At 41.3% G+C, this 231,957-nt stretch overlaps 5 protein-coding genes across 7 annotated transcripts; 2 read left to right on the forward strand and 3 right to left on the reverse strand.

Moving 5' to 3' along the window:
• Positions 1 to 6,986: 6,986 nt before the first annotated feature.
• wdr7 (WD repeat domain 7) lies at positions 6,987 to 149,266 on the reverse strand. Of its 3 annotated transcripts, none has more exons than XM_033646545.2 (31): positions 149,096 to 149,266; positions 146,094 to 146,265; positions 145,867 to 145,973; positions 145,183 to 145,261; positions 143,054 to 143,228; positions 142,762 to 142,838; positions 142,541 to 142,660; positions 142,272 to 142,417; positions 139,369 to 139,471; positions 128,534 to 128,681; positions 125,998 to 126,113; positions 125,380 to 125,512; positions 124,674 to 124,894; positions 122,923 to 123,118; positions 119,920 to 120,134; positions 107,930 to 108,163; positions 107,495 to 107,788; positions 107,116 to 107,312; positions 97,345 to 97,442; positions 90,103 to 90,249; positions 84,228 to 84,346; positions 83,486 to 83,609; positions 73,108 to 73,221; positions 48,379 to 48,606; positions 32,994 to 33,180; positions 23,473 to 23,590; positions 23,100 to 23,249; positions 22,880 to 22,962; positions 19,946 to 20,045; positions 11,614 to 11,718; positions 6,987 to 7,895 (listed from the first exon to the last, which is right to left on the reverse strand). In XM_033646545.2, the coding sequence occupies exons 2-31, from the start codon at positions 146,250 to 146,252 to the stop codon at positions 7,692 to 7,694; spliced, it is 4,497 nt and encodes a 1,498-aa protein (XP_033502436.2). In that variant the 5' UTR covers positions 146,253 to 146,265; positions 149,096 to 149,266; the 3' UTR covers positions 6,987 to 7,691. The 3 variants fall into 3 exon arrangements, with proteins under 3 accessions (XP_033502436.2, XP_033502437.2, XP_078017984.1); XM_033646546.2 differs by having other exon boundaries at positions 142,777 to 142,838; positions 149,096 to 149,251; XM_078161858.1 differs by lacking the exon at positions 90,103 to 90,249.
• Positions 149,267 to 153,048: 3,782 nt separating this feature from the next.
• Positions 153,049 to 167,903, forward strand: taf1c (TATA-box binding protein associated factor, RNA polymerase I subunit C). Its single transcript, XM_033646081.2, has 15 exons — positions 153,049 to 153,500; positions 155,363 to 155,474; positions 155,821 to 155,870; positions 156,658 to 156,753; positions 156,883 to 156,950; positions 157,034 to 157,284; positions 158,531 to 158,662; positions 158,964 to 159,081; positions 159,180 to 159,251; positions 159,341 to 159,476; positions 160,064 to 160,192; positions 160,488 to 160,674; positions 160,795 to 160,932; positions 161,270 to 162,660; positions 164,997 to 167,903. Exons 1-15 carry the CDS (start codon positions 153,384 to 153,386, stop codon positions 165,267 to 165,269), a joined length of 3,270 nt encoding a protein of 1,089 aa, XP_033501972.2. The 5' UTR covers positions 153,049 to 153,383; the 3' UTR covers positions 165,270 to 167,903.
• A 1,068-nt stretch (positions 167,904 to 168,971) lies between these two features.
• On the reverse strand, positions 168,972 to 178,029 carry ccng2 (cyclin G2). Its single transcript, XM_033647137.2, has 8 exons — positions 177,883 to 178,029; positions 175,720 to 175,877; positions 175,330 to 175,467; positions 174,782 to 175,032; positions 173,818 to 173,896; positions 173,598 to 173,696; positions 172,381 to 172,580; positions 168,972 to 170,198 (listed from the first exon to the last, which is right to left on the reverse strand). Exons 2-8 carry the CDS (start codon positions 175,822 to 175,824, stop codon positions 170,066 to 170,068), a joined length of 1,005 nt encoding a protein of 334 aa, XP_033503028.1. The 5' UTR covers positions 175,825 to 175,877; positions 177,883 to 178,029; the 3' UTR covers positions 168,972 to 170,065.
• A 2,111-nt stretch (positions 178,030 to 180,140) lies between these two features.
• On the forward strand, positions 180,141 to 205,136 carry ccni (cyclin I). The gene is made up of 10 exons (XM_033647083.2): positions 180,141 to 180,397; positions 182,144 to 182,300; positions 194,208 to 194,342; positions 197,176 to 197,250; positions 197,438 to 197,578; positions 200,007 to 200,135; positions 200,315 to 200,416; positions 201,223 to 201,388; positions 201,514 to 201,752; positions 203,413 to 205,136. Exons 2-10 carry the CDS (start codon positions 182,187 to 182,189, stop codon positions 203,656 to 203,658), a joined length of 1,347 nt encoding a protein of 448 aa, XP_033502974.1. The 5' UTR covers positions 180,141 to 180,397; positions 182,144 to 182,186; the 3' UTR covers positions 203,659 to 205,136.
• A 10,526-nt stretch (positions 205,137 to 215,662) lies between these two features.
• Positions 215,663 to 224,997, reverse strand: sowahb (sosondowah ankyrin repeat domain family member B). The gene is made up of 5 exons (XM_033646299.2): positions 223,132 to 224,997; positions 221,290 to 221,517; positions 219,939 to 220,333; positions 218,409 to 218,596; positions 215,663 to 216,540 (listed from the first exon to the last, which is right to left on the reverse strand). The coding sequence occupies exons 1-5, from the start codon at positions 224,519 to 224,521 to the stop codon at positions 216,084 to 216,086; spliced, it is 2,658 nt and encodes an 885-aa protein (XP_033502190.1). The 5' UTR covers positions 224,522 to 224,997; the 3' UTR covers positions 215,663 to 216,083.
• Between the last annotated feature and the right edge of the window lie 6,960 nt (positions 224,998 to 231,957).

Here is a 231,957-nt window from a genome sequence, read left to right on the forward strand (position 1 = left end):
ATTTTGGACGACATGCTACACTATGACTTTTTTTTTCATGATTTTGGACGACATACTACGCTATGACTTTTTTTCATGATTTTGGACGACATGCTATACTATGACTTTTTTTTCATGATTTTGTACCACATATTATACTATGACTTTTTTTTCATGATTTTGGACGACATGCTATACTATGACTTTTTTTTTCATGATTTTGGACGACATGCTATACTATGACTTTTTTCATGATTTTGGACGACATACTATACTATGACTTTTTTTTCATGATTTTGGACGACATACTATACTGTGACTTTTTTTTCATGATTTTGGACGACATGCTACACTGTGACTTTTTTTCATGATTTTGGACGACATACTATACTGTGACTTTTTTTTCATCATTTTGGACGACATGCTATACTATGACTTTTTTTTCATCATTTTGGACGACATGCTATACTATGACTTTTTTTTCATCATTTTGGACGACATACTATACTATGACTTTTTTCATGATTTTGGACGACATACTATACTATGACTTTTTTTTCAGCATTTTGGACGACATGCTATACTATGACTTTTTTCATGATTTTGGACGACATACTATACTATGACTTTTTTCATGATTTTGGACGACATACTATACTATGACTTTTTTTTCAGCATTTTGGACGACATGCTATACTATGACTTTTTTCATGATTTTGGACGACATACTATACTATGACTTTTTTCATCATTTTGGACGACATGCTATACTATGACTTTTATTCATGATTTTGGACGACATACTATACTATGACTTTTTTTTCATCATTTTGGACGACATGCTATACTATGACTTTTTTCATGATTTTGGACGACATGCTATACTATGACTTTTATTCATGATTTTGGACGACATACTATACTATGACTTTTTTCATGATTTTGGACGACATGCTATACTATGACTTTTTTCATCATTTTGGACGACATGCTATACTATGACTTTTTTCATCATTTTGGACGACATATTATATTATAACTTTTTTTCATGATTTTGGACGACATACTATACTATGACTTTTTTTCATCGTTTTGGACGACATACTACACTATGACTTTTTTTCATGATTTTGGACGACATGCTATACTATGACTTTTATTCATGATTTTGGACGACATACTATACTATGACTTTTTTTTCATCATTTTGGACGACATGCTATACTATGACTTTTTTCATGATTTTGGACGACATGCTATACTATGACTTTTATTCATGATTTTGGACGACATACTACACTATGACTTTTTTCATCATTTTGGACGACATACTATACTATGACTTTTTTTTCATCATTTTGGACGACATGCTATACTATGACTTTTTTCATCATTTTGGACGACATACTATACTATGACTTTTTTCATCATTTTGGACGACATGCTATACTATGACTTTTATTCATGATTTTGGACGACATACTATACTATGACTTTTTTCATGATTTTGGACGACATGCTATACTATGACTTTTTTCATCATTTTGGACGACATGCTATACTATGACTTTTTTCATCATTTTGGACGACATATTATATTATAACTTTTTTTCATGATTTTGGACGACATACTATACTATGACTTTTTTTTCACGATTTTGGACGACATGATATACTATGACTTTTATTCATGATTTTTGACGACATGCTATACTATGACTTTTTTCTCATGATTTTGGACAACATACTATACTATGACTTTTTTTCATGATTTTGGACCACATACTACACTGTGACTTTTTTTTCATGATTTTGGACGACATACTATAGTATGACTTTTTTTTCATGATTTTGGACGACATACTATACTATGACTTTTATTCATGATTTTGGACAACATGCTATACTATGACTTCTTTTCATGATTGTGGACGACATACTATACTATGACTTTTTTTTCATGATTTTGGACGACATATTATACTGTAACTTTTTTTCATGATTTTGGACGACATGCTATAGTATGACTTTCATGACTTTTGACGACATACTACACTATGACTTTTTTTTTCATGACTTTTGACGACATGATATACTATGACTTTTTTCTCATGATTTTGGAAGACATACTATACTATGACTTTTTTCATGATTTTAGACGACATACTACACTATGACTTTTTTCCATCATTTTGGACCACATGCTACACTGTGACTTTTTTTTCATGATTTTGGACGACATGCTATACTATGACTTTTTTTCATGATTTTGGACGACATACTATACTATGACTTTTTTCATCATTTTGGACCACATGCTACACTATGACTTTTTTCCATCATTTTGGACGACATGCTACACTGTGACTTTTTTTTCATGATTTTGGACGACATGCTACATTGTGACTTTTTTCTCATGATTTTGGACGACATACTATACTATGACTTTTTTTCATGATTTTGGACCACATACTACACTATGACTTTTTTTTCATGATTTTGGACGACATACTATACTATGACTTTTTTTTCATGATTTTGGACGACATACTATACTATGACTTTTATTCATCATTTTTGACGACATGCTATACTATGACTTCTTTTCATGATTTTGGACGACATACTATACTATGACTTTTTTTCATGATTTTGGACGACATATTATACTGTAACTTTTTTTCATGATTTTGGACGACATGCTATAGTATGACTTTTTCATGACTTTTGACGACATACTACACTATGACTTTTTTTTTCATGACTTTTGACGACATGATATACTATGACTTTTTTTTCATGATTTTGGATGACATGATATACTATGACTTTTTTTTCATGATTTTGGACGACATGCTATACTATGACTTTTTTTCATCATTTTGGACCACATACTACACTATGACTTTTATTCATGATTTTGGACGACATACTACACTGTGACTTTTTTTTCATGATTTTGGACGACATACTATACTATGATTTTTTTCATGATTTTGGACGACATACTATACTGTGACTTTTTTTCATGATTTTGGACCACATACTACACTATGACTTTTATTCATGATTTTGGACGACATACTACACTGTGACTTTTTTTTCATGATTTTGGACGACATGCTATACTATGATTTTTTTCATGATTTTGGACGACATACTATACTATGACTTTTTTCATGATTTTGGACGACATGTTATACTATGATTTTTTTAATGATTTTGGACGACATACTATACTATGACTGTTTTCATGATTTTGGACGACATGCTATACTATGACTTTTATTCATGATTTTGGACGACATACTACACTATGACTTTTTTTCATCATTTTGGACGACATACTACACTATGACTTTTTTTCATCATTTTGGACGACATACTACACTATGACTTTTTTTCATCATTTTGGACGACATGCTATACTATGACTTTTTTTTCATCATTTTGGACGACATGCTATACTATGACTTTTTTTAATGATTTTGGACGACACACTATACTTTGACTTTTAGTCATAATTTTGGACGACATGCTATACTTTGACTTTTAGTCATAATTTTGGACGACATACTATATTATGACCTGACTTTGATTACGATGTCAATGTGGAGAATAAAACAGGAGTACAGACATTAAAAACGCACAGTTTCGTTTTCATCTTTATTGGACACAAATTCAACAACAACACATTTTAACACGTCCAAATGTAGATTCAACCTGCTCTGTGTTACATCAAGGGAAGCTCATATACATGCACTACATCACACACACTCTTCAATATCTAGATTGTGTTTACTGTATATAAATAATCAACTGAAAAGAAAATTTATAAGAAAAACAGCAGATTACATTTGGTGTGAAATTCAGAACTGAACTGTTTGATTTTGAAAGCTACGTTAACAGACATTTTACTTTTAAGAATATGAACAATCTGTTAATTGCACATCAAAGAATAAGAACATTGGAATAATAAAAGGGACCTAAAAATGTAAAAAGGTAATGTCATATATCTTTTTATATCCAATTCACCGAACAGCATCACTTCTTGTTGTTGTAACAATCAATTTAACATATGTATCTGCAGTTGTTTGATGTTTTCAATAACTGCACCACATGCGATTTTTTTCCATGTTGCTGCATTTTAAGAAAAACCACAAGGTTCTTTTAGACATTTCGGTTCACTACCTTCACCACAGAACCTCCTTTTTCTGGGTGGATGACCTGATATCCCTCACTTGTTACTCACTCTTCTGCTCTTCCTCTCTGCCTTCTTTATTTTTCTCACCTTTCCTCCCTTGAGAGGCTGCCAAAAACATATTTTCTCAAACTGTTAAGAGTGTCGGAGAAAACCAAAGATTAAGATCTCAGAGCTGTCTGGAGTCGCTGGACTTGACGTGTGTGTGTGTGTGTGTGTGTGTGTGTGTGTGTGTGTGTTTTCAGAAACCCGTCTGACGAGCTGCCGGATGTTTTTTTGGAGAGGAAGAACTTGTGAAAAGCTTTGACACGCTTGGGTTTACAGGTGTGTAACAGTGTTAGAAGCTTTCTGACAGCACTAATGAAACTGACAGGAGATGGAGAAGGAGAAGGGGGAGGACAGAGGAGAGTAGGACAGAAAGGAGGAGGGAGAAATAAAGAATTAAAGCTAGGGAGGTTTAATTTGTGTTTGCTACAATTACTCAAACCTCACTACCAAAATTCACAAAAATCTAAAATTCAATCTGATTCTGACAGAAAACTGTCACTCTATAAATATCATATCTGTATATTATGGACACCCATTTCCCCAAGTGAGGTTAAAAAAAAAAAAGATCCTGAACTTGATTATGATGAGAAACTTCATCAAAAAAATGAAGTAGCATCTCAAAATAATGTAAATCTTTCTCAGAATAACAAATTAGTTTATCAAAGTCAAGACAGAGCTTCTTAAATTAATGATGTAGTATCTAAGTCATTTTGAGGCTTGGTCATTATTTTTGCGATAGTAAGTCATTACTTTGAGAAACTAAGTTGTCATTTTTAGAAACGTTATTTTAGTAAACAAAGTCATTTTAAGAAATTATGTCATTATGAGATAGTAAGTCTTTAATCTGAAATATAATTATATATAACTATTACGGAACTACTCAATTTTCAGATACTAAATCATTATTTTGAGAAACTAAGTCATTACTTGGAGAGACTGAGTCATGAAATTTTGAGTCATTATTTTAATACTAAGTCATTATTTAAAAAAAGTTTCTCATCTTGACTGACAGGATCATTTTTCTTTAATTACACTGGCAGAAATGGCCTTCCATTGTTTATATATCTCTTTCTGCATAAAACTCTGAGAAACTAAAACAGTTATTACATTTTAAAAATATAAACACAGCAGTAAGGTGTGCTGTGCAAAACTGTGTCACGCTGGATAGCCTCCAAGCTGGAGTTAAAATAACTGACACCTGACAGAGACCTATTGTTTCTCTAAACTAACCATGTGAAGATGTAAATGAATACTGTGGCATTTTTATATTTTCTCCTAAATATAAAGTTTTAAAACAGAAAATTCACTCATGTGAAGAACTAGTCAGTGCCAGGCACACAATCATGTTAGCCACAATGAATACACCAAACAGGATCTACGCTCACTGTACAAGATTAACAGACTACATTACCCAGCAGCTCTGAGGAGCGAGATATATATTTATATATATACTGTACATGTACGCACTGGGAGCAGAATGGATGAAAGCTGCAAAGATGAAGAGAAGCCTGTACACCTATTAGTGAAGTATAAAGCGACAGAGAAGAAAAAGAAAAGGTTCACTTGGGACATGTCGACAGAGGGAACCATGGAAACTATGGAGGAACCACTCGACAGACAAAAGTGACTCTAAGAGGCCGAACAAAGCTGATGTTGTACTCACACTCAATGCAAAGAAAAAGCGTGGAGAGAAAGAACTTGACCTAAACTTGAACGATTAGCAAAATACCTTCTGCCCCTATTTAACAGGACCAGGTGCTACGGAGCCACGGAAACTAAACTCACAAACAAAACTGAAGCCCCTGTCACACACACACTGCGACCCTGAACTCATCTAGACGTAACTCAAAGGAGCTCTGTGTGAGAACACAAATGTCCCAATCAGTTGGACTGGATGAATAATGGACTTCACCCTGCTAACTCCCCAGCACAAAATCTGCGTAATGTCCAATTGAGGCCATGTGTGAATAGAGCACGTCATTTTCCAGAGAATTTAAAGTAAGCGAGTGACATGTTGATGACATTTCTATCGAGCAACTGGTGCGAAACCAGAAGTATACAAACATCCGAGGGTCATTTACACAACGAAGCAAATGAACATCTGGAGACACAGCGAGTTTCGGGAACTTCTGTCGGTAGGAGTCGAACCTGAAGTCGTCAGACAAATTCAAGGAACGGCACAAGACCCAGCGTAATCAATTAGGAACTAGCTTTGTAAACTACGATTTCTGCAGCGTAATTTTTGCCTCCTACACACTTTACCCTGGCGCCAACCCTCGCCTAAACCACGTAGTATTTCCAGTCAGTGAGATCGCGTCTGACAAGGACAGTCTCCTGTTGTGTGCTAGAGTTCATACGAGAAAACGGCTCGAGTCAGGCTCTGCACCACAGAACGCCTTCTGTTAAATCATACAGCGTTGACGTTAATCCTTTAATATGTGACCAAAATCATATTATGGGTTTTCTCCTTTTTAATATCCGCTGTGACTCGGTGTGTAAAGGTTTACAGTGATCGTGCTTTTAGGACGAGCAGCCTAAAGTGAAAATGTGTGTTAGTGAAAATACACTTGGGTGTAAACACACACACACACACACACACACACACACATTTCTGCATAAAGCTCAGAGAGGCTGAAAAAGCTATGAAGGTGTTATAAAAGTAAAAGCAAACACCAAAGAAGTCTCTCTCTCTCTCTCACACACACACACACACACACACAGATGCAGTGTGAAATGTGGAAAGTGTGTACTTGTGTTACAGAGGTCGGAGAGAACGTAAGCCTTTAAGAGCAGCGGAGAATCTCCATAAAATATTTTAAACCGTCTGTTAGAAATAATGAAATTAATTCTAGGTTGTTTAATTTTTTGAATCTGAAAACTGACAACGGGGCGAAGACTGACTCACGTTAGGTCCCTGTGTTCAATCCAATCAGTTACCTGCAAATTTAAAGATAAGACGATCGTATTTAGCACTGAAATAAACTAACAGCAACAGCTGGGATCCAAGATGGCGACAGAGAAGATCTGTGACATCAGCAAATAAATAGGAATGAGGAGAAGGTGTTAACAAAATACATCGATACAAATCATAATGTAAACGAGCCTTTAAAATAAATTACACAGCGAGCGTCTTCATAATGACCACTATAAGACATATAAACAAAAACTGATCCAGTCCGGTCTCAGACCTGGACCTGAGCTGGGTTTTTACTTCTCTGGCCGAACTGCAACTCATTACATTTAGATTTAAAGACAAGCCTTTGAATGTATCTCAGTGAAACCTCAACGGAGCCTTTACTGTCAGCCTCACTTATCTCTACACTCATTAATAGTTGGACTCGGCAGCTCAGGATATGAACTTGAAGCTAAAACTAAAGTGACCAGTGACAGAGTCCATGCTGCAGCACTTCAAACCCTAAAAAAAATACAACACGAAGGGCTTAGCTGAAGACACAGATCGGGTTTAGACCATGAAGCGGTGCTCCTTGCCGTCGTGGGCCATCAGGATGACGTTGCGGTTGGAGGTCCAGATGAGGCGAGCGAGCTTCAGGTGGTTCTGGGAGCCCGGGGACGCCGGCTGCACCGGAGGAACCTGGTAGGTCTTAATGCAGCGGAGCTGAGGGGCTGAGTTCAGCATCCCGATGCTGCCCAGCAGACTGGTGTTCATCTGTGGACGACAGGAAACACATGAAGCTGCAGATCACACTGAGAAGCATTAAACACCCAGGGTTCGACAAGTTTTATCAACTCCCTGATACTGCCAGCAATGTACAGTTCCACAAACGTCCCGATTCATTTGCACCTTAGTTCAACATTTTACGAAAACAGTGAACAGTTCTTGTTGCTAGGTAACCAGGGCTCGAGTCTAAGGGCTCATTTATGCTCAACATTGGAGACGGAGACAGACGGAGCCTTCTGTCCGTACTCTGCGTTTATTTCATCTGTATCTGTGGACATTACTTGAAAGCCTGCAGATATGGACGAAGCAGAGCAGTACCACCAGAGATCGTAGAGGCAGTGTAGCGTAATTAAAGCGAGATACAACCGTCGGAGATGATGAAGAAATTTAAATAAGGGTGGAACGGAACAAATCGGTCATATATAATAATATACAGTAGGGATGTCAAAAGAACACGTTTATCTGGATTAATTAATCACAGAAAAAGTAACACATTAAAAAACCCTTTGACCCGGCGCATCATTGAAGGCCACAGTGGCTTTGTCACACGATTGAGGCAGACGAGATGACGCTGCTTGGCCCCGTGGATGAAACATTTACGTCCAGGTGGAACTGTTGATAGGAGCACTGTTCTCTGCAGTTTCTGCAGTAAAGAACTTCCATCTTATCGGAGAACTTCAACCCTGAAATATCATCTCAACACAAAGCATTTAGCAGAAAACCCAGAGGTCCGAGCTAGCACAGCCTCTGATGCTAATGCTAGCAGCCAGCCTCGTCAAGACACACTCAACCCGGCGTTCAAAGTGACTAAATTCCCTCCCTTACACAATGGACTGCAGACCAGTTTGGGTGGTGGAGGACAGGGGGCAATTGTGTCCAAAACCCAGCAGCTTTACTAAGACACATGTGCCAACATTCATTTGAGCTGAATTTTTTAAAATACTTTCACAGCAACAGTTGAAGTATGCGATTAATTTAGATAAATTCATCACAGATCGCTTTTTTAATCGCTTGACGGCCCTAATATATAGTGATATTTGTAAAAAGGGATGTATAATGGCTGCACAAACCTCCTCCGTCTACATTGCCACCTCCATTTAAAGACACAAATTACTCCACTGTCACCTCATTTGTCATTTTGTGAAACCTTTGACTCCACCCTCTAGTGCCATCTATTGGTTGTATCTATGCCATCATACACGACGCAGGGAAGTATGAGGACAGTGACGTATCTATTGTCTTCCTTAAAGGGGGTATAAATGAGCCTTAACAACGTCCCGTCGTCCTGGTGATGATAGAAAATAAGGGATGAAAAGCAATCCTCGTCAGGATGCCTCTGGGACGAAAGAGGTTCTGCTGCATGTATAACTTAAAACTAGGGCCCGACCGATTTAATTGGCCGATTATAGCCATTAGAGAAAAATCGGCAATTGATTGACGCTGATGTTAACACTTATATTTTCATCACTAATAAAATGCAGGGAATATGGTGTTTTACTTAGAAATGATGTCCTTGTGTTACTTTTTGCACTATACCCTACCTCTGTTAAACTGGCAATAATAAGAACAACTCTGGTACTGTGAACATACATGTGAATGTCTTAATTCATGTAGACTTTGCATGATTATTTTATTTCCCAGAGGTTTACTGCCTTTTTGCACATCATATTTTTGATTTATTTTGTGTTCAAATTGTTCATATGCAGCTTGTTCCACACAATTTCTGATAATAAAAGTATTTGAAAATAGTAAAATGTTCTTCCTTCAATTTATATCTTTGTAGCGAGTGTTTGAACTATATTTAAGCCATCAAAAGCAGGTATTTTGGGGGTTTTAAACTGAAAAACGTAAAAATGTAATCGGCCGATATATCGGTTATTGGATTTTTTTATTCCATAATATCGCAATCGGCATCGGCCCCAAAAAAATCCATATCGGTCGGGCCCTACTTAAAACTACCGCTTAGCAAGTGACAAACTGAACTGAGCGCTGAGTACACTGCAGCGTGTCTTGATGCTGTTATTAGAGTTGCTATCACTGAGAGGAGGGGCCTTTCCAAAACTGGACACTACTCAGACTGCCACTCAGTTTGTAGTCACCTTCTCAGCTGAATGAAGCACCCTATATTAAAGGGTTAGTGCACCCAAAAATGAAAATTCAGCCATTATCTACTCACCCATATGCCGAGGGAGGCTCAGGTGAAGTTTTAGAGTCCTCACATCACTTGCAGAGATCCAAGGGGAGAGGAGGTAGCAACACAACTCCACCTAATGGAGGCTGACGGCGCCCCAGATTCAAACGTCCAAAAACACATAATTGAAACCACAAAATATCTCCATACTGCTCGTCCATAGTGATCCTGTAGCTACAGCTTTAGCTGTAGTGAGGCTAAAAACAGAGTTGAAATGACGTTTTTCCAAACAACTTTTTATGTCGGGGCTTCAGGACACTTGGATCACTACGGACGAGCAGTATGGAGATATTTTGTGGTTTCAATTATGTGTTTTTGGACGTTTGAATCTGGGGCGCCGTCAGCCTCCATTAGGTGGAGTTGTGTTGCTACCTCCTCTCCCCTTGGATCTCTGCAAGTGATGTGAGGACTCTAAAACTTCACCTGAGCCTCCCTCGGCATATGGGTGAGTAGATAATGGCTGAATTTTCATTTTTGGGTGCACTATCCCTTTAATGTGTAGGGTGTAAACACAGCGGTAAGCTTTGGGTCAAACTTCCCTCTCTGCAGCAGCAGAAGGAGCTGTCATTATGTTAGGTAAGTAAAATGACTCCCATTTTATGTTCTTTATATGTATCTTATATTATCCTTTTGCCATTAAAATAAATAAATGAATCGATAAATAAGTAATTAAACAAATAAACTAATAAATAAATAATACACAAAAGGGAATACAACTTTTCCCTGAGATTCAACGATGACATTGTTTGTCTTTTACTTTTGGAATCATGCTCTCATTGTTCATTCTGATGTTTACAAGCTGCTCATTTCTGTAACAGTTAACTGTGATGACCCGACTGTGTGTCAGTATCGTCATATATGCAGATTGTTGGATGAAATCTGGTCACAAACTGTTCTGTCAACACTGAAACAGAAGTTACTGAACATTTTGGTAAGAAGACCCTCGTCGCTGCTTCCTGTCAGTGATGCTGAACCCTCTGAGGAAACATCGAGTTAACCCGTGAAGATCCTGACAATGCGTCCTGCGAGTGTGTGTGTTTGTGTGTGTGTGTGTGTGTAGGAAAAACACAGAAACCAGAAACTCTATCGTTTCCTGAGATGACACCGCCCCTCCCACACTCACTCACACACACACACACCGACAGAGCGTCTGCCAGCTCATCACCACAGCAGCCGTCTTGCCGGCGCGCTCGCAGCGGTTTATGCTTACAGTAATGCCATTAGTGTGTGTGTGTGTCTGCAGACAGTCGTGTCAGAGGTCGTAAAGACCTTTCATTAAAAATAACAGTTCTGGGAAGAAGACGAGAAGTGTGTCTGTCTGAGTGTGTGTGTGTGTGAGAGAGGCTGCATATGATAAACAGAAGATTAAAAATAGATAAATAAATACATGATATAATTACTGACAGTGCCCGGCTTGTCTGTGTGTTGTTGTCATCACCTCACATTACTGCAAATGTTATTTTTCCCCACAGAAACAGCGTCACTGTCTAAAATGGTTCTGTAGGTGTCACGTACCTGCCAGAAGGAGATGTGGCTGTCAGCGTTGGAGTACGTTGCCAGGTAACGGCCATCAGGGGCGAAAGACACGGCTGTGATTGGACCCTTATGACCGTGGATGTTCTGGAGGGACAGGAAGTGAAAGAGACTCATTAAACCAGATCAGGAGCTGAAAACTTTTCCAAAATAAAAAATGTAGACTCACACAGAAGTAAATCGCTCTCAGTCAACCAGCCGTACACACAGCTGTAGCTGAGACAGCTGCAGGTGATATGATGAGGACGAGATTACACATAAGTTAAGAGACAGATAACACTCTTCTTAGGTTGTTTGACAGTTTCACAGATTGTGTTATTTTTGCAGGCTGCATGGTGTTCTGTGCAATGCCAAACAAAAGTGCACTGATAAAGTTAATTTGAAATCATTTATGAGTGATTAATGTCGTCATTTTAATTTACATTCATCTCCCTGTTAGTGGTGGTTTGTCATCCTGTGAAGAACTTTGTAAAGTCAGCTCAACATGAGCACGATGAATGAATCATTGATCATCCTTCTGACGTTGTTCTGACGGCCTGTGACGTTTCCAACAAGCTCTCGAAGCAACCTGGACTCTTCCTGCTTTATTCATTTTGCTGAATGCAAACCGATTTCCTCTGGTTACCTTATATAGAATATAACTCTCCTGTCTGAACGTGTCTCTGAATGTTTCCATTCCAGTCTCCAGACTTCTCATATCTTGCTCTGGTCTTAGTGGTTTGTTATTGACGGGCACTCTGCAATAAAAAGATGGTTTACGTGACGGTGTGTGTGCTGCTCGTCTGGCCTACAATTTCATCAGTTTAAGAAGTACCGCAGTGTTATTGAGGTTTCACAGAAGCTTTTCACAGATGAAAAACAGCCTGGAACAAAAAGCCACTTCATAGTTTAAAAGAAAAAACCTGAGAAGTATGTCACGCAGGATCGTTCCTCATCAGCCACGGCGGCTAAAACAGGTGCCAAACTGCAGCAGCAGCTCCAGGTTCAGACCCAGACTTCAATAAATTCTGTTTTGTGATAAAGACAAGATGAAGAACAAATTTTGGTCCTTGCTGAAATTTCATCGAGGCGTCTCAGAAAAACTCGTTTTGCCGCCGCGCCGCCCAGATTTTCCCTGACAGTAAGTGTTTGGTTTGGACGAGATAATTCCATCAGATGAGGGGCAGCTTCTGGTCCAACAGATGCTGCCGTTCGCCTCCAGAACTCAGGGGACGAAATAAAGCGGCGCCACGACGCGTGTAACGCAATAAACTGTCCCACCAGATGCAGGGTGTGTAACGCAATAAACGCCCCCCAAGAAATCCCCTCCCCGCCTCTGCCTGCGACTGGGATTACAAACTCTCACCTCCAGATGAGATTAAGATGCGTCGCCACGGGCTTCCAGACCATGAAATAATAACCCGTCTGTGGCGATTAGAGCAGAAAAAAATAATAACGCAATGAAATGAAAATCTCATCTTTTTAATTCGTTCTCTCCCTCCTGCTTTTAGGGGAAATCCTATTAGATTCCAGCAGTGGTGGCTGAGAAAAAAGCCACATTATTTTGATTTCTTTCCAGCCTTTATCTCTGTCTACCTCTTTCACCTCTTCGTGATCCCTTTTCTCAACCTTCTTTCCATCCTTCACCCCCGTCAGTCTTTCCCCTCCATTATTTTCTCTTTGGCGAGATCCCAAATCACATTTCCCATCACTGCGGCTGTTAAAGGCAAAAATGAGAAGAGCAGACGCGGTTTGTCTGCAAACGTTCACAGCATCAAATCAAAGGATCTTCAATCTGTTGAGAATTAAATATGACACCAACATCCAGGTTTTTAAGATCTACATAACTGAGCTTTAAATGCTTTTTAAAAATTACACTCATTTGGCTGATGCAAGGATGATCCGGCATGTGGAGCTGAAGATCAATTAACCTGCTTCCACCTGAGCTACAGCTGCCAGGATGATCTACAGGTGGCACTTGACACGTCAGTCATATTCTTCTGACTTTTCATCCATTCATCCATTTTCATCCGCCAGGTCGTGGGGGCAGCAGGCCAAGCAAAGCATCCCAAACATTCCTCTCCCCAGTGACGCTCTACAGCTCCTCCTGGGGGATTCCGAGGTGTTCCCAGGCCAGATGAGATATGTATGTACGTAATATATGTAATCCCTCTTTCTTCTTCTTTTTTGCGTTCCTCTTGTCTTCACATTCACACTCTTTCTTGTTTCTCTAGCTGCCTTCTTAAGCTTTTCAAGCATCTCGCAGATTTCACTGAAGCCGAGATGCAGTTTGCCCCAGAGTGGTCAGCTAGACGACGATGGTTGTCATGAAGACCCAAATACGCAGAGCACACCTTCAACACTTTTAGTTTGTGTGGTTGAAAGCTTGAGGCTGGCATCAAGTTTGGGTCTACCCTGGAGTCTCCCACCTCTTCTGACTTCTGACTTAATTTTATGTTTATTTCATTCTTCTTCTTCTAATTTTTATTAGAGGTATCTTGATCATACGTTATCAAGATGGCAGCATACACAGAAGCAGCGGCTTTGCTCTCCATCAAGGTAATGTGTCTGCTTGTCTGTGAATTTCTGTATGTAGCACTGGAGACACCAAATTTTATTGTGCAGCTGTGCAGTTATGATGCAATTTAGAGTCACCAATTAACCTGCATGTCTTTGGACTGTGGGAGGAAGCTGGAGCACCTGGAGGAAACCCACGCTGACACAGGGAGAACATGCAAACTCCACACAGAAGGGCTCTGCCACCTTGAGGTTCAAACTAGGAACCCTCTTTCTGTGAGGTGACAATGCTAACCACTGCACCACCGTGCCGCCTGCTACAGAACATTTCAGAGTAGAAATACTGCAGGCTGTACTACAGGGTCATTTGTGGCGGCCTGCCACAATTATAACATCTGACGCCACATATTGATTTTCTATTTTCAGAGCTGGAGAATGCTGTTGGAATATATATAACGTTTTATGCTCCACACTCTCACAGTGCAGAGAGTACTCTGGGCACAGACGGAGCAGCAGAACGCCAGGCGCAGTAGAAATGAAACTTAACCATTCATTGCGCTGGGTCTTAAAGTTTGCTCAGACTTAAAATCAGCTGCGCCTCTCATCCATCGATCTGATCTGATGATCGGACCAACTGATCAATTATTAACCCCACAACTCAAAACTCAAGAACTCATGAGGAGTTTGGTCTGTGCTGCGTTCATGGACCCTCAGAAACCTTCACATTTACTGACGGGACACGGACTGACAGGCTACACAAGGACACACAGGCTGCAACAAATAAAAACACTGTACTATGAATGCTGTAGCAGACAATACAACAAAATCTAATTCTAGTTGCACTTAAATATAATTCAGTAATCCTTTTAGAATGAGCTCTGACCACACATACTATCTGGCCAAGCAGAGCTGCTGTTGCTGCTACAAGAGTTGGACTTTATTATTCATGTATTCATTCATTCACACCCTTAAAATGTCTTCAAATTGTGATAGAGAAATTGTTACAGCAGCACACAAATGAGCTGTGAGGTGGAATATGATTTTTATAATTTAAAGACATAATCAGGAAATAAAACTATTGATTGGAAAATGTAATGAGTTCATGAACGCATCATCAAATGCAATTAAATGAACCTGTAGTAGCTGATGAATATATTCATTAATAAATCATAAAAATAAATAAATAAATAAAAAAAACTCCAAAAGTGTACAAGCATTGTGTCGTCATGCTCCAGGCTCCGTGCAGTGTCTCCACTTAGTGTGAAATATTGGACCAATTCTGCAGCTGACAGTAACATGAAAACTGTACAATCAGAGCGCAGGGCTGCCAGAGCAACACGCCAAGAGACGCTATAAACACTCTGTGATTAACTTTAATCTGGATTCACTGCATGTGACTGTATTTACACTGTTTAACAACATGATGTGAAGATAAAGTGGTGAAGAGAAAGACTAAAGGTGCAGAATAAAAACATGTATGTATAAAGAGAGAAACTGGTTGCAGAGTAGAACTGTTTAATGTGCATCAAATATTGATGCTTCCATATATATTTTGATCAGTGTGTGTGTGTGTCTGTGTGTGTGTGTGTGTGTGTGTGTGTGTGTGTGTCACGGTGGACTGCCGACCAAATCAATCAGCCTATCAGAGAGCAGTGAAGCACACTGAAACCATTTACAGCACTCTGTACTTCAATACACCTGACGCCTGGGGCACTCGACTGTGTGTGTGTGTGTGTGTGTGTGTGTGTGTGTGTGCGCGCGTCACACAGAAGGCTCATCCCATCTTATTTCCATCCCATGTGACTACGACTGGCTGCTCTTAAATCCCACCTCTTCCTTGAATAGCCAATGTAAGGATGTTTTCACAGAGAGATGCATCAACCACAGATTGTGTAATTAAGAAAGACACTTTGGTTCAAAACTCGTGAAACGTGCACTGCATACTCAAGTACTTTCTATCGATGTGTTTGGTACACTGAGCTGCGTCATGAGGGAACGCCACGTGGGCCAATGCCAGAGCAGATCCTGCAGGAGGGAGGCTGGGCCTGCTGAAGCTTACAAACGTAACCTTATACTTCTTGTAGGCGATGCCAGGACCCTGCTTATCAGTTGCAGCCATGGATTGTATGCAAAGATGGACGACATAAGTGGATCAAAAAAGTGAAGCCAAAACATCTCCATTGCCCCCTGGTGGCTGGCTGCAGTATAGGTCATAAACCACGCCCCCTCCTTGTTAGTGGATGGGACATGGGCCGAAAGATGGTTTCTGCCATTTTCAGTCGTTCTCATCACGCTGATGTTTGTTCAAGTGTATTTTTACGCCTCCTGTTGGAAACAGCCATGGCCAGAGGCATTATGTTTTCAGGTTGTCCGTCCGTTCATCCGTACATCCATCCGTCCCATCCTGAACACGATATCTCAAGAACACTTTGAGGAATGTCTTCAAATTTGGCACGAAGGCTGACTTGGACTCGAGGATGAACTGATTAGATTTTGGTGGTCAAGGGTCAAAGGTCAAGATCGCTTTGACCCTGCATCCATCTCATTCTCGTGAACACGATATCTCAAGAACACCATGAGCGGCACTTCTCATTCTGTTAAGTTTGGCTTTGACGAGTTATTCAATGCTTTAAAAAGACTGTTTGACGTCATGATTGAGAGCTGTGTGAGCCAATCAGTGTGCTCGCAAGCAATGGCTCTGCTCGCGATTGGTCGGAGAGGTGTTTGGGTGGGAGCTTGATACCACAGTGATTGCTACTGTGCAGATTCTGGCTCCAAATGACGTCAGCAGGGCAAGATGGCAGCTGCCGTATCGGAGATATTTTGGCTTCATTTTTGTACAGTGGGAGGAAGTGGAGACGTGTTGTCCATCTTTATACAGTCTATGGTTGCAGCTGACAAATACACACAGGAGGATTCAAACCAAACTAACAGTCATGATAAGTGCTGATGCAAACTGTTATGCTGGATACACACACTTACTTTTAACTGTGTGTTTGCCTGTTACATTTGTACATTGTTACATAGCAGATATGTATGTTTCAACAACACTGTGGTTACTGTGTGGTTAGATTAAGACACAAAACCACTTAGTTATGATTAGATAAAAGTTTAGATCATCAAAAGCTGCTGGAAAAACAGCATCGACACGCTAAATACACCCATGGCTTTTGTGTTAGTGATGTCAGAGTTAGGCTTGTGCCAATTTCCGGTTTAACCGGTTCGGTCCGGTTTAAAAGCTCCACCCGGTTTAATTCACGTCAACCAGATAAACCGGGTGGGGGTGGGGGTTGGGGGGGAGCTTTTCACATCAGCGGCGTGTCAAGGGACTATATTCAACTTATCTTGCATTGTAACATACATTATGACAACTTAATAAGGCTTATGTATGTTTTTAAATGACGTGGAGGAGCCTACAAGTGTTTTGTTTAGTTTGTCTCAGAGGCTCCGCGGACTCCGCAGCTCCGATCAGCTGTCTACTGCTGCTGCAAGAGAAGTGTTGCTGGTGGAACCTTTGACCTCGTCGTCACATTGGTCACCGACGTGGAGGACTCCAGCCATGAAACTTTGCAGCCCAAGGATGAGGTGCAGCCCACATGGAGTTCAAGACACCCAAGGAGGATCCTTTGGAGGTTTGATGGTGGTGGAAGGAGCATGCTAAAATGTTTTCACCATCCAGTCAAAGAGACGTCTCCTCCGCTGGATTTGTGATTCAAGAACGGAGAGCCCAGCTTAATGTGAGGGACTGGAGCCTGGGTGGGTCTGAGTGATGTAGCTAATCTACCTTGCAGCGTATACATTGCACAGACATCGGCCCCTTCAGTAGAGGAGTGTGGAAACACCTCACTGGTGACAAACTTTGCACAGATACAAGTCAGTGTAGTCAAGGTCAGACATTTGAGGAGGTATAAACATTATGAAAATACATTTTTGAGAAGGGTTAGGACTTAAAAATTTCTCTCAAAGGTATTCACAGATTGTGGTGCCCTCCAGGCGTGGACCATAGACCCTATATGCTGCCTCCTTATTGCTCTTTGTCCCCAACTAAGAAGCTAGTGTCAGAGGATCTGACTGATTTAAGGGAAGCATGCATTAAGAGCATGTTGTTAAGAGCAAGTGTTCAGTCCATAAACACCAATAAAAGGATCTTGAAGTCTATTCTAACACTGACAGGCAACTGATGGAGAGACTTTAGGGACAGGTGAGACGTGTGCTCTCCTCAGCTTATGGCTAGCTACACTGGTTAGCCTCCGACATGCTGTACAGTGGGAGGTGTCACCTCTGAGGCGGAGCTACACCTTCAGTTACAGAGCGCATTCTCTGGTGTCGGTGCTCACAGAGAGAAACAGATGCAGACAGAGAGAAAGATCAGTCAGATTGTTTCTTTGTGTTCAATTAGTAGACTCAGTAGAGTCTGTTAAAAAAGCAGAGCAAGCAGCTGGACACACACACGCACACACACACACACACACACACAAAGTAATACAGCTGACAAAGGGCTGTTCACGGAGGCTGATCAAAGCTGTAGCAGATGGTCATGCAGGGACTAGCTGGCTACGGTTGGACACATACACACACTAACACACATTTACACACAAATGAATTATGAACAAAAACTCTGCCTCTCCTCTGCTTCCTTCCCGTCTCCTTTCTATCCTCCCTTATCTCCTCATTTCCTTCTTTTATCTCATCAGCTCTCTTGAAGACCAGCTCTCACTTCGCTTCTTCTCTCGCTAATTCTCTCAGGTGGAAATTAAAGTGTTTCGATGAGTCAAAAATCCTTCAAATGACTGAGCGAGGCTCCTCGTACAGATTTGACATTAATTGTTTATATAAGGAGCAGATTATTTTCACCCTTTTTTTATTTGTTGGCGTATCAAAGTAGGGTGCACACTCAAAAAGGTGACAGGGATAACGTGGGGTATCTCCAAGGTAAATATCGCACTGTATTTGTCTGCGCCCTGAGATAAACTGAGTTCTAGTTTTGCTGAAAAAAACAAGGCCTTGTAAACATGATTCAGTGAGTGCCAAGAAGTACCTGAATCGATAAGACTCAGAACTAATCAAACCTAAAGACACCCAGTCGTGTTAATGAAGATGATTGCATTCTTACATTTAAAATAAAATGACTGATACAGTTCCAGTTCACACACACTCTTACATGCACATGCCCACACACTGTTTCCACCCTGCCACTATCTATTAAATGTTAATTACTACGAATACCACTCAAAGGAAAAGCGTCTGCTGTCTTTACCCCGTGCACACAAACATAAACACCTTCACACACACAAACACACAATCAAAGTAAATGTCGGGTGAACAGGGGCCACTGCTGTTATCAGATATAAATGACCCCCTCCACCAGACTAGACTGCTCAGGTTACTGCAAATCAATACGCAGCAAATTACCAACACACACACTCACACAGGAGTACACACAAACACATGGGCTATGCAATCTCACGCACACACGTGTGCAAAGACAAAAACGGGATTAAGTGAGTCATTGTTTCATCATTAATCAGTTACAGAGAGAAAAATCAGTGGAAGCAACACAGCTCCTCTCCTGATTCCCTCCTTCTGTTCTCCTCATTTCCCTTCACTGTTCCTCCTCTCCTCACCTCCTCCTCTACTCTCCTGTCGTTAGAAGCTTTTCATGGATAGACAGAGAACTCAAACACAGGTAAACAACAGCTGGACAGATTATGGATGAATGGAGAAATCTGGCAAGCTTGACTTTGGCGTCAATCAACACCTGATCAGCTCCTGTGTCGATCAAACAACAGAGCTGCTGATGAACAGAGACTTAACGTACCTGACATTTTCCAGTGCGGACATCGTAGAGAGCCACCGAACCCTGGCGAGCTCCAACAGCGATGCGGTGGCTACGGTCACAGTAACCAACCATGTAGAACCTGAACAAGTGGACGACAAACGCACGTTAACGTATCAACAGTCAGATGAGTGTCATTTAACAATTTAGCAAAGAGAGCAGGAAGATTTCACGAGACAAATGATTAACAATAATGCTGTGTTACGGTTTGTTCCTGTAAAACTAAACCACAAGAAACAACTGCACAGCATGTCTGTTCATTATTAGTAGTTGAAAATATGATTACATAAACAAACACCATCTTAAAATGTACATACACATACGACCCCCTCTAGTTAAAGGGCAACTTGTGTATTTTTAAACCAAGATCCTGTTATCCCATGTTTTGTGTCTTCGTAAGTAGTGGGAACTAGGGTTGTCATGAGAACCGATACTTTGGTACCAAGTTGATGCCAACATGCATGTCCGTATCTGTTTTTTTTTTTTTTTTCGGCACTGTAAGTACCAGATACAACTGTGCCCTCAGCGGGCTGTGTTGATTCCTGTCGGAACTGACGGGGGCAGTATACGCACGTCAGTCTGTGCCGAGCACGAGCGCCGAAGAAGAACACCTGTTCTCCGTCGTCTTTGGTAGAAACAATGGCTTTTACAAGTGCTGTTGGAGCCACAACACCTCTGCTTGTCGAAAAGTCAGGTAGTAGGAGTCGTGTGTGGAGATATTTTGCATTTGAGGCAGATGAAAGCAGAGTAATTATAAACTCAGTGTGCAAACGGTGCCTCCGAAGTTTCCAGACCAACGGAGGAAACACCTCAAACCTGGCTAAATACTTAAAAGACAGACACCCTGACTTGTTTAAAGAATTCAAGGTGGGTGAGTTTCAATTTACCATCACTTGTGTTATGTTGTACTTATCCTGAAATATACGTTACATTATTTGGGTTTGGGAGCCAGCTCTCTACATTTATAGGGGCGGCTACTAGTACTCGCTACCTTAAGGCCCTGACACACCAAGCCGACGGTCGGCCATTGACCAAAGTCGGGCCGTCAGTGAGCGTCTGTCGCCCTAGGCACCTTGCCGTCAGCGGTTTTTCAGCCGATTGAGCATGTTGAATCGGCGGCGGTGCTTGTCAGTGAGAGAGATCACTCTGATTGGCTGTTCAGGTTTTATTTCCTCGCCCCTGTAGCGAGTGAATCTGCCTGTAGTGAAACCGGGGCTAACCGGTGCTTCCTCCTCAGGCTCCACTTCACTCAGCTGCCCCACAGACCCGCTGCAGCTAGCGGAGCGTTAGCCGCAGCATGACCAGGGGGAGGGAAGCACAGCCAGTTAGCCTCCGCTAGCCTCTGAGCTAGCCCCTGAGCTAGCCCCGGCTCTCCATATGGATCCACCTGGAGCGAGCCCTGGTTTGTTATTCAGGTTAAAGTGGGAAGAAGCAGCAGATTTAATGGGCAGCTGAGTGAAGTGGAGCCTGCGGAGGAAACACCGGGACCGTCTGGATGTAATAGTCCGTGGCGGTGCTGTGGTGCTCGGCTGCACAGATAGGAAGCCCCTCAGCTGACAGGATGTACCACACAGGCACAGAAGGTACGTGCCACTTGGCCTTCGGATGTAGTCCGTGTAGTGTGTTCAAATGCAACTGACACAGGGCAACGTGAGGCGACGTAGATGACGCAACAGTTGGCTTTCGTCGCCGCTAGTTCTTTGATGTCAGTTTGGTGTGTCCGCACCTTTACGTTATAATTTACCCTGTGACAGATGGCTTAGGTTGTGTGACGTTAACGATACCGTCTTTAATGTTACTTAACGTTGCGTTTCAAGCAATTTTTTTTTTTTTTAAAGATTTTTTTTTGGCATTTTGCCTTTAATGGACAGGACAGGTAAGCGTGTAAGGGGGCAAGAGAGAAGGGGGGATGACATGCAGCAAAGGGCCACAGGCTGGATTCGAACCCGGGCCGCTGAGGCAACAGCCTTGTACATGGGGCGCCTGCTCTACCACTAAGCCACCGACGCCCCGTTTCAAGCAATTATTATCGGACTAATTAATCAACATATCTGTAATTTCAAAGTTTGAAACAGTTTTAATAAAGTAGTGAATTTAGAAATACACGAGTTCTGTTTCTGGATTTTTATCATGGTATTGAATGAGTATCGAGAATCGTGGACATTCACCGGTATTGGTATCGACTACTGAAATTCTGGTATCGTGACAAGCCTAGTGGGAACAACAGTTTTTGAAATTGGTCCAGTATGGAGTGAGAGCACTGCAGCCAGCGGTGGCAATGACAACCAAGTGAAGACAACTAGTAGGGGATGTTGCACAACAGTCTGTAGATGCTGCCTTCTTTTCAGCCCCCTGTAGCCCACACAGCTCTCTTCCACAGAGTGTTTGATGGAATTCCCACTGGTGGCGCCTTTAATGCACTGGTATTTCTGTAACCGTCTGACATTCCAATATTCACACCCACTGCACCCAGTGATTGGCCGAACTTGTGGTGGTGAGAAAGCCAGACAGGGTTTGAGTGTCTCTTTCAAGCTCTCCTTTTTCATTCTTTGCACAACAATTGTTGGCACTTTTCGTATCATTCATGGGGAAACTGTGGCTCAGAGGTAGAGTGGGTCATCCACTAGGCGGAAGATTGGAGTTTCAATCCCCATCTCCCTCGCTTGCATATGGAAGTATCTTTAGGCAAGACACTGAACTTTCCATGTTTTCACAATGTTGACTCATGTTTCTTGGTATAGAGCAAAACTACAAGCTTCCCTCCTGAGCCTCAGCTTATGAAGAAGACACTGTGTTTAAACGTGTATCATCATTTATCCAGAGCACTTTGAGGGTTAACCTTTTGCCAGCTTGTCTTTCTGACAGCTATGAGGGGAAACATGGAGGAGCTGTACACACCCATACACACACACTTACTTGCAAATAGCAGGGAAACACTCCTGCAGTCCTTTCTTCTTCACCAGAGACCCTTCGATACAGTACATGATGATATCCATCACCTGAAGAAGAGGAAGTGACATGTAAGAGAGAGGACGGAGGAGTAGTAGGAGGTGATGATACCTCCCATAATGTCTTTACCAGGACTGTGGAGAACACCATCTTTACAATCAGTAATATAACATGTGATAACGTTTACCTCGACCAGCAGATCCACGACGTCTCCAGGCATCTTCTCTATCAGGATGTCGATGACTCGCAGTATCTCAGTCTTGGCTCTGGCCAGAGTGGTGGTGTGAATGTTCTGCTGCGACTGAGAGTTCGCCTGAGCCGCGTTGTACCGATGAACCTGGAAAATAAAAACACATATGAATCTATCATTACTGGAGAAAGTAATATAAGAAAGAAAAACACGCTGCATCTGAGACCGTTTTGGATACAGAAACGATACATGTTTCAATACCTTACTCTAAGAAATATCAAGTGTTTTATTTAACAAAAAGATACGAACTATGCCCTTAATGTGCTTCTAATCTGATGTTTGTGAAGATGTTTGAACAGTTCAGTCTCACCTCTCTTGCAATGGTGGTGATGAAGGCTGGAGGCCGGGCAGTGGCGATGAGAGAGAGGGCATGGCGGGCTGAGCGAGCAGAATCTGCCGGCGGGTTGAGGGGTAAACCCATGGTGATACTGTGGAGACAGAGAGCAGCAGAGTGTCATTTATATGCCTCAAAAGTATATCTTTTAAATCCAAAATACAGACATTTTTTGTTGGCCCATTTTTGGAGCTGTGTGGCACACTTATTATGAAATACATTCACTGTTGGTTTTTGTCTTTTCATGTCATTGACAATAACAAAAATATAGAGTATCACGAGACTTATCCTTTAAAGAGAAATTCTATAATGATCTAAAGAGGGAGAGATCTAAATAGCCGATGTTATAGAGAGGAAGAAAACAAGATTAAAGTGAGGGAAGCGGCAGAGAGGGAGAGATGGAGCCTTACTAATATATGGAGTGAAGAGATTAGCGGGCAGCTTATAATGTCAAGGCCGAGTCAATGGGAGCCATTCAGCAGACGACGGCATAATGGACTCCCACAATGCAACAGGAATTAGACACACACACCCTAACAGCTGGCCACACACCCCTCTGAGTGTGAGAGAGACAGAGGGGGTGAGCAGGGCCACCTTGTTAAGAAATGACTCTGGGGAGGGAGGCGGAGTGATGGGTGGACGGACGGCCGGGCTGCACGATTCATCTCCTCTGATTACAGATCACAGCTACAGCACCTGTAATTAATACCGGTAATATATTGGCAATATATCAGTGGTATTGAAATGTTTAATTTCATTTAGAGGGGCGGCTGTAATTGGAAACAGTCAGGATGTTGATATAAGGCAGCAGGAGAGCAGGGAGCTAATTGTGCCGAGAAGCACTGAGGTTAATAACCAACGTTTAGAGCATGTAATGAAATAATCTGGATTATTATTGCAGTCATAGGAGCACACACGCACACAGTGTCATTAATGAAATCAAAATCTGAAGCCATTTTATTAGGTACACCAATGTTATCTATTGCAATTCATTCCAACAGCCCAGCTATAAATTATAACCTTGCAAAGTTTATAATGGTCAGCTTTTAAATGTTTTAGTGAAGTCTTAGTTACTGTCTAATGAACAGCATTGTTTTTGTACTACCTTCATGCAAACATGAGGGGTAAGGCCCTGATCACACAGGAAGTGTTTTAGCGGCTGAAGGCGGCTTTTTGTAACTGTTTTTGTGTTGCAATGCACCTCACGTTTCTGCACTCTAGGCTCCCGGCGTTCAACTCCTCGAGTTGAAAAAACTTCAACACAGAGCTGAAAAGTATCCTACGTCATCTCTGCTTTTTTCCCCATTGTCTAATCAGATGATTTGAGAGGCGGGCCTTCTGTGGTGGTCATGACAACAAGTTTACAGTTGGTAAACAATGGTGGTAGTGGTTGCTGGATACCCAGAGCTATACGGCCGGACGATAGACAGCAGGTTGTCAAACTGCCCCTGAGTCATCCTAAAATATGCCTGGAAACGCCCATGATGGAGGAGAAGCTCCTGGACCAACTGGTGGTACTCCCCATGATCCAGCCTCTTTTTAGGGTGTCATGTACCCACACAGATCTCTGTTTATCTGCTGACAGCCTCTCACCCTCAACCAGAGCTACAGACAGTAGATACTAATTAATGTGGAGTAAATAAAATTAATAACTTCACAGTAGATGGGTTACACAGGAAGGTCAGGATAAGGAGGTGATGGCATGGTTGCGTGGCTGTTAAAAATATTAAATATAAAGATGTCAACGTCGGCATGTTTCGCTGTCTTTTAACATTTTGTTGACAATAATTAATCAAGAAAATAATGTGCAGATTAATCAACAATAGACATAATCGTTAGTTGCAGCCCTACTATAAATTAAACTGTGTAAAACTAAGGATGGATCATGAGATCAGATTGTTGAAACTGTTCTACTACTGAATTTACAGCATGTTGAGCTGACAAGGAACACACACACACACACACACACACACACACATATACACACGCAGGGTTCAGTGTGTGTGAACCTGGCAACATGACTGCATTCACAGCCAGTATCACGCTGACATTATCCAGTCAATACTGAGTCACACACATACACACAGTGAGGATTGGAAGTATTGATTTTTGTGTGTGAGGGAGGAGTGAATAACCTCGATCACATGATGAGAGCCACTGCTGCAAGGAACCAACACTGTGGAGATGACTTACTGACTGTTTACTGACTGACCAGTTTGCTCAGTGAGTTGCAGACGGCGTACCTGGATGGTTTACTGACTGGTTTCAGAAACAGACGACATACACACACATGTTGTGGGTCAACTGGACCAATTCATTTCAAAATACTGTCAGCCTTCTAGCTGACACTCCATGTGCACACATTATGCATTCTCCATGTCTATCTCATCCTCCACTTCACCAAATTCGGCAGCATGCCTGTGCCCGTCCCTGATCATGATGCACGGTCTGAGTCCGACCCATTCAAACAGACACGGGTTTGGTCCACGTCACTGTGTCAGTCTACTTGGAATATCATCGACTAACTGGTGTGTGAATGTCTGACAGAGTATCCGAATGGTTTTTTTACTGACTGGTTCAATGGCTGACTCAACCTTAAAGGGACAGTTCACTCCAAATTCAGAAGTACACATTTTTCCAATACCTGTAGTGCTGTTTATCAATCTAAATTGCTTCAGTGTGAGTTGCAGAGTGGTGGAAATAGTGGGCCCATTAGTTGACTGACTAATTAAAGACTTGGATTACTGACTGACGGCTCACAGACTTTCTTTTCATTTTAAACATTGACTGATATTTATGAGTCTACAACTTTATTTTCCTTGTTTTTCTGAGAAGTGACCTGTAGTTTTCAGATCACTGTTTATCTGTGTGAAAACATCCTGTTGTGTTCATGAGTCGGCATCCATGGTGAGAACAACACGTACTTATCTCTGCACGACACACACACAAACACACAGATTACTCAAACATTGATCTACCTCTGCATGACACAGTTTTTCAAAAACACACATAAAGAATAAAGTGTGAATTTGACATGCAGGGATAAACACATCTCTGTACATTGTGTTTTTGTCCATCTCACACACAAACACATTAAAACATGCACTTATCTCTGCAGTGGCGACAACAAACACATCACACATCAGAGCCACATTCAGGTCACAAGAGGCCGTTAAATTCCAGTCCACTGCAGGACATCAGATACACACTGGATTTATACATTTACTGAAGAACTCTGGACGTACGGAAAGTTTCAGAGGCCTTTTTCAGTCCTGTTCTCTTATTTACGTACGGTACCTACTTCTTTCTTTAATCACAGAGAGATTTTTCCATATGAAAACAGATATTAAAGGGATAGTGCACCCAATAATGAAAATTCAGCCATTATCTACTCACCCATATGCCGAGGGAGGCTCTGGTGAAGTTTTAGAGTCCTCACATCCCTTGCGGACATCGGCGGGTGGAGTGGCCAGCACACCTAATGGCTGACGGCGCCCCAGACTAACGTCCAAGAACACAAAATTGAATCCACAAAATATCTCCATACTGCTCATCCGTAGTGATCCAAGTGTGCTGCAGCCCCGACATAAAAAGTTGTTTGGAAAAACGTCATATGAACTCTGTTTTTAGCCTCACTGTAGCCTGTAGCTCTGACTGCTTCTCTGTGCTCCGCGCTCACGTGTGCGCGCTCAGGGTGATCGGTGATGCACGGTCTCTGAAGAGCAGCAGTCTCGTCAGTACTGATGTCCAGATTCTCAAGTGCAGGCATCGCCAATTCCCAGTCTGAGCAGCAAAGACTTTCCTCATGCGTTGGCACTGCTTTGCATTTGAAACAATTACACCACCAGGTTTCCAGTGCTCGACTCCAGTATTCTGCGGCTGGCTGAGGCTCATGAGCTGCAGCAGCTGCTTCATCCAGTAGCCTGAGTTCTGTGTCCGTATACTCGGACTCAAACAAATACGGCTCAACAAAGAAATGCTGTTCCTCCTCAATTTCAAAGTCTTCAGACATGTTGGGCTGTCCTTTGCTAAAAGACTGTAGTGCAAATTATCTTTTAGCTCTGTGGTTACCGTTGCCTCCCCCTGCGGTGCATGTGTCTCGCGCAGGCGCGCACACATGAACGCGGAGCACAGAGAAACAGTCAGAGCTACAGGCTACAGTGAGGCTAAAAACAGAGTTCAGATGACATTTTCGAAACAACTTTTTGTGTCACGGCTTCAGCACACTTGGATCACTACGGATGAGCATGTTGGAGATATTTTGTGGTTTCAATTTTGTGTTCTTGGACGTTAGTCTGGGGCGCCGTCTGCCATTAGGTGTGCTAGCCGCTCCCCCCACCGATCTCCACAAGGGATGTGAGGACTCTAAAACTTCACCAGGGCCTCCGTCGGCATATGGGTGAGTAGATAATGGCTGAATTTTCATTTTTGGGTGCACTATCCCTTTAAGTATATTTTTACCTACACAACATGGTTGCAGTTACACAATGGAACTATATCTCGACAAAGAGCAGTTCATCAATCAGCTGAGTACTTCTCAGGCTTTGTCATGTAAATAACAGATTCCAGTACTTGACCAGGCCATAGCACAGCACAGCAGCATGTCAAGTGGGCCGAACCAGATCTATAATCTTGATTTGTTATCTGAATCCAGCCCGACCCGGTATCCACACTGTCATGAACGTTAACAAGTGTCGTACACGATAATTGATCATTTTATCTAATGTAATGTGTCATAGTGGATGACAACCGACGCTATGTCTGGGACGCTCCTCCCATCTGGTGGCACTTTTTACATTACTACAATAATGGTAAATGGACCTGAGCTTGCATAGCACCTTTCTAGTCATCTGACAACTCAAAGTGCTTTTTACACTATAGGGGCGATCACACAGATATGAGATGTTAGAGACGCGGATGCTTCAAAGAAGCTTGAAACGCTGGAAGCGCTTATTCAATGCGCACTAGCTACTGGCGTCTGACGCTCAAAAAGTTGAAAATATTTTAACTTTTCAGCATCTAAGCGTGTAAAAAGAGAAGCGTCTAAAAAGAAATGTCTACAAAAACGCGTCTAAAAAGACACCGCAAAAAATCCCATCTAAAAAGACGCTTGAACGCCGATCAGACGCGCCGTATCATAGGAAAACAATGGTTTTACTGGTGTTGCATTTCTAGTGTTTCATCTCGGTGTGATCACTCCCTATGTGTCACATTCACCCATTCACACACACACATTCACACACTGGTGACCGAGGCTACTATTCAAGGTGCCACCTGCACTCACACACAGATGTTACAGCCATCAGGAGCAATTTGGGCTTCAGTATCTTGCTCAAGGATGCTTCGACATGCAGACTGGAGGAGGCGGGGATCGGACTACTGATCTTCCAATTGGTGAATAAACTGCTCTGCCTCCGGAGACACGACTTGATGACACCACACACGTCTTGAAAGACGACGAGCGATGGTTGGTCATGGACCATCATGTAGTCTGTCATGTCTGTCTGTCAAAGCACGATTTTATGACTCAACAATCGCCTAATCTGACGTAGTGACGAGTAGACCAACATGTAACTGTCATCACATTCTCATAACAAGGTATGGATGTCTGAGAGGGTCATTAGATACACACACACACATTTTATTTTATTTCTCCAGCTTGTGTGTCTAAAAGAATAAAATGTGTGAGTCTTCAACATCAGGAGCTTTTTCAAATCTCTGTCCATTGAAAAGGGATTATCACACATACACACACACACACACACACATACACACACACGACTGGTTGTGTGTATCAGGGACAAAGAGCCTCACTGCAAGTCAGCTGCATGGAAATTCACCTGCTGTGAGTGTGAGTGTAAGTGTGTGTGTCATGCATTTAACTCTTCACACTGTCCCTCTTTCTACAGCAGAAACTCACCAGTGAACAAATACTAGAACAGACTCTGCGCTTGTGTGTGTATTTTATCTCTCCGTGTTGTAGGTTACTGTGCTGATGGATGTCCTTCGTCCACTTTATCAATCAATGATTTAATTCAACCATTACTCAGCATTATTCTTAAACAAACAGAGACTAACAGCATCCAAGGGACGACAGGAAATATGTTTGGGACGCAGGAAACTCACTATCGTCACATTAGGTGATGCGTCCTATTGTTTCCCTGATAACGCTACATCTTTTTACAACAAATCTGTGTTGACATCAGCAGGAGGAGAGCTAGTTAACGTTAGCTGGTAGCTGTTAGCAGCTGTTAATTATGGTTAAGGTTAATTATGATGTTACCACGATGTGTTCGATAGGACAGCCCCCTAACAGCCGAACAGAAAGGTCATTAATCGCAGGAAAATAAACAAACAAATGTGAAACTCTATTAGGAGCTGCACCTTGTCAAAATAAATCCAAACCTATATGACTGGACCATGTGGTGCAAAAGAAGGTCATATAAAAGCCGTGCATCCCTCGTATTTCAGGTGGAATTACAGAGGGTCTGTCAAGGGTGATGAATGGCCCAAGAATAAATAAATAAATAAGTAAAAACATAAACCACTTATCGTTTTTAACCGAACTTTATACTGACTGTGACTCACAACTTCCAGACTTTTCCTTATGTTAATTATTTTGTGAGAATCTTTACTGACTGTTCAAATTATCTTCACTTTCTATTCTACTAGAATTTGATTGTGTTGTTTTCTCTTTCACATACACACACACACACACACCCCCCCACACACACACACACAGTGGCAGCAGACATATCTATACTCATTTAACCAGACTGACCCAGCTCGAGTTTCAGCCTTAATAGGATCAACTCATGTTGGCCAGTTAGATTTCAGCAGGGAGGAAGAGACAACACACACACACACACACACACACACACACACACACACGATAAGATGCCACTGGACCACCTTAATTCTGTGACCTCTCACCTTCGCTCATACAAAACGCTGCATTAACTCAACCACAGCCTCACTGTGACTGTGTCAAGGCAGCCGTGACCTTTGACCTCCTCTCTGCTGGTTCTGATGTTCATAGTCTACGAGCCAAAATGGACTCTGCTGCTGTCAACATCAGTGGTTTGACACCAACTTCTGACTGGGTCATCTCAGAGTCACGGTAACAGCGACGGATGGAAGTCATGTGATCGGATAAATACACCTTCACTCAGACGTCTACGACCAGAACCAATCAGAAGATCCCAGGATAAATTTGAAGAGGGAAATCTTGTTATGTTTTCCTGACTTGTCATGTTAAACACTGGGTAACTTTAGCTCTTCAGGCCTCCAATGCAACAATCTGAGGAGGAAAGATCGCTGTGACGAAGGGTCACTCAAAGGCGTCACATCCACAAAGGTCGCCTCTGCACTGAGCTACGATTACAGTCGTGTCGACGCCGGTCTGTGCCGCCGAATGCCAGCTCCAGTAGTGCCCTGGACTCTCTGTCAGCATATAAACTTATATCCCAGTTGAGGTAAGGTAATAATCACAATCCGACCACTAGTTTTCTGGAGAAACACGGTGATACCACATGAACACAGACAAACGCACACAGACAGAGGACTCACATGTCAGAGCAACGCAGACATCGTTACATCATCATAATGTCCTGCAATCAGATTACAGCCTGGCTTCCATAACTCAGTGTGCCGGCTCTATAATGCCTGAGTGTTTCTCTGTGTGTGTGCTCTTATGTTTGTATCTATAAGCAGGCTGTTGTCTGTACTCTGGAATCTGAGAGGGAAGACTGAGCCTTCAAACAGACCAACACAAACAATGACTCAATCAGAACAGAAACTGAGGACGCAGGTCTGCTCTGAGCCACAGCGTCTTCATGTGCAGTGTCTATTTAAACCTTTCTGTATGTAACATTGTTTTTACTGTGTGTGCATGTATCAAGAGCCATTTTGAAGCTTACCAGGGAAACTCAGAGTCTTTTAGGTGATGACCATTAAAAGGACGATTTACCAAGTCTTATTAAAGCAATGTTATGCAAGAATTGTTATTTTGGCAATTTGGCGCCCCTACAGTTCAGAGTGGTACACCACTGTCTGTATTTCTAAATAATTACTGCCTAAATTAAAACTGACTTAATAAATTGGTTTAAAAAAAATGACCCCTCTCACACCTTCATGGCACAAAATTGTTTACTCCACTAGGATTTGTCTCTACAGCCCCGTTTTCACCGAGCAGTACAGTTCAGCTCAGTACACACAGATCTGGTACTAAAAGGTGGAGCTGTGAACACTGCAGTCTGATTGGTCAGTAGAGGACGGTCACTCTGCTCAGGGCTGAGTTGTGTCTGGTTTTGAGGCTCATGTAACCACTGTTCATATTGTGGAGAGTTTTATTAGTAAACTGTAACTATAAAATGAAAGGATGTTTTGCTGCCTCTCACAGCAGCTGGAGTCTGAGAAAAAATAACTTCATTCACTGGGTCAACTGCCGGCGACTTTTAAGGTGGAACGTTAACTTGTAATGTTACTCAATGCATGAGTTGATGACGTGAATCCATCAGCACACCTTAAATTTCACTGTGACAACTTTGACCATCATTTTAGTTTTTATATGACACATAGTTTTAGAAATGACTTTAAAAATATAGATTAATTTGGAGCGGATTATGTGAAGGTCATATATTCTAATCCTCACTTCCTGTGGGCTCCAGCAACACTAAACCCCTGAGCTTGCCTGAGAAGGACTAAATGCACAAAGCTGCTATTTTTTAAATATCCCATGAAGAGAGACTCTCACTGCAGCCTCTTCTATTTTGTTCTGAACATGCAGCCTCGTTCTGTGGACGATAAACCAGGTGAAGACTTTGCTCCGTGTCACTGTTGAAGAGGAAGAGGATGCAGATTTCGCCACGTTGTTGCCAGCTTCTTCTTCTGTTACACATTTAATGCTATTCAAACTTCCAGGTCAAAACTCGGGACGGAAACTGTGGAGCATTCGCAGAGCGTCTTGACCAGTTCGGGTCTGATTGAGACTTTTAGAAACTTGATTTAGCACAATTTCAGTCGGACTAACATGCTTACATGTATTTTAAAAGTCCAGTTTTATTATGACTGACATAATAATTTTTCTTCTACTGTCATGTAAACATGCTGAGTGTACAGTCTAAGTGATGTTGAAGCTGTAATTTCAACGTAAAGAAAGTGCATAATAATACCTTAAAGCAAGTTCAAGACATGCCCCAAATTATATGAGAAAAGTCTAAGACAAGCTTTAAGTCTTGTTGAAGCCAGTCCAAGTCATTTTCTCACCCCTGACCTTTCTACATCTACATTTGGTATAACTGCTGTTTCAGTGGCATTTGATGACTGTATTTCAACACAGAGCAGGTCCTCCAGGACGTGTGGCTTTTCTCAGATCTTGTCACAGTTTTCTTCACATGCTTAGGTGTTAATTTGTTAATTTTAGAATACGAAATAAAGTGTGTAAGTTATCAGTGACAGCAACATTTGAGTTTGTGTGTGCGTAGCTGTGGACTCACTTGGCCAGCTGCTTCTCAGCATCGGCGCAGAGCTCCAGCAGTCCCATGAGCACCGCTGACACGTCCATATACGGCTCCCACACGGTGAAGCCTCGGCCAATCAGATCGATGGCGGTGCGGCGGATGGTGCTGTGGGGAGGCAGCTTGGGGCTGGGGGGCTGCAGCAGTAGGAAGGTCAGCGCCTTACCTGCGAATGGTAGAAACAGTAGAATCAGAGTAAAGTAGAGCAGAATTATGGAGGAGGGGGAGTTCATCTGAAAATGACAGGAGCTCAATGTTACTGCGTGGAAGGTCGAACCTGTAACAATCCTACATTTTATGTGACTTAATCAGCTCTTATTTCACATTTCCGTTCTCTCCTTTTGTTGCAGCAGCGAATAATGTAAAGAGAAAATGAGAATCAAGATGTGAAAAAGGTGTTGGAGAAAAACTTTGATGAATTGAAGTCATGGGGGTCCACGTTTAAAAACAGCAAAAACTATACCAAAACATCTGTTTACAAACTCTAACACAACTCATGCAGTTTAAACCAAGTCTCATTTATCCAGTCGTATGCTCTGTACTTCCCAAACAGACAGCTGATGGGGAACGGAAATTGAAACTTGTCTATCCTCTCTTCAAAGCCAGACTCCATTAACAAAAATAGTAATTTTACCTCACTGAACACAGGAGCTGCTGGTCTACTGCTGCCTTGGTTAGTTTTTGTGTTATTGTGTGACTTTGCTGAATCCAAATGAACCCTTTAAAACACAGAAGCCGAACACAGCTGAATTGTGAAGGTGCATACCACAAAACCACCGTCCCGCTGTTTGACTACAGCCAGGGACCTTTGTTGCATGATCACCCTGTCTCTTCTTCTCTTTTTGTGTCTGTCTAATATAATCTTTAAAAAGATAATCAAGTTTAGTATCAGTAGGGTTTATAAAGGTGGTGCCATTTACTATAAAACTGAATCCATCAATGCACCCATTAATTAATAGATTTTAATATATGAAGACAAATTTTAAGGAGTTTTAAGAGCGTAGAAACCCCTTCAAATTGAGTAATAATCCAAGTCTCATTTATGTAGTTGAATGTTTAGGACTTCCCAAACAGACAGGGAAACTGACCTAAAATTATATCTTATCAATGCTCTCTTCAAAGCCAGACTCCATTGACAAAAACAGTAATTTTACCTCACAGAACACAGAAGCTGCTGGTCTACTGCTGCCTCGATCACTGAGTTTGTTTTTATAGTGTGAATTTGTTGAATCCGAACTAACCCTTTAAGTGACACAATAACACAAACTAACTAACTAACTGATCAAGGCAGCAGTAGACCAGCAGCTCCTGTGTTCAGTGAGGTAAAATTACCACTTTTGTTAGGCCCCGTTTATACGACAACGACTTCAACTGAAAACGGTAAACTTTAGTTGCGTTTTGGCCGATCGTTTACACGACAGCGGTGTTTTGGGTGCCTGAAAACGCAACATTTTGAAAACAGGTTCCAGAGTGAAATTTTTTGGAAACAGCACATGCGCGTTACGGTTCCAGTCACTAGGCATGTGCGAGAAAGTCGACCGTCACAACAACAATGCCGAGCTCTGTTTGTGCTGCTCAGCCTGTTGATTTGAAGTGAAGTGTAGATCTGTTACTGCAGCAACTCCACCTCATCGTCCATCCCAACAAAGTTATCTGTGCATGCTTTCGCCATTGTGTCTTCTTTGTTTTGGTTTGTAATCACCGCGTTGCAGAGGAAGGTGCTTCAGCGCAGGCGCATGGCGTCATGCCGTGGTGTTGCTTTGCAAATTTACACTGCCACCCATTGGCCTGGTGTGCATACTACAGCGTTTCCAGTAGATTTTGCGGCTCCGTGTGAACGGGGATCGTTTCAATAACGCCATCATATAAACGCAGAAGTTTTTTAAAATGCAAAGGACAGACTTTTCCGTTTTTTAGAGAAACCATTGTTGTCTAAACAGGACCTTAATAGCACAGATAAGTTCCACTTTCAGTTTAGCTTCCCCATCAAAAAGGGACGTCTGTTTGGGAAGTACTGAGCATACGACTGCATAAATGAGACTTGGATAATACTGCATGAGTTGTGTGAGAGTTTGTAAACATTTTTTTTCCCCCAACTCTTTTTATTGATAGTTTTGTCATATTTCAAACAAAAATTTCTCAATTTGTTTTGACAACATTTTCTTGAGACGCAGACGAGGCGAACAAGAAAGACATATATATATATACACAGTATATAAAAAAAGAAAAGAACATATATATCTCTTTCTCCAAAAAAAATCAGGAGTCGACTATATGAGTATATATACACATTATTTAGCCATATATGGAAAAGAAATATTCGATACCAGGAAAAATGTATATAAAAACAAACATAAATATCCCCACCCACCCCCCACAAGAAAAAAAAATAAGACAATTAAAGAAAAAACAAATAAATAAATGATAATAGTAATAATAATAGTAATAAAATGAAATAAATGAAAAATAAAAAAGGAGGGAAAAAATAAAATAATAATTAAAAAAACAAAAATAAAAAATAATAATCAACAGCATACACAGTCTTCATCACCGTCCTCCCTACAGGAGAAATGTTGTTGGGCTGCAAGAAGTACAGTTGGGTGCCACTAGAAAAAAGAAAAGAGTACAGTGGTACCAGATTCTCAGTCCACGCAGAGATGCAAACAGCTCACACCCAAAAGTTATGTCTTCTAATTAATTTCAGAGTTTGTAAACAGATGTTTTGATACAGCTTTACTGTTGTTAAATGTGGACAGGGCCAGTAACTGATACACAAATGGTCATTTGGGTGAAGTATTCCTTTAAATCTGCATGTTTAATTTTAGTGGACAGTGCACATTCAACACTAACATCAATGTAAATGTACCAACATGTACAGCACTTTGGAGCATTTAAACAGATGATAGTTAGAGACACATGATTGTATCTACTCAACTTCAGTGTCACTGCAGAGTCAAAGCTCCGCGCACTGCAGCAACATGTAATAACCATTAAGAAATTCTAACTTCTGAGAGACAAAAAATAAGAAATCCTAATGTTTCCAATGAGATTCGAGTAAAATAGATCCAACTTTGGTGCACACACACACACACACACACACACACACACACACACACACACGCACACACACACACAGAGGATAAAGACAGCTCGCAGGATGGAGGTCACTTCATAGCTGACCTGACATTTGAGCCAGTCTCAGTGGGGACAGACTGACCATTAAGGCTCCTGAAAATATCCCCCATCCCTCAATAACACCCCCCTCCAACACACACATACACACACCCTCCTCCCCCCCGAGTGTCTGTCTGTCTGTCTCTGCCTGTCTCACCCACTGGAGCCTGAGGTCCAGAGCTTTTAGCAGTTTCTTCCCAAAGTGCTTCAAAAACATAAAGTCGGGGGAAGATCCAGACAGAGACACAGGATGGAAACGGTAACAGAAAAATACAGTTTTCATATATTAACTGTCCATTTATATATTCATTTACAGTCAGTGACACATGTGTGGAATATTCTGGATGTGTCTGTCGAGCATTGTATGGTCGTGGTATTAAGTCTTTCTCTATATCAACATGAGGGAGGCTCGTCTTCTTCTACTGTCAGGGTCCACTCAGGGATCAATACACTTCATTGTATTTTCACTTGTAAATGTAAATGCTAAACAGCCATAATATGAAGAAACATATAATATAAAACAGATCATTTACTATCAGTATTTATAATCCTGTGGTGGCTCTAAAGGCCCTCCAGTCTCCAGACACACACAGCTAATCTCATCATCTGGATCTCCTGGCATTTAATCATCAGCCCGCCTTTAATGGCAAAACCCCTCTTCCTTATTGGTTTATACTTCCCTCAGTCTATGGACGGGGCTATGAGAGATGTAGCTAGAGGCTAACCCTGTTAGCACTGCACGGTACGACTGTTGCAATATATACCGGCAGCAGCAAGATAGAGCGCTAACTGTGTTAGCATCGTTGTGGTATGTTGTTATGGGTGACTGTAAGAGATGGACGTCAGTGCTAACAGTGTTAGCAGGTATGCTGTTGGTGAAGAGACGAAGAGTCAAACATGTAAAACAGGTGTGTTGTTGGCGTGTTGTGACTGAATCAGTGAACTTTGACGCTCAGCTTGTGAACAACATGAGCAAACACCAGAAAGAGCTCAAATCAATCATGTTTTTGTTAATCAATATGCATACAAACAGCAGACTATAAATATCCACAGTGATGCAGAGCTGAATGAACTTTGACCTCCAGTTTGTGATTATTATGAATCCTCAAAACAACAGACAGATTTTTTTTCCTGAGCTGCTTCGGCAAAAATCCACAAATAATAAATTGTTACTCTCAAAATCTTGTGTGCAGCTGTGAAAGCTGCTTCTCATTTTCTCACAGTCAACATTTCCTGTTGATTTCACAAAGAGTTCAAACACTTTGATGCCCTGATCAGAAATCTCGGTGTCATCTTTGATGCAGCTTTAAAACTGCACAAACAAATTTACACTGTTGTGTGAGGTTGCTTTTTACAACTTAGAAATACAGCCAAACTCATTTAATGACCTGCAGATAATCATGAATGCCCAAATTTCCTCTCGATTGAATTAATGTAATGCTCCATATGTGGGAATGAGCCAGTCTAAAATATGACTAAAACTAAAAAGCATTTTTGTCTCAAGACTAAGACTAGTTTGGTTCGGTTCAACTGAACTCAAGTTCGTTTGCCCCCTCAGTGCGGTTTGTTTGGGCAGGTGTGAACACAGCAATCACACTCAGGTGTGCACCAAAACAACCGGACCGAGACCTTCTTGAAGAGGTGGTCTCAGTCCGGTTCCAAAGGAACTCTGGTGCGGTTGGTTTGTGGTGAGAAGGTGTTCCGACCTGGATGTGAAGCAACTGCAGTCCCATTACACATTGTTTGGGTTAAACATGAGCATGTTACAGTCCTGGAGGATTATTAATGTGCACCTCATCCTGTACTGCCTTAATATGCACATTCAGCACATCCAATGCATCAAAACATTGTTTTCTAGTTGGAGCCGCGCCTCGTTTTCAAACTGTATGCTTTGACTAAAATGAACAATGACAGCAATATAGTCCACGATGAGCAGCGCTAAAATCAACCTGCGTAGTTGTCCCTCCATTGTGACATTAGAAAGTGTCACATTTATCTTGCAAGTGTACTCTTCTTCAACGTTTGCTTTACTTCCTGGATTTTTCCCACATGGAAATTCTGATCAATCAAGAGCAGCTTTCTCACACAAGGCATTTGATCTGGTCCTCTTGTAAATGCTGCCGTGAGAACACGAACCAGCTCTAGGCAATTATGCAACTTTGGAACAACATGAGTCCCTGATTCAGACCAAAGGAGACCACTCTAGGGCTGACAGCAGCCTTAGACACACACCTCTTAAAAAATAAAACAAATCCTGGATCATTTTTGAAACACAAAACCAAAAAATAATGAGGCCTAAATGAGTGTTAACACGCTACAAGCTGATACTGTTCTTACGGTCTGTGTTGTATAAAAAATGATTAACACTATTTGCAAACGTTGCGGTCCTCCTGATAGGAAATCAACATCAGATTAGTTTGAAATAAACTAATAATCAATAAATAAAGTGTGTGGGTGACTGTGTGGGAGGATGGGATGGGGGGCAGTATGAATGGGGGCGTCAGGGGGTTAAAGGTCACCAGTCAAATTCAAACCACTGACATTGTTGATACGTGTGTACGTGCTCCTCACATGCTGAACCCAACGTAGAGCGGGCCTCAGAGGTTATGAGGTCAGAGTTCAACAGTGAGCAGTGACAGTGGCTGTGGGTGGGCAGCTCCATGTGTGTGTGTGTGTGTGTGTGTAATGAACCTGATGGAGGTTTAATCTGACGGCCACATTTGCACTTAGAAACCTCTATTAATTTTTTGTCCTGGACTATTAAAGATGGCCGTTAACAATCAGCGCTGTAATTGGCTGGATCGAGATTCAAATTTACAACCCCTCCCCTCCAGCCAGGGAGCAGGAAGTGGAGAGGTCCGGACTCGGGTCCATTTCTCACGATGGACATCTTTGTTTAAAGGCAGGCCCGGACCCAAATGAACCGATAGCTATTGACAAAGCATCAGTCGGCCATAATGAGCTGTTAGTTAGAGCAGTAAACATGTCACATTAACACGGAGAGGGTGATTAGAGCAGGAGGAGGAGGAGGAGGGAGGAGGGAGGAGGAAGAGGGAGGAAGCAAGGAGGAAAAAAGGAAGGAGGGAAAGTAGAGAGTGTGAAATAGTGACAGATCGGTGATGTCTAAAGTTTACCAGGCCGAGTCGCCCACTAACAGGCTTTCTACTTCCTTTCCTCCATCTGCCCTCCCCCCCTCCTTCTCTCTCTCTCTTCCTCTGTTTGAGTTTAAATGAGAGGTGAAGGTAAATCAATGCTGGGGACTTGGTTAGTGGATGAGAGCCGGATCGGACTCGCTGCAGGGAGAGAATTAAAAAAACAATACAAAAAGAGAAACAATGAGAGCCAGGTTTCGGTGGGAAGCAGAGGAGATCTTAGAGGTACAAATATTATCAAAAAATAATTAGAGTAATGTTCAGACAAGAACTGCTGCGTACATCACAAAAAGAGGCTGTCCTCCAAAATACGACCACATAGGTTGTTTTTACGAGCAGCAATTACGACCCATATTTACATTTGGTGAAAAGCGACGACCTCTAGTGGCCGTATTAAGTCTGACAGGAGGAAAGGAGGAAGTCAAGGGACGTTGTATTAAGAGCGCAAAATCTGCCTTAGGCGGGAGGGAGGGGAGGTGGACAGGTAAAACAAACACACGACCTTTATCCAGGAGATCAGTGTATTTGTCACATGTAGAAACCAAAGTCAACATCGAGTTATTTTCAGGTTTACACTGATTTATCTGCTGAACATCAGTATCGGCCAATATTCGCCTTGCTGACCGCCATCAGCTTATCGGTAAATAAGATGACATTCACTGATGATGTTTTTCTGTTGTGTCACATCAACTTTGCGAAGGCTGTAGAGCGGGGCTTGAGACCAACGGCCATAAACTTGAATTAATGAGCAAGTACATAAGAATACAATGACTGTTTGGTGAGTGGGCTCTGTGATCTCATCGGCGAGTAGCAACCGGCGTTCGGTCCTCCCAGGGACAACAGCAAAAGCATAAAACGTGTTTGGAATGAACAGAGATTTTCCTCTGGATGCTTTCAGGATGAAAGGACGCAGTAAACTGACACACCCTATTGTTTCCCTGATAATGCTACACTGTGAACAATGGATGCATGTTAAATGACATTTGCCATGTGACGAATGTGACGTGAGGTTACACTACGTTAGTAACACACATGCTTCTTTCAAACCAAACCATGTTCTTTTGTTCTCTAAGCCTCACGAAGTAAAGTTGTTTACCAACATCCTATGTTTATTCTGAAAAGAGACTGCGTGCATTTAGCAAGCAGAAACTGTACATTTCTTGTAAAAACTGAAGTTTATTTTTGAAAACACACAATGCATGTGTAAACTGACACATTGTACGTGAGTGTCCAAAACTGACGACGGGTACTTGGAGTGTCATAGTCTGACATCAGTATTTAACGAGTTGGGAGTGAGAATGTGTTGGCTGATCACCACTACGGACAAAAACTTGCTTTGATATTTAAAGCAGCTGTGCAGAACTTTTTACCATGTATAAAACTGTCCCTAGTTCGTATCACCTCCCCTTGAAGATCCACATATTTATTTGAACCCAACAGCGACAAAAAAGCCTTTCTCTATATGGCTATTTAGCGTAGCCTCGGTCGGGTCGGACACAGCGGAAGTCAGCAAACCAGAATACGGCACCCGGAGGCGGAAGTAAGCCTGTACGCCCACAGCGGCCCGCAGCCATTAAACCACAGAAGAAGGAGCCGTGTTTACAAATAGGTTTAAGAAACGGGCTAAATGACAAGTAGTAGGGAGTAGTGAATGATTTTGTTCACATTGCACACTCTTGTACAGTGGGTGGTGGTATGCACCTGGAATTTGTTTGCAATCCGCCAATAAATTGAGAGAAGAAGAAGAGCCGTGTTTACACAGAGTGTTCTTCGAGTAAGCGGTATGCAACGGGCATTGCTGAACACATAACAGTTTTACCAGATGTGTCTATAAGGACTTGTTTGTACTTTCGATGTCAAGGCGGATAAAGAAGGAGCACCATCTAAAAGAAAAAGAACAGTAGAAGGCTAAACGGGACAGTGATAGGGCTCGTGTAAACCTCGGTCGGGCATTCACCAAGTAGAGAGAGCTGAGAGATTTGAAAGGTTTTAAAACTGATCCCGAGTTGGCCCTTTTCCTAATCGACAGGTACGTAATTTTTGTTTTTATTTAGAGAATATACTGCAACGTGTTAGACGTTGTTTCACTTCAATATATGACGACATGGAAGTTAAATGTAACATTAGCTGATGTGAACCGCTTTTGTCTAGTAACGTTACAACAAATGCCACAAAATTATCTGTGACTGTGACCATGGACGCAAATATACAGCAGGCAGTTGTCCTCAGTTTATAAGAAATTCAGAGCTACACCAGAACATTTATGATTTTCCTCTCGCTCTCCAAAACAAATGCATGCAGTTATTGCCAGTTGCAGTCAAGATTTTACGACACCAGGCTGTGGGTGTCATACCGCTTCGACCAAAGGGGGCGCTATAATAAATGAAAACGTAAAGTTCCGCACAGCTGCTTTAAAGTACAAATATATTTCCTGCCCAGCATCACCAAATTGATAAATTTCTTGTAAATACTATGTAGAAATATGTGAGGAAGGTTATAGTCAGTTTTTTTTTTTTTTTTGCAATATTCTTCTGTGTTTCCACGAGGGGCAGCAAGATTATGGCCAAAATCATAATCACAATTATTTTAATCAATATTAGGATAAGGATTATTTAGCTCATTAGATTATTTAGATATTAGTCTTTAGAGATAATATTTTTATTGCAGTTTTACATGTAAATAAACACAGCACTTTTTTAGCTACGGATACATATCTACTGCTGTTTTTTTTTTTTTTTTTTTTTTCTTTTTAACATCGATCACAGAAACTTTCTTGTGACGTGCTGCGGTGCTGTGTAGAAGCGAAAATCAGGGCCTGGAAGTGGGCCAGATGGCTCCCGAGCTCGTCTTCTACTTCTCCTGCAGATCGTCCTCTGATGTTGATTTAGTACCTTAGGTTCAGTTGGCAAACACTTAGAGAAACACTGGAGTCGAGTAGAATAAGGTGCAATCGAGTTTAATGTGTTCACAAGCAACAACACATACAACTCATTGAGTCAGGCTCCGGAACACGACTGAAGACTGGCTCTCAGTGCGCTCTCTTTTATGCTGGTGGAGGTTCGACAGAATCTCCACCTCTTTTCGTTAATCCTTCCCACTTAGACCCAAATCTATTGGTGGCGAGCTTTGTTCTTTTTGTCCAATCCTGAACAGGCCTGTTTCTAATGGTGTAATCACTTTCACTTTAGGCCCGGAATTTCCCAAATTTTCCACCCTTAGGTTTGGGCCTGCTTTCACTTTATTTTTTAAAAACATATAAACTTTAGGGACTTTCTTTATACAGTCCCTTGTGCTTTCATGCAATGTGTGTCATGCACTACAAACATTAAAGAGTGTGTGTGTGTTATCATTAAACAATACATGGTGTGGTGCATGTGTGCTCTTCAATGTGAATGCATAACCTTGTGCTGTGAATACATGAATTTGTGTAACATTGTTTTTATCACACATGGATACATAACAAACAGCTTTATAGGAACTCGTAACATGAAACATGGTTATATGAACTTCACTCTTAATCAACTTATGCAGTTTAATACTTTTATCTGACTTAAGAATACTTTTATCTGATTTAAGATTAAATCTTACACTACAGCTGCTGCCATGGATGTCTTGACTTGAAGCTAGACAAAGGACGGGGATTAATGGTAAAGGTATGGTAACACTGGCAACGCTATTAATCTCTGTCTTTGTGCATTCATCATACTTCAACTACTACTACTTTCAAGTGGTTGAACAAGTTGCTTTGTGGTACAAACACGTCTTTGCATGTTTTTTGTTCTCTCCTAAAACCAAAATACTTCAGGTGATGACGGATGATTTTGGCTTCGTCCGTCTGCAGGTGCTACATTCAGAAGAGCTTTTCACTGGCTGCTGCTGTAAGGTGCACATGTAGCGGCATAACAGCTCTCCAAAAGTGTAGGCTGGTTGTTAGTTTAGAAGGTGCTTGATTTTAATATGCAGCAGAGTCTTCTGTGAGCTGAGCACATATTTTTAACCTCAATATTGCAGTCAATGATGTTCATTTAATTGTAGGAAGCCTAAATCGTTATTGTAATTAATATTGGATTAATTGTGCAGCTCTTGTTTCCACTTAAAAATTAACAATCTACACATAAAGAGATGAACAGAGGACACTTTTTAAACCCTTTAAAGTTCGTCTCACATACTGACAAAAGCATGGCTGGTAAAGTAGTCATGATTTTTACAGCTTAATTAAATGCATTTATATTGTCTTCATACTGTGAACTAAAAAAAAAGAATTGAGAGATTGGTTGGGTCTGATCCACAGCAGAGAGATTTGTAGTTTCCATCAGCTGCTTGTCCCTGTTCAATTTTCCATGATACGAAATAAACCTCAATTTCCAATCTGCACTCATGAATGTTTTAAAATGCCACAGTGAACGGGCCTCAGAGGGGACTGGAGGTATTTTGACATTTACCGTGAGCATTATTGTCCAGTGATGGTACACAGACGTGTAGTTTGTCTCCTTTATCCTGTCCAATCACATCCTCCCTTCCCTCTGTCATCATCTGTCCTTCCTTCCTTCCCTCCGTCCTTCCTTAGGCCCAATCTCCCCCTCCATCTTCCCTACATTTCCCCCCTCGCCATATGAAAACATCAATCTATACTCGGCTGTATAGACTACTGTACCCGCCCTCTCTCTGGGTGGACAGCTCTCATTCATCACACACACGGCGCTGTATGCCAACAACACCGATCCATCTTTCAATTTCATAACAGAGAGTGGAGAAGGGGGGAGACGGAGAGTGGAAGGAGGGAGAAAAACAACAGACTGAACGAGAGCTGGAAAAAGAACTGAGTGAAAGTAAGAGAAGGATAAAATGGAGGAAGGAGAGGCAGCATCAAACATGAGAAAGAATAAAAAAATGTTCTACACATGCTTTTTACAGTCACCTGTAATTGTCTGCTCGAGCTTTTTATTAAGTAATAACATGTTTTACAGGGTTCAGTCGCTCTGTAGGGTCAGGGTGAGGGTTTGAAGGAGCAGCTTCCTCAGCTCAGTTAGCAGACATTGTCCTCTAAGACAAATGACAGCATCATGGCCAAATATGACCTGTGTTTCAAGGTTTAGGTTAGAGTAATCTCTATAAAACACTATCTGCATATGAATGTAGACTCTGTAGGCGACAGACAAGATTCTGAAATCAGAAGCGTTCTGGTTTCCTTTGCAGTCCAAGTGGTATTGACTAGGGATAATGAGAACAGTTATCTGTATCTGCTCAACCAACTAAATTATCTGTATCAGTATCATACTCAGAATGGGTGGGCTTAAATCCAAAAGTGGGTGTGGTTTCAACCAGAAATTGGTGTGACCTCGACAGAAGTTGTCATTTTAAGCCCGAAATTGATGCAGGTGGGTCAGAAGTTGCTATATTGAATATTTATTAGAAAAATATTTACAGAGCAATGACAAACAAGCCACTAACTCCCGCTAACAACCGTCTGTTGTATGTAGTCTGAGTGGGAGGAAGTTCGCTACATAGATCAGCCTCTCATTGGGCGGAACGAGCCACCCGCTGAAGTCATGGTTCACGTCCTGTAGGCGATATTTTTGTGGGCGTGTTACACCAAAACCTGTTTCCCCCCGGCAATATTTTTACAAGTGCACCGTTGCTGTGGCACCGCCCAGAATGATTGTGATTGGTTGAAAGAAACACAAGCAGCTGGGCGTTTTTTTCTCCAATCTGAAAGTGAGAGTCGGCCCAGCCAGACCTCTCTTTTCTTGAGAAAGGTCTGGTGAGCGAGACTAGTTGTATGTAATGGGAAAGGTTACAACTGGCATTTACACCCAGGTTAAGTGACTCTGAAGTAGTCGTAGGTACTTATCTGCTTCGGCTCTGTTTGGCGTTGATGGAAATACAACACCTGGGTGAACGTGCTAATTTTAGCCCCTTTATCGGCAAGATGCAAAGACACGCCACCACAAAATACCATCTGTTTCCGTCCAAGTAGTGCTCAAATGCCATTGTTAAATTTTCATTGGCCTCCATGCTGCTTTCTATGGCTTACTAACCAGTTTTCGGGCCTGTCTGTAAAAACAGAAGGGCGTGGTCATCTGCTGCAGAGTCATATACACCGCTCTAGTCTACTGGCGATGGGAAATCAGTCTATCGCCTATTTTTATCAGGTTGTCCTGTGTTTAAACAAAACCCCGCACACACGTAAATTTTGGTGGAAAAGAAGTATGAATGAAGATAAATACAGGAAGTAGCCACCTGGTGAGGCCAAAGGGCTAGACGGTCGTTGGTTTTCTTCGGTTTACTCGTCTTGGCTGTGTACGCTGTTGTTGGCAGCGCAGCGTGTGCACAAGCAGTGACTGACGCTGCCGTAGAGATTCCTCCTGGCTCTGATTCGTTCATTTTGTTTAGATGCAATTAATTCTTGCAAATGCCTTGAGGAGCACTAAGAGGAGCCAGAGGAACCAGACTTTTTCACAGATGATCTGTCCCATGTACTACAGTCAGGATATTGTGACAAGGTGTCTAAAGGTATCAGACGGGTAAATTTAATGCTTTTTAAAACCCTTTCATGTCACCCTTTAATCAAATTTGGGACAGATTTTTGGACAAATCATGTTGTACTTATTCAAACATTGCAGGTAAGCATTGCAGGCAAGTAGTATACTGTAGATGTGGCCTTGTGCAGAGGTAAGTGTTATATAGGTATATGGTTATTAGAGTGAGTTAAGTTCATCTACGTTTTGCCAACAGTTAAGTGAAAGTATAAAGTAAAACGACAGTATTATAATTTTTGAAATATGGACTTTTACATAGAAAGGCTTCGCTCATTTTCACAAAAAGAAATTCAAGTATGGGTAAATGAAATAAGATTAAATGTCTATAGCAGTTAAGACCTCACAAATTCAAATTTAAGACTATTTAATGACTCTTTAAGGACCTGCAGACACCCTGCAGCAAATTTGACAGAAAGTGTATATAAGAGGTACCTACTGAACCTTTAATGTTGAGATAACATTAAAAACTGATGATTTTGAGAAGTTTGGTTTATTCTGAGTAGCAATTAGATGGGATCATAATTTGCAAATGAGACGCAGCCAGAGGGGTCAGTGAAAGGTTTTAAAAGGGTTAAGCTCTGCTCAAGGGGATCAATTAAACCTTGAGTTGTTTTCATCTGGCGACATGAGCTTGGGGTTTTTTCTGTGTGTGTGTGTATGTATGTGTGTCCGGTGAGTCCACACAGGTGAGCTGACCGCTGTGTCCAGGGCCGACATCACGCTCCACAGTCTATCAGTGGGAGCACAGGCTCTGTCGCTGGGCGGATGGCCCCAGAGGCAGCCAATCAGAGCTCATGAGCAGCAGGATGGAAGAGCAGCTCTGCTTAGTGCAGGTTTGATGCCCACCAAGGTCCAACGCTGCAGGCACAGCGTGGCACAGGCTAGACCCCACTGTGTGTGTGTGTGTGAGTGTGTGTGGAAGTCAGCGCCAAGCTCCTTAAGGTGTCAAGCTTCGTGGGTGAAAATCAATCCCATCTCTCCGCTCACCTCTAATCCAACACTGAAGTTTCTACTTTGTCAGTTGTGTCGTCCTGAGTTTGGAAACGCCAGGATTCTGGACCAAAACAGGAACCACTGAACACCTCAGTATCTGTGAATATCTCGCCACGGTAGTCGGCATTATTGGTGTTACATGGTGTTCGAGCGTATACCGATCACATGCCCATACTTGCCTGATGCCCCGACCATCATTTTGCTTTTTTAGAAATAGAAATTAAACCCATTTAGTTTATTTTTACGTATTAGCGTCCACGTTCATCTAATAACAAAATACTAATTTGTAAAATACGAAGTGTGGTGTCAACACTTAGTCGGATGAGGGACGCTACTATAATAATCTTAAAGTTACTGTTCTGACAGCCGCAGCAGTTTTCTCCTTAAGTATGACACTTCTTAGCTGAGGGACTTACACAGTTGCACAGAATCCCTTAAAAGTTTTCCTTAGTTAAAGAAAAGTGTTAACTCATTTACTGCTTTGAAAGAGATCTTACAGCAGTAGAGGTTTCCATGGAGATTGTTTGTTTGTTGGACTCAGGCTCGTGGCGCCTGTTCTCGTCTCTCAAAGTTGGACTATAGTTAGATAGTGAAAAATGGCAGAACAGAAGACAAGAAAACCATACTGGTCAGAGGAGGAAAAGATTATACTTCTGTAGAAAGCACAAACTACAAAGTAAATTTGATCCCCCAATACCAGAAAACAACTAATTGTCGGAAGAAATTGCAATGAAAATTAATTCAGTCAAGTCAAAAGCGTATCCATCAGGTTCTCCTGGTCACAGAACACTCTTCTCAAGGTGTGTTAGTTTTTTTTATTCATTTATCGTCATAAACTTGATCGTGTTGCAGTTAAGATAGAGACAGAGGTACCTTAAGTTTTTGTTACCTTGCTTTAGTTGCTAAGGTCTTTTGTGAAACGGTCTCGGGATTCCTTAAGTATAAGACCAAGACAAGGAGAAACCTTAAATACTTAAGTGAACATTTTAAAGAAACTTTAAGAAGAAGTCTCACCGCCGATCACTGAACAATTCATGTCGGTTAGTTTTGTGTTCCGACTTCATCCAGACTTGCTCTAACGTCTTACAAAAGTGGACAGCGATAATCTTGTAAGATCGGGGTGGTTGCAGTTTTTAGGGCCAGGCGCTGCGGTTGCTCTCCATCGACTGCAAGACTCGGAGCATGATGGGAAATGTTTCCTGTACGGACTGAAGGCTGCTGGAAACCGTAGGGAATCTGTCCGGCTTCATCACAGCTTTTTGTCACAGCTTCCTGCTGCAGCCGCCTGCTCTCGTCTACTTTCCTGGACCTGAGCTACAGTGGTGACTACAACCTGAATGTTGGAAGGATGACAGAGGAAGAGGCAGACATCCTCAGGCAGAGAGGATAATATGTTGTCGTGGTGCATGCTGGGAGGTTCCCTACATGCCTACCTCAGGATGCAAAATACCTCTGTTGATACTCAGATTGTAAATACAGCATAGAGTGTATCATCACTGTACTTACATGTGTGTCTGGCCAGTGAATAGTTGGATGACCCTCCGCTTGTCAGTCCGAAGCCCTCAGGCGCCTGTCCGCCAGCTCGAGCCCGTGCTAAACCCTTTGGAGGTTCAATCTCAGCGCCGAACTCAGCCCCGATGACCCCCAGCAGCACGATGGCGGTGGCTTGTTTACGGCGCTCCTCATATGAGTTGGAGATCTTCTTGGCGTTGGGTGGGAGGTTGGACAGACACCCTGTGGAGGGACAGAGAGAAATCAACCTAAGGGTCTGACAATGGTTCACTGATTTAGCGCCCTGTTCACCCTGGTGTTAGTGCCATACTTATTTTGTCTTTTTTTTTTTAAATCCAGAGCCCCACATTTATTCAGTTTACTGTCATAAAGGAGAAAAGTAACCTGAAAACATTCACATTTAAGAAGCTGGAACCAGAGATTTTTTTGAATCAAGTACTTGACAACTCACCGATTAATTCTTGCAACTCTAATACAGTGTAGTACGCTGCAGTAAAAGACAGTTCATAAGAGGGATTCTATATATTGTGTGGCCTTTTTATCTCCAAAAAAAGTCCCCTTAACTCCAGCAGTTACACCCTTATCACACTTTCTTTATGAATTTGAGAAAACAATAAACTTTTGTGTCATTTTAATGTCTTAATATAATATTAAAGAATTAAAATACATTTGAAAAAACATTTGACTTCAATTAAAGACAACACATCAAACAAATGTAATTTTTAGAAATGCCCCACACTTTTGCAGAAGTGAAGTGACTCAAATAAAACACACTACAGTTCACTGTATAACATGGTTAAATAAGATCCAGCTTCATATTTCAACCGAAGAAATAACACCAAGCAATTCACACTGTGTCAAACAACAAATCTGCAAATCTGCCTCCTGCACAAATCAGACATGATGACTGTCAAAAATAAAAACCTGCCAACAGCTCCATCTAATGTCCGTCACATGACAAGGAAACTTCATTTAAATGCAAAGCTGCAGGAGCTGAAAGGAAACCTGCGAATGCTGCTTTCAATGCACTTTATTGGCTTTAGTGACTGAATAAATTTAGATAAGAATGTTGCTTTCTCGCTGGAGAACCTGACTCATGATCTGGATCATAAATCAGACAAATTTTGGAGACTTTGGAAACCCTTTCACACCTCGCTATGAAGACCCGCTTGTCTCTGGAGGGCAGAGTCTGATTGTTTTGTTTGGATGTGCTATTTATCTATTTATTTTCTGTCATACTACTGAACAATTCATGCATTTATTTTGCACACATTTATGTTTTGTTTTTATATTGCAGCATCTGTTTTTGGTTTGTGGAGATTTTTCTAAAGTCTATATATATTTATTTTTCTGTTGTTGATGTTAAAGAGTATGTCTGTGTTTAAAGATGCTGCAGGTTGGTTTGTTTCCTCCCTCTGACACTTTGAGCTGCTGTAGCTGAATAGAGAGTGTGTGAGGGACCCCCACTCTCATTTCTTTTTTTCCTCCTTTTCATGGTGAAAGGTGGTTAAAAAAAAACAGCAGGCCTGTGAGTCTCCAGTGAGCCGATAACAAGTGAACAGGCACACTTCTATTGTCCCGGTATTAACCATTACTCACACACACACACACACACACACACACACACACACACACACACACACACGCGCGCGCGCAGGCACACGTCCCGCTGAAAGCCTTTAGTCACAGTGCAAACACACACACACACACACTTACGTACAGGCGGTCATGTTCACAGACCTCTGGAAGGCTTTTGGACACGTGCAACTGGAAACCTTTTTGTTGTGTGAGTGTGAGTGTGTGTGTGTGTGGGTGTGGGCGTGTCCGTCCATTGTGTTCACCAAGACGACCCCAAAATAACCCTCTTTTGTGTATGTACGTGTGTGACAGGGTCTGCACAGTGGGGAGCTGCTGCAGCCCTGAGAGAGATACACGACTCTGTGTGTGTGTGTATGACCAATAAGTATGTGTGTATGAGTATCACAGTGGGAGATGAGAGCTCCTTACACCCGTTGGATCAAAGGCCCAATAAGCTTCACCCTTGGATTTCTCTTTCTTATTTTCTCTGGCTCTGGATGAGCGAGCACAGCATTGTTATGGATTTGAATTGCAGGGGAACAAGCACTTGCTCACCACACACACACGCACACACACACAGTGTGTGTGAGGAGTTGAGGGGTTAGTGAGCACACTGGGCGTGATGAAAAGATGAGCGTTGAACACTGCTGTGTCTACTTCCTGTTGATCTTCACGCGTGTTGGATTTGTTGACGTCACATGATCCTCAGTGAGCAGAGTGATCAGTGAAAGGATGACGACTCCAAATAAAAGGTGATACGTACAGATGTTTAAAGACGCAGCTGGTAAGTTGCTCCTGAAAACAGGTGATACAGGAAAATATTGCACTCTAATGAAAAAATATATAATTAAGTTGAGTTTGTTTTGTGGTTAAGTTCAAATGTAACTAACTTCGAAGAGGGTATTTGTCTAGGGAGGCACCGATCTGACAAGTGCAGATGGATGGAATATCGCCCCCGATATCATCAAAATAGATGGATTGGGTATTGTAAAATGCAACCTATACCTGAGGCGATCCTTTCCCGTTAAATCTATTGTGACGGGAGCTACGTCATACGTCATGGAGCGAAGGAGAGAATCTGCTGTGTGGAGGTATTTCACATTATTTCAACTGCTGCTGCACAATTGTTTATTTTTGTTAAACATAAATAGTTCATCGTTGCATTAATTTTGTTTCATTTTATCTTAGGAGAGAACTGTGTAGTCATCACTGCCTGGTGCCTCTAGTCTTTTCTGTTCTACATGTAAAGGTATATAGCTTTTTAGGTCAACCATGGTATCGGATCGGTATCAGGTATTGGCTGTTGCTCAAAGCCACAGCATGGGGATCGGTATCCAAACTGAAAAAGCTGGATCGGTGCATCTCTATATTTGTCAGCTTCAGCTCCGATCAGCTCCGATTGGCAGTGATACCAATACAACACCTAGGTGAACACACTAATTTTAGCCCGTTGACCAGCGTGATGTAATGACTTGCCACCTCAAAATACCGTCTGCTTGAACCTCGAACACGACATCTTTTGCACGTCTGTCCATCCTGGAGGAGGGATCCCTCCTCAGTTGCTCTCACTAAGGGCTCTACCATTTTTCTTTTCTTTCCAAAGACCTTCTTTCTGGGGAGTGTTTCCTTTTCCACTGTGAGGGTCCTAAGGACAGAGAGATGCCGTATGCTGTAAAGCCCTCTGAGGCAAACTATGATTTGTGATATTGGGCTTTATGAATAAAATTGAATCAAACTGTTCAAAATGTAGTCGGCACCAAGTTTAAAAGGGAGACTATGTAAGTAAGAGATATAAAAAAGAAAGTAACCACTGTAACATTTTCACTGGCAAAAACTTGGGTGACAGACTCTCATTGACGGCCTGACATTGACCAACAGCAGACTGTTGGCTTGGTGTGTCAGGGCCCTCCAAAAGAAGGTTTTTCAGAGGCACACTCCAAACTGAGCGTTACTAGAAATCAGCGTCAAGATGGCCGCACACGCAACAAAAGAAACCCCCCCAAAAATCTATTATCTTTGATAATCCAGATTTAAAAATTCCAATAAACATTGTTTTATCTTAGTTAAATATCCTTTTAACGTATTGTAGTCCTTTCTATGTAACAAACATTGCAAGAAATCACTAGTACAGCTAACTAGCTAGCTAACGTTACATTGTTACTGCTGATCTGCGCGTAACAGTCCTGCATTTTGACATATTTCCATGTCGCATTTCCTCCTCATTGATGCCATATGACACCTGACATTTAACTAAAGTCCAGCAGTGAAGTTGCTGCACTTGTTACCGCTCCTCTAATATCAGTGCGGACTGGCAGGGTAGGAACATGGGTTGCTATCGTTAGCCTACAGAGCACTGCTAGTTGCCTGGTAGTGAAGCTTGTATTTTATTTGATGACTTCTTTGATCGTTTCATAATGTGAAATTTAAGTTGTAAATCAACCATGAGTGTCTATATTTTCTATCTCCATCACATATATGGCAAATGTCATTGTGATGACAGCATTACCGCCATAGTTGCATCTGTTTACGTAAACCCCATCAACTACTACTGATGACGTGTCAGGGTCTTGACAGGTTGTCCCATTTAATAGGGGACGATTTCAACCACTACCCGTGGTGACATTGATCTGAGGGCAAAGTGACACTCAAAAAATCAGGGGTAGGGGTAAAAATAAGACTTGTGATGTGTCCTTGGTGTAACCAGTCATGTTTTTTGGAGCACACGTTTGCACAAGTGTGATTAAAAAGTAAATAGATTTCAGAAAAACAGCGACTCTGATATTTTGTCCACTGTTTGTTCCTCAGTCCATTTTTCAGACCTTGGGAGGCCCCTCCCCCCATATTTCCATATTATATCCTGGTGCTTTTTATAATGAGATTGCTAAGGGCCAGCTGTCATTTGGAAAAAGGCCCAGCGGCCGGCTCTGATAAATGGATTACAGATGGCATCCATCCCCGGGCCAGACTGGGCCAGTAGATAACAGAATTAGAGATAGACTCCCAACCAGAATCACTAAAAAGTTGAGATTTACAGAGAGAAAGTAAAGAGAGGGTGGGAGGGAGGCTTCAGACAGATGGACGGGTATCTGCAGGTTTCAGAGACACAACCAAGATATTTAGTCGTACATAAACCTTTGTACAAGACAGGATAGTAGATAGAATAGTCGAAGGGGAATAAATTACTGCGATTATTTACAGAGGAAAGTTGAGGACGAGTGTACAGTGTGTGGTGTGAATGAGCACTGTGGTGTGTTGATTATACCCAGAGTCAATGAACAGTAGCAGGACTGTTCTGTCACACCTTCTGACTCCTGACTGGATGGGCACTCTTGCTGTGCTGCTACTGGTGTTGACGCTGATGTTCAAAAGGAATAAACATGGCTGCTGCTCTGGAAACACTGTCAAATTTCTTAATCTGTGGGGCGTCGGTGACTTAGTGGTAGAGCAGACGCCCCATGTACAAGGCTGTTGCCGCAGCGGCCCGGGTTCAAGTCCAGCCTGTGGCCCTTTGCCGCATGTCATCCCCTCTCTCTCCCCCTTTCACACTTGTCTGTCCTGTCAATTAAAGGCTAAAATGCCCAAAAAAATATCTTAATAGGAAAAAAATTCTTAATCTGTGAAGTTATTGATACATTTCAGGAGATGAAGAGATGATGTCATCATGTTAATAATGGCTTCCTGCAGCAATCTGTCAAACTCAATTAATTCTTCCAGAGACCTGCACTGAGCTGATGAGTTTCAGGCTGCTTTCAGCCCTAGAGTCGTCTCCTTTGGTCTCAATCAGGGACTATTCACATAGTTGTATAATTGCCTAGAGCTGGTTCATGTTCTCACGGCAGCATTTACAAGAGGACCAGATCAAATGCCTTGTGCATATTTATCTATAGTTTGATTTAGTGTAACGATGTGTATGTATAATATGATTTATTTAGTTTAGTTTAGTTTATCTTTGTGTTCAAGAAACTCTGACTTCATTGTGTCCTCCACTAAGTCTCTAACCTCTCCAGCCATTCTGATTATTGGTCATACTAATGACTATAACCCTGACTAGGGCTGCAACGGTATACTGTGATATTAAAATTGACGATTATCGTACCATGTACATATTGCTTATCTGCGATATTGGGGAAAAAATGCAATTGGACAACAAATCTCAACTTTATTTTAGGTTTGGGTTTTTTTTTCCCCAAAGGGAGACTTTTTACACAAACTCCCATTGCAAATGGTTTCAAGTTTCAAATATTGTAATAAAACGATTGGTCAACCAAAAATAACCCGTCTGTTTTAATCCTTTTAAGGGTCATTCTGACAGATAATTTTGGATAACTTTAATTAAAAGCCCAGTCTCTTTTACTAGCCCGGTGTGGCTACACATTCTGACAAATAAAGGCCTGTCTCAATTAGAGGCCTGGTCTGGTCACCAAGTCGTTCATCTGTCTTATAGAAGTTCTTTGGATGTATAAAAGCAGGTTGTTGGCTACCTCAAATTACTGTATGTGTCCATTCTACGATTACCCTGTAAGTTATTCATTTTCCTTTAGTCCTCAGATCAAAAGAATCAAAAGGGTATTTCATAAATATTAATCCAAGTTGTGAGTATTGTTTTAACAGGATAAAATGATGTTATGTCGGTATGCCGGTAGTCTCGCCACCAGACAATCAGAGATCTCCGCCTTCTGATAGTCTGGGGACACTCCTTTCTAAAGTGTGTTTAACACACCGGAGAAAACGGCCGGCAACAAAGCAACGCCTCTTGCGTTTTTTAAAAGGACACACCCTCCCGGAAATGTGCGCTCCTCCTTTTCTCGTCCGCAAGGAAACAAACACACAGAGAGCTTGAAAATGGATGCCGAGAGATTTAACTCCGTTTTATCAAACGTGTGCTCAGTCCACAAGATTGTGGAAATGAAGGACTTACAGCGACTTTTAACGCAGTCGGACTATGTTTACGAGCACAAGAGTTCAGCGAGCCACCGAAGGACCGCCCTGCGGATTTACTATTGGTTCTGCAACGTAGGGAGTTTTTTTAAACTCTGAAATTGTATCCGCCCATCTAAACACAAAATCAGGGAGAAAGACATCAGTCTTTAGTCAAGCAAAGCGTCTAAAGACTGACTTGTGAGTCTAGTATGCTGGATGCCATTATACTCGAGTGCTGTAACACTCTCTGATGCCCTGTCTCTCAGAGCTAGATCAAATGAATGACTCCTAATTGATATATTATCTGAAGCCTAATTTTTAAACAAGTAATATTCATACTGGTTTAAATAAATAATTTGATTGTATTTCCTGAGCTTTGCTGAGCAACAGTTTTACATAAAAGGAATCAAAGGCCTGTCCCAAATATAGGCCTGTTGATTTCAGTGATTTAAGCAAATAATATCTCGGGCTATAAATTGAAGTTTAACGGTAATAATAATTATGTAATACCATGATAGCATGAAACCGCATTACTTTCTGAGAGGGTTATCATACAGTGAATATCTCATACCGCTGCAACCCTAACCCCGACAATGCAATCACAGCCTTTCAGGACATTTTTGTATCATCTACTAACTCAGTTAAAAAACTCAAAACTGTGAAACTGGACACAATGAAGATAATAAAAGCCAGATTTTAAAAAATCAGCCCTGAGTCACAGTTATAAAATAAAAACAAGCAGAGACACGTTTAGTTTGAGTCATTTCTAGTCTTCTCCTTCTTCTTCTTCTTTTTTTTTTTTTTAAAGATTATTTTGTGGTGGTTTTGCCTTCACTGATTGGACGGCCAGGCCCAGAATTGAACCCTGGCCGCTGCAAAGGACTCTACCAGGTGAGCCAGAGGTCATCCTGTGGTTTCTACGTTTAATGTGCTTAAATATTTCATTGCTGAAACATGTGTTTTGTGTTCAAATGTAATCTTGCACAATGTAGTTTTTAATGATAAGTTAAAAAGATGCAGCTGTTTAAAGGCGAAATTTGTTGATGTTCCCACAGCAAAATAGAACAGATATTAGAGAGGGAATTACAATTTCTCATATATGGTAAAAAGGCTTCTGAGGCAGTTTTTAAACATGTTTTTCATGTGCTCAAAGGTTATGTTAAGGTTGTTTCATAAATGTGTGTGATTGAATCTGTGCTCATTCAAAGGTTTTGACTTTTAAACAGCTATTATTTGTTTCCCTGGCACAAAACAGGAATAAATAACTAAAACAAAATAAATATCACCTAAACATCTGTATACCTGGTTTCTACAGATTCAAACTTGTACCCAGAGATGGCAGATAAGACAGGAAAAATGTGAGAGGACTAAAATGACACAGAGGTAATGAGGACGTTTTATCTGACACTGTGGTGCAGCTGTAAAAAAAAAAAAACAAAAAAAACCCTGAGACCTTTAAAGACTTGCAGATGCCCTGAACTTTCATCATTAGCGTGATGTGATCTTTTCTGCGGACGGTCGTCAGGTAAGCATCACTTCCTGCCTGTGTATACCTGCTGCCTCTCGGCCCGTGCGGACGGGGCTGATTGATTTTTGAAGCCTATCGATCTGCTTCCTTCACGACCGGCAGATCTATTATAATGACATTGTATCTAAATCCTATTTGTTGGCCAACCTGCTCCCAAACATAACTCAATAAACTAAAGAGGGACGGACGAGCTCGCATCGGTTCGGCTAAATCTTCATAAAAACCGCGGACGGATCGGGATAAAAAGGCTTTCTGGCTGAAATGACATTATCCATAAGGGAAGACATCTATTAAAGAGGGGCAGGATGGTGTAATGCAGCAACCTGTGGAGTCCTTGTAATCACGCTAAAAATATGGACGTGTCAGACAAAAAAAAGAAGAAACTGAAACGCCACTGAGCAGAAGAACAGAAAGAACTCCTTCACCTTTAAGAAAAAGTTTCATATAGCACCATTTTTTACACTTGTATTCACATTTATATTGTTATATTTGAATATTTGCTTTAAGTTTTGAGATAGGCAATTGTTACGAGGGCGGAGTGAAAAAAGAAATGATGGTGTGAGGAAAAGGGAAGGAAATTAAAGGAACAATACAAAGACAAAAGGTGGAAAGGGAGGAACGGACAAAGGGTAGGATAGGACACAGAAAAGGATAGTTGGCAGTAAGAAAGGAAAAGGAACCAGGAAAATTAAAGAGGAAGAAAAGGTAGGAAAGGAAAGAGGGATGATGGAGAGACTGAGGAAGAAAGAAAGGAAGAGGAGGTTGGGATGAAGCAAAAGAGAGAGGGGGGGAACAAAGGAAAGAAAGAAGAGCGAAGCTGATTTCTTTGTTTGAAGAGCAGTAATCAATACAGCAGCGCTCACACACACACGCACACACATGCACACACACATAATGATTGGGGTCAGCTCTCCACCAATTAACTTCGAGTTTTAAACAACCTGCTGTCATCCAGATAATAAAAGCTCTTCATTTACCCACAGTATTTCATTTAGTGACAGTTTAAACAAATAAAAGTCTGTTTTATTTTTGGTACAAATACAGACGTCTTTTTTTTTAAAGATTTCTTGAGTTAATCTGCATTGTGGCTGAATTTAAACTGTATTGATTGATTGATTGGTAGTTAAGTCCACAGTCTGTTTAGAGTGTGAGGTGGTCTCAGTCCGGTTCCAAAGGAACTCTGGTGCGGTTGGTTTGTGGTGAGAAGGTGTTCCGACCTGGATGTGAAGCAACTGCAGTCACATGACACATTGTTTGGGTTAAACATGAGCATGTTACAGTCCTGGAGGATTATTAATGTGCACCTCCTCCTGTACTGCCTTAATATGCACATTCAGCACATCCAATGCATCAAAACATTGTTTTCTGGTTGGAGCCGCGCCTCGTTTTCAAACTGTATGCTTTGACTAAAATGAACAATGACAGCAATATAGTCCACGATGAGCAGCGCTAAAATCAACCTGCGTAGTTGTCCCTCCATTGTGACATTAGAAAGTGTCACATTTATCTTGCAAGTGTACTCTTCTTCAACGTTTGCTTTACTTCCTGGATTTTTCCCACATGGAAATTCTGACCAATCAAGAGCAGCTTTCTCACACAAGGCATTTGATCTGGTCCGCCTGTAAATGCTGCCGTGAGAACACGAACCAACTCTAGGCAATTATACAACTTTGGGACAACATGAGTCCCTGATTCAGACCAAAGACACAACTCTGGGGCTGACAGCAGCCTAAATCCACAATCCTTGTTCTGGGTACCGATTTGGTTTGGAGGATTTGTCTTGTCTAGTTCTATCTTGTTTCGTATTGTTCTTATTTTACTTACTACTAACTTTTTGTTGTGTCACTATTGGACTGACCAAATGTTTCAGTAGACCCTTCTACACTGCCAGATTTTCGGCGAATGTTGGGCTGTTTTGCCCGCAAGCTGCGGATTGGTGAGTTGGGCCCTACGCCTCGTAGGGTAGACATATTGGCGGAACCATTTTAGTTTAAACAGACTGCAGCAGCCTTCCGCCACGGGAGGGGCTGTTGAAGACTTGTGGGAGGAGCTGTCGGTGACGCCGCAAGTGCGAGCCACTGGCGGTGGATAAACAGGAAACAGCTGATAGCAGGAATTAGCGAGCAGCTAGTAGCAAGAGGGAAACACAAACCTGACAGACACTGTAAAGATGAGCAACTGGGGAGACAAGGAATTGCACGCCCTCCTTGTCCTCGCAAACGAAGAGGCCATTAACCGTCAGATGACGGGGACGGTGAAGAACGGGCTGACTTACCAGCCGCGGCTTCACTCCCACGTCACTGTTTACGTCACACGCTGAGCTACGCGTTTTGTTACTTGCTCACGCCCCCCACTGCCCCAAAAAAGGCACATTCTGTATAAACAAAATTAGGTAGGCGGCATTTTGCCGCGCTCCCTGATTTTGTTTTTATACTGCCAATGCTGAAAAAAGACTGATTGGGCTTTCCTGCAAATTTGCACAATTTATATCTAAAAAGGGTCAGTGTTTTATATCTGCTCTATTTGGAAAATTTCAATGAACAAATTGTGGAGAAAAAAACAAGAGAACACTAGTGGAATATTCATTTTCATTGGACATGTGAACGGCTTAGTTGGAGTATTGTCTCTTTCAGAATAAGGGCAAAATCAGGAATATTTTGTGCATGTAAAGGCAGTCACTGTCAGGTAAAGTGATGCAGATATCAGATAACCAACACTAAACACTCCATTCAGGTTCAGATCAACTCATTCCATCCCAACTTGTGCAGGATTTATCTCCCATCATAAACAAAACACGAAAACAGGAAACTCTACTTTTTCATGGCCCAAAATTCAGTATACATCTTTGTTAGAAACCCTGCTGAAGAAATCAAACCTACAACCTTCCCAACCCTCCCCTCGAACTGCAGCCCCACCATCTTCCCATGATGCACCTGGTCTCTGCCTCCATTGGTAATCAATGGGAGACTGGTAAAACCTGATCACCAGGGACTGAGGGAGGGGATCAATACCAGCAGGAAACTGATGTGAGAACTAAGAAAGGAGGAAGGAAAGTGAACGACAGGCAGCAAAAAGCTGTGAGAGAAAATATTTAGCCAAAAAACATGAATATAAAAACGACTCAAAAACAAGCAGACAAACAGAGATGTAACTGTGGAGGAAGCCTGAGGCTGGAGACGAGCCTGTAAATGTCTCCAGATGAAGACAAAGTTCCATGAAACAAAAGAGTGCTGGTGTTGTGGGAGGAGGGAGAGAGTCGGGGGGGTAAACACTGTCCTTACAGCAAATGTCAGGAGACAGAAAATCTGGGGAAATAATTGAAAAACACAATTAAGTTGATAGAGAAAAAAGATTTGAGTCCTGAAACGGTGGCTGCCCTTCCAACCGGGCCGAGTCCATCTGAAGGTTAAGTGTATTTTACTGTCTTAAGACACAGACAGGGGAGCTATCTGCGCTTGCTGGAAACACAGCGCTTTAATTAGACGGTACGGGAGCGGAGGGGGAGGGTCAGGGGGCGTCCGCAGGAGATACCACAAACAAACTCCACACAAGTTTGTCTGAGAAGGAGACCACACAAACCCAGACAGCTGGTTTTAGTAGTCCTTTAACTACCTTTTGATTTTACATCTCTGCTGATCATCTATGTGTCTTTAGATCGATTATACTCCTTCATAGCAGCTATTAGTCTCAGTCGCTGTGCAAAATACCCTCTGACAATCTGAGTCTCCCTTATTTCTAGAACAGACCGAGCCTACATCACAATCCAATCAATCCAAGTAGCTACAACACAACACCATATAAACATCAGATGCCATGAAACACTAGATCAAAAATGTGAGAACCTTTCCTCAAATAATGTGTCAAATACACAAGTGTAGATGTGTGCTTTTTCTTACTCATCTGTTCAAAATATTAAAGGACAGGTTTTATTTTTCCAACCCTATCGTCAGAATAAATGTTGGCATTATACATTTCTGAAAACCACAGGGAAGTTGCATTTGCAGGTTATTATTTAGCAGGTATGCGAAAGCTTTTAGTTTCTTCATGTTCCAACAACGCAGTGGTTCATGTGTGGGTAGTTTTGGCCACAAAAAAAGGACAAGATCATGTTTTTGCTTTTGGTGACATAGTTTTGGGTGGAAACAGCAATGTCTCAGTAAAAACCAGCTGCTTTTCTTGATCTCTTATAGGCTGAAAACGCAGTGACAGGTCACTAAAAGACACCCACATTTGGTGGCTAAAAGAGTTGCTGGAAACGCTGCCATGACTAATAAACAACCGGTTTTGGTTGCACAATCCTGGCTGGAAATGCAGTGATGTAGCGACTGCTTTTCATGGCATTATTCCAGCAGGAAATGCAGCAACGCCTCAGTAAAAAACAATCACTTCTCGTGCTACAAACCTGGTTGAAAATGCAGCGATGTCTCTAAAAAACAACAGCTTCTTGTGGCACTATTTTGCAGGAAACGCAGCAACGTGTCTTTAAAAAACAACCACTTTTTGTGCAACAATCCCACTTAGAAATGCAGCCATGTCTTGGTAAAAAATAAGGAAAAAATGTTTCCATGGGACAATCTCGGGTGGAAACATAGTGATATCTGACCACTTTTCATGCCACTATGCCCAGTGGAAACACAGCAATGGGTTGCTAAAATACAACTGCTTTTGGTGTTCATTTGTTCCAAACAGTGCTCTGTTAACCTGGAAATCCAGATGCCCTGCCCCCAGCAAATTCAAATTTGCTCTGCACAGAAATCCGTCCCGATGAATCGCCAATAGGACCAATCAGATCAGTCTATCAAGATGGCAGCTGCCGAAGGACCACGTCCATTCAGTTTAGCTTTGGAAGAAACGCTAAACGCTAAGCCAGCTACACTTATCTTTTTCCTTGAGAGAGGAACAGAAGACTGCCCTAGAAGCCTTCACTTCCAAGAAGGACATTTTTGCTGTTTTGCCGATGGGATACGGCAAAAGCCTAATATATCAGTTAGCCCCACTGTTCGGCAAACAAATGGGGCTTAGTGCAATGAATATGTCACCTTGTTTTTTGCTCTGATTGGCTATCGTGCTATCCAGTTGCGTGCGGCGGCATTTAATATGCCTCAGTTAGTGCCGCCCCTTGGGTAGAAGAGTGTATCGGTGAGGGCCAGACTCAAAATCTTTCTAGACTTGAGTCTGGATTTCCAGGCTAGTGCTATGTAGCTTGGCATGCATCTCGCCTAGGTGGCACGGCATCCACCCTCCCCTCCACCTCCCAGTGACAAAATTCAGCTCATATACTACGTCTCCAAGAAAATATGATACATATGAAATGTACAAATGTAACTGCCATAAACTGTTAGTAACGTTTGTTTTGCATATGCATTGATTTGTGTTTTTATTTAAGGCACATCAGCATTCATAATGACAAAATTCCTCCATAAAATGACTTACTTGCCAGTGGAATCAGCGATCCGTTGATTCGCTTAAAAAGACAAATTTAACATGCAAACATGTCGGTGAAGATTCTCAGTAGCCTACAATTTTGGTGAACTTTGACACATTTTCCCCCTACAGCAATTGTAAGCAGTTTGACAGTTTTCATCTTTAAGTAAACAGAGAAGTGGAGAGAAAATTAAGGAAGCTATCGTAGCTTATTAGCTGTTTTGGACCATCGACCATTACGTTGGAGGTCCTACTAATTATTCTTTCTTCTTATATATATGTATTGTACATTATAAATTTTGGTTATTATAATTTCATGCAAATAAACTAAATAATAAGTGTTTATAAAAAAAGAAATTAAAAAACAAGACTCATTAAAAAGTAGTAAAAAACTTAAAATAAAAAAGTGTGGTGGTGTATTTATCTGCAGAGACTCTATTATTTTCTTCCTATTATGCTATGTTTTCCTTGGCACAACGCACAGGTGAGGTCGTAGTGTTCCAGTGACAGACTGAAAGCAGCAGGCGTCAAATAGGAAACTACAAAAATTTGCAGACATGGTGTCAAAAAAATGCAAATACAGCAAGGTGAAACACCAAGCAGAAAGAGCTGGGGTTGGATTTCACTTTCACATCTCATAATTTTGACTCAGAATTATTTCGACTCGTGAGTCATTCTAACATTTCATTTATTTTTCCCTTTATGTTCCAACAGTGATGCAGCGACATCTTCCCCCGATCACATTAACTTTGCTCCACTTCATGATTCAGCTCTGCTGTATGAAGGCACAGACTGGCAATACTGAGAGCCTGAGGTCTTATTTTTCTCTCCTCTCTTATCAATTATGTGTTTGTTTTGCAGTTTAATTTTCAATCTGACAGGTTTTTAATACAAGCAATATTTTCGGCACTCTGCGGCTGTCAGATTCGTGCTGCTAATGGAGCGGTCTGAGAAATGGCTCTGGATGGTAATTTCCCTAATGCAGAGACAGTGGACGGCCTCCATCGCACCGCCTCTTCATAAAGAAGGAATTATTTTTATTAAAGCCACCGCAGCTTAGCCGCGCCCTCCTCTCGCTCACAGATGAATCAAAGCCATCTGACAGAATCAGATTTACACTCCGCCAAATGAAAAGCATTACAACTTAGAGTGAGAGGGAAAAGAAAATTATCTTCACATCACACAGGCGGAGGAGTAAGAGGCGAGGCAGGTGAGGACTACGGAAGACGATAAGGGACAATCTTACAGAGCAGTTTAAATGCTTTTATCAACCCAGCAGGGTCAAGTTATCACAGGATGATGGATCATTTCAGAAAGATTTCACAGCTGACTCTATTATATCAATACATCAGATCAGAGCTCTAACTGCAACACGCAGTGACAAGTTTAATCCTGCAAATCAAATCAAGTGCTTACGTCCTCCCACTCCTTTTCAGGTGTGTAAATCAAAGTAAATATTACTTTCTCTCTGTCTGTCTGCTTGCTAATATGTTCGTGTCTATTTTTACATGCTCAAAATAAATATAAAATATCAACTATCAATATCAATAACTTCTTCAGTGTCTGCACCAATGGCGTAAATATTGATGGTGCACCCTGTGCAGCATAGCGAGGTCCAGAAGCTGTCAGGGGCTCATGTAGGATGGCGATTTTTTGTTAAGAAGTCAGGCTGTGGCGGTTGGTGCCTCGGCTGCTGTCCGTGGTGCTGATCAAAGGTTTGCAGGATGACAGGGGTGGCTCTTTTGACGTGTGCCGCTCAGTGGCGGTGTATTTTGGCCATATGGTCAATGTCTAACATTTATTATTATTTCTATCATTGATAAAAAAAAACCACACCATCTGTCTGGCTGCAGATCTGAGGTGTTGTGTGTTGACGTCTTGCTGCCCTGCATCACTCAGAGAGCATCTTTCTATTTGTAAAGCCCTTGTCATGCTTCGCTGTGATTGGCTCAGCTCCTCTAGAGCACTGGGACCAGTGATGTGATTGGCTGAGAGTGTATTTATGAATCACCACCCCTCTCTGAGTCTTGTCTAGATGAACTGGCGGACTCTTGTGTGCTGTGTTGAGACTGAAAAACAATGACACAGTCAAACCATCACACTGTGACAGGTTGTGATAGAATTGTAACTGGGAGATGAGATAGTTTGGTTTAGACCAGTTAGTAAAACCATCAGTCCATCAGTGGTTTTATTCCTTCAGTCAGACGGCCAATCAGGCATTCGGACAGTGACTGAGAAATCCAGTCAGTAAACCAGTCTCCATCTACGTCTGTGTTCAGAACATGAGCAGGCTGCCCGTCTGTAACACACACACACACACACACACACATACACACTTACTACCCCAAGGCCAGCGCTTTATCTTTGTGACACATTCATAAACCCTGACACACACACACGCACGCAGACAATCACACACACACTCTTCCCATCCCCCGTCATGTGTACATTATCACACCATCCTGTGTGTTTGTGACACAGAGAATGTGAGTCGAGCTGTGATCAAATGTTTAGGTTAGAGGAGAGGAGGTACAAATATTAAATCATATCGACGGGACATTCTGATCCTCAGTACACTTAAAATCTATGTTTACATAACGATAATGCAACATGAGTTATTCATATTATAGTTTCTTTCAATCGCTAACAAGCATCTGTGAATATTGAAGCCACTTTTTCTACACTTTTCGTAGAGTCTATAAAAGCAACATGCATCCTGGCCAATCAGTTAATCTCACCTCCAAAACTCACTCACACCAAAACACATCATGTCTCAGCTAGTTGGATCACAACACTGGCAAGAATTCTCACTCAAGCCCTTTGTAAACAGGAGTTGTGCAAATTTGCAGGAAAGCCCAATCAGTGTTTTTTCAGCATTGGCAGTATAAAAACAAAATCGGGGAGTGCAGCAAAATGCCGCCTACCTACTTTTGTTTATACAGAATGTGCCTTTTTTGGGGCAATGGGGGGCGTGAGCAAGTAACAACACGTGTAGCTCAGCGTGTGACGTAAACAGTGACGTGGAGGGAAGTCGCTGTTGGTCAGTCCTTCGGCGATTCTCTCATAAGTCGCCCCGTCCTTCACCGTCCCCGTCATCTGACGGTTAATGGCCTCTTTGTTTGCGAGGACAAGGAGGGCGCGCAATTCCTTGTCTCCCCAGTTGCTCATCTTTACAGTGTCTGTCAGGTTTGTGTTTCCCTCTTGCTACTAGCTGCTCACTAATTCCTGCTATCAGCTGTTTCCTGTTTATCCACCGCCAGTGGCTCGCACGTGCGGCGTCATCGACAGCTCCTCCCACAAGTCATCAACAGCTCCTCCCGTTGTGGAAGGCCGCCTCGGTCTGTTTAAACTAAAAGGGTTCCACCAATATGTCTACCCTACGAGGCGGAAAATTGGGCACCTCGGATCAACTCGCCATTCCGCTCGCAGCTCGCCGGCAAAACAGCCCAACATTCAAGTTTCATGAAAATCGCACCTGCAGTTTATCTGTTAACCCGCTGACAAACAAACAGACTCACTAACGGCACTGAAAACATTACGTCCTTGGCAGAAGTAATTCAAATATTTACAAAAAAACAAACAATTCTGAAGCCGCCCCTTTTTGTCTGTTTGGTAATGAGACTAGTTTTTCCGTATATTTCAATAAGATTACTGAACAATGCAAGAAATTTGCCATCATTCTGTTTTAAAAACTGTGTCAGCATTTGAAAAAATATGCTGCAAATCACAGGGTGTTGCAGGTTGTGAAGTAGTACACCTGAAATGTTTCCTCACTCCTATTATTATTCTTTGACTCCTGTTTCAGGGGTAACTGTGCTCAAAGTTTTAGAGCGTCAAAGCACGGCACCACAGTACACTGCATTATACCATAATACACTGTCCTGTACTAATATCTAACATATTGCAGCTTCTGTACGGAGCCACCACAAATACATTCCTGTACATTAATAACATTTGGACAATAACTTCAGTCGTCTGTCTGTAATATAATAATATTCTCATACACCAGCTGGGTCCCTCGCCGCGTAAAACAGAAGAGACACAATCATCAGAACCAATCAGAGCGTTCACAGTCGCAGCTCGGACCATTTATCTCTCCATAAGTTCAATCTGTTCTGAGGAGAAATGCGATCTGACCCAAACGACCTCCAGGCTCTCATATTAGATTAGCAGGGGAGGCTAGCGTTTCAGCTAACCGAATCACAGCCGAGCTAATGACACTGTGAGGTGAGGGTCAGCCTGACCTTTGACCTCTGACCTCTATCTATGGACCCCTCACAAGGGTACAACTTTCTGTCCTTTCTCCCAAATAATAAGACGAGGAAATGATGTCAAACAGAAAATAATACTGCTGAATTATACTATCACAGGTATCTATCCATAGTTTAATCCTGCATGTTGTTGGCTGGGAGGAATCAGCTGATTGTGTCCGCAGGGCTCTGAATCCTGAAGGAGACAAAACGCCTGGCAGCACAGAGAACGTGAGGGGGGAGGGGGTGATGGAGCTGTGTCCGGCAGGGACCTTTGACCTCCCTGAGGTCACCCCCTCTATCAGAGGCAGAGATGAGATACGCTCTTCTTCCCTCTAGTGTAGAACCACATGACTGGGCCACATGGATATGATCAGCTTTTAAAGCTGAGGAAGGTGAGGTTTAATTGTGTCACTGGACAAAATCCCATAATAAACTCTGAGCATGTTGTAATTGAAGTGGACTGAGAGAAAACTAGACGTCTGCACCTCCTCTTGGCTCTGCTTTCAGGCTTTAGAGAGTCTAGGGGAGGTGGATGGGTCAAACAAACTCAAAACTTTCACCTAGGAGACCGCTGTTCATGTCGCCTGTGAAACCAAAAGACAGTCAAGTCAACAGCAACAACATAATGTGCTAATATGTGTAGCATACTATGCTAGTGACATGTGTCACATGATGCTACATTACGTCAGTAACAAGCATATTTATTTTAATCCAAACCATGATGTTTTTTTCAAAACCAAACCATGTGCTTTTGTTGCCTAAATGTTATTTTATGTTTGTATTTAACGAGTGGAAATGAGAGAATTTCCTGTGAAGACGGAACTTTATTTTGAAAAGAGACATGTAACGAGCATGAATCAGGGTGTCTACAGATATAACCAAGCTAAAGTTAAGACTTTTTAAGACCTTATATTAAGAAAACTTAATTTAAGATACTTCAAGACTTTTTAAGGTTTTATATTGAGATAACTTAATTTAAGACTTTTTAAGGCCTTATATTAAGAACATTTTATTTAAGAGACTTTATGACTTTTTAAGGCTTTACAGTTAGAAAACTTCATTTAAAACAAATACTTTTTAAGGCCTTATATTATGAAAATTCAATTTAAGACACTTTAAGACTTTTTAATGCCTTACATCAAGAAAATTTAATTTGTCTTATATTAAAAAAAGATCATTCAAGGCACTTTAAGACTTTTAAAGGCCTTATATCAAGACAATTAAATTTAAGACAATTTAAGACTTTTTAAGACCTTCAATTAAGAAAACTTAATTTAAGACACTTGAAGACTTTTTAAGACCTTCTATAAGAAAACTTAATTTAAGATTCACCTTCAAGACTTTTTAAGGTTTTATATTAAGAAAATTTAATTTAAGACATTTAAGACTTTTTTTTTTAAGATCATTTTTTCAGGCTTTTGACTTTAATGAACAGGACAGAGTGGAATGGGGTGAGAGAGAGAGGGGGGGTGACATGCAGCAAATGGTTGCAGGCCAGAGTTGAACCTGCGACTGCTGTAGCGAGGCATCACCTCTGTACATGGGGCGGCGGCACTATCCACTACGCTACCGACGCCCCGACATTCAAAACTTTTTAAGGCCTTACATCAAGAACACTTAATTTAAAACGATTAAGGACTTTTTAAGGCCTTATATCAAGAAAATTGAATTTAAGACACTTTAAGACTTTTTAAGGCCTTATACTAAGAAAACTTAAGACATTTTTAGACTTGTTAAGAACCTGTACACACCCTGGTTAATTGACACTCGTTCAGCTGACGCTGGAAGGGTGCCTAGAGCGTTACAGTTTGATGTGTAGGGCTACTGACCGAGCATAAGTACTTGACGAGTCGAGAGTGAGAATGTGTTGGACTGTAACAGTCAGCCTGCTGTCCCCTTTACTAAGAGCACAAACCTAAATCATCCAAGAATTATCCACTGCCCAGCATAAACAAGGACAAGCTGTAGTCATCCAGGAAATATCCACTGCCCCAGCAGTTGCTCTCACCATCAACAGTTTGACCTCCAGAGCCACAGAGAGCTACTTTACTGTGTGAAACTTGGGAATAATTTAGAATTAATTGATGCACCCAGTAATGTTTATTTGTCTTTAAATGACAAAAATATTTTTCTGTTAATTTTCTCTTACAGAAAATACACTAAACCCTGGAATTATTCTGCTGTTACACTCGTACTCATCATGAATCAACTATAACACACAGAACTGTCTGAGTGTCACTGTGAAACACTCCGAGCATCATCAGTGTATTCATGTAATCACTGTGTGCTTTACTGACTCTGCTTTATTAGATGTGTTGGCAAAATGTTTTGCCAAATGCCGACAGAGATTTAATGAACTAAATTGAAGTGTGTGTGTGTGTGTGTGTGTGTGTATGGTGTGTGAGAGAAAGTGAGAGGGATGGAGGGGGGTAAGGAGGAGGGTGCTGTGGATCCTAATGACATCCCCTGACACTGCTAGGGACATAATTACAACACACACACACACACACACACACACACACACACACACACACACACAGGTTTAGGTTTGCTTGTGTGTGTGTGTGTGTGTGTGTGTGTGTGTGTGTCAGCTCTGGTCTGGGATCTTTTGCAGCTGTGGCACCAAGCAACAACTGTTGTCACTTGCACATCCTAAATTGTGCGTGTGTGTGTGTGTGTGTGTGTGTGTGTGTGTGTGTGTGTGTGAGACAGGGGAGACAGTAGACTGAGGTGATGAGTCTATCGCCGTGGTAACAGCCTGCAGCCAAGTGATTCTGTGGCTGTCGACATCTCTGTCTTTTTTTCCTTTCTCTCCTCTTCATCTCCTCCTTTTTCGTTTCCTCTCCTCTCCCCCTTTCCTCTTCTCCTCTCCTTCCCTATGTTATCCTTCTTGTGCATTTTCTCCTATATTTTCCACGTATCTCTTGTCCTCTCTGCCTCCTCAGCACACACACTGAATGGTGTATGAGTGTTGCATCATGATGGATTTGAAAATAATCTGAAACCATCCTGTGACTGAGCTCCTCCTTCTGTCTCAAAAAGGTCTGGTATTTTAGTTGACTATCATTATTTCAAATATCTATACTGTATGAAAACATTGAAGATAGTCCATAACAAGTCCCCGGAGCCCAAAATGAAGTCTTCAAATGACTTGATATTCAGTTTTAAGTGATTTCAAGCAGACTAAAGCAGTTGGTTCTAAGGTTCGTCCTATTTACTGGAATAGTGAATAATGTTTCCATTGCATAAAAGCCTTAAGGCCTATTTTTGCTCAACGGAGCCTTCTGTCCGTGCTCCACGTTCATTTCGTCCGTATTTCTGCACGTTTCCATAAAGCTTACAGATATGGTCCAAACGGAGCAGTACCACCGGCAACCGTGGGGGCAGTGTTGCTGTCACTACCCGATACGTAGCTCTACTGAGACACGAAGAAGAAATAACAATTCAATTTCTTTCATCGGCAGTACTAGAGAAAATAATTCTCCGTCCTCCAGTCACGATGTATTTAATGGCCTCACCGACCACCGCCTCCTACAACGCTGCCTCTGTTTTTGTCTTTTATGCAAGAGGTACATTATCAATATCTGCTCCACAGTCGCCATGTTTGTTTTTGACTTTGTTCTTGTCATAAACTTTTGACACTGGGCTGCCCCCTGGTGGATATATTGGTTAACATCCATGCCAACGTAAAGGACGCATGGAAGAATGTGGGCAGTGACGGTAACATCATTTGAAATGGACATATACATTTTCGTACGTAAAGGGAGCATAAATGGGCCTTTACTGGGCGGTAATGATTGTTCCAGGTATCAGGTAAACCCTCAGGTGTTACCAAGGAAACAGAGTTATGGTTTGAGAAAAATTAGATTTTGATTGCAAAGAGCATTAAAATATGAAAGAATATTACTACAGTTTATTTCTTTGGTAAGTGACCATGGTATAAGTGCGATAATGCCCTTCAAGGTGTCCATTATCACTTTTTGATGACCTTTGCGAAGGTAAACATCCTCCTTGCACACCTCCATGTCAGCCATTAAAAACTGATGATGGACACCGCGAAGGGCATTATCCCTTAATTATTAGCCTCAGAAATGTGGGTTAGAAGGAGCCTGAAACACCTGCTAGTAAGTTCAGAAGGCCGTTACCAGCCCATTAAAAGGCTGTGATAGACAGCGACCTCTAGTGGTCGTAGTTATTATAAAGAAAGCAAAGGAGGAAGTCATGGGGCGTAGTACAGTAACAGAGACCACTGATAAACCAAGACGGCCCATGTAAGAGTCATTTTATGTATCTGTGTCACTTGGGTTTCGCCATTGGCACTATTAGCTGCGGTCTTTTCATTCCAAAAAAGGTAAGCGTGAACATTGGTACAGACCAAAACCAATTCTTTAGTGATAGTCACCAGAGTAAATACCAGATACAGTTTTCACAAGACACATATCTTCTGAATGTTTTTACACTGAAATGGCGTTTTTCAGAGACTAATCAAGAGAAAATAAACACTTTCCGTCTCAGCATCACCCTCGCAAGATCTAGCATCATAGAATCTCTTCTCTCCGTTGGTGCTGAACTGTCAATCATGAAACAGTGAATCAAACGTCAAAATAATTATTAATTAATTAATTAATTATTATTCAACTGATTTTAGAGGGAGAGAAGAGAACTCATAGGATCTTGTACTGGTTTGACATCAAACGTTAAGCTAGCAGATAAAAACAAGCATTAATATAAGGAGCAAACGTTAAATTTGTGCTGTATATTGTGTTGTACTGTTTTGAATCTGATTTCATCCATCAACACGACGTGGGGAGATAAGCTGTAGAGAAGACCACACCCATGGATACCAGTAGTATATGCTATTTCATACCATTGGCATAGCTTGTAATGTGTTATCTTTTGTTATAAAGTATCTCTGACAGTAAGAAACTTTGTAAAAAACACAGGACTTTCACCCAGGAGATCTCTGTTTGTGTCCCGTGTGAAACCCAAAGTCAGCACTGACTTAATTTAACTGACGGACGGAAGTCTGTCATGTTGCCTTACATTATTATATGTCATGTTACAAAACAAACATACTTATTTTAACCCCAACCATGATCTTTTTTCTAAGCCTAACCACATAGTTTTGGCGCCCAAACTTAACGGAAGTGAAACAAAACTGCTCCTGATGACAACTGACAGTGGTCATTTAATGGGCTAATAACAGCGTCCTGAACCTAGACGCTGTAGCTTGCCTTGATAACCCTTATCTATGAGGCTGATAACCACTTATAACACCCATTCACAGGACTTAGGCAGGCTATCTGAATCCAGCGTCGAATGGCGGACCCCACCACTACCAATAAAACTACTATATATAGAGGTATTACTGAATGTAGATAGAGCTTTATTTGTCATTATTTGATGACAGTGAAATTGCAGATCCCTACAAATACACGGCACATGTAGCAATATAACAAAAGAAGAGCTTGGACCTGCTGCCACAATGCACGCAGCCATCCTGTTGGTTTCTACATTGAAAGGCTATTGCAGAAATGATGCATAACCTTTAAGGGTAGACCTTTAATAATATTACAAATTACACATGTGCAGCTGTTTCTGTTACCCAGAACACAAATACATTTCCCAAAACAGTACATCCTCATTCCTGATTTTCACAGACTTTGCAGAGGAAGTAAGGATGGAGGAGAAAGACAACGAAACAAAGAGCGAGAGCAGAAAAGTTTTAAAACTCGATGAGTTTTTTCCTCCTCTGCAGAGAAGACTCAGACTCTGCTCTCTGTTTGAGGCGTCTGCTAACAGATTTAATACTGCAGAGACTGAATGAAAAAACACTGCTGTCAATAGGAGAAAAATGAGCTGTGAGAAATGATAAATTGTCAGACACATCTGCGATATTGACTGGTCTGAGAGAAGGATGGAGGGAGGAGGGAGGAGAGAGGGTGAAGGGATGGTGAGACAGTGTTGGAGCCGTTTTCTGCAGGGTTTTGTTCCAGAATATAAATTTCCCTTTGGACACAGGAGTTAATTCTGATTTATTTTTCTGTGGTTTTTGAATCTATTAGAGTAAAAGAGATGATGTTGATCAGGAAGATGTAGAGAGGCAACGTTTACGGGCATGATAAGGAAACAAAAGCCTTCTTCATACAGATCTTTATACATTAATGATGGCACTATCATATTGTGATCACTGATATATAGAAATTGCTGCTTAAATAACGTTTGTGTGAGTGTAGTCACCGGAGAGGATCTACCTGTCTGTGTCTGTCACGGTTAAACTTTCAGGGAAATGTGTCAAAAGATAAATGGACTGGAAAAGCGTGTGTGTGTGTGTGTGTGTGTGTGTTTTCTACCTGTGCTGCAGGTGTGAGTCGTTTCCTGGGGAGAAATGTTTCTCACCTTATCGTGTGTGAGTGTGTGAGAGAGGAAGCATGTGCGCACACTAAACACCAAACTGCTTTTAACACCATGCAGGTCACAGTACACTGGCATTACACATGGGCTGTGTGGCACTGATTAAAACACACACTCACATAGACACCATGATTAACCTACGCTCAGAGTCACCAGAGCAAAACTCCTAAATTCAGAGGCACATAAATGATAAATGACCTTTTAATGTTTCTCTATGAAACCAGATGAGGCTCCACAGGTCACTGGGGAAAACACACCCTTCATTTTATACCTCAAACACCCTCAAACACTTCACAGTGAGTCTGTCAGTAAGTTGTTTTTAGGGCGCTTACAGACCTAAAGTTGTCTTGGTTTGGTCTGAATCAGGGACTCATGTTGTTCCAAAGTTGCATTAGTGCCTAGAGTTAGTTTGTATTCTCACTGCAGCATTTATAAACTGACCAGATGGCTTTGACTCGTAACTAAACATGTGGCCCATTTTGTAGAGAATATCGAAATATTGCCATTCAGCCGCTTCAACATGTAACATGTCACACCTGCTACATCTTAACACAAAATACAGCACTTAAATGAGCCTTTTTTATACGTCACATTTCATGTCCCTACCTGCTGTGATGTCATCGTCCGTGACGTCCATTTCCTCCTCAGGAACCTTTGCTTCTATTGGCTGAGCCTCGGGAGGAGGCGGAGCTGGAGGGGAGGGCTCAGTGGTCGATCCAGCTGAGGAGAAAGAGAGACATTTTAGAACATTTTAATTTATATTAAATATCAGCCTGTACTGTCACATGAGACAGAGGGAAGACCAGAGCAATGTGGGCATGTGTATGTATGTGTGTACCTCTGAGACAGAGGTGTGATGTGGAATCAAACAGCTTTTTGAATAACTTAATAAATAAACAGTGGAAACAGACCACCAGCCTGATCTGAAATACTCCGTCACATGTGTTCATGGAAAAAAACAAAGAGCAGACGTTAACACTTTACTTGAAGGTATCTACATAAGGGTGACATGACAGTAGCCATGTTTCCATCAGCCCGTTTAGATGCGCATCTAGAAGTATCGCATCGGAAAATTATAATGGAAACGCCAAAATTCGAATTAAAATCCCCTGATTCGCACAAACTAAAATACGCTCGCTTTAGCCCGGTTTTGGTTGATTCGAAAAAAATGCTGATTCGCAAAACAGGGGATGGAAACAGTTATGTTCGAATTAAGTCTGACGTAGCGCACCTCTCTCCATGGTGATATCCACACTCCGGGTCGGGAAGGCGGTAATGCATTTACAAGCTGGTTGCCAACCGCCAGAAAACGTAGAAGAAGAAGAAAGCGAGATTTCTTTTGTTTCCGGTTCTGCAGAAAACTTGCGCGAATTCGCAGTTTTCACCAAAGTCCGTACATTTAATGGAAACACACAGGATTCGTATTTCTTTTAATGTGCATTTCCCAATGATTCGAATCACTTTTGGATGGAAACATAGCTACTGTCATAACTATGACATGACACTGTTATGAACTTGTCATAAACATTATGTGCATGTCATAAACGTTTATGACTGCTGTCATTAAGTGTCATTCGGTTTTTGTCATGACAAGTTGACATTAAATTTGTTTGGGATGTCCTTATGACAACTTGACATTAACCAGGATGACATTACCAGCGACTTGACATTAACAAAACAATGCACCAGCCAGTTTGTGTCGTATCCTGTCAGACATCTATCTGACCGAGTATTAGAATCTGTCTGTAACTTTGGACATCTAATTATAATAATTATTATGTCAACTTGTCATAAACGTGTCATAAAAGAGGTGCATTTTGATAATGTCAAGTTGTAATGACAAAGACATCTTCTGGTAATGTCATCCTGGTTAATGTCAAGTTGTCATTATAAGGACATCCCAAACAAATTTAATGTCAACTTATCATGACAAAGACAACTTCTGGTAATGTCACTTTGATTAATGTCAAGTTGTCATAATCAAGACAACCCAAACAATGTCAACTTGTCATTACAAAAACTGAATGCCTTAATGACAGCAGTCATAACGTTTATTACATGTGCATAATGTTCATGACAGTGTCATGTCACAGTTATGACAGTGTCATGTCACCCTTATGTAGATACCTTCCAGTAAAGTGTTACCGAGCAGACTAACATAAGTGTGTGCAGTGTGGTCGGTCCATTTCAAGCAGCACTATCGCACTATGTAGTATTTCAATGACTCCTCCCACCCACCATTGTGTACACATATGTGTATGTGTGTGTGTGTGTGTGTGTTGTTAGTAAGCTCTGTGTTGATCCTCATCATCAGGCTAACTGTCCTGGTTAAGTAGCTAATAAAGGTTTATTGGGCCTCCTCCTTATCTAGAGATTTAATGCACGCACACACACACACACACACACACACACACACACACACACACACACACTCTATATTTAGTGTTTTCATTTAGCCTTTATCTCTCCATTGCCAATTAAGAGTGGCTTTTCATTAGCTGCTGGGTTAATGAATGATGCTGCGCTAATGAATGAAGCGACTAAAGGTAACGGAGCCCAGGCCGGGCTAATCTCTGGGAAAACAGCCTAATTAATGAATTACACACATGCACACACACACACAGCCTCATTCCCTGTGCAAGAAAAAAAAAACATTTCAGAAACAACATCATTTGGGTTGGAAAAATACCCAACACACAGGAGTTGATGAGGACGCAGTGAGTGCAGCAGGAAAACACTGTCATTACACCGTGTGTAATTACATTGATTAATCCTGGTTAACACTGTGCATCATGTTCCAATTAACCTGCTCACACACGCTGCCGACAGCTCGACGTAATGACTCTGTACGGCTTTATATCACACACACACGCACACACACACACACACACTGACAGAAGGCCAATACACAGCCTGGTGGTTGATTATCCGTCTCCAACGTTAAAGTGATAAAAACTTAACTGAACTTAATTAAAACATAACTGATGCTTCGCTGTGATTGGACGAAAAGACGGACTGATGTTTCTGCATACAACTGAGCTCTCTCTGTTTCTCAGTTCAGTTTCAGTCACATGAGCTGAGTCAAACTGAATATTTCCAGCAGGCGAGAATGCTTCTGACAGAGACAATCAGTAACTGATATACAAACGGGCATTTGGGGGGTGAAGTGTTCCTTTAAGATGAGGGAAAGATCGCAGTTACATTATTAACTGCAGGTCTGTGACAGGACCAAAGTCAGGCTTCCATCTTTAGAGTCAGGCGAGCTACACACCCACCCACCCACCCACCACCCTGACCTCCACACCTCACAGTCCGCCTCACTACATAAAGGACACGCCACCTCCTGCAGTGACACCTGATGTAAATCATGAGGTGCAGCGCGCTCCGATATTCTGCACATGGCTGATGGATTACTTTGCACAGAGGAAATGATGTCACTGTAAGAACTTTCTACAGTTACGAAACTGTGTCTCGAATAAACTGCTGAGTAGATTTGGCTAATTCTGCTCTGCGTATGTTGTCTTATCTTTTACACACACACACACACACACACACACACACACACACACACACACCCACACACCCTATAACTCAGCTGTCCCGGCCAAGGGAATGAGAAAGGGAAAGATGCAGGAGTTGAGGGAGGTGGAGGAGGGGTGGATGACAAGGGGGGGAGGAGAAGGAGGCGTTCTGCCCTGCTCCAAGGTCAAGCTTGTCATGTCAGCCATGACACATAGCTCCCAGCATGCCTTGTTAACCTCCAGGATCCCGTCCTCCTCTCCTCTGTCTGTTGCTCTCTTTCCTCCTCTGTTAAAAACCTGCACTTCCTGTTCTTTAAATCACAGAGGCCTGTCCTCTTTCTCAGCTCCTATTTCGTTTTTATTCTGACCACTTATTTGTTTTTTGCAAGGTTCATTTTATAGACTATTAAAAAAAATCAGTGGAACATTTTGATTCAGGGTTGGAGGGAAAAAACGATACAGCACTATATCACAATATTTAGCCTGGAAATACTGTTTTAACACGTGGACACCAAGTATGATTTTTTTAAATCATATAAATTGTTAATACTGCAAAAACAAACTAAACTATTGAGAGCTTAATAGAATAATAAAAGCAGATACACTTTCAGTCCACTATTTTGCTCCAATTAAAATGGCTGAAATAAGATGCTTAGCCATGCTGGAGTATACGCATCATTTGCAACATTTTCTCTAGGTCTATTTTTATGTTCATATTAGTAAGACAAATTTGTTCGTCCTGATGTTACGTGTGACGTGACGTGTTAAGACAACAGAAAATGCTCTGTTAACAAGTACAGTCCTCATGTCTTAAGACATTTAACATTAGGTGCAACCATTTCACCAGTTTCGGAGAGGAAGCTGCTGAATTCAGTGTCATTTTCACACAAGTGTCCACTAGATAGTAGGGGTGGGAAAATGTTTTTTTGTTTCTTTTTGCAATATCGTATCGTCACACAGTGCCAAGTATCAATATTTCTATCATACAAATTACTAATATTACAAATACAAATCAAACTGTAGGTAGCCTACTACAATAATATAATCAATTTCTATTTTTACATTTCGCTGCAAGTAAAGTGATTGAAGTGAGATGAACAGACTGAAACCTTTATCTTATTAGATCAAACAGATGTTGACAAAAGTTTTACTTTGGAGACATTATTTTTAGCTTTACAAAAAGCTAATTAATTGCAATATATACTGTTGCAATACTCAGCATATCACAAAACGTATAAAATCAAGTGTTCCCGCACATTTTCATGGACGAATTTTCAAAACTTTTCCATGACTTTTCAAGGACCCATAACAATTTTTTTCTTGCCCAACTTCAAGCTCTATCAAAAAATAATTTCAGCTCACTGGCATCAGGAAGGGAGAGAGTGAACAGGCTGAGAAAATGAAGAAACGTACGTGATGGTGAAGAAAACTTCACACAATGGCGCGTCCCACAGTTACGTACCTCGACAGCTACAGAAAATACATTTGTCGTGATGTTACATTACGCGGAAGGCTAACTGTGAAAGACTGCTGTAACATTTTCATTACACACAACAAAATTCCATGATTTCCCCAAAGCGTTTAATGACTTGTAATAATTCCATGACTTTTCCAGGTTTTTCATGACCATGAGAACTAGGGCTGCCTCCTAATAGTCGAGTAAATGTCTGTCAGGTCAGTTTCCTTTTAAGCATTTGCATTAGTATTTAATCTTGAATTATCTTTGGAAACATTTCACCATTTACACACATAATTCACTTACGTATTATATCTATTCTTCATTTTTCTATGTGTTTAAAACAGCAGGACGACCTCCAGTCTGTTCAGTGTCAGCTATATTTATCATGTTTCTAATTATTTTCAATTTTCATTACTTATTTCTTATATGTCTTGTTTGTATTTTATTGTTTTATACATCTAAAAAAAACTACATGATGCAGAAGACTGTGCAGATACATATATTGGTGAATATAAGGCCGTTCAACTTCACCTCCATCCACCCAGCAAGAAGAAAGGAAGGATAAAAGAAAGACAGAAAGGAGGGGGGGTAAAGAAAAGATGAAAAGGGAAGAAACAAAAACTGGAAAGTAGTAATGAGGAGGAAGAGAAGAAGAAGGAGCAGGACAGGTGATAAGAGGAGGTGAGGAAAAGGAGAGAGAAGGAGAAGGAGAGAGGGGAGAGAAGTGGAAGAGAGGGAGGGGCAGAGAGGTGATGAAGAAACAGATGCAGAGAAAAAGGTGAAGAGGACGAGAGGAGGAGGCGGATCTTTCACAACAGCAGGTTCATGAGTTAAAAAGACACACACACACACACACACACACACACACACACACAACGGGGTGTTTGAGGCAGCTCGTAAACTAAAGACAGAGGAAATGGTGACTGCTGTTCAGTGATCAAAGACACAGCTTCACACACACAGTTTGACCCTGAAAACTGTGTGTGTTCATGCGTGTGTGAAGGCTGAACAATGCTGGGGACTTTGTTTAATCAAGTGTGTGTGAATATGAGAGTGTAAAGTGTGTGTAGAGAGTCTTTCTCCCGCCCCCACTGCTCCCACTGCTCCCCCCTGCAGCTCTGAAGTCTTCCACCCCAGAGATTAAAGCTCAACACTCGTGTTTTATCATTTGTTAGCATTTAGGTGCAGCGTGTCGAGCTAGCGCAGGCTGCCAGATGTGATCGCGGCTCCAGCTGTTGGCCATTGTATAATCCATGGTCCATCAATAAAGTCATAGACAGCTTTTTTGATTATTAAATAATTGTTTTAATCATTGTATTCGAAGCAAAAATTTAAATATTTGATGGTTCCAGTTTGTCAGATGTGAGGATTTTGTGCAACATATTTGAGTTTTGGACTTTTGGTCAGACACATTTAAAGACACCACCTTAAGTCCTGCATGGGTTCATGTTTGAAAACCTGCAACCATCCATACCCAAAATTGGCTGCCAAAAAACAGGTGGGTGTTAGTTTTTGAGTTTTAGAGGTGTTGGTAGGTGCATCTTAAAACTTTGGACAGAGCCAGGCGAGCTGTTTCCACGCACTTTCAGTCTCTATGCTGAGCTAGGCTAACCATCAGGCCTGTCACAATAACTTATTTATTTATTTAACCAGAAAAAAATGACTCACTTTTGGGTTTCATTTGCCCGACTGGACAACTGTGTGAGGCATTACACTTCCCCAAAAACAGAATTTACTTCATCCAGGCAAGTGTTAACGTCGAGACAAGTCTTTGAGTGCTGCTGGACATGATATTCACGATGATTCCAATACTGGAAATTCACCCCAAACAACTTCTTTGAGTGTTTGTTTTTACCACAATCTGTGGCCAGTTTTTCTCTGTCTCTGAGTGCAGGTTAACAACTGCAGCTCGCCCTGTTTCCTTTGTGTTAAAGCCTTTTAAACGCTTCCAGGAGAACTGAAAGGTCACAGCCACTGTGTGTGTGTGTGTGTGTGTGTGTGTGTGTGTGTGTGTGTGTGTGTTGTCTGGTCAGCCCCATGCTGTGACACTGAGAGTCTGTCAGTGACTTGGTGACATTTCCTCGCACTAAAAGCTAATGGATAAATACAGGTGTCTTCCTTCAAACACCGACCACTCTGCTGCTGGAGAGGATGAGCTAAGAGACAGACACACACACAAACACACATGGATGGATGCTTAAGAGGTCTACAGAGTGCCCATTTGATGGCAGTGTCAACAATGTGAAAAAGGTCCAATCACTCCACTCATGTTACATGATCATCTTACGTGTAGGCCAACAGACTCAGTGTGTGATGGATGTACAGTACAATGTCAGTATATGATGGTGATGATGTCTTTATTTAACACTTACAAGTGTCAGTTTTCTAATCTGAATCACGTTTTACCGTCATTTCATCTTTGCTAATATTTTCATTTGTCTCCATCTTCCTCCAGCCGTCTGATGCTGGTTTCTGCCCTACTGTTCTGTTCCTGAGATATGATGCTGAATGACCAGAAAAGTGTTTTATGCAGAACATTATGATGTCACAGTGAAGCTGACCTTTGGCCTTTTGGATATAAAATGTCACCACTTTATCATTTTATCCTGTTAGACATCTGTGCGAAGTTTTGTCTTATTAAGTGTATGAATTCTCAAGTTATGGCCAAAAATATGTTTTGTCCAAGTGGATGTTTGTGCCAAATTTGAAGAAATACCCTCAAGGTATTCTTGAGATATTGCATTGAGTCCGACAGATGCAAGCACATACAGCGACCCACTGTCCGACACACATAAAGACAGAGACAGAAGGCTCGGTGGGGACGGAGCACCCGCCACAGCAAGCAAACACATTAGCCCCTTTTACACTGCCAGATTTTCTGCGAATGTTGGGCTGTTTTGCCGGCAAGCTGTGAGCGTTTAGACACACAGAGCCGGATTAGTGAGTTGATCCAAGGTGCCCAATTTTCCGCCTCGCCTTGTCCTTGCAAACGAAGAGGCCATTAACCGTCAGATGACGGGGACGGTGAAGAACGGGCCGACTTATGAGAGAATCGCAGAAGGACTGACCAGCCGCGGCTTCCCTCCCACGTCACTGTTAACGTCACACGCTGAGCTACACGTTTTGTCACTTGCTCACGCCCTCCATTGCCCCAGAAAAAGGGGCATTCTGTATAAACAAAAGTAGGTAGGCGGCATTTTACCACACTCCCCGATTTTGTTTTTATACTGCACAATTCCTATCTAAAAAGAGCTGCTGTCTGAGGTCACTTTGACTTGACCAGCAGACTTTACCACAAGCTTACTGGCTGTTGAAACAGGTGACGTGCTTCATGTTCTGAAACCATCCGCTGGCAATTTGACCAGCGGAGTTGTGGGTGACACCATCAGCCGGCTTGAGTCATGCTCAGGCGGTCAGTTAACACCACTGTAAGGTTCTAAAACAGTTTCATCTTGTCGCAAATCTTTGGTCTGAACTGCGCTCAAGATTTGATTAAGGTCGTACTCTGACCATGTGTTTACATTCAGACTATGTCCGTGTTCATTTGAAAACACCCTTTTCTCTCAGCCTGCCATGAACCAAAGAAACACTAGAGATAGATCATTCTAAAAAGCGGCCGGGAACACAGATTTGCATTTGATCTGAGCATGCTTCACCTTCACATGGGAGATGTAAAAGACTGACGGTGGTTCATTACTTACAGCAACATCTTTGTATTTCACCAGTACAGTTCAGGTGCTGTAGCGATTTTAACCTACATATCGGAGCTGTATCTGAGCAGTGTCGAGCTACTGCTGAGGCAAACGGAACATTTACTGCTGCTGTTGCACATTAAAATTGAACCAGGTCCGACACACCCTGTTTAACAGGAGGGAAGAAGGTTGGACTCTGATTCACAACGTGTGGAAAAATTACACACTTGGTGTTTAACAACGGACAGACCCGAGACCAGCTTCAGATCCAAAGGCCTCCTCCAGAGGATTCAACACATTCCCCGACTTTCCCCGTGATATTCCAGGACCAGCAGGAGTCATCTTACTCCCTGTTCCAGTCCTGCTGTGCAGCACACAGATCAAATTCAATGACCCTTTAACCTCGCTCTATCTCTGCTCCCCTCCACCCCTCTATCCTCCCTCGTCCCCTGAGGTCACCGGCCCATCACTCCCCCTCCTCCGCCTCCCCCGCCTGCGGTACTGCTGTGGTAACACAACACTGACCGGTGCCCGTTTCCATGGCAACTGTTCCCCTGAGAAACCCCCAGCATCCTCAGCAACCACAGGGCGACTCCCCAACACACACACACACACACACACACACACACACACACAGCATTTTAGTAGGCTGTTTCTAGTAAAAGAAGGTGGAGATTCACCTTTCTTCCCATCAGCAGGTGTAACTATAGACACAGAGAGAGGCATGGGAATATACAGAGGACAGACGGAGAGAGAAAAAAGACAAATGGATACCGAGAGAGGGGGATAAAGAGGAAGATATCTATTTGTAAAAGTAGGTCTTGCGTTGCGCTCATTGACAGCTGTTTCTCACAGTTAAAGAAACAACTGACCAATCTCTATTTTTAATGCCTGAATCGATAAAATATTAAAATGCGGAGGTGTTGCCGGTTTTATTATGGTAATCTATGACTAACATGACGTCATATCTGTTTTAAAAAACAAAGCCAAAGCAAGAAAGTAGACAGTGGGGCACGACCCAAATATAGACCTTCAGCTGCTTGAATAGCAAGTCAAATTCAGACAGCCCAGCACAAACTCCCTGCCAGATCATCAAACTTTCTGTTGCTGCCATTACACAGCCTGGCCGAATTCGAGTTGGTGCTACTAAAGGTTCATCTCTGTTAGGGCCGGGAGATATAACGACTATGTACGATATATCGATATACTTTCAAGCAAGACAGAAATTTAGACAACACCGTTTATATTGATATAGGGTCAAGTTGCGTGACATGACACATACCAGTGTGCATCTCTCCTCTCTCACACTCTCTGCACAGCTCCACCCCACTCACTCACTCACAACAACACAGCCGTAGCCTGACCAGAAATGTAACTACACGTCACAGCAACGCAGACCTCCTGTCTGTTTCTGTAAGCTGAAACCATTTCCTTAGTGGAAACAAAGCTTTTATTTACTTTAATGTCACAGATAAGAAATAATAAATTGTGAAGACAATAAAGCCTCCACAAAAATAGCATTTAAGTCTTGTGCATGATTTATCCTGACTTCATATGAGCAGAGGAAATAGGTAGGTAGGTAGGTAGGTAATAGATAGGCGCTCGCCTTAGCCTTCCTGGCATGAGGGTGCACGAGGGAAAAATGATGTCAACACATATTTAGATTAGAGCAAAACAAAACAAAATCACCCCTGCTCCCAAAATCAGCTTACAAGAACATGATGTTAGACTAAATGACCAAAGTGAATCCAAATGAACATTCAGTCTGGTTATCAGATTTAGGCGTGTACTTAGGCTCAGCTGTGTTTTTAGCTGATTGCTAACACTAGCATGCTAAAATGGCCCTTGTCGACACCAGCAGTTAGCATGTTATCAACTATTGGATGCTACGTTAAAGAACATTAGAGAGTACTCATCCGAATTAGAATTGTCAGACTCACGATGGACAGTTATCCATTTTATACCACACTTTGTCATTGCCACAATCCAGCTCAGGTTCGCTCAGAGATTCGGGCGTGTTATGCTAATGTAAAATTGATCTTCCAGCTTGCAGCAAAGATGAAGAGCAGGCGAGCTACAGAGGTCTGGTAAGATCTCTTCTTTCTAACGCCACACCTTCAGATTATATTATTTTAAAACTTGTAGTCTTCAGCCCCAACTGATGCTAACTTTATTACTATGCTTATATTTAGCCTGGTTCAGACTACGTGAAAACAAACTGAGCTGTAAACAAAGGAAGTTGAACACCAAGAACCAACAGAAACAAACACAGATTTCTTTCTTTCATGAATGAAGCAGTGTGAGGCACTTACGGGAGCTGACAGTGTCCACATACTGAGGCAGATAGGGAGCCCACATGTCGATGGTGTCCTTACGTCCAGATTGGCCGATCCTTCTCAACTCAGCCAGTAGGAGAGCTTGTGCTGCCTCTCGCACCTTAAAACCACAAAGACGGTAATGTCATGACTATTTTTTTTTTATAATCAAGGTCTCACTTGCAAAAGAGGTTTCAATCTAAATGTGACTTCCTGGTCAAATAACTGCTATGATTTATTTTTTGCTCTTCTATAGAGTCTTCAGATGAGCAGTCATGTGGACGACATGTTTTTTTATCGTCCATCAGAAAACGAGCAGACACGGTTCATTCATTGGATGGTTGATACATACTTGCCAACCTTAAGACCTCAATTTTAAAACCAAATCAGGGGGTCTTTAAAATTTAAGTTTCCTGCATTCCGGCGACTTAAAGAAAATGAAAAAGAGAAATTAATGAGTACTGCAGCAGCTTTTTTTATGTTAAATACTTGAACTTCTAGTAGCTGTAGGTTTTCTACTTCTACCTTTTTCTGTTTTCTCTGGTTCTGTAGCACCAATTTCAAAAGTGTTTGCATCTTTCTACTGCAGAGACATCCTTGACTTATTATAAGGCCATCTTTACAGCAATGAAACACCCCTTTAAGTATATAAATTGAGAATATAAACATAATTTTCAGAGACAAGGTTGGCCTGTAAGGCTTTGCTTGGAGCTGTGCATGCAATGTGTGTGTGTGTTACCTCGAGACAGCGGTCCTGCCACCTCCTCGCCAACATCTCCAGCAGAGGAGGTCTGAACTTGTCCAGGCCAAGGAGGTCAGGGAGCATCACACAGTGCATGGCTGCCAGCTGGCTCCAACCTGCACACACACACAAACACAAACACACACACACACACACACACACACACACACATGTATACACACAGTCAGTGTGGGCCAGTGGACAATTCTTTATTCCAAAGTCTCTCATGTGCTCACACACACACACACGTCTCACTGCTGTCACATAAAAACACTTCAGGACAGAACAATCAACATGAGATGATTGTAGAGCCGTAACAATACTGGTTTCTGAGTTTGTGTACAAGCTGAAATTTGGTTCCTTTAGTGGCGCTAGAGGAAAAGTCAAGGTTCACCAAAATAATTAGGGTTTATCCCCTGGAGACAAAGAATATCCTCTGCCAGTTTCTTCCAAATTCTGGTCAGTAGTATAAAGATATGCTGCTAACGGACCGAACCTTACGTCCATGACTCGAGACTGACATCGACCTTCTAAAGTCAAATTTGGAAAGAAATCAAATAAGTTCCCAAAATGTTAAACTACTCGTCTAAAAGTGTTTAAATCACTACTTCTGTCAGTTTTTTTAAAAGTTGCCCCTTCAGGCTGAAAACCTGATTTCCATGTGACCACAGTGAGTTTCTCACATTCTCACACACACACTGACTTTGTACTTACACACTAATATCCTCGTATAAAACTCACACTAACAACAGTTAAACACAGGGTGGGAATATAACTGGCTTATATTTACAGTCTTGGTTAGAGCAACGTGATTATTTCTGCTAACCAGAGCCTGAGTATGTTTGATGGCATTCAACAGGTAAACAACAGATATACAGCACTGCCAGGTGGATCCACACAAGCCTCATAACGATACCTTGGCATGATGAACTTGAGTGTGTTTTATTTCATTCAGCAACACAATGTGTGGAGGAATTTTACTTCAAAACAGAGGACAACATTAGAGAACAGTGAAGGTTTATAGGTGTTGTGACAGTTTTTCCTTAGTTGCATTAACCTGAGTGACTGATGGAGAAAGCTAACATTCAAAATGTCTTGGTATCGCTTTAACGGGGCTCAAATCCGGCTGTATCAGTCTGAGCCAAAAGGATGGCAAATATTTAGAGTTTACACCAAACACCAGAGAAATGTACACCAGCTTTTACACATCTGTGACAAAAAATGGACTGAAATGTTTACTTGCTGATACTCAACATAAACCAAGCACCTTATTCACATATATTGGTTTAATATATGGTTTCCAGAGAAGATGCAAGTATGTGAAATACACTCGAATGGACAGTGGATGGACTTTAAGCAGGAAAGAAATTCTGTACAAATTTCTTTGCCGAGGGCACCATGTGAACTTACCTCCGCCATTGAAATACACAGGGAAAACTCATACCGTTAGGCGTGTTACAGACATATCGCATTCAGGAGTATTGTATGAAGAGGTTGACAGATTAACTGTGATGAATGTCACAAACACAAATTACAATGTTGTCAGTTATTTGATATCTGTATTGGACCATAATAACCAAATTGTTATCAACAATCAGGAAATAATAATCAGTCAACCTCTAGTTGCAGATTGGCACGACTGTCTTGCAGAAACCTCAAATGTTAATTTGAATTATTTTGTTAAATTAGTTTCTGAAGTCAGATTCAAAACTGTGTCCTTCCCCTACCAGTATTAATGTCAATTAAATCCTGATCCCTTCTTCCCTGTTCAGACTGTTTCCTAAATTCTGACCTGAAACAGTGAAGCCAACTCACACTGAAGAACAGAATTGCGTGAAAAGAGTGTTGAGATAAATTCGATGTTACACAGATAGTGTTCCTCACCTCCTAACTTGGGTGTGTTGCTTCACTGGATTGTAGATTCAAGTGTAAGATGTGTTACTGTATCCCACTTAAACGACTAATGTTGTTATTTTTTTAAATATGCTTTTAGGCATTGGTCCCCAGAACTGTGGTTGACAATGACTACTGTGGCAGACACCTTCAACTGCAGCTAAAATAACAACTATCACTGCTAACTACTTTTACTACTGTTGCTGCTAACAACATCTACTCCTGCTAGCGCTAACGCTGCTACTAGTACTACTACTGCTGCTACTGGTGCAGCTGCCAACAGCAACTCTTCCTGCAGGTGCTATTAACTACCATTAGCAGAAACAACACTAACTACTACTAGTGATATCACTAGCACTACTGCTACTACTACATCTACTGTAGCTGTTACAACAGCTATTCCTTATGGCGCTAACACTTCTGCCTGTGCTGCTAAAAATTGCTACTGCTCTAACTAATACTGATGTTACTGCTAACTGCGCCTACTACTACTGTTGTTGCTGCAAACCACTATCTCTGCTGGTGTATCCACTACTGTTGGTACAACTAACTACTACTACTACTGCTGCTGCTGCTGCACTTACTAACACTGTCAGCAGAAACAACAGTAACTACTTACTACTACTACTACTTCTAGCAACAACTATCCTGCAGGTGCATCAGCAACCAACGATGCTACTAATTAAGACTATTACTGCTTCTACTACTACTAGTAGTGGTAGTTCAAGTTCTGCTATTGCTGCTGCTGCTAACAACAGCTATCCCTGCTGGTGCTATCAGTACTGCTGGTTCTGCTAACAACAACTGCTGCTGCTGCTGCTGCTACTAAGTACAACTGCAATTACTGATACTGTCAGCAGAAATACTGCACCTATTACTACTACTACTACTATTACTACTACTACTGTTGCTGCTGTCAACAACTATAATTGCTGATGCCCCTAACTATTACTATTGCTGCTGTGTCATTTATTAATACTGTTAGCAGAAACGACAGTAGCTACTACTACTACTGTTACTGCCAACAATGGCAATTCCTGCTGGTGCAAACAACTGCTGCTGCTGTTTCTCACACTGATGTTGCTGCTAATAGCAACTACTACTATAGAGTGCTGAAGTCACGCCCCTTCCGGTAGAGCTCATGGGACCTTAGATCGGAAAAAATATGAATGGCAGTGAATGAGGAGAGAAATATTATCTTTTGTTCCCGTTTGAGTTGTGACATGAAATCTAAATATATTGTTAATGAATTTAAAACATAAATTTTAAGGTCAAGAAAGTCATACTTTGTGGTAAAACTGTTGAGATATAAGCTTTTTAATTAGAAAGACTCAAGAGTACACAGGAGGAGGTCGCGTATGTGACGTCATAGCTTTCGCTCGCTTCCTGCAGCTTGGCCTCCCCGCTGAAATTCCACTGTTTTATGATTAATCGATTTATGATTGAAGATGTCTGTGTGTTTTGTGCCAGGCTGCAGTCGCTCCAAGCTGCAGGAAGCGAGCAAAAGCTATGATGTCACATACGCGACCGCCTCCTGTGTAGTCTTTCTAATTACGTTTTTTTCAAAAGCTTATATCTCAACAGTTTTACCACAAAGTATGACTTTCTTGACCTTAAAATTTATGTTTTAAATTCATTAACAACATATTTGGATTTCATGTCACAACTCAAACAGGACCAAAAGATAATATTACTCTCCTCATTCACTGTCATTCATATTTTTTCCGATCTAAGGTCCCATGAACTTCACCGGAAGGGGCGTGACTTCAGCACTCTATTGCTGCTCCTGCCAACAACAACTAGCATACTACTACTGCTACAATTACTAATACTGTTAGCAGAATCAACAGTGACTACTACTGCTACTACAACTGCGACCATCACTACTATTACTACTACCACTGTTGCTGCTGCCAACAACACCTAACATTGGTGGTGCCCCTTACTATTACTATTGCTGCTGTGGCAATATTAGTGCAACTGTTGTTGCTGCTGCTGCTGCTGCTACCACTACTCCTATTGCAGTTAACATACTTTCCTTATAGTATATACTGCTGATAATAATAAATAAAAATATAAATAATAATAGTCATCATCATTGGAAGGTTTCTGCAAGGCAGTGTTTTGGGAATAAACATAATATGAAAACATGACATATCTGCTACAGTTGCAGTTTTACCCCTACAGAAAACTAGAGGTTGGCTCTAAATACTCCTACTGGGAAGAATGCGCCTCTGTGTGCATGCTTGCTGTTTTCCGGCCAATATAGTCCAGTCAATATATAACCCCGACCAGCTATGTTTTAGTCTCTGAAAACTGGAAACTGATGGTCATCAGCTTTTAAAGGCACTTAATTTACCTACAGAAACCACAAAGGTTGAGCAGTTTAGAAATCTGAGAGCACATTCATTGTTGTGTAAGAGGATGGGGCCACAGGCCTTCGTGGTAAAAGCCAACATCCTGTTAAAAAAATGTTTATGATAGGTGTTTAAAAAGAAACATTCGGCTTTGAGAAGGACACCAAAAAGACTCCAGCTATAAAGTTACAATGAACACTTTAGTTTATTTACAAAAAAAAAATTAAAAGTGAAAGAAAGTCTTTGGTTTCTTAATTTCAAAACGCAACTTTCACAGAGTGTGCCTATTCAAAATTTACTTGCACAGGGTCAGATGCATGTGCTGTAGGTGAAAACAGAGGGTACGCTAAATGTTAATCAAGGGAATTTTGAGTCTTTGCTAAACACAAATTACATTTTTCATTTGATCTGTTTAAATTTTTTCATTGGTTTTATAATTTGTCCCAGTGACACACTCCCCATTCCATCAGGTGGAAATAGCAAGCATGCAAACAGTGAGCACAGACAAACTGAAACGTCGGGACACATGGACATTGAGACAGACAGGTAGACTTAGAGACAGAAAACACAGGACAGCATTGCACAACTGAAAAGAAATACAACAGACCAGGGTGTAAGGACTGTGGTCAATACACTCTCAAATGCATCAGTTCCAGACGTTAGCAAAGTCCACTTGTTTGCTGATGACACAGCTTTGTCTCGCCAAATTTTGCTGCACTGGGAAACTTGTCCTATCTGTATTTGTTATGATTATTGTCAGAAGTTATTGAATTTGAAGCAGATTGGCTAAAACTATGCAATGTGCACCTTTTCTACAAGTTGCAAATTGCAAGACCAAGGAAAAAATTGTGAATAAGATGTTGTAGATGTTGAAGGCAGGATTGAAATTTGATGTTTTTACTGTTTTTGCACTGGAGTATGTTATTACCATACTGCTGCCATTCTTAAAATTTTTCCCTATATCTAAAATATGTCAGGGATTAAGTAAAAGTCCTAGCTCTGGAAAATACTGCTGAACATATTGGCTTAATTTCCCATGATCAAGTCAGATAGATTTGAAATTTACACACTTAAACACTTGACCACTTCCTGTGCCAAGTGCATTGCAGCATTCACATTTGGAGACCCAAAACTATCAATTTCTCTGACTGACTGGATTGAAAGTGGACTGAACTCAGCTATGACAGACAGACAGATAAACAAACGGCACTGTAGACCAAAACAAGGACAAAGACGCTGCAACAAACTGGAGCAGGACACCTAAGGTCAAAACACAGGTTGCAGGGAATAGCAAGACTGATGCAAGACAAGAGATGACGAGACCCAAGGAGGTGAGAACCAGGGAAAAAAGTGGGGAAATGAATAACTAATGGAGTGAAGAGAGGGGAGGTGAAGAATTGTGATGGCATTGAGAGAGAAAGAGAAGTCAAGAGAACAAAGAAAAAACAGAAATAGGAATGGAGAGTGGAGACAGAATGAACAAAAGGAAAGACAGAAGGAAGGGATGTAGGAAAGAAGATCTAGGAAGCAAAGACAAAGCGCCTCCAAAGACAAACTAACTGAAAAAAAGGAGTATGACTGCGAGACTTTCCCTAAGCGGTACCCGTCAGTTCAGTCTGTACCTTCGTTGACTGAGGGGATGTTATGAGAAGCAGGGCCGGGGCTCGGGGAGCCAGGGGCCCCCTGAAGAAGGCCCCCAGGGGCCCCCGGAGCCCCAGCAGTGGTAGCAGCAGTAACAGTGCTGGTGTTGGCTGTGGCAGCTACAGCAGCTTGCAAAGGAAGAGAAGGAGAGAAATATTCAAGAAGAAAAGAACAGGTTAGGAAGATATAAATTTATACAGTAAATATGAAGAGAGAAGAAAAACAGTTAGGCAGCAGGGAGGAAGAAAATGTGTTAACAACACACAAGAACAGAAAACATATAGAAAAGAAAATAAAGGAAGGAGTCACAAGAAAGAGAGTAAGTTTAGAAAAAAATACCCAAATAGCATTTAAGTTGGATTTGCATCAACTTCAGCAAAACAAGACGTTGACCCAAAACAAGAACATTGTTATTGGACCACTCTGTAAAGGTTTTTAACACCAAAAATACATTCGAAACCTGCGCATGGCAACTAAAGGTGTGGTTAAGGTTAGGAAACCATTGTGGTTAACATTAGAGAAAGATGGTGGTTAAAGTTTAAAAGAAAAAATAAAAGCAGGTCTGTGACTGGACGTGATCTGCAGTCTCCTGTATGAAAGTCATACATGGTACAAAAACATCCACCATTAGCACTGAATGTTAGCACTGGACATATTTCAACGTTTCGTAATCATACAATGACCATTAGTCCTACAGTCATTGGCTGCAGGGAAACAACCCAACTGCGAAAATAACTGTCGGCACTGTACATTTCTGCAAACCACAGGTTCTCTGCATTTGTATGATATTATGTAGTGGACAGTCTACATTAAAACTAATGTTTAAACAACACGGTAGTTAACATGTGGTTAGGTTTCAACAAAAAAAAACCACCCATGTTTGGTCGCTAAAAAGCCGTTGGAAAAGCAGCAATGACACACTAATAAACAATTGGTCTCAAATTGTGGTCTGCAGCTTGGCAGGCATCTCGCCAAAGTGACAAGCTACACATCATCCCCTCCACCTCCAGATGACAAAGTCAACTCATACACTATGTCACTTTAGAAACCCTGTTATGATACATATCAAACATACAAATGTAACATGTCTGTAGTTTGCAGATGTGCACAATGCCAATATAGTCTTCCGGCGACTGGTCTGAGGAGAGATAAGTTGCAGAAAGTCCAAATCAAAGGATTACAGCTAATGGATTTATGCTAATCCATTTCTTCCACTTCTGCTATTAGCTAGGTCAGCTTTCCCTCCTAACCTATGCAACTATAGCTATGTTTCCATCCAAAAGTGATTTGAATCACTGGGAAATGCGCATTAAAAGAAATACGAATCCTGTGTGTTTCCATTAAATGTATGGACTTTGGTGAAAACTACGAACTCACGCGAGTTTTCCGCAGAACCGGAAACAAAACAAGTCTCGCATTCTTCTTCTTCTACGTTTTCTGGCGGTTGGTAACCAGCTTGTAAATGCATTACCGCCTTCCCGACCCAGAGTGTGGATATCATCATGGAGAGAGGTGTGCTACGTCTAAAGCGAGCGTATTTTAGTTTGTGCGAATCAGTGTATTTTAATTCGATATTTGGCGTTTCCATCATAATTTTCCGATGCAATACTTCTAGATGCGCATCTAAACAGGCTGATGGAAACATGTCTTATGATGCTAATTAGAAGTAAGTACTTATTAGCAGTTGATTATTACAGTAACCTAGAATTAATTGTGTCAAGTGAGGTTGATAATAAGCCCAATTTTGGCTTTAGCTGCCAATAGTTCTTGGCTAACACATGTTGCTAACAAAATAACAGTTAATAATAGTTGCCAACATTAGCAAGACTTTCCATGAAGGAAACAGCTTGGCACTGTACTAACATATACTACTGTAACACGATCATTTAAGATATATAATGTATTCTCATGTAGTTTAAGCAAACATTGTACAACTTGTGTTAGTGATACAAATTATTCAATTTAAACCAAGAACTCAGTTTCAGGTAATCTGACATGCTAATGTGGATCAACCCAGTTAGCAAACCTTTGATTTGGGCTATCTCCCGCTCTGTACCTACTGTCCGGACAATGTTTTTCCACCTTATTACATGTAAATCAAATATGGCTACTGTGTAATTTATGTTAAACTAATGAAACACCAACAAAGTTTTAACAAATTGATTCATACAATATTAGCAAGTAAAGCTTTAAGTTACAAAAAAAAAACATTCACCAAACAAAAGAGTATTCACAAAAGAAAGGGAGGAAGACTTCCTTTGCAGACACGAGAAGTTCATAAAAGGCACATACGCGTCAAAATATAACACCAGTGAATAAAGATTTCCCAGCAAGCACTTGGTCAAGAGATTAGAAATGTTTGTTGTTAGTTTGGAGATGAAGAGCAACTACACCAACAAAATTTTTGACCACAACATTAAGGTTTCAGACTGTGGCACTAGCATTTTATCAACTTATATTAACAATTTAAAAAAACAACAACAAAGAAACACAGAGAGTATTCTGCGCTGGTTCAAGTCTGATCAAGGATATAGATTTGATGTTTGTTTATGCTAGGGCCAGAAACTTGAAACCTTTAAACAGTGGGGAAAAAATTCAGATTCAGATTCCCATTGAGAATATTCACCGATGAAAGAAAGAAAACCCAGCTTTTCTCACAAAAGTCAATCCATGTCTTTAACATATCAAAGAGTCAGTGACATTTTAACGCAGTCATAGACACTTACAACAGCTATACATTTAAAACAGTTTAACTACCACATAAAAACATGTAGCAGAACAGGACACAACAAAGAAAACAGTCAAATCAGTTGGCGGTAAAGAAAGAAGGAAAGAAAAAAGAGAGAAATAGTGGAAGTGCACGAATACAAAAGAAAGACTGGCTGAAAGTACAGTGAAGAGAGAGCATGTTTGTGAGCACAGGCAGCAGGCTGAAGCCATGCAGTGTGAAGAGAGAAACAGAAAGGGGCAAGAAAGAAATCAGAAAGATAGACAGAGAAGATGGCGGAGGGCAGTCGACAGCAGTTTGCCAGCATTGGCGCGGAAAAAAACAACAAAAAATTCAAATGGAAATCTGCTGTATGAGGAGGTCAAGTATGATTTTATCACCTTGTATTATGTGTCACCTACTTTAGGTGATGGGCCAGTGGCTGAGCCTTGAAACACAGCGCCCTCTGGAGAACGCTTGGATGACTGTGGTGACTTTATATGACAATCATATACCCAAATAATACTTTATTACTAGTATCTATCTTTAGAATTCAGCACCTGAAAGTTGGAAACCCAAGCAGTGGAAAAATGAAGCCAATGTGGAAATGCCAAAATCTGCAGTTCCTTGAATGGCCACTTGAGGCTGACTCCAAAAATGAGGCAGTCCCCATCGACCCCCATGTTAAAACTTTACAACAGAAATATTACATGAAATAAACACATGCCTGGTTCAAAAACATTCTGGTTTCTACAGCTAATTTCCCCGTTCACGACAACTGTCCAGGGGATGAATTTTTGTACAACTCACCGGTTTAAATTTTATGAAGGTTTAAAGTTATGCATAATTCAGGGTGTGGTCGCTTTGAGTGGCAGGTGGGTGCCATCTGTTGACAAGTCGCTACCACAGTGACAACGTTGAACAGGTAGCATAACCATGGCTTCCCCCTGGATTCATATAGTCTTGGCATAGCTATCATGACTTCTGTGTGTTTTCAGTTCATGAAAGTGAACTGTAAAAAGTCTTGTTCAGCATTTGGTTGGACTGAAAGACCCTTTAAGGAGTCGGAGGTTTTTCAGCTAAGCACATTTTGTTTTAATGGTTTTAAGCCTGCTTTTGTTAGCAAAAGTTAGCATTAGCATTATTACAGGTAACCAAAGCTGTAAATGCACCGTGCTAACCAAGCAGGCAGCTAGTGTTAAAGTTATCTCCACACTCTCATCCAAATATGGTCACTTCTGGCTCCAAAAATCCAAGATGGCAACGGCCAAAAATTCCAAACTCAAGGCTTTAAAGCTACATCCATTGTTTTAGTCTATGAGTAAAACTAAGGACTCTTAAAGGAACAGTGTGTAAGATTTACAGAGATTATTTGGCCGAGGATAGCAGACTGTAACCAGCTGAAACTTCTCCTGGCTAGAATTCCTTCAGTGTTCATTGTTCAGGAGGTTATTACCAGGAGCTGAATTATCTCTTCCTCTCCAAAACAAACAGACCTGGTGATTTAAAATGGTAAATGACAGCGAAGAAGGCAGTTTTACATTAAATATCAGTGTTTCTCAGATGCTGTTGGGCTCATTGTTGACAGGCGGTTAGCCTAGCACTTGCTAATACGTGCTCACCTTTTGTCACATAACTTAAGACCCAGATGTTCAGGACATCCTCCAGGAAGCCACACAAATTTTAGCTTCCTCTGAACATGTTCTTGCAAGGGAATTTTCTCTGTTGCTGTCAGGGCGTCGTTATCTTTCACCTGCTTGTAAAACTAACCAGTATTCAAAATGTTTTATTCCCTCTGCTATTCGTCTTTTTTTTTTTAATTGTTTTTTTTTAATCTGTTTTATTGATGATCAGTCTATTAACTTTTTTAAATTATTATTATTATTATTATTATTATTATTTATTCCACTGAATTCCTTGGCATATTTTTATTTCTTTGATTTTAATTTATTACTCATCTATTCATGTATCTACAAGTTACTGTACTTTTTAGTACGTGCGCAAGGCAAGCTGTTCAAACAACTTGCTCCTGGTGGGATTAAAACAGTTGTTTGAATCTGAATCCCAAAATGAACCAGGTAATTTAAAGCAGTGAACACACCAAATAAAGCAGTTTCACATTAAAAAAAAATCTGTGTTTTTCTGATGCTGCTTGTCGGAGGGCGAGCTTCTGACTATGGTGGCTTACTCGAAAACGTGAAAACTGGAATGACCCAGTTTAAAGACCCTTCTGGGCTACTGTAGAAACATGGCGAACTCCGTAGATGAGGCCCTGCTCCCTATATAGATATAAACAGCTTATTATAAGGTAAAGAAAACACAACTATTCCTATTTTTAGGTGAATATATGCTAAAGAAAACATACAATATGTTGTATTCAATTTCTGCCAATATGTCCCTCTAAATCCTACACACTGGACCTTTAAATTTACTTACAGTATATAAAAAAAAATCTCTGTATTTCTATTTTAATTATTGCAATTAAATATTAAATCATGACAAACAGTGTACACCTACTAGTATAACCACATGTTTGTAGAGTACACTCGTGCTTTGTCGTGTTTTTCCTCCATAAAACACTTCCTGACTAAACTAATATAGATCCTGCCTGAGCCTGGGTCCAGACATGCTGTTGGTGAGTCCCGCATCAAAGCTTTAAACCCTAGAAAAGAAACATCAGTACACCAGAAAAAAAAAGATATGGCATGATCTTTTAAATCTCATCTAGTCTGACAAATGAACCCAGTGTGTAAAATGTTATTATCAACAGAACAGAAATGATGGACAAAACCGGGATCATCCTTTGTTCCCATCCACTTGAGAAAGTGTCTTAGTGTGTTTAAAGGGCCAAAACAGAGGACAATAAAGATGTTTACTGAAAACTTTTCTGAATTAGTGTGGACATGATCGTAAAATAGTAGCTGTGAGATGTTTTTTTAAATCATGTGCAGACACCCTGCTCTGTCTGTTAATCTCACTGTAAGTGCTGCAGTATATTAGAGGGGCCTCCTCATTTATTTCCATGTGAAAAGAGACGGTGAGCAGGGTTAACAGCGCTCTCCTGCACAAAGCCTCTGACACACATGCGCGCGCGCACACACATACACACACACACCGGGCTGGAGTAGCTGGCTGAGCAGAGGTCATGGCCGAGCGTTCCCCCTGAATGGCGGTGAATAGGCGTGTGGCGTGAATAAGTCCACACGCTTGTCACGCTTGGCCTCCATTAAGGCGTGACAATAGCAGTGAAACCCCGCCTACCCCCAACAACTGAGGGTGCCACCCATGGCATATGTGTGTGTGTGTGTGTGTGTGTGTGTGTGTGTGTGTGTGTGTGTGTGTGTCTGTATTCACGACTTGATTTTTGGTGTGTGTCTTTGCAGGTATTGAGCTTGATGTAGTGTGGTAGGTAGCTGTGTGTGTGTGTGTGTGTGTGTGTGTGGTAGGCAGATGGTGACGGCTGGTTAAAACGTCCCCGACAGTGAACAAGAGCAGGTTTCTCTCTGCAGACAAAGACTCAAAACTTTTTTCACCGTCACTAAGTGAAATTCTGCTTTCTCTGAATTCCCGTTGTCTTTCTTTCCATCTCTTTAAATGTTTCATCCACCTTTCTTTTGTTGCAACAGTTACAATCCAACATGGCTACTCCGTAACTGACATGTGCCTCTCTCAGGTCGGGGCCACCACAGATACCATATGGAGACCAAAACAGAATCAGTTGATTATAAAAATGTCTGATGATTAGAAAAAATCCAATCTCTTTTGTGATTCATACTGGAAATAAACGTACTTGGTTTGGGCCTTATCTATTTTTAATACCTTCATACATTCTTGATATTTAACCGGAATAAACTGTATTTAAATGGTTAACGATATTTGTGTAAAAAGAAAAAAAAAACAATGTCACTAAAATGACCCCAGGGACCGAGACCTCCTTGAAGAACTCTGGTGCGGTTGGACCTGGATCTAATACAATGCACAATGCCATGTTTCTTGTGAGAACAGTCTAATTATTTCCAGTATGAACCTTGTGGCAAAAATGAGGCTGTCAAAGTGAATCTGAATCAGCTTCTCCCCCAAAAACTCTCCTCAAAGTTCCACTGAGCGAGGCCTAACCATAACGCCTCTGTGAAAGCAGACAGAGGTTAAACTGTAGAGCTCCCAGTATGAACCAGAAACTTTCTATTTTTTCCTAAATGAATAAATTCAGAGCTCGGTCAGTCTTCATGGATAAATTAACATTAAGAGAGAGGAGACAGGTTGCAGAGCTGCAGTCAGAGGTTTGTACTCCGGCTGAAGTTGGAACAAAAACAGCAGAATAGCCCTTTAAAGACCTGCTGACCGAGGAAACAGCAGCGGCTTCCTCCTGTGATATTTAAGGTGTTTTTTTTTTTAATTCTCTGTGGGTTTTATTGCCGGTGGGCTGCATTATCAAACCCCCGCCTCTCCTCCCTCCCACCTTCCCCGCAGGGCCCTGGGGGTGTGTGAAGCGAGCGCCCCCTCCTTTTGTAGTTACCTTGTTTGATCTGGGCCTGTAGCGCTGGGTTGGAGGGCTGAGGGGGGGCAGCCAGCGTCCTGCGAGGACTCTCCGGGGTTCCTCCTGGTCTGGGAGGCCTGGAGGAGGATCACAAAGAGGAGGCATGAAATATTCAAGGAGCAGGGAGGAGAGAGGAGGGCTGACACACAGAAACACACACACACACACACACATACATAAAACCAGGAGTTCACACAAACAGCATTTTTTTATTTCTATTTCCTGAAACCAAATGCTTGAATATCGTGTGTGTGTGTGTGTGTGTGTGTGTGTGTGTGTGTGTGTGTGTGTGTTCTCAGGCTCCAGCCTATTGAATTTTGTGTGGAGGACACCGTCCTGAGTCTGAACAGACTGGAGGCGTCTAACTTTCAGAGACACACAAACACTTCCAATACAACAATCAATGGGGTGATCAATGACGGTTGCCAGGCAACAAGCACTGTCAGGGAGCTCTACGATTAGGAGTTACTACAGCCAAAAATCTACAAACGGGACTTTCTGAAGAGAAAAGAAAGCAACAAGAGAATGAACCAACTGCACCAACGGGTGACAACTTGAGTGTGGCAAAAATCCAAGGTGATCTGACATCATCATCATCATCATCATCATAAATTTTGTGACAGAAGTTCATGTGTTTCGATGAACGCACTGGAAAGTACTTGAAAGTATTGTTAAGTCTAATTCGTGGTCGGGCGCTCGACACTTTTGATGAGCGTCACTCGACAGAAACAGAAGAACTACACGATGTTTTCAATATATGCTGTGGTGAAAGGCTTCTGTCGTCTCCATGGTAACCAGACGCTATCCTTCAGCCAGCTTGTTGAGCTACATCCCAATTATATCCTTCTGACAGTGTTTGTTTTGTATCATTAGTTGTGCGGCTTTGTTTCCTTTTGCATTTTGATAGTGGAGATTTGATGAAATCAGTGAGTTAATTGGAGAGGAACACATATTTAAACACTCTTCAACTGAGAAGACAACAGGAGCGCAAGAAAAGGAGGTGGTCTAGTCGTCCATAGATATAGTCAGTAGTCATTGTTAGGGGGAGTGGTGAGGGCTGTGTTAGCGAGGGACAAAACAGTCCTTTCCCCCAGCCCATACATGCTGGGATAGCCCATATTTTGAACTCACGTAGGAGACACTTTTATATTTACTATAGATATGATTAATCAACTAAACCCATCATATTTGTTCTCTACAGCCATTAACGCTCTGATGTAATAGACCAGAATCATGCTTTAGTGAATTCCATGCATGTTTTCGGAACAGTGTAGCAGCACCAATGTTACTCCACGCCTTTAGCCTGTTTTGACAACGTGTTATAACAGTATCACACAGGGATTTGAAGCCCTACAGTTCCTTGGATGCTCACAACTTTTTTACTGGTGGCTGAACAATGTATCACTGTTTGGATAAAACGTTAGCAGAAACAGCCCTGATATCACCATTGACAATCCAACCAGATTCCATTTAAATAAAGATAAATTTTAGCATGTATAGAGGCAGCATGTTTTCACGTTTAACAGGCTGAATTATATTTCTAACTCAGCCAAACCAGAGCTGCTGATTGTTGAACAGTGGAGACATGAACCAGGATGGTCTGTGAGATTTATTTTGTTTGTGTTGACTTCGAATGGAGTGTGTTTTATAGGCCTGTCGCGATATGCGATAAGTCGGTTAATTGCACGGTAAATTTAAAAAGGGAGACGGTAACTTTTCCGGCCGCGACTAATTGCCATATTCATGCGTGTTTGTTTTCCCTCGTCTCTCTCCACCAAAGAGACGGGACAACAAGAGCGTTCACTGCCGTGCATCATCTGGCAGCCAGATGAGTTGGTTCATTAGCGTAATGAACCGAGGGAAAGCTCTTGTCATCAAGTGTCTTTGTCTCAGTGCGATCTTCGTGAGGGGGAGACGAGGCAGAGAAAAAACAGAGTTGTTCCTAAACCAAATGCCACGGCCCCCTATGTGGGAGTGTTGTGGATTTAAACCAAATGACAGAGGGGAGCCCAGTAATGTGGACGAGCTGGTGTGCTGGGTTTGTTCTAAAACCATCTCAACAAAAAGAGCAAATACACCAACTTACCTGCACACCTGACAGTGAGAGACTGACAGTCTATTATTTGTATTTATAAGGTCTTTATTTATTTATTTGGGATATTTATATTTTCTTTTTTGCATTCGTAAATATTCTTGTTAAATAAATGTTTATTTCTCTTCTAAAGGGTGTACTTGCATCATTATGCCTTTACTATCATTACAGAAGTTTAAAAAATGGTCTATAAACAGCAAAATTACAACAATAATAAAAATGGTCTTAAAAGCACAATATTACGCAATATTATTGCAATAATTTCTGACGCAATTAATCGGCCAGCAAAATTTGTTAGCGTGACAGGCCTAGTGTTTTATGATGATAAAATTACTGTTTATTCAAATGGAGTCTAGAGAGTTTTACAGTGGTGATTTTGGGGCTGATTTTGGTTTAATAAAAATGTCTATCTCTGTAGGGATCCTCTCCATAATGTTGTCAGATTTGACAAAATCAAAAACAAACACTTTTAGTGGATGTATATCGAAGCCTGGCCGCTGCCAATATTCCCCAAATACTGGACCACTTTTAAAAAATGTTCCCATCAGTCACTTAGACACAAGAATCTGAAGATATAGGGTCTGGGTTGAAAAATACTGGGTTTTTAAGTTGATTAGATGTGCAGAACAACACAGAAACTCTTCAGCGTAGTAACAAATGCTTTGTTTTCCCCCTCGGTGTAAATGTATGTGACACGATTTGCATTTCTGTTTAAAGTTATTTTTATTCTGTTGTGTTTTCTTTATAAAGAGAATAATTTCTATTATTTTATTCTACAGAGAACATCGAGTGAGAACCATTCAGAGCAACAGAGCACAAGAACATGTGCACCTGCGAGCCCCCCTCACCCCACTCGACTCACACACACACACACACAGCTGCTCTCGCTGCTTTTCACTATAACACGCACAAAAACCACACTGACCCCTCAGCCCCCTCCACCTTCACACACACCTTTGTGTAAATGCGGCACACGACACACAAAGAAACACAGTCTCGCTAACAAACACTAAAATGATGCCAAAAATATTGCAGTAAAAACAATTTAACATCAATTAATTTCATTCTAAAGTGCAGTTGAAGCTAATGTGTGAAAACTCCTCTGTGTTTCCTCACTGAGCAGCAGAGGATGAAGCGTACGGCACAAACTGCACTGCTGCCGTCCATAATAACACAATAAAAACAGAAATAATGGAGATTATTTTTACACTGAAGAACCCACAGCTGGTCACTAAACCTGCTTTAACTCCTGAGACACTGTGTGTGTGTGTGTTTATGTCACATATATATTTGATATCAGACTCTCTCAGGCGGGATAAATTCAGCGTGCGGCCTGTCAGCGCAGCTCATGATGTTATCTGAGCGCTGCTGTTTGTATCTGCATGTGTAATGTGTGTACGGGCTGGAGAACAGGGTGTAGGGCTGTTATCTAAATACAATCTAAATCCAACCAGTTTAGTTGATTCAATAACCAAAGAAAAAAATCTCACTTCATATATTCTGTGCTGAGCGTTTAAATGCGGCTCAGGTGTGACTGGATGCTCAGAACTGAAATGGTGAATTGAATTTTTTTTAAATGCATCAACATGGTATTGTGGGACAGAGACAGGTGGTATGTGTTTATTAGAAAGTGAAAATCAACCCATATGGACATGTGATGATTAGGATTAGTTTTGCTTTTGTTCCGTCATCAGTTTTTCTTCTATTAGGAACTGCTCTCAGCTGCTCTACAGGCACACAGTGCAGCTAATGTAAATGCTAACTAATCATATGGTGGAGGACGACGACACCTCTCCATCTTTAATGAATAAAACACTGAAGCAACAGGAAACCAAATCAATCTCCCCGAAACAGAGATAAAAATGGGTTTCTTCTACTCATCCAGCTCTATGTGGACATACTGTTACTGAGCAAACACCACAACCGGAATATTCATGTTCCTGATTGCACTATAATTCAAATGCCAGGAGCGTGACAAGGCGCTGCGCATCTATTCCAAGGTTTCCCACATTTGTGTCGGCCTGCCATGATTAAAATATCTGCCGCCACAAATAAACGTTCTATTTTTGGAGCTGGGCCATTCATTAGGAGCGCTGTAGGAATATATATATACGTTTGGTTATTTATAGAACCACACTGTCAGACCACAGAGTGCACTCAGGGCAGAGACGGAGCAGCAGAACGTCAGGTGCATTGAAAGATTCAAAAAACTTAATCTATCATATGTTGATAGAAACTTGTCTAAGGTTAGGGGCTCCAAAACATAAAACATACATCTGTAGAAGTCTCATAAAATTGAAACTGTGTTAAAAACCCAGCCAATTCCATAAATTAATAAAAAAACTAAGAGCACATGTGCAAAGCTATATTAAAAAATAGTGACAGTCTGCCTGATGGGAGGAGCTGAAAAGAGAGATGAAGGGCGTGTGAGGGGTCCGTAGTGATGTGGAGTCTACCGTTCATTCTGCTGGGTCTAAAAGTTTGCATTCACTTGCAGCAGCTGCTCCTCTCTGACCTGAGCAGCTCTGAACGAGTGGACAGGTCGATTATCCACCCCGTGAGTCACAAACTGCTGCTAAGGGGGAAAAGGAACTCATGGGGAGCTACGTCTGCGCTACGTTTACGTACCCAAAAAAACTTTTAGAGAGAGGACACAGAATGATGCAAAGGGACACATGGACAGTTAGCTGTCGTCCCCCGATTCCCCGTTAAGGTGTCGCCCATGGGACCTTATTTAGGTGAAAATATGTATGGCAGTCAATGGCAAGAGACAAATCATTTTTTGATCCTGCCATGAATTACACAAGTGATGTTTATCATTTAAAAAAATCATTTTGCAAATAAAGAAAGTCGCTCTAGCACCATTTAGTTTTGTGTGAAACCGCTCAGTGAACTACATCTCTCCTCACCAACACCAGCCAGCTAGCCAAGCGCTCGTACTCATCATCCTCCGCTTATCCAGGTCGGGGTCGCGGGGGCAGCAGCCTCAGCAAAGAAGCCCAGACAGTCCTCTCCCCAGCCACTTCCGTCAGCTCTTCCGAGGGAACGCCGAGGCGTTCCCAGGCCAGCCGGGCGATGTAATCCCTCCAGCGTGTCCCAGGGCGGCCCCGAGGTCTCCTCCCGGTTGGACATGCCCGAAACGTAACTTTATCTTAGCTGATGTGTTTTATCCAGCCGCTCCTGGTCTTTCTAGCTTCAGCGAGAGAGAGAAGTATGACATCACCAACACGACTTGTGTCGTCTTATACGTCTACAGATTTACGACGAACTGAGACTTTCTCGACTTGCAAAATTATCTTTTAAATTTAAAAAAAATGCATATGAGTAATTTATAGCCCAATTCAAATGAGATCAAAAAATTATTTGTCTCTCGCTGTTAAATACTGCACACATTTTTTCTGAAATAAGGTCCCATAGTGGTCCACAGTAGGTGGAGGGACTTTGCTTCACTATAAGTTCCTATTCTTACAGACTAAAGTTAGGAGAGGAAACGTAGAAGCTTTTTGTGTTTTTCATGTTTATTTCTGTCTTGGTGAGTTTCTCAACAACAGGACTTCCCGGACTTGTTCCACAGAGAAGCTCGATCCCTCAGCCAGACTCGTGGAGGCAGTGCTGTTGTGGTTGTTGTGATGAAATACTAAAACACTAAGAGTTCAGGAGCACTTCTTTTCAAACTCCAGCACACAGGGAGGAAGCTTTTCCACTGTCATAAATGTAAGATGGGGAACATGAAAAAGCCAAAAACCCAAACACGTTCAAATATTCAGGACCGCAGGTTTGGAGCGTGGAAGTGGAGACGGACAGAGACAAGACCCTAGTTTGAGTTTCATAAAGAAGTCTTCAGCTTCCGTCTGTAGTTGCACAATCACCTGCTCTGATCTGGACATGCCACAGAAGACAAGTTTCTTTGTTTCTGAGAAAGTAACAACTGGCTTTGAAAAGTTTTCCAGGCTGAGCGGTGCCGTCTGTCCTCCTGCTGTAGGGCTCTGACTGGGTTTGACAGGACTCAAGACCTGGACTTGTCCTGGTAGTGTGTGACGGCGTGGGTCAGGAGACAAGGACAGACTGACTGACCAGCCCCCAGTGTAGCATGGACAATGATGCGGAGCTGGTAGTTAGAGCTAATGAGCAGCTACTGTCACACTGTCTGTGTCTCTGCAGGAAAGACAGGGATACTGCTGGAGCTCTGACAGTCACTGGGAGCACATTTTTATTCCCCCTTGAGAGAGTTATGGTGTGGATACCAGTGCTGTAGCTGGACCAGCAGATCCACCACGAAAGGCTTTTCCTGTGTGTCTGTGGGCTCTTATAAGACACTAAGTGTTCTGTTAATCACTATTTTAAGACAAGATTCTACTGAAACAGAATTCCTTTCGAAATTTTTCTCATTTCAACTGAACCTTTTTAACATGTTAACCAATTTATTTAATGAAGATGATTAAACACAAAGAGGACTTAATTATAGACTGAAAATAAGTGATTTTTTTTTTACATTCTGTTAATACTGTCCCCACTGTGTGTGTGTTCATGTACAGTCCCCTTAAAAACATACTACTCTGCCCCAGTCCACGACCTGGAAGCAACATGGAGAAGAACTCAAACACCAAGCCAACTTGAGCAGCTTTTACTAAACAGAACTGCTGTGTCCGTCGTTTGGGCACATTTTGGCTTTCATGAAGACAACACCAAACAAAAAGAAATCAATTGTAAACACTGCAGAAAAACCACTGTAGCAACCAATGATAATGCCACCAGTCTGTTTCAGCCATATAGTTCATCTGTGCGTGTTTCCTTCAATTATCTTAAAATCACAAAGATATGCACTCTTTCATTAGAAAAAATATTCCTGCTTCAAAAGTTGAGCATATTTACAGTACAAACTTTGTCAGTGAACTATGAGTAAGGACGCACGCGATTAGACGTCTAAACAATTAAACGTCCGCCCCGTCACTAGTCGGCACCAGAAATATTAGTCAGTTAAACCAATTAGTGTTTTATTCATGAGCAGGGCGCTTAACTGTCATGCAGCCGCCCGCCACTAGTGGGTGGTACAGAGCCGTCAGACAGCAGTCCCCCTCCCCGCGGTAATGCTTGAGTAGACTGGAGTTTTAAAACAGCATGGTGGGAAATTGGAGAGATATCCTCTCACAAAACCAGCGCTGGCAGAACTTTGATCTAGAAAAGGAAAACAAGGTAGCACGGAGGCTGTGTCAGAAAAAAAAAAGGCATTTTAGTGAATAACGTTTGAGTTCTCGTCATGTTCACATTCATACCGCACAGCGCGAAGTGACTCGTACTTCAGCGGTATATAAAATCCAATATGGTTGTTGAAGATTGTGATTTAAGGATTCAAAGGGCTCTTAATGCACACAATATTTTTTGGGATGTTTCAAATACTTTACAATAACTTGTGCTAAATTTTGACTGTTTTCTGAGTGTTTTCCTTTTTTCAAACTAGTCGACTAGTACAAATTAAAATTTTCATTTAGTGGACAGGGAAATAAGTCGCCAGGAACATCCCTAACTATGAGGGCAAAAAAACAAAATTAAAGTTCAGTAATTGTAATCGAGGTTAAATGTTCAGTTAGTCGTTATGTTGATTTGAGGTCATATTGCCCAGCCTCACCTAGCCAAGTGTTGGAAAAGCCTTTCAGTATTTGAGTTTGTTGCTGCCTCCGCCGGCCGGTTAAGTGGAAGCAGGCCATTACGATAAAAATAAGTCAATAAAAAACATTTTGGAAAATTGTAAATCACTTCTACCAGGAGAGATCCTTAAATATACAGTCACAAATGTGGTGTGCACAAAACATATCAGGCTGATAGGTCCAGTAGTATGCAAGATTAGCTATGGACGGACAGACAGATACACACACTCTCATAAACACACACGCAACCAACCACATGATCCCCTCCAGGCTTAGATAATAAAAATCAGAAGAGGCTGATGAAAACAACCATTTCACCACCTTTCTCCCTGTAACAACTTCCTCTCTCGCTGTGTGTTTTCCTCTCTGACTCTTCCTCGCCTGCCCTCCCTGCAGGGTTATTCTGTTCAGGACTGATGAAATGATGAAATGTTGTGTTGGTGTTACAGCAGCAGGACCTCGACCTCCATGTTAAATCTTTCACGGCACAATGAGAGCTCAGACAGACTAAACAATCAGCCTCACACACACAAACTTGACAGTGGTTGAACTTCAGCTGCTGCTGGCGCTACTGTGTATGTGAACAGCATCTGTGTTTCGTGCTCAGAATGAAGTTCGTGTTCTGTTTGTTTGGGTTGTTATTGTTGTTCAGCTGGAATCACTGATGACAGATCAGGTTTTTCTGCCTGGTGAATCCAGATATGTCGAGCTTAGGTTCAGATTTTCTGTGGTATACATGGACATACAATATGTCCCATTTAGGAACATGTCTGTGTTTAAAAAAAATGTTTTTCGAGTAAGTACATTTGGTTTTAATGGTTTCAAGGAGGGACGTCAACTGTTACTCAATTAACCACCAAGGATATTTACACATTTTTGACCGGTTATGCATGTCGCTCTGTAGGTTCATTTTGCCAACTCTTCAATTAACTGCATTGTGCACCAGCTGGTATAGTGGGAGCTAGCATTAGCAAGTGTGCCACTCATTCTGCAATTACTGCTCGTAACGCCGTCCAGACCCAAAAGCTTTGCTGTGAAAACATTGTGCCCACTCTCCTGGTCCCTTCCAGGTCACCCCAGTGAGTAAGCAGATCAGTTTTGACCCCCAGTTAGCACTGACAACTACTGTTAGCTCTGTTAGCATCGTTAGCAAGGCTTGTGGTGCTAACATAGTTAATAATGCTAAAGGGGTTTTGATGCTCAAAATGAAGTGGCTTACTCACCGTCGTTACCTATGGGGAGATCAGAGAGTGGCCACGATGTATCTGTACCGCAACAATGCAGTGCAGTCACACGGACAGCGTTACTAGCTGTAATTGCCAAATAAGCAGTGTGGCTAGCAAACTCCCACCCAAGCCGGCTGGTGCGCAGGGCAGAGCGGCCAAGGCTAACGTTAGCTAACCAGAGGGCAAAGATTATGCAAGACATTTATATAATAAAATTAAAATTATAATAAAATTTCATCATCCCTGAATGGATGGCGCTTTGAAATGCGGTGCTAAGGCTTACTGTATCAATGGAGTGCCGAACTACAAAGAAAGGCCTCTTGTACTTCACATCATTTTGCACTCTTTGCCCTTAAAATTTAACTGGTTAGTCACTGGTTGATGAGTGTCAGGCTATCGAAAGCAAAATAAACTGAAACTGACATCCCTTATTTATAGCCTGTATTTTGCTAGCAAAATTTAGCATTATCACAGTTAACCATAGCTGTAAATGCACTGTGCTAACCAAGCTAGCATCTAGCGGTAGGTTTAGCTCCACTCTCTCGTCCAAATATGGTCACTTCTGGGTTGGAAAATCAAAATGCCGAACTCGAGGCTCCAGAATAGATGTCAACAGACCAATGGGTGACATCACGTTGGCTATGTCCATTATTTTATGCAGTCTATGTGTCCCCAACAGCTCCTGATAAAGTGTAAATTTCTTAAAGACCTCTCCTTCTCAGTAAAACTACCCAGTCAAATTTATAAAGTTAAAAAAGCATAATCAAATCACGTCAGTGTGTGTTACCTGACTGGTGCTTTCTTCATGTGCTCTCCGACGAAGGTGGCGTTGGTCATGCCCATCAGAGTGTTGGCGAGTGAGATCACAGACAGCAGGTGCTGTGTGGTGACAGCCCTCGACACACCGTATGTCCCCTTCCCCACGATGTCAGACAGAGTCAGATTCAGACCCGTCGCGAGGGACAACTGCCGCAGCAAAGACTCCTGGGAAACAGAGGCAGACAAATGAACCAGGGAAGAAAAGTAAGAAATCCTAAAATGTAATCAACATAGTCAACAATCAGAATGCTCACAGATTAATTTTCTCTCAATCAGTTAATCATGTTTTTTTCAATAAAAATTGACTTTAACACCCACACCACAGGTGACACCTGACAGACGAGTACCTTGAATGTGGGCAGCATGAGGGACATGTGACCTCCTCTGGAGATCAGGCCGAAGGAGATGGGGCAGTGCGGTCTGAGCATGCCCAGTCGCTCCAGACAGATGCCGTCCAGCTGCTCGTTGAGACCCCAGGCGTGCAGGCAGGACATGAAGAGTTTGGCCGTGTCCATCGTCAGGTTGTACTCCAGCAGACTCAGAGACTTGGACTTCTCCTCCCGCCTCCTCATCTCTTCCTCCTCCTCCTCGTCTTCGTCCAACAGGTGCTCCTTGATGGTCTCCTTCATCGTCTCCTTCACCTGGTTTGGACAGAACACAAGAATAAGATAAAAGAGAAAGACAATAAATGAAATCCTAAAATATTACGTCAGACATCATATAACACTTCTAAGCTTTATAACCTTTATTAGCCAGTGTAAAAGATGTCTGCATTTACTGACCTGTTTGAAAATCTTGTTGGCCAGGAAGGACCCCCCCTTGTCAGCCCCAGCTTGGCTCTTCTGCAGCGTCTCTGGAGACACCAGCGTGGGGTTTGGTCTCTGGGCTTCCTCCGTCAGAAGCTGAATGATCACCGCCTCCACGTCGAAGAACAGCACATGCATGTCGGGGTCTGTCAGGTTGGTCTTCATCGACTGGACCACCAGGGCATTATGGGAGTACTTCGGCAGGTTGCCCTGGAGGAGAACGAGAGAATTTTGTAAAAAAAAATAAGACTTAAAGGACACAGTCACAGTGAGTCACAGTCAAAACAAGACGGTGAGCTTTCGTTTTGGGATTGTTTCTTCTTCTTGTTAAGTTTTGTCATAATTAGCCATAAGAATACTTGAGTTAAGGCCAAACACGTTTGTGGGGTCACACTGACCTTGACTTTTGACCTTCCACCATAAAACTAATAATTTTTTTCTTCAGTCCAAGTGGACGTTTGCATCAGATTTGAAGAAATTCCCTCAGGGTGTTCTTTGAGATATCCCATTCACAAGAATGAAATGAATGCAAGGTCACAGTTACCTTGACCTTTGACAACCAAAATCTAATCACTTCATTGTTGAGTCCAACTGAACGTTTGCGCCAAATTTGAACAAATTCCCTCAAGCTGTTCTTGAGATATTGTGTTCACAAAAATGTGACGGATGAGGTCACAGTGACCTTAACCTTTCACCACTAAATTCTAATCAGTTTATCATGGATCAAAGTGGATGTTTTGGGGGTTTTAGTTTTCACCTTTATTTGATAGGACAGTTGAAGCGTAATGGGTGAGAGAGAGGAGATGATATGCAGAAAAGGGCTGTCAGATTTGGAATTGAACCTTCGGCCACTACAGCAAGGACGTTGCCTTTATATGTGGAATGCCCACTATTCCTACTGAGCTATTGGTCGCCCTCAAAGTGGATGTCTGTGCCAAATTTGTAGAAAAAAAAAAGAGATCTTCTTTAGATATCGTGTTACCGAGAATGAGACAGATGAGGTCACACTGACCTTGACCTTTGGCCCATGACCACTAAAATCTAATCAGTTCATCCTTGGGTCCATGTGGACATTTGTGCCAAATTTGAAGGAAATTTCCTTACAGCATTCTTGAGATCTCGCAGTTATTAGAATTGGATGGATGGGCAGATAAACGGACAGACAGACAGACACAACCCAACAACATAATGTCTCCAGCCACGGTCATCGCTGGCGTGGAGGCATGAAAACACTGAGCAACCACCATCTGGCTGATCAAGACCTAAAATGGAAGCAAAGCAGTGTAGTGCTTCCACTAGGTTGACCTCAGTGGCCTGGTGGATGGGGCGGCGGAGGGAGCTAACAACTTAGTTCGTAAGTTAGTTGGTTAGTAAGGTTTTACTGCGAGCAAAATTATACAAGGATTCATTTTCTTCTAGATCTGGGTACAAAAAGGACGAAATGCAGGTATGGTCTGACTGAAGAAGTCCTGGGTAATTTCAGCTGACACTTAAAAAGGTACCAAGAACTGATACGCAGCCCCAATTATCAACAAATAAAAAAACAACCACTTCAGAATATAATGATTTAAATCAGTCATCCCTTTAAACACAAACTGTCATTCAGAAACACACAAACACTCACACACACACACACAGAGCCCATTATCCATTAATTGCCACCAATACTCCCACACCGCTCGATTTTAATTGTATTAGCAGAGACACCTGTGTGGAGCCGTATGTAGAGCAGTGCTGTTTGTTTACATGTTAATAACCTGATGACTGCAATCAGACTACTGTTAGAGTCCGACTCTGAGGGAGAGGAGGAAGACGGCAGGGAGGGGTGATTAAGGGAAGAACGAAGTGAGGAAATAAAAAGAAAAAAAGCAGAACAGGATTTCAATCCGACTGTTTCATGAAGGATTTTCTATTTGCTGTTATGTTTCCTTCTGTATGAGGAATGAGCTGTACAGAAACCACCACATTCATACCGCACGGTGTGAAGTGTCTCGTACTTCAGCGGCATTTAAAATCCAACATGGTTGTTGAAGATTGTGATTAAAGGCTTCAAAGGGCTCTTAATGCACACAATGTTTTTTGGGACAATGTTACAAATACTTTACAATAAATTGGGCTAAATTTTGACAGTTTTCTGAATGTTTTCCCTTTTTTAGACGAGTCGACTAGTCTTAATTAAAATTTTAGTTTAGTCGACAGGGAAATTAGTCACCAGGAACATCCCTAGTATGAGTGCAAAAAAAACAAAACAAAATAATCGTTAAGTATCTGTAGTAAAAGGTAAAATGTTTAATTAATCGTGATGTTGATTTGAGGTCATATCGCCCAGCCCTACCTAGCCAAGGTACGTGATTTAGTTGCGGCCCTCACTAGCTGGTTAAGAGGAATTAGTAGTCAGCAGGCCGTTACGATATAATACTGTCAATAAAATAGGTTTTTGAAAAATTTTGAATCACCTCAACCAGGAGAGATCCTTAAATATACAGTCACAAATATGAACAAAAAACATTAGGCTGATGGGTCCAGTAGTATGCAAGATTAGCTACGGACAGACAGAAAAATACACTGAAGATTGTGCTTAAAGGCTCCAAAGGGCTCTTAATGCACACAATGTTTTTTGGGACAATGTTTCAAATAATAAATTTGCTGTTTGTTTTCCGAGTGTTTTCCCTTTTTTAGACGAGTCGAGTAGTCTTAATTAAAATTTTCATTTAGTCGACAAGGAAATGAGTCGCCAAGAACAATGTTTTTTGGGACAATGTTTCAAATACTGAACAATAAATTGTGCTAAATTTTGACAGTTTTCTGAGTTTTTTCCCTTTTTTAGATGAGTTGACTAGTCTTAATTAAAATCTTCATTTAGTCGACAAGGAAATGAGTCGCCAAGAACATCCCTACTCAGAAGCAAACAGTTGCATAGCTCGAGAAAATAACATGGAAAATGACTGAATGACTGTCTGCATGTCCCCCCTATTTTCACCACACTAGTATTATAACAGACCATGATATTGTGGATAAGACTATCCACAACTGCATGGTTTGCCATTTTTCCCTTGCATTTTTGTATTGTAGTACTTAATTTTATTAGTTACATTTTTATTTGCAATATTATCAGCCAATATATTTTGTCTGTTAATTTATTTTTGAAGCATTTATAATGTAAAATTGGTGTTTCTGTACTGTGTGCTTTGTATCTTTTGAAAAACTAAAGCAACAAATACTCACATTAAAGAAGCTGGTTCGATAAATAACTGCGGTCGATAGGCCAGTCAATTTACTAATTGTTTTACCACTGGTTATGTTCACACTGTAGAGCTGCTGCTTTAGCAATAAAGTACACCACTATAGTCGAAAGCAATAAAGACTATTTGAATTTAAAAGGCTCTTGATACCTTTCTGTTGTTGCTTGATTCTCTCTTTCTTGTGGTGCTTCAGATTTAGGTGTTTTCTCCGTTTTGTTACTATTATTGTTGATAATAAAATCATTAGTGTTTCTCTGTGACGCACTTCCTGGTCTAGGAAACACTGTTTTTAACGTGTCATGTCGATAAAGCTTGTGGGATTGAGCTGGATGTGACTGTGTGACAGAGACAGACAGAGAACAATAATTAGCTGTGGAGACTCCTGACTGACCGAGACACACAATACACCTGCAGCTGGGACACACACACACACACACACACACACACACAAAGCGACACAGAGGGGCAGCATCATGGCTTTGACAAGAAAGTCGTCCCTGAGGGTGTGTGTGTGTGTGTCATGTGTAAATGCAGGTTGATCCACACAATGCTGCTCCTGCCCTGTTGCTTTGCCTCCTTCACAGATTATTTATTAATTCATTCAAAGAGCTGTTTGATTCCAGCTCAAATCTTTTCCACACACACCACCAATAGAACAGTGTGTCTGCGCTGTGGTAAACACAGTCAGTGAATGTTTGCTGACACCTGTGAACACTGAACTGGCCTCAGCCACCACACTGAACACAGCTTGTTTTGGTAGAGGTCTAAGATTTTCACCTGCAAACGCGAGACATTTGTGCCTCATTCCCACGTTTCAGTGTGTGTGTGTGTGTGTGTGTGTGTTGTTTTGGTGGATGAACACTGCCATCTAAAGGCAACCAGCCACATTACACTCAGGTGATAACAGACACATACATGTTGATACAGAGGCCACAGTGATGTTTGGTTTTGGTGTCAGTCTGAATTTTCCAATCAAATAAATTCTTAAATTTTGAAAATAGCTGTAACAATTAGTCAGTTAACTGATTAGTTGATCAAAAGAAAATTAATCGCAAAGTATTTTGATGGTCGATCAGTCGTTTCAGTCGATTATTTAAGCAAACATTTGCTGATTTTAGTTTCTTGAATGTGAGAATTTGCAGCTTTTCTTTGTTATTTATGAGAGTAAATGAAAAAGCTTCAGGTTTTGAAATGCTGGTTGAGCAAAATAAGCAATTCGAAGAAGACATGATGAGCATTTTTCACTTTTTTTTAGGACATTTTATAGACCAATGCTTCCCAAGTGGTCAAGCCACAGGGTTCAGACTTCTCCTTAGTCGTTAGTTCAAGGTTCACACAGCTAAATATATTAAGCGTCATACTTGCATCTGGCCATGTCGTTGAGTTGTGTCTGTTCAGCTGTCCATTAGTCCCTCACTCTACAGCAGGAAACACTTGAAAATAAAAGTAAGTCAGTAAAATTCAAATGGATCATTGTCTGGTTTTGTTGAATCTTCCGAGGGTCTCTCTCGTAACAAGTGTCCAGCAAAAACTCCTGAACAAACTCCTATTATTAGCAAGAAAGTACATTTTATTTCTAAGGATTAAGTTGCTTTTGGTCCATTCAAAATGGGCCCGTGACCCACTTTTAGACCATGACCCATCAGTTGGGAACCACTGTACTGTACAGACTAAATGATTAATAATGATAATAATTAGGAGATCAATTAATGATGAGAGTAATCACTAGCTGCAGCCCCAGGTATACACACATGCACACAGGCTGTTTTGAAAAACTGACATTTCAATTCAGTGTCTTACCTAAGCGCACACACACACACACACACACACACACACACACACACACACACACACACACACACACACACACACTGTCCTATAGCTCCTGGGCAGTAGGTCTAAAGGTCATTGTCCTGCAGGGCCCTTCTGGCAAACACCACTGGAGTCCAACGAACAGTCACACACATGCCCACAAACCCCAGTGCAACACACACACACACACTAACACACACACACTGTATATAGAAAGCAGATGCATACACACTGAATACACACATGAAGAAAATTCTTTCTACATCTTTCTGTGGTGCGCTGATCTACACACTTCCACATCTTTAACTTGGAATGGAGGACATCTGAGAGACGAGCGCATACAGGAATGATATACTAAAAATGGTAGCAATAAATACTTTGCCATTTGATAGAGAGAGAGTCATTTTTATCTACAGAAAATCTTAAAGCTGTTAGTCATGCTTTTATTTCCTGTTGTTCAACTACAAATGTTGCTTCCTGTCTGGTTCATAGGTGGTCAGGTGAGCAGGTAGAGGGCTCTTAGAGGATGAATTCAGACCCTTTTTTGTGGATGTTCATGTTTTGTTGATGGTAGATGAAGTTGATTGAAGCAATAAATTCCTCAGTTCTTGCTGTCCAGAGAGACAAAGTCCCCTCCCTTTCAGTGTCCCCCATATAACTAGGGTTGCAGCGATATACTGGTTACACAAACTTGCGTTAACAAAATGGTTTCAAGTTTCAATTATAGCTCCTTACATGGGACCTTATTTCTGGAAAACTATGTGCAGTAGTCAGTGATGAGACAAATTAATTTTTTGATCCTGTTTGAATTGTGACATGAATTACACACGATATCTGTTGATGTAAAAGATCATTTTGCAAGTCAAGATTTCTACCAGAGAGCCCTTGTTGCAGAGATCTTGATTTGAAACCAAACCCTGATCTTTTTCCTAAGAAGGCAAACATCTCCCAACAGCTGACTCTTCATGTAATGCAAACTGAGCTGCATTTTGTGTGTGAAAGGTCATGTATAACAAAGTTTGTCGTCTGTTTTTGTTTTATAGAAGAACATATTTCCATTTTTGTGATGACACTGGCTTCTTCTGAAACTGAAACAGTATGAGGTTTTATTGCGGGCTGCACTAGAGCTTACATTCTCTGCCCGAGCACGAACTCGACCCGGACCGGGACCGGGACCTCGGGTTGGGGTCGTAATTTCTCGCCACTCTCCTCAGGCTGAGACGGGTCAGGCTCCTCATAATAGACCTAGGCTATGGAACCAGCTACATATCACACCTGGGGGGGGGCGGCCCCCTCTTGACGGCGCAACTGGCCACGCACGAGTTCCTCCCTTCGCACGCATCACACTTGACCTGCTGCGCATTGCCCTAACGAGCGAAATGGAGCCTTTGGATGTCAAGAAAGAAATAGCCTCAGGAGAGTTTCAATTGGCCCAATCTCAAGGGAAGTTTGAGGTTTGGGAAAGCTTTAAATTAGTTGTCGACGGTGACAACGTGTGTGTTGGCTTTGTCGAGTGTACCAAATGCAGCACGATGCTGGTAATGTTTTTTGGATCATTATACATAAACAACCCGTTCTGACATAATCCTTCCTCATTGTTGCACAATTCATTAAGATCATTCTGAACAGATTTCGGGCATTCAAACAACTCTAGTTCAAAATGTTAGTTGTAACGGCCCAATCTTTAAAAAATAAAAAAAAGTTGGGTTTAAACCGGACTCAGGCTCATAATAGAGTGTGCCAGGGCTGACGTCAAAACCCAGAAGTTTAGCATCGCGTTGGTTCCCCAGAAGAGAAAGTGAATGTGATTTTTTTTTTTTTAAAGATTATTTTTATTGGCTTTTTTTGCCTTTATTGACAGGACAGAAGGTGAAATGGGGAGACAGAGAGAGAGTGGGGACTGACATGCAGCAAAGGGCCGTGAGCCGGATTTGAACCCGCAGCCGCTGCAGCGAGGCAATGCCTCTGTACATGGGGCACCAGCACTATCCACTATGCTACCGACGCCCCATGAATGTGATTTTTGCATTGCGTTTTGGATTATGTCAGAAAATAAGCTCTGTGGCTAACACAAGTTTATGATACTTGCAGGTTTTGTTCAGCGAGATAATCTTCACATATGAACACCTTTCATACCGCATTTGAAGCTTAAATGCGATCGCCAGAAGTAAAAAGCTAACGTTAGGCTTTAACGGACTACGAGTACTCCACGTTCGCATGACTCTTGACGTCTCTCGACGTGATTTCAGCCGCTTTATTTTAAGAACATTGTATAATGGGGAAATCGGACTGTTTGAGCTAAATAAGAAGCTGTAATGGCGGACTGCCAGCACTCTCGCCTGTTCGGGGGTGATGACGTTTAATGTCCCCGACAGGGTTTGTAGTCGTATTGAGCAATTTGTTAGCAACTGCCTTTTTTACGACGCGTAAAAGCTTCAGAATTCACAAGAAGGGTATTTACTGACGTGTTTTATGTCGTAGAACAAAACCTGAAACTCGCTTAAGCTTTTGTTAACCACAGACCTTATTTGAGGCATTTGAGGCATTCAAAAAACGTATTGACTTTTAGACTAGAGAACCGGAAGTGCTAAAAGCGCTAACGGAGTTCCGGGTTTACTGGCACACTATTACACTTAAAAGGGCCGGCCTGGGTTCGGACAGAACATGCACGGGCTCAAGTGGGGTTGGGCTGGATTTTCTGGGCCCGATCTAAGCTCTACGCTGCACCTGATGACTTTCATTATTGATTAATCTGTCAAGATTTCAGAGTAAAAAAAATCCAGAATGGTTTCCCTGGCAGAAAGACCCGAAGGTTTTATGCATGTTAGTGGAGTCAACTTAAAGTAAACTTTACTGCACTTATTATTTATGTGGTGTTTTTATCTTTTATGGCCAAAAGCAAAAAAGGAACATTTAATATCACCTAATATTGATTGCAGACCCTTGAATCACATCAAATCAAAACTGTATCATGGCAGACTTTGTAATATCTGCAAATATAGCACCGTTGTCCAAAGAATCGATAATGACATCGTATGGTGATAAAACTGGTGATTTACACCCCTAGTGTGCAAAGGTCTTACAGTAAGTCATTATTTAATTTTTTTGAGAAAGTTTGTCATTAAAATAACTTACAGGATGTATTTTTATTCTAATCATACTGATGGAAATGGGCTTCCACATATTGAGACAGTGAAAACAGAAAACGTTTGATGTTTTTTGTTGATGAAATTGTGGCCGATTGATTTCCTGTCGATCAACTAATTATTTCCACTTGTGTATTATTTTATTTTCGCGTGTGTAACAAAGGTTCAGCAAACCTGCCAGAGGACAAACTCAAAGTCACACATCGACTTCCTCACACACACGCTGAAACGTGAACAACAACAACAAACATCAGCTGTAAACACACACATATTGGAAGGCCTGGAGCTGGCTGGGTGTGATGTTTGGGTTGATAGTCTGACATTTCATGGTCATTATCTGTCATTACACGCAGCAGGGGAGCACACACTCTCACACACTCCTGCGATAGTGGGTGGTTTTGACCCATAATTTGAGTAGATATGAGAGAGAAATGATACAGAGGTGGGAGGCAGAGAGGAGAACAGCAGTGATGTATTTCTGATTGAACGGGGAGAAAAGATTGCAGCTGTTGTGTTGTTGGCCTTTTCAGAAAGGAGCTGTGATTATGGGCAGTTACAGCAGGAAAAACCCGGGAGACACCTACAATAAACGCAACACACAGAGGGGAGAAAAGAAAAAGCACAAAGGTTATGTGGCGGAAGTGAAGAGAGGGAAAAGGACAGAGCCAACAGAAGAGCTAAATGGATTCAAGTCAAACTATAAAAGTCAAACTGTACCAGCAGCTGAAGCAAGCGCTGCTCAGACACTAAATAATTCAGAGCGTTTGTTTTCTGTGCTGGGAGGCCCAGGTGGGCGGGGTTTAGTCCGTCAGGGCAGATCAGATCATCTGAGACTGACAGGTAAAGCTCTGAGGGGTCGAAACACACAAGCTGCTCCACATAAACAAATGTTGGTGTGTTTGATTTGTTACGAGCGGCTGAAATCATTAATTATGGCTCACTGTCAGGATGACGGGAAGTCGGCCAGCGTGGATGTGTTTGACTGCTTTCAGATGCAGCGCACTTTATGGATGAAACGTAATATAAATAGGATGAACACATTATGTCCTGCTCATACATAAGAACAAGAATAGACCACTGACAGCTTTCCCGAAATTGTCAGCTGATATCCAACAATAAAACTGTAACCGCAGTCGCGTTATTTCTGACTCCCTCAGACGTGTCTTTATGTGTTTACTGAAATAACTGACGTGAGCCAATCACTCTACATTAGGCTGATGACGTGCCTTTAAAGGGATAGTTCATGCCAAAATACACAATAGGTATGTAGAGATGTGTCACACACAGAATAAAAATAAGATTTAGAGTCAAGTCTGGGTTTTAAAAATCTCTATTTTACATGTTGCAGGGCTGCACACACACACACACACACACATAGAAATGTGCAAATATGCAGCACAAGTGATTGTGGATCAGTTTCAGCTGCTTTGGTGCAAATCAAAGAGAGAACAGAAGCAATGGAGAGGCAAGGGTTAGACACAAGGTTTGCTGTGTCTCCCAGCACAGTGTCAAGAGCATGGAGGAGACACCAGGAGACCAACGGTTACACTGGGAGAGCTGGACAGGGTCGTAGAAGGGCATCAACCCAGCAGCAGGACCGGTATCTGCTCCTTTGTGTGAGGAGGAACAGGAGGAACACAGCCAGAGCCCTACAAAATGACCTCCAGCAGGCTACTGGTGTGCATGTTTCTGACCACACTGTCAGAAACAGACTCCATGAGGGAGGCATGAGGGGCCCACGTCCTCTAGTGAGACCTGAGCTCACAGCTCAGCACCATGCAGCTCCATCATTCACCAGAGAACACCAAGACTGGCAGGTCCGCCAGTGGCGCCCATTCTCTTCGCAGATGAGAGCAGGGTCACACTGAGCACATGTGATACTAGGTATGTTTTTGACACTTTGAGTGCCATCTAGTTTCATTATATTGGAGAGAAGGCAGACATCTTTACATACCTATGTAGTTCACATTAGACTACAGTATACAAATAAAAAAGAATGAACTTTATTTGAAGACATTTTTTTCTCTCTCCTAAAAAGAGGGAGAGTAATGGACCACAAGTCTGTTCTGCGACAGAGACTCAGATGTTTTTACATTTGGATGAATTTCTAAAGCTCCTCTCTGGAAAGTCTCAGAGAAAAGAAGCACTGCACTTCTTCTTTTTTTTTTTTTTTTTTTTTACCATTTTGACATTTCAGATAGTTCATCTTCCCTGGGAGACAGCAGTGGTGTCTCTTTCTCTATCTGTGTGTCACACACACACACACACACACACACACACACACACACACACACACACACACACACACAATGGCTGTAGTGTTGACCTTTGGTTCGTCGACAGCAGTTTTAATTGGTCTGTGACTTTAGCCAGAGATGACCAGCCACCACCGTGTGTGTGTGTGTGTGCGCTTGTGTTTCTGTGTGTGTATTAACAGTATTGTCTGCTTTTTGATGAATGAGAAAGACAGAGAAAAGACACAAGAGAAAGAGACATAGAAATCAATTCAAACATGGGCTAGGCTTCTATAAAATATGGTATAATTTAATATAATATAACTGCTTTTCTACTTTTAATAGTATGCATGCTTGATACGAATTACCTTTCAGTGTCGTGTGTGATTTATCCGTCAGGGATCTAAACTTTGGGATTTATCCGGGCTTCATATGAGCAGAGGAAATCTCTGCTCGTCGCTAGGCTAATTTAAACAATGTAAAATGCCATAGGCTTGTGCTAATAACGTTAGCATGTTGTATTTGTTTAGTATAAGACAGTTGTTTTGTCAGTGAACCTTATGAGTTGTAATGGAGCTGAATTTTGTACCGTTACCTCTGTTAAATGTTGCTGTTGTCCCTGGTTTTATATGAGAAGAGAAAAAGTCTGCTAGCTGCTAGGCTAATTTATACAATGTAAAATGCCATAGGCTTGTGCTAATAACGTTAGCATGTTGTATTTGTTTAGTATAAGACAGTTGTTTTATCAGTGAACCTTATGAGTTGTAATGGAGCTGAATTTTGTACCGTTACCTCTGTTAAATGTTGCTGTTGTCCCTGGTTTTATATGAGAAGAGAAAAAGTCTGCTAGCTGCTAGGCTAATTTATACAATGTAAAATGCCATAGGCTTGTGCTAATAACGTTAACATGTTGTATTTGTGGGGACAATGTGTCCAGATAAAGACAAGTGTTTGTCTGTGAATGCTGCGAGTTATAGTGCAGCTGATTTATGTACTCGTGTTTGAAATTGTCTCTATTAAGCCATGTTTAATGTGTGTTTAATGTGTGTTTTGAATCAACTAAACTTTACAGCACTTCACAGAAACCTGCCACCAACTAGTGTTTTGGAGGTGTAACTGCAGAGTGACACAGACACACCACCACACAAATATAAATACTCACAACAGCGTACGCTCTGCATAGAGCTGACGCTGAAGTATAAATCCACCTTCAGTCTTGTTTTATCTATAAAATGTCACATAATAGTGAAAAACATCCATCACAGTTTAGTGGCGCCATCTTCTATTTGCATGTTTTCTCCAAAAATTTACAATCATAAAAACACACAAGCAGCAAATCCTTCATTTTGAGAAGACGGAACTAGAGAATATTTGGAGTGTCTGCTCAGTAAATGACAACCAGTTAATGTTCTGTTGACTGACTGCTCGATTTATTGGCTAATCCTCCAGCTCTGGGGCACAGGACTGAAAGCTGATTCACCAAACACAGCTTCCCACCTGCTGCAGTGTGACTGTAAGGCTGTTAACTGTACCTTGTCAGCGTTGTCTGCAGCCAGCAGGTTGGTGGCGAGCGTCTGCAGTTTGTGCTGGGCCATGTTCTTCAGTGCCGCCAGGCTGCGGCGAGTCATCGCCTGCTTCAGGTTCACAGCTGAGTGGCTGAGAGCGTCCACGGTGGCTGGAGCCAGCTCGTCACAGGCGTTCAGGATCTCCACCGCCGTGATGCCCATCACGCATCGGTCCAAGGCTCCTGGAAACACAAACAAGTCAACAAACCTTTTACAAAGGAAGAAGGAAGCGTTACTTGGCTCTGATGGCTCGTCCAACAGGTACTCCTTGGTGAGGCAGATAATAGATCACAAAAAACAAGATCTTATTTCTTAAGTAAACACACCTGTCTCACACCCTTGATATAAACACGGGGGTAAATTACTTACAAGGAATCAACAATTAGGTTGTTAGATATCTGAACAAATACTGTCTAGATTAACATTAACCTCTATTTCCTTAGATAATACTGCTCCCAAGAGGATTAATTCCAGGGAACTCCTGATCTTCCTGTCTGGTGCCACCATCAGGAGATATTTCCTTTAAGACACAAACAGTATGACACAGGGCTGTGACTGAATGGATTTTTTCTTACAGCCGTGAAAAATCAATGAATCACCCCCATTTGCCTCAAACAGCCATCCAACAACCTGAAAAATACACCACAAACTGCAGTACGATGATACATGAAGGCCAAGAAGGATAATGTCGCTAATGTTGCCTCTATGAATCTCCGTCCTTGTCCAACGTCAACTCAGACATCCACAACAGCAACACTGTACAGCAAATCATTGTATCCATCTCATTTTATGTGGCCAAAGATATGTGTCCGATAAACACTTGTATTTCTATTTTGCACTGATGCACTGAATTCATGTGAAGAAGATCCTTAATGGGTTTTTTTTTTCAAGTCTCCAGCCACAGTCCAACAAAAACTTCAACAAATGCAATTTAAAAAATAAATAATTAAATGAATAATCATTAATAATAATTAATTAAATGAATTAATTAACTAAATAACATAAAATATAAAATATTATAAATAATAATCAAATAATAATAATAAATACTTTTTTAAAACTTCTACAAATGCAATTTTAAAAAAATAATTAATTAAATTAATAATCATTAAAAATAATCAATCAAATTAATTAACTAAATTCATAAATAAAATAACAAAATATAAATTCTTATAAATAATAAAATGAATAAATAATAATAAAATAATACTAATAAATACTTTTTAAAAACAACTACAAACGCAATTTTAAAAACTAAATAATTATAATTAAACAGATGATCATTAATAATTAATTAAATGAATTAATGAATTAATTAATTTGATGAATAAATAAAATAAAATATAAATTATTATAAATAATAAAATAAATAATAATAAAGTAATAATAATAAATACCTTTTAAAAATGTCTACAAATGCAATTTTAAAAAATATTAAATATTAAAATTATTAAATGAATAAAATAAAATAAAATTATTAATGTTTATAATAAATACTTAAAAAAAATATTTTCATAGAACATTAATAACTAAATGAGTAAAAAATAATAAATAATCAACCCTTCCTTTTTAACATAATGGTTAAGCCAAGAACAAAACAAAAGAACCTGCAAAACAACATCTCATTGTGAAATGTTTTCAATGTATTGACCTGTATTGACAGAATGTGAATCAGTGGTGAGACCTTCACGTGTCCTGTAGTGTCTTTAATTACACTAGGAATTTGATCATAGGGCCCCAAACAGACTAAAATTTTTCAGATGACCCCTTTAAGTCAAACTTGACTTTCTCCAGATTTAAGAACATCATGAGGTCTTTGAGGAGTAAACACTGACTTCACTCCAACAATATTCACCTTGCTCATAATGATGCTGAGGCAACACTGTCCTTTTTTAACTTCCTAATTATTTAAAGACCTGGTACCACTCTGAGAATGTCCATTTCTGCACATGGTGTCAACACCACGTTTAAAGTGGAAGACTAGTTTGATGTCAGCCTGCTTCTGTCTGTGCTTTCTCTCTCTCTTCATTCCCATCACACCCTCGCTTTCTGTTTCTGTCAATCTTTCTTTTTTCGTCCTCTTCTTATATTTCTATCAATCCTCCAATCTCCCTCCCTCTCACATCATCTCCCCACCCTGTTTGTCTCAATGTCATCTATTGTCTCTTGAATATGATTCAGGTCACAGACGGTCTTCTCCGTCTCCGACTGCAACAGTTCTCCAGCCTCACAGAGACATCATTAGCTGACAACTGACATCAGTATTGGCTCTGGTATTGAGTGAGAGAAGAAGTGGTGCCATTATACCTGTGTGTGTGTGTGTGTGTGTATGTGTGTGTGTGTGTGTGTGTGTGTGTGTGTGTGTGTGTGTGTGAGTGAGAGATGAAGGGCCTGTGAGCTATGTCCCTATTACATGTCCAACGCCTGAGTACACACACACCTTCCTTAATTTCACACTTAGCTACCCTGCAATCTCCCAGCACTACAGCTCATTCAGGTCACACACACACACACACACACACACACACACACACCTGGTCATCACTCACGCTAACGTTACCTCCACGCTGTGCCACATACAGTACAGGTTTACTGCAGATTCTGTTGTCATGGTAACGACTGGACGGAGCGTAGAAGGCGCAGGGGAGTCAGACGAGAGAGATCAGATTTACACGAATAGTTAAACATGTTTACTTTGTTTTCTGAGAGTTATACAAGTCGATCAATATCCTCCATATGACTGTGTGTTAAGCACAGAGCAGATTTAAAGCCGTTTCTCACCAGCGTGGTGCAAAAATTCAGTGCGGGAATACGAAATACTGTAGTGAAGACAAATATGAGGATGAGCTATTCAGAGGTTTAGCACTATTTATTAAGAGGGGAAAGTAAGTGATTGTACAGCACAAGTTTTAACTCACGCTAATGGTTCAGCATTTGCCCTACTCTTAAGAGGAGTCACTGTGTTCTCACCTGTATCCATCTGCCAGACGTACACGGAGCCATCGGAGCATCCCACCACCAGGTAGTCGTCAGCCGGACGCCACTTGATGACCTGGATGGGGAAGAGGTGTCGCGACGCCAGCATGATGCACTTCCTCTCCCTGAGGCTGAGCAGGCCGACAGAGTGGTCGCTGGCCACTGAGCAGACGCAGTGCTGCACCCGAGTCTGATGAGAGGAGACGGAACAGGTTACAAAGATCATCCAAAGGGCTGAACATGAGGAGACGATGGTGACTGACTGATTAGAGGAGGACCAGATAGAACTCCTAGAATCTCCTTATTGAATCTGAATCCTTTCATTTATTTTAGGTGTAGCTGTCAAGAAATCTAAAGCCTCATGACTTTGGTGCCTTCCAGTGTTTAAAGGTTTCACTGACTAGTCAAGTAGTCAACTATTAAATCCTTGAATTATTACAAAGAAGAGACGCTCTTACGGATGTTTCTCCTGCAATTTTTTTGCTTCCAAAGCAGGGGTAGTTTTGCACAAGAGCCGTTTGTCACTACACTAAAAGTCCATATATGTCATTGGTTTTTCCACACAGAGAAATTAACTCTCTGCTGAGACTGAAGTCCAGTTCACACCGATGAATCGCAACGATTTTACAGCGTCGCAGAGAAAAGTAGCAGCGGTGTGAACTGACCGGTCTGAGCTTGACTCAATTCGGCTGATGGTGTCACCTGAGACTTAGCTGGTCAAATTGCCGGTGGCTGGTTTTAGAACGTAAAGCACGTCACCTGTTTCTACAGCCAATCAGCGTGTAGCAAGGTCCACTGGTCAAGTCAAAATGACCGAAGACGGCGTGTTTGCTGAGAGCAGCAGGTGCTCCATCGCCGAACCGTTTCTATCCTCACGGTGTGACCGTGTCAGACGGTGGGTCGCTATCTCACTATCACTATCCTCATTCATATTTTAAGATGCTACAAATAATATTCAGCCACAAAATAAGTCTGAAAAGCCGCAAATCAGAACAGAAGTACAGAGAGTTGTTGACTAGAGATGATACACCGTCTCATCTAGTTGCATTGGTGTGAACCAGCAGGTTTTTAGAGTGTTGCAGAACGGCACATTGCAAGTAGTCGCCTGTTTCAACTCGTCTCATCGTGATTCTTTGGTCTGAACTGGGCTTCAAACTCACTGCAGATACTCAGTAAACCAGCTGTTTGCTGTAACAGGATACTGATGTAATGTGTGGCCTGGTGATAACTTCTCAGACAAAGAGACAAATTACTTTTGTCACACCTCAAAAACTTTAAAACTTACTTTAAGGTCTCAATGAACAGACTCCTACAGGAAATAATTAAATAATTAAAGCATGAGCTCATTGTAGTCAAGCTTCCAAAGCACAACGGCGTCTGACATCTCATTGCCATGGCAACAACACAGTTCTGACCAATTGATCTTAATGTCAGTTAAACAACAACATAATGTTTTTTTGTTTAAAGGGTAAATGTTTGTGTGTATGTGTGTGTGTGTGCATTCAACGGCCAGCCAACGCAATATCATTAAAATATTTCCCAACAGTGAAACCATCCCTGTAACATTTAAATCTAATGTCATCAACATCACTCTCTCTCAGTACACTCATCATTCACAGACACAACAACAAACAAACAAAGCAAAGGAATGGAGACAAAGGAAAACAAACAACCCCAGACTGAATAAAGAGGAGAAGAAAAAAACAAATCCCCAAACACATGAAGCGACATGTCAGAGGTCTTACGCTGCAGTTTTCAGGTGGGACGATGAGCTGGGTGATCTCTCCTCCGTGGACACAGAAAATGTGCTTCATCTCTCCGGTGAAAATGTCCCAGACGATGACGGAGAAGTCCACGCCCCCGGACACCAGCGAGCGCTGGTCATAGCGAGGGGAGATCTGGTACGGATACAGGACGCATGTCACCTTGTTCCGGTGACCTCGCAGGGTGCGATGGGGTGGCCAGCCTGCAGGAGGGAAGGACACGACACTCAGAATGGAAGATTTTCATTTCATTCATTTTTTTAGGCTGTAAGGGAATACTCCACCCCCAAATGGCCATGTGCATATAAATTACTCACTACATCACTTTTTATTTATCAAGAAAACTTTTTTCTCACTTGCCTCCACAGTGAACACAGAATCCAAATACAGAGAAAATTCCCCATGAACTTAAGTCACAGGATACCCTGGATTTCCAGGAATCAAGGTCAAGGATCATAAGGACCTTTGTGATCTTGTCCATGATGCTGCAATGTGGTCTTGCTTCTTCTCATTTTCTATTTTACAAGATGTAAAGCATTTCACCTTTACCTATGATGTCCTGCCTGCTGTTACTGGTTTTGTCTGCTTTTGTTCTTTTTGTAAAATTCAATAAAAATAAAGTATATTTAAAAACATACAGGTATAATTTGGTAAAGAAGCTTCAGTTCAATGTCCCCGTGTCCCTCACCTCTCCTGAGCATGTGCTCCCCCTGCAGCAGCTGGACAATGGCGGTCTGTGTGGCAGGAACCAGGATGATGCTGCCGTCCTCTCTCCCGCACACGAGGCGACCCTGAGAGGGGATGTACACGCTGGCTGTGACCTGGGGGAACACAACACACACACACACACACACACACACACAGTCAGGCATCAGGATGGTAGAGCCTGAAGTCCGCGACATGAGAACACCATGACAAACTTTTCTTTTTTTAACTTTTATAAATACATAAAAATTTGAAGTGCATTGTTAAAGCAAAAAAAAAAAGCTGTTTGGCATTGGCAGAGAAGATCTGGCAAATTTTTCATGGGCGCAACCACATACTCAACTCTGCTGCTCATCCCATAAATGCATGTTCCGTACAAATGTGGCACCATTTAAAAGGGAAATAAACAGGCTTTCCAACGGTATAAGATTTATTGCCAAGAAGCATTGTTACAACAAAGAAATAATCTACCAAACACAAATTTCCTTTCTTTTTTTGTATGTATGTCAGACTTTAAAAATTCTAGCGCTCAAAAACCGGTAACTGCCGAATAACAGAGACCCTGCTGAATACACATGTGCGACATATTCAGATCTCAAACCTTAATGGGTCCGTCTTTTCCTGGCAGAGTACTGAGCTGGTCGATGATCCCTGCAGACACGGGGGTCAACTTATCAAACGCCTCCTGCAGACTGATGGTGGACGACACCTGCAGCTCTGCACAGAGACAGAGAGACACAGAGACACAGTCAAAACCAGAATGATGACTTTTTAATTTAGAGACCAGTCTAAAAAAAGGTCTGGAATAAAGATGTTTTTATGAAATAAAATATTAACGCAGAGAACAGAGGTGCAATGTCAGCCAATACATAAAGATCTGGGCGGCTTATCACCTCTGCAATGCCTGGGGGAAACCTTGATGTGGGTAATAAACAGAATGTACTATCATTCCTTATTGCATATTGGGAGCCTCTAACATTTGTCTTTTTGTTGTGGTTTGATTAAATCCATCCAGCCAAACATCCTTCATTAATAAAGTTTAATACAAGTCAGATCTAAGTGAAGTTTTTGTTGTTTGTTTGTTTGTTCTTGTTTTTTAAGCAATTTTGGTCTTAATGTTTGACCAGTTTTTAATATAAATATTTGGAACATCATTAGTATAAATTAACTGACAGTTTCACACCAATCTACTGCTACATATGTGTATATATGTAATTTTACTGCTGCTTCTTTTTGTATTGGTTGTCATGTAAACTGAAATATAGCAAAGATAAAATTAGCATCATTAAAAACATCTATAACATTGACTTTATCAGTGAGAAGGACTATGACACATTCTGGCCACTAGATGTCACTCTGCCTCTGTGTTTTATCACCATGTCTCAGGGAATTGACTTCTCTGCCTACATCCAACAAACACACTAACAGGTCATCTGAATATACACATTAAAATCACAATGTTCAGTAATAAGTCAGTGTTTAAAAGACTTGTGTTTTTTGTTTTAATCGTACGTACTGAAGTGTAACTTCCATGTTTTTTAACCTGGACCCTATTTTCCTATGTTGTTGTGTCTAAGTGGCGAATGAGAACAACAGTTTTTAAAAGTGGTCCAGCATTGAGCAAAACAGGTTGCAATTTAACCACTCAGGGCATGTTCACACCATCACTTTACATCTACTAAAAGTGCTTTACTTGCCACGGACAGGCTCAAATTATTTTAAGTGTCTGACAACTAGGGAGACACCGATCCGATATCTGGATCGAATATCAGCCCTGATATCATCAAAATAGATGGATCGGGTATCGGAAAATGCAACCTATACCTGAGGCGATCCTTTCCCTTTAAATCTATTGTGACGCGAGCTACGTCACACGTCATGGAGCGAAGGAGAGAATCTGCTGTGTGGAGGTATTTCACACTATTTCAACTGCTGCTGCACAATTGTTTATTTTTGTTAAACATAAATAGTTCATCGTTGCATTAATCTGTTTCATCTTGTTTCATTTTATCTTAGGAAAGATCTGTGAAGTCATCAATGCCTGATGCCTCTAGTCTTTTCTGTTCTACAGGTAAAGGTATATAGCTTTTTAGGTCAACCATGGTATCGGATCGGTATCAGATATTCAAAGCCACAGCATCGGGATCGGATCAACTGAAAAAGCTGTATCGGTGCATCTCTACTGACAACATTATGGGGAGGATCCAGGGGCGTACATATAGACAGTGCAGACAGTGCGATTGCACTGGGGCACTTGGGGTGGGGGGCCCAAAGAGAGAGTGGGCCCTCCAACAGTGTGTTGGGTGGAGCATGGGCTCTTATGAGTGATTGCCACCTTGGAAATATGCCTGTGTTCAAAGAAGAATTCTCATTAAATTAAAAACGGTACCATTTTTTCATCTGTAACAAAATTATATGCTTTTTCATTAACTATATATCGTCTATTCTATACATCAACAACTCTATAAATAAAAATAAACTATTAAAAATGTTAAATTACATTAATAATTTCTTAATATCTCTTGTATTTTTTGTTATATACAGATATGAAATGATGATAGCTGGGTAATAAGTGCGTTGATGTTATCCGATGTCAAGTCTCTGATCATGTGACGAGATATGTGCATGATAGCGTGCACTAGGGCCCGTCTGCACTGTGTCCCATTGTAACTACTTCACGCCACTGAAAGGATCCCTACAGGGATAGACATTTTGGTTTAAGAGTAAGATTCCTTTGGTTTAACCAGAAACAGCCCCGAAATCACCATCACCAAACCCACCAGACTCCATTTAAATAATCAGTAATTTAAGTGTGTATAGAGGCAGCATGTTTTCACATCCAACTGGGTGAATTAAGGGTTAATTTCAACCAAACCAGAGTTGGCGAATGATGTAACAGTGAAAAAAACAAACCAAGATGGCCTCATTGAGTTTCATCTTGTTTCTGTCTACTGTAAAGGACGTGTGTTTTCTGATGATAAAATTACTGTTAATTTAAATGGAGTCTGGTGGGTTTTTTCCTGCTCTTTTGAACAAACACCAGTGAATCTGCATATTTTCGTCGCTCATCCAGACCTACAGAGGAGCAGCTTTTCTCTGGGGAAATAACTGTGTCATGTCAGTAATGTCATCCTGACCTGCAGCGGTCGACAGCGGCTGCAGAGGCGAAGTGTCTGGGATGCTCCACAGGGACAGTCTGCCCGCTGAGTCTCCCTGGATCAGCAGCTTATGGAAGGGCTCCCGTCGGCCGAAGAAGAAGTGAGTCACGGGAGGACAGATCAGGAGCTAGAGGATGGTGTGGAACAAGAAGGACATGTCAACATCTGAAAACCTGAGGCCCCCAATTCTCCCCAGTAACACCTGGATGTGTCATGTCTGGGGGAGTTATAGCCCAAAATTCATCAGCGCACATTCTCAGTAACTCCCTTAAAGACTTAATAAAACTATTTATGTTGTCATGCCATATTAACTCTAAGACTGAGGGTGTGAAGGTGAAATGTTTGGTTTTGCTCTCTGGTTGCCTTCATACAAACAGCAACAACGCAGCAAACGGCAGGAAAACAAAACCAGGGCAGGTTTTTGTCTCATTACCAGCCATGACAATATGCGTCAATTTAACTGTTTCGTACACCAGCTTGGCTCACAAGGTTTCCTGTCCAGAAACTTCCTACAAACATGGTATTTCACCCAGGGGCACCACGTTACATCCTGTTTCACACAGAATGTTGTGTGCCTGATGTTGATTCTCATCAGCTCGCGTTGGGTGGTCTCATCACTTTCTGGATAAGCTAGCAAAACCGCAACCTAAGAAGTTATTCATAAACCTAATCATTGCCATAACCCTGAGATTTAACCAACAAGAGTCCTCTCGCCTAACTGTAACTTAAACCAGAGATGATATTTTATTCATGATCATTGATTTATGAAGACACACTTTAAATTTTGCTCCTTGCACTGCTGATACGATTGCAACCGCATCTAGACTTCTTTGCAGACAATATGTACAACTTAACAGTACTAAAATACTGACATTTAGATGAGGCACCTTGGAGTTCAAGCAAATGTGGAAGAAGAAAGTGTAAGCAGGATGGTGGGTCTGAAACCGCAGGGAGCATGGATAAAGTAGGAAACTGCAGAGCAGCGGAGGGTCACATGGGATAACATCCAGTGGCCAGACTACTTACGCGTCCAATTTCTGATCCAGGCTGTGTGCAATGGCCTACCAAGCCCGGCAAATCTCCACAACCGTGGCAAGAGCGAAACACAATCTTGTGCTCTGTGCTCAGGAAGAGGATCTCTTGAACACATCTTAAGTAACTGCCCAAGGGCCCTTGCAGAGGGCCACTACCACTAGCGGCATGATCAAGTGCTGAAAGCAGTTGCAGAGATGGTAGCCTCAGCCTGCAAACACCATCGCCCAACGACAATCATCATCTTTGTCAAGGCTGGAGAGAAACACATCCCACAACCAAGATCAGCAACTGGCCTACTTGCTTCAGCCTCCAACAAAACTGAGAGTTGATCTCGGCAAGCAGCTGCAGTTTCCAGAACACATCGCCTCAACAACCCTCCATCCAGACAAGGTCATTTTTTTCTGATTCCATCAAACAAGTGATCACGGTAGAGCTCACTGTACCCTGGGAGGAGCGTACGGACAAAGCCCAAGACGTTTCAAGCACCAGGAGCTGATGGCACAATGCAGCAGGCAGGATTGGAATACCGCGGTGAGCCTGTCAAGGTGGGATGTTGGGGCTTTGCAGACCAGTCACTCTGCAGAGTCTTCACAAAGCTGGGGATAGTGGGGCTGGCAAAGAAAAGGGCCTTCAAATCTATCATCAGTGCCACAGAGAGAGCTACTAGGTGGCTCTGGCTGAGGAGGGAGGTCCATGGTCAACTGCTGCTGGGATGCAAGCCGGGGACTGATCACCTCCGGCTGGGTCACCTGGGTGAGGGTGTCTGATATTTGAAAAGACCCGAAACACCCGACAATCCCAGGATACATCACTGACGACAAGGCAAGCACTGCTGCGTCCTGAAAAACCCCCTTCATCCAGATGAAATACCAAGTTTTTAGGGAGTCCCTTCATGCCCAAGTGGGTGCAGGTTTTTGCTTCAGCTATGTCCTGGTGCCTTCTGGATCCAGTCAAAAATCTGACGTGTTGCAGCTCATTGACTTTGGACCTTCTTGATAAAACTGACCTAAAACTACTGCTGGAAATATAAACACAGTAATTCAGTATAACTTTGTTCACACTTTAAACTGCAACTTGATCAGTTCAGAGGTTACTGGGGAAATAATAGAGGAGAAGGGAAGAGGGCAGCATTGCTTTTTAGACATATAAAGGGACAATCCACCCCAAAACAGAACTAGTTATGTTGTTCCCATGCCCATATCCTGTGAGAAGTCTTTATCGTGAATGATAATCTAAACTTTGAAAATAAGAATTTAAATTCTTCACAGAAGGGAACAAAATGTTAAGATATAGGCCTTCCGTTTTTCTTAAATAAGTTTCTTACACCCCTTAAAACCAAGAAGGCCTTGTGACCCCCCATGAAGCTTTGGTAGCCCCTGACGGGGATCAGAAAACCAGTTGGGAACCAGTGGCTTAGTTCACTCGCCTATCAAACAGTGCATACACATCATAAGTCCTGCTGTTACCCATTTAATGGCGCCTTTCTGAAACATCCCAGTTTGTAAAATACGGTAAAACTCAAAGGACACACAAGAGGGGTTCTAAAAGTTTAGGATAGGGGGAGCGCCAGGTTACAGGTTGTTAATTCCTGCAGTGGGAAAGCACTTTAAGTTTGTTTGACCAAAACTGGTCTATCAGCTCAAACATTACACCTGGCAGTTCTGCTTCAGGGTGGACAACAAACAGAAGCTACACCTGAGTAGAGGGAGTCAGTTAGTTTGCAGTATCATGCTGAGGCAGGAGGTGATAACTTGTGGTTGACGCCCTAACTTTAATTCTGACAGCTCCACGGCTTCACACCTGTCAGGTTATGACACTGAAGGTACTGTGGCTACTGTCAAAAGGTTCAAGACAAACACTGATTTAGAGCCTTACTATGATGAATGGAACAAATTTAACCTCTTAGCTTGCATAATACACAGAGGACAGAGATCCTTTCTCCTATCAGAACACATTTTAGCAGGCACTGCTGCCAGGTGGAGGGAAGTGATAATGATGGACAGGATGAAAGCTCGTGATCCAGAGGGCGTGTAGGGAGGATGGGCTGCCATCACCACGGCCACTGCAAAATTTTAAGAGGTACAGAAGCAGGGAATGGCTGAATGTGTCCGGTATGTACCACCATCGGTTCATTCAGCTCATCTGAACGCTGTAGACAGTCACAGAGAGGATGCAAAGTGCCACCAAATGTTGTTTTTTAAACACACACATACACAGCACGCACAAACAAAAGACTGAACCACATCTTGGTATAAGATGTGAATGAATAAATCCAACATCAGTGAGTGTTTGGAGAAAACAGCACTAGAGAGGTAGAGAAAGACAGAGAGAGAATATCAACCCCTGGAGACGTGCAAGAACTTTTTGTGTTTGTTTTAATCAGCTCTGTGGTGCAGATGGTTGGGGGTTTCTTCTCATTGATCTGAACCGTATCTGGCAAAAGCTCTACACTTAAACTAGATGTGACAATACAAGGATGAAGTCCAACATGGTTGTAAACTGAGGATCTCACCACAAACGCACCGCACCAGAGTTCGTTTGTAACCGGACTGAGACCACCTCTTCAAGAAGGTCTTGGTCCGGTTGTTTTGGTGCACACCTTAGTGTGATTGCTGTGTTCATACCTGCCCAAATGAACCGCACTGAGAGGGCAAATGAACCTGAGTTTGATTGAACCGAACCAAACAGGGCAGGTGTGAAAGCACCCTAAAAAAACGAAAGAAACACAGCCATGACTCGCTAAATCACAACCAATTTAGTTGTTTGCTGGTCTTGGACAGTGGTCTGCAGCTTGATAGGTATAGTAACACACCATCAACCATCCCCTCCACCTCCCAATGATGAAATCAGCTTACATGTTACATCACTTTAGAAACGTTGATATAAAACAAGCAAATGTAGCATATTCAGGGTTTGGAGAAACGTACAATGCTAACATTTTCTTCTGGCAAATGGACTGGCATTTTGGTAGCGATTAAAGAAATGGCAAAGTAGACGCATTGAAAAAGGCCTCTATAAAATGTTTCTGGATGGAATTTGTCAGTTCAAAATGTACATTATCCCTAAATTATCAAAATAAGAAATGAACAGGGGGATGGGTTTAGTTTGGAGTAACAGCAAACACCATCACCAGCAAATCTAATGTAGAGCAGATCAGAAATCAGGGAAGCTATTTACTAAAACATGATCATAATAACTAGCAATAAAGGCCTGTCTGTTGACCTGAACTGCAGAGACCAAGGCCTTTATAATAAACTTTACCATTTGAGAAGTTTCTGTGAGTTAAATATAAATTACTTTAAACTGTTGTTCATCCAGAAATACTCTGGTCTGGTTGAAAAGGTCACATCTCAAAGAAAAAAGTGAGTTACTATAGATAATTGAGAAAACTACAGGAAAACCCCACCCACCTACAACTTACAGACAGATAAAACAAACACAAAAAAGTTTTTGCTAGCAGTTGTTGAATGACATGTGATCGCCACACACAGAAACACCATTTCCTTTTGTCCTATCTGTACCTGACACTGTATCGTTGCATCCCTGACTTGATATCTAAATATGAAGAAGATGCGTTCAACAGTTTGTGACTTTTCTTTACCTGATAAAATTTCTCCCTAAAGTATCCCTTTTATGCATCATTATCATTTATCCTTCGGACTAAAAAGTTTATATGCACAATGCCCTTCAAAAATAAGCAATCAAATTTAATCCAAAATGTTGAGGTATCCCTATCACTTCCTGTTGTGTATCTTTGGCTTGTCATAAACTCAGGGACTCAGCGGGTCATTATTTTTGTTAAAAAGCAGCTTGGGGACTTTGCATGCATCTTCATCAGTATGAAGACAGATGAGGAGGGTGATGGTGCTTTTGGAGGAGGAGTTTTGTTTTAGTGGGAAGAGAGCATGAAATCAGGTGAACCAGAATGAGTTCAGTGTCTTAGTCAGGCAGGAAGGAAACCAAAGAGAGGAGCAAACAAAACAGGCAGCTCCCTTTCAATGTCATCGACTCAGCAGCTCACACTTCTGTTCCAGCACTTTGAAAATGGGTCTGAGGGCTGATGGGTAACATCTATAAACATTTAGCAGAGGATCTACTTTTTTTTTTTAAATTAAATCACACTTTGAGACATTACCAAATCTACAAATCATGGTGTTCCTCAAGGCTCCATTCTTGGCCCACTGTTCTTTGCAATATCATGTTGTACGGGCTCAGTGAGGTTATATAGAACCAACAGACTGAATCTCTGTGACGTCACAGGAACAACAACAGTCACTTCCTGGTAAACAAGTGGCAATTGATTGAGCAATTATGGTTGTCATTTTTTAGCCGTAACTGTAGCGTCTTAAGATATATATTTAAACAAGGTGGTCTGACCTATCTGATGTGGCTCTGCTATAATCTTTGATAAACCAAATCTACCAGCACAGAAACTAAGAGATGACAGATTTTAGCTACCTAAAAAGACCCACCTAAGAGGTCATTATCAAGGCCCTGATCACAAATAAACCTTTTTGCAGGTTGAAAAATGCAAGATGCACCACACTGCCTTTTTTTAAATTTCTAAACTTCCCATGTAATCAATCTATGGTTTATTTATCTATTTTAGTTATAGGATTTCATTTTGTTTCTGAAATGTTTTAGTATGTAGGTCTAAACGGGATAAAAAATAACATTAGACTGACATTATCTCCCTGTTTATTACCAAGGTGCAGGGTGAATGTGAGCCGCTGAGTGGATGTCTGTGTTTTCACTGCTGTTCCCACAGTTTGCTCCTCTCATCTCAGCTCAGTACTTTCTGGCTGAGCTGCAAATACAAGAAACTTTTTTTTTTTTTTTAAACAAAAACTATTCAAATTTTCTGTCTCTTTATCTCAAAGTACATTTAAAACCTCACGCTGATCTTGAATCTTACACTAAACTACTGGCATCTGACACACTTTAAAGGACCATACCACAGTTTTTTCTGAGATTTGAACTTGATGTTGGTCGAAGTTCATTTCTGTGAAAATCAGAGCTTCAAAATTGCTGCAGGGAGATAATCCATCACAGTCAATTTTTAGTTGTCAAAGTCTTTTTTTCCAGTGCAAAAATGATCTGATGATTAAAATGATAATTAAAGATTATTAGTTTCGCCAATACCAGCCGATTTCATTGTGCATCCCTGCTAACCGGATTTCGTTTGCCATTACTCCACTATATCTTTACATAGCAGATAGTGGTGTGCTGCTGTATTAATGCTCTGAATATTGTATACAGAACCTTCAGGTTATTTGAGAAGCAAAAACATCAAATATTCTCTGGTTCCAGATTCTCTTCTGTGAGGACATGTTGCTTTATATCATGGAAACTGAGTATTTTGACCTCAGGCTTTAGGAAGATACACTGACATTTTATAAACTTAACAATCTGCCAATTAATCAAAACAATAAAATAATAAAAACAACTGTTTCTGGGCCTCATTTTACAAATATCCCAAAAGTATTGAACATATTTCAATACTGTATATTCGGCAGTAATATAAAGAATGAATAATTTTGAGTCTTAAACATGCTCAATCATTGGTATGGTCCTTTAAAAATAGTATATCGTTGTGCTTTCATTTAATGGTGCAGAAAATCTAACTTTGCAACACATGTAAATGGATGAACTGATTTTTAAAGTTTATATTTGAAGATATTTGAAAGTGTACGCAGCTTAATTCTGTCCATTTTAACTTTTGCAGCTCAGCCAAGAAGGTGAACCTTCTTCTTCCTGCCTCCGGTATTCAGAGTGCATTTTCTCGGGCTTACTGGTGCCTCTAGAGGCCGGTGGTGGAATAGCAGCCCTGGGGTGTAGAGCTCCAAGTCGCACCCGCTGGCAGGGAGGCACATCACCTCCACAACCACCTCCTCCTCCTCCTCCTCACCTCCTCCTCCTTCCTTCTGAGAGGAGTCAGGAGGTCAAAGGAGGGAGGGGGGCATGGCAGCATCGGAGGACAAAAAATAAATAAAAGGAACAACAAAAATAACAAAAAGGCACAGACAACAAATAAATAACTACAAGACAGGAAATTATAAATACACATATAACAGTAACATACTGAAGGTCCAAAATGAAATTATAACTACACAGAACACACAAAACACCAGGGGTCAGGATCACACACACGGATTAAACCTTGCCATTCACCATCTGATTTAAAGGTCCAGTGTGTTGGGTTTAGAGGGATATATTGGCAGAAATGTATCATATATCATATAATAAACATGTTTTCTTTAGTGTAAAATCACCTGAAAATAAGAATTGTGTTTTCTTTACCTTAGAATGAGACATTTATATCTACATAGGGAGCAGGTCCTTCACTATGGAAGTCACCATGTTCGCCACCATGATTCTACAGTCGCCCAGTACAGACTATTTTTATTACAGTAATATGTATAGAGCGGACTGAAAAAGCAGTTTATCTGTATTTGAAATATTTAGAATTTATATTATACCAAAATAAGATCGATACTAAGGGTCCGTGTACTGACACAATTTTGCCAATGCAAAATATAGCAATACTCTGCTGTATCAATTAGTAAAACGTTAAGTCAGTAGATGTAATTGTTGTTATTAAATTCTCAAAAACTAGAATAGTTTCTGTTACAGATTACATCCACGTCTGTGAAAACACGGATGCTACACACACATTTTCCGCGACAGCACAAAAGATCTATACAATCGGCACAGTTTCAGGGTCGGCACCCAAGATTAGAGTCTCCAATTCAGACCAAATATTTCCTCTTAGTTATGACCTTGAATAATGGCCAGAAAAGTGTTTTATGCAAAACATTATGATGTCACAGTGATGCTGACCTTTGACCTTTTGGATTTAAATTGTCATCACTTTATCATTTTATGCTGTTAGATATTTCTGTGAAATTTTGTCATAGCTAGCGTATGAAATCTTTTAATTATGGCTAAAACCAATTTTTGTGAGGCCACACTGACCTTGACCTGTAACCTTTGATCAATTAATTCTAATCAGTTTATTCTTAAGTCCAAGTGGACATTTGTGCTAAATTTGAAGAACTTCCTTGAGATAATGTGTTCACGAGAATGAAACAGACACAAGGTCACAGTGACCTTGACCTTTGACCACTGAAATCCAACTATTTCACTGTTGAGTGAAAGTAAACATTTGTGCCAAATCTGAAGAACTCTCATAAAGGCGTTCTTGAGATAACGCGTTCACAAGGATGGGACTGATACAAGGTCACGCTGACCTTAACCTTTGACCTATGACCACCAAAAATGAATCACTTATCGTTAAGTCCAAGTGGACATTTGTGCCAAATTTGAAGAAATGACCTTTGAGGCGTTTGTGAGATATCGTGTCCACAAGGATGGACAACCCGAAAACATAATGCCTCCTGCCACAGCTATCACCGGCGTGAAGGTATAAAAAAAGCTGGTCTTTTAATGATTTTTATTTTTATTTTATGCCCTCAGTGTCAATTAATTCCTTGTGGTATCGTAAATGGTATTGAATATCAACTTTTTCCAAGGTGTCGAAATTAGAAAATTCCAGTCTCTTGATAAAGCTGAGGCTGATTTTTGGTGACTCATTCTGTCAGATGGGACAGTGAGGGCCGACAAAATCTCCAATCTGTCATGTTAGTCTATGAAGTTAATATAAAATGATTCTCTTTCCTTCACACTTGGAAAAAAACGACTCAGCCTAATCTGTGTGCCTGATGTGAGCCCCGATGATCCTAAATCAAAGCAAATATCGTCAATACAAACAAAACAGTTAGACTGCCAACAAAACACCACAGGACAACTATAGCTACTGTACAGATGAAGCCACTGTACAAACCCAACATCTACTGCTGACTGCAGTGCAGCATTTAACTGGCTCATTTAGCCCAGTATCATGTTAACTGGATTATTTAAAGGGACAGTTCACCCCAAAATCAAATATTTTTCTTCTTACCTGTGGAGCTATTCATCAGTCTCGATTATTTTGGTGTGAGTTGCCAAGTGTTGGAGATATCGGCCTTCTCTCCAATATAATGGAACTAGATATCACTTAGCTTGCAGTGCTCAAGGTGACAAAAAAATGTTCTTTCTACCAAACTACATCAGCCAACTGTATCACCATGCAGAAGGAATTGTGCAGCTACTCATGGACGAGAGGCTCGTGACAGCGCAAGATTTTAAACATTAATGGTGTCCTCTTCGGCTGAGCTGTAACATTAGCTAGCTTAGTGGTGCTAGGTGAGCTAGCAGTAGATGCACACTTCCTTCTGCTTGGTGATCTGGTTGGCGTATGTAGTTCCATAGAAAGAAAATAGTTCCTACATGAAACTGCTCACAACAAGGTCTGTGGATTATCTTGAGTAACCAGGTCATGATTTCTGGAAAGAGACTTTGATGTTTTTTAAATTATTATTATTTAAATTAAAGTATTTTATTGGCACTTTGAGCACCACAAGCTGAGAGAAGGCAGACATCTCTCCAGCTGATATCTCCAACACTCTGCAACTCACGCCAAAACCGTTAAGATTAGTCTAGCTCGGTCAGAGAGTTGATTCTCCGTATCAATAAGATCCCCTGTTTCACTGTTTTATATTTGCCTGTAAATATCAGCAAAACTAGTAAAGATGTAGTGGAACAAACTGTATGTTCATATTGTTTAGCATAAGTAAAGTATCATAACATCTCTGAAAACATGTACTTCAAAAAGCTAAATCATAAGAAGAGGCATCTGTCTACTAATGGAGGGAAAATTGGGTTTAAACCGTCTAAGAAGTGAAGACCAAAGTAAGTAGGTAAAACACCAAAATATCCTTAAAGGAATAGTTTGGATTTCTTGAAGTGAGGTTGTATGAGGTACTTATCCATAGTCAGAGTATTACCTACACTAGATTTCAGTCGGCAAGACCCAAGTTTGGAGAAGCAGGCTGGAGTACTGCCACAGAAGCTAAGCAATGTGCTGCTGTGGACAGGGGCAGCAGCAAAACGTATGTTACCACCAAAAAGACTGAATATGAGTTCAAGTGTGCGCTATATTTAGAATGTTTTCAATGCTTCATCTTGCCGTCAGACAGCCCTTTCCAAAGGGCAACTAACCTAAAAGTAAAACTATGCTCTATTCAAAGCCAGACCCCACTGACAAAAACAGTAATTTTACCTTGCTGAACATGTGAGCTGTTGCACTAGTTCGGCCTCAATTAGTTAGTTTGTTTATATTATTGTGTGACTTTGGTGTCTAAAAGTGTTAGTTAGGATTCACCAAAGACACAAAATAACCGAACAAACGAATTGATGGAGGCAGTCCTAGACCAGCAGCTACTGTGCTATGTGAAGTAGAATTGCTGTTTTTGTCAAAGGGGTCTGGCTTTGAAGAGAGCACAGATAACTGCTTCAATTACAGTTCAGTTCTCTGGTGGCTATAATACATTTTTGCTGCTGCCCCCGTCCACAGTAGTACATTGTTTAGTTTCCATGGTGGTACTCCAGCCTGCTTCTCCAAACTGGAGGTGTGCTGACTGCCATCTACTGTATGTAATACACTGACTATACCTCACACAACCCATCTTCAAAAACTCAGAGCTTTAACAAGAAATATCTAAAACAGCTAACACTATGCAACATCACAATCAATTTCTTCTAGTGTGCAGCAAGAGAGTACAGTACAACACTGTCCTGAGCTTCTCACGAGTTCCAAGTCTGTACAACAATATATTTCAAATATTATTTAATATAATTGTCAGGCACAAAGTTTACAGAGTGACGGACTGAGCACTGACCTGTTTGTCTGAGCGGTCGGCGATGCTGTAGACCAGCGGAGGGATGGAGCCTTCTTTCGTTTTTCCAACATCACTGCGGAAATGTTCACTGGCAGGCAGACAGCTGAGGAACACACACACACACACACAATAAGTCTATGTGTATAGTTTGTGTCACATAGACAGTCAGAAAGACCTATATATGCCTTTGAACGTCAGTGCTTGTACCGCTGCCATGACTTTAACAGAGCATGACTCAGAGTCAACTATTTTAAAGTTTAGGGACTGTTAAAACCTTTCCAGACCCAATTCCTTCACATTAAGGACCCAACACAACACAGCTTAAGACACGGCTTAGGATAAAAAAAAAATTCTATTATGTCAGGACAATGAGAAACTCTATCAAAATAATGACTTTGTATCTCAAAATAATGAGGAACTCTCAAAATGACTTGCTAATCTCTAAATAAATAATTAATCAATATCTCTAAATACTGAGAAACAATACTAAGTCACTATTAGAAGAATATTTCTTATTATTTTAAAAACTAACTAATTATTTGGAGATATTAAGTTAATATTTGGAGATATCAAGTCATTTTGGGGAAAGCTTTTCATTATTTTAAGATAACTCATAATTTGGAGATATTAACCCATTATTTGGAGATATACAGTCATTATTCAGAGATATGAATACATTATTTGGAGATACTAAGTCATTGTTTTGAGAAACAAACTCGTTATTTGGAGACACTTAACACTCTGTGGAGACACAGAGTTCATTTTTGGAGATATTAAGTCATTATTTTGAGAAAGCTTTTCAATATTTTAAGATAACTCATAATTTGGAGATATTAAGTTATTTTTGGGAGATATGATGTCATCATTTTGAGAAACAAACTCATTATTTTGAAAATAATTTGTATATATATATTTAAAATACAGTGTTTTTCTCCTTCTGTCTCTCTCTCTCTGAAACACTGATATTGATATTGATATTGATATTGCGTGCACATATATATATATATATATACATATATATATATATATATATGTACACACACACACACACACACACACACATATATATATATATATATATATATATATACACAGTACAGGCCTAAAGTTTGGACACACCTTCTCATTCAATGCGTTTTCTTTATTTTCATGACTATTTACATTGTAGATTCTCACTGAAGGCATCAAAACTATGAATGAACACATGTGGAGTTATGTACTTAACAAAAAAAGGTGAAATAACTGAAAACATGTTTTATATTCTAGTTTCTTCAAAATAGCCAACCTTTGCTCTGATTACTGCTTTGCACACTCTTGGCATTCTCTCCATGAGCTTCAAGAGGTAGTCACCTGAAATGGTTTTCCAACAGTCTTGAAGGAGTTCCCAGAGGTGTTTAGCACTTGTTGGCCCCTTTGCCTTCACTCTGCGGTCCAGCTCACCCCAAACCATCTGGATTGGGTTCAGGTCCGGTGACTGTGGAGGCCAGGTCATCTGCCGCAGCACTCCATCACTCTCCTTCTTGGTCAAATAGCCCTTACACAGCCTGGAGGTGTGTTTGGGGTCATTGTCCTGTTGAAAAATAAATGATCGTCCAACTAAACGCAAACCGGATGGGATGGCATGTCGCTGCAGGATGCTGTGGTAGCCATGCTGGTTCAGTGTGCCTTCAATTTTGAATAAATCCCCAACAGTGTCACCAGCAAAACACCCCCACACCATCACACCTCCTCCTCCATGCTTCACAGTGGGAACCAGGCATGTGGAATCCATCCGTTCACCTTTTCTGCGTCTCACAAAGACACGGCGGTTGGAACCAAAGATCTCAAATTTGGACTCATCAGACCAAAGCACAGATTTCCACTGGTCTAATGTCCATTCCTTGTGTTTCTTGGCCCAAACAAATCTCTTCTGCTTGTTGCCTCTCCTTAGCAGTGGTTTCCTAGCAGCTATTTGACCATGAAGGCCTGATTGGCGCAGTCTCCTCTTAACAGTTGTTCTAGAGATGGGTCTGCTGCTAGAACTCTGTGTGGCATTCATCTGGTCTCTGATCTGAGCTGCTGTTAACTTGCCATTTCTGAGGCTGGTGACTCGGATGAACTTATCCTCAGAAGCAGAGGTGACTCTTGGTCTTCCTTTCCTGGGTCGGTCCTCATGTGTGCCAGTTTCGTTGTAGCGCTTGATGGTTTTTGCGACTCCACTTGGGGACACATTTAAAGTTTTTGCAATTTTCCGGACTGACTGACCTTCATTTCTTAAAGTAATGATGGCCACTTGTTTTTCTTTAGTTAGCTGATTGGTTCTTGCCATAATATGAATTTTAACAGTTGTCCAATAGGGCTGTCGGCTGTGTATTAACCTGACTTCTGCACAACACAACTGATGGTCCCAACCCCATTGATAAAGCAAGAAATTCCACTAATTAACCCTGATAAGGCACACCTGTGAAGTGGAAACCATTTCAGGTGACTACCTCTTGAAGCTCATGGAGAGAATGCCAAGAGTGTGCAAAGCAGTAATCAGAGCAAAGGGTGGCTATTTTGAAGAAACTAGAACATAAAATATATTTTCAGTTATTTCACCTTTTTTTGTTAAGTACATAACTCCACATGTGTTCATTCATAGTTTTGATGCCTTCAGTGAGAATCTACAATGTAAATAGTCATGAGAATAAAGAAAACGCAATGAATGAGAAGGTGTGTCCAAACTTTTGGCCTGTACTGTATATATAAAAGAACTGTCCTATTCTTGCACAAAATGCATAAATTCAGGTACTTTCAATGACTAATCTCTATTTTTGTCTGTTTTAAAAAACATCCAAGGCCTTAACTTATCTATTTTTTGTTCTCAAATTCCTGTGGGAACCCTGTCAGTGAAGTGGGAGCCAGAGCAGCAGCAGGTTTACCTGGCGGGCAGCTTGTAGATGTAACTGCAGCCATCTTCGGTCCAGATGATGACTTTATCTGCGGCGATGAACTCTCCTCCGGTCCAGGCCTGGTCGTTGTCACTGGGCACCGAGCAGAGCAACGAGTAGTCGCCTGCGTCAAACACCTGACATACACCAGAAAGAGATATTTATTTATGTAGTACAGCTCGGGCAGGGTCAGACTAGGGTCAAAGTTTCACGTCCATGCAGTGCTTTTGTCCCTGGTTGTTAGTAATGCAGGTTCTTACCCTCCAGTACTTGGAGCAGACGACCAGCAGGCTGCTCTGAGTGAAGGTACAGAAGGAAATACTCTGACAGCCCTGACAGTAGATGGGTTTGGACTCTTCCTCAAAGACAGGGTCCAGGTCCTGAACACACACACACACACACACACAATAAATTAGAGCCTGCGCTGACACACAAGACTGATGTATTTCTTTGATGAACAAACACCCGTTAGGCGGTGTACCTGCATCTTGCTGACCTCAGCTGTGATGATCCAGACCTTTAAAATCCCTGTCACTGACACTGCCACCACCGTGTCCTCTACACACACAGACACACAGACAGACAGATAGAGAGCCACCGAGTCAAAGTTAGTGCCTCATGTTACATCCAAAAGTGGGCTCAATTTGCATCTGAAGGTAGAGCTAGAGGTGGAAACACTGGTAAATGGGGCAGGAGGTGAAAAATCAGAGACATGTGCTCCGTGCTGGATTATAATCACCAAAGTCTTTTCCAGCTCCTCCTGTGTCTCTCACCTTGTGTCCGGTGGGATCGGATGATGCTCATGGAGCTGATCCAGTCAGGAGAGATCTTGGACACCAGCGAGTACAGGACCTCCAGGCTGGTGGCGTCCACCACAAGGATTTCTGGGTAGTGGCCGTTGCAAAGCAGACGCCCCTCCCTCTCAGTGCCGATGGTGAACTGGTAGAACTGGAGAACCACAGAGGAAATGGAAAGACAACATATTTAAGCCTTCCAGCCTCTCAAAGGGCAAAAACCACTCAATTTCCTGCCATACTTTTAATCTGAAAAATTTGCAGGTATGTTGATTTATATTGACAGTATGACGTGGCTTTCTTAAACTGGTGGAATTAGTTCTGTAAAAATATAAATCATGATGAATATACCATGTCATATTACAGTACTTGGGCACCATTTGAGACTGACCTTTGTTTGTGCTTATGAAAGACAAAGCCAAGGTACAGTATAGGCCAAAAGTTTGGACACACCTTCTCATTCAATGCGTTTTCTTTATTTTCATGACTATTTACATTGTAGATTCTCACTGAAGGCATCAAAACTATGAATGAACACATGTGGAGTTATGTACTTAACAAAAAAAGGTGAAATAACTGAAAACATGTTTTATATTCTAGTTTCTTCAAAATAGCCACCCTTTGCTCTGATTACTGCTTTGCACACTCTTGGCATTCTCTCCATGAGCTTCAAGAGGTAGTCACCTGAAATGGTTTCCACTTCACAGGTGTGCCTTATCAGGGTTAATTAGTGGAATTTCTTGCTTTATCAATGGGGTTGGGACCATCAGTTGTGTTGTGCAGAAGTCAGGTTAATACACAGCCGACAGCCCTATTGGACAACTGTTAAAATTCATATTATGGCAAGAACCAATCAGCTAACTAAAGAAAAACGAGTGGCCATCATTACTTTAAGAAATGAAGGTCAGTCAGTCCGGAAAATTGCAAAAACTTTAAATGTGTCCCCAAGTGGAGTCGCAAAAACCATCAAGCGCTACAACGAAACTGGCACACATGAGGACCGACCCAGGAAAGGAAGACCAAGAGTCACCTCTGCTTCTGAGGATAAGTTCATCCGAGTCACCAGCCTCAGAAATGGCAAGTTAACAGCAGCTCAGATCAGAGACCAGATGAATGCCACACAGAGTTCTAGCAGCAGACCCATCTCTAGAACAACTGTTAAGAGGAGACTGCGCCAATCAGGCCTTCATGGTCAAATAGCTGCTAGGAAACCACTGCTAAGGAGAGGCAACAAGCAGAAGAGATTTGTTTGGGCCAAGAAACACAAGGAATGGACATTAGACCAGTGGAAATCTGTGCTTTGGTCTGATGAGTCCAAATTTGAGATCTTTGGTTCCAACCGCCGTGTCTTTGTGAGACGCAGAAAAGGTGAACGGATGGATTCCACATGCCTGGTTCCCACTGTGAAGCATGGAGGAGGAGGTGTGATGGTGTGGGGGTGTTTTGCTGGTGACACTGTTGGGGATTTATTCAAAATTGAAGGCACACTGAACCAGCATGGCTACCACAGCATCCTGCAGCGACATGCCATCCCATCCGGTTTGCGTTTAGTTGGACGATCATTTATTTTTCAACAGGACAATGACCCCAAACACACCTCCAGGCTGTGTAAGGGCTATTTGACCAAGAAGGAGAGTGATGGAGTGCTGCGGCAGATGACCTGGCCTCCACAGTCACCGGACCTGAACCCAATCCAGATGGTTTGGGGTGAGCTGGACCGCAGAGTGAAGGCAAAGGGGCCAACAAGTGCTAAACACCTCTGGGAACTCCTTCAAGACTGTTGGAAAACCATTTCAGGTGACTACCTCTTGAAGCTCATTGAGAGAATGCCAAGAGCGTGCAAAGCAGTAATCAGAGCAAAGGGTGGGTATTTTGACGAAACTAGAATATAAAACATGTTTTCAGTTATTTCACCTTTTTTTGTTAAGTACATAACTCCACATGTGTTCATTCATAGTTTTGATGCCTTCAGTGAGAATCTACAATGTAAATAGTCATGAAAATAAAGAAAACGCATTGAATGAGAAGGTGTGTCCAAACTTTTGGCCTGTACTGTATGTGTATCTGAATACCAGCTTTGAGGTTTAATATGTGTTACTATGTCTTACCTGTATGCCAGTGTGAGCACAGGCCAGCTTGGTGAACTCGATACAGCGTCCATCGTTCACATCCCATAAACACATCTCTCTGGAAACACGAATAAACTGAAGTTAGTTAATTGTAAATGAGTAGGAAATTATCTGCAGTACAAGGGGACCTCATTTTCATGTTCATACTTATATTTTGGGTTTGTTTTAGAACATGTTTTAGATGCTTTAATGCTCAAACACTTTATTTTCCTTTCACCCTCTGTCTGAAACACTCTGTTTTAGCGCCTGTCTCTTTAACACCCACTCCCAAAAAAGCCCAGTCTGCTGTGATCGGTCAGTGTACTACTTCATACCAATCGCATGCGACTGCATTTAAATAATGAGATGGAAGGCGACCTGCGCAGCTGACAAATCTGCAGCAACTGTGTGATGTCATCATGTCAATAAGGACCAAAACCTCTGAGGAATGTTTCCAGCACCTTGTTGAGTCTATGACACCAAGAATTAAAAAGGGGGTCCAACCTGGTACTAGTAAGGTGTACCTAATAAAGTGGCCAGTGAGTGTATTTGATCATTACATCTGTACTTAAATCACAAGTCAGTATCCTTTATGTGACTATTCTTAAACCAGCAGTAGTCTAGTTCGGTTCAGAAAACAGCCATAATTCCTGACAGATGTGTGTGTGATAAAAACATACTCACCCGCTCTCTGAAGCGCTGACGATGTACTGTTTGTCACTGCATGCACTGGCTTTAGACAGACAGGTGATGGAGGCTGTGTGACCAAACAACATGGCCCTGGGACAAATCTGAGCAGTAAACAAAAGACGAACAGGAGTTAACAAGATTATAAGAAACAAAGAAAGTGGTGGGTGACAAATAATCACAAACATCATCGTCATCATCATCATCATCATCATCATCAGTACCTCCAGCTCAGGTGTCATGTCCCAGAGACAGATCTGACCGTCATGGCAGCCGGTGATGATGGTGCTGAAGTCGTCCATCACCAGCAGACTGCTGATGCAGTGGGTGGGAGCCGTGCGGCCCCACAGCACTATGGGTAGAACCAAGTTGTTCCCCGACATTATGCTGATGTGTCTGGAGAGGAGAGACAGGGACAAAATGAGACTGACAGACAGAGAGAGATCGATCGATCGATCAATCAATCGATCGATGAGTCCTCTGGGTTTCAGACAGTACTGATTAAGGGAAGTCTGACAATACATAAGATAAAAATCCTTAAAGTGTTTATGAGTGTGATACAAATTGGAAAACCTCTGGAAAGTGCTAGGCAAGTCATGAGTTAGGTCAGTGATACCCAACTTAGATCAAACAAATCTGGCCCATGTACAGTGCCAGGATGCCCCCAAACCATTTTCAAATTCACAATGAAAATAAATTGATTTACACTGGGAATTTTTTGGTGCTTTTAATGTAAATGAGATGCCAGAGTGCATTAAAAGCATCAAAACAGAGCCTGGACAACCCAACAAAGGTCCAGGCTAAGCCCCAAATGTTCTCAAATCCTTATAACGCCATTGCGTACATATCTGCTTGGGACTGCTGCAACTGGCCCTGGCCACCTGTCATTTTGCAAAAGTGCCCCCCGGGCAAAGCAAGTTGAGTATCCCCGGGTAAGGCGTACATACTTATACATGAATACACAAGTCTGGTACATGCTCACATTAAAAACTGATAAAGCTACTTCGCCTACAAATGAACAGATTTATGGAGCTATGGTCAAACTGGATTCCATACGTACAACAGTCACGGCCACATTTTTTGGTGTTGACAATTTAATAGACCCCCTAAAGGATGCCTGGTCTCCTAACCAACTTAAAAATTATGTACTTATCAAGAATATTTTCATTCAGTTTTAACAGGATTAGACAAAGTATGTTCACAGCGGATATTAACCTTAAGACATATGTATGATGGGGAACAAAGCTTGAAATCAAAGCACAATCCTCCCCATAGCCTAACCCCGAATAACAGCTGCAATATCGTCAGTAGAACGGTCCACCATACCCTCAATAGTGCTACAAAAAATGACAGATGAAGTGAAAGTCAGGCTCAATATTAAAAGAGAGGGGGAGATGCTTATGTATAAGGCAGGGTCAGAATGATGGGGTACTTCATCAGAGTGTACACTGACGTAAAGCACCAAGTGGAAACAAACATTAAATCCTCAGTTTAACTGGCAGCTCTGACAGTACTTTAGAAAGTGGCCCCAAACCTTTTGGAATTTTTTATTTGAGTTACTAATTTAGTAGCAAATCTTTCCAAGATTAAGGCAGGACATAATGTCCGTCAGCCATTGGGCATGGGTGGGCAGGGCAGCATCCCTCCATCTGATTAGAGCTGCCCGTCTGACCAGCAGAGAGGCAAAAGACAGTTTGCAGCATTGTCTCGGAGTCAGGTGTACATCATGTTCTCTGGTGGTGCCAAAGAGGGCGACCAGGGGGTTGGGTTGAAGATTAAAGTTCAGGATAGAGGATAAGGATTGGAAAACATCCTTCCAGTATTTTTCAAGGCTTGGACACATCCAGTACATGTGAATAAGCGAAGCCTCATCACTTGAACACTTCAGACCAGTAGGCTCTGTGCACAACCTTAAACTGTAATATACAGTAGCGGGTACACAGAGAGATGATGATTATACTGTCAGTGTAAAATATTAAAGAAACTTCATAGGATACACACTATTTAAAAAGAGGATAATGAGGAAAGAAGGTCTGAAGTCACACAATATTCTTTGTATCTGCAAGTATATAAATATACTGTTGTTTTTGTGATTGTTGTCTGCTTGCAATTAAACTTCTAATTAGAGATGAGTCACATCTTTCAGCACAATGAATCACTCTCGAAAATGTATTTTGTATTAGAAAAATCTTATTGAGCTAGGAGGGACAGCCTGCGTCACTATGATGAACAGTTAATATCAGCCGTATAGTTCTGGTAATCTTTCAACACTAACACGTCCACTGCACCTGAAAATCATAAATGATATATTTACAGTTTAAAATACACAGTGTGCTTTAACATGTTGGCATCATCTTGGTCATATATAATCCTGCACACTGCATATACTGTATGAAGACATTATATTATTGCATATTTGTCACAATTCATTGGATCAGATCTTCAAGCAAATCTGAGTGAACACAAAACGCAGCTTATATCATTTATTTAAGGGGGGAAATAACCTATAATGGGAGCTTTGATGTTCACAGCTGTGTCTCTGTAGGAACTGTGTGTACCACTGAGAGAAATGAAGCATGCTAAAGATGCTAAACACATAGCATGCCACGCTAGCATGCTAATACACTAACGTTTAGCATGTTGACCCGTTATTACGTGTTAAGAATAATATAGCAGCATGCTGACATTAACATTACTACAACCTACAGGTCTTGTCAAACCGCTATATTACCGCATTGGTCGTGTCGTACCTTCAGACTGAATGAATAACGTTACACCGTCAGTGAGTCACGAGTCACTGCTCTGTCACGAAGACAGCGACAGAAAACAGCAGTGACCCTTTAACAAAAATAAATACCACACAGTAAACACTCTGCCATCGAAACATCATCAGTTTGTGTGATTTCACGCTACATCTGGATGATTAACCTTGGCGTTATGTGCAGGTGTGCAGGCTGCACAGCAACGTTTAAAGGGGCGTCCATTTAATTCAGCTGCACAACAGTCACTGACACCTGGGAGACATCCTGCAGCAGATAGCCCTGCCGACATTTTACCTAAAAGCTACCAATGTCTCATTATCAGACGTTAGAGGACACATTAACTGTGATATGTGTGACGCTAACGCTAAATTATACCTGCAATGTCGCGACTTCCGGGTTAGCGTAACGGCTAACGGAACCAAAACACTGCGATGAAAACTGAAATTAAAACTGTAAATACGAACCACAAGCGGTCCTACTGGAACATTTCCCTCTGAAAGAAGGCTTGTCGACGGACGGTTCCCTCCGTGGCGGATAAAAACAGAAATTATCCTCAATTTCGGCTTGTTTGTAGCTTCTTGTCTCACCGACAAACCGATCTGTTCGGCTAGCTGATCACCTGATAGCTGAGAGCCGCTTCCGGTTTCAGGACTTCAAAATAAAATCATGCAGTATTCCTTTTTCTAGAAAGAGCACACTAAATATTCCTCGTTCTTTGTAGGAGTATGGATGTTTTTATAGTAATTATACTGACAAAATAACCACAAATATTTTTTTTTAATTCCCTCATTTCTACATTATGGAGACAGACTTGTCTCAATATTATTTGTGTGAACAATTTGATTGTGTGTAAAACACCTCCCACAAACACACACAAAAAAAACTAAAAATAAGAAACTAAAACAGACCTGCAAATACAAAAATATATTTCACAAATGCCAAAAAAATCTGTGAATACATTTAATTATTAATAATAAATCAAAAGCATTTTTGAATATCTTCCTAACTCTTCCCAACAGATATTTGTGAATCCAGTTTTTATTTATGAATCTCCAATTTATGCTTACAGATTTGCATTTATGCATAGTCTGTTTGTTTGTTTGTTGTTTTTTTGTTTTGATTTTAATTTGTTTGTGTATTTGCATATCTGTTTCATTTGCAAAATAGTTTTGTGCATTTACAAAACTTTTCTGTATTTGTGGAAGTTGTTTTATATTTACAGATTACACATTTGCACACGGATTGTTGATCTCCTCACACAAATAATATTGAGACAAAGCTATCTCCATACTGCACCTATTTTTGATTTTTGGATGCGAAAGGTCATCAAAACATAAAACTCAATTTAAAAGGCAATAATGATAATCATTATTATTTATCATTATTATTATTATTATTATTATTATTACCATTATTATTGCCATTATTATTATTATTATTACATTCTTATTTTAATCTTTATTTTTCATTTTTAGTCTTATTTTTTTTATGACTTCGATCCACTGAGGAACACTGTGAGATACAGCTGAATCTGCTTTTATTTTGAAAGTTTACTGAACAAATGTCTTGCTTGATGGATTTTCAGGCCACACAGTTGGTAAATAATTTAGCTTGTTTGTGTTTCTCATCGTCTGTCATTACAACATTACTTTAAACTGTTTCTATTTTTTTTAATAGCTGTTGATAACTGTGGTCAAACGTAATGCTTTGATGTGACTTGATTGCCTGTATCGTGCAATTTCAGGGACTGTGGAAAAAGCCAATGTCCTAACCAGATTATGAGAGGCAAGCCAGAAAATGTCCAACAAAGAGAGAAAGCATGGGAATACGTTTTATTTCTATTAATTGATTAATTGATTGATTTTAATGACAAAAAGCTAAAAAAAAATCTGGTAAACAATAGCAGCATATATAGACCAAATAAAAGCAATGAAAATACATATGAAGCGTATAAAACAGAGTAACTTTTATTTTTCTCCATGGTTACAAAGAGTTATGACAGTTTGTGACCCGGTGGCAAAGCAGTGCACTAAAATATGTTTCTGAAAACATTTGAGGTGAGAAAAAGGCAATGCAGTTTGCCGAGCTGGTGGATTCCTGCAAATGCCAGAAGGCAGAGGGACGTGATTCTTTCCACAGATTATCAGTCTCATGTACGACCATGGATAGTGACAGTTTCAGCAAATATGACAAAAAGTTATTTTTAAAATCACAGCCAATCTAACCTGAAGAAATTAAACCACAATACAATGACAAACCTCCCTGACTTAGCCACACAGGAGGAAACCATCTTAACAGAACAGGCAGCCCAACCACCTTCAGAAGAACAGAAATATCAGTATGGCGAAGGCTACAGTCAATCTGTGTGCAGAGATGCAGGAGATGCACCTTTCCTCTGCCTCAAGCCAATGCCTCCTCAGCTCTAAATACACTGGCTGTGACCTGAGACAAGCCAATCACCAGAAAGACAGTGTCTGGTTCTACTTATGCCCACCTCGTCTTCAAATACACTAGCATACTTTGCGCCCCACACATACACACTGACATAAGGAAGACACTTCTTTCAAAATACACTTCTGTTCTCACAGGAAATTTAGTATTTACAACCAGTCTCTGTCCACATAAACGCACTGCGTCGGTTCAACACCCCTGTTTTTTTTTCTTCAACAACAAACACATGTGGTTGGGTTTAGGCAACAAAAAACATGTTGTAAAGTTTAGGAAGCAACGACAGGGTTTGGCTTTATAATCTTACAGGACGTGAACACCGCTCTCTCGGATGAAAGGAGGTGTTTGTTGGACACCTCTCACCTGCAAGTCGGACTTTCGCTGTCTTAACTTTCGTCCCTGTCCCATCATGTTTCTCCCTGATGCTGCCGGGCACCATTAAACTATAACAGCAACATATCATGCAGACGTTAAAGGATGCCTTTACTGGACTGGACCAGTTTTTAAAAACTGTTGTTCACATCAGTCTCTTAGACCAATTTACAGGGAGAAATAGGGTCCAGGTTGAAAAATGCCGAAGTTATCCTTTAAGCTTGAAGACAGCAGCAGATGAAGCGCTCATGTGGGTTGCAGTATCATGGTATCCAGGAAGGTGCTCTTTGGTCAGGAAGTGCAGTACATCTTGAAAAAACAAAATCCAAGGCAACTCTTCTCTGTTGCAAAAGTTAAAAGGCCTTTATTAAATGGCTAGTTCAAGATGAACATTAAAATCACGGCCTTCATCAGGGCTTATCCTTTAAGCTGTTTGTTTCGTCTGTAACACGACTGTAAGAATATTAAGTGTTGACTTTTCTCAGTTCTTGTTGTTTTGAAGTATGGTCCTTGAGTTGGATCTCAGATGTTTTTGTATGCCTGGTGTTTTAATTTATCAACTCATTTTTTATCATTCTTATTAATTTATATACATATCTCCCCTTAGTCTGTTTTATTTAGTTTTTTTCTGCATCTTCATCAAACTTGACTATAATCTATTTTATTTTACTTTATTTGAATCCTTTTTTTATTTTTTAATTTCATTTTATTTTATCTTTTTTTTATTTTCCTTTTTAAATTTGATTTTATGTTATGTTATTCTATTTTATTTTATTTAACTTTATTTAGTTTGTTTTATTACTTTTTATTTTTATTTCATTTTATCTTTTTTATTTTATTTTATTTTATGTGATGTTATTTTATTCTTTTTTATTTTACTCTATTTATTTTATTTTATCAATTTTTTATTTCATTTTATTTCACTCTATTCTACTCTATTTTATTTCATGTTGTGTTATTCTATTTTATTTATTTTATTCTATTTATATATTTTGTTTTATTACTTTTTATTTTTTTATTTCATTTCATCGTTTTTAATTTTTTTTAAATTTTATTTTATGTTATTTAATTTTATTTTATTTTACTTTATTTATTTTATTTTATTACTTTTTTATCTTTTTATTTCATTTTATTTTTTAATTATTTATTTTATATCTATTCTATTCTATTTTATTTTATTTTATTTTACTTTATTTATTTTTATTTTATTTTATTTTATTTTATTTTATTTTATTTTATTTTATTTTATTTATCTGGGTGCCTAAGGAGCAGCGATCCCCCCAGAGGCCAAATCCTAGAAACGCCCCTGTTAAACGACTTCGTTGCTTTCCACACTAGACATCCGGTTTCCCTTTCTCCCTTCAAAATAAAAGCCCGAATTACTATGTTTGAAAGACGATATTACTGATATACTTCCCTATTCTTTTTTTTGTTTGTTCTTTACATGTTTTACTTTCGTGTCATCCTATATTTTATCTTGTCATTTTGTTGTTTTGCTAAGACAGACGCTTGTCATTCATCTTCTTGCCACTTTCAGTAGCAGACCAACCGGAAGTCTTATTGTTGTTGTTGCTAGCTCCTCACCCGCGGAACTTGACTGTCGTTTTCCGGTCGCGACTCTGCACGTGTTTAACCACACACTGAGGATTTGGGACAATTTTACCACCGTTTAGTGTCTTTTTGGCTTCCCTGTTTGCTTCAAGGTGTAACAGGTGTAGTCCGAGGTGCAGAGCGCGTGTCATGATGACCGGAAGAGGAGAAAGGTGTTTATGGGTGCTAGCTAACAGCGGGGGCCGGGGAGCTAACGTTAGCTGAGCCGAGGAACAACATGTTCAGACTTGTTCCCAGACACACTGAGAGGGCGCAGGAACAGCAGCACACACATCAGTAGACACCCGGACAGTTGTTTAATAATCATTAACGACACATAAGATGGATTATCAGTTCCCACAGCAGCTGTTTCCCTCGTTTTATAACTGCGGACCTCCGGACTCGGTCCTGAAGCACAGCGCCGGGAGCTGGGGCTGCTACGACCGAGTCAGACCTCAGGTGGGTCAGCTGTCAACTCAGCGACACACACTCATGTCAGTGCATGGATGAGTCAAGCCAGGTTCAGTTATGACTGTATTTATGTATAAACTGTCTCAAAATCAAAGTGCAGTTATTTATTTATGGTGCTTGCTGTTAAAACCTAAACTTAATGTGCAGTTATTAACCACAAATCCAATTTCAAACAATTATTTTAACCTCTTTGGAGGGACTGTTTTTATTTTTAAGAAACCTGCTGGCGGGTTTGAAGGCATTTTATGCTGAAATTTGTCAAATTAAGACCATTTATTACAGCTAGATACTTTAATATTATACAGTTTTCTAATCTCTTCATGATTGTACTTGTCTGTACCGCTTTTATTCTGTTTTATATTTGTGTCATTCTTTTATTTTGTACAGCACTTTGGTCAACTGTGGTTGTTTTTAAATTTGCTTTATAAATAATTTTGATTTGATTGAATATAACCCTAAAAAAAAAGTCTGATTTTAAATTTTCCAATGACCCTTGTGTGACCATGGCATTTGTTATCAAAATCACTACGTTTTACATATTATTTAAAATTTTGCAAGAAATAAACCACTTGCGACAAAGCCTGAAAAATAAATAAATAAATAAATAAATAAGAATAAATTCTGCGCTGCTGCATGCATGACAGAGGTGACAAACCAAGGCTTTTTTTAACCCCAGGATTTTATTTCAAACTTTTAATTTTTCTTAAAATATATGGTTATTCATGGTGGAGGACGGGTCACGTATTTTCCACCAGTCACTCAGGGAGACTCGAGATAAAATATTTGTAGCTTCAGGTGGGGTCATGATTAAAATTCGTAGGTCACCTTTTCTCTGATAAATGAAATATACATCCTTATATTAAATGATAAGCTAATGTTAAATTTAGGGATGCACGATATGGGATTTTTTTTTCCAATATAGAACAACTTGTTTGGTCTATAACTGATAATGATATTGATTTATCAACTTTTTCCCCACTCCTGCTGGCAGGTTTGTAAGGCATGTTGTCATTAAAAAACGCTGACAGAAAACTATTTATCATAGCCAGAAAGTGTTATATAAACCTAAAAAAAATACTGTCAGATTTTAAGATTAAAATTTGGCACAAAATAAACCGCTTGCACCAAAGCCTGTATAAATTTATCAATAAACATAATTCTGCACACCTGCATGCAAGACAGAAGTGAAAAACCGAGACTTTTTCAACCCCAGGATTTTATTTTCAACTTTTATTTTTTATTTTCTATTATAGTGATTCACTCAGGGAGGCTCAAGGTAAATTATCCATAGCTTCTGAAAGGGTCATGATGTGCAAAAAAATAATAATTCTAAAGTCAGCTCCTTTGTGTGATAGATGAAGTACAGTTCCTTATATTGAATAATGAGTTATTATTAATTTTAGGGATGCACGATATTGGATTCTTTGCTGATATCAGATATGCTAATATAAAACAACTTACCTGGACACCATATTATACACGTGGAATCTTTTTGTGACGGCCCACCAGCAGATGGAGTCTGGAGATATGAAATACTTTTAAATGTGTAGTCATTGTGCCAGTTCTGATGCTTCATTTTAAAGCTAATATTGGCTGCAAGGGATGACATGTCGATGTTATCATGCATCCCTAGTTAATTTTATTTTCACTCAGGACTCAAATAATAGAGAATAGAAAAGAATCAAGTAAAACCACTTGAAACTTCTGGACGCCCAGTTCTGTCAATAAAAGAAACAAATAATTATAATGTCATGCATGATAACATAAGTAAAATAATACTCAACTCAACTTCTCAATACACAACCTGTCATTTTTATAAGGTCTAACATTGATTGTATTTGTGGTTTCAGGGCAGCTCTGGTCCTCTCTCCAGCTGGACATTCACATCCAGACATCAGGCCAGAGGGGAGACGTGGCGTCACACTGAGCCGGTACCACTTCCTCTCCTGTCCCCGAAAAACTGTGAGTCCCTGACAGCTGGTTTTACCTCTCTGCAGGTCATTCACAGCTCAGACAGCCATCCCTGTTCACCCTCTGGGTCCGGTTTGCAGTGCTGAGACTAAACACCTGATGTGTTGTACTCTAAGTAAAGATAAATGACTAATGAATCAGTGAGATAACACACACATCTGTTGCTGTTTTCTTTTTCTATATTTATTAAATACTCTCGGAGAATAGTGAAAATTCAGCCTGTTAAAATTTCATACAAACATATGAAAACTGTATACACCTTTCCATTTGTTTTCTGTATTATGTGACAGTTAGTGATTGCATTTGTTTCACATATTTTTGTAAACATGTTTTCCAGCTTTCCTCTGGCCGTCGACGCCTCCAGATCCACTGGACTTCACAGAACATGTGAGTGTGACAGTTCATTTCTACCCCGGCACTTAACAAGCCAAATTAATCAGCACAGTAATCACAAATGACCATCACATACTTACATAGTCCACCGTTTTGTGGTCAAACTTATCCATCATTGTGTCTCAGTATTTATCCATGGTAACAGTCAGGACAGTTACATGACTTTAGAAAAAATCAATTTATTGTGTTAGTCTGACTAAAACCAAACTTTTAAAATACGTGTAAACATATTGGACTAAAATTGCACTAAATCAAATTTCTCAAAGTTGGACTAACACACCCAGATCATGTGACTCCTGCATGTATACAGTCAATCAGACCCAAACTAGCCGAGGCGCTCTGAGCATGCTCCACAGTTTCCGCCCCGGGCTTTGACCCTGAAGTCCAATAGCATTAAATTTGTAAGAGAAGAAGAAGCCAGTAACAACATGGAGAAATCTACATCCAGGGCCATGACTTTTTGGACGGACCAAATGTACAGAGCTGTAAAGTTGTCCACCATGGTACCAGTTAGCAGCTAGCTAACCGTAGCTAACTTGTTTGTCCGTTGTTTGGTCTGTGATGTAATAGGTCAACAGGAAAAAGGTCCAATACTAACAAGCTGAAAGGGGGCATATCTCCACCCATCGTAGAGGAGTCAGACATACTTCGGTCGTTAAATGGATTCCCCTCCTGTGCTTGTATACTGGGACAAGGACAGTAGGCCAGTTAAATGGCCCAGTCAAGCTTTAACCATATCTATTCTCAACTTGTGAAGTCCATAAACATGATTTGTATTTAGATGCAGAACTTCTTCATGGACCACTCCCAGGACGCCTTCGGGTGCATGGGTGAAATCCTGAGCAGCAACTTCAACTTCAAAGACGGAAGGAGAGAGGTGAGATACAAGAACAGAGTCTCTGTGAAAAGACTGTTTATGAATGTTTGAATACTTGTCAGATGAAATAAACAATCTGCCGACATCAGTTTGGCAGCTTTATGGTGTTTTTGAATTTTCGTGACGCAGAAATATCGCAAGGATTCAATCCACATGTGGAAGATGAAAAAATTCCTCGACACGCTGAAGTTTAAAGTGTGAGTGGACCTGACCAATCAGTGAATAATCTCCTGTCGTCTGATTGGTGTTTTTATTTCGGCATGTCGCATCTTTTGTCCAGATGTCCGCAGCCGTATTCCTGCGGGACGCTGGACAAGTACAGCGCCCTGCTGTCGGACGTGGTGCCCTCCGTGCCTCCTGAGCTGCTGGGTCCTCTGCTGTACGAGGAGCTGACGGAGCAGAGAGACCGCATGCTGTTCTCTGAAGGAGCCACAGGGGGCGCTTTGGCCTTTGTGCCCTTCTCACAGAGCGGCAGCGACTCTCAGCGCGGCTGCCTCCTCTACCCCAGAAACCAGGGACTGGACTGCCTCAGTATCCTGCACACCACATCGAATAATGACAGATATTTAAAACCGGTAGGTTGTTTAAAGGGACAGTTCACCCCAAAATCAGGAATACAGAGACAGTGCTCGACAGTGCGAGCGTTTCACTTGCATCTGCAACTAAAAACAGGTGTGTGCGAACTGTAAAAAATATTTAGGGGCACATGTGCGCATAAAAAAAATCAGCCGAAGCAGCCTATATTTTTGTCAATAAAAAAATATGATACTCTAACCGCAAATGTTGGAGGAACTCCAGCCGCCTTCCCTCTACCCCGTGTGACACGGTTATGGGCGGTTTTCCAAGCCACTGTCGGCACAATGAATATAAGTCCTACTGTCGGCAGCGTGGAAATAAGTCAAAGTGTGGCGGAGACGGACCAGGTTAAGCGGTGGACCTCCGGGGAAGCCCTCTCCCCTCTCCCCACAGTTAGGGACCGTTTGCCACGGTACCGCTGCTGGGCAGGGTGGAAATAAGTCCTGCAGAGTTTCAGAGGACCTGGAGAATGTTTTAGGATAGTAATAACATTATATAAGATAATCATATTGCAAAGATAATATATATAAGATAATAACATTAAAGACAAAATTAAATTGCAATACTTTTTCAAAACTTGATGATTTTACCTTTCTGTACATTTTGTATACAAATTCATTAAATCATTTTGCTTGTAAATGTCTATTTGCATCACGTTTATTACGGAAAACACATTATTTGATCAATTTACATTGTGCCCATAAAGTTCTTTGTGCGCTCCTTACTTTTTCAACTTAGGAGCACATGTGCTCCTTGGAAAAAAAGATAGTGTCAAGCCCTGAGAGACCATAGAGATGTCTACCTTCTCTCAGCTTGTGGTACTCAAAGCGCCAAAAAAAAATACATTTGAAAAACTCAACATCAGTGTCTCTTTCCAGAAATCATGACCTGATTACTCAACATAATCCACAGACCTTGCTGTGAGCAGTTTCATGTAGGAACTATTTTCTTTCTACCAAACTACACAAAATGAGCAGCGCTAAAAATCAACCTGCGTAGTTGTCCCTCCATTGTGACATTAGAAAGTGTCACATTTGTCTTGCAAGTGTACTCCTCTTCTTCTTTTTACTTTCTGGGGGTGAACTGTCCCTTTAACATGCATTTCTTTTGTGATACAAAACAATAAGTTGTGAGGTAGATGTGAAGCAGAGTGGTGTGTTTCTCCTGTGTTGTGTCTCTGGTCCTTAACGCAGTACCTCAGACTTCCACAGAGTGGAGCTGCAGCACCACAGAGGAGGTTCTTCCTGTGTGGACGCCAGCAGCAGTGACCCGTTCAGCTTTCAGCTGAAAGGCCCCGTCAGACAGATCAGCGCCGTCTCTCTGCTCAACGACTGTAAGGACGAGAAAGTATTATTTATTTAGTGTTAATTTTAACAGCAATTTTACATTTAGCATCAGTGTTTAGTTTTAATCACATTTTAGTTGTTTTTTATTCTTAGTTTTAGTCCAGTTTTTGTCTAAGTAAAATCATTATACTCAAAACATTTTGTCTCTTTAAAGGAAATAGTTCCGTCTCGTCAGCGAAAACAAGACAAACATTTCGTCACAGTTTTTATTCTCAGAGATCTATTTTTAGCTCGTCAACGTCTCATCTCAGTCGTTGAATAAAGTTTTTGTTGGTCTGTTGTTTGCAGGTTGTGTCGCAGTGCGGTCAGATCACCTGTGTGGCGTTTGGAGGTTCAGTGAAAGAGACGAACCTCGTCTGCTGCAAGTTGTCAACACCAGAGAGGTGGCGACCTGCATCAGCGTCAGGTGAGCGATCAGTAGGCGTCGACACTGCCGCAGCCCTGAGGGTTGGAGACAGGAAGTTCTGAGGTGAAGCTGTAACAGAAATGTCTGCTGTGTGTCAGTCCTCATGTTTTAGGTGAAGTTCTGGTGGCGAGTGAGAGCGGAGCGGCCAATCTGTGGACTGTCGGCAGAGGGTGAGAACGGTTTCACTGATTCTTCTCACAGTTACGAGTTTTATCTGTATCAAGTCTGATGAAAGTTAAGTGACGTTCTGTGTCATCAGGATGCAGAAGGTTCGAGAGGAAGACGACAACCTGTACTTCAACGCCAAGTCGTCGTGGAGATGGTGCGAGTTCTCCGCCCATCCCAGGGTGATGCTGTATGCAGACAGGACGGGGGTGGAGCTCACAGACATCAGGGTGAGACCATAGACTGAGGTGGTTGTCTCAGTGTTTTCTCAAGGTTTTGGAGTGATGGAAAAGATATCCATTTTCAAAAATATCTGTATACGTTGTGTTCACACCGGGCGTGAAGAAAACTATTCACGCAAGGGAATTACATTTAAAGTCAATGTAAGGATGCGATTAGAAGCAAATTCCTACCTGGCGGCATGATGGATGTGGTGGACATGAATTTAGCGGCGCGAATTAAGGGAGTAGTGCGATTTTGCGTCCTACGCTTATTCGCGAGAGTGACCGATTCAGGCAGTGATAGCCTATCAATATTGAGATCCTCCGGGGACGAATGATGCAGAGGCGGTACCGGCTGAAGTTCATTCATCAACTCAGCAACTTCATGCACATGTGACGCAAGATATTCACGTGTATGAACCGAGTCAGCACAAAATGTTCTAGCGTTCACACTTGCATGAGTAATGCGAAGCAAAAATTAGCATTGTGTTTGGTGTAATCACATGAGACTAAATGTGGAACTCCTTGTCCTTTCTCCTCTCTTGCCTTTTCCTCTGATGATCATGTCTTTGTCCTCTCCCTCCTCTGTCCTTCAGGTGAGTCCTGCCTCGAGTCACACTCTGTTTCGTATCAGCAGCACTCCGGAGTGTCGCAGTGGGGAGAGACTCATTCTGTCCAGATATCTAGGAGACGTCCACCCCTTCCACCACCTCATCACCACACAGGTACCTCAGTGTTAACACAGAGTTACACACAATAACACATAGCTCGTCCAGAGTTTGTTCAAACCCGCAGAACATTTTACAAATTCTAGTAGAGATGCTAACGTTTCCAACAACACCAAATATCTCAGACTGATTTTGGGGAAATTTGTCTAAATTCTGCACAAGTAGAATATTTCCATTGCAATGTGGTGCTGCAGTACCTGCCCTTTACCACTAGGTGTCAGGGTTCTCACAGGTGTGTCTGTATGAGGAAAACAAGTCTTCAGGAGTTTTGAACTCTGTGTCTCTCTGTCAGTACTCGACGTACATTATGGATGAGCGTTTCCCCTGCATGCCCATGATCAAGTGGGATCACATGATGCAGTCGCCGCCCATGTTTTGTCACACTGTTCGTGGCTCTGCGTCCTCTGGCTCGGCTAGGGCCACAAAGATCCTGCTGGGGTCCCAGAGCTCTCAGGAAATCACGCTGCTGCAGTACTCAGGTCAGTCGATAGGGGCGGCACGGTGCGAGAACATCACGCCGTAACTTTTCTACATGTTACTGTTAAATTTCACATGTGTTTAAGTGTATTGGTCCCTTTGTAATGTGTGTGTGTGTTCAGGAGGCAGAGTGGAGGCCTGTTCCAGTCGAGGTCCTCCTCAGGCGCTGCACAGACCCAGAGACAGTCTGAAACACCTTCCTGTCCAGATCCCGCACCGCCTGGACACCGCAACCAACAGATTGTCCTCACCTGCTGCAGGTATGGACACCGTGTGTGTGTGTGTGTGTGTTTATAAGAGCTTTAACTGTGTGAGAAAGTGTCCAATCTCAGGGGCCTCAATTAGAGCATAGTAGTAGCATTAGCATGTTGTATTTGTGGGGAAAATGAGTCCAGATAAAGACAAGTGTTTGTCTGTGAATGCTGCGAGTTATAGTGAAGCTGATTTGTGTACTTGTGTTTGAAACTGTGTCTATTAAGACATGTTTAATGTGTGTTCTGAATCAACCAAACTTTATAGCACTTCACAGAAACCCCGTCGCCGACTAGTGTTTTGGAGGTGTAACTGCAGAGTGACACAGTTTTGTTTGGTCATCAGGTCTGACGTGTATCCAGACGAGAGGAGGAAGAGAGGCAGGTGGCGAGGAGTGTATCTGTATTCTACAGCTGACTGAGGCGGGAGATATTTTCTACCAGATCCTCGAGCCTGAACAGCCGGACACCTCCCGACCTCCCGCTGCAGACGACGCACCGCTGCCACAGCCAGCTCTGAGAGAAGCCACGACTTCAGGGAGAAAAACCGCCAAACAGCTTCAGCCGCATTCTCAGATGGTTGTATCGGACACGTCGAGCGATGAGGGCGTCATCGGGCCGACTCAGGCTCCGACTGCGCTGAGGTTTGTGGCTGAAACACCTGAGAGGGAACAACGAGTGCAGGACGCCTACCCTGACTCTTCCTCTGAGGACTCAGAGTCCAGAGGGAGAGCTCGAAACCTGAAGCACCTGAAGGTGATCGTCAACGATGATCCAGAGCTGGATCAAGCGAGTGAAGTGGACGCAGGTGTGGAAGATGGAAAGGTGGCTGATGATCCTGAGGAACCCGTCAGCGGCTCCGGGAGTTTGGGTTCCTCTGAGAGTCCGACTCCAGTGAAGCTCAGCGACGGCGCTCTTGTCACGTGGAAACACTGGCTCCAGAAATTGATGCACAAGAGTCGTGAGAAGAAGCCCCGCCCACGCTCCCTTCAGCACCTCACAGTTGAAACTGGAGACCTCCTCCACCTGTCTGACGATGGAGCGAGAGATTCGGCAGAGGAGGAGCGTGTGCAGAACCTGAGGCGTGATCTGAGGGCGTGCATGTCAAAGCGCTCGCTGCTGGTTCACAGTGCCACCTCTGCGTCCCTCGGTGCTCAGGACGTGGTGATGGTACCAAACATTGTGTATACTGACGCCTGGACAGATCAGATCAGCCACCGCCTCACCCTCTCCTGGCAGGGGGAGGAGGTGTGGCGGGCATGGTGGGAGGACCAGCTGGGGCTCAACAGGGAGGAGAAGGTGGAGGCTCTGAGGAGGAAGAGGAGGAGGGAGAAGGAGGCGAAGAGAGCCTCCGGTCGACGCCTGGAACTGTCTGGGAGCTTCACCTCGTCCGTCAGCTACCAGTCAGAGCTGAACGACTTCTCTGATTCGACGGGCTGGTCCTCTGCGGTGAGCCAGGGGGCGTGGTCAGACACAGAAGGTAAGCTGTCTCAGGTGGATGGCTTTTTGGAGAGTGGGACGCCAAGAGCCACAACACCCTCCACCCTGCAGACTGACACTCCAGTCCCCAGACTGACCCCCACACCTGTTAAAGACAAACTAAGGGACCAGCAGACTCCCAGCAGCTTCCGCACCCTCGCCCTGACCCAGACACCAAGACTTGAACCGACACCAGCCAGTCAGAGGAGGAGCAGACGTCCAGCTGAGGACTACCTCCACTCTCTGTTTGCACCACAGGTAAGAAGAAGGAGTTGTGTCCAGTAACATGTCATCTGAGTCTGCAACTCGTTCACATTGGTCTTTCCCTCCTGGAACAGGGATCCCTCCTCAGTTGCTCTTCCTGAGGTTTGTACCATATTTCCCCCCATTTAAGTTCGTTTTTTGGGGAGTTTGTCCTTATCTGCTGTGAGGGTCCAAAGGACAGAGGGACATCATATGATTTAAAACCCTCTGGGGTAGATTGTGAGTTGTGATATTGGGCTTTATAAATAAAATTGAATTGAAATCGAACTGATACCAGTACCTGGAATTTGGTACTGTTACCCAACCCTGCCATTTTAAGGTACTTTACTTTCTCTGTAACAACAGCAACGTAATTTCAGTCATAAAAAAATAAGTCTAGATTTCTAGTTTTCAACATTGTTATTAATTCACAACATTTAACACACCGTCACTTAAGCTGGAAACATGGCTTAAGTGAAATGAAGTCAGAGTAACCTGAATCAGTACTCTGCAGTAATGTTGTCACGGTACCAAAATTGGGACCCACGGTACGATACCAGTGAAAGTATCACGGTTCTGAGTAGCATCACGATACCACAGCGAAAATGAGGCAGATGTGCCTTTTGTCATTTATAAAAAGATAAATCACTTTTCTATAATACATCAATCATATTTCAATGGAATAAATTACTTATTGACTTATTCATACCTCAAAAACAGCATCAATCAGTGATGAACATAGGGGGGATCAAAATAAAATAAATAAATAAAATAAGAATCAACCAGCCACCCTCCTCCCCTGACAAGTCCCTTCATCAGTAAAGAACAGTCCCTAAAGTGCGGTCAGGTTTGTGGACCATTACCTGCCATAAAGAGAGAAATGTGAACGGCTTGTTTCTCCTCTGACGGGCCACATACCTGTGTGCCGCCACGGCTCAGCTGTCCAGGTACTTTTGGGCAGTCACGACACCAACTAAAAGGACATTATTGGAGCTGGACTTCTCCGTCCCTGATAAGCCTTATCTTGCGGTGGCCATAGTGCTCTGCTGTATTCCTGTCTGTGACCCCCGTTCAACCCACAACCGGCAAGATTCGCCTTTCGTTTCTGCCGCTGGTTGAAATCTGTACTCGCACAGCGTGCTGAATGATTTATTTTGCTCTCACAAAACTATTTTTAGTTACCCTGGAAATCCAGAGTTCTCACAAGAGCACAATGTGAATTTGCTCAGCGAGTCATTCTGGCAATCAGTAATGATGCTCATTACCCATGCCGTTGGAGCCGAGCTGCACCAATCACATCGGTGTATCTGATATAGGCGGGCCAGAGGCGAGCTAAACAGATGACGACAGCGCTGCGACGACAAAGTCCGGAATCAGTCAGTAAACATTGCAAGATGGCTACGGATGAACACCAGTTGTTTGAAACGGCTTTGGCCGCTACAATGAACGAGTTAGACTTGGCTTTTTCTCTAAAAGACGAACAGAAGACGGCGCTCGAGTCTTTCCTTTGCAAGAAGGACGTTTTTGCTGTTTTGCCGACCGGATACAGCAAGAGTCTAATCTACCAGTTAGCTCCGCTGGTAGCTAAACTCTGGATACGTCACCCCGTGTATTGTTCTGATTGGTACCAGTATACCCTGCAACACTACTCTGTAGTACCGACGTTATTCGGTCGATAACCTTTCAAAGTAGCGACATCAGTACCCACAGTCAGTCACAAACAGTTCTATGAAAGTAACAGTTAACATTCCTCATAATGATCAAAGATATAGGCTGATTTAAAAGTTGCTATTTGTGTAATTTGATTCACACTACAGCTGTATTGAGCTTGTATATGCTTGGTACCATTTTTGTGGTTCTGGTGAGAAGTGTGGATCAGCTGGATGCAGCTGTACAAGTTGTTGTGAGTTGACTGACACAAAGAACTCTAATCAGTGTATGTTTTGGATTAGTGTGACAGACATTAAGTTAGTTGCTCTTAGAAAGCGTCACCGTGGCTTCTGTATCCACTTCAAATGACGCCAGCAGGATGGAAAAGTTACTCACTACTGATTCATCAAGGCACAGCAACACAACAACAGAAGAGTTGAGTTTTCTATTTTTTCGTGAACATTACAGCCTCACAGGGACGCCAGCGTGACTGTACACTTAAATTCCTGTTAGGTCATGTCCCCAAATGTCACACAACATAAACCCAGCAATATGGGCCTGTTAAAACCCTGTTGTTTGTGGGCATGGACCACAAATAACGGGAGGTAGAGGTGGGCATTCTAAGTACTTCGTACGTACCTGAAATCTTTAAACTACGAGGACGAAAGGCCCCTAACTGTTTCTCCCCCGTCTGTCTCCAGGATGAGCCCTCGCAGCATGACGGTTACTTCCTGGAAGAGGGCAGCGCCATGCACCATCCACCTCCACCTCTGTCCTTGTCCTCCTCTCAGCTCCGCAGCTCCCAGTCCGTCTCTCAGAGGAGCCTCAGGATGGATCCGTCCCAGGACTCCTCCGTCTGGACGAGTTTCTCCCAGTCTCAGTCCCTCCTGCAGGGTTCACAGGGTCGACGGGCGCTGACACAGGGATCACAGGGATCGCAGCCCAAGAAGAAGAAGTCGCGAATGGGATTTTGATTCAGTGGTGTGTCAGTCTGTATCGTTTGGAATACTACAAGTGTTCATATTACTCGGGGAAATGACAAACAAGAGACTGGACTGACCGGTGTCAGATTTAAAGGACTGTTTTTCACATTGTGGGCGTCGTCAGCTGCTGCAGGATTTGTTAAATGGATGTATAATGGTATTATTCACTGGGATTGTACGAATAATGAACAAATTGGATCTAATGGAGGACTGAGTGCTGGAGAAGGATCCATCGCACTGACGTCTGCGAACTGGCTGAAGACTGACTGCAGGTTGGTTTGGACTAAGCAGACTTTATTATTGTTTTGTGCATGTGCCTTTTGTTTGATGAGGTGATATTGAGTGTGTGTGTGTGTGTGTGTGTGTGTGTGTGAGAGTGAGAGATATAATGTAAGGTATGTCAAATAAGCTGTCACCAGGCTGCTGGATTTGCTTTCCATGACGTGTTCACACTGACTGAGCTGATGTTTAACTCTGTTACAGGTTTGGTGTTTATTCCTGTCTGTCATGGAGACGGGTTAAAGAGTAACTTCAGTATTTAAAAATCTGGACACTATTTTTCCACGTTTTTATGTCTAAGTGACTAACGGGAACAGCACTCGGGTTTTGTTGAGCCAGAGCCTACAGAACCAGACTACACGCTTAGACCAGGCCTAAAAATTGACGATATTGATGAATTTAACCCCTTTGTTCCCAAGCTGGAGAAGAGCGTCAGCGGAAGCAGCCCATCCAGGGATCGCCTTCTCCTCACCGTGACGATGCTCCTTCTGGTCGCTTTCTTCATCTCCTAGCAACGGCCATCCCATCAGCACCATCCCATCCTTTCATAATGTTGTCAGACACTTAGAATAACAATCTGAGCCTGTCAGTGACAAAAACAAACACTTGCGTGGACGTGAACTGACGGTGCAAACATGCGTCAAGTGATTACACTGCAGCCTGTTTCTCTCACAATACTGGACTTATTTCTAAAATTGTTGCTCCCGTTGGTCACTTAGACACAAAAACATGGGAAAATATGGTCCTTTGACTGGAGGCTGCTGCTTTTCAAGCTGTCTGAGACCTTTATAACTGAGATTTGGCTGACATTAAAGGATAACTTTGGTATTTTCCAACCTGGGCTCTATTTCCCCATGTGTATGTGTGTGTGATTCATAGGTACAACTTGTTCTAAAATTGGTTCAGTATTGAGGGAGGCGGCTGCAGCCGGCAGCCGCGAAATGAGCTAAAACGGTAACGGGGGCAAATGTGTCCCGTATAAGTTTGCGCGTTAAAAGTGCTTTTTATCGCCACTGACCGGTTCAGATCGCCAGTGCTATCTCTGTAAATAGCATACTAAGCGTTTCCCTTACCCTTCACTTGCTCTGGGCTGTGACATCATCTCGTGTGAGCTTTGCTTGTTGCTGGAAGAAAACAGAGGAGCCATGCAGAGCGCCGCTCCGAGTGGCGCTGGTTGTCCTGGAGTACAGCTGAGAGTTTTACTGCATCGATTGGAAACAATGGTTCGTGTTTGTGCTTATCCGAATTGCAAGAACAGGATGTCGCGCAACACCCCGTACAGCTTTCATAGGCTGCCTTTGTCGGACGGCGAGATGCTGAAGTTGTGGCTAGTTGTGCTACAAATGGATGCTAACACTCCTGTCCAGACACTGCGCCTTGCAGACCATCGGGTCTGCAGTGCTCACTTCTCCCAAGATGACTACTGCCAGCCAAAGAAGAGAAGACATCCAATCCTGAAACACCTCTTCCTCAAGAAAACAGCTGTCCCACGAGTTGAGAGAGCTACAGACACTGTGGAGCAAAGCTCTCGCGAGATGACGTCACACAGCCCAGAGGTAAGGGAAACGCTTAGTATGCTATTTACAGAGATAACACTGACGATCTGAACCGGTCAGTGGCGAAAAAAAAGCACTTTTAATGCACAAACTTATACGGGACGCATTTGCCCCCGTTACCGTTTTAGCTTGTTTCACGGCTGCCAGCTGCATCCGCCTCCCTCAATACTGAACCAATTTTAGAACGAGTTGTACCTATGAATCATACGCACACATACACATGGGGAAATAGAGCCCAGGTTGAAAAATACCGAAGTTATCCTTTAAAGCTGAAAAGGAAGTGAGGAGCTTTGAAATTTGAGTTTAAATCAATTTAAAGTTAAAAGTAGTGACTTTAGATGATGATAAGAGTTGTATGATTAGAAAAAAGAAGTTGCTCTTACTTGTTGGAAATGGAAGGACTCATTCATGCTGTTCTGTACAGTGTGAGAACAGAAACAGTTTTATTTCAAAGTACTTAATTATTTTGTTTTACTTTCTACATCCTGGGACTTCATTTGCTAAAATCAGCATCTATTTAGGATCTGGTGATAATTGTGACCGTGTGTACGACTCTGTGTGTGTGACTGTGTGTGTGTGTTTTGTTAAAAGTGAAATCCAATGTTCAGTGTTCTAATGTTCATTCAGAAAGTCTGAGTGTCATCTGGCATTTCTCTGTCCCAGCTCTGTTTACCAGACCTCACTCAGTTGTTTTTTACTGACAGTTACACCTCGCTCGCTGTGATAAATTATTTTTATACATCTGCTTTTCTACACAAGACGAAAAAGACTTGAATAAAACCATTTAAAGAAGATTTGGGTTCTCATTCATACACATTAAAGCTTTACAGTCAGTTTTCTCAAAGACAAAAGAGGCATTGAGAATAAAACTTCAATAAGTTGTTACTTAAATTTTTGAAGTGTCATAGTTTGCCAACGTACACCATAATATCAGGGCCACTGTGGGACCGTATTACTGTTTTATATGAGGTTTCCATTTCAAAATTCAGTCTGGAAAAGTGTAGAATTTCTCGGTAGATTTTTCAAGCTATAGCGGTCCTGTTGAATGAAGACAAAAGCCCCCAAAAATATTTTAAGAAATAAATAAATAAAATAAAATGGAAAAAAAATAAATAAAATAAAAAAAATACATAAAAAAATCTGAGTACATTTGCATTTACCCAATGTGGCATGTCAGTCCACACTCCTACGCTGAAAGTTGGATGACGTTCCACTGTCAAACATCTCTGCCCAAAGAGGAAGTTAACACAGGGTTCTGAAACATCATTCAAGGACTTTTCATCAAGGAATTTCCAGGCCCAATTCCCTCATATTTAAGGACCCACGTCTGATTGTACAACACTGAGAAAATACAGAATAGTGTTTGTCCATATTCTCCTTTTCCCCCATACTTATCCAGACCTGGAAATAACTAAAATTAAATTCCATACTGTGAAAGAGCCCCGTTCAAAATTGATGGTATCTAAAATATTTGTTAATATATATATATCTCCAATTATTATTTTAATTTACTGACAGTTGTCATCTGTCAACTAATATAATTAATTCAGAAACATGATGTAACCCACAGCTTTTCCAGCCCCAAAATTACAACTCTCATATTACAATCCTTTTTCAAAATATTACCTCTTTAATATTTGATTTGTGTCCCCTTATGATGCTCCTAATACTGTCATGCTGAAGCAAATATCTTCTTGAGGACTTAAATTGTGTATGTCTCCGTGACCTCAGAGAGCATCATCAGTTCTCTTCATTTATCTGCATCATGTGTTCATTCAGTAACTCTTTCACTTTGATTTATAAAATAAATCCAATCAGCTGGTTTCAGACGTGACGAAAGAAACACTCAGACAACAGATTTAAAAATAACATTTTTTATAAGATTTTAGACTTTTTTTCAGTACAGGTGACAAAATGATAATAAATAACTTAATATCTACAAAGAACTATTAACAGATTTTTTTGTACATCATTTACAGTTTTACATGGTTTTTGTATTAACATTTTTTTACATTTTTGAAATTTTTTCAACTTTTTGTTGACACGCAGTCAGCGTTATTTTGTTCCATACAGCATCCTCGCGGAAAAAACACCAACAACTTTTTTTTATTTTAAGCTACATCCTAGAAACAATCAACTTTAAGTTTTAAACCAGAGTCATACGTACACACATCCACAGACATACACTCGTTAAATGTTTTTATCTGGACACCCCGCAGGGTCGAAATGGAGCGGATTCACATCTCCTCCCCGAGACACAAACTCAAACGTCCAGTCTGCCCGTTTAACACAAAAAGAAAAGTGTGCAAATGAAACTTTGCTACAGAAGTGAGAGCAACAGTTTTCTGTCAAAGCTTGAATTCAGCTTTCAACCCTGTAGTCCAGAAAATAGAGACGGTTTAGTGGCGATCACGTCAGCTGGTCTGACTGACTTCTTTCTGTACCTTGAGGTCTCAGAAGTCTCGATCACCTCGAGAACGAGCCGCTCTCAGCTTCTGCACATCAAATAAAACTCCTCCTTCCTCTCAATAAAAGCAGTCTTAGATTAATAACAGTAAAAAGAAAAACATTCTATTAAATAAATACCACATTTTGGCAAATCATCTTGTCGAGAACATGAACCGATTCTGGTTTAACTTGACATCTGAGAATTTTTAAAATCGGCGCGTTCTATCTCAGCACCTTAAAAACCAGACGCTGCACCGAGTTAACCTAACGTCGCTTGTTTAACGTTAAAATCTGGCGTCCTGGAATGTGACATCTCAACATGCACCGACACATCTACACACTACAGTCTACCAGGAAGAGTCCGGACCGCTCAGCTGCCAGTTGTGTGACTCTCCGCCAGCACCGGAGCTTACTACACAGTAAATTAAAGACTTCAAGGTTAAGAAGTTAGAGAGAGAGAGGGGGAGGCGGAGACGGCGAGGCACGTGGTGGTGGTTGGAGGCGTCAGGCGTGGAGGTGCTGGCGGTGTTTTTGGCGGCGGAGGTGCAGAGGGAAGAAGGGCCCCTCGGCATCGCTGCCCAGAGAGCTGCTGAGGGACTCCTCGCCTGAGCTCATGACGTCCTCACAGGAGTCCTCGCTGTAGAGACACAGAGGGACACACTGTCAGTATGTGGAGACGTTTATACACACAGATGGTTAAAACAGTTTCAGGTGGAGTCTGGATTCTGTCAGAGGGTTTATAAGGTTTGACATGTGGTGAAAACAGACATAAAAAAAAACTTTAATGGTTTTCTTGGCTGTTTACATTTAAGTTGTGACACACTGGTCATAATTTCTGATGTTCGAAGGATGTAAAACTATGAATAAAAGAAACACGGTTAAGTATAAATGAGGAAATATGGATCCACTAATGGTGTAAACAAACATCACTTTTCCCTCTGGGGGTTTTTATACTTCCTGAACTTAACATTTCAGTCACACTGTGACAGAAGATGACGGGGAGTTTTTACGAATGTATGAGTAAAGAAACAGTTCCTCCATTTCACGCACACCATCTGCTGCCACTTGAGATCACCTGATCTCATGTTGTGACTTGTGACAGTCGGTCTGACTCAGCTGACTGAAATCTTAAGTCGTAAAAACAGAAAACGAATTAAAGAAACACTCGACGCTCTGTGGGTTAAAGATGACCGTCGACAGGCTTTCACTTCCTTCCCCTTGTCTTTACACACTGTTCTCCTGAAGTTCCTTATAACATATAGGTGAGGCCCAGTGGTGTCATGTGACGTCATGGAAAGGTCTGTGTCAGTAGGACGTGACAAGTGACTCGCACACATCCCATCACACAGTGCTGGGAGATATGAGAGGCCCTGACATGCTCAGACAGTCAGAGGGGGCTGGGCTGTGACGTGCTGTTACAAAACAGCAGAAACTTGTGTGTTGCTGCACAGCTGGTTGCCCCAGAGGAGCGTTACAGCACACACACACACACTTTACTGTAAAAGTGTCTCATTTGATGTGACAGTTTCATGACTCAATGCTGGTGAGGCTTTAAAAAATTAACTTCCAGCTGATGCAAGTTAAAACTAACAGATTATCCACCGTTAACACACACAAACATAAAGTGCGCTTACGGGTTTTTTAATTTCTGGTAAACTATCTGGATTGCACACAAGTGTAAGGACACACACTTTCCATAGTGTTGTGGGGAAATTTTTCCTGTACAAACACCTGGAGTATGTGTGTTGACACAAAAGGTGTGTCCGGCTCCTCATGATGTTGAATGTCTGTGTCACAGCGGTCTGTTACACAATGTCAGTCTGACATCTTCATCAGCACACATTTGGTCTTTCTAACGTATTCTTTGTACAGAAGATATCTCTAATTTATTTGTTTTGTGTTCGTGGCTCTGATGGTGTCCTGCTGCCTTCAAACATGGCGTTTAGAGTCCATATGACCACCCCCCTCGTGTGGTTTTCACAACCTTGTAAGTGTGAATTATCTGCAAGCTGTGAGTTCACAAGTTGAGTGGTGTTTTCAGAAAGACTGGAGGCCACTAAAGTTTATTTTTCTGTGGATGGCAGGATACTATTGTAATTTTAGTTGCATATTTTCCTTCATAATTTGTTAATATATCTCAGGAAAACGTTTATATTCCCAACGACCTCGTCTTTTTTCCTCCGTCATTAAGCTTTTGCACTTCCTGCATTACATGACCTGCTCACTAGTGTTTGGGACTCTCACGCTGACTACGTTAACGTGCACGAAACACTCTGGGTTTTGAATATTCTTGTAATATTCCCGTTTACACGCAGCCATGCATACTTGGGTTAACACGCCCTAACATGTCGTTTATTACTCTGAGAAGAAGCTCTGAGGAAATGTTGCTCAGGTGTGTTTGGAGCTCTGACGGTGTTAGCATGTTTTGCTCAGGTGTGTTTGGAGCTCTGGCAGCGTTAGCGTGTTGCTCAGGTGTGTTTGGAGCTCTGACAGTGTTAGCATGTTTTGCTCAGGTGTGTTTGGAGCTCTGACAGTGTTAGCATGTTTTGCTCAGGTGTGTTTGGAGCTCTGGCAGCGTTAGCGTGTTGCTCAGGTGTGTTTGGAGCTCTGACAGCGTTAGCGTGTTTGGAGCTCAGGTGTGTTTGGAGCTCTGACAGCGTTAGCGTGTTGCTCAGGTGTGTTTGGAGCTCTGACAGCGTTAGCGTGTTTGGAGCTCAGGTGTGTTTGGAGCTCTGACAGCGTTAGCGTGTTTGGAGCTCAGGTGTGTTTGGGGCTCTGACAGCATTAGCGTGTTGCTCAGGTGTGTATGTGGCTCTCACCTCTCGCTCTCATCCCAGCATCCCTCTGGGATGGTGGGCAGCTCGGGGACGGTGCGGTAGCTGTGCAGGTTCTGGGCGGTCCGCCGTGACACGATCCACTGCAGCTTCCTGTGGTTGGGCTTGCTGCATTCGGGGGAGGCGTAGTCCGACAGACACAGCGCCACACGCTCGCTCCACAGCAGCAGCTCGGCGTCTGTAATCTGAAACCAAACACAGGAGTACAGTTTAGCAATTTGGCCCTGGGCCATGCTCGCTGACTGACATCAGTGCATTTAAAACACTCTAGTTACTTAACAGTATGTCCCTGTAAACTGTAACCTGGTTTCTTTTTACAGGTCAGGAGGGTGAGAGAAATCAGGTGCAAACTGTGTCTGTAGGCTTGTGCTGAAACCTGAGCACCTGAACCTTTTAAGTGTTTGTAAACTGAGTAAAAGTGTCACAGTGGCAGCAACATACCAGGGCCAATAATCTTTTCATACAACTGTATTTTTTTCTAAATGTAAAATAAAAAAAACAAAAAATGTAAAAAATAAACCAATACTGGTTCTATATTAGCACATGTACTTTGGCAGGGAAGTAGAAGAGGATGCAAACTGAAGATTTTCTGATTTAATGATGGATAGAGAAGAGCTTTAAGAATTGAAGCTCAAACATTTGGGACAGTTTTCAGAAATCCCACCGTGACTACAAGCATTCAAAAGTCTCATTTCCTTTAACATGTCGAGTCAAGCTGTCACAACACAAGACACCTCGTTACATAACCACCGCTGTCCACAGAAAAAAAATGCTTTGAACCAGAGCTGGGCCAAGAATAAACAGACACCCCCCAAACCCCACCCCCGCTCCTGCTGCCAATCAGAACATGATCACAACATAATTCTGCGTTGCGTTCACTTCTCTTACGTTTAGCCAAAAACTGGATGGAATTAAAAAAAGCCTGCAGGCTGTGTGGCTGGTTAAAGAAGTTGTTTGTCATGTTAATGTTTGTGTGAGGTTACTGCGGGTGAGTCTGTGACCTGATAGCAGCGGTTAATTTCACCTGCTTTACACTCGTATTTCCCCTGAATTAAATTTATTCTGAGCTGCTGCTGAGAGTGTTGCTGTCTCTGTTGTGGGAAAAACTTTCTGTTTCTTTTTTTCCGATGCATCAGGTTCCCACAGGTGTTTGCTTTCCCTCACTGGTTGAGTAGTTGTGTAACAAAGTCGTGCATGTTTACCTTTAGGTGTCTCTGGATGTGATAGGCTATTTCCAACATGTCCTCCGACTGCACGGCTTCGATCTCCTGCCTCAGGAGGGAGAGGGCTAATACGGACGGCTGCGTGGACAAACAGACAGAAACATGTTTAATGTTCTTCCAGTGTCACATTGGCGTCTCATTAAAGTGCTGAGCCACCGTGATCCCGTCTGACCTCCGACGCCCTGCGGTGAATTCCTACCTTTGCTTTAGAGAAGGAGATCCTGCACAGACAGGCTTTGAGTTGAGCTTCCAGCTTCTCCAGGCTCAGAGTCTGCTTCCTGTTCACACAGACACACACAGAGTCAGGTTCAGCTGTGTTTTCAGGTTAATGATGTTTCCCAGACAATAACTCATGACATCAACACTTTTTAAGACACTATAGAAAATAAGACATACGTAACTACTAACTCAAGGATTTTAAAGCTTTTTGAGGCTGCTATAAAACATGTAACGTTGTAAAAACTTGATTTAAAGTGCAAGTGTTGAGTTTTGATCCAAAGTGCACCCATGCATTAAAAACAATACCCGCTGTTTGGGGTTATGCAAGTGTGAGGTGTTGCTTTCAGTGGCCGTTAACAACAGAACTTATCAGTGCACTTCAGTCAGACGCTGATAGCTGACTGCTGCCCTATTTCAAGTGCAACCGCTGTCACAAACAAGCAGTGGTGTGGAGGAGCGCGGCCAATCAAATCATGGGAAAATCTGAGTTCACACACGGATCTGAACTCTGGTATTTTATATTCACATTCAGAAACACATCCTGGATGTGCCTCGACAAGGGCTGCAGACCTGCATATTGAGAAAAGAGACAGCTAATGTTGACTTTGATTATCTGCGTGCAACAAGGTTCATGTCTCTACAAGCAGATTTTCATAGAAATTAATTGAAGCTAATAAATCTACAGTGTGTGTTTGTTGCTGAAGATTGAAGCTGACTAAATGTTGACTGTAAATATCTATGTGCAGCTAGTTCCAAGTCTCTACAAGCAGATTTTTTTAGAAATAAACAAATGGATAAATCTTAAAACAAGGGACAACTAGCAGGAGTGTAAAAGTATTCTCATGTCCTTATGGAGAACGTTTTTTGTAATCGCCCTAGTATTGAGTGAGAAACTTAAGTTGCCTTTTAGGTTACCCATAATTCCCTATGTGTGTTGCTCTCACCTGTCTGTGGAGTGTGACAGTGTGATCTGGTGGTACAGCTCCAGAAAGGTTAAGGCAGTGATGGCTTTGGACTTGAAGTTGAGCTTTTCGGCGACGATCTTCTCCATGCGGCACAGGTCGGACACGGTGAACCTGCACTGTCCGATGCGGATGAGTTCGTCGGTAGGCGCCAGGTTGCACTCCTCCTCCGTCACTTTGGCCGCCATGTGGAGGCAGCTGATGCTGACGCAGGACAGGTGCTTCGGCTGGATCTGAGGTGGACGACACGTGAGTAAGTAACCGTTGGGACCACTGAGCTGAACCCAGTTACGTCAACAATAATTTTACTCACTGCAGTGGATTTATTATTTAGTAACAAGCTCGCTAAGGAAGTACGAAGTATAAATCAGACAATACTTTTATTATGTAACTTGTTTACTCTGTTGTCTCTCTGCTGTTACACTGACTCTAGAGAGGTTTCAGGCTTTTACAAACCCTTTTAACAGCAGACAGAAAAACAAAGCTAAAGTGTACTGTGTCTGATCCTATCAGGTGAAAGCATCTCTTACCCTGATCATGGCCAGGAATCTGTCCAGCAGGTTAACAGCCAGGACAAAGGTCTGCGTGCTGTAACCGAAGAAACTGGTCAGACTCCACAGGTCCTCCACTTTGGCGTCTCTGCACTTGGCCGAGATCCGGCTGTCATCCTGGAAAACAAAGATATGTTGTTGATTAAACTGGTTTGTCTGCCACACACTGCGGGTTACTTTAATTTTGGTAGAGAAGTATTTCAAAGGCCTGCCAGTGATACTAGAAAAGCAGCTCAGAAAGTCATTATTTTATTTTTGCATTTTATTCAAAAATTTAAATATATTTGAACTTCTAAATTTGGGTAATGCTCCGAGAAATATTTCCCATTTACTGACTCTACTACAGATTAATGCTCCATGTGTGCTCACCCGTGTTGTGGATTCGATGAGGCTCAGCCCCGTCTCTTTAGGGAGATAATAAGCCTCCTGCTCATAATTCACCCTCAGCTCCTTCATCAGCTTGAAGGCATCCATGTTTGAGCCGGCACTGGAGGAAGTAATCTCTTGGTTTCAGCACAGTTTTTTCACTGCAAGACAGGAAAGTACCAAAGTTGAGCTCCACAACATAACCAAGAAATCACGTCAGAAAGTCCCCCGACCGGTTCGAAGTACAAATATAATCCACAAAAATCACAATTGTAATCTGGATCAGTTGTCAGTCTTTAAAGTTTGCCGTGTCTTAGACACTTTAAGTATTTGTTTCTCCTGTAGTATACAGTAGTAAGTAGTTCTCTGATGAGTCTGGTATTACATGTTCCATTTACAATGTCAATTTACCCCCTCCAAAACCTATTTTAAAAAATCAAATAAAGTCAGAAACGCCTGTACCACCACGATTAATCAAGAGAAAATGTACCAAGGACAATTTTGATTGATTAGATTGGTTGTGCAGATCTTTATCCAAACATGTAAACCTCTCTGCTTCCGGCTTCTCCTATGTAAATACACCTAAAGACGTAACCTTTGGCTCTGGAGAACGCGTGCCATTTTGTCATCTTTGAGCGTGAAGATAGAAATTGCAAACCCTTACAGTCTCTGATGTTAAGTACTGAGAGTTACAGAAGCAGAAATAAGAAGAATAAAGTGCGAAGTATGTAAAAATATTAAAATAAAATATGTGTACTATGCTACAATGTTAATGCCAGTGTTTAAAATATAAAATATGTATATATGCTTGGTATGTAAAGTGTGTAAAAATATTAAAATATGTGCCTTATGCTACATTAAGGTGTGTGAAACTAGTATGTGAAGTTTAGAGGTATAAAAATATAAGTATAATGCTACATTGCACAACACAATTTAAACATATGGAGACATGAGAACAAAAGATATATACAATATGTGTAATATATGTTAAATATACATTAAAGAGTTTTGTATTTGTGCACCAAACAAGTAATGTGTTTAATTTAAAATGAAATAAACTGTATTTTATGGCCAAAGACACTTTTGGAGACAGCAACAAACACAGCTGGTTTTAAGGCTATTTGGAAATTGTGTTAAATGAGAAAATATTGCTTCTTGTTTTATATCTGGGGAGCTGTTATAATGCCTTTATTTATCCATGTTTGGTAAGAGCCGTGTTGAGTATTATTACCATAAGGTTACAGTATATTGTTGGCCTACATTCACGGTGAGCCCTAACAGGGGTCACAGCTCAGAGCCCAGCCCACTTCTCTCAGCTGGGCTCCAGTGTCAGATTTCCTCTGGTAGACGCCTTCCCTGTCCCCTGACCGAAAAACAACTACTTTTCCAAGGTCCTGTCTGTTAATAAACAACCGAAAACACACAAAAACACAAACCACACGGCCGGAAACTCTGAGTTTTATCGTTTATAGCGGATGCTAACGCTAGCCGCTGCTAGCTAACGTTTTTAAATCCTCTGTGGTCGGAGCGGGGGAGGGGCTGCTCCTTTTCATTCCTCAAACCTTAATAGGTCCATTAAGCTGTGCTGTTTAACACCAGCATCGATTAAAACACGAATGTTTTATAGATTAAATCGATATAAACGCATTAAGTCGATTAAAATGTGCTTGTTATGGTTTGTCGCTGTGGTTTTAATCGTGTTAAAAAGCCCAGCTTTATACAGGAGACGGATCCAGGGGAAACCAATAACAACAGACGTGAAGAAAAACACATCCCTGACTGTAGGAAGGAAGGCGTACGTGCAAAACAGAATATCACACTTATTTTTAATCGTAAAGCCACCAAAATAAAAAGAAAGCACTCATTTTAATGCCACCATTCCCTTACAGAGATGGCAGATAGACAATAATACAATACAATTACAAACGCTCCCTGTAAACCCTGTCAAAGCTGTGCTATGGGTTCATATTTCTCACAGGAAATATAGACACGTTATTAATTCCCAACAATCATTTTCTTTTGTTAATTAAAGCTACAATTAAGTCCCCATTGTCGACCGTTCACTTTCATCTCCTCTCCTCTGTTAACGTTAGCAGAAAAAGGCGAACGTAGTTAGTAGAAGTTTGTGTAATGTAATTTAAATATATCTTAAAAGGTTTACTCTACCTGTTGTTGCAAATTAAATCCACATATCTGTTGTCTTGTGCTGTAGCGTACAGTCCTTCTCGTCTTCTCTTCTTTCTCCTTTCTCTTCTTCTCTCTTTTGTTGATGTTCACAACGCTCACGCCCACATACAACGTCACACGGCAGCGACCAATCAGAGGGCTGGGTTCGAGAATAGCAATCACTCCCTTTCGGTGTTAACGGTACAAATAAAAGCGCAAAACTGCGGCTTTTTTAACGTTTTAGCTTAATTAATATCATTATCGTCGAGCGGTTTGTGCTTTAGATCGATAATTAATAGTCAATTCACCCATAAATGCCGCTACAATCGAAGAACAGCCTGTCTGTTACATGACACCACCCCTCTCTGATTGACGCTTCCTTCAGCCAATCAGAGAGCCGCAGTTTGGTACGTTCAAATAGTCCGCCCAAAATGGGATCCTGTGATTGGCTGATGGCGGTACAGTCCTGACGCAATCGCAGCATTACGTAGTGCCTTTTGACTCTATGATAGATGTCAGAAACAACGTCTGTGGATGTTAAAAATGGTTCCCAGCCTGGCTGTGGGACAGCTGCAGTGTCAGTAACACAGGGAAATAAATACAGACAAATAAATAAGGCAATTACCCACCAATATAACAGACTATATTGTTGTTTTAAAACAATAATGACACACTGTATGTAATTCTGTCTAGCTGTTGTTGTCATATTCAGATCATTTCTTCAGGCACTAACGGTCTGTTGTAGTGGTTAAGAAAAGTCAGCAAAAATTTTGGAGTTCCGCTTTGTTGAGGCACCACCTCATCTCCAAACGTCAGTGCACAGCACTTCCCTGGATTACATCATTGTCAGAGTTACAGAGGAATCAACCACAAAGTTGATATCATGCAAACTAATAATGACTCAGCTGATTAAGTTGGACTACAAAAAAATTGCTGGAGAAAGACACTGCAATGTATTATTATTATATCACTACTACTAGGCAATGATGCTGTGTGCATTGGTCCTGTTTTCTGTAACAAACATCCTGATGTTCCAAGATCTGTCACAATAACTGTGTCCACATTTAAAAGTCAACTTAATTCCTGATGATTACTGAATGTGTGTGTCTGCTCGATGAATGTGGATTCCGTAGGATGGGCAGGTTTACAACTACATTTTGCTGTAAATTAGAGTTGAGTTTACTTGAAATGAAACGGGTAATGAAAATAAATAAGATAAGAAAAGACTTTATTTATCTTTAGGGAAATTGCTGTGCAGCAGCTGCAAAACAGTTAGAGGAGTTGTAGATACAAAGTGAGCGTGCAATATACAAGGACTACAATAACAGCAGAAAAGCACATTTATAGCAAATGTAAAATACACTATAAAGCAAATATATACTAGATATAGAACTATATGTGACAGTAAGGTTTAAAATATAAAAACCAGCTAACCATGGGGGACAAAACAGTAAAAGTAGTTAACAGTAAGGTGCAAATAAGTGCAAACCAATATACAATGACACAAACAGGTTACCAGTATGAATGATGAATATAATATGGACGCTTATGGTTAATACAGAATTTGCTTTTTCTTGTCATTTAAGCCATCCACAGCTCTTCTTATCATTCATATTCTGTGTTTTTTTGTCACTAAAGTAAAAGGTAAATAGATATTTTTTAGGAGGATGGATATATCCTCCTGAAATGTATGAATAATGCACTGTATTTTATATTATTTTCTAATATACATCATGTGTAAATAATAAACTGTTTTATTTGGAATGATGATTGCAACGAAAGTATTTTTTACATGTGTGGAAAATGGTCTCTGCTCCCACACATGATTTATAGCTAAATGGCAAACACATGACATCTGGAGATACTGAGGTTCTATGAGGATAAACGTGTTGTGTTTGATAAACTTTGGGACTCTGTAGTGAAATTCTTTCAGGGCAAGGGGTACTGTAATAATATTTTTTAGATGAAGCACCTTGCTGTGTATATTTCTCCTTTTGTGTATAAGTAATTTTTACCACAACTACTTTGTACCAGTCACCCTGAGTGTGGCCACTGTTATTTAAATGATGTGCTAGGCCTGTTTTTTCTATGCCCTCAAATAAGCAATAAACATATATAATAAAAAATAATCACAAACACATGATAAACTCTTTGTTGGAGTTTGCTCATAATTTAAAGTCACCTATATGAATATATTCATATTAATATAATGGGAATATTCCACAGAGGGTACCATTGTTTTGTCCTCCCGTTCAGCCTGGAGGTGGGCGGAGCCTAAGTCCCTCTCTCTTCCCCCGAGTCCCCTCCTCGGAAGTAGACTCATCTGTCTATATTCCGTTCTTTTATTTTTATATATTTTTTACAACGACCCCTTTTCCCCAACACGTAGCACCATGGACGCCAGGATGGACGACTAAACCGAAGAACGGGTCCCCGATTTCACCCCTAAATTTATCCTTGGACCGAGTGGGACCGGATGAAATCCAACTGTGGTTTTCTCCGCTTCGCAGGGGAGGTAGGCTCGGGGCTCCGTCTACTTGCTGGACATGAGTCAGCCATTTAAATGTCCCTATTGTATTTTTCGAGCAGACTTTGTCACAAACGCACCCTAACTCATTTTACATGACACAATCTAAGGTTACTGAGCAACATTTTTTAGCAGTTACATGTTAAACACGTATGAATTTGTGTTACCTGGCGGGTTAGCTAGCTAGTTGCTAGCGACGCCACAGGGACGCTAGGCAGCTAAGCTAGCTCCGTTCCAGGGAGTAGTCGCATTTAGGGCAATAATGGAAGTAAACGCTCGGGAATGCACCTGCTTCAGAAGGCCCGGTGGTTTCCAAATAAAGTGGGACCTTCCGGGGTTTATCAGGGTAGTTCCCGACAAAATAGGAAGCATCATGGTTTCACTTTGTCGCTGTTTAGCCTGAGGCAAAGCTAGCGGTCTGTTATGTAACGTTATCTATATGCATACACAGTTGATTGTAGTTTGTGTGATGTGGTCTCTTTGGGGTTTGCTGGAACACACTGTGGACTGTTACCTGCACAGGTAGAGCCCTCAGTGTCCTCACCAAACCCTGGTTAAACAAACATGACCTTAAGTTTTCCTCTGAGTGTGTCCTCGGTTAGCTTTGCATGCTTGTTACATCATTAACAGCATGTGATAGCAGTATAAAAATGATTTGCCCAACACTGAATTCTGTTTATGTTTTTTTTAGGGATTAGGGATATTGATAGGTTTCATAAATCCCAATATCAATGTATATATGAACCCAGTGTCTGGGACCATCTAGTGTCCCCCAAGCCACCACAGAGACACTGATGCATGCTTTTATTACCTGGAACATAAATTACCGTAATGCTCTACTTTCTGGTCTTCCTAAGAAAAACATTGCTCAGTTGCAGTTATTACAAAACCCAGCTGCAATTTCAAAGTCTCTGCATTGGCTTCCTGTGAGCTTCAGAATTGATTTTAAGATCCTTTTATTGGTCAATAAAGCTCTTAATGGTCTCAGTCCCCCAGAACACTCAGGTCTCCTGGTAGTAGTCTTTTTAATCATCACCAATGTCAGAACAAATAAACTGATTGATCGATAGTGAGAATTATTAATGTTTTAAACAGCGAGTCAAGAATGTCTGGTTTCATTTAGTCCAAATTAAACATCAGAGAATGTCATCACATTGGTGCTAAAATCACACCAAAATCCAACATTTCTGTAAAGCAGCCCTGCTTATGGGTTTGCAACACAATGACCTAATACACCTAGAGATATTGAAGGCATAGTAAGAGTACATAGTACAGTGTAAACAAAATCGATGACACCTCAGCTGACAAATTTATGTCGTCACACAGTACATTAGTCATATAACCCACTCCTACTTTGCTCTGTCTGCTCCTTCCTTGTGAATTACTGAGTCATTTAATCTACTCATGCCTTTTAAAAAGTTTTAAAAACTCAAGTGTGAGAGGGATTGGTGCACTGAGGCTGGCTGGGCACAATTTACACTACTATATGCAACTATGGTGATGGGATGCAAATGGATGGGTCACAAGCCAAAAAAAGCTGGGAACCAAATTGCTGTTGATCATCACCTCATCTCACCTTCAGTAAATATTGTTTTAGAAATCATCTTACACTACGCTGTCATTCACACCATAATCTGTTCTTAACCCCTCGTGTTTCATCAGGCATTGTTTGAAATGTAAATTGAATCTAGGTGACATTGGAGTGACGTTCTGATGTGCTGTGTCACCGTGCAGGTAGCTGTATCCAGTGGGGAGGTAGGCTCAACCAGGGGAAAGAATGAAGTTCTTCGAACCCTGGGGACGCCAGAGGCTGTCTTTTCTTCTGGAAAAGGCCGCCTCTAGGGAAGCCAAGATGTGGAAGGTCTACGTGCCAAAGAAGCCCTCTTCACAGGTGAGGATTTACCGCAGGGTGCATCTATTCATTAACTAATGCATAGATTCACTGATAAAAACATCTCAACATGAGCTCTTCTTACACAGAGATTGTGCTGTAGAGCCTCTACTAAGTCCCTTCCTTATGCCGCCTTTGCATTTTTACACAGCACCAAATGACAGTGGCATCATGCTGCTACAGTGTGTGATTATAGACAGCATGCTGATATCGGGGAATCAAAAGAGGCATGATGGGTGTGACATGTAACACAACAGCACCAGCCTCAAGTTTGACATATAACAGCGAGGTGGCAGCACTTTATAAACAACAATAATGGCATAATGCGGCAATAACATCATTTGCTGTCCCTGTTATATGACGGCTGATCTCATCCTCTGCTCAGAGGGTAAGGAGCTCCCGGACCTTGTTGTTTTCCCAGTCACAGACATTTTCAGCAGCTCTTCTTCTTCAAGTTAGCCACTAGCTGCTACCAGCTACTTTTTAAATTTCCTGTGGTCGGTCAAAATGACACACCCATGTTCCCGTCTTGCAGGCCATCCTGTTTATACAGACATTGTTTCGGCGCACTTGCTGCTTGCCTTCCCAGCTCAGAGGAGAGACACCTCAGTCCCCTGTTCTTTGATCGTACCTTTTATACAGAACAGCGAGGTGGCATCACAACTCAATGTTCCTGCCCTGAACAGACAGTGTAAAAGGGGCTATTGCCGAAATTATGATGACAGAGCCACAGCTCGTGCCAGTGACTCTACCTTTGAATATCTGCATCTACACTGTTTGACTCAGGTGGCAGTCTCACACGTTTATTTTCAAGCTAACACTCCATAACTGACTTTTTTGGGTCGTTTGGTGCATGTTTCTGTCCACAATGTGGAGTCACAGCCAGATGTTTCCAGCAGCTCAAATAGAGTCTGACACATCAAAAACAGCAGACTTAAAATTTTTATAGAAAATCAGAGATGACTGGTAAAGACAGCTGTTTTCTTGTGATCTTAAGCATTAATTAACTCTTAAAACATTATGACACAAAATGCATTTATTAGAATTCACCAAACTGGCAGGTTTTCTTTTTTGTTCTAAGAAGACTCTTTTTTAGACATGAAATGACATGTTAAGATGCAGCTTTAATTTGCAGTGTGTGGTCTGTTCCCAGCTCTGGTGCATCTGAGACACGACAGTAGATAACATGTTGTCATGACACAGCAATGAATCATAAATACAGTAAATCACTGAGCAAAGCCTTCCTGGTGCAGACACTTTGTTTTATCTCATCCGTCACCAGACTCAGCAGGCCTCACCCAGTTTCCACGTCTGAAGACATGTCCTTAAATTATGTCACAGATGTTTTGTTCCGTCACACCCTCAGCTGGTTTGCTTAGCTCGCAGGCACGCCCGCAAATGATGTCAGACACCTGTGAAATGACTTCAGGCATTCATTTCTCAATCCACTAATTCAGATTAGTTTTGCCTTCTGTATTATTTTAAGATATCAGTTTATGTGAGGTAACTGTTTATATTTTTCATTACCATGCTCTCTTTTATAAACAGAGTTCAGCTTAGCTTAATGTCAGTTCAGTTCTGTTTAAATAAATTATATGTCTTGTATTATTCATTATTTTTCCCCAACTCCAAATTATCAAGCATGTTATTAACTACATATTGAATTAGTAATTGTAACATTTAAATATAAATATTCTTGAAACCCTATAATGAACCCATTTGCTGGTCACCAAGTTCTAGTTGAACTTCTTCCTGTCCTATCAGATTCAGGTCATGACCCAGGTCAGGCCTCAGGGTGTAGCTGTGACATTTTGTTTCCGCAGTTACATATTTTACAGATTTCTTTTTGCCTGCTGGTGGAGGTGTTGTTCTCTCTGGTTTCATTGTTCCACCCTGTTCGTCCATGGTGAATACATAAGAAAAAGAGTCTGTTGTGAGCTGAATGTTAAACCTGGTGTCCAAATACACCCAGGAGGCACTGCAGTAGCAGTCACAGTAACACACTGTCACATAAATTGGATCACGTAAGTGTTTTGTGGTCCATGTTTACATGCATTATTGTAGTTACGCTATATGGCCATCTATCTAACTATGTTTTAAAAGAGGGAGCCTCCTGCTGGAGGTGTTTCAGGCACGTCCCACTGGTAGGAGGCCCCAGGGCAGACCCAGAACACGCTGGAGAGATTACATATCTCATCTGGCCTAGGAACGCCGTGGGGTCCCCCAGGAGGAGCGTGAAAGCGTTGGGGAGAGGGATGTCTGGGGTGATTTGTTTGCTCTGCTGCATACGTGACCCGTCCCCAGATTAGTGGATGAAAATGGATGGAGGATAACTTTAGTATTTTTCAACCTGGCGCCTATCTTCTCATGTTTTTGTGTCTTAGTGACAAATGGAAACAACAATTGGTCCATTATTCATTGAGAGCGCTGCAGCTGTAATGACAGGCTGCAAAGTAATCCCTGTGGGCAATAATGCACCAGCAGTTTACATCCACTAAAAGTGTTTGTTTTTGCCACTGACAGGCTCAGACTATGATATTAAGATTATCCCTGCAGAGATAGACCTTTAAAGAGCAAGATCTTTTTTGTTTAACCAGAAACAGCCCCAAAATCGCTGTCAAAAGATGAACCAAGACAGGTTTTGTGGGTTTGATTTGTTTCTCTCGACTCTGAATGAAGTGTGTTTTACGATGATAAAATTACTGTTTATTAAACAGAGTCTGGTGGGTTTGGTGAAAGTGATTTTGGGGCTGTTTCTGGTTAACCAAAAGGATCTCACTCTTTAATAAAAGGGTCTACCTCTGTAGGGATCCTTTCCATAATGATGTCAGACACTTAAATAGCAATCTGAGCCTGTCAGTGACAAAAACAAACACTTTAAGTTGACGTAAAGTAACAATATGTAATTGCTCATTCTGTTTTGTGGCTGCTGGCTGCAGCACTCTCACTCAATACTGGACCAACTTTTTGAATCCTTTAGTCTCTTGAACAAAACAAAACAACGTGGGAAATAGGATCTCTTAAATAGGTTCTTAAAATCTACTGAAGAAAATCTTTACACCAGTCATGTCCAAAGTCCGGCCTGGGGGCCAATTGTGGTGCTTCAGACTGGTTTTAAATGCCCCTTTTCTTGTCTTTGAAAATAAACCTTATAATTAACAGAATATATTAACATGTATCACTTTGCATTTTATTTCGTTCACTTTGTGATGTCAAAACAGTCATACAGTTTGTAGACATGGACCAAAAAGAACTATGCCGGTGGAATTAATGTGTTTTCGTAGATAGATCTTAAGCAAGCAAACAAACATTTGCATAACACCAGATATTTTCTGCTCTGTAGCAGACATGGCCACAGGAAAGAAACGTTAAGTCAAGAACGGGGGCCGCTGCTTTCAGGAGTGGTGGACAGTTGAAGACTTTCTCACTTAAAGATGAAACAATTGTGTTTGTGTTGTGTGGGTGTTTAGACACCCCTGCTTTAAACATTCATTAGTTAATTTGTCCGCCTTTCAGATGATCTTAAGATGAATCACAATTGTTGTACATTTTTCCACCGTTTTCTTTTTTAACTGTAATGTTTGTGTCATTTTTGTTGTGGAAAAACTCTAAAAATGATATATTACTGTTGAAAACATTGATTGAAAACGTGGTTGGATGCATTTCTAACAAATGCATGTTTTCCCCACTCATCTTAACATTAGTGTTTATGTTGATGATGGTAGTTTGTGCCTTAATTAGCTTTCTCTACTCCACTATGTGCTATATATTTCGTTCCCTCAGACACCATTGCAGCTACCTGGACTAGGTTTTCTAACTCACAGCTGATCTAAAGGTGTAGCTATTCAAATTAAATGGAATTAGCAGAGGGGTAATCTCTGATCGTTAATCCAGATCTGCTGCTGCTGAGTCACAGCAGCACGTTCGTGTCACTGCCAGTGTGATCTGTTAAATGCAACACAATCGACCTCCTGTTGTTGATCTGTTGTTGGATCCCAGAGTGCAGCCGGGGTAACTCAGCAGGGGAACCTCTGTTCTCCATCCAAGCACTATGTTTTGTTCTTTTCAAATGTTAATCAATTAACCAGGTCTGGATATGTAAAATAATGACAAAAGACAAAATGTTTTCCTCAGCACGACCTTAAAGTAAATTAAGTTAGCACTAAGGGCTAATCTCTAGTAATATAACATCCTCATATCCTAACATGCTCTTAAGGAACGAATTAGGAATAACTTCACTAAAAACCAAGACCTGCTGATACTGAGATATACAAATGAAACTTTATTTGAAGAGTAACAAACACCTCTTTGTTTAGACCTTGGGCCTGTCTGTTTGTGGTTTTATTTTGACAATGAAGAGGCCAGTAAAAGGCAGTAAATACGGCACTGTGGCAGCTATGACGCTTATCAGTGCCTCTGGCTGATATAAAAGGCATGTAAACCAGTATAAGAGGTCAAGGAGGCATTTAAGGTTGGTCTCCTCGGAGACATACCAACAGCAGCTGATCAGTTTGAGATTTAGAAAGCTCGGATGGCGTCCAAATATATTGTCGATGAGTTATGACTGTACATGTATGTCTGCACAGTCTACACTTGTTAGTTAGTGAACCACAAGTCCAAGAAATGTTTTTGATTTGTGGAAGAATGTGACTTTAGATGGTACCTGTAGATGAGACTTAAGGCCTTTGCATACTGTTTGAGTTTGTTACTGGACTTCTTCACAAGTTACAGACTGTTAGGGTTGTGCCGGAGTAAAAAAATGTAAGAACAGTCTGATGTTAAGACAAACACCAGACCAGTATACTGAATTTTGACTCAGATTACTTTGCATTTTATTTCATTCACTCTAACAATGACAGAACAGTCTTACAGTTGAGAAATAGAGAGGAAGAGCTGTCAATTGACCATGACCTGATTGCAAGTTGGATTACGCGGTGTGGGAGGCTGCCTGACGAACCTGGTAAACCCAAACATGTTGTGATGGTAGTCGAGGAAATTCTGGCCGAGGCTCCTGTCCACAAGATCTCGGCAAGAGGTAGAGAATGTAGAATCCGATTTGGCCGTGCTCAAAGCCTCCGTTGTGGAGCCAGCTGCCCCAATTCGTGGCCAGAAGGTTGTTGATGCCTGTCGTGGCAGCAACCAAATGACCTGCCAGCACCAGCAGTGACGGAGGCCGGTGCCAGCAGCTGAGTTTCAGCACTGATGCCATACTCTCTTTGACACCTTACTTTTGAGAAGTAAGCATATTATTCTACAACCTTTTCATTTGTCAAACAAAGGCAAAGATTGGGAATCTGGCCAGACATTCATCCAGGATTTTTCCATTCTTGGTGCCACTGACAAAATCAGACAGTACTAAAAATGCACTGATGTTCGATAGTCATATTTAGTTCTTGGAAATATCAAACCTGACCACTTGTGGAAGAGGCAGACTCAGAGAACTCACAGGCCATATCTCTGGATTAGGGGCACTGAGAGAGTCATAAAGCCCTTCAGCCAGTGACAAGGCACCAGGGAGGGATAACCTCTTCCTTGAAATGTGAAAGGAACTGAGTGTTATAAGACAGACTTTGTTGACACACCTCTTCAGTGTTGTGTGGAGTTCAGGGATAATGAATGGGGACTGGCAAAAAAAGAGAAATGTACTTGCACAGCACCATAAAAGAACTACAAGTCCCCTCTGGCATATGAGTGATTAACAATCCCCCAATATGATCTGAAGCAGCGGCTCAGGAAAAAGGATGTCTGGATTAGTTTCCTCGCCTGCTGCTGCTGTGATCTGGCAAAGCAGTAGAAAATGGACGCGTGCCACTTTGACAGATTTTGTCTTTTTCATCCGGCAGTGGAAATGGGCTGGAAGTAGGCCAGCTGTTTTAAGTTTGGACAGCTAAGAGATGAGAGGCTGAACAGTGTCAAATTGCAGATTAGACGGCTCACAGGATCTGTTGCCTTCTGACCTTTGACCCCTGCTGCTTGTCCAGTGCTGCACATTCCACTCACTGAGCCAGTGATTTAACCTCTGAGACAAATCACAAATACGATTGATTTGAATGTTGATGTCTAAACTGTTGGCATCTTTTTCAGGAAATATCAAATACCGCAGCATTTCTTTGACTTTTTAAAATTACTACTAAATTACAAGGATAACTTTTTGGATTATGTAATTTGTGTATGTAAAATTTCAGTCTTAGTTTAACATGATCTTGCAGCTAGGTCAGAAAATTGACACCATCGTGACCTGTCAATACTCGTCATAACAGCAGTTTTATGAATTCTGGCGTATTCAATGATCGTTCGGAGGTTGTTGGTTTTGTGAATCTGTTATTGGTTGATGGAAAAAAAGCACTAGGTAAGTTGATGTTAATAGCAGTGTTGGGTGAAACCAACTATCCTCTATCTTAAACCACTTGCACCAAGGGATGCAAGAAAATATCGCTACAGTTGAGCATCCTGATATAATGTTTTGTGACCTTTTTATGCATATGGTGGTGTGTTCTTTGTGGTTCTTCGTCTTTCCAAAAATTAGATTTGAAAAACCCTGCAGTTCGTGAATTTGCTTGCAATATATCGCAGATTATTGAATAGTACCCCCTTATCATTATACATATCATATCTCCAGATTCTTGCTAATACACAGCCCTGCTTTCACCTACAAATGAACATGTATTCATGCCATGGGTGACCTGTTCATACTAGGTTGCTGTGATGAAAACTGTTAACAGTAGTGTGTGTGGATTATCTAGAAACGGGGACATTGTTTACGGAAAGACATCCCGCTGCTGAGTTTGTCAAATGACAAATTGTTTAGTGCTTGAAGCATGTCAGATGAAATTCCCTCTCACCTTAGTTGTCTTGGAGTGATGGCACAAGTCTTCTGTATGGAAACCCCAGTACCTCTGCAAGTAAAACCGGAACTATTTGTGACAACTGCAAAAATTAATTGATCAGTTGATGGACAGAAGATTAAGCGAGGAATATTTTGATTATTGATTAACTGTCCCTTTGAAAGCAAAAATGCCAAATATTTGATGGTTCCAGCCCCTCTAATGTGTTGATGTCATGTTTTTCTAGTTTTACGTTATAGTAAATTGAATATTTTTGCTTTTGCACTGTTGGTAAGGAAATTGTGACGAGCGATCTTTAGTTTTCTGATGTGTTAGGGACTAAATAATTAATCTGGTAATCAAGACGATTAAAGGCAGATTAATAAATAGCCCTTTTTACACAGTTCCTTCATCACGCTGCCTTTGCATTTTCACACAAAACCATTGCAGAGTCAAAAAAGGCCTGACGTTCAACACAGCAGCATCAGCCTCTAGTGAGACATATAGCGTATGCGTCGACAGTGCTCTCTAAACAACAATGGCATTAATGTGTCAACAACAGTCACTTATCCTCCCTGTTATATGGCAGCTGATCTGGTCCTCTGCCCGGAGCGTAAAGAACTCTTGGACCTCATTGTTTTCCCAATTTTCAGACATTTTCAGATGCTATTCCTGTTCTTTGAGTTAGCTGCTAACTGCTGCCACCAGCTACTTTTTTAATCTCCCACAGTGGGTTGCACATATAAAATGTCGTCAAAACGTCACACCTGTGCCCATGACCCCATTCTGCCAGCTTTCCTGTTTATACAGACGTTGTTTCGGCACTGTTACTACCTCTGTTCTCAGCTCAGAGGTGAGACAGCTCTGTCCCCCTTTTCCGCGACCGTACCTTTTATACAGAAAGGTGAGCTGGCATAACGTTGTAATGATCCTGTTTTGAACAGGCAGTGTAGCGATGAAGCCCTGCTATCTGCATGGCCAGATACCAACAAGAGCAAACTGCAAAACATTTTTTGTGATATGGGTGAACTGACCTTCACCACATCAACTCATGTAGTCAGTGTAGGTAGGTTTTGATCAGCTGCTTCTTGGGTTTTAACATATTTCATAATTTTTAGTCAGAGAGCCCTGAATGCAGTTAAAATTATATTTTCCAACCTTTTAGTTTGCATATGGATTTATTATTATTATGAAGGCGAACATGTTAAATTATCATAATATTGATTGTGGTTGCATCGCCCAGGCCTGGTGCAGACGAGTGCTATAGCCTCATATAACGTTTCTTTATTTGCTCTCCTTATGTAACAGCTGACACGGTAACACTGTACAGTCTGTTCAAGTATCTCTAGGATCGAGGAGACCACAGTTCATGACCTAGAAACTGCTGCTGTATCCATTGTAGGTTATTTTACCACAGCAATTGAACAGCAGTTATTTTGCAGCAGTGTATATCTGTTATAGTAACATGTTTTCAAAGTGTCACAACAAAGCTGATTGTGTCTGCGACCTGTTAAACCCAGGTCAGATAACACATGTCGACCCCTTCAGACCAATATCAGAGGTCCCTGTTTCAGCTCATGTTGAGCAGGACTGAACGATTCGGAAAAAAATATGTGATTGCAATAATTTTTACTGACACTGTAACTGCACTATGAGTCAGGATATTAGCGGGAAGAATATGTAATTAAAATAAAAACATTTAAATAATTAAGATATTAGAAATGGTCGCGTTTTTTTTCCCCGAAGATCTGTCACAGCAAAAAAAAAAAAGAATATGATTTTTAGGCCACAATACTAAATTTAGAATCATACTTTGACACGTATTTTGCCTTTTAATAAACATTGCACCTTCTGCAATTTGGATATTGCAGTGTCTATATTGCTATTTCAATGAAATTCTGAATAATTGTTTGGCTCTAATGCTCAGTATACAGAACAAAAACTTGAGTATGCAGGGCTTGGTAACCATTTGGAGAAATTGGCAACCAAATCTTGGCCTTTGATGGCAACCATTTTGTAACATATACAAAATAGGGACAACAAAACATGCACCCCAAAATCAATAACGTTTTTTAATATTTGTTGAATTAGTGACATTTGAATATTACTGTCCGTACCAGATGAACTAGATAATGGTACACGCGCATTGGTGCGTTTACTTGCCTGCACACAGGCATCTGTTTTAGACATGAAGGTGAAGCAAATTAAGTTATTTGACTGTGTGGTAAGTGAATATGCAAATTGATTCAACTGACAAAGAACCAGATGAACCTGCATGAATAACAAAAAGGTAATTTGGGAGGTCTTGGGAGGTGAAGTATTTCTGCATCTTTGAGCTGGACGGAAAATTACACTGCTGTGAGAGCTGGTGCACTTATTGACGGGCTGATGAACGCTATTTGCAAGTTAAATGCTGCCAGCTGAGAGATTCTTATAAAACTTTTCAACACCTTGAATTATGTTTTGAAAAGTGAGAAACCTTAAAGGGATAGTGCACCCAAAAATGAAAATTCAGCCATTATCTACTCATATCTACCCATATGACGAGGGAGGCTCTGGTGAAGTTTTAGAGTCCTCACAACACTTGTGGAGATCCAAGGGGAGAGGAGGTAGCAGCACAACTCCACCTAAAGCCTGATTTATGGTCCTGCGGCATACCTACGACGTACCTACATCGTTGCTGTGACGCCGTCGTGAACCCTTCAAACTTCTCCGTCACTCCATTTCGTCGCGGTGCAATTCACCGCCAGAGTGGTAGGAGGCTGCGTTCCTTTCCTGAATGGTTATCATCGTCTCTAGTTGATTCTTTGTTTAGCTTCCGGCTTTTCCGGTCACAGAGAAATGAACGCGGAGCACAGACAGATGGCTCCGTCCCTATCCGTATCGAACATTGAGCATAAATGGGCCTTAATACTGCAACATCTACATCGCAACAGAAGATGTTTAAAGATGGCGGGGATGGCGCAATCTGGAAATACGGAACCGGAAATGCGTTGTTACCAAGCAAACCAATCACAGTCCTCTTGGTCTGCGCTGGGTCTGCGTTGCCTCGACATGTAGTTATATTTTTGGGGAGGTGAACGTCAGGCTACGCCGGGGGGGTACGGCGAGCCTTCTGCTTAGCCACGTACCCTACGACGTAGCGACATCGTTGATTTAACGCAGGACCATAAATCAGGCTTAGTGGAGGCTGACGGCGCCCCAGATTCAAACGTCCAAAAACACATAACTGAAACCACAAAATATCTCCATACTGCTCGTCCGTAGTGATCCAAGTGTCCTGAAGCCCCGACATAAAAAGCTGTTTGGAAAAACGTCATTTGAACTCTGTTTTTAGCCTCATTGTACCCACTCTCCCCTGGGATCTCCGCAACGGATGTGAGGACTTCAAGGCCTAGTCCACACGAGCACGGGTATTTTAAAAACTGAACTTTTTTGGCCTCCAGTTTTTAAAAAATCTGCGCCCATAGGAGCAGTGTACTAAAAATACCTCCGTCCACATGACACCGCAAATTCCACTATCAAGCAATGTAATACACATGCCAAAGCAGTAGATGGCGATATAACTCCTAACTGTAAGGTCATTGTAGCCAATCAGAAGGCAGTAAAACGTCATTACCGGAAAAACAACAACAAGCGTACTATTATGCAGCAGGAGCAGTCTCCGTAATAGCACACTCTTGCGCCTCTGTTGCTGGATGTGGTTGAGTAGCGTTAGTTGTATGATACAGCCACAAAGTGCTGATGTGCAGGGTCCATCCTCAAATTGTTTCTCGCACACACTGGATCGGGTAATAACACAGCTGTTTTCTGTTTACGTCGCACACTGTGACGTCATACAATGGAGACGAGACAAAATAACTGCGGTTATCCTGTCTACACATGACTGCTGACACCCGACTTTTCCAAAAAGTTCACCCTGGACTCCGGTTACAAATAACTCTGGCCCAAACTGGTTACGTGTGGATGAAAGGCCAAACCGTGAGCAAAGAGTCAGGGTTTTATAAATACCCGCGTTGGTGTGGACAGCCCCTGAAACCTCACCTGAGCCTCTCTCGGCATATGGGTGAGTAGATAATGGCTGAATTTTCATTTTTGGGTGCACTATCCCTTTAACATCCTTACCTCATCTGCTAGATCTTCAATTTCAGCGTTTATACCTCTGTGTCACATTTTGATCATTAAGCCGACATATAACTGCATTGTATCTTAATTACTCAGAATATAAGGTGACTAAAAACAGCAACCACATTTTCAGTTTCAGCCTGACTGCTAGCCTGGCAGCACTTTTAAAAGTTAGTGTTGAGCCCTGACAAGTTATAAAGCCCTCGTCATACAGTTTGATATTTCCATTAGATAGAAACACGGGAAAAGGAAATTCCAGATTAATTATTTTAGTTGTTAGTTGGTTAACAAATGGAATTCCTGAAATGTCTTTGGGTCAGGTTTTGTTTGGTTGTTGAGCTGGTTCATTAAGGTACTGTTTGTTCTTAAAGAGGAAGTATGTCAGTCACAAAGGCCTCCCAAAATCTAGGTGAGTCAGCTGGATCAGTAAGTCCTACCTAACCCTGTTTGGCCCTGCAGCAGAAACCAGGACAGGTTTTGCCCTGAAATAGCATCACTGTGTTACAGAGAGACGCTTGTCATTTTCTGAGCAAAAATTAAATTTTGATGTTTCATGGACTAAACAGTTTATTGAATAAGCAAACTTCTGTCTTGACTGCATCGAAAGATAAATATGTGCTCACAGATTGGCTCACTCAGACCCAGAGAAGAAATAGTTCAGAATGATTTTGTTTTCTGATCATCATAAGCTTTATGTGTTGTCTTGACAAACTTGGGAACACAAAACATTTTGTCTATTCTGTGTCCTCAACATAACGATAACTACTGTGTGATCTCGCCACATCAAAGCCGTCATAACAAATCCATCAAAGGCTCAAATGGAGGATTAATAATTATGATGACATATTTTATTGTCCTCAGGATCAAAACACTGATAAGAACAAATGTACCAGTGGCAAACATGTCCATCCACTGATGTTGTGATGTTGTTAACCTTGTTGTTCGTTGTTTGTTGTAGGATACAGACATCTCCCCGGCCCAGCGGGATGAGGCCGTGCGCTGGTTGACGGAGCTCCACGGCAGGCTGCAGCTGTACCCAGAGACCCTGGTGTTAGCTGTTAGCATCCTGGACCGCTTCCTCACTCCCATTAAGGTAAAGAGATACCACCAGTTCTACTTTTATACTGATGCTGGTGTGAGTAACGACCAAGTGGAGCTGGTGGAGCTTTTATTGGTTATTTTACAGTGCTTTTTAAACATAGATTTTACTTTGGAGGGCATATTAACGGCTACAATCCACGGTCAATTAACTATCAGACAATCTTTATTGGCTCTACTCCTGCTGTGTGTGTTTGTTCTGCTACCTTGACCAAGTTGGGAGCGCCCTGAAAGTGTTGTGTCGAAGTCTGTTTCCCTCTTTTTTAAATGATGCTACCTTTTGGGCTACCCTCCATTGTTGGCTGTGATTTAGGTATACACGGGTACACTTCCCATCAAACTATCCACTGGTAATCTGCAGCAACAGTTTTGGCTTCAAGGCAAACATACCTGGCAAGAAAGCACACTGATAGTCTACTGTCAATGATATAAAAGATCTGTTTTCTGATCATTGATAAAATATGCATCCAGTGCTTGCCAGCTCTTTTGATATCACTGCTTCCTCTGCCTGCTGTTCTCCTGGAGTTTCGATTCCTATGTTTGATTTTAAAAGAGCATAATGATGTAATGCATATAAGATTAATAGATTAATAGTGTGTTAAAAGTCACGTGCATTTTTTGTTTGTCACATGCAGTAGATCATTTCTATGCCTGCAGATAATCATGGACCTCTCAATCAGCTAACACCACAAGTATATTTCGGACCTGTGGGAAACACTGTGTTATGGTATAAAAAATATGAACCCCATCTTTATTTTTAACTCCAGAATATAATCATTTTAAAGTTTGTATTATTACCAATACTGTCACCACTAATTTTTCGCAATTATATAAACAGTGATAGAGGATATCATCCATGTCGCCCACCCATATGGTGTATCGGTGCCGACCAGATTGGTAGAAACACTGTTTTGTTGTGATATTGTGAATTGATGCCTAAAACCCTAAAATGTAGAATTTCAGTCGAGCAGCGTTTGGTTGTGTGGTGGCAGCTAAAGGCTCGTAAAGCTTCACATCTTAAGAGAAACAAAAGGAAAACAGAATCCCTCAGACTGGAGCTTAGTTTGTAGGTGGATCGGTGCAATGTTCTTCATAGCTTTGTTTTTGATCCCCAAAGCTGCACAGCTGTGATGACATGGCGTCTGTTACAGCTGACAGACTGCGTTTACACAGGAACAGGAAGTGTCAGTTCTGAATGTCCTGTCAGGTCAGACACTAAACCAGAGACAGGAAGTTACTGTTTTTAACTGAGGAAGAAAATGTTCCAGCATTATCAGGAGTTGGACTCGATAAGAAACACCATCTAATCTTCTTCGTGTATGTGTGTGTGTGTGTGTGTGTGTGTGTGTTAATATCTCATTTTATTTTTGTGAGGTCAACTGCCTGATCTACAGATATTGCTCTGCTACTGTTGAAGCAGAGAGCAGACTGCTGCCTCATGGTTTCCACCCTGAGTCAAATACCAAAATGCTGATTCATGTTTAAATAGTTGCTGTGTCGGCACTGTTGATAACCAGCGGTGTTGAAGTGGATATTGATCGGTGCAGCTTTGATACAAATACAAACTGCTTTGATACAAACAAAGGTGGAGGCATTTAAAAGAATCACTTTTATGACTTTAATTGAGTCATCTTGCATGATTTTGAAATACTTTTCTGGAGCCAGCAGGTTTTTGCTTTTACAGAAGTTTGTGAATCACTTTTCCTTCTCTAACTAACTAACTTGTAGCATTTAACTTGATGCAACCTCAGCTAAGTTTTAGCAGCGTCTGGGTGTAGAGACTTGTCCAAATCAGTATGAGTTCAGGTTTCTTAGGTTTGTTTCCTTCAGGACTTTACAGCATGCACTGCATCCTGCTGCAGGCCTCACAATGGCTTAAGCTGGAATTGACTGTTAGCTAATCCTCGCATCCCTCGCACATATGAAGATTACTAGGACGACAGTAGCATATTCACCTCTCAAAAGTCATGCTAGTATTTGAAACAATGAGTTTGATTGAGAGAGACAAAGGCGGGCTTCTCATATCTAACTGTTGAAATGAAAGATGTGGCAGGCAGACTTTATGCTAGCTGCAGGAATCAAAGGAATACTTCACCTGCCAATTGACCATTTGTATATTTATTACTTCCCCAATATTACATTGAATTTGTGAGGAAAACTTTGCTTTTCTTGCAAGCCTCCAAGGTGAACAAAGAATCCAAAAACAGAGAAAATGCTTGATGAATTGAAGTCATAGGTGTCGACGTTTCACAACAGCACAACTATATCCAAGTCTCATTTATCCAGTCTTATGCTCAGTGCTTCCCATATAGACAGAGCTTTCTGAGAGGGAACTGAACTGAAAGTAAAACTTAACTATCATCTGTTCAAAGTCAGACTCCTTTAACAAAACAGTAATTTTACCTCACACACAGAACACAGAAGCTGCTGCTACCACTGCCGTGTTTGTTTAGTCTGTTTGTGTTAGTGTGAGACTGTGGTGTTTTTAAAGGTTAGTTCTGATTTGGGAAAATCTTTAATACTTTTAATGTTCCCCCTCTGACTTGTTTCAAAGTGAGAATCATCTCAAAGGGGTCTTAAATACAAAGGATGTCAACAGGCCTTTTTCACACCAGACATTTTTACGAGTAGGTAAAGCACAGGTATGGCTGATAACATTTAAGTTCAATGCAGTGTCCTGTTAAGTCATGTCATTCAGTGAATATGCAAAATGAAAGTGTCTTTTAACAGACCTGTCAGCTGATGTTTGGCCGACTCCAGCACACTGGTGTAAAACTGGCTGTAAACATTTTATTGATTTACTGATTGATGGGTTTGTTTGTGTTCAGGCCCGTCCAAAGTACCTGCGCTGCATCGCCATCGCCTGCTTCTTCCTGGCTGCAAAGACCTGTGAGGAGGATGAGGTGAACACACACACAACACGATGCACATATAGACACACACACATAATCAGGCAGTAGATACTGGGGTGCATCATAAGACTTTCCAGACTTAAAGGAACTTTGTGAGTGTTAGAATGCACTGAGGTTCAGATATGTGGAGTTCATGACTGTTGAGGTAACTGTGTGTGTGTCTGTGTTTGTGTCTCAGCGTGTGCCCTCTCTGAAAGAGCTGGCTGCCTCCAGCAGCTGTGGCTGTTCTCCGTCAGAGATCCTGAGGATGGAGAGGATCATCCTGGACAAACTGAACTGGGATCTGCACACCGCCACAGCACTGGACTTCCTGCACATCGTACGTTTGTCACACACCCACACACTGTGTCTGACACATTCTGACGGTCTTCAGAGATAGAAGCCTTAATTATCATATACTCACTGAACATTTCCCACAATCAGTGAATTACTGTTCATTGGTAATCAATGTGATCATTCCAGTTCAGTGGCCTATTTGTGTTTCAGTCAGGTAGTGACACATGGTGGCAAAAAGATGGTACTGCCTATCCTACCACAGATGATCCTGCTGATTAATGTTTTTTTTCACCTCCTGCAGTTTATGTTACGTTAATAAGTTTCACTCAACATTGTTTCATCACTTTCAGTTCAGTTATTAGCGGAGTTTCTCTCCATGAGATGTTCCAATAAATTAATCCAAACCAGGTTCAGTAGTGAAATCTGCTACTCTTTTACCAGATTCTGATTTTATTTTTCATTCCTGCTATCCTTTTTGCCATCTGGCCTGGAGCCATTATCACGAATAACAAAATCAAGTCCTGTATTGTGTAAAAAACAGTTATAGGTAACTATGAATATTGCCTTTCTAGTCTTCGGACCACTCAAAGCGCTTTTACACTACATGTGACATTCATGCACTCACTCACAGATACGCTGGTATCCTAGGCTACTGCCTGCTCTTGTATCTTGTCCAAGGATGTTTTGACATGTGGATTGCTGGACGACCTGCTCTACTCTCTGAGCCACAGCTGCCCCGTGATTTCACTCGGCGTTGATTTTAAAATTTGCATAAATAATGGAACAAAGCCTTTTATTACTTTTTAATTGACACACGGCTTTGTTGAATACTGGATTCTGATTGGTTACGGCATTCTACTGTCTGTTATTTCTGAATAGCAGAATGTTAATATTGACACGTATCTGATCAGGGGCTGTATTCACAAACATTCTGAGAACACTCTCAGAGAGCTCCTGACTTTGTCTAAAAAATTTTAATAAGGATCCTAGCTTATGAGTGATTTAGGAAAGTTCTCAGAGCTCTGAGCAAGGAAGGGACAGAAACTTTTATCTTAGTGAGGAGCTGTGGTTGATCTTGTTGCTACGTATGATGTAGTCTAGGGCCATTTAGTGGATGTTTTGGTAAGGAACCAGAACTAGGGCGAGGGAGACAGGATCTGGAATTTGATGGATGCGCCTTTCCGTCAAAATAAAAGCACCAAGCTAATAAAAATGCAGTGCAACTTTTTAATTTAAAGAATATAATTTACAAGAAAAGCCCAAGCCATTAAGTTAACTTTTTTCTTTTATTGTAAATCGATGGTGCGCCAGAATTTAAAGTTTTACTTTGGTGAATTTGGTAAATTCCGGATCCGCTCTCTAGACCGGAACCAGAATCCAGACAAAATTCAGAGTGAATGGAAACCAGGCTCTTCCCCATACGTGAAGAGCCTGGTGACGCGAGGCTACGTATGATGCTTTGTTTTAACAGATGTGATTGGTTGTCACAGACACGCCCTTTTGTGAGCCTTCAAGTTGTGTGGACACCCAGTGGAGATGAGATGAACTGCTGACTGTGAAAGTGTTGTCATTGTTCATATGATCACTCTGCTGATGGAAGGTTGAGACAGACTCAAGTCATCACTGCTGCACTAATCCATTTCTACAGTTTTCCAGATATCTTAGTGTTGTGATTTTTTTTTTTTCCTGGCGTCAAAGTGCGCATCCCTAATGACAACAACCACACATATTCTCCCTGCAGGATCTTATCTGTAGCGTTTTATTAACTTACTGTCATCCAGTGTTTGGAGAATATTTCTCTGACCTCTTTGTTCCCACCATTTTCTCCTCTGATTAAGAAACTCTTACACTCTTAAAAGTCCTCCTTTTATCTTTACAAGGACCTAGTCTTAACTTTAAGGGGAAACTCTTCTAAGAATTTTCTTAGAATTTCATCACTAGGAGCAACTCTTAGAGCTAGGAAGCTTTGTGAATACGGCCCCAGATATTATGGAGCTTCTCATAAAGGAGTATCCGAACCCCTAGAGGTACTTTGGAGTACTGCACGATGTTCCTAACATTTAAGAATATATACATCAGTCGTGCATCATACATAATTCCTAAAAAAAAGATAAGTATATTACTAAATTTTAAGTACAAGATGCAGTTCAGTGGAACTACAATGCCGTCTTAATGTTATTTCATGTTCACAAATGTAGGTTGTCCATGAGTTCAGTGATAGATGCGACACATTTCAGACACTGATGGTGCCTTCTGTTCTACCATAAATGTTTTGCACCGGTCAAGGGGTACTTAGTGAGAAAATACTTCATTTATCGTACACTGTTGATGTTGACTGCGTTACACCTGTCAAGTTTTACTTCACAATAATGACCCGCTGTCTGTACATCATCTCTTACATGTATTTGATTTACAATTATTCAGCCAGCGAGACTTGTAATGCTGATTTTTCTCCTCCTCCTCTCCCACAGTTCCACGCGATGGTGTTGTCGTGTCGTTCTGGGTTTTTGGATTCCATGTTGGGACTGAACCGCTCTCAGCACCTCACCCTGCTCACACGGCGACTTTACCACTGTCTGGCTGACCACACGCTCATACAGGTTCACACACATACTCTCACTTTACTCTGCACCACAGATGTCTCTGCTTCTCTGGAGTTATGTTACACTGGTAAATACAACACGGAGGCAAGTCGCCCTCTGAGCCTCAGGTATTTGTGCATCTGGACTTGCCACCCGCCTGACTGCTGAACAAGTTTGTCCCTCATGTGTTACTGTAGCTCAGAGGATCCATGCTGGCCTTGGCCCTCATCACCCTGGAGCTGGAGACCTGCTGTCCTGACTGGCTGGCTCTTACCATCGACCTGCTGAGGAAGGCACAGGTACCAATCTGACGCTCTGTCATTATTAGGGTCAACTTGGGGCCAATCAGAAGCTGTAAATGCTCAGTGTGGAAACAAGAAGTGTTGATAGAGAAGCGGTCAGAAGTGAAAAAGAGGAAACTCCTGACAAGTTTAATTTTGTTCCTCAAAGTGGATTTACGTCTGTCATCTGTAGACACTTAAAAAAACAGAAGAACAGTGACATCACCAACCAAACACTGGGCCAGAGTGTTTCTGTCAACCGAATCAGAGATTTTGTAGAAGCTGTTGTCATTCAAAACACACATTAAACACACATTAAACATGGCTTAATAGAGACAGTTCCAAACACAAGTACACAAATCAGCTGCACTATAACTTGCAGCATTCACAGATAAAGAAAACAACTGGCAAGGTAAAGCCAGCAGAGGGCGCTCAACATGTCGTTTTACAGCAATAGAAGAGAGTGTAAGAATTTGGAGAAGTTGTAGCAGAGGAACTGATGTGACTGTTTTCATATCAGAGAGTAAAAACAAACACATACCTCTTTTTAATGACTCCCCCCCGACCAGAAGTCTGATTCAAACTTTCTTCGGCTGCTGCTTCCTGGTTTAACACCCCCACCCCACCCAAGTTACTGTCAGACTCAATCAACTCAGATTTAGTACATGACATGACACATATTAAACACAGAATGGACTTACGACCCACCACTTGGGAACCACTGCTCTAGAGGATATAATTATGTCTTTCTTATTTTCTGTCTCCCTCTCCTTCCCTCCATGTTCATCTCCTTCATCCTCCTCTCCTCCTCTTCCTCTCTCCAGTTCGACAGTTCTGAGTTGATTCGGAGTCGAGAGCTGGTGGCTCGTAGTCTGTCCACACCGAGAGCTTCCCTGCCTCCAAACACTGTCTACATCTACCAACCCCTGCAGAGCCACACCACCCTGCAGCCTCCTGCCCAGGACTCCACCGTCCCCAGCTGCACACTGGGTACGTGTCACTCGATTCAGTGTCTGTTGCATGGTGGGTAATGTAGGCACCAGGTTTTGACAGGGAAGAAGAATGTGTGGAACAAAAAACATATTTAAGTATTTCTGCAACTTTATTCATTCCAGGGATCTTCACCTCCACCGCTGAGTCTTCCAGGGACCACGCCCTCGTCACCGCCGCCCCTTCACAGCTACAGACACCTGCTGGTGGGGAGGAGGAGGGGAGCCAGCTGCCCTGGAACTCCACCTGCTCCTCCGCCACCGACAGCAGCATCCCAGCTCTACTCTCTCCACCTAAACACCTCCGCCAACTAAACCACCTGCAGAAGGTCACACTGCGCTGCAAGGCGTCCGCCAAGCGCAAGGTAACACTGCGAAAAATAACTCCATGTAGAGACCTGACAGTTTTAAAGCAGGGGTAGGCGATTTTCTGGAGCAGGGAAACAAGTCAGGACTCTGCAGCTCTCCCCTCTGTCCTAAGCCCCTCCCACCAAACAAGCATGGTCATATGCACACGCTTCATATAATAAACCCTACGAGTGTTTCTGTACAAATGCTTCACACAGTGACCTGTACGAGTGCTTCACACCGTGACTTGTACAAGTGCTTCCTACAGCAACCTGTACAAGTGCTTCTGCACAAGTGCTTTTGTACAATTGCCTCATACAGTAAACCCTAGGAGTGCTTCACACAGTGAACTGTACAAGTGCTTCACACAGTAAACTGTACGAGTGCTTCTGTACGAGTGCTTCACACAGTGAACTGTACAAGTGCTTCATACAGTAAACTGTACGAGTGCTTCATTCAGTGAACTGTACGAGTGCTTCATACAGTAAACTGTACGAGTGCTTCATACAGTAAACTGAACGAGTGCTTCATTCAGTGAACTGTACGGGTGCTTCTGCATGAGTGCTTCAGACAGTAACTGTACGACTGCTTCATTCAGCAAACTGTACAAGTGCGCCTGTATGAGTGCTTCAGACAGTAACCTGTACAAGTGCATCTGTACGAGTGCTTCAGACAGTAACCTGTACAAGTGCTTCTGCACGAGTGCTTCAGACAGTAACCTGTACAAGTGCATCTGTACGAGCGCTTCAGACAGTAACCTGTACAAGTGCTTCTGCACGAGTGCTTCATTCAGTCAACTGTACGAGTGCTTCTGTATGAGTGCTTCATTCAGTAAACTGTATGAGTGCTTCTGTACGAGTACTTCATACAGTAACCTGTATAAGTGCGTCTGTACGAGTGCTTCAGACAGTAACCTGTACAAGTGCGTCTGTACAAATGCTTCAGACAGTAACCTGTACAAGTGCTTCTGTACGAGTACTTCATACAGTAACCTGTACAAGTGCTTCTGTACAAATGCTTCAGACAGTAACCTGTACAAGTGCTTCTGTACGAGTACTTCATACAGTAACCTGTACAAGTGCGTCTGTACAAATGCTTCAGACAGTAACCTGTACAAGTGCTTCTGTACGAGTACTTCATACAGTAACCTGTACAAGTGCTTCTGTACGAGTACTTCAGACAGTAACCTGTACAAGTACTTCATATAGTAACCTGTACGAGTGCTTCAGACAGTAAACCCTTCGAGTGCTTCTGTATGAGTGCTTCAGACAGTAAACCCTTCGAGTGCTTCTGTATGAGTGCTTCAGACAGTAAACCCTTCGAGTGCTTCTGTACGAGTGCTTCATACAGTAACCTGTACAACTGATTCTATATAAGAGCTTGATACAGTTAAATGTACAAATTTTTGTGTGCGAGTGCTTCATACAGTAACCTGTACGAGTGCCCAATACAGCCCCACTCATATAATCCGAACTATCCCTTTAAGCAAGAAGACTAAACTACACGACTAAAAAATGTTTAGTCTTTAGTCTTGACACACTTTTTTCTGTTTCCTGTCACTGTATTGACCAAACAGTTAACTGATAAGACATGAAAGTAACCAGGAGGGTGACCGATAATGAAAACAGTAACTGCAGCCTCAGACCTCAGTAACAATATAACTCTGTCTGTGTTCAGGTGGAGGAGATGGAGGTGGATGACTTCTACGATGGCATCAAACGCCTTTACAATGAAGACGTCACCGCATCTACCGCCATTGTCCAGGAGGGGGCAACACCTTCAACGGGGGCAATAACAACAGATGGAGGAGGAGGAGGGGGAGGAGGAGGGGGAGGAGGTCTGGGTGTCTGCAGTGTCCTGTTGTCCCGACAGGAAGGCAGCACCTCTCCCTGCCCACCTCTGCAGCCAGTCAGTGCCTCCTAGAGACCAAACAGAAACCTGAAAACCAAAACCACCTCAACTCTGACGTCATCTGTACACTTCCAAATCAACGTGACTTGTAGGCAGTTGTTTAGGCAACAGTGACGGGCAACTCCCTCAGCAATAGGCAACAACCAGAAAGAGAAATATTTAATCCAGTGTTCCCATTTGCACAACACAGCAATCTAAAGGCAGCTCCTCAGGAAATGTTGCCCATCACAGTTGCCTGAGAAAATTGTCCTCAGCGTCACTCCTTCTAAAGTAACGTACATTAAGAGAAGGAAAACACTGATCTCACAATATAAACAGCAGAGCGATACAGATGATTTCAGGAGTTAAAGTGGTTTTGGTTTCAGTCCCAACGACCCCAGCGTGACCTCGAGCTGTTCGGCTGTCCTGAGATCAGCTCCCATCATCCCCTGCAACAGGACAACAGAGCCCAAAAAAAATTAAACATTCAAAAAATAAAAAACGTGCTGCTGCTACTATCTTATTAATGATATTTGTTGAACACACATATTACAAAAGGTTTAAAAAAAATTATAAATAGAAAAGTTACCTTCAAAAAAACCTTGAATTGACTCCTCCACTCCCCCGCCTTGTCTCTCCTCTCTGTCCTGTTGTGGAAGAATCTCAAAACTGTTTGTCAATTTATATTTGTTGTTTCACATCTTAAACTCTTCTTTCATTTCATATATTTATGTTTTTATTCTATCTCCTTCCCTTTCCTTCCTAGGTCTGCATGTTGTCATCTCTATACCGTCTTTAGAGTCTAAATCAAATGTATGACTGTTTCTGTGTAGACGATTATCTGTATTACTCACCCAGATAGAAAAAAAGTTTTTTTTTGTGAGTGCAATTTGATTGTTAATAAGATGCTAATATAAATATCCCTCCTATGAATCCCTCTGTTTTTCCCTCCCTTCTCAGCTTGTTGTGACAGCTTGACTGAATGAACAGATTGTTTTATTCAACCACAAACGAAACAAGTCTCTTTGAAGCTGCTTGATTATTTCCTTAGAATGTACATGATCTCCTCTTAAGCCGTAAAAATTCTTGGTCATGAGAACTTGTTGCTGTGATTACAGCGCCAACATCTAGGCTTTACAAACTTTGTTGTCCTCCTACATAGAACAGGACCCTGGTACAGAACAACAGCCAGAGGGAATCAAAGTTCTAGTTTCTATATTCACATGTAATAAAACAACCTTAAGTTATTTAAAGCATTTATTAAGCTAAGAGACAGAAATGTGGTTTTTGAGTTGATGTCTGGGCTTCAGAAGAAGAAAAATGTGACAATCCTCTTTGATGTTTAAAAAAAATCTGCTAAGACAACATGCTGTTTTTATCTCTTGAAGTTCTGTTTAACATATTTTTACTCCTGCAAAAAGCTCTGTTGTTCCTGCTGTGGGAGCTGCTGGAGGCTGCTCCAGGCCCCTGAACGCACTGCGGCACCAATAAATGAAGAGATACCAGGATAACCATTGAGCTCTGTGTCTTCATTTAATCACACAGAAACATTTGTGTTTTACATTTTGGTTGTATAGATAAAATAACAGAACATAATGTTGGTTATTAGATGAACCAAACCTAACAAATGACAGAGTATAGTATGTTGTCTCAAATCATGAAAAAAATAGTACTATATAGCATGTCGTCCAAAATCATGACAATAAGTCATAGTATAGTATATCGTCCAAAATCGTGAAAAAAAGTCATAGTATAGTATGTCATCCAAAAACAACAAAAAAAGTCATAGTATAGTATGTCGTCCAAAATCGTGAAAAAAAGTCATAGTATAGCATGTCGTCCAAAATCGCGAAAAAAAGTCATGGTATAGTATGTCGTCCAAAATCATGCAAAAAGTCATAGTACAGCACGTCGGCCGAAAACAACAAAAAAAAATCATAGTATAGTATGTCGTCCAAAATCATGAAAAAAGTTATAGTATAGTATGTCGTCCAAAATCAACAAAAAAAGTCATAGTATAGCATGTCGGCTAAAAACAACAAAAAAAAAGTCATAGTATAGCATGTCGTCCAAAATCATGAAAAAAGTTATAGTATAGCATGTCGTCCGAAATCATAAAAAAAAAGTCATAGTATAGCACGTCGGCCGAAAACAACAAAAAAAAAGTCATAGTATAGTATGTCGTCCAAAATCATGAAAAAAAGTTATAGTATAGCACGTCGGCCAAAATCAACAAAACAAGTCATAGTATAGTATGTCGTCCAAAATCGTGAAAAAAAGTCATAGTATAGTATGTCGTCCAAAATCATGCAAGAAGTCATAGTATAGCACGTCGGCCGAAAACAACAAAAAAAAGTCATAGGATAGTATGTCGTCCAAAATCATGAAAAAAGTCATAGTATAGTATGTCGTCCAAAATCAACAAAAAAAGTCATAGTATAGCATGTCGGCTAAAAACAACAAAAAAAAAGTCATAGTGTAGTATGTCGTCCAAAATCATGAAAAAAGTCATAGTATAGCATGTCGTCCAAAATCATGAAAAAAGTCATAGTATAGCATGTCGTCCAAAATCATGAAAAAACATCATAGTATAGTATGTTGTCCAAAATCATGAAAAAAGTCATAGTATAGCACGTCGGCCGAAAACAACAAAAAAAAGTCATAGTATAGTATGTCGTCCAAAATCGTGAAAAAAAAGTCATAGTATAGCATGTCGTCCAAAATCATGAAAAAAAGTCACAGTATAGCATGTCGTCCAAAATCATGAAAAAAAGTCACAGTATAGTATGTCGTCCAAAATCATGAGAAAAAAGTCATAGTATAGTATGTTGTCCAAAATCATGAAAAAAAATCTTAGTATAGTATGTCATCCAAAATCATGAAAAAAAAGTCATAGTATAGTATGTCATCCAAAATCATGAAAAAAAAGTCATAGTATAGTATGTCGTCCAAAATCATGAAAAAAAGTCATAGTATAGCATGTCGTCCAAAATCATGAAAAAAAGTCATAGTATAGTATGTCGGCCAAAAACAACAAAAAAAAGTCATAGTATAGTATGCAGTCCAAAATCATGAAAAAAAGTCATAGTATAGCATGTCGTCCAAAATCATGAAAAAAAAGTCATAGTATAGTATGTCGTCCAAAATCATGAAAAAAGTCATAGTATAGTATGTTGTCCAAAATCATGAAAAAAAAGTCATAGTATAGTATGTCGTCCAAAATCATGAAAAAAGTTATAGTATAGCATGTCGGCCGAAAACAACAAAAAAAAGTCATAGTATAGTATGTCGTCCAAAATCATGAAAAAAGTTATAGTATAGCATGTCGGCCGAAAACAACAAAAAAAAGTCATAGTATAGTATGTCGTCCAAAATCATGAAAAAAAGTCATAGTATAGTATGTCGTCCAAAATCATGAAAAAAAAGTCATAGTATAGTATGTTGTCCAAAATCATGAAAAAAGTTATAGTATAGTATGTCGTCCAAAATCAACAAAAAAAGTCATAGTATAGCATGTCGGCTAAAAACAACAAAATAAAAGTCATAGTGTAGTATGTCGTCCAAAACCATGAAAAAAGTCATAGTATAGCACGTCGGCCGAAAACAAAAAAAAAAAGTCATAGTGTAGTATGTCGTCCAAAATCATGAAAAAAGTCATAGTATAGCACGTCGGCCGAAGACAACAAAAAAAAGTCATAGGATAGTATGTCGTCCAAAATCATGAAAAAAGTCATAGTATAGCACGTCGGCCGAAGACAACAAAAAAAAGTCATAGGATAGTATGTCGTCCAAAATCATGAAAAAAGTCATAGTATAGTATGTCGTCCAAAATCGTGAAAAAAAGTCATAGTATAGTATGTCGTCCAAAATCCTGAAAAAAAGTCATAGGATAGTATGTTGGCCGAAAACAACAAAAAAAAGTCATAGGATAGTATGTCGTCCAAAATCATGAAAAAGGTCATAGTATAGCATGTCGTCCAAAATCATGAAAAAAGGCATAGTATAGTATGTCGTCCAAAATCGTGAAAAAAAGTCATAGTATAGTATGTCATCCAAAATCGTGAAAAAAAAGTCATAGTATAGTATGTTGGCCGAAAACAACAAAAAAAAGTCATAGTATAGTATGTCGTCCAAAATCATGAAAAAAAGTCATAGTATAGTATGTTGTCCAAAATCATGAAAAAAAGTCATAGTATAGTATGTCGTCCAAAATCATGAAAAAAAAATCATAGTATAGTATGTCATCCAAAATCATGAAAAAAGTTATAGTATAGTATGTCGTCCAAAATCAACAAAAAAAGTCATAGTATAGCATGTCGGCTAAAAACAACAAAATAAAAGTCATAGTGTAGTATGTCGTCCAAAACCATGAAAAAAGTCATAGTATAGCACGTCGGCCGAAAACAAAAAAAAAAAGTCATAGTGTAGTATGTCGTCCAAAATCATGAAAAAAGTCATAGTATAGCACGTCGGCCGAAGACAACAAAAAAAAGTCATAGGATAGTATGTCGTCCAAAATCATGAAAAAAGTCATAGTATAGCACGTCGGCCGAAGACAACAAAAAAAGTCATAGGATAGTATGTTGTCCAAAATCATGAAAAAAGTCATAGTATAGTATGTCGTCCAAAATCGTGAAAAAAAGTCATAGTATAGTATGTTGGCCGAAAACAACAAAAAAAAGGTCATAGTATAGCATGTCGTCCAAAATCATGAAAAAAGGCATAGTATAGTATGTCGTCCAAAATCGTGAAAAAAAGTCATAGTATAGTATGTCGTCCAAAATCTTGAAAAAAAAAAAAGTCATAGTATAGTATGTCGGCCGAAAACAACAAAAAAAGTCATAGTATAGCATGTCGTCCAAAATCAACAAAAAAAGTCATAGTATAGGATGTCGTCCAAAATCATGAAAAAAGTCATAGTATAGCATGTCGTCCAAAATCATGAAAAAACATCATAGTATAGTATGTTGTCCAAAATCATGAAAAAAGTCATAGTATAGCACGTCGGCCGAAAACAACAAAAAAAAGTCATAGTATAGTATGTCGTCCAAAATCGTGAAAAAAAAGTCATAGTATAGCATGTCGTCCAAAATCATGAAAAAAAGTCACAGTATAGCATGTCGTCCAAAATCATGAAAAAAAGTCACAGTATAGTATGTCGTCCAAAATCATGAGAAAAAAGTCATAGTATAGTATGTTGTCCAAAATCATGAAAAAAAATCTTAGTATAGTATGTCATCCAAAATCATGAAAAAAAAGTCATAGTATAGTATGTCATCCAAAATCATGAAAAAAAAGTCATAGTATAGTATGTCGTCCAAAATCATGAAAAAAAGTCATAGTATAGCATGTCGTCCAAAATCATGAAAAAAAGTCATAGTATAGTATGTCGGCCAAAAACAACAAAAAAAAGTCATAGTATAGTATGCAGTCCAAAATCATGAAAAAAAGTCATAGTATAGTATGTCGTCCAAAATCATGAAAAAAGTCATAGTATAGTATGTTGTCCAAAATCATGAAAAAAGTCATAGTATAGTATGTTGTCCAAAATCATGAAAAAAAAGTCATAGTATAGTATGTCGTCCAAAATCATGAAAAAAAAGTCATAGTATAGTATGTCGTCCAAAATCATGAAAAAAGTCATAGTATAGTATGTTGTCCAAAATCATGAAAAAAAAGTCATAGTATAGTATGTGGTCCAAAATCATGAAAAAAAAGTCAGTATAGTATGTCGTCCAAAATCATGAAAAAAAAGTCAGTATAGTATGTCGTCCAAAATCATGAAAAAAGTCATAGTATAGTATGTTGTCCAAAATCATGAAAAAAAAGTCATAGTATAGTATGTCGTCCAAAATCATGAAAAAAAAGTCAGTATAGTATGTCGTCCAAAATCATGAAAAAAGTCATAGTATAGTATGTTGTCCAAAATCATGAAAAAAAAGTCATAGTATAGTATGTCGTCCAAAATCATGAAAAAAGTTATAGTATAGCATGTCGGCCGAAAACAACAAAAAAAAGTCATAGTATAGTATGTCGTCCAAAATCATGAAAAAAGTTATAGTATAGCATGTCGGCCGAAAACAACAAAAAAAAGTCATAGTATAGTATGTCGTCCAAAATCATGAAAAAAAGTCATAGTATAGTATGTCGTCCAAAATCATGAAAAAAAAGTCATAGTATAGTATGTTGTCCAAAATCATGAAAAAAGTTATAGTATAGTATGTCATCCAAAATCAACAAAAAAAGTCATAGTATAGCATGTCGGCTAAAAACAACAAAATAAAAGTCATAGTGTAGTATGTCGTCCAAAACCATGAAAAAAGTCATAGTATAGCACGTCGGCCGAAAACAAAAAAAAAAAGTCATAGTGTAGTATGTCGTCCAAAATCATGAAAAAAGTCATAGTATAGCACGTCGGCCGAAGACAACAAAAAAAAGTCATAGGATAGTATGTCGTCCAAAATCATGAAAAAAGTCATAGTATAGCACGTCGGCCGAAGACAACAAAAAAAAGTCATAGGATAGTATGTCGTCCAAAATCATGAAAAAAGTCATAGTATAGTATGTCGTCCAAAATCGTGAAAAAAAGTCATAGTATAGTATGTCGTCCAAAATCCTGAAAAAAAGTCATAGGATAGTATGTTGGCCGAAAACAACAAAAAAAAGTCATAGGATAGTATGTCGTCCAAAATCATGAAAAAGGTCATAGTATAGCATGTCGTCCAAAATCATGAAAAAAGGCATAGTATAGTATGTCGTCCAAAATCGTGAAAAAAAGTCATAGTATAGTATGTCATCCAAAATCGTGAAAAAAAAGTCATAGTATAGTATGTCGGCCGAAAACAACAAAAAAAAGTCATAGTATAGTATGTCGTCCAAAATCATGAAAAAAAGTCATAGTATAGTATGTTGTCCAAAATCATGAAAAAAAGTCATAGTATAGTATGTCGTCCAAAATCATGAAAAAAAAATCATAGTATAGTATGTCATCCAAAATCATGAAAAAAGTTATAGTATAGTATGTCGTCCAAAATCAACAAAAAAAGTCATAGTATAGCATGTCGGCTAAAAACAACAAAATAAAAGTCATAGTGTAGTATGTCGTCCAAAACCATGAAAAAAGTCATAGTATAGCACGTCGGCCGAAAACAAAAAAAAAAAGTCATAGTGTAGTATGTCGTCCAAAATCATGAAAAAAGTCATAGTATAGCACGTCGGCCGAAGACAACAAAAAAAAGTCATAGGATAGTATGTCGTCCAAAATCATGAAAAAAGTCATAGTATAGCACGTCGGCCGAAGACAACAAAAAAAGTCATAGGATAGTATGTTGTCCAAAATCATGAAAAAAGTCATAGTATAGTATGTCGTCCAAAATCGTGAAAAAAAGTCATAGTATAGTATGTTGGCCGAAAACAACAAAAAAAAGGTCATAGTATAGCATGTCGTCCAAAATCATGAAAAAAGGCATAGTATAGTATGTCGTCCAAAATCGTGAAAAAAAGTCATAGTATAGTATGTCGTCCAAAATCTTGAAAAAAAAAAAAGTCATAGTATAGTATGTCGGCCGAAAACAACAAAAAAAGTCATAGTATAGCATGTCGTCCAAAATCAACAAAAAAAGTCATAGTATAGCATGTCGTCCAAAATCATGAAAAAAAGTCATAGTATAGTATGTCGTTAAAAAATATCATACAACACCTAATCTAAGATTTTCTTTCAAAATGCTCTGAAATTATTAGTCTAGCTGTTGAATATCTAAATCCCCCACCAAAAGTCCTTGGTAGTTTTGGGTTCCCCTGAATGTTAAACATGTGATCACAGCCCTGCACTGAAGGTTTGAAGTCTTCGTGTTTGAATCATTCATACTTTCCAAAATATTTAACACTTAGCTGGTATTCCCATCCATTGAAACGAGTGGGGTTAAGATGTTAAACAAAAAAATATAATGTAACTCTATACACACAACAGGTCTAACAGGAATGTACACACTGGACACACTGAGCTTGTTCAAACAACAACTCTACACACACATTTGGACTTCTGTACTTGTAAGAAACATCAGTAACACAATCCATAATCTACATCTGATTCTAACTGAAACTCTCAAACCAACCCTTAAACAGCCCTTTGAATGAATGACAACAGGATAAAATGCCTTTAATCTCAGTTTAAAACTGGTTGTCATAGTTACACATACAGGAACACACACACACACACACACACACACAGAGTCATGAACAAACATGTCCTCCAGCCTGCAGTGTTTCTCTGAACATGTTGTCACCAGTTTCAAAACTGCTGTTAACGAGACACAAAGGAGGAACTGCTGGGTGCACCCACTAAACACAACCTAGATGTCAGGAAGGAACTGTTCACATGTACATCTTTACAGAGATGTTAGCATTACGTCCCCCAGGTCTCTGTGTCAGTTCACTTCTGGTAATCTGAATAAACACCATTTTATTTTGGAATAAGAACCATATTAGCACAGGAAAAATTAGTTAACAGTAACGAGTTGGTCCCCTTATACCTTTAGAACTGCCTTAATCCTTGGTGTCACAGATTCAACAAGGTGCTGGAAACATTCCTCAGAGATTTTGGTCCATATTGACATGATGACATCACACAGTTGCTGCAGATGTGTCAGCTGCACATCCATGATGAGAATCTCCCGTTCCAGCACATCCCAAAGGTGCTCTATTGGACTGAGATCTGGTGACTGTGGAGGCCATTGGAGTACAGTGAACTCATTGTCATGTTTGAGATGATGTGAGCTTTGTGACATGGTGCGTTATCCTGCTGGAAGTAGCCATCAGAAGATGGGTACACTGTGGTCATAAAGGGATGGACACGCTCAGCAACAATACTCAGGTAGGCTGTGGTGTTTAAACCATGCTCAGTTGGTACTAAGAAAATCTCCCCCACACCATTACACCACCAGCAGCAGCCTGAAGCGTTGATACAAGGCAGGATGGATCCATGACGCCAAATTCTGACCCTACCATCTGAATGTGGCAGCAGAAATCCAATCTTCTATTGTCCAGTTTGTCCAAGGCTACGATGAAGCAAACCTCCCAGCCAGCAGGTTTGCGCAGTAACTTATACCAAAAGAAGATCTAAGACCTGGTTTTAATAAACCACAATTAACTTTTAAGTCACCAACCAACTTAAAACACCTCTGACTCTGCCAGGAAAAGGTGAAGCTTCACAAAAGTGGTGCCTGTTGCAGGGTGATTAAAATTTATTGTACAGGTGTTGATGATGTTTTGCCTACGACTTCCCTAAATTTTATTTTACTGCAAGTTAATTTTCATAAAGACAAACGGAAACTAAAGGCTTCCTGGAAGAAAGAAAGTCCATCTGAAAACTGAAGGATGAGTTGGAAACAACACACTAACAAAGATGTGGGTGACAAGCTGCAGTATCGTCTGCGTCGCTGACTGTCTTTGAATCCTGAAACATGAATCACAGCTTCAGACTGAAACTGGAGCCCACATTGCCCCGCGGCTCATAACCTTCCACCCTCTGCTGGGTCTTTTCCCCCCTCACAACAATGACATCAGACAATCACAATGAAAACCATCCGCTCAGCAAATCACCTCTTGCTTTGAGCGATCACGCGTCTCAGATCCAGCCGTCTTTGTCACACAATCTTTTCTTTCATATCCGGTGAAACCGAATGCTAAGGTGCAGAAACCAGTGCTCCCTGCTGCTGCAGCTATTCAGACTGAAAGCAGTGAATCTCTTTTTAAACAAATGTGTACGCTCTGTTAATCCACAGCAGCAACAAGCATCAGATCCAAACTGAGGCTGACAAAGAACAAAGAATAAAGGCTCACATGACAGCCGCCAAAAAGTAAATACTGAGAAACTGGTGCTCTTTTAAACTCGTGACTGTGTCTCGTGAACTGTAATCCTGGGTGTCTGAGCATGTTGAACTGTAAAGGAACTAAACAGAGCGAAGAGGAGAACCTTCAGATGGAGTGAAAACTTGGAAATCACTGTACATCCTCAGTGAAGTAAACATAGCTTTGAGAGAAGCTGCAGAAGCAGATCATTAGCAAATCCTGATAATCCTGTTCCACATGTTCATTTTCATACTGTCAGATGGATTGTACAGTGGTTAAAGGAGCTGTGTGTGAGCATGTAGCATGGGTGGATTATGGTTATTCCTCCCTTAAATAAAGGAGTTGATAAAACCGATATAAGTAACTATCGCCCCATTTCCAAATTATGTTGCCTGGCTAAAATTTTGGAGTACCTGGTAAATAATCAACTTGTATCCTATCTCTCTTTGCTTTCTGCATCACTCCCTATCAGTCTGCCTTTAGACCTATGCACAGTACCATATCTGCAACCTCCCTGGTTCTAAATGACGTTACACCACCCTTGATAGCAAAATGTCTTGCGCTGCTCTGTTTATAGACTTGTCTAAGGCGTTTGTCACAACTGACCCTTCGCTTGATTTTGTTGCTGTGTCAGTCTGACATCCTGAACATATCCGTCAAATGCATATTGTAGACCCTTCTGTCTGCTTCTGTCTGAAATTGCTTTTTTGTTTTTCCAAAAATTTGAGAGTATTTCTCCAGGGAGCGCAGTTAACGACCGGGAGTTGCACCATGCCAGTCTAGCTCCGAAACCGAAAGTTCGTCAGACTTAGCAACAGTAACTAAGGGGGGCGGGCCTTAGCGAAGGGTGAACTGACCACTTACTTTTAAAGAAACTGTCCCGTATTGGTTTTGATTCTGTCAGCTGCCTGTGGTTTGAAAACTACCTCTCCAATAGACTGCAGTGTGTAAAGATGGGTGATTAAATATATTACTAAAGGTGTCCCACAGGGCTCAGTGTTAGGGCCAATATTGTTTTCATAAATGAAAATGAGGGTGTTCCTCAATTGATTTCCCGAGTCTTAAATAAAGGTTTGAATGAATGAATGAATGAATGAATGAGACAATGGTCCCCTGGGCACAGACATGTAAAAGGCCCCACCACCCCACCAAGATAGGAGCAAGACACATAGACTTTGTGAGGGTTTTCCCTTTTGTTGTTCTTGTTTAGCTCATCTTTTTGTGGTTTGGTGTCCCTCTGTTGTCATTTTGTGTCCCTTTGTGGTTGTTTAGTGTGTCTTGGAGGTCATTTTGTGTCTTTTTTGCTCATTTTGTTTCGCTTTGTAGTCTTTTTTAGTGTGACACCTGGCTGTCATGTAGCCAGCCAGGTGAAGGACAGGGAGGGGCCCCTGAAACTTCTGTAGCTCTTCACACTGGCAAGGATAACCATCCAATTTCATAGAATGTGCCAGTAAATCCGGAACTCCGTTAGCGCTTTTAGCACTTCCGGTTCTCTAGTCTAAAAGTCAGTACGTTTTTTGAATGGGATTTTGGTAAAATGCCTCAAATAAGGTCTGTGGTTAACAAAAGCTTAAGCGAGTTTCAGGTTTTGTTCTACGACATAAAACACGTCAGTAAATACCCTACTTGTGAATTTTGAAGCTTTTACGTGTCGTACAAAAGGCGGTTGCTAACAAGTTGCTCAATACGACTACAAACCCTGTCGGGGACATTAAACGTCATCACCCCCGAACAGGCGAGAGTGCTGGCAGTCCGCCATTACAGCTTCTTATTTAGCTTAAACACTCCGATTTCCCCATTATACAATGTTTTTAAAATAAAGCGGCCGAAATCAGTTGAAAGCTAAGTGGAGGTGACGTCAAGAGTCATGCGACCGTGGAGTAGTCATGTAGTCCGTTAAAGCCTAACGTTAGCTTTTTACTTCTGGCGATCGCATTTAAGCTTCAAATGTGGTATGAAAGGTGTTCATATGTGAAGATTATCTCGCTGAACAAAACCTGTAAGTATCATAAACTTGTGTTAGCCACAGAGCTTATTTTCTGACATAATCCAAACGCAATGCAAAAATCACATTCACTTTCTCTTCCGGGAACCAGCGCGATGCTAAACTTCCGGGTTTTGACGTCAGCCCTGACACACTCTATTGTACTGGTGCAACAACAATAAAGGTCTATCTATCATGATGTATTTTATGTGTATTTATTTATGTGTTTACACGTGGACATTACAATAAACAGTTACAGTGATAAATACTGTGAATATGGGAATGTTTCATGATTGATCCCAGGTCAAAAGCTGTTAAAAATATGGTTTCCCTCTCTGTGTACTTAGTAAGACAACAGTTTCCCTTGGTCCGGCCCCAATGAAGCCGACTACAGGTGTGACAGCACCTTTAAGCGTCACAGTAGGAGGAAGTGTCAGTGTCAACAATCAGCACTCCTCTGTTAGTGAACGTCATTAGCCACTTTCTGATCCTGGCCGTGTTGTGGACAGCCCCACTCAGGTTTGTGTTTATGAAACCAGCCAGCAAACAGTTGTTCAGTCGACGGTCAGTAAACCAATCAGATTTTAGAACTCTTCAAATAAAATCCAATCCATCAGTTGAGTTTCTAAATAGAGGGCTCAGACAGATCTTGAAACCGCCGCAGCGATTTGTGTTTGAGGAACGCGGCGATTGACGAAGACCTTTTGACCCTCATCGTGCCCGATATGGTCACCGGCCTCTCTCCGGAGGAAGCAAAGGAGAGGTGATGCCTCCGACGGCGGCGCTGCTGCTGCTGCTGAGGCTGTTCCCAGCTGGAGTCTTCTTTCCTGTCTCCTCCTCCAGCAGGCCGCCGCGGTGGAGCTCCCAGCAGCTGGAAGATGTCTGGCGGCTCGCTGCGGCTCAGGTACTGCCAGGGCCTCTTTCCCGCCGTGTCCCTCAGCTTCACGTCTGCGTTAAACTTGTTAACCAGCAATCGCATCATGTTCCTGTGGCCGTGCATGGCGGCGATGTGGAGGGGCGTGTGGCCGCACGCTGACTTGGCGTTCATGTCAAAGGTCAAACCAGCCTTTTGAACTCCGTACCTGCAACCAAGACAGGGAGAGAAAATCAGTGTCATGTTTTACGTCCCTCTCACAGTAGTTTAGTAAATATTCAAGGTCATTTTGAAGGTTTAAGGATTTTTTATTTTATCTTATCATTTCACGCTGAAAGGAATTTGACAGAAATTCATCTCGCCTGAAGTGGTGTTGGTTCTTTTTCAGCGAAGTGTTGGTCGATTAATGAGAGTGAAATATCTCACCTCACAGTGTGTGTCAGACAGTGAGTGTCAGACTGAAGCTCCCAGAACCTTCAGTCTGACGTCGCCTCCATTGAAGGCGATTTACAAGGGGGAGGGAATTTGATTTTTCCCTAACCAATCAGTAGAGATCAACGACTCACCCAGTATCTGACGTCATTAGTATCCATGCCTCGGGGGTGCCGAAAACAAGCGAGCATTGCCCGTTTAAAATGTCTCCGTTGTCGTGCACACCCAGCTGCATCGCCGTTAAATCCAGTTTAGCAGCTTCCTTAATTTGGTCCTCCATTAACGCGAGTAGTGGCGAAATACCTCGATAGCATCGTTAATGTGGTCTGTAGGATCTGTAGCGGTCGCCATTGTTGCTATCCTCACCAGTTACCCACCGGCGCACAGCTTGACATCAGCGTGGCGCTGATTGGCTAATCGCTAGACCCGCCCCCACCCCCGGCGTTCATTGGTCCGTCCATCGTTTGGACGAGATAAATCGCAAATTCATTGCAGTATGCCAGACCAGAGATGCAAGCCTACTCAGTTGAGTGGGCGGGGTCTATGGTCTGGAACCAGGCTACCCCAGAGGGTGAACTTGGTGAGCTTATGTCTTTACCTCTAGTGCAACCATCAGGACAACAGCCCCACTTGTCCAACATTTAATTTGATGACAGAATATCTAAAACTGATGCTCTACTTTGAGATTAATCCTGACGCAACATGCTAAACGTTACATGCGTACGTACATCAGGATGTTAGCATGCTAACTGTGAGCGTTGTAGATATTAGCAAGTGAGCTCAAAGCGGAGCTGAGCCTGCAGACAGCTGAAGCTGACCAAACATTAGTCGACAAGAAAGGTCATTAGTCGTCAGATTTCATTGGTTGCTTAGTTGCAATATAAAAAACAAAAAGAGAAACTCTATTAGGAGCTGCTCCTTGTCAAAATAAATCCAATCCTACATGACTGGAGCATGTGTGACTTTACTTTGAAAGGAAAGACACAGGAAGTGTCCACGCTCAGCAGTCAGACAGGAGTCAGGTTAATGTCCAGACTGGTACCTGTAGTTATTCCACAGGCTAGTTAATAACATGTCGGGCAGGAAATCCAAAGTCTTCTCTCTCCTATATAATGGCAACCTGCAACTGGATGGAGCATTACTCCAAACATTTAACAGCAATTGTTGCCCACCAATACATCTGCTGGCTTGTTTGCTTGTTCATGAAAGCAACCACAACCATTGTAGGTTCCTCAGCTGCCATTTGTTCAGTGGTCCCTCCACTTGTGCTATGGAGCCAAAATGGCAACTGTTGAGAGTAAGAAGTGTCCAGTGTTCCTCACTTAACTGTTTGATTGTTATAAGGACATCATCCAGTGACTAATAGTGCACTGCATTTTGTCATACTTGTGAGAGTGGATGAACTTATGCACTCAAATAGCACGTGTGAGTCCATAAAGAATGCAAACAGACATAGCAGGTGACATATATATGCGTGAGAAATCAAAGAACCAGAAACATTCCAACAATCCATCTGAGCTGTTCAGATATCACTAATTACAGCCCACGTAGCTCTGCGCTATTCCAGCTGCAGAACGCTACATAAACTAGGCCGTCCTGTTTTACAGAGCGTAAACCTGACGAGGCTAACAGCTAGCTGCCTACCATAGCGTGTTGAGGACTCTGTGGTCGCCGTGTTTTGCAATCCAGTGCAGCACGGTGAAGCCGGAGATGAAGTCTTGTCTGTTGAGCAGGGACGTGTCCTCTCTGAACAGGGAGTAGATGTCAGGCCAGGCACCCGCCGCCCCCTTCACCAGCCAGGCGTGCTCCCTGGGCTCCAGAGGAACCAGTGACTGATGACAGGGACAAACATAAACGTAAAGGATAAGTTCAGTATTGTTCAAACTGGACCCCATTTTCCTGTGTTTCTGTGTCCAAGTGACTGATGGAGACATGTATATTTAAAACAGGTCTAGTACTGAGCAAGATGGCCGCAGCCCGCAGCAGCAAAACAGGCTGCAATGTAACCACTCAGGGCGTGTTAGCAATGTCAATTTACATCCACTTAAAGTGTTTGTTTTTGTCACTGACAGGCTCAGATTGTTATTCTAAGTGTCTGACAACATTATGAACAGGATTCCTTCAGAGATAGACATTTTTATTTAAGAGACAGATCCTTTTTGTTTAACCATCACCAAACCCACCAGACTCCATTTAAATAATCAGTCATTTTAGCGTATATAGAGGCAGCATGTTGTCACATCTAACTGGGTGAATTAAGGGTTAATTTCAACCAAACCAGAGCTGGTGATTGTTGGAACAGTGGAGACACAAAGCAAAATAGCTTCTGTGAGTTTTATTTTGTTTCTGTCAACTTTGATGAAGTGTGTTTAATGATGATAAAATTACTGGTTATTTAAATGGAGTCAGGTGGGTTTGGTGATGGTGATTTTGGGGCTGTTTCTGGTTAAACAAAAAAGATCTCAGGGTGCTTTCAGACCTAGAGTCGTCTCCTCTGGTCTGAATCAGGGACTCATGTTGTTCCAAAGTTGTATAATTGCCTAGAGTTGGTTCATGTTCTCACGGCAGCATTTACAAGAGGACCAGATCAAATGCCTTGTGTGAGAAAGCTGCTCTTGATTGGTCAAAATTTCCATGTGGGAAAAATCCAGGAAGTAAAGCAAACGTTGAAGAAGAGTACACTTGCAAGATAAATGTGACACTTTCTAATGTCACAATGGAGGGACAACTACGCAGGTTGATTTTAGCGCTGCTCATCGTGGACTATATTGCTGTCATTGTTCATTTTAGTCAAAGCATACAGTTTGAAAACGAGGCGCGGCTCCAACTAGAAAACAATGTTTTGATGCATTGGATGTGCTGAATGTGCATATTAAGGCAGTACAGGAGGAGGTGCACATTAATAATCCTCCAGGACTGTAACATGCTCATGTTTAACCCAAACAATGTGTCATGTGACTGCAGTTGCTTCACATCCAGGTCGGAACACCTTCTCACCACAAACCAACCGCACCAGAGTTCCTTTGGAACCAGACTGAGACCACCTCTTCAAGAAGGTCTCAGTCTGGTTGTTTTGGTGCACACCTGAGTGTGATTGCTGTGTTCACACCTGCCCAAACGAACCGCTTTGAATGAGACATATAAAACAAACTTTGTACTCTCTATAAGTCTCACCTGCCTACCGGTGCCTTCCTGATGACCAGTGGTGGAGACAGCTGTGGGAAGGCTCCTCCTCCCTCCCTTTCCCTCCACCCTCTCCACAAGCTCTGCAAGGCTTTGAGAGCGAGACGGTGTGGAACAGGACGACAGCGAGGAAGACGACAGGTTGTAGCGGAGGCTGAGCGTGGAGGAGATCAGGTGGAGGCGGTTCAGCCGGGCCGCCTCACTTCCTCCTGCTGCCCTCGCCTGCTCCTCGAGGAGCTGGTCGAGATCGGCTCCCAGGCTGCGGCACATCCTGCTCCTCAACTGGCTGCTGACCCGCCTGGCGACCCATGGGCGCTGCCGCAGTGGAGGCGAGGAGGTGGAGCCCTCACTTGACTCTGCATCCTCACGGTCATTGTAGAGATCATCTGAGGGGATGAGTGAAGGGTTAAGAATCATTTAAGCAAGACAGGTACTCAGACATGTCATATTCACAACAGCCACAATGCAAGGCGGGGCAAAAAGCCTTTACAGCGGTCCCTCACCTTTTTGTTACACACACAACATAAATTGTAATAGTTGTGTGAAGAATGAAAAAGAGTGTTTGAAAGAGAAGTTCAAACGCTGTCACTCCTCTGCACACCTGGCTCTCTGTGAATTGGCAGCGCTTACCTTTCTGTTGGTTTTGTAGGTTACCAGGCTGGTTTCAGAAGATAAATGGTAAATGGACTGCACTTGTGTAGCACTTTTCTAGTCTTCACATTCGTCACATAACGTTATGTCTTGTTTTATTTTGTGATGGTGTTTAGCTGTTTACATACGGCATGCTTGCTCGGCTGCTTTCCATCTGTCTGCCGCTGTTTGACGCTGACACAGACTTTCAAAATTAAAGATGATGATATGGATCGATTATTTCACTTTGCATCAACGACATTGGATCGTTGATCATTTAGTTGATATATTGATCCAGATCGATGGATTGGTACACCCCTACTACACGCTTGGCACATAGGTAAAGTTTAAATTCTGCAATCTCACCTCTAAATGCCATTAAATCCTACAGACTAGACCATTAAATAAAGGTTAGAATAACATCAGCAGACCTGTCAGAGATGTGGACATCAAGGTGATCTGATCTATTTTGTCAAGAGACTCACTGATTAATTGATTAACATATTTCCAGGCCCGTACTCATAGTCCCTCTGCAGACAGGATCAGTCGTGCACAAAGATCTGTTTAAATCTAAAGTCTATTAAAGACTGATACTTTAATGAGCACAGAGAGCTGTAACCTGTCTGTGACATTTTCCACTAACAGCTCCTTCACCACAGAAAAGATCATGAAACTAAATGTTTGCTGAGAAAAGCAAGACTTTAGCTCTGACCTGTGGAGAGATGCCACGGCACCACACGGGCTGTGGAGCCCTGGTCGTCATGGAGATGGTCTGTGGAGCGATGGAATGGAGGCAGACGAGCTGTGGACTCCTGGACGTCGAGGAGATTGCCTGTGGAATGATGCCAAGGCGCCGCTGTTTTAATGGTGGCACGATGCATCACAGACTCATGGGCTCGCTGGAGGACTTCCTGGATCTGAGACCTCCCGCGAGTCTTACCTGTCAACACAGAAGAATTAAAGGGACAGTCCGCATTTTCATTATGCATCACCCTTTAATAAAAAACTTTGCCCATAAGGTCTACACCAGGGTCAGTGACCTTTAATATCAAAAGAGATGTTTTTGACCAAAAATAATTAAAAGAATAGGTCTAAATGAGCATTCAAAAACATGTTTTACTACAAGATAGCTAGCGGCAGAAATATTCTAAACATAGCGTACAGTTAAAGGAACACTGTGGAAGATTTAGGTGGATTTAGCGCCATCTAGTGGTGAGGATTGCAAATGGCAACCAGCTGAAACTTCTCTCATGTGCCAAGCGTGAACTCCCCGTTAGAATTCCTTCACTGTTTACTGTTCAGGAGGGTTTTACCAGGAGCCAGATTATCTGCAGAGGTGTCCTCCACTCCAAAAGAAACATACCAGGTGATTTAAACCGGTAAAACCATGAGATAAAACAATTTCACGTAACAAATCTGTTTTTCCAAAGCTCTTGTTGTGGAGGGGCCACTAACTATGGTGACATATGTGAAAATGCAAAATGGCCCTATCGAGAGGCCGTGTTTCGTTCGTCCGTTCTGAGCTACTGTAGAATCATGGCAGTGCAACATGGTGATCTCCACAGAGGTGGACCTGCTCCCTATGCAGATATAAACAGCTCAATTTAAGGTAATAAAAAACAATGATTCTTATTTTCAGGTTTTTCCAAATTATTATACACCAAAGAAAACATACTATCCCATTTCTACATTTAACTCTTTCTCCACCATTGACGAGATATTCCATCAATCCGTGTTTTCACTGTCATAAGATAGGGGGTGCTGTTATACCACTTGTGAAATAGAACAACATTGCTGTGTCCAAAAACAAACGAAAAGGAAGATTGGCTGGAAACCAGAAGATGTTGTTTACAGAGCTTGTAAACTGCACGAAACAGCTGGCGCTGACGGAAAAGTTTACAGTTGCACAAGCTGTGGAGATTTTGATGGACTCTGACATTTCCTGTTTTGGCCAACATTCTGAAACCGATTTGGACGATGAAGCGAACGAGTTTGGTGGGACAAATCGGGATCTCCATGACGGTGACAAGACAACCACAGAGGAGACGGAGACAACAGAACGATCTCTGAACGTGGCAACCTGTTTTGCTATACTTCAAACAGAATATTATTTTCAGAATTATCATTGTTATTTTCATTTATACAGTTCAAACTGATGGAAGGAAAAGACAAAAAACAAAAAATTGTAAATGTGAAATTGATTTTGTTTTTGAAATGACGTCTCTTCTTTAGTTTGATGTAAATACTGTTTACATATTCATAGAACAAATTATTCTGTGGGTCTTGAAAGATCAGTGAATATGATTAAAAATGCTGATGGCGGCTGGCAACTTAAAAATAATACTCTGGCGGGGAAAGTGTTAATATTGACTGTTTTAGGTGGCTGCTGTTACATCTCTTAGCTTTAGTGGCTGTACTCCTGTCTGCTTCTCCAAACTGAGGCGTGCTGACCACCATCTACTGTAGTTAATACACTGACTATGGTTAAGTACCTCAACAACCCCGCTGCAAAAAAATCCGAACTGTCCCTTTAACACACAGCCTGCTGTCATACCTGTTACGGCCAGTAGATCTTCGTAGCTGCTGTTCCGCCTCAGTCCACCAGGGGAGCCAGACGGTGGCCAGTCGCCGCTGGAGAAGCCAGTGTCAGAGGAGCGTGAGAGGATACTGCTGTGACTGGATGAAAGCCCCGCCCCTTGGCTTGGATCTGGACCCTGATTGGGCTTCAGGTGGACACCTGTGGGCTGCGAGTATCGGCGGTCTGCGTGGACGTCGCGGTGAGGCGCCACCTCCTCAGCTCGGTCTGGGGACGGGACGTAGCGCTCTGCGTCTAACGGCAGGCTGCGTCTGGTGGATGACGACTCTAGACCTGGAGCGGCCCACTGTCCTCTATGCCCCACCCCTGACCCCCAGCTGCCACCAGGGGGCATCATTTCCACGTCCATATCCTGGATGTAAATCTTCGGGAGCTGTCTTTCTGATGAAGAGGCGGGGAAAGAGGAGGAGACAGAGGGAGGAGCAGGCGTGGCTGTGATGCTTGGTAATGAGGCAGGGATGACCTTCTCCGTGTCTCTGAGAGGAGCGCTCAGGGGCCGCGCTCCTTCTGCTGAACCTCCCTTCACCTCGACTTCCACCACCTCCTCCTCCTCGTCCTCATCTTCATCATAAGACACAGCAGATTTGTAGCTCTTTCTGTGTCTGATGCGGCGCGGGGCGTCCTGCAGCAGAAGAGGAGGAGGCTCCTGATGAAGACTCCTCTCAGGCTGCCTCCCTCTGAGGGGCTCCTGGACCTGCTGGGTGGGCTCTACATGATGTCTGACCGCAGGGGCCACAGGTGGAGGCACAAACCCCACCCTCTGCTGCCCCACCTTAGTGCACTGGACTGGGGCAGGAGGCCCAGACACACTGGGGGTCTTCACCTGAGGGGCTGCTGCTGGTCTACCTGAGAGCTCAGGTGCGCTGCTCACCTGCTTCAGGTTCAGATTTGTCTCCACATTGTTGTTGTTGTTGAGTATGATCCCAGCCGCGGGGAGGATTGTTTTCTCTGCGGGGACTCCCGGCGGGGCGGGTGCTGCCACCTCCCTCTGCGGTGCTTTCTGCCGAGGCTTCTCTGCGCTCCAAGCCGGGCTCAGCTTCGCGCTCTCCGGGGAGAGCTCGGTGTTCTTCCCGGCGGTGGGTCGCGGGGGCTCGGGGGAGCTCCCTGCACCGCTGCCGGGGACATGTCCTTTGAATTTCTTCCTGAGGACGACGAAAGAGACACCGTCGATCTGTTTGACGGTGGCCACGGAGTTGACAAACTTCTTGAATTGCTCCCGGTTGCGGTTCCGGTCCGGATGGTCCCTGATGAAGTTCCTGAAGTGCAGCAGCAGGTCGGAGTTTTTCACCGAGCCTCCGCAGCTCTGGAGGAAATGTAACACCGAGTCCTGAGTGAAGTCTGTGGCCATAACTGTCTCTGTCTCTGTCTCTGTCTCTCTGTGTCTCTGTCTCCAGCTGCCGGGCTCAAAGGTCGGGGAGTTGTTTCTGTCAGAGGAGTTAGGCTCCACCCACCTCAGGTATTTGTCCTGACCCTACCTGCCGCATTCCTGCAGGGTACCCGGATGTGTCTCATCGTGCACAGAGAGTTACAGCTGCTCTTATTGCTTCACTGTGTGGAGGATTATACGTTGTGCAAACAGCACATGCAGCTATTATTAAAGGTCCACATTTCATCATTCATTCAGAATGTGACAAAAACAAATTGTGTTCACTAATTTATCTTATTATTATTCATGAGGCTCAGTTTCTTAATTCCACCCTATATTTTAAGTTGTTTAAATCAAAATTAAAAGCTGTTTGTAGCTCTTAAATTTATAACAAATAAGAAATCCATGTCAGAAATGTTCAATTGATGAAGTTTGCCACATAAATTATCCTCATTTATTATTATTATTATTATAATTATTAATATTATTGTATCAACATTTTATTGTTGTTATTGTTGTTTTTATTCTTATTTTTACTTTATCAACGTCTTTGTTATTAATATTATTTTGTTATTATTATTATTGTTCTTGTTTTATTCTTATTTTGTATTTTATAAACATCTTCATTATTATTGTTATAATTATTAGTTTTATTCTTATTTTTTTACTGAATTAATATTATTATTATTATTAGTGTTTTATTCTTATTTTTTACTGAATTAATATTATTATTGTTATTATTATTATTAGTGTTTTATTCTTATTTTTTTACTGAATTATTATTATTATTAGAATTATTAGTTTTATTCTTATTTTTTTACTGAATTAATATTATTATTATTATTATTAGTGTTCTATTCTTATTTTTTACTGAATTAATATTATTATTATTATTATTAGTGTTCTATTCTTATTTTTTACTTTATTAACATCTATGTTATTAGTATTATTTTGTTATTATTATTGTTCTTGTTTTATTCTTATTTTGTATTTTATTAACATTTTTATTATTTTATTATTATTAATATTATTATATTAACATCTTTATTATTGTTGTTTTTATTCTTATTTTTTATTTTATTAACATCTTTATTATTTATTATTATTTTATCAATATGTTTATTATTGTTGCTTTTGTTGTTATTTTTTGTTGTTAATTAATATAATTGTTATTATAATTATGATTTTATTATTGTTGTTGTTTTTATTCAAATTTTTATTTTATCAACATTATTATTATTTAATAATTTAATGTTATTATCTATTGCTGTTGTAACTAATATCCCTCAGTATTGGATGGTTTTGACTGATTCTTATAATTAAATAAAGAAAACACAAAATACACAAGAATATAACATTGAATTTTTTATTGCTCTTGTTACACTGTGACTGGAACAGGAGCTAAATACACAGCATCATAACTGTCCAATAATTGCATTTGTGGGATCAATATGAATTTAATAAATACATATAAATATTTATTTTATTCAGCTTGTTGTCCTTTGTGTTTCTGAAGCATTCATAAAGATTTAACTGGTTAATTGTGAAGTAGTGAACTACATGTAATCAAACTATCAGGCTAGTTTAACTTTATTATCTTCTATTTATACAAACATTTTTTGTCAATGAAAAGAAAGGAATTATTTTCAGTTTTCTGCACCATTCCTTCTCCACTGTTACTAAACTCCCTTTGACCACAATTAGTTAAAAGTACTGATTATTACTATTTGTTAACAAATGTTTAGAGCCAGTGTGGGTAAATCCACCCATGCGAGTAACTGGGGCCAGTGTGGAACCTGTGGACAATCCCATACAGGGTATATACTGCCCATAGGCACCACCACCACACGGGCTGTCCATCCATCCATTTTCATCCGCTTATCTGAGGCCAAGTCGTGAGGGCAGCAGGCCGAGCAAAGACCACAGAAGACCTTTTCATTTAAGTGTGTGTGTGAGAGAGACAACTTGCAGACGACACAGTCATTTACAAAATACATTTATTTTGTAAAAACCAGGAGCTGTTATTTAATTGTCCTTCTTTCATAAAGCGAACATTGAATTTCATTCAACGATAAAATGTCTGAGATATTCTGCTGCTGTGCCTCTGGAAACAACAAGAACAAACAATAATGAACAATAAAATCTGGGTTATTGACGAGGACAGACTGTGTGTGTGTGTGTGTGTGTGTGTGTGTGTGTGTGTGTGACGCTCAGAGAATATGACAAACAGAATATTTATTTAAAAGGTGCTCTAAAAACTCAAACAGTAAAATGTTGGTGTGGATGAAACGGATAAAACTGGTCAGCTGTGTGAAAACCCTCTCACTGCTGCTGCTGTTAGTTAAACAATAAATATAGATTTACGCCATTTGGAGTCCCCAGAAGAACTGAACTGTAGGGAAGCCAAACGGCACCTGCTGCATGGAAGAACTGATGTGATTTGAATATAAACCTGATTCATCACTGGCAGACTGAAGAGTTGATCCAAAGTGGGAGAATGTGTTCTGTGGAAAACTACGGGAGCCCAGAGGGGACAGTGCACTCTTAAATGAAGGTAAAAATGCAGAGCAAATTATTTTACAGCAACTTAATCTCACAATATGATTATTGTGAAAGCATTATTTTATGATTGTGACCAAAATTTAATTTTTTTTATTTGTAACTTTTAATGTTAACGTTGGTATTTTCTGGGTTATTTTAATTTTCCATGACCACAAAGTGACATCATGAAGGTGGACCGTTCAAATAAGATTAAAGGGGCACACATGAAGGTCAGTTTATGGGTTAAATGGGCGGTACTGCTGTAAAAACACTTGTCTAACATCTGCTGTGGCTCTGGAGACATTTGAGAGAGTAACCCTGATGATGTCATAGTGATGTCATCAGGGTTAATCATTTCCACACTGCCTTTAGCCTCAGGCTGAGTGAGCTAAGTCACAATGACACATTCCAAAGTGGGATAATCCCGACGTTAGGATCAGGCTTGCTCGTCCTGCTCTGAAGCAGGTTGAACCTCAAAGTTATCCTCTGAAAATCAACTAAACACGTGGCTTAAATTTATCAGTGTGAAACAGATGTGAGGCAGTTTGCATCTTGTTTTTGTTGTCCAGTCACATTACTTCTTTTGTCATCAGTATGTGCATACTAAACACTGACGTTGTAACAACGGAAACTACTACGAAACTCGCAAACTGGCTAACTTAAAACAATGTGTGACTTAAAAAGATCGAAATGGTTGCAGGCGGAAATGGCGCTGTTCCTGAGTCTGTGATTGGAGATGTCAGTTGAAGAGAAATGGAACATGTCCGCCCAGTGGCCAGGAGAAAATGTTGGCATTCTACATTTCTGCAAACCACAAATACGTTACATTTGCAATTATCATATGAATCATATTAACATTTCTTCTTTTTTTAAAAGATTATTTTATACTAATATTATATTGTATATTTAAGTGACCTGTTGCTGTTTTTCTACCTATTATAGTACCATGAAAAGTCATCACTGCGTTTTCTGCTAAAATATTGCCATGAAAACTGGTTATTTTTTAGCGAGTTACAGCTGTGTTTCTAGCTGCGTTATAGCCACCAAATGTGGGTGTATTTTAGTGACCCATTGCTGTTTTTCCACCTGGGATAGTGCCATAAAACAGCAGCCGCACACTCAAACACTGTGCATATGTCAGTTTAATGCAAGCTTTCAGTCATTGTGACCTTCTTCAGGCATACAAGACAAGTGAATGCAGCTGTACAAAAGGGTTCAGGCAGTAACATCACTTGACTGCAAAATGCCACCGGGGATAGTGCCATGAAAAGCAGTTGTTTTTACTGAGCCATTGTTGTGTTTTCTGCCAGAATATTGCGATGAAAACTGGTTATTTTTTAGCGAGTCACAGCTGTGTTTCTAGCTGCGTTATAGCCACCAAATGTGGGTGTATTTTAGTGACCCATCGCTGATTTTCCACCGGTGATAGTGCACTGAAAAGGGGCTGTTTTTGCTGAGTCACTGTTGTGCTTTCTGCTGGGATAGCGCACTGAAGACAGGTTGTTTTTTAGCAAGTCATCACTGTGCTTCTAGCTGCGTTATTGCCACCAAATGTGGATGTATTTTAGCAATACATCTCCGTTTTTCCACCAGGTATAGTGCCATGAAAAGCAGTTGTTTTTACTGAGCCATTGTTGTGTTTTCTGCCAGAATAGTGTGATGAAAAGCAGTTGTTTTTTAGCGAGTCACAGCTGTGTTTCTAGCTGCATTATAGCCACTGAACGTCGATGTATTTTAGCAATCCGTCGCTATTTTTCCACCAGGTTTAGTGCCACGAAACGTGGTTGCTTTTACTGAGCCATTGTTGCATTTTCTGCCAGAATAGTGCGATGAAAACTGGTTATTTTTTAGCGAGTCATTGTTGTATTTCTAGCTGCAATATAGCCACCAAATGTGGGTGTATTTTAGTGACCCATCACTGTTTTTCCACCGGGGATAGTGCCATGAAAAGGGGTTGTTTTTACTGAGCCATTGTTGTTTTTTTGTCTGAATAGCGTAATGAAAACCGGTTGTTTTTTAGCAAGTCATCACTGTGTTTCTAGCTGCGTTATAGCCACCAAACATGGATGTATTTTAGCAATCCATCGCTGTTTTTCCACCAGGTATTGTGCCACGAAAAGCGGTTGTTTTTTACTGAGCCATTGCTGTGTTTTCTGCCAGAATAGTGTGATGAAATCCGATTGTTTCTTAGTGAGTCACAGCTGTGTTTCTAGCTGCAATATAGCCACCAAATATGGCTGTATTTTAGCAACCCGTTGCTGTGTTTCCACCAGGTATAGTGCCACTAAAAGTTTGTTTACTGAGCCATTGTTGCGTTTACTGCTGGGATAAGGCCCGTTTCCACCGCAGGAACTTCGGGGTAATTTTACGGGGCCGGGGCCGTTGGTGCGTGTCTCCACCGCAGGAACCACCCCCGAAGGACAGAGTTCTGGAACGTTTACAGGGGCTAAACAAGTCCCTGCCTCGGGGTAGGTACTCAGAACGGCCCCGAAAGACTCCCGGCTGGGGCTTGGGGTTTACTTGGTGCTGATTGGATATACTCAAGGAGGGATGTGACGACAACAGAAAGCAACAAAATAGCCGGCATTTTTAAAACTCAGCAGACGAGGATTAGCTCGTTCATATAGCTTCCTCCGCCATGTAAAAAAAACTCACTAAATGACCCGTGAAAAAAATATTCTTTCCAGCAGATATCTTAGTTACAACATGATTGAGCTAGCAAAGCAGTTTTGTGTTGCTATGTGTGGTATTTATTCAGTTTTGGGAAATCACGATGTCTAGAAAGCATCAGTGGCTGCAGCTGACAGGGACAGTTAGCAAAGCTAACATCAGGACGTCATCTGTTAAAAGCCTCCCGTTGTCGGATACGACATGAAACTACTCCAGTTAGCTCAATCATGTTGTAAATAAGACATCCACTGGAAAAAATCTTTTTTTTTCACGGGCCATTTAGAGAGTTATTACAGACACCGCTATCAGCTAACAGCGCCCCTACGTCGCCCCGGTAAATGGTCGCGCAACGATTACGTCACATCCAGAGCCCGTAACTTTACAGGAACATTCCTCCTACTCCGCTCTCTCAGTGGAGACACGGCGGTTGAGAGGGCCGAGCGAGAGGACGTTCCTGAAGTAGTTCCTGCCCCCCAGATAGTACCAGGAACTTCTTCAGTAGAAACGGGCCTATAGTGTGTTGAAGACAGGTTGTTTTTTAGCAAGTCACAGCTGTGTTTCTAGCTGCGTTATAGCCACCAAACGTGGATGTATTTTAGCAACCTATCAGTGTTCTTCCACACAGGACAGTGCCATGAAAAGCAGCTTTTTTTTAACTGAGCCATTGCTGTGTTTTCTGCCAGAATAGTGTGATGAAATCTGATTGTTTCTTAGCGAGTCACAGTTGTGTCTCTAGCTGCAATATAGCCATCAAACTTGGGTGTATTTTAGCAATCCATCGCTGTTTTTCCACCAGGTATATTGCTACGAAAAGCAGTTGTAATTTACTGAGCCATAGTTGCATTTTCTGCCACAATAGTGTGATGAAAACCGACTGTTTTTTAGTGAGTCATTGCTGTGTTTCTAGCTCCAATATCGCCACCAAACATGGGTGTATTTTCGTCACCTGTTGCTGTTTTTCCAACTGCAATAGTGTCATGAAAAGCAGTTGTTTTTACTGAGACATCACTGCACCTCCAGGTGGGATTGTGCCCATAAACTTGGGTATTTAAATCCAAATCACAATCTTTTCCTGACCATAACCAAGTGGTGTTTGTGTCTAAACCTAACCACATGTTAACCACAGCATTGTTCAAAAACTTTGAATGTATCTGCTACAAAATAATGTGCAAATGTCAGGTTTTCATGGTTTGCAGGAACCTACAATGCCAACATTTTTCCACCATCTGTGTTCTTCTCAGTTTTTCCTGTCTCTGCTGTTCCCTCTCATTTTGTTCTTTTAGCACCTCGCTCACAAAAATCCCTGCTAACGGCCACATTTTAACAACGCTGCTCGCTGTTAAAGAACAGTCACGCGTCATTCTAGAATGTAAACATTAGACACGAGTTACAGCTGACGTGTTTCCCAGGACTAGTAGAAGTGCAGTGTGAATCATGTAGCCCTGGGCTCAGGTTAGCACTGAGTTAACTGTGTGTGTGAAAAAGGGGCTAAGAACAGGCAGTGTGAAAATCCCTATCAAGGTTATGACCTTGAGACTTTAAATTTGTGATCACATCAGCGTCCTTGACTGATACAAGTAACTGAAACAACGGCAGGCAGAGATTAAATAAAGATTTTCAGCTTCTTATTGCTTTTCTGAAACAGATATGATGCACAGTTTGTTAGTAGCAGTAGTGTTGAATTCCTTTTCAGTGTTACACTGTGCAGCCTGTATTCCTCTGACAGCCGACAGACAGTTTGATCAGAACTGGAATGGTTTTATATCACAGATACCCATATGTGAACACCAGCGAAATAAAACTAAAATACGGTGAGACAGCTTGTTTAAGTTTGTTGGAACCTGGAAAACTGAGCGAGGCATTTAATGTCAAAGACAAAACAGGTCATTTTAATGAAGTAGGTGATCAGTAGGACAATTATCAGCACTTTTTTTTATGTTTATATGATTATAAATTAAATATCTTTTGATAAAGTAAACTGTGGCGTTTTTTATTTGTAAAAATTCAGTTATTCTTAAGTAAAATGCTGAAAAGGGAAGAAAAGAATTATCAATTTTTGGACCAAACAACACCTCAAATCCAAACTTAGACCAGGTTGATGTCTGCAAACAAATCATCCAGTGAAAATCTTTGGAATCTAATTTTTTATAACATCAAATGTTTCATCACATCGTCTTTTAAAGAGGCACAAGCAGAGCAATGTTAAT

Source organism: Epinephelus lanceolatus, chromosome 19 (genome assembly GCF_041903045.1).
Source record: "Epinephelus lanceolatus isolate andai-2023 chromosome 19, ASM4190304v1, whole genome shotgun sequence".
Taxonomy (NCBI): domain Eukaryota; kingdom Metazoa; phylum Chordata; class Actinopteri; order Perciformes; family Serranidae; genus Epinephelus; species Epinephelus lanceolatus.

Excerpts from the sequence above, each read along its gene's own strand:
- wdr7 (XM_033646545.2), bottom strand. The coding sequence starts at position 146,252 with ATGTCGGGGAACAACTTGGTTCTACCCATAGTGCTGTGGGGCCGCACG. Across the intron at positions 143,229-145,182 it reads GTGCTCACACTGGCATACAG|TTCTACCAGTTCACCATCGG; the intron begins GTAAGACATAGT and ends GTGGTTCTCCAG. Across the intron at positions 126,114-128,533 it reads GCCGCTGTCGACCGCTGCAG|AGCTGCAGGTGTCGTCCACC; the intron begins GTCAGGATGACA and ends GTCTCTGTGCAG.
- taf1c (XM_033646081.2), top strand. The coding sequence starts at position 153,384 with ATGGATTATCAGTTCCCACAGCAGCTGTTTCCCTCGTTTTATAACTGC. Across the intron at positions 160,675-160,794 it reads CACGCTGCTGCAGTACTCAG|GAGGCAGAGTGGAGGCCTGT; the intron begins GTCAGTCGATAG and ends GTGTGTGTTCAG. Across the intron at positions 160,933-161,269 it reads ATTGTCCTCACCTGCTGCAG|GTCTGACGTGTATCCAGACG; the intron begins GTATGGACACCG and ends TTTGGTCATCAG.
- ccng2 (XM_033647137.2), bottom strand. The coding sequence starts at position 175,824 with ATGGATGCCTTCAAGCTGATGAAGGAGCTGAGGGTGAATTATGAGCAG. Across the intron at positions 175,468-175,719 it reads TCATCGAATCCACAACACGG|GATGACAGCCGGATCTCGGC; the intron begins GTGAGCACACAT and ends TTTGTTTTCCAG. Across the intron at positions 173,897-174,781 it reads CTGTCACACTCCACAGACAG|GAAGCAGACTCTGAGCCTGG; the intron begins GTGAGAGCAACA and ends CTGTGTGAACAG.
- ccni (XM_033647083.2), top strand. The coding sequence starts at position 182,187 with ATGAAGTTCTTCGAACCCTGGGGACGCCAGAGGCTGTCTTTTCTTCTG. Across the intron at positions 197,251-197,437 it reads AGACCTGTGAGGAGGATGAG|CGTGTGCCCTCTCTGAAAGA; the intron begins GTGAACACACAC and ends TTTGTGTCTCAG. Across the intron at positions 201,389-201,513 it reads CGTCCCCAGCTGCACACTGG|GGATCTTCACCTCCACCGCT; the intron begins GTACGTGTCACT and ends TATTCATTCCAG.
- sowahb (XM_033646299.2), bottom strand. The coding sequence starts at position 224,521 with ATGGCCACAGACTTCACTCAGGACTCGGTGTTACATTTCCTCCAGAGC. Across the intron at positions 220,334-221,289 it reads GCCGTGGCATCTCTCCACAG|ATGATCTCTACAATGACCGT; the intron begins GTCAGAGCTAAA and ends TCATCCCCTCAG. Across the intron at positions 216,541-218,408 it reads AGAGTCCTCAACACGCTATG|GTACGGAGTTCAAAAGGCTG; the intron begins GTAGGCAGCTAG and ends TCTTGGTTGCAG.